Raw genomic sequence first — 288,358 nt, 5'->3', positions numbered from 1 at the left:
AATACATATTATGGACCAACTGTGAATAGCAAGCCTGATAGCTTTGCTACGTAAACCATATATGGGCTAGTTTATGGCAAAATGTCTAAATTGTGCGTTATGATTTCTAACAGTTTTAAACAAGATTTCAAGTTTTAGAACTACTAGAGTTATTTAATATTTGCTACAGTATTTCCCTGTTTTTGTCAGCTTTGCTGCTAGCAGAGAGAGGGATGTTGCCAGAAGTCTTGTTCTCCAGCAGTTTCCAGAGGTGACTGTTCTTACGGTCTGAGACAGACCTCTCGTGTATTTGTGGGAGGCCAGAAGGATTCTTGCCCAGAGCCGCCAGGTAGTGCTGCTGGGGTCCTGGGGGCTCCAAGCCTCACTTCCTCAGGCTTTTGTTCAAGTCTCACCGAATCAATGGAGGTCAAACCTCCTTTGACCTCTTGAAAACTCCAGTCCCTGCCAGTCCTGATCTTCCTTACTCCGCTTTTTCTTTTTTCATACTACACCTCTCCTGTTAACACACCATATAATTTACTAACATGTTTGTTGTTTAGGATCATCGGTCTCCCCCTACTACAATGTAAGTTCTTTCAAAGCAGGGATCTTGGGTGTTCTGTTCACTGGTGAGGCGCACCACCTAGAACAGTGCCTTACAGAAGACCTAGACTCACAGATCGGGATGTGGATAATTAGAAAGCACCCTCTAAGACTTCTCCCCTTGTTCTCACTGACCATGATTTGTCACTCAACAGAGCTGCGCTAGTAAGTCAAGAATGAAACTCTTATTGAGCTTGTTGGAGCAAAGGTGTTCCTACCTATTTGCATGTCTTCACGTTGAGGGTAAAAGGCCATGGTACCCCCTGAGGGTGAACCCTAAAGATTGTTGGGGTAAAGGCCACGGAACCAAAGCAGAGGTGGGGTCTCGGACTCCGGTTACAGAGTTCTGCACGCTGACGGTAACAGATGATGTTCTTTTGGACAGGTATAAGAGTTTGGTCACTGGGACTCGAGCGAGAGGAGTCATTGCTGCCCTCTGGGTCCTCGCCTTTGGCATCGGACTGACCCCGTTCCTGGGCTGGAACAGTAAGGACAGTGCCACCAACTGCACGGAACCCTGGGATGGAGCCACCAACAGAAGCTGTTGCCTCGTGAAGTGTCTGTTTGAGAACGTGGTCCCCATGAGCTACATGGTGTATTTCAACTTCTTTGGGTGCGTCCTGCCCCCGCTGCTCATCATGCTGGTGATCTACATCAAGATCTTCATGGTGGCCTGCAGGCAGCTTCAGCACATGGAGCTGATGGACCACTCCAGGACCATCATCCAGCGGGAGATCCACGCCGCCAAGTCCCTGGCCATGATCGTTGGCATTTTTGCTCTCTGCTGGCTGCCACTACATGCCATCAACTGTGTCAGTCTCTTTCAGCCAGCCCGGGCAAAGAATAAGCCCAAGTGGGCAATGAACACGGCCATTCTCCTGTCACATGCCAACTCGGTGGTCAATCCCGTTGTCTATGCCTATCGGAACCAAGACTTCCGCTATACTTTTCACAAAATCATCTCCAGGTATGTCCTCTGCCAGACAGGTGTCTTCAAGAGTGGGAACGGGCAGGCAGGGACACAGCCTGCCCTTGATGTGGGCCTATGACCGAGGGCCCGGCCTCTTCAAGAAGGCACACGTTCACAATCAGCACAGGGACGGGACGGGACGGGACTGGCTGATTGCTGTTGTTACAGCTACGTCGTGTCAGCGCATGGGCTCCCTCTCGAGTGACCACATACCCAGCTAATATGCACATGTTATTAGTCGGCTCCAAAGGTTCACAAAGTCTTTCTGGCTCTTTCTGGCTGCTGTGTGTGGATGATGGCGATGGCCTGAATGGATTGTAAAAGACTGTTTTGTTTTTTTAAGAGTCTGCGCCTCCTTTCATGGTAGAAAATGAAACTATTTTACTGTGAAACACTGTGAACTATTATAATACAAATGTTTTGTTTTGTTTTTAACTTAGAGGCAGTGAAAGAATAAAAGTTGAACATACTAAAAATAGATACTTGTTCCTAGGAAGGTGACCAGGAAAATTAAGTGTAATTCTTCAGTCAACAAACTGCTATATTTATTTGGGGAAATGCTACTCTTGTAAGTTTGTAAGTAGAATATCATTCTTTGGTAACATTCTTTTCCATGTACTAGTGGAAGAAACCGGAGAGATGGAATCCCTCTCTGCCAGACTGCATCTGCCCCTTCGACAGTCAGATAGTCAAGTGTAGTCCTCTACCATGCTGAAGTCTGGCCACGCTGCTGGGGCCCAAGTGTGAAAATCTGAATAAGTAAAAATCGTACAACCATGTACATCTATTAGGTGAAATAAAAATAAAACTTCACAAGCTTAGGGTGCTGCATCCACATTCTGTTCTTTATTCTGAAGATTGCTTAAAAAGAGAAGTTTATACCCAGCTCAAGTTTCCCAAGGAGTCGAGTCTTGACAGGTTTTATCTGTGGCAACAAAACGCTCTGCCCAGCAGGGACCACGGTGCCACCGGCACCCTGAACCGTGTTCACGCGCTGGGCCGCAGGTTTCCAGGGGCCCGGGGCTGGGCATTGCCCGGGCTGTAAAATCTGTTTCATCTGTTTGTTCGCTGCTGCACTGCCTTCTGCAGTATCCCCGTGAGGACACTGCAGATTTATGAGCCCCGGTGGCGCCAGAGCATTCCCGGCCCTCCAGGCTCCTACTCTGGCTGGGAGCAGCTTTACTTACTAAGAAGTTCTCCTGGGCTGCACGCAGGCTCATTTTCCTTCCTTTGGCTTGTTATAAAGCCCCGCAGTGCACGCAGGGCATGACCACGGCTCCTTCCTTGTTTTCGACACCACCTTTCTAACGCTGCAGCCTGTGTGAGCTTTCCTGGCACCAGCTCCACAGACTGGCTGCAGTTCACTGAGGCGAGAACCCCGAGGTCTTTCTATGCTGGCTGCTCTTCAGCCACATCTCTGCGCTCGCTGATCTTCTGTTGCTGCAGGGAACCTCCTGGATCCCAGGAAAGGAAGTCACACTTACTCATCTAAACTTCATCTGACCAGTTTCGTCTACTATTCCAACCTCTTAAAAATTACTAGTACTTCAGTAACTTAAGAATCTAACTGGGCACCTGGGCGGCTCAGTGGGTTAAGTGTCTGCCTTCAGTTCAGGTCGTGATCCCGGGGTCCTGAGGTCAAGTCCCACGTCGGGCTCCCTGCTCGGCAGGGAGTCTGCTTCTCCTTCTGCCCCTCCACCCTGCTTGTGCTCTCTCTTTCAAATAAATAAATAAAATCTTAAAAAAAAAAAATCTAACGGCGCACAGGACACAGTACTAGGCTTTGGGTCAAATGCTTGATTCATCCAGGAAACTGACCCATGGGGCTGAGGCTGGCTCAGATTTTTCAGGAGAAACTGTAGACCTTCAAAGTATACGCACATCCTGGCTTGCAACTCATAGTCTCTTGTCCTGGAGGGAAAAGGGATAGTTGACGAGAAGTCTCCAGAAGATCTATTTCACCTCTCCTCCAGGTGAACCTTGGTAGGTTAAATGTTTTTCTGGGTGGGACTTCTCTATCTTGAAAGAGAACGATGCTCAGTCTATACCTTTTGCGCTTCTTGTTTCTTCTTCACCAATAATATGTCAGTCAGTTGCTTGTCAGAGACCTTCAGCTGCCGACAGGTTCTCATTACCTGACTAAGATAAACCGCCAAGAGATGCTTGCACTGGAACACAAAACACAAACCCGTTAGAGATGGGCAGGGCCGAAGCTGACCAAGACCTCTTGCTACATTTACTCGGAAAGGAGTGGGGCGCAAACGTTATGGACTCACTGCCTAAAAACCGCAGTTGAAGATGACACGATGTATTCTTTCTAGAAATCCGAGGGGATGAAGAAAGTTTTACTTTGCCTGTTTTGGGAAGCCATTTAGACCCAGCTGACACAGGGTTTATAACCCACCGTGCAAACCAAGACAGGCCCCTCATTTTCGTCTTCAGCTCTGCTTTCCTCCAGCCTTCAGAACACCCTTCACAGCGATGGCGGACATTCCCTGACCTACCATGTTGCTCAGTGCTTCTCACAGATGATCTCACTGAAATCTGTCGGCTACCCCATGAGGACAGGTCTTGTCCCCATTTTACCCACGCGCTGAGTCTGCGGGCTGCTCCCTTAACCGCCGTGCTGTCCCACGGGTGGGTCGCAGAACCCTCCCATAGAGGCCCGTACACACCTCTGGGGACATGCCGGACCTTCTGTCCCAGAACACGCTCAGCTTTAGATACTGAAGGGGCCCGAAGTTTAATCCTGTCATTTCACAGGTAAAACACACTCATGACACATCGGCTGTGAAGGTGGTCTTTTAACAACGAGATATCCAACCAGCCACCCTCGTTCCCAAGATGTTTACCAAGTTAACAGTATGAGAGGAAGAATGGAGCGGGTACTGTAATTTTCCTTGGCAAGTCTTATAAAATAGCTACCTGCTCTCGGGTGGGTAGTGCTTTCTCGTCTGAAATAAGGAGTTATGGGAGTATGGCTTGCTCCTGCTTGATGCTCTGGGCGCCCGTGAAATGGGCAAAAGTCTCCCTGTGCTCTCCTGCTCCACGTTCAAGGCTGGCATGGCTAATGCCAGGCTGTCTTACGGGCAGTGGGAAGAAATACCTCATAGCTGGAGTAGGGGATCCGCAAAGTTGCCAACAATCAGTTTAGCTCATATTTTTATTGGGCCCTCTAATTCCCCAGAGCCAACTCGAAAAATCATTTCGAGATTACTTTGTTGCCCTCCGCAAGGCTTCATCAGTGACCTTTTAAATAAAATAAAAAATAAATAAAAAATCGGGTAATGGATATAGATCTAAAAATGACACTGCATTTTGGGAGGGTAAACCCAAAAGAGATGACTAACTGCAATCAAGGACAGTAAACTATTTGTTTCGACATACAGTAAAAATTCCCATTTTGTATAATGCTTACGCCACGCGGTAAGGGCTAAGAATTTGCTAATCTGACTAGAATGGGAGGAGCCTCCCTTGTCCTCACCAGGAGGCTGTCACTCTTCCGCAGCACCGAGAAGGCAAAGGCAGGACAGGAACAGTAATGACAAGAAGCCAGGCATGTGTATGTTTTACCAGAACTTCCCAGTACCTAGAAAGAAAAGGAGAGATGAGATCAGACTTCGAAAGGCGTGCTGGAAAACAGCCTCCTTCCCTTGAATTTATCCATCCGAGGATTCAGGGTTGCCCTGCAAATCGCACTGGCAAGAACTGCAGTAACATGTGACCCAAAAGTGCACACTCTCCCCTCCTCCTCGGGGCTCTGCCCTCGAGGGCTTCATATAAGGAAACTGGACTTTCAGACTAGCTAAACCATCCTCCCCCTAGCAATTTAGAGAGCCCACTCCATGGGCTGCCTAGAAAGAGGTGGAGGGGAAAGGTCTCCTCGGACACACTTACCGTGGGGTTTCTTAACCTTTGGTGTTTCACAATGGGTGTGTGCATTTCTAAAGCTTCCACCACACACTTAAAGTGTGAACACAGGTAAAGAGTCAAGCAGTGAGGTAGGAAGACGGGTCTTCAGAAGAAGGAAAGGGCTCTTAAAAAACATTTGAGAGCAGGGAGAATAAATAAAGCAAAGAATCTTGCTGAGGGATGACTCAGCTGCACAGGGTGCAGATCTCTGAATGAGGCACGCCTGGAGCTGCCTATTCATCCAGTAGGATGGAAGGAGGATATAGATACTTGAGGGGCTGGTTAAGAGGCCTAGTCCAGGAACAACTCGCCTTGTTGGTAGTTGGGGGACAAAAAGGAGACAGGCGTACAGGGAAATTCTGATGTGTCTGTGGCATGAATGGACAAACTTGGAGAAATCACTTGTTGACGTCTCTCTACCGCCAAGCACCCCAAACCAAAAATGTCTGGGGCTTCATTCCTGGCTTTAATTTCCAAACCAGGAGTGTAAAATCAGTATCCAAGGAAGTAGAAACATCTTGAGGGGCATTTTACCATGACCTGCCACTTAGGAATTTGCCACAGGGCTTTCAAATTAGTTTTAGGCTCTGAGATGGCAACTGAAATGAAAAGGCCAGACTTAAAAAAAAAAAAAAAAAAGTCAGCACCCCTGAGATTCTTCTGTCTTTCTCCCCAACAAAGAATGAAGCAACAGGGGCGCCTGGGTGGCTCAGTCGTTAAGCGTCTGCCTTCGGCTCAGGTCATGATCCCAGGGTCCTGGGATCGAGCCCCGCATTGGGTTCCCTGCTCGGCGGGAAGCCTGCTTCTCCCTCTCCCACTCCCCATTCGTGTTCCCTCTCTCGCTCTCTGTCAAATAAATAAAATCTTAAAAAAAAAAAAATGAAGCAACAGGGAAGGCCGCAACAAAAGAGCAGTGTTCCAGCGTTGTGCTTGTTTGTCAAACTGACAACAGTCTGAAAGCAGACGGTCTTCCACTTAATCCTGGGAAAAACCCAATATCCAGCAGTGACGTGAACGATTTTTGGGTCTCCAAACCATTACCAATGAGTAAAACGTTAAGATTTCTTCCTTTCCTCTACCTCTTCTCTCTGGATTTAAATTTAAGCAGGCATAAGCCTCTGGAATTCTACACTGACTTGAATCGTTCTCCGGTTCCTTCTTTTTGTGGGTCCCCAATCCATGAGAAGACTCTGGACTATGCTGAATCAATGCCAGGTGACTTAGGGAGGGGGAAGAGTTTCTACAGAGGCTCCCTTGCCTGATCCTGTCAGGGGCTGGCCAAGACTAAAAGTACAATGTTGAACCGCCTGAGGCAGTAAATACTGTCAAGAGATAGTAAATTGTGAATTTGCTTCTTCCTTATCCAGCCATCGGATGACTAATGAACCCAATCATCAGGCAAAAATCTGAGTTAGAAATGATTACCACTGGAAATTGACCTCAGGGATCCTCTAAGTCAGTGGCTTCAGCCTTCAGTGGAAAAATGACTCCCCCCCCCCCCCGCCCCCCAGGAACTGCCCCCACTTCCCCCACTCACAGTCTGCAATGTTTATCCCCAGAAGGAGAGAGCTTTTAAAAAAGAAACATCTGGGAAAGAGGAAACGGAGCCCCCTGAGTAGACTCGTATGAGCCTCCCTCGGAGGAAGTCTGTGGTTCCGGTTGGGTACTAAGGAGAGTGACCCACCTGGATGGTCATCCACTCGCAAGCACAGTTTTATTTTATGGTTGCTGCCAGCCTCCCAGGAGCCGTCACAGTGCTCAACTGTATTATTTATTGTTCCCTGTGCTCGGTGCCTCTGAAAGAAGATTATACATTCCTGCCCTATTAACTACTGGCTGGCTATGTGAGCTGCTTTAGCCAGGAAAATGTGAGTAGCCGAGCAGAAACATTACAAATCGGTACAGACCACATCCTCTCTTCTCTCTGCTGTGAGATCCACAATATTCCAGAGAAAGGCTGCTACGCCAGCTGGGATCCCTGAATGAAGATGTCCTGGAGTAGAGTGGTAATCGACTCTGGATGGATGTGAAGCATGAATGAGACATAAAACTTTGTAAGTCTTTGACATTCGGGGGTCATTGCTGCCACAGCATGGCTTAGCCTCTCCTGACTGATGCATCCCTCTTTCTAGGTGAACCCAAAAAGTTTACAGAAAAGCGACTCGGGTGACGACAGCACAGTGATGACTTTGGAGTAATCACCATTGTCCCTGGAAGACAGTAACAGTATCAGAAGGCTGACCTATGGAAAGATGACCAGTGGAGTATCAGACAGTGTCTGACTCAACTTTTATCATCTCAGAGAACCTCTGACTTAAGCCAAATTTGGACTACAGTAGTATACAATGAGACCAGTAAGGTTAATCTGAGGGTGTATGTAAGATTTCTATAGCCTCATTTAATTCAAAGTCCAAGCTGGAAGTCACAGTACTAGGAAGTTTGCATTTTTATGACGAATAAAGCAATGTAATATAATACAGGATGGGAATCATGAAAGTTAAACAAGTGGCAATCTTGGGAGAAACAAAAAGTCAACAAGAATTGAAATATTTCAAACAAAATCTTTTAAGATTTTAACTAATGACTAGATCTTAGAATTGGAGGGCAGTTTGAAGTCTGTTCGTACATGTCAAGTGTCATGCTAACACTGGAACGGAGACAAAAAATCTGAAACTAAAAGATGTGGGAAAAACTCAAAGGCCCGTCTTGTTCCGGGTATTTTAGCTACATAGAAACGCCAAATAAAAACACTAAGAAGTAAAATGGAAACACCTCGTCAGGTACAACATCATTTAATAGCTTTGATTATTAATCTGTAAGTGTGCCCTGACAAAATTCTAATAGGTAGCTTCTTTTAAGTAAATACAATAGTAGGCTTTGCTCCCTCACTAGAAATTAATTGACATGGTCTCAGCTCTGAGATGTTCATCATAAATAAACCAGAATTCAAATGCTGAAAAACTTCCCCCTTCCTGGTCTTCAGCAAGACCTAGATTACATACTAGAGCTGATGGCTTCTTTACTCCTTCCAAGACAGATACACACATACACACATTTTTTAAGGAAATCTTATTATTTTTTAAGATTTTATTTTCAAGTAATCTCTACATCCAACTTGGGCCTCGAGATCAGGAGTCATGCCCTCTACTGACTGAGCCACCCAGGTGCCCCCAGACTCAAAATTTTGGGAGAACATTGCCAGTATTTTTATTTCATTCACAAGATTCCCCTCCCTCAATCCCATGGCACTTACCCTTGTCTCATATAACTACATTGGGGTGCGGGGGAGTGGGAATGGGTTGCAGTGTGGCCCACTGTTTATAGAGAGGCAGTGTGGGACAGCAGTTAGAAATCCTAACTGTCAGATGTGAGTTTACGTTTCTGCATCTCAGTTTCCTGCAAGATAAATACCTGGTTGGGCTTTTGCGGGAATTATCAACACATGGAAATCTGAATCTTTCAGAGTCTGATAAGAGGCTATTACTTTACAGATCCACGTATCTTAAATTCTAGAAGGCAAAACTAAAGTCCAAGTAGACAACCTGCCTTCAGCATAGTCTGACCCTTAACAAATACTTCCTGACAACAGTTTTGAAAGATCACTTCTGACAGATTGAATCTGAGCATGCAGAAGGACCTCAAAATGCATTTTGGCTTTTGTTTGTAGGCAAGAGATAATGAACAAGGTGAAAGTGTCAACACAGTTTTTTGGGGGAAAGTGCTTGTTATCAAACACAGGGAAGCAAAAATCAACTATACGCCATTAGACTTGAGAAAACAGCCTCTCCACATCATTGCTGGTTCTATACATTGCTACTAGGTAGGATTAAGAGGTCTTTTTTGACTTAATTACTAACACACTGATTTTTATGAAGTTGGGTCATTTGCTTTTCAGTAGCCCAGGAAATATTGGGACTCACGAAAACATTTTGTCCTAAGGGGGTTCCTTGTTGAGATCATCCCCACCTCTAGACTTCTACCTGGTAAACACGCCTCCCACTGGGCGATGAGATTAAGGTGATGGACTGTCGGTCCACGAGGTCCAAGGCCTGGATGGCTGATGAGCCGAAGATGAACTTCAGCCTGGGAAACAGAGAGGCTTCAGATTAGACTGCCTGCTTTCAGTCACCTCAGGAACTTAACCCAGAGGATCACCACTGGCACTTTTTTTAAAAATTCATTTTAATTTGGAAAAAAAGATAATATAGCAAAACCCCATGTAATCAACTCCCCCCCCCCAGAATGTTAACATGTTTCCAGTAAAAGCCCTCTTTACATATCATAGTGCTTCCTGTTCTTCCCAACTTCCTTTCATCCCTGAGGCAACTGCATGCATTTGGTTTCCTTCCTGTTAATGTTTTTATATTTTATTAGACAAAGTACACTGAACATGTATACATAGCACACACGCATACACACGCATATACATACATACGTATGCTCTTGTTTCCTAAGTTTTAGAACCTAAAAAGATACATTGTAGGTTTTTTTGGCAACTTGGTTTTTTCTATTTAATGTGCTTTTGAAAATGATGCATGTTGATATATGTATTTTTTAATTTATTTTTTGACTAACATTTTATTACATACATACATAAAATGTACATACATTTTATTTTTTAGGTACCCTGATAGGCAGTCTGATTGTCTCTATTTTACATTATAAAGAATACTCATTTATCCCCGTACATGTCCCTTAATGCACATGAGAATTCTTCCTGGTTACATACGTAGAATTGCTGAGCCTTAGGATGTGTACATTTTTCAACTTTAATAGGCATTGTCAATAGCCTTCCACAGTGGAAACCACAGTCCCACCAGCACTGTATAAGAGTTTTTTTTTCCCCATATCCTAACCAATACCAATATTATTAGAGATTTTCATGTTTACCACCTGATGGGTACTTATTTGTACTTTCTGTATTAGTAATAAAGGCTATCCACCTTTAAATGATAGATCAGAAAAAAATCTGGTATGTGGGAAAATTCTTATAAGTGAGAAAGGCTGGGCACATAATTAGGTATTTAGAAATTCTCAATCATGTTAAAAAATTTTTAAGAAAACCCACAATATCTCAAGATAAAATATTTAATAAAAAAAAAAAAAAGAAGGCAATAAACCAAACTGTAACAGTGATTATCACTGGGTGGTATGATTGTTGATGCTTTTCATGTTTTCTCTTTTTTCCAAGAACATTTTTTTAAAGATTTTATTTATTTATTTATTTGAGAGAGCATGAGTAGAGGCAGAGGGAGAAGCAGACTCCCCAGTGAGCAGGGAGCCAGGACCCTGAGATCAAGGCCCCAAGCTGAAGGCAGACGCTTAGCTGACTGAGCCACCCAGGCGCGCCCCACTAGAACAATGTTAAACAAAAGTGGCAAATAGGACAACACAAGAATACCTTGTACTGTCAAGAATGGTATTGGCTTTGGACAGATTTTTAACAATCATGTCAAGAAAACACTGTTCTTAGTTTAGTAAGAGTATTTTTAAAAACCAAGAGCTGTTGAAAGGATCTGGCTTTTAAAACACATTAATGGTTGAGGTGCCTGAGTGGCTCAGTCGGTTAAGCATCCAACTCCTGATTTTGGCTCAGGTCATGATCTCAGGGTGGTGGGATCCAGTCCTGTGTCAGGCTCTACACCCAGTGTGGAGTCTACTTGGGATTCTCTCTTTCCCTCTCTCTCTGCCCCTCCCCCAGCTCTCTAAATAAATAAAATCTTTAAAAAAGACACATTAATGGTTAAAAAAAAAAAAAAACCCGATTACAACAGGATATATACTTACGATGACAGATGCTCATCAGGAACTGTAAAACACAAATGGGAAGAAAGTTAATCATGTTAAACCAGTGGCCATAGACAAAATCTTTAGAAGACTTTAACCAAGAAGATTTTTGTGTAAGATGGTAAATTAAGTCTATGCATCTGATTTTACTCCTTCCAAATACTCCACTAAACAATAATAAAAGGATTATTTTAAAAAGCATAAATTCCCCAGGATGAAAGGACAGGGAGAAACAACAGCTAAGATACACTGGAAAATAATTTACAAGACCTGAGGAAACTGAATCCTAAGCTAGCAATGGAGAGAGCCAAGCAATAACCTCATTTGTACTCCAAAATCCAGTACCTTCTTACCCCTACAACCCTCAGAAACTGATGGCACCAGATTGCTTTGGAGATGGGGATGAAGCAGGGGGGTTTAAAATAGTAGAGTCTTTTAAAGTAAGTTTAAGGAGATAGATGGTAGTGGAATAAGGCTTTCGGATGTCTGAAGAAATACTATTTCCAACGTATAATTCAATACCTAGCCAAGCTATCATTTAAGGGTGAGGTTAGAAAAAACTTTTTAGACATGTAAAGCTTCAAAAAGTATACCTCATGTACTCTTCTTCAGGAAGCTACTGGAGAATGTGCTCTATAAAATAAGATAGTAAACCCAGAAAAAGGAAATTATAGATAAACATACTGCTCAACACAGGCAAAGGGAATTCCTAAGATAATAATGGTGAAGGAAGATCTCAGGAAATAGGTAGGAGAGCAGTGGGTCCGTATTAGAGCAAGTCTAGGCTCTAGGAGAGATTTCCACAGAAGAATGAAACTGAGACAACATCTCACTCATCTGAGCATATGGAGTAGAGATTTAGAACACTGGTGAAGAGTTTGAGGTTGAATTAGGGATACATACATAGAAAACTAAAAAAACACAACCACAACAGTTGTAATTCCAGGGAAAACAAAAAGTTATGCAGGAAAGGAGAAGCAACCACAGCTTCCTAGGTGGCCCAGCTGTGATTAGATATCACATCATCACACAAGTGTAAACTCAGAATCTTGATCTAAAAATATTATCATTGAAGCACAGAGATCAGGAATAGTGCATTACTATGTAGAACACATATTTTAAAATAGCAGGAAACGGTTCTGCTGGAAATAAACACGAATCAATGGCAGTGGTCACAGTATATGGATTAATTCAGACAGAGCCCACTTTTGGCAACCAGTGTTTGAGCTAACAGATTTTTTTTTTCCCCATCCTTTTGGGGATCCCAACATATTTGAATACCTGCCTGGCCTAATCTTTTAAACATACATACCATGCTTACGTCAGTATGGATAAATACAGTAACTCAAGATAAACCCTTTCAAAGTGCAGTCCTTTTAAAACAAAAGCCGTCCAAGTGAAAAAGCAGCGGCAATTCTGAGCTGTGCACTGCTATTAAGTGGCCGTTTTTTTTTTTTTTTTAAGATTTTATTTATTTATTTGACAGAGAGAGACACAGCGAGAGAGGGAACACAAGCAGGGGGAGTGGGAGAGGGAGAAGCAGGCTTCCCGCAGAGCAGGGAGCCCGATGCGGGGCTCGATCCCAGGACCCTGGGATCATGACCTGAGCCGAAGGCAGACGCTTAACGACTGAGCCACCCAGGCGCCCTAAGTGGCCGTTTTTTACACTGGTTGAGTAGTTCCAATTGGTCAATGCATTCTGATTAGAATTATCATCTTTAATGCCCTGAGCACATCTTGAGATCACCTGGGTGATTTTTGGTAAACACAGTCACAGAGCATCCTCTGCTGGTCAGAGAAGTAACAGTTACTTTCACGATATCCCTATTTACTCCAGTCACTGCGTATGCATTTGGTTTTCGGGTTCTAAAATATTTATCTGATGCACACAGTGTGCACGAGGATTAATTTTAGAGTTAGGATTTTGAGGGGGAAGAAAAAGACCGCAAGCAAGCTTAATAATAATTAAGAACGTCACCTCCCCGTACGTGCGCGCAAGCTCCCGTGCCTTCTGCCCTCCTGGCCCGAGGTCCCTTCTCAGGGGTTTCGTGGCAGCGCCCAGCACTTCTGTCCCTGCTGCCCCGCCGGCCTGCAGGGAACCACCGCGCTGCTCCCTAAACAAATCGGGCTTTCCTTTTCTTTCTTTTCTTTTCTTTTTTTTTTTTTTTTTTTTTAAGAACTGGGGTTTGGGAATAGAACCACAGGGGATAAAAGCTTGGAGAAGCCAGGACGAAGAGCGCGGGGGGAGCGCCCCCAACCCGGCGCCCCTCAGGCTCCGCCTCTCGCCTCCCTGCCCGGCCGGGCCAGGTCCACCGCCCACAGCGCAGCTACGCACGCCCTCCGGCCCGTACTTCGCGCGTTCTCCTGCACCGCCGCGGCCATCTCGCTCAGGAGCTCCTCGACGACAGCGGGCAACGTGACTCCGGGCAAGGCGAAGGCCATGGCGTCCCAGGCCTTCAGCCTCTCCCGAAAGCCCCGCAGGTGCGACGCTCCGACGGCTCTAGGGAGAATTCCCGCCGCCGGCTGGGGGCGGGGCGAGGCGAAGTGACGTCGGCGCGCGTCACGCGCATGCGGGCGGCCACGACGACGCCTCCTCCCACCTCGCGGCCCGACCAATCCGGTGGGCGCTCGGCGCTGGGGGCGGGGCGTCCTGGGACCGGGCCGGGCCTGCAGTGCGCCGAGGACGCCGCGCGAGCATGTACCGGCTCCTGAGCCCGAGCCTGGGCCGAGGCCTTCTGCGGGCCGCGGGGCGGCGGTGCCGGGCCTGCTCGGTGCGCCTGCTCCCGGGGCCGGCAGGAGGCCGGGCGCCTGAGGTGGGGGTGCCGGCAACCCGAGTCGCGCCGCGCGGCGGAGGCCCGGGCCTGCTGCCGCTGCTGGCAGGTGAGGGGCGCGGGCCGGGCGGGGCCGGCCGGGCGGGGAGCGGGGCGCAGGCCGGGCCCGGTGACCTCAGAGCCCCTTCCCGCAGCGCTCGCCTGGTTCTCGAGGCCCGCTGCGGCAGAGGAGCAGGAGGAGGAGCGGCAGGGAGCGGGCGGGGCCGCTGCCGAGGGCGCGGCGGACGAGGCCGAGGCCGAGATCATCCAGCTGCTGAAGCGAGCCAAGGTGAGGCGGCCTTTTTGATCGAGGCCTGGTCGTTGGCCCCGGGGGTGCGCAGTGCTCGCTCCAGTTTCCCGAAGACTGGACCGGGGCTCCGGGGGTAGAATTGCCCGGAATTCGATGGGTCATGGTGGGGGGTGGGGGGGGCGGTGTTGGCATCCGTCCAGGCTTGTCAGACTCCGGAGCCTGCAGTCAAACCGCTGCAGTCCCCAGTGCAGATGGAGGTGGCACCACGGGCATCGCTCTTTTATCCAAGCAAAATCAGCGGAAATGTAGTTGTTTTTATCAGGGAGCCAGCCAAGCCGAAGGGGCTGGCATCGAGAATTGGGCACGTATGGAGCGTCCAGAAAATGCACTTGAGTGTTGGTTCTGTTCTTTCTAAAGTCTTCCTTTTCTGCACAGTCTTTTCTGTTTTGTCCTCCTCAGGTTATCTCGTCCCTGCCATTGGGCTCGCTACCGCCTCGGGGCTCACGACATCCAGATTTATATTCTCGTGCTGCGTTGTGCTACTAACATGCCCTCCCCACTCTGAGGCCTCACCTGCCCCTCAGACCTGACTGTTGATCGCAGAGGCCTCCCAGCACGTTCCTCCACCATCTTCTCTTTGCTACTGTCCACCCAGTTTTTCAGCCTGGCAACCTAGTCATTCTTAAAACCTGAGGGTACCTTACCACTGCCTCTCAGTACACTTCCAGCCCAGCAACAGCCCCTGTTGCCAGCAAATCCAAAGTGTTTCTGAAATCTGCCCTTTTCTTTGTCCTCTGCTGTCCTCCTGGCCACTTTGCCACAGCCTGCCGTCGGTAGTCTTGCCTGCCCTGTTGCCCCACTCTTCATGCAGCAGCCTGAATTCATTTTTTTTTTTTAATGTAAATTGGGGGGGCGCCTGGGTGGCTCAGTTGGTTAAGCCTCCGACTTGATTTCAGCTCAGGTCATGATCTCAGGATTGTGAGTTTGAGCCCCACTTCCGGCTCCCTGCTTGATGGGGAGTCTGCTTGAGGACCCCCCTCATGCACACTCTCTCTCTCTCTCTCAAAATAAGTAAATCTTAAAAGAATATTTGAGTTAAAAAATGTAAATTAGATTGTATTCTCTTTGCCTAAAAACTTTGAGTGACTTCCCACTATATTCATTATAAAATCCAAACTCCTTACCATGGCCTGCAAGACCCTACATAACCTACACCACCCTGCCTTGCCCACCCATTTAGCAGTAATCCTCTGGCTCGCCGTCTCCCCTTCACATGTGTTTCCTTTCATTTCTTGAATGGTTCTTGAAGACTGTTCTCTTCGGCCTATAGGGCCTCTGTTCATCCCCTACTCTCTGGGTCATTATTCCCCATAATTCCTGGTTGACTCTTTCTCATCCTTCCTACCTCAGTTTAACTGTCACTTCCTCGGGAAGGCTTCTCTGATTCCCATTTAGAGGGGACCGCTTATTGTTCCTTCCCGTTACTTTTCTTCAATAGTTTATATCAGCTGTTTTTAAGCTTATTTGTCCTACAGGGTTATTTCCAGCCTGTAGGAAGGGAAGAAGAGGATGTAGGGCAAGCAGCTTCCTTATAAAATAGGATGCAAAAATTGCTTACATTCCTGGTGTCTGCATCTGTTGGCCAGAACTTTGCCATGTGGCTGCACATAGCTGCAAGGGAAGCTGACCTCCCTGTCACCATTGTAGACATAAAGCCTGGTGCATAGTTGGAATTCAATAAATATTTGACAAATGAATGGATAGCTGTCTTCTGTGTTTTGGGATGTATGGCCATATCCCTTCAGTCTGGTAGCACATACATCTGCTTTCTTTACATTTCGCTCTCTATTCCTTTCTTTGTTTTCTCTTTTCAGTTGAGCATCATGAAAGATGAGCCAGAAGAGGCTGAGCTAATTTTACATGACGCTCTTCGTCTTGCCTATCAGAGTGATAACAGGAAGGCCATCACTTACACTTATGATTTGGTAACTCTTCTAACCAATCTGAGCCACTGATGATGAAGGGTGGATGCAAGAGAAGGGTTGTTCGCTCTCCTGATTTATGCTCCTGACTTTCAGGATGTTGTAAAGCTCTTTCGTTTTTGTTTTTACTACGTTTTCTTTTGGTTTCAATTTTTATTATCCTTGGGTACTAACATTTTATTACTCTTCACTTATATGAAGTCTAAATCTCACACCAAAAATAAATGTCATTAGTATTTGTTTTCTCAGTGATGATTGGATCTAGATTTGGTTTGTCATCAGCAAAAATTGTGCAACTATTTACATACACTATTGCTGTGCTTTGATTTTAGCAAATTAAATACCTTTCTCTTTGAACTATTTTTTTTTTTTTTTTTTAGTTTAGAGGGTAAAAGTAAAAGAAGGTCATTAGCTTAAGGGTTTTGAAGTAAGTAGAATGCAGTGCTCTAAACTGAAAAACAATTTGTAATTTCCTTTCAGATGGCCAACTTAGCATTTATACGGGGTCAACTTGAAAATGTAAGTAAGTAAAACCACTTCGTGGTATTTTGAATTTGTGAAGGACTAGCTTCCAGAGAACTCTTATTAGTAAGGGTACAGCTCAGCTGCTGTAACAAAGAGACCCCAAAATAGAGTGACTCAAACAAGAGGGTGTATTTCTTTTAATGCATTATTCCAGAGTTAGCTATGCACTGAAGAATGGTAGATACCTCTGTTCCATGAAGTGGTCCACAGGCCTGAGTTCCTTCTAAGATGTGTTCTCGTCTGCATTGGTGAGCTAGCTCACTCCCAGCCTCCAGGAAGGATGCAGAGGAGGGAAAGGGCAGGCAGGCAGCTTCCTTATAAAATAGAATTTAAAAATTGTTCGCGTTCCTTCTGCCTGCATCCCTTGGCCAAAACCTCATCGTATGACCATACCGAAGTGCAAAGGAGGCTGATCTGTTAAAAACTGAGGAGATGTTGTAACTAAAAGGACAGGAGAGTGAATAATTAGGGGATAGTTTGCAGTCTCTGCCACAGTAGGTTTAGTTGAAGTTGGTTTCTACTCATTACAGAGTAGTTTTTAAGGTGCCCAGAAGAGGTGGGGTCCTGGTATTTTTGTCTGTTTTCCCATCAGAAGGATATTTTGCTCTGTGTATATAGGTGTGTGTGTTGTGTTTTACAAGGGGATGATGCATCAGACTAGTACTTAGAATCCAGGGTCCCAAGTAAAAGAAAAATCTTTTCCTTATGCTTTTAGGCAGAAAAACTTTTTAAAGCAACAATGAGTTACCTGCTTGGAGGGGGCATGCAACAGGTAAGGACATTGCCTAGGATTGGGCCCTAGCTGGAGCAGTTTTCAAAATAGTTTTGCTTCCTGAAAACTCCGCTCAGCCCCCACCATGTGCTTTGGCGAAAAAAGGTGGATTATTTTTTTTTCCTCGGACCTGTATAACAACTACCAGTCTTCCACTGGGGCAAAAGCATGGTTGCTGAGGGATCCAATTGCCTAATCCCTCCAGAAGGGTAAAGACTATGGCTTTTAGACCAAAGTCTCTCTAGATGTTGATCAGAAATAATCCATGAGGAAATTTAACATGTTGTGAATTATCTTCATTTCCTTTTTCCCAACAGGAAGACAATGCAATAATTGAAATCTCCCTAAAACTGGCCAGTATCTATGCTGCTCAAAATAGGTAAGTAGAGTCAGAATCCAGGTGTGGCGGCAGCCAGGGAGTTGGGCTATGGGCAGAGAACTTTAACCCTAGGATGTTATGTAATTTTCATTTGGCTTCCAATCATCTGCGTCTCAAAAAAACTGGGTGTCTCACTCACAGTGTTCCCCGCACCCCATCTTTGAGGTCTTGAGTCTTCTAGTTTTGCCCCGCTGTTTCCAGTAGCCTGCTGAGTGGGGCAGACAGCCCTCATCCCTCTGGCTGCCCTGAAGCTAATCAGCTTTTCTGTTCTTGTTTAAACTGGGAAGGGAAGTTATAGTTAGAACTAGTTTAGCTCTGCCTGGAAGAGGAGAGAGCAATGTAAAAGCCATTGGGGTAGTATACTTGAAAAGAACCATTTTGGGATATAAGCATCAAACCAGGAAGGTAGATACGTAGTTGAGTGATGAAGGAGTTGGTATGGGAGTGTCTCAGTGGCTAGTCCAGTAGGCAGTGTTTTTAAAGCATGTAAAGGTGATCAGGTAGCGAGGTTTAAGAAGGGGAAATACCTCAGAGTAGAGGAGTGAGCGAGCTCTGGATAAGTAAGATAGGAAATTGGTGTTAATTTAAAAGTATTAGATGAGTCTGAAATCTTGTAAAGAAAAATCTTCCTGCTACACAGGAAAGGCTTTAGAAGATAATTCGATGTGTGCAAATGGTCCCAGGAACACCGATAAGTGAGGCCTCGTGCCTTCCATTCTCTCTAGGTGGAGTTCAAAGAAGAAACACCTAGGATGTAAGCAAAGAACTCCTAGAGAGTTATATATGTTGGAGTGCGTTTAAGGGAGGACCTAAGACTAACTTCTCCTTAGGTTTTTAGTTGCTGCAGTTGCTGGGTACCAGAGGTTTGGAATGACATCAAACCTAATGCTATAACGAGTGCTCATTGAGCCCAGGGTCCCTGGCACTGGTCCCAGCTCCTTCCTTATCAACAGAACCTGCTCGCTCCCTGCATTTGCTTGGACACTAGATGGGCTGGAACTTCTACGGGCCTTTGATTTCAAGTCTTTTGAGGCACTTTGAGGTTGGCCCGTGCTGGGGAGCATTGCAGCTAGGATCAGTCTCTCTTGGAGGAGTCACAAACAGAACTGGAGGCCGATGGGCTATGAAGTGGGATAAAAAGAAGCCCGAAGCTAATCACAGTGGAGAGTAAGACGAATTCATGGTCTCGTACAAGTGAAAGTAGTAGCCCCTGATAATTAGCCTGTTAGTTACTCTGTACGCTTGTCAAAAGTAGTTTTTTCGTGTAGTTTTATTAAGAGAAACATGAGACCAGAATATATATAACTAGACTTGGGGCTTAGGAAGGCTAATATTAGCAAGGGAATTGTTTCTAGACATTTTGCTCTGACTAGAAACATCAAGTGGGCAGCCTCCCCCTGCTCCAAGTCCCAGCTGGATAGGGTCCCTCCTGCCAAAGTTTGGTCTGGAGAAGCTTCTGTTCTGGGAACAGAGTACAGCAGTGGGGTCATCTCTTCTCCCCGGCAAAGCACTAGAGGAGAAGGGGCGAGCTTGGTAGTGCCATTTCTGCTAAGAAACCAGAGCCACCACGGAAGACAAGAACCAGGGCTGAGCTTCTGGATGGAGAAGGAATTTCTGCTGTGTCCATGCATGTCTTTCTAGAAACCAGCAGTTGACACTTGTTCTCTCCAGAGTCCGTCTGCCTGATGTTTGCAGGTCCTCTCCAGTTGGTTGAGGGTTCCGGGCTAGATTCAGGCTCAGTGCCTTCTAGTGCCATAGCCAGGAATTCCATGTATGTAAAAGAAGCTTCCCTGCTGAAGACCTAACAGGTCAGAAAGCTAATAAACAAAGCTAGTAAACCTCTCCAGAAATTGCATGAGATCTGTAGTCAGCATCCTTAGTGCAGGTGGCCTGAGCCTCCGTTCATATCAGTATTGCTTTGAGTGGGTGTAAGGCTTTCCCAAATGGAGAAACTGACTCACTGGAAACCGTTGCTGGGAGATGGTGGAAGCCACTGGATCTGTCCTTTACTAAGATTATAGCAGCATTCTTAGCTTTTTTTGTCTTAAGCTAGGTTACATGGGTGACTAAAAACTTCTGCAAAATGGCAGATTGAGACTCCTTAGAAACTTTAAGCAGCATTTCCTCTTCCCGTCGTACACTCCCTGTATTGCTAATGCTCACACCCAAGCCCGGAAAATGCGAATAAATGAGGAGTTTGTAAAAAGGTGAACAGCCGATTGCTGATCTTTGCTTTACAGACAGGAATTTGCTCTTGCTGGCTATGAATTCTGCATTTCAACTCTAGAGGAAAAAATTGAAAGACAAAAGGAATTAGCAGAAGACATTTTGTCAGGTAGGGAAACCTGACTGTTTTCTGGACATTGCCTTTTTGCCTCAGAGCTTCACTCTTAACACTGCAGTAGACGGCGAGGTACCTGAATTGGGGGAGGGCCAGTTACCCATTTGGGGAATTAAGTGGCTGTTTTTAAGATCTCAGCAGAAGGTTTGGAATAAGATGTTTTGTTTGAATAACTTGACCACTGTTTGCTTTTTTAACCGTTTGGTGACATGTTTATAATTTGTTGACTTTATTATGTATAATCTCTGGAAAATTGGGGAGCAGAAAGGGAAGGCCTTTTTCTTTTCTCTTGGTTCAGCTACCAGTCACAATGCTACTTAATTACCTTTTCGTCCTGGATATGTACCAAGTTATAAAAGGTGAAGAGAAACTCAGGGTTGTTTTAAAAATTTTTTTATTTATTCATTTGAGAGTGAGAGAGCGAGTTAGAGCACAAGCGGGAAGGAGGGGCAGAGGAAGAGGGAGAAGCAGATTTCTGCTGAGCAGGGAGCTCGATGTGGGGCTCGATCCCAGGACCCCGGGATCATGACCGAAGGCAGATGCTTAACCAACTGAGCCACCCAGGTGCCCCGGGGAAACTCAAGTTTTTGTAGTTCATCCTCTTTATGGAGGGAAGAACATAAAGAATGATGTTAGGAACAGAATGGGATGGTCAGGATGCTCTCTAGCTCTCAACCATTCAGGTTTCTTAATATGGTTTGAAATACTGGGCATTTTTAGATTCAGCATTTATTTGGTAATGCTTGCTTCACATGTACCTGTGCCGAGAGCTAGCAAGATGCTAGAGAAACAGTGGTCAACTCTTGTCCCTAAAGCAATACATATGACTTGAAAGAGTTATCTGTTGTCTTCCACTTCTCTCTCTCTCTCTTTTTTTAGGATTTATTTTTATTTATTTTAGAGAGAGAGAGCCAGGGCGGGGGGGGCAGAGGGAGAGGGAGAGAGAGTCTCAAGTAGACTCCGTGCTGAGCGCAGAGCCTGCCACAGGGCTTGATCTCATGACCCTGAGATCATGCCCTGAGCTGAAACCAAGAGTCAGACACTTAACCAGATGTGCCACCCAGGTGCCCCTCTTCCAGTTCTCTCTTGAACGTAAACCGGTTTTTCTCTTCCAGCACTCTGCTGAAGCCCCCTTTATCAAGGTCACGAGTTCTCAGTCCTTATCTTACCTGCTCTACTTCCTAGCAGCTCTGACCCTGGTACTGGAAACACTTTATTCACTTGGCTTCTGGGACACCTCACTGGTCACTCCCCTTCCCCTTAGCCACCTCTAAAATTAGCAGACTTTGGGGCTCACACCCTAGGAGATAGCATTTAGTCCCATATCTTTAAATATCAGTTACACCTCTTCATCCCCAACTTACACATGGATTACAGACATGAACTGGGTAAAATTGTCTGCTCGACATCTTGACCTGAATGTCTAGTGGTCATTTCACACTTAATATGTCTGAAATGGGTCTCTTGAATTTTTTTTTTTTTAAGATTTTATTTATTTATTTTGGAGAGCGAGCGAGCGAGAGTGTGGGGGGAGGGGCAGAGGGAGAGAGAGAATCCCAAGCAGACTCCAAGCTGAGCATGGAGCCCAATGCGGGGCTCGATCTCACGACCCTGACTGAGATCATGACCTGAGCCGAAACCAAGAGTCAGACACTTAACTGACTGAGCCACCCAGGTGCCCCAGGTCTCTTGATTTCTGCCGCTTACATACTTGCTTCTCTACCAGTCAGCCCAGTCAGTAAATAGCACCACCATTCACTCGGTTGCTTTAGCCAAGAACCTACGAATCACCTATGATTCCTCATTCCTGATGGTAAGTCATCAAGTTATATTGGATTCCCCATCAAGGTATATCCATGTCAGACCATGTCTCATCCTCTCACCCTACTACTTTGGTCCAGGCCATTATTGTTTCTTGCCTGAACACCTGTAAAGTCTCCGCAAAGGTTTTCCTGCTTCCTTGCATTCCCTCACACAATCTGTTACCCATGTAGCAGGCAGAGTGGTCTTTTAAAACTCAGTGCCTTTGCATCACCTTTAGAATAAATTTCAGGACCCCTTTGGACCTGTAAGGCCCTACATGATTTGACCCCTGCCTACTTCTGCATCACCCAGTGCCCTCGCCCTTGCTCATTCCACTTTGACCACACTGGTCTTTTCCCTGCTGTTCTGTACAAGCTCGAGGCCATCTCAAGGCCTTTTCACTTGCTCCCCCTACCTACCTGTTCTCCCGTATCTTTGCATGGCTAGCTCTCTTCATTCGGTTCTGGGCTCCCTCCTCGGGAGGCCCGCCCTGACTAAAACAGTGATCTCTTCCCACCTGTCCTTTACTTTTTCTTCCTCACACTTGAAAGTAGGAGCATGTGTGTGTCTGTTGTATCTTCATGTTTGTGTGGCCACTAAAAGTGTATTTTGGTTCCGAGTGTTTTAGTATCTGTCTTCCCTGTCAAAGAAGGAGAGATTTCATCTGTTTTGTTCCCTGCTGAATCACTGGTACTAGAGCAGTGCCTGGTGCACGGTGGAGACTCGGGAACTGGTGACTGTAAGAACAGAAGACCAGGCAGCAGCAAGGAGAGTTTCAGGATGGTATGGAAGTGCGTTGAGGGAATTGACAAAAGATGTAAAAACAAGTCTAGCTATCAAATTAGTCACGTTTGAACTGTTCACACCCTTGCTCTCTAGAGTCTTTCATTTATAGCATCGTTTTTTAGAAGTTTCTGACTCCAAAAGCAATATCAGTGCAATTAAGGAAATTTAGAAAAGCATTAGGAAGAAAATAATAAAGATCATCCATAATAGTACTAAGAAAGAGCTACTGTTGATATTTTGGTGTATGTCTTTGCAGGTTTGTTTTCCCCCTATGCTGTTTACATTTTAAGAAATAAGGGGGGCACCTGGGTGGCTCAGTCATTAAGCGTCTGCCTTCGGCTCAGGTCATGATCTCAGGGTCCTGGGATCGAACCCCACATTGGGCTTCCTGCTCAGCGGGAAGCCTGCTTCTCCCTCTCCCACTCCCCCTGTTTGTGTTCCCGCTCTCGCTGTGTCTCTCTCTGTCAAATAAATAAATAAAATCTTAAAAAAAAAAAAAAAATTAGGGATCATACTGTGTATGCTTTTTTTTTTTTAATTTAGTAATATGTTGTGAAAATATTTTTTCCAGGCGAAGGAACTCTTGTTGGAGAAAGCAAACTAATTTCTATTATAAACATTGTTTTTACGTTTTACTAGTTACACGATATAGATATAGAAAATGTATTATGTTATCCTTAACCTTATTTTTTCTAAAGAAATATATTCCCACTCAGTTTTATTTTTATTTTTTAAGACTTATTTATTTGAGAGAGAGAGTGTGTACACACACACATGAGCAGGGGCAAGGGGCAGATGAAGAGAGAGAATCTCACGCAGACTCCAAGAGGAGCGTGGAGCCGGACGTGGGGCCTGATCCCATGACCCTGAGATCACGACCTGAACCAAAACCAAGAGTCAGTCACTTAACCAACTGTGCCATCCAGGCAACCCCCCCATTCCATTTTAAACAAAGTAAATCCATTATTGAATTCATATGCTTTTAATTGACATGACTAACTCTATCCCAAAAGTGTTTACTTCAGCTCACGTAAAAACTTGGTCTAGGGTACTCATTTTGTTCCTCATGTTGTAAATATATATGTATTTACTGAGGAAATGCCCATAAAAATTTAAGTGAAAACAGCAGATTACTAAACAGTGTAGTTAAGAGGAGACTAATTTTCTAGAATATGTAGATTAAATATAGGTGTAGAGCAGGGCTGCATGATACCAAAATATAGACAGGGATTATCTCAGGTTGGTAGATTTATAGGGGATTTATGTCTTATTTGTGTTTTTCTGAATATTCTATAATTTCTTGGAACAAATTATTTTTTAAACTACTTTCTTGTATTACCTATATAGTATAAGAAGTCAAGGAATATTATAAGAATTAATTTAAAAATAGCATTTCTTTGCCACATGTCTTCCTGGAGTCATTTTCGACTCTTAACCAATTTCTTCTGGTATTTTCCTTCATATTTCTAAATAACAAAATTATTTCTTGACTTATTATTTTCAGAATCTATTAACTTAGAGAAAAGTAAAGATTCAGTGCAGCTTTGGTCGTGTCTGCATTATTGCAAGTATATCAATAGTGTTAGTTGTCGAGCCAAGTAACATGATCACGTGATTGCGTTTGCTTTTGTGTACAACTTTTTGTTTCCTCTAAAGTCAGAGGTGTTTTTGTTGCTTGTTTTTTATGTGTATGACCGATTCTTCTGTTAACCGTAGTACTTGCTCTTCTGAGTTCCTAAGCTTCTCTGGGGCTCTGGGGAGCCTGTCGGCTGTCTGCAGCATCCAGTCATCTTCCTGTCATGGGCTTAGTCACTTACTGCCTTTTGTCCTCTGCTTGTCATCTCCCACAGTTTTTTTGATCTTTGTCCTCTCCCTTGATTCTTCTGTTGTTTTGTTTTTTTCTTGTAACTTTAAATGTTTTTTATCCTTTAACTCTGATTTTAGTGATGATTTGGCAGAGAGTAGAGATAAATGCATGTGTTCAGTCTGGAACAGTATATCTGCATGGAAGTGAAGTCTTCTGTGACGACAGGTGGTGTCCAGATCTGTTTCTTTAAAATAGTGTCTCAGCACTGAAATTCCAGGTCAAAAGCAGCACATTTTAAGGTTATTGATGAATATCGCAAAATTGCCCTTGAAAGGACTGTATTAATTTACATTTTCTGGTTCTGTGAATTTATTTGTTTTGTGACTTTGGTCGAATTAAGTAATCCCTGTGTGCTTTTGATCCTCAGAGTGTGACTAAGAGTAATACTCTCTCATAGGACTGGTAGGAAGATTGAATGAGTTAATATCGATAAAGCACTTAGAACAGTGCCTAGTACAGAGTAGCTACTTGAGGGTTAACCATTGTTGGTTTTCATTATTGTGATAAGGCGGTATGCCCCTTCTCCCCAAAACTCACTGATTTTTATAACCTTTGCCAGATTGGTGATATAGCAGGGATCCATTAACTAGCATTTCTTTGATAAGCAAAGAGGATGATCATTTATTGGTGCTGTTCTGTAAGAATATTAACTCTGTCCTGTCAGGTTTTTTCTTTTCCCTTACTCATGTCTATAAAGTTTGGGGTTTTGGGGTTTTTTGTTTGTTTTAATTAAAAGTAAGTGTGAAACTGACATTTGTATAGCTTAAGGAACAATGAGAACAGGCAGTGACCCAACACTAACAATACCTTTGCCGCTTCTGTGTGTCTTGCCCCAGTCCCATTCCCCTTCCCACCCCAGAGATACTGGTCTGCTGAAGCTTAGGTAGTTTGTACAGGTTTCTTTTTTAAAATTTATATAAATGGGGAGCCTGGGTGGCTCAGTCATTTAAGCATCTGATTCTTGGTTTCAGCTCAGGTCATGATCTCAGGGTCCTGGGATCGAGCTCCACATCAGGCTCCACGCTCAGCAGGGAGTCTGCTGGAGATTCTGTCTCCCTCTCCCTGTAACCCCTTCCCTGCTGCGCACGCACATGCACTCCCTAAAATAAATAAACCAATCTTAAAAAAAAATTTACATAACTGAATCACACAGTATGACTTGCACTTGCCTTTAATCTTTTTGGAGTTAGATCTGAATTCATTTATATGTATTTCCTTGCTTTTATTAATTTTAAATAACTATCTAGAATTATTTAGAACAGCTATTCTATGCGAGGTATTCTAGGATTCGAATAGAGGGAAGTGAGGCAGAAGTCCCTGCTCTTCTGGAGCTTAGTGCTTAGAAAGGTATTTTTCAACTTTGAAATTAGATAAATATTCAGCCATCTTTCTTTTAAATTTTTTTTTCTTTGTTTCTAAACTGTGTTATCGTAACTTTGTAACACATCTCCGGTTAATCTTGGTGTGATGTTTGTAACTGCTTTCTTAAAGATGATAATCTGTCCGCGTTAACGTGCTTATTTAAATTATATACGCTTGCGTTTCTTTTGGGGCTTTCCATTCAATTCATTCATCTGATGGCTCTTACAACGGTATACGTTTTTTGAATTATATGGTAGCATACATTTGAGTTACATATAAACAGATTTCACACGTGCTTCTTGTGTAAAATTTTCTCCCGTTTTATTTTCACTCGGTTTTTACCTGAATTTTCCATCATTTTGTCAAATCCCTAGAGTGCTTTGAATTTCTAGATTTGCATTATGTTATTAAATGAATCTGGGGAGATTGCCATCTGATAAGTTAGCATTTCACTGCAAATAGCAAAAAATCTCAATTAAATTACACTAAGCAGTAAGGGCACATACTATCTCATGTAACTGGCACTTCGGTGGAAAGGGGCAGACTGCTGAGTTACTTGACCCACAGCTCATTGAAATCCTGAAGGGGGGATTCTTTCCGTCCCTTGTCATTCTCTGTGTGCTTTGGCTTTCTCTACATGCTCCCTTGGTGGCTGAAAAGTAACGGTATTAGGTCCCAGGAATCTCATCCAGAAATGGCAACGTGCGGAGGAAAAGGAAACTTCTTTGGCATTTCTCTTAGAATCAAGGTAATCCTTGCTACAAGTTCCCAAGTGGATTCATCCCTCCTCCTCATTGGCTGGAATTTGGTTACATGGCGTTTCTGACGCAGTCCTCTGACGGAGTAGCCCGATTCTCTAAAATCGACCGGGATCCATTCCTAACAGAGGACGGGATTCCACTCTGCTTGAGTCCTGTGACAGAAGAGTGGATGCTGGAACAGACAGCAGCTCTGCTAGGAAAGTCACTCGCTACACTGGCTTTGCGACCCAGACATGCGCAGTGGTATCGGGTTCGGTTCCAGATGGCTGCAGTGAAGGGCATGTGGTCATACAGTGGGTCAGATGAGGTTGTTTCCTAGTGCAGATAAAACTGATGTTTACGGTGTGTAGTAGCATTATGGTTAAAAAATGCACGTACCCTAATTGAAAAATACTTTATTGCTAGAAACTCTTACCCATCATCTGAATTTTCAGGAAGTCATCATCTTTTTGTTGGTGGAGGGTCTTGCCTCAGTGTTCACGGCTGCTGACCGATCAGGGTGGGTGGTCGCTGAAGGCTGGGGTGACGGTGGCAATTTCTTAAGATAAGGCAGCAGTGAAGTTGGCTGCATTGATTGACTCTTCCTTTGACAGACGATTTCTCTGTAGCACAAGATGCTGTGTGATAGCATTTTGGCCCCAGTGGAACTTCTTTTGAAATTAAGAGTCCATCCTCTCAAACCCTGCTGCTGCTTTATCAGCTAGGTTCATGTGATAATTCTAAATCCTTTGTTGTCATTTCAACAATCCTCACAACGTCTTTACCAGGAATAGATTCCATCTTCAGAAACCACTTCCTTTGCTCATCCATGAGAAGCAGCTCCTCGTCCATTCAGGTTGTATCATGAGATTGCAGCCATTCAGTCCCATGTTCAGGCTCTACTTTTTTCTTTTAAATAAGATTTTATTTATTTAAAAGATTTTTTTATTTATTTGAGAGAGAGCACGAACACGGGGGAAGGTCAGAGGGAGAGGGGGAAGCAGACTCCCCACTGAGCAGGGAGCCCAACGTGGGGCTCAATCCCAGGACCCCGGGATCATGACCTGAGCAGAAGGCTGACGCTTAACCGAATGAACCACCCAAGCGCCCTATAAGATTTTTAAAAAATATTTATTTAGGGCGTTTGGGTGGCTCAGTTCGTTAAGCGACTGCCTTCGGCTCAGGTCATGATCCTGGAGTCCCGGGATCGAGTCCCGCATCGGGCTCCCTGCTCGGCGGGGAGCCTGCTTCTCCCTCTGACCCTCCTCCCTCTCATTCTCTCTGTCTCAAATAAATAAATAAATAAATAAATCTTAAAAAAATAAAAAATAAAATTATTTATTAGAGACAGAGCACGCACATGGGGGGAGGGGCAAAGGAAGAGCATCTCAAGCAGACTCCTGACTGAGTCAGGATCTCATGATCCTGAGATCACCACCTGAGCGGAAATCAAGAGTCAGAGGCCTTAACCGACTACACCACCCATGTGCCCCTCGGGGTCCACTTATGCTTCTGGTTCTCTTGCTGTTTCCACCACATCTTCAGTGACTTCCTCCACTGAAGTCTGGAACCCCTCAAAGTCATCCATAGGGTTGGAATCAACCTCCTCCTCTGACCTCTTCTGACCTCTCCCCATGAATGATGAATGTTCTTAATGGCATCCAGAATGGTGAATCCTTTCCAGAAGGTTTTCAGTTTACTTTGCCCAGACCCATCAGAGCAATCAGTCAGGCAGCTAGAGCCTTGTGAAATGTACTTCTTAAGTAAAAAGACTCGAAAGTTGAAATGACTCCTTGATCCACAGGCTGCAGAGTGGATGTTGTGTTAGCAGGACTGAACACGACATAAATCTCACCGTCCATCTCCATCGGAGCTCTTGGATGACCAGGTGCATTGTCAACGAGCAGTAATATTTTGAAAGGAATCTTTTTTTCTGAGCAGTAGGTCTCAACGGTAGACATAAAATATCCAATAAATTATGTTGTAAACAGGTGTGCTGTCATCCGGCTTTGATATTCCATTGATAGAGCACAGGCAGAGTAGATTTAACATAATTCTTAAGGGCCCTAGGATTTTGGGAGTGGTCAGTGAGCATTGGCTTCAACATAAAATCACCAGCTTCATTAGCCCCCTAGCAAGAGAGTCAGCCTGTCCTTTGAAGCTTTGAAACCAGGCATTGACTTCTCCTCTGCAGCTATCAAAGTCCTGGATGGCATCTTCGTCCAATAGAAAGCTGGTTCATCTGCGCTGAAAATCTGTTATATGTAGTATATACAGTTGTTTAGTGTAGCGTATTTATTATCTTAATGAAGATCTAGAATCTTCTGGAGAACTTTCTGTAGCTTCTACATCAGCACTTGCTGCTTCACCCTGCACATTTGCGTTATGGAGATGGCTTCTTTCCTCAATCCTCCTGAACCAACCTCTGCTAGTTTCAGACTCTTCTTCTGCAGCTTCTTCACCTCTCAGCCTTCACAGAATTGAAGGGAGTTAGGGCCTTGCTCTGCGTTAGGCTTTGGCTGAAGGGAATGTTGGGGCTGGTTTGATTTGACCTTCTGTCCAGACCACTAAACCTTTCTCCACATCAGCAATAAGGCTGTTTGACTTTATCATTCGTGTGTTCAGTGGAATAGCACTTTTCCTTTCCTTCTAGAACTTTTGCTTTGCATTCACAACTTGGCTGACTCTTTGGTACAAGAGGCCTCACCCTCAGCCTGTCTCAGCTTCTGAGATGCCCAATTATTTATAGCTTTTGATTTAAAATGAGAGACATGTGACTCTTCCTTTCACTTGAACACTTAGGAGCCGTGATAGGATTATTAATTGGCCTGATTTCAATATTGTTGTGTCTCAGGGAAGAGGGAGGCCCCCAAGGAGAGGGAGAGTTGGAAAACCATATGGGCCAGATCTCCTTTAGAGGTGATTCTCTGGCAATTTTTTTTCTTCTTTCCTTGATCAATACTCATATATTTAAATTTCTTCCACTTTCTTGATTTGATTTCAGTATGTAGGACAGTACCAAGAACACGGTGTTAGTAAGTATCTTGATTAGGGTGCCTGGCTGGCTCGGTCGGCAGGGCATGCGATTTTTGATCTTGGGGTTGAGGGTTCAAGTCCCACGTTAGGTGTGGAGCCTACTTTAAAAAAATCAAAAAAATAGAAATATCTTGAATAAGTGAATGCATGGGTGACAGATGTTTGGAGATCTGTATTTTCCTAGAAGAAACTATGGAATTGTGTTTTTAAAGCATAACTGACAGCATTCTGTTATGAGATCATATTTCTTTCCTAATTTCATGGATTTAAAATCTCTCTTCAAGAGATTTTTTTTCCCCCATTGGCTCCTTTCTCCTTTCCTTGTGCTGAAAGTTTCATTCATTTTCGTATTTTAAATAATCAGAGCACTTACGGAAAGTGGAACTATTTTTGGTCGCATATCTGGTGTCATGAATGTTTGAAGTCCGGAGCCTGACTTTGAGTTCTGGGTCTTCCATTTCTTCACAGTGTGACTGCAGAGAAGTTACATCACTTCTCTCTGCTTGGTTTCCTCATCCATAAAACAGGAATAAGAGTAGAACCTATGTCTACTTGGTAGAGTTGTCTGGGGGAGTTAAACGCTCCAGGATAGTGACTAGCACTCACTAAGTACTCTGTAAGACTTTGCTGGAATGTGATGCCTTCATTAATTTATTAAATGCCTTGGCTTGATCATGTTGTGTTTACCACTCTCAATTTATGTAGGACCTTCCTGACTGTTGTTTCTCCTTGGTTTTTCTCTCCTGCTCGGTTTGGGTTTGTTTTGCTCCTTTTCTGGTTTCTTAGGTGGACGATCAGGTTGATGGTTCAAATCTTTCTTTTCAGATGGGGGCATTTACAACTATAAATTTCCCTCCACTGCTTTAGCTGCATCCTATAAATTTTGGTATGTTGCATTTTCATTTTCATTTGTCTCAAAGTATTTTCTAATTTTTCTTGTGATCTCTTCTTTGATCCTTGGGATATATTGGAGTGTGTTCATGAATTTTCACATAATTATGAATTACCAATATTTCCTTCTGTTGTTGATTTTTAAGTTCATCCCACTGTGATCAGAAAACATGCTTTATATGATTTCAGGCCTTTTATTTTTTATTTATTTTTGAAGATTTTTTAATTTATTTGAAAGCCTGAGCACAGGAGAGGGGGTGGGCAGAGGGAGAGGGAGAAGCAGGCTCCCCGATGATCAGGGAGCCCGATGCAGGGTGGATCCCAGGGTCCCGGGATCATGACCTGAGCCGAAGGCAGACGTCCAACTGACTAAGCCACCCAGGTGCCCTGATTTCGTCTTTTTAAATTTATTGAGACTTGTTTTATGGTATAGTATATGGTTTGTCCTGGAGACTGTTGCATGTACATTTGAGAAGAATGTGTATTCTTTTGTTGTTGGGTAGAATGTTCTATATATGTTGGATAGCTCTAGTTGGTTTAAAGTATTGTTCAAGTCCTATATCCTGGCTGATTTTGTCTAATTCTAGACAAGATAATTTGGCTTTGTGATTTTTTTTCTTCAGACATGTTTATATGCTGTTTAAACAGTCCTAGATATATATCCTCATTGTGAGTTGTCCCTTCATTAGAAAAATGATTTTTTTTCCTACTTAATGTGTTGGTCACAAATTTTAGTTTTACATTGACTGTATCTTACTGTTAAACTTTTCTTAAGTCATTTTGTTCTCAGTGTGTCTTTTGTAGAAGTCTATGTTTGGATTCTTATTAAACCTAATCTGAATATCATTGTTTTGTTGTACAAAATCTCAAAGCCTATTTAAAATTAGTATTGAGAACGATATTTGGTCTAATTTTTTGCATTTAAAAAAACTTTGCTTTCTAGGGCACCTCGGTGGCGCAGTTGGTTAAGCGTCTGCCTTCAGCTTAGGTCAGGATCTCAGGATCCTGGGATCGAGTCCCGCGTTGGGCTCCCTGCTCAGTGGGGAGTCAGCTTCTCCCTCTCCCTCTGCCCCTCCCCGCTGCTCATGCACTCTTCTTGTTGATTTTTAAGTGCCCTTGCTCTCTCAAATAAATATTTTTTAAAAGTGCTTCCCATTTTTGTTAATTTTTTTTGTTCTGAGTCCAACCCCCCCCCCCTTTTTTTTTAAGATTTTCTTTGTCAGAGAGAGAGCACAAGCAGGGGGAGCGGCAGGCAGAGGGAGAAGCAGACTCCCCGCGGAGCAGGGAGCCCAGCGCGGGGCTCGATCCCACCACCCTGGGATCATGACCTGAGCCGAAGGCAGATGCTTAACTGACTGAGCCACCCAGGCGTCCCTCTCAGTTCCCTCTTACAGGGACTTTTTCCTCACTAAACTTCCACTTACAGTTTGGAGAGAAGGCATCCATAGGGTTTTCAGTTGCTTCTGTAAAATGAGATGAGTACAATGAAACGTTCTTCTGCTTTTCCTACTTGTTTTTTCTCTACGACCTGGAATTTTAGACTTGCTGGGATTTATTGCAGAGAATTTTGCAGCCAGCTTATTTGCCTTCTGTTGGAGATAGCCTGTTTTCTCGTGCTGGGTTGCTTTGTAGGAGTTGGAAGTCTTGTCAGCATGAGGTTGGGGGCTTAGTCTCTTTTCTAAGATGCAGTTCTCGTGAGCTTCCGAATACATCTTTATGAATTAGGTGTGGTCTTCTACTCAGGCATGTCCGTTACCTGAATACCCACCTCTCTCCCCTATCCTGTATTTATCCTATCCCTCAGTTTCCTTGTCTATATTTTGGGAATTTCTCTAGTGTATAATCCATACTGCTGTCTTACCATTCAGAAAAGTTAGTTCTGTGCCTTCTGAGTTTTTTTTTTTAAAGATTTCAAGCAAAAATGAAGTGTAGCCACTTTAACAGATACCTGTGTACCTTCCCCTCAGCTTTGTCAAATCTAAGTATTTACCATCTGTGCTTCAGAGTTCTTTTTTCTAAGTTTAAGCCCTGGTGTACTCCCACTCAGTATAAATACTATTCTGAATTTGGTGGTTTTGTTTTTGTTTTTTTTTTTTAATTTGTTTTTGATCTTTATCATTCCTAGGTCTGTTTATTACACTTGTATATATCAGTAAACAATATACAATGGGGCTAGTATGTTTTTAACCTTTTTTTTTTTTTTTTAAAGATTTTATTTATTAGAGCACGCACAAGCGTGGTGGGGGCAGAGGGAGAGGGAGAAGCCGACTCCCCGCTGAGCAGGGAGCCCGATGCGGGGCTCGATCCCAGGACCCGGGGATCATGATCCGAGCTGAAGGCAGATGCCTCACCAACTGAGCCACCAGGCACCCTAGTATGTTTTAAAACTTTATATTAATGGTGTCATATTATACATTTGTTTCTGCAGTTTTTCATGCAACATTATCTTACTGAGATTTATCCGTGTTGTTACTTAAAGCGTCAGTTTTCCTGTCACAAAGTCCTGTCTCCTTGCCAAACCACATGTCTGCGGGGTTGCATTTGTCTAGAGGGAGTGACTCCCTCTAATTGGCTCACTGTGGTAGGAGGTGAGGGGTAAAGAGTGATACAGGCTTGGGTGGCCCTCATTGCTCCATTCCCTGCAACTGCGGTCTAGGATCCTACTGGATGAATGGCCTACGGGTCTCCTGTAGACGGACATGAAGGTTCCTCCTGTTTTACTATGGAAAATAATAGCTCCTTGAACCTTCTTGGACCCGTGTCTCTGTACACACACACACACACACGCACGCGTGCGCAAGCTACTCCCCAGGGAATGTACCTAAGCGTGGAATTGGCGGGGTGCGTGCCCGAGGTATTACCAAGTTGCTTATCAGTGTGGTTTTACCAGTTAACATTTTCACTAGCAGTGTGTTTGTGTTGTTGCTCTGTATCTTTGTTGTTGTTGGACTTTATTTATTTATTTATTTTAAAGATTTTATTTATTTATTTGTGAGAGAGAGAATGAGAGACAGAGAGCACGAGAGGGAGGAGGGTCAGAGGGAGAAGCAGACTCCCTGCTGAGCAGGGAGCCCGATGCGGGACTCGATCCCGGGACTCCAGGATCATGACCTGAGCCGAAGGCAGTCGCTTAACCAACTGAGCCACCCAGGCGCCCTGGACTTTATTTTTTGATGATCTGGTGGGTGTGAAATGGAATTTCATTGGGGCTTCAATGTTTTTTCTGATTGCTAGTGAGATACAGAACATCTTTTCATACATTTATTGACCATGCGGATTTCCTGCTCTGAAAATTGTCTCTTTATATCCTTTGCTTATTTTCTTCTGAAGGGTTGTCTTTTTCTTAATGATTTCTAGGAGTTCTTTATGTATTTGATCAAAATATTTTGTAGGTTACATATCTCTTTGTTACTTGTCTTTTCACTTGAGGGCATTTCACATACAGAGATTAAAATTTGAATGTAATAGAGTCTTTTGATATTTTCCTTTATAGTTTGTGCCTTTTGTGTCTTGTTGAATAAAATACTTCTTTCTTCTAAGGTCAGAAAGATAGTCTCTTCTAACTATAGGCTTTTTTACATTTAGTCTTTACCTAGAATTTTTTTAATTATTATTATGTTAATCACCATACATTACATCATTAGTTTTTGATGTTTACCTAGAATTTTTAATATGATGTGAAGTAGTGATAGAATTTTTCCTCCTTCACGGACAGGGTTATAGCTCAGGACTATTTTATTAGTCATCTGTTTCTCACTGATCTGTGATAACATCTGTGTTTTGAGTTTTCATAGATTCATGGAGCACCAGTGTTGTTGAATTCTATAATTAAAATTAATTCTTGGTTTAATTCTTTCTTTTCCATCTTTAGTGCAGTACCTTTCTATTTTCTTCTTTTTGTTTGTTCATCCATTCAATCAGTCCTCCCAAGAAATATTTTTTGAATGCCTGTCCTGTACCGTACATGTTACTAGGCATGGAGAGACAGCTGTAAATATGAGGAAGTTGCTGCTTCATGGAGCTCAGTTTCTGGTGGAGGAAAAACTCATGATAAACACTATCCAGCCAGTGATAGTATATCCAAAGATGATTAAGCGCTACGGAGACATGTGTCTGAGGGACTGTGTGTGCAGGGAATGTGTGGGGCTGTACGCTGTCATATAGAGGGGTCAGGGAGGGCCTCGTTGGTAAGAAACCTGAAGAATGGGAGGGGATAACGGGGCGCCTGGGTGGCTCAGTTGGTTAAGCGACTGCCTTCGGCTCAGGTCATGATCCTGGAGTCCCGGGATCGAGTCCCGCCTCGGGCTCCCTGCTCAGCAGGGAGTCTGCTTCTCCCTCTGACCCTCCTCCCTCTCATGCTCTCTGTCTCTCATTCTCTCTCTCGCAAATAAATAAAATCTTAAAAAAAAAAAATTAAAAAAAAGAATGGGAGGGGATAAGCCAAGCGGCAGTCTCTAGAGAAAATTCTAGGCAAAGGAAGAACACACGCAATGCTCTGAGGTGGATCATACCGGCCATCTAAGTAATTATTCAAAACCTACTTCGTTTATAGTCTTGGATTAGTCAATTATCTAAAATTCTTGGGGGTGAGCCTCCTTTTTTATTGTCTGCTGATTCTCATTTATTGTGAATTTCCATGCTTAACTACGTTTGGATGATAAATTCATCTGCAGCAGGGTTTTAGCTGGAAGATGAGACTCCGGGAATGTTTTATTCCAGGCACTCAGGTCCAAGCCGAAATGAATGCTTAAATGTAGACATCGAGCTCCATGCAGCTCAGGCTGTGATTAGAGATTTCCATGGTTGTCCTTTTCCCATCTGGATCCCAGGCTGGCCCATGCAAGTTCCTCGTGGTCCCCTCCCCGGTGAGGGCAGGGTCTGGGGAGGGGGCACACGATGCCTACGACGGTCATTCTGGTTTTATGCAAGGGGCTTCAGATCTGATTCTCTGATTGACAGAAGTTGGAAGAACTCAGTTCCGGGGTACAGAGACACTCAGGCCACCCTCACAAAACTGGGCTTTGTGGTGTCAAGTCCCACGCTTTCTGCTCTGGGTTTTTAGCTTACTCCTATTGTTTGGCCCTTGGGATTTCCTTCTCTCCGGAGCTCAGTTGTGCATGTAAAAGGATAGAATTGATCAGTCATCATTACTGGAACCACTCCGTTTAGAAGCAGTATCTTATCACATTCCTTTTTAGTCTGCGTTTATGTAAGTCTGCATTTGATAATATTGATACATTAAATACACTGCTCCGTTCTCGTGTGGTCATTTCCCTAGTGCATTTGACAATGCCATTTGCTAATATTTTGAGTAAAAATTTCTGTGCTGTATTTTGTTTCATGGACAGATTTGAGGTAGCTTCTCTTTTTCTCTGGTTAGAAATAATATGTGAAAAAGAATTACTTATATAAGTTTGAAGAAATAAATATGATCTCCTTCTCAGATTCAGATAATCTTTGGGAGAGGCTCTGTCTGAGCAATCCCTGTGTATTTCTCAGCTGTTATGGGCTATCTGATTTGTTCTTGTCTAATTTCTAGCAGTTTTTTAGTAATATTTCAAGAAACTGTATTTTAAATGTTACTGCTTAGAAAAGGAACTCTTTTGGTACTTTATTAAAGCTGTGAAGTTTTCTCTTAATTTGGCGGTATGGTAAAGGTTTTATTATGGAGCCTTTTTATTTCTTCCTTAGTCTTGTTTTTTAGAGAAGTAGATTCTCCAAAATTATTTTCATTTTTCATATTATAGAGTGCGATACAAATTTGAAATGCATTTTTCTTAACAGTGAAAAAATATTACAGCTAAAAATCATACCTTTTAATTATTTCTAAAATTTACTACCTTTTTTTTCCATTGTGGTTAAGTTCCATTGCTGATAACAGTAGTGATGATTTTCTACTGGAATTACCTGTCACTTTATCATACTTTCTAATTGTAAAATATAAAAAGGACTTTTTACAAACATAGAAATATTTAAAGAGAATAAATAGAAATCCCAGAAATAGGAGTTCGCAGTCATTTTGGAAGCATAGAATTTCCAGAATTGGAATAATTATACATTGTTTGGTGATATTTTGGGGGTATGGCAAACAGGTTTGTCTTTAAATGTCATCGAAGAACGTGTGTTTTAGTTCAAAGTCTTCTGATTGTTATAAATTACTTATCTTCTGGACTTTTGTTTGTACTTGAAGAGAACATAGAGATTTGTCTCATTCCTCTCATTTTCAGCGGCCTTTTTTTGTTAGATTATCTTGCAGTACAGTTAATTTTAAACTGCCCCTTGATCATATAAGCTTTTGCTCATGGTTAGATATTTGGTTTCAGTGTTTCCTCCTGGCAGAGAAATATGGGATCTTTACACGGTAGTTGGTGCCATCCTCTCTTTGCTTTTCTGTATTTATCCATGTGTTTGTATATACTTTTAATATTTATGCAAATAACTTTCCTGATGTTTTTTGGAAGTATATTTGTAAGGCGATCTATTTAAAACTATCCCAGAGCACCTGGGTGGCTCAGTCATTAAGCGTCTGCCTTCGGCTCAGGTCATGGTCCCGGGGTCCTGGGATCGAGTCCCGCATCGGGCTCCCTGCTCGGTGGAGAGCCTGCTTCTCCCTCTCCCACTCCCCCTGCTTGTGTTCCCTCTCTCGCTGTGGCTCTCTCTGTCAAATAAATAAATAAAAATCTTAAAAAAAAAAAAAAAGTTTTTTTTAGCCTCTGATAACCTGTCAACAGCTGCCTTCGTCCACCCCAAGTGCATTGGCCTATTTTTAAACTCTCTCTTCAATCATCGGTCATCCTGTTATTTGGTTCCATAGTCGTCTTTCAATTCTGTCTGCCTTTTGTACGTTTTCTGAAACTTTGAGGATAGGGCAGGAATGGTGTTCCATGTGAATTTGCTGGTAAACCCAACTGAACATCATGGGTCGGGTGGGTCAAGGTTTGCTTGCAGAGTTGCCCTGCAGTCCAGGTCCTCCCCCTGCCTGCGTCGCTTGTCCCCGCTCTCCTGGGTCTCCGTGTGCCTTGCTACGCGCGTCTGCGCTCGAGGTCTGTGTGCTCGTTCGTGTGGCGTGAGGTGTTCGAAGTTTGTTCCTTTTCGGACATTGTGTCGTCAATCCTGTAATTTTCCCAGAGCTGCTGTATCATTGCAGCCTTTCTTCTTCTGCTTCAAAAAATGGATTAACTGTTCTTTCAATTGGCTTGTGACTTTCTAGTTCAGGATTCTGGGCGTTTTCTGATTTCTTACCAAGCATTGCCTTTTTTGTACCTGAAAACTCTTTCATTTGCCCTGTACTTTCTTTGTTGTTAACTCATTCTTGGAATTTATCTTTACCTATTTCTACTAAATAACAGTTTTGACCTAAAAATAATGCTCCATACCTTGATGCTCAAGGTCTTACTTAAAATGTGGGGAAAAGTGGGGCGCCTGGCTGGCTCAGTCGCTAAGAGCGTGCAACTCCTGATCTCAGGCTTGTGAGTTCAGGCCCCCACGTTGGGTGTAGAGGTTATTTTAAAAAAATAAAATCTTTAAAAGAAAAATGTGAGGAAAAGTTTGTCATTTAATTGGATATTGCAATATTGTAATTTTAAGATATGGTCATTCAGATGACCAAAATGTAGTTCTCATCTATACTTGGTCTTTGTCCAGTTCCTGGCTCAGAGCTCCCCAAACCCGTGGAATTTCTTGTGTTGGGAGTGATTAAGGTGTCTTTTGTTATGTTAATTAGGAGATTCTGGGCCATCTCCTAAGGAGGGTTAGTTGTCCAGAGATCCGGCCCTGTAATTAGAGGGTTGACCATTCAGTCCTACCCCGACCTTGGGGGGGTGGGGGAGGGGCCTAGGGGCCGTAGGATTAATCAGTCGCCAATGGCCACTATGTAATGGAGCCTCCATAAAAACCCGGGCAGAGCTCAGAGATTCTGGTTGATGAACACGTGGAGGTGCTGGGACAGTTGGTGCTCTCGGAGAGAGCAGAGAAGCTTCGTGCCCCTTCCCACATACCTTGTGCTATGCGTCTCTTCCATCTGGCTGTTCCTGACTTATATCCTTTTGTAATAAACAGTAACCCAGGAAGTAAAATGTTCTGAGTTCTGTGAGCTGATCTAGCAAATTAATGTAACGGAAGGAGGGAGGCCCGGGAAGCTTAGGTGTGTAGCCCGTTGTCAGAACCTGGACTTGCAGTTGGCATCCTCAGTCGGAGGGGGTCGCACTGGAAGCTGCAGTGTGTCGCTGGCTGCTGTCAGAAGCCCGGGGCATGTGACTGGTGTCTGATGGAGGGGCGGGGGGCGGTGTCCGGTAGGACTGACCCTCAGCCTGGGGCATCGGATGCGATCTGTGAATTCGCACACACCCTGCTGGTGTCTGAGAATGGCTTCTGGTGTGGGCACGCCCCCCTCCCCCACCGCACACACTGAAATTGGGTCGGGGAACAGTTCAGATGTTAATCCACCTGCATTGTCGCCTTTGTGTGACAGAGTGGAAGGTCAGAGGTACTTCTTAATGACAGGACACATTCCGTGGGTCCTTGGACTGTGAAAATACGTGTGGGCCTTGGTAACAAGCAAGAGGTTGCAGAAGCTTGGCCGGTTCTCTGCCTCACTTTCTCTGTTGTGCTTATATTATATGCCAGCACTGCTCTTCTTTCCTTCTTAGTGGAAGAGAAAGCCAGCACCCACCTCCTCCTTGGCATGTGCTTAGACACCTATGCTCGCTACCTTCTGTTCTCCAAGCAGCCGTCACAGGCACAGAGGATGTACGAAAAAGCTTTGCAGATTTCTGAAGAAATGCTAGGAGAAAGACACCCACAGGTAAGGGAGGAGAGCAGAGAGAGGAGCTATAAGACAAAGCTTTCAGAATTTCCGGGTGTGAGATGCCACACTCCCTGGGGACAGATGCTCAGCGGATGGTCCTAGCTGTTTCCCGTCCGCGTGCTCCGGCCCCTTCCTCTTCCCCCCGCCGCTCTCCCACCCCCAGCTACGTGCTTCAGAAAGACTCGGAGGGCCGCCTGCAGGCTCAGTACAGCGTGCGGCTCTTGATCTTGAGATCGAGAGTTTTGAGTCCCACATTGGGCGTAGGTAGAGATGACTTTCAAAACAAACAAACAAAAATTAAAAAAAGAAAGGGTTTGAGACCTCGCATCAGTTACTGGGTCTGTCCAGAGCATTCTGCGTGCATACTGGTTTACACTGCAGAGCAGCCTTTCCGAACAGGAGGTCTCACCAGGCACCGGGTGCTTCTCAGCCCTCCGGGTACACGGCCACAGCGTTTTGGAATCCTGAATCTCAGTAAGAATCTTAGGAGGAACAGGGTATACGTAAAGGTTCTTGCCTCCCTCGCCCCACAGGTAAAGTGCCAGGGGAAGTGGGGAGGGGAGGGAGAGAGGGACTGCACTGAAAAGTCAAAACCACTGACAGAGAATTTAACCACACTGTGCAGAACTCTCTATTACAGCAGAAAACGTGTTGAACTGAAATCTTTGTGTTTCTCCTCTATCACATTAAATTTTTAGGAGTGGGAACTGGATTGCTTTTCTCTGAGATGCTTGGTATCCCCAGCGTAGGACACAGAAATTTTAACCAGACTGAACATGTCCCAAGGCTGGGGTCGAAGGGCGGGGCAAGGTACTGGGCTATGAATTATCCTCAGGAAAGGGATTTAGTCACTGAGGAGTAAGAAGACAAATCTGGAATTCACATCACAAGAGCTAGAACTGAGGCTTGAAGCTGTGACTTCAGGGGATGAGGTGGGTCTGCCGTTCTTAGTGTCAGAATTTTAAAATGCTGATTTAAGAGTTTTAAGATTCCAAACCCTTAAAGGGAATCTCCCTAAAACCGATAATCTACATATTTCTTCTCGATGAGTCTTAGAGTTACCCATAGGAATGACATCCTAAGAAGGCGCTGGAGGCTGGCTTCTCAGGATTGCTGAACCTTAAATGAGATCGTTACAGCTGCTTCTTGCTGTTTTATTTGTGTGCGTGTGCTTCTAATTTGGTCATTCGATTAATAGGTGATATTCATCCTGTTCCCAAGTTTCTAGATTTGTATCATTTTCCCGAGTTGAACGGATGCTGTGTGCTGTACAGTGTGAATGATAAACGTCCGGGGCTTGTTAAAGGCTGATGCCCTTCACCTGTGGAATGCTAGGAACCATGAAATCTTAAGCATATATTCAGTTCACCAAACTCCAGATTGTTCAGTCTGTATAGCTGTTGTGTTTGGTTTTTTTTTTTAAACTGGCCCTGGTTTCTCTTGCGTACAGACCATTGTGCTGATGAGTGACCTGGCGACCACCCTGGACGCGCAGGGCCGCTTCGACGAGGCCTGCGTTTACGTGCAGAGGGCGTCCGACCTGGCCCGGCAGATCGAGCACCCCGAGCTGCACATGCTGCTCAGTAACCTCGCCGCCATCCTGATGCACCGAGGTAGGGCGCCCCGGAAGCCGGACTGCCCCGGCTTGAGGGAAGGGGGTCCCTGCAGGTAGGGATCTGTGAGAAGATTTTAGGGAGGGCAAGGAGCAGGCAGGAAGCTCCGGAACGAAGCAGCTGGCTGAAGGTCCCCAGCAAGGACGTGTGTTTGGATGAAGCATCACTGTGTTCGGTGGCTGGGACTTGCCTGGCGAGCCCAGGCTGAGGGAGGCGGGCCCGGCGTCCAGAGGGCTGGCTAGCGGGACCTGGAGAAGAGGTGGGCTGTGCCGCCGCCCCCCCCCCCCCCCATGGCTCTGGGAGCACACAGCAGGTTAGCTGCGTGCGGGCACGAGTGCTCACCCTGCGGAGTCTGGCAGAATCACTCGGAAAACCTGCATTTCTCTTTATTCTCCCTTCTCTCTGGGTTATTTTAGAGCGATATGCACAAGCAAAAGAGATCTACCAGGAAGCGCTGAAGCAAGCAGAGCTGAAAAGAGATGAGGTTTCTATACAGCACATCAGGGAAGAGTTGGCCGAGCTGTCAAGAAAAAGTAGACCTTTAACTTAATTTGATGAAGCGCTAAATCCCTTTTTGTTGTAGGGCATTTTCAGCAACAGCGATTAGTCCGGTCTCAGTGATGCCCAAATCAATGGCTTAGATCCTTTCTCCTTGATATTCAAGTTTTGTCAACGTAGCTATGGTGAAGGACAAGTTGTATACACTGCCACTTTGTGTTTTTAAAGGAAAAACAGCTTTCACCCCTGGCCGATTTTGATTCTTAAGGACAGATGTCAAGTGATGCTTTCAGTCGTAACCTACTGGTGAGATGCCGTCCGTGCTGGTCTCGGTGGAACTGTGGATGGAGATGGGCCAGGTTTCCCTTGGGTGGGTGTGTGGTGAGTCAGCCAGGCATCTCTAGCCTAAGATTTTGATCCATTGATTCGCTACCCTCTTTTTCATTTTATCGCTATCTGGCAGATCAGAGCTACATGTCTCATGGCAAAGGGGGATTATGGTGAGTTATTTTTCTTCTCTCTTTCATGAAGCCCAGTGTGGGATGTAATGCATAGTGGAGCAAAAGTATTGTCTTGGTTTGCACCAGCGTCCAGCATGACGTTTTAAAGTAGGAATTAGGCCCTTGAAAATATACCCATTTAATTATAAGTAAAAGTGAACTGTATGTTTTTATATCTGGTTACATACGACTACGAAAAAGGGGAAAAGGGAATGATACGAACTCTTGTCGAAGCTGTTGGAGCACTCCACTTCCTTTGCAGCCTCGGTCCCTGACCACCAGGCTGCACCCCCAAACCTTCGGTCTCAGGGTAGGGCCTTACCAGTACAATATGTGAAGTCTCCCCAGTGATTCTCACATGTACTTGCTGGTACAGCAGAAGGATCACTTATCTGGATCCTAGTCCTGGCTTTTTGTGTTTGGGTCTCAGTATCCTCATCTGTAAAGTAGGGGACCGATGAGGTTCTCTTTTAGCTGTAGGAGAACGTATTTGGTCAGATGACCTTAAATGACTAGACTACTGTGTTGAAAGAGCCTTATCACACTGCCTCAGAGTGCATAAAGTATAAACGTACGAGCTAGGCAGAAGGATGCTTTTACCTCCGAAGTCTTGCAAAGAGCCATTTGCCTGGGGGAAAGGCAGTTTTTGTAGGTGCCATGAAGGAACACTACTGTTGGTTAAGCCTTTGGAGGTGGGGGTGTGAGTGGGAATGATAAACAGTATTTTTGTTTCCTGTGTACATACTGGAAGAATCCTTTCATAATAAACTAGAGACTCTACAACAACACTGTATGTATTCCGTAATCTTTGAATTTCTCACAAGAAATAACTTATTAGAGTCAAGAAAACAAAATACTAGAAACCTTGAGGTCCAAATCCTCGGGGATTAGACTAAAACTAGAATTTTATATTTTGCAGATGTAAATTTCTTCCTGCTCTCTAAGCTCATCTCTTACCACCCAGCTATCTCCTTTATTCAGGTCTAATGAGAAATAGAATATAAATCAGATTTTCAGTGCAACCCAGTCTTAATTTATTGGTTGGTCGATTTTTGAAAAATTATTGTCAGCTACTCACCGTCTGCACTGAGAATGTTTTTACCTTTTCACAATTGCAGGGGTTACTGAAAGTTAGGTTTGTCACTCCAGGTTTTATTTAAGATTTTTCGATCCTCCACAATGATTTCAGCTCATGGTCCCATCCCGGTGCTGGAAAAACTGTAGGTGTTCTCAGAAAGACTGTCTCTTCATGTGGATATTTCCAAGAAAGTTCATTTGCACAGTTGTAAAAACAAGGTAGCAAAGCAGGAGGACCAACCCCTTGGCCTGACTGGTATGAATTCAAAAGTAAGTTGTTAGAAATAGTGTAGTTTGTCTGAACTATGTCACCAGAGTTTTCAGGGCATAAATATCTTAAAATGGAACTAGCATACCAAAATTAAAGCATTAGGAAACTTCCAATCATGAACATGCACTGGAAACCTGGCTGTCAGAATACTGCTTCGCACAGCATCAGGAAGACCTTCATCTAGTTGTGGGGTGCTAAACACTCATGCATAAGGAGGCAGCTTTGGAACACTGAAATCTCAGCCCGCAGAGCATCATGCCTGGGTTTACAGCCGCCAGCCGCCAGTCCTCGGTGCCGTTCCGGTCCTGCCTCGGTGGACGGCCACCCTCCCAGACGGTTTGCTCCGTAGGTAAGCCACATGTGAGTTCTGTCCTTTCCATGTTCTGCACTAAGAAATGGTCCTGCATTAGCTCTTGTCCACGCGTGGCAGGCGGAGTGGTAACGCACATGCACTGTGAGGAGCAGGGCGTGAGGGGTCCTCAAGTGGAACTGCGAAAGTAAAAAGTTAGGCTCTCAGCCGACATGTTCGCAAAAACCATTCTGATTTGGACCTTCAGGGTCCTAGAAAAATAGCGTTATCATCATCTCGTTTGAGTCTGTTGACACTAAGTTATTAACGATATCTAAGATAGTAACTGTTACGTAGAACATTTACTGTGTATGTATAATAGAGCAGTACCAACTTTCCAAGTAGGAGGAATCGGATCACTCACCCTGCTCTACAGCTTATCGTGAGGACCTGAAGTCTCCGGGAGTGGAACAGCAACAGGAGTGAAGGCTTGAACTTCAGACACACGTGGACTCGTGGCCTTTGTAGCTTACTGAACTGTGTGGGCAAGGTCCTGAGCCAGTGCCCTCATTACCAAAACAGGGATCAGACCCCCAGGGCGAAGGGCCACGTGAGGGCCTCAGGCACGCCTGTGAACCGCGCATTACAAAGGAGGCGCTCAGTCAGTGGTTATTGGATACCTGCTTTCTCTAGAGGCTTGAGGACTTTTGTTAAAAAGTTTAGATCTACTTAGTCCATAAAGTGCTAAGTTGTATCATCGGGAGAGCCCTCCGTCTCTCCCCTTTCTCATCTTCAGTGGCATCTTTCCGAAACGGTCCCTGCCCTCCTGCTACAGAAGGATGCTTCAATGCTATGCTTAATTTGTATGGGAGGAAAATCTCACAATTCAACAAGCAGTTATGAAGGATGAAACGGACCCTCCAGTACCATAATTAGTTTAAAATTCACTCTTTTAAAGTATTTGCTCCTTGAGATTCAGTGAAGTGAAAAGAGTCAGCAATAAACTCTCGCCCACAAGGAATCAAATGGAGCCCTGGCACGTGGCAGATGGGCAGGAACCAAACTGCACGTTGGCTGTGAGGCCTCGGGATACAGAACACAGCGAACTGAGCAGACGAACATTCTACACAGATTGTTACCTTCTAACTCAGCCAATACCGAGCCACCTAAAGACAAGATACTAGTTTTTCCTTTGAAACCTGAGACATCAAGAGCCTTAAATCACACATGATCTATGTGGCTATGGACAGGGTAGTCAAATTTATTTCAAAACAAAAGCTCTGTTGGGCTGCATCAGATGCAGAAGGAAAAGAATACTTAGGGGCGTGGCTAAGTCACCAGTGTGCATAACAGTGAAGGATGCCTCAAATAAGCCTTTTTTTTTTTCCAACTTTAAAAACTGAACTATAACATACCCATGCAGTAATATTTTTTCAGTGCTACTAATCGAAAAAAATTAAAGCCTGCACTGGAAATTTACAGTATGGCAGAATTTAGTTTCTCTTACCTTTGACCCTAATAACGTAATGTACAGATTTTATGCTAGGGTCTGTGTTAAAAATCTAAACATTTCCACAAGATTTGAAACATCACCGGAAATCTGAATTTAGAAGAAACAAAACTGGATAAAAGTACAATGCCCGTGACAGCCAACATTATGTAACTGGGCTGTATGAGGTCGTTTAGAAGGCAAGGGTTAAAAAGATAGGTGCGGAGTTTGTTTTCTTAAAATTACCCCCAAAGTTGATGCGCTGATTTGAACATAAGTACACCAGATACTACAGCAAGGGGAAACACTGCAAAAAAGGTCATCTATTTACAGAAGAGTGATTTAAAGACATTATGGTTTTCTTTACAAACAGATGTAAGAACAGGAATTGTCCACTTTTTAAAAACTCTACATTTCAACCCTCCACTATTAGACTGTACCAACTGCCTGGAGCAAACGCAGCCCCCCACCCCTCCCCCCATTTGACTCTCCAAATAAATTTCCATCATTTCTTCATCACCCATGGTCCAGGCTCTCAAAGTCTCTGGGCACAAGTCAGAGGAGGACAGGTTTTTGACCTGCCGTTAAAAAGAAAACCACCCGCAACGAGAGCTGCCCACCCACGCCCCAGGCCCACCGAGCGCCCCTCTCTGGGCGGTTCAGTCGTCACTATCGGACAGCGTCTCGTACTGTGCGGAGAGCAGTGGCGCTGGCTCCCGCTCCCAGATCCTGTTCTGTTGGTGCGGGGCCGCTTGGTTCACGGAAGAGGGGGCGCATGCGATCGGCGTTGGTGGCGTACTGCTGAGCATCCGCATGGTCAGAGGGTTATATGGAAACTGAGTTGAGCCTGACGAAAGAGAAAGTGTTTTCACTGTCATGAGCACAGCTACGGTCCCACACAACTTCCCAGGACGGAGGAAGACGCGATTATTCTACCGGCATGGTCTTGTGACACCAAGAGTGGAATGAAACCGTGTGCAAGGGCCGAGGTTTCATGACCTAGAGTGTAGCCTATGACGAGGCCCCCAGCGGTGAGAATCTAGAAAGGATGCGTGACCCGAGTACAAGCACAGGCTTAGTGTTGCTGAGCCCAGACATGAAAGAAAGCTCAGGGCTGAGTTTTGTGTGAAGTCTAGAACGGGTGTTTCTGTGGAGAATCCCCGGGAGAACTACTGCACTTAAGCCCTAAGAGTCTGCCCCGAGAACTTCTGGACTCTTAGAGCTAAAGGCAGGAGAACAGTGCTCCGAGGACGAAGGTCCGGGGGCGGCGGGACGCGGGCCATCTGCTGGAGCTCACCAGGTACAAGATCTGGAAGAGGGGTATGTGATCCTAACAAGAGCACTGCTACCTTCGGCCACTACCTCGACTGTTCCATTGTCCCCGGAAAGCCTTTTACAGCTTAAGAAACTCTAAAAATGGAAAACGAACCATTTTATCAAGTCATTAGTTTCACGAATTAACTGCTTCCCTGAGTGATGGGAGAACAATCATTGGTGTAGGTGAGAAGTTCTCAAACTAGTACGCACTTTCCATTTAAGGTGAGAATTCTGTCAAGCAAAGGCCTTCAGTTATGCTGATATAATATCCACATGAAATTTATATACTCCTAAATTAAGGGGGAGAGCACATTTCAGATTTTTTCCACTGACGTGTATTTAACTTCTAAAAAAAGATGGCTTGTAATTCTGTGAAACCCTTAAATCTACACCGTATACCCCAGTTTTATTTTTTAAACAACAAAAAAAAGTAAAGTTTGTTCCCTTTCAGGACCATCATTATTGTGGTTATTAGGTTGGAAAAAAAAAGCTTATAAGCAAGCACAAAATGGGAAACATTAATAAATATCCTAGAATACTGTTTTTCATCAGTCTGTATAAACCTAGCCTATGAGAGAGAGAGGATGGCTTTTTACACTATTCCCCTTTCTTACTTTGATTTCTCAGTATTTCCCTAAGAACCTTCTCTAAGAATGTCTATATGAGAGGCTCCAGGCGGCGCGTGGCGGTGGCCCCCTGCACCCAGGTGCGGTTCAGGGAGGAAGTGAAAGGCTGGGCTCCCTCGCCCTGCGCTCTTCCTCTGTTCCTGGTAATCACACATTGCATTCTTTAAATTTTTAAGATTCTATGCATTCAGTTTCTGTTCTGGAAAGTGGAGCCTACTGACAGAGTGGTGAGGTTACCAAGGTTTCCGATTTTACAAGAAGTACCGACCAAGGCTCGGATAAGAATCACCTGAAGACTCCTTTTCTAGCAGTAAGTTCCTCACCTGTTGAAGAGGGCCTGTCTTCCCAGGCCCACCCTGGCGTCTGCCTGTGGTAATCCCCTTCTGAATGTACAGAGGAGACGGAAGAGGGCCTCTCAGTTCCTAAGTAGCCTTGCCCAGGGATAGGAGATTTAGATTTCCTGCTGTTTGACTTGCTGATCAGCTTTGGTTTGCAAACTCCTCCTAAAAGTGAAATAAATTAACTATTGACACAGAGTAATTATGTTCTCAACTTAAAAACCTACCAAAATGCTGATGATTATATAATGCTAAGAGAAAGAAGCAGAATGGTAGGTAGCATGAAGAATCCAGATCCTAGTACCCTATGAAGTTAAAAAATTAATATTTAAAAGCCAGAATTTTCTTGTAGCAACTAAAGCAAAAAGGGTATGTCCTCGTGCCATAAACTTAAAAACATGTAACCAAGGAAACAAAATTTCTGGAACGTCATTTCTTTCCTGGCCTTAGAGCACAGAAACGGCTAAGGAAATTAAGGCAAGTTGACAAAAATCTTAAATCCTCACTACCTCCTCGCCCACCAATTTAGAGAGAAGCCAGGAGTTCATACAACCCCAAGAAAATCTTTTGTCAAAAGAAAAAAAAAAAAATGCAGAACAGAAGCTCCTTCATGGCACTGCTGTGCCCCAACAGAAGCTTGGCAAGCGTTGGTGGCCCTTTTTGTTTTCAGGCTCTGTTTCTAGAAGTTCACAGGAGTGGGATGCCCCCCTCTAGAACAAAACATTAAAAAGATCTCCGAAGAGATCAGAGCCTAGGTGAGAAGCAGTTTCCTCAGCCCCAGCAGAACAGCTTCACCCCAAGTCCTGCAGCGGACAGAAAAAGGTAGGTAGAAAGCCTTCTACAGAACCCTTGAACTATCTGCAAAGAGAAGAAGTGCAAGTCCTTGATGGTAAGGAAGAGAATATCCTAGGATGAAGGGAAAAGGAGCTCAAAGTACAGATAGTAACCAAAAAGGATGAGGTGGAAAGCTTAGGAAACAAAATACAGCAAGGATCAGAACACACACAATGAAAAGGGTCATAGTACAAAGGGAAAATGAGATACAGTAAAAGTAATAGGAAGAGATCAAGATGACTAAAAATCCTTAGACAGTACCGGCTATAGAGGACGAAGACTAGCCAGCAAAAATGTAATTGTGTCTTTGAAATGGAAAGCCCAACGAAAGAAAATAGAACATATCCATGAGCGCAGAAATCAACCCGCAGATGCAAAGAGCCTCGCTATGATCAGGAAAATCTGACACAGAATGAACACTAACATATTAGTTAACATCGAAATTGAGGAAAAGAGGATTCTTCAGGCAGATAAATTGTCACCTGCGAAACAGGAGGGCATCTGACCTGATTTCTACACAACTGATGCCCAGAAAGAAATGCAATCGTGCCTATGGGATGTGCTGAGAAAAGTGCCATGCTGTCATTTCAAATATAAAGGCAGCAAGAAGACATTTTTGAGTGTGAACAGCCTGCGAGTACAGCACCCTCTGCGAGGAAAAGGGGTGTGAGAACCAGACCAAATGCCACAACGGGAGGATTATACAACCACAATCACAATGTTACAACCTTCAAGTACACGCACACTTGAATCAGTACAAATCAGGAGCTAAGAGCAGGAAGGGGAAGACCACGCTCCTCTTTCAGAGCAGGACGTGAATCCATACTGTCCTAGAATTAATATATGTAGGTTAAAAAAAACAAAAAACCAACACCTCTGATCTCTTTGATCTTAACCTTAGTGAGATATTTTGCTTAATGATAACAGGGGAAAAAAACCCTAAACTGGAAATACTTCGGACCTGCAGGGAAATTTTTAAGCACAAGAGATATTAGTTCTTAGAAGATTAAGAAAAAAGTGTTTAAAGGAAGCTTACAGTCACGGTTTTCTGTGTGCTTGCTTCTACCAGGATGTGTGAATGATCTCATTCTAATGTCTACCTGTCCTTTTATGTGTCTGTACAGAGACACTTCTAGAGTGATTCTTCTCAGAAAAGAACACTAGCTTTTTCTGAATGATGTGATCTGAAGGTTTTTTTTCTTTTTCCTTACTCTTTATTCTATGGCTTAAAATTCTTTTATGCTGAGCCTATCACTATTTTTTTTTAAATTCAAAAGCAGAATATGAAACTGCATTTGTATTAACAATTAAAATGTGTCCGATCCAGATAAGGATTAGATACAAACAAAAATAATACCCAACACTGAATAGTGAACATGTTCTGTGTAAAAACTTCCATCCTTTGAAAGTTTCTGTTCATGTTACTAAAAGGTCTGAGCAGGATTAAAAAGAGAAAAAAACCTTTCTGTAAGTAACTAAGACCCTGAGAGGTGACATCTTTTGGTGAAGCATTACAACTTGGCTTTTTCTTGGGAAAGGCAGCAGAAGAGCACAAAAGTGAAAACTTTACCTGAATGAGGTGACGGGTCCCCTTCCTCTCTCCGTGTCTCACCACCGGTCACAACGGAGGTGTTGGCGCCGCCAGGCACCACACCCACAGGCTGGGACATGACAACTCCGTGCTCCTCCACTTTGTCATCAAAGCTTCCCATGAGAGCCTTCCTGATAATGTCTTCCAGACCAAGATTACTGGCAGGATCAGCGAAAGAATGACCTCTAGAGCTAACTGAGCCTGAAAGAGACAAGCACCACATTTTCTGCTTATTTCTGAAAGGCAGACCAAGAAACAGAAAGGAACAGCCCCCGCAGAGGCTGTCGGCCCACGGAACACACAGCACGTGGCCTAAAGCACCACTGAGGTCCCACACACAGGCCACCTGCGTCCACCGATAAGGACTCGAGGGTATTTTTTTTCTCTGTCCTGAAGGAATCAGTCACTCACTTTTATTAAAGTTACTATTCAACAGTTTTCTTCTCTTTTCAGCTCCCTAGTTTCTACACTGTTCTTTAATGGTTTTGAGTCTCTCTGTTCATTTCTCTTTCCAGCAAGTACTTATTGAATCTCAACTCCCTTTTTATTGCTGCTGACTATGTCCTCCCTGACTGACACGATTTTTCCGGGAGCAGCGGCCTGGTGTGCCGCCGGGACCCAGTCCGAATTTGCTAGCAGCGCACACACACTGTGCTGGGACGCTCACCTGAGGCAGTCACCGCTGGCAGATTAAAGATCTCCGTTCCCGGCTGAGCGGCTGCTGTATTTAAACAAACGTTCAAGTTAGTGGAGGCAGGATAACCACGCACGCTGAAAGAGAGACAGTCTCAAAACCCTCCAATGAAATTCAGCTTTTTATTTTCCATTATCGCAACCTGGTTTTTCACCAGTTAAGTGAAAATAAAGTGAAAGAAATAATTATTTTTTAAAAAAAGAAACTCTGGCAGTAAAAATCTGGATGAAGTAGGAAGATGAGAACAGGAGTGATCTCCCCAGGGGCGGGAAAGAGACCCTGTGCTGCTGGAGAAACAAGAGGCAGCGGCCAGTTTGCTGGGGAACAGACCTGGGCCTACGCTGACCCCGGCCAACGGCAGCCGGCCTCAGACCCCGGAGGGAAGAGCACGGCAATGACCATGAGTTTCCCAACTATGGGTTACTGCGGACTCCTCTCACGCTCCCGGGATGATGCAGAGACTCCCGCTAAGCCTGCCATCTGCCTGTCATTGGCACATTCTGACGCCAGGCGGACAGCCTGGGAACTACGTATAAAGCACAGAACTGGGAGGAATCTCGGAACACAAACGGTGTTTTCATCCCAACCTCCGACTTGATGCTGAGAAGCCGAAAGAGAGAAGAGTGTGGGGAGCAGGTGGGCAGCTAAACAAGAGGTCCCAGGGAAGGATGTGGCACTGGGGACGCATCTGCAGCAGGAAGGACCCTTCCCTGGAGAGGAGGCCGGGCTCTGGAGAAGGGCTTGGTACATGCGCCTCGTAACTAATCTTCTTGATCAGGGAAGCTTTACACTGGCAACGGGAGGAGGAGAGACATCTCCAGGAAGAACTTACAAAATAAGGACCGTCTCCCTACTCATGGGTCAGCTGACACTTAAAGAAACCGAACCTGAAAAAATACAAAGTGACAGATACAGTCTCGTTGTCCTCTTAGAGTGTGGAATAGGGCTCATTCATTCATTCGACAAATATTTATTGAACAGTTATGTAGTTGAATCATAATAAAAATCACCTTCTTACTGATCAGAATGGTCAGATAAAGACAATTTCACTTTTTTCAGCCAACGAGAATACAAAGATCCTGCGCTTAAAATGCACTCCTTCCTTGACCTCTGGAGCTCACAGTTCAGTGTGGTTCTTCCTGATGCCATCAGAAGAGAATCCCCTGGGGAGCCTCAGTAACAGTGCTAGAGTCCTGGGGCCTGCATTCTAGGGACTGTGATAGATACCAAAGTGTGAGGACCCCTGGTTTAAAGAGATGGGCAAACTTGTGAGAGAACATGGTAACTGCTAAGAAATGAGCAAGGAAGCATGTGCGAGCTATTTGGGGGGCAGACTCGACAGGAAGAGGTACAGGGGGACGAGGCCCAGAGAGTGACAGCTGAGCCACGGTGGAGGTGAGCGTGGCAGGGGAGGAGGGGCAGCAGGCTTCTCTGTGTGGAGAGGAAGAATGTTAACTCAGTGTTACACATTTCAGAAGCCAGATATTCGAGAAGACATGAAGTCTGTAAAGGTACATAAGTAAAACTTAGTAGAAAAAGTTGAAGTCCAGCTAGGAGTTTGGGAGCTCTCAGCACACAGTTTAAACTCCCAGAGTGGATGACATGATTCAGGGATTTTATCGCATGAGCACAACCCTGGGCAAAGCAGCACCCAAGGGCCAGGCAAAGCAAGACTGAGCTGCTGAAGAAACATAACACATGGCCAGAGAAGTAGAGGAAAAACACGGGAGAAGAGCAAGAGAAGAGAGTATTTCTGAAAGAGGAAAATGGCTCATGGGAGGTCAACTAAAGTAAGTTTTAAACCATTAATGGTTTTTGAAGAATAAAGTCACTGATGTCCTCAGCAGGCACGCTGAATTGAGAGACAGACTTGAAACAAAGTGGTCTTGGTTGCTAATGGCTTGGATTTCTCAGTCCTATTTCCCAAGGACGACTGAGTGTGCCCTGGGGCCTTAACTGTCCCTTTCCACAATGGAAAACAGTCCTGGCAATCCAAACAATCCTCCAGCAGTTTTGTTAGTACTTGCCTTAAGACGTTCATCAATTTTATCTTGTGTTAAAGTGAGGTACTTGTTTCATTACACATTTTCAGAGTAGAGACCATATGTCATTCTACAAGCACCCGGCACAGGACCCGGCTCAATAAATAACCGCTGAATGAATGAATGAATGAATGAACGAGAGCGCTACTGCCTGAGGACAATGGAAAACAGAAGACAAAACTAGAAAGTAGGCTGCTTCAAGTCACGGGGCATTTTCCTGTCAAGAATTTTTTTCCCCACTAAAATGGCAAGACCAAGGCTAGAGAGGATGAGGGCAAACGACATGAAGGTGGCACAATTCTAAACTCTGTACGCCTCCGTGCTCAGGCAGACTCCTCTCCGGGTTCGGAGAGAACCTAAGGGTGAGCGTGCCAGATTTTTGTTGGTGACATTTGAGGCGCTGTAAATAACAGATGAAACCAGTGAGATGAGACGGGAAAATGTCATAATTTTTTTAAAAAGGATCATCTGTAAGAGCAATGCCGGCCAGTATTCGAAAATGTTTCTCTTTTACATGATTTGTTGCCCCTTCGAAAGAGAAAGTTTACAAACAATAACTGACACTGGGCTCATCCCTTTTTCTCTCTGATGTTCAACCTTTATTGATCACAAAGGGTCAGATCCAGACGCACATCCACCTGGCCGTTTGGGGTTCACAGCCCGCAGCTGCTTGTGACAGGGTCAGGAGATGAGCAGTCGCAGATGACAGAAACAAAGCAGACTGTGGACTACCCGGATCCACCAGCTCTCGCTGCATCACGGGATATACTTGACGAAAAAATGGAGAAGTGGGACCGAGCGAGTGCGTGCCGAGGAAGAGAGCACGAGGAAGCTTCCAGTGAATGCGTGCGTATCGCCCCAGAGGGAAGGTCTGCATGGCACAGAGCTCGATCCTACCGAGGCTCTACCAGCGATGCGGGTGGCGAGGCTGTGGGTACAGAACCGCTAGGAGCCAGCGAAGCACACTGGAAGCGTGGAGCCGGCACGCACGGTAGCACGCAGGGCTGTTGTGAGGATGGAATGAGTTTATACGTGCTTACAAGTGCCGAGGGTTGTCTCTCTCTCTCTCTCTGAATCTACAGCTGTTTGCTACCATTATGATTCATGGCGGATTGATCACATTTGCAGATGAATGCTGAATGACTGAACTGAGATCCAGAAAGACCGTGCTAGGGTAGAAAAAGTAACCAAACAGCATGAGCACAGACTGCCTTGGCCTGTACTTGGAGCTAGTAACCACAAAGGTACAGCAAGGGAAAGGTCTGGGTCAAGAGCAACACACTGAAAGACACCTTGTATTTACGCTGGTATTAAGTGCACAATAACCTCACTATGTACTGGTTGCCAAAAACCCTAATACAGTCTTAGACACCCTTAATATTAAGTGATGCATTGTGCGGAGATCATACCACACTACTCACAACCTACTGAAAGAGCTAAATAAAGTGGCTTTTTGTGGAGAGCATTTGAGATGGGAACCAGCATGGGATGAACAGCGGATGAAACAGGATGTTTCCAGAGATAAGACTTGAAGGACATGACTTGTCTTCAAATGGTGGAGGACAGGTCATGTAGAGAAGGCCCAAATGGATAAAACTAAGACCAGTGGGTAAAAAAACTGCGAAGAGCTGATCCAGCCCCACAGAAGAAAAGTTTCCCAGGACCCACACTTGTTCAGAGAGAAAGTGGGCAGCTTCAGAAAGCAGCAAGTTCTTGCTCTCTAGCAGGCAATCTTCATGCACGGGCAGACATCTGAGAAGAAACTTTAAGCTCAAATGTGGTTGGACAGACGCCTATAAGAGCCTGCAAACTCAAGGACTGCATGAGAGGCAACACCGGAGAGATCATTATTAATGCAGGTTTTATTTTGGGATTCATGAAAGAAATCCCACTTACCCATATCAGAGTCACCTCCACCAGAGGAGTTCAACTTACGAAAAATCTCCTGCTTCTTTGATTTAACCATGGGTGACGTGTTTTCAAGCTTGGTGAAGAACGAAGGCAAGTAGCTTATACTCCCTGGTGAGCGGGAATCATTCCTGTGGGGACACAGTCATGTCTATTATTAGTTCTGTTTCATCATGGGCCCCTAACCCTGGGGACTTCCATAGAGTATTTGGGAAAACTACCACTTCCCCATCTCGTGTTTGTGGTGACAACCCTACATCGTATTTCAGGACACAAATACGTTAGCACTTGCAAAAAATCAGGACAGCAATGGAGATAATCCAGGACAGAGATTGTTAACAAAGACCGAGTAAGCAGCAAATGAGGTTAACAGGAAAACTCAGTAACAGCCCCCCCCCGCTGCCATCTGCCTAACCACAGACACCGGTATATTTACAGCTACCACATAGGCCGAGAACTGTTCTATTAGCAGACCTACTCTGAATTACAATAAATTCAAACTAATAGCACTACTTGCCTATAAAATAGCAAGAGCTCATACCTAAGCAATCAAACCTTGTGGACTTCAACAGAAGAGCTACAATGTAGAAATAAAACTGCCTCCATCAGAATCATTTCAAGCCTCCCACCAGATGAGCTGAGCTTCATGTAAAAGATTGCACAGTCCATTCACAGCTTCCTGTACTAACACATTTTAAACAAGCCAAGTTTCCTTTAACAGCTCAAGACCACCAGTGGTCTAGCTAGAGCCAGAGATGATAGCCAAGAACGTGTGGAAGGCTGTTGATAACCTAATCTGGTCATGTGGATTCATTCAAACTTAAGAATCCCTACTATACGTCAAGAGAGACAAATATGCGAAAGAAAAATAAGATGTGGCCCTGTCCTCAAAAACCTCACAAACTTAAGGGAAAATATGTAAACACGTAATTAAATTTAACATCATCTCCTTTCCAAAAATGGATTTTTCTTCATTTCACTGAAAGGTACCAACATCTATTTGCCCGGCCGTGAATATGTACAATACGTAAATAACCCAGAACACATTGTAAGAAATGCACTAGCTGTGCAGTGAGGCCTTGCTTTACAGCTGGACCCTCTCTATCTGACCACGGGCAAATCCTGGATTCACCGTGCAGAACATCGCGGGTGCCGTACACTAAGAAAACCACACGCACGGGGACTGAAAGGCGTTCTGGGGACAGGAAGCAGCTGGTAGTGGACAAAGAGAAGAGAGGAAGGGTGGTGTGGCAGAAATGAGACGTGGCAAGAACCTGCTCATAGAGGAACTCAAATGCCAACCTAATGACTTGGAGCTTGAGTCTGAGTTTTGGACAAAGCACTCTAGGGGAAGTGGACTGGGTTGGGGCCAAATCAAAGGCAGCTAATGCAGAGAGGAATAAAAATCTAAGAATTCACAGGCGTCGGGTAAGAAACAGGTAAGAAAACATATGTGAGGCAGTTACTTCCATGTACAGTCCACAGAGTGGCTGGATCAATGGGTGACCACAAGAAAAAAAAAAAGGTTTTTTTAAAAAACAGATATAGAAAGGCTTAATTTCAAGAAGAAATCATTAAAGTATCACTGTTTCATTAAAATCCACTAGCATTAGGGGCACCTGGGTGGCTCGGTTGTTAAGCATCTGCCTTCAGCTCAGGTCATGATCCCAAGGTCCTGGGATCGAGCCCCGCGTTGGGCTCCCTGCTCAGCGGGAAGCCTGCTTCTCCCTCTCCCACTCCCCCTGCTTATGTTCCCTCTCTGGCTGTGTCTCTCTCTGTCAAATAAATAAGATCTTTAAAAAAATAAAGTAAAATCCACTAGCATTAGATCACTGGGAAAACAGAGACTACAGGATCCTTCCAGTCTCCTATGGTAACATACAAGCAGAGGAAGAAGAGGCACTGACTTAGGGAAAACCGGAAGCACATCACACACTCAACGCTCACACACTCCCTCATACATACACACTTACACTCACACACATACACTTGCTCACACTCTCACATTCTCTCTCTCTCGGGAGCTGCCGGCCAGGACACACAGCTGGCCGCTCACCTCTGCTCCGCAGGCTCCGCTCCTCTCTGAGACAGTAGCAGCATGCTGTCCTGTTTCTCATGCACAACTGGGACCTGGGGCGGGGAGATGGGCTCGTAGGACTCGGAAGGGACGTGACTCCTCTCCGGGGATTTTCCAGGCCTAATACTGTAACACAGAAAGCATTAGAGTGTGCTCCTAGGGCCCACCTACGAATTATCTGAAACAGAAACTGGTTCACTCATTACTTACATTCAAGAGAAGGAATAAAAGTTGCTAATTTGTATCAGAAAAAGATTGCCTCAGGTTTTCACTATATACCCAGTTACCAAAAAGTCTGTTGCCTCTGCTTTATCTGTGCACACACGCCAAGCACCCAGGACAGGCAGTGCTCCGCCAGGAGGTCAAGGCCACCGTGTGTTTCGGCACCACACCCCGCCATCCTGCCCTTGGCCGGCTACTCCAGCGAGCCCTCCAGCCTTTCACTGCTTACCAGGTCTTTCCCCATTAAGTTAAGAGAGAAAGGACTGGAGTACCAAACTGAACCCTGAGCGCTTGTCAAGGGAGTCCAGACAGGCTCAAGTTACGCCCTTGTAGGGCTGAGCGGTTCTCTGCAATTTAATGGTCTTCCTCTGGCTACCATGTTGGTAGTACAATGTGAGAGACACACAGTGTTTAGACCAAAACAAGTTTTTGGCTTAGTGATTACACATTTAAGAGCCACCTGTGACCTGTGAGTATAATTATATATGGGTATATGCCCTGTCACCTTTTTCCCAATCAGCCCCATCCAATTTTTACAGGTGGCCATTTTTGACCATTTTCCTTTGAGTTCTTTGGTGGTTACCTCTAAAACTCTTACACTTTTCTTGATTTATCAAACTTGAAACAGTATCTATCACCTCCTTTCAATGGAAAGACTTGACTTTTGAATAGACATTAAAAAGAGATCGTACCAATTGCCCAGACAGTGAACATTTCAAGAATATAGAAGGAAAACCCTCATTTGTATTTCCCAAGGAATGAAGGTAAATAAATTTTAGGTGTTAAGTAATGAATCCCCTATCTGTGGGGGCATCTGTGGAGAATAACAGTAAAACAACATTGTTTTACTGTTGGGAAATGTACATAGAGTTTGAAATAAAAACCATACCTTCCCCTGGATTTGTCCACAAGATTTTCTGGAGAGACCCTTGACCCTGGTCTTTGATGGTGGACAGACTGAGACTGGGATTCTGGGCTATAACGATTTGATGTTTTAGTCCTCACAGGTGTGGACACCAAAGCAGATGGTGAATTTTGGAATGTAGAAGTGGGAGGCTGCTGGGGAGGCTGTGAGGAAACTTGATTTCTAGCAAAATCTTGTGTGATAATTTGCTGTGAATGAAAAAAGAAGGAGTTGGTTAAACTCGTTGAGTACTTGCCAAAAACTGTAGCATAAAAAACCTGGACATCTTTTTTGTGATTCTCTCTCTGTGAAATGTGCCTTCTGCGTTGATCAAAAGAAGAAAAATTAACGAATAACTTACACAGATGTGATCAGCAAGTGTGATCAGGCGGTGGGTCCTGGGCACCTGCCCCACGCCATCGGCCTGTGAGGAGGCGGGCAGTTGCTGTTGTGGAGACAGTGGTTCCTGCTGGGGTCGGTAGTGATGTAATGGTCCTTCGTACTGTCTGGTGGCTTCACCTAACGGAGGACAGACGGATGTCTTACTCAGGGATGCCCCGGCCTTTCACTCATCATCAAAGACTGAACACGACTCAGAGGGGCACATGCGAGGGATGTGATACCTTTCTCTAAGCAGAATTCATTATCTTAATTTTGAAAGGAAAAACACTGGCTGGCTGACAGAAATCAGGACTAGTATAGAATGAACTGTGAAAGCGTAAGCGGGCAAACAAAATATCAATGATTTCCTGTATCATTAAATGTAAACAAAGGAGTGATCAATAAAAGCTTAAAACCAACTTTCCATCAGTACAGCTTTAAATGTCTCTAAAGCAGACTCCTATAGAGATTACTCTAAAACAAAACCAAACCAGTTCTTTCTTAACACGGTCCAGACAGATAGATGATCAGAAGCAAATGCCAGGTGCAGATATGAAAACAGGTCAACCTGGTGGCTAAAAAATACATACTTTCTGCTTGATTTGCCTTCACCACCTCTGGCTGATAGGCCTGCAGTTTCTCCTGGGGCGGCGCAGGTGAACTAGCAGGGCTGATCACCTCAATAGCATCGCCGGGTGCTTCATACCGATGAGAAGATACTTTAAGAAAAGTAAAGAATCTGATTTTAAAACTAATCCTGTGAGAAGTTTCAAAAGTCCAAATTCTTCAAACCTATTCACATATTTTTGTTTTTTATTCTCAGAAACGTTCGATGATAAAAACCAACCAGCTCAATGCACTGGTATCAATGGTCCGCAAAGGCTTCCTCAGGCTCCTAGTCTCTGTAGGGAACAGGGTTTTATGAAATTGTGTGGCTTCTAGGACCTTGAGGTGAGGCAGGCTAGGGAACAGATCTGCGGCGAACATCACCACCAGGAAGGACACTTCTCAGAGGAGGCTGAACAAATCAGACAGTAGATCTCCACAGTTGACCATTTCCAATGATTAAAATTCTGGGGGACAGTCGGCTCTTAGAAAAACTTTCAGGCTACACGGTTGCTTCATTATCATGATGATTTTAAAGCTACTGATGAAGTAACATTATATAATAATTTTCACAAATCACTGGATTACTGCAGACAAAAAGTATTACTCCAAATGATTTCTCAGCACTATTACACTGTGAAAATACACAGAAATGGTAGGGAATGTCTGAAAAGAAGAAAATTCACCCCCCTGGGAAAGGATGCCCACATCAGAGAAGGCCCCTCTAAGTGGAAGTTCCCAGGAAAACTGACAGAGGGTTGATGCAAGGGGGGGGGGGGGGGGGAGGGGCGCGTAGCCGCTGTTCACAGTCCTGCCGTGTCCTCAGAGCAAGGCGACAGACACATGGAACCTCCTGCTCTGGAACCTTCTGACTTTAGAGTGCACTCTGCATCTACAGGCTGCAGAATCTGAGAAAACTGTCCAAGGCCCAAAGGGGTCCATGTATGACTGGCTGGATCAACAAGTGTGATCAGTCAGTGGGCCCTGGACACAGGTATAGAAGGTCGGCATAAGCTCTATTACCAGGCACCCACTGAGATCCTCCAGTACCCAACTGAACAGCCCTTTCTTCCTACCCCTTTACCAGGCCATGCAAGTTGCAATTAGCTGGGTTCTGGTACACTCAGGACAGAAACCTGGTAATTGGGATGGAAATGATCTTTCAGGAACTAAAATAACTATTTCCGAAGTAATTTAGACTACTTGGAGACTTCGGTATCCATGGGAATTCATCACTGTTTATGTCCCCAGCGCCCTAAATCTGGTCACCACATCCAATATACAGTCACTGGAAAGTCTGAGGCTAAACTGTGTTCACCTTCAGGCGGGAGAGGGGCTCTGGGAAAAACTGAAAACCACACTGAGTAACAATAAATAGCCTGTGGACTCCACGCAAGTCATTTACCCAGTGATAAAAAAAATAACCCCACTCAGAAAAGACGACAAACCTTCTATTTTCAGACCTTCTGAAGGTCAGACTCCTAGAGCAAGGTCTGGTTTGTGATGCCAACTGAAAGGGAGTGCTAGCCAGTGACTAGAGCCGTGCACCCCAGCGTCCAATAAGCCACAGGCTGGATGGGTCACCAGGTGTGCTGGTGACCTCCCTCCAGGCCTGCTCCTGCAACGACAGATCCTCCTCAGCTAGCAAGTTTCTGCATGTGTCATACCTATTTTGCAGATGTTCATACTCCCAGGTGAACAGAAGTTTTCTGTCTACACAGCAGACTACCAATCTGCCCCCTTCTTTCCAAAAAGTTCAGCCATGGGGTAGATATTTACCCAAACAGATTATAAGTAGGCACGGGGGTAAAAAGAATTACGCATTGCATGCTGAAGCATAAGAACTCTCCAACTCTCCTTAATTTCATTAACAAAAACCACTGAGAGATGCCCACGTATGGTTAAATTACTTCAAGGATTAGCAGATAGTTGCTTAAATACCCGATTCTTCCTTCCGGAATTCCATACAGAATTTAGGCAGTCGTTAAAAATAAATTTGAAGTAACTCTTCCAGCATTTTACTGTAGATTTGTGGACTCTTATGGATTCAACAGGGTACATGTCAAAATGACCTGATCAAAATCCAGCTGATCAAAATCCAGCTTGCAACGAGAGAGGGCAAACCTGTGGTCACTAGAGGGGAGCTGGGGGAAATCGGTGACGGGGATGAAGGGTACACTTATCATGACGCGCACCGAGTCATGTACAGAAGTGTTGAGTCACTATGTTACACACCTGAAGCTAATAACAACACTCTATGTTAACTATACTGGAATTAAAACAGAATTTTAAAACAGTTTAAAAAAAAATTAACTCATGAGAACAATTTCAGAAAATGAGCACAGAATAGGAGCATATGCATAAAGAAGGAATAAAAGTGACCAATACATACATGAAAAAAATTTTAAAGATCCAGCTTGCAAAAAAGGTATAATGTAAATACCAATGACCAGTAATTCAGTGGTCTTGCTTTTTAAAAATTTGTGTTAGAAAAAGGATATAAGAGGCTTCGGGGTATCAACCTAAATACTGAACTTCATCCTAGAAAATGCTTCTTAAGAGGCCTTGGTAGCCTCTCTGACCTTTCAGATGCCCAAAAATGATCACGAGCTCTGCCCTGTCTACTTTCCAATTTTACCTCTAAAGGGACACAGTGTTTTCATGGAAAATACTTTGACAGGCATACTTAAGAAACTCTGAAGTTTAAATAATCATGACAAACAGCAGAAGAGACATTTTTGCACTACTAACCCACAGAACCTTTCCATTACATTTACTCTCAGATCAGGATTTTCTTTATATCATATTGTTCTGCTTTACCTAAAGAATAAAGTAATTCTTTACTCAGATATCACATTGCAAAACTCAGATTGAGATACATACAGCTACTAGAAGAGTCTGAACTTTGAGAGCCACGTTCCCTTGCATCCTTGTCCGAGGCAATTTGCCGGGTGATGATCACGTCTATGAAGTTAGCTGCAGTAATGGTAGTCTTCCCTCGGGTCCTTAGCTCTTCCTCATATCTGGATTTTGGAGGAGGCCCTTTATCTTTCCCAGCCTCAGAATAAACTACTGAAGAATGAGGCTGGGGCTTGCCACTTGGAAAGGCTGCAGAAGTGTACAGACACTGAACAGATCTCTTCTCCACCTCCAGGGGTTTCTGCTCTAGCTGCTGCTGTTCACTAACTGCTGCTGACCTGCTTCTCAAATTTTCTTCTAACCTGGAAGCTTCATGCTTACTCTCTTTGGTTTTGGAAACCTCCATCTGGGGGGCAGAGGCTGCGGCGTCCACAAGGGCAGCCAGGGCGTCCGCAGCGGTGCTGTAGCGGGAGGCCGGCAGGCCCTGGCTTATCGACGGGCCCCCAGCGGGCAGAGGCCTGCGAACAGAAGCAAACCACACACGAGTCCGTGAAGGGCGGGCTCCACCGGGGACGTGCTGGGCGGCGGGGAAACAAGCAGCAACAACGAAGCGTACATCCCCAAACCATCGCGGTCACACGTTCGCAAGCGTGCGGTATGTGCCAGAGACCGCCGCTCTCGGTCAAAATGCGCACAAGGGACTCACATGATTCGGAGCTGAGCACTTGGATCCAAAGGTGTGATTACACTGGTTCCGTTGGTTCCTTGGAACACGCTGGGTCTCTGCTGCAACATGGTCTCCTGGGCTCTTACTGAAGGGGACGGGGAGCGGACGTATCCATGACTGCCCGGTCGGCCCGGCTGTTCGGAGCCTGCGAAGGCCAAAAAAAAAAAAACCCAAAAAAACAAAAAAGAAGAAAAGACAAGCCATAAGGAAGAAGCTAGAGACAGCGACATTCAGGGCCTGTTCATTTCCTAATATTCCTAAACAGAAAAAAGGTAAGAAACCGGATACCCTGCTTTTTGGCCTTTCTAGAAGTATGTTCTCTAAGAGCTTCTCAATAAAGATGTAATAAAACCATATCGGTAACTCACAACAAAAACGTCAACTATCATTTACTGTCACTTCCGTTTATGTGACAAGTTTCTACCTTGATTCGGAGAGAAACAAAAGTAACGCCAACAATCACGTAGGGTTGACCCTTTAACAACAGGGGTTTGAAGAGCACGGCTCCACCTACACGTGGGTTTTCGGTGTGAAAACTACACCACACTGCTGTAGATGTATTTTCCTTACGATTTTCTCATTTTTTCTCTAGCTTACTTTACTGTAAGAATACAGTACAGGATACACAGAACATACAAAATATGTGTCAGTTAGCTGTTTCTGTTACCGGTAAGGCTTCCAGTCAATAGGAAATTGTCAGCAGCTAAGTTCTGGGGAGTCAAAGTTATGGCTGGATTTTCTAGTGCGCGGGCGGGAGGGGGGGGGAAGCGCCCCTAACCCCTGAGTTGTGCAAGGGTCAGCTGCCCTCACACAAATCAGGTAAGTTCATCTCTCAGATTTTTCCTCAGATGCTGGCGTGCTGATCATTTCCAGAATCCCATTCGGTGCAGCCGTCTAAATATCATGATGGACACCGCACGCCGCCACCAGCCCGGGTCTGAGCAGCTTCGTCCCGCCACGGCTCTCCCTGCTCCGCTCCGCCTCTGCCCTGCCCAGCGAAGGGCTCCTCTCAGCGAGCTCTCTTTGGACACGTCACTCACGCTGCCCTCCCCCAAGACTCAGCGCCACGAACAGCTTCCCAACAGCTGAGACGGTCTTGTTTACTGACCTCAGCTCTCCCGTGACAAAGCCACCGCTTGGACTTGGTCAGCACTACTCACTGGGAAGATCTCAAACTCCCTCTCGAATCCCTCTCTTCTCTGCCTCCTCTGTCCTTTGTCCTCAGAAGAGCTGGCCGCTTTCGCATACGCCCCTACTCCCACAGCACGGACCACCTAGCGCAAGCTTCTCAGCCATCTTCCCCCTTCCCACCACACAACAGCTGATATAAGCATTTCTAGACTCCTAGAAGAGGCACTGCTATTTAAGTTTTTGTATCCCCGCAAAGACTATCCCTGTTTACACTGCCGCTGACCATGTGTGAGAGTCCATGTTTCTTTGGACACAGCAACACAGAATATTTATCAGCTTTTTAAATGTCTGATGGAGGAAAATGGTATTATATCATCTTGAATTTGCATGTTATTCATTAATGTGATCATGAGCATTTTAAAAATATAGTTCCTACCCTAAGGATATAATGTATGATGATTAACATAACATCATAAAATTAAAAAAAAACTCAAAAAAATATATAGTTCCTACCCAAGTTATGCTTTCTTTAATTAAATCAATGGCCATGTTGTTATGCAGTCAACATATAATCAGTATTAGGCTGCTACCTCACAACTCACTAAAACATCTCCTGTGGTCACTTAGTGATTTTTTACTATATACAGACAGTAGGTTACAGCTCAGTGTCTTCAGGCTTTGCAACCACTGATGCATTCAACATCAATCCTCAGGAATGACGTTCCTGGGTCGAATACAAAGACCAGCCTTGGGCCCCTGCTCTATGCCACCACTTTGATGTCGAGGTCTGTCCCCCATGAGCATGAGTGTGACAGCCTGCCTGCCCTGCGCCCTTTGGTTCTGTACCCACCTCTCTGACCAAGTCTCTGGTCCCCTCTGCCTGCACCTCTAACACCCCTGCCAGGACCGCCTACGGACCGACCCACCCTCCCCACACGCCGGCCGCTGGGCAATCTCACCCCAGCCAGAGTCACGACCCTTGCAGGGGACTCCCAGGTCCCCGTGTGCAGCCTGTCTTTTCTCCTAAGGGCCAGATCTGTCTGTCCGGCAACTGGACACGGGAAGCACTTTCCTCTCACTGATGGAACAGAACGCAAAATGACAAATCTACCATGGGTCAGAACAAATGTTCCAGAGACGCTTCAAAGTATGTCCCACGGTGAAACTCCCTCCCTCCCTCTCTCCTTTCCCTAATCCTGCTCTGTCTTCCGTGCAGAGCGGCTTGTTTCCCACGCACCCCCCCCCCCCCCCCCCTCATCAAGCTACTGTCCAGTCCTCTGCACACGGTGACAGTGTTCTTCCCGGCCCTGCCCAGCCGCATGGCCTCGCTGTGGCTCCTGGCGCCAGCCCACGCCCCCTCCAGGGTTCTAACCCACCTCCAGGCCCTCCTCCCGCCACAGGGCAGCACCTGTCATTCCCAGTGTTACCCGGCCTTCTCCCTGTATGGCCGTCTTCCTCAAACGCCAGCCCCACAGCACGTTGCGTCTTTGTGGCCGGGAGCCTTTGCTCGGGCTGCTTTCAGCCTCACTGAGCTCTGCACCCAGTATCTTCAGGCCCAATGGTAGCCAACTGCTGGGGCCAAATCAAAATGATGCCTTCCTGGTGAAAACCTCGGCTTCCTGTTCAGAGTTCGCGTACCGCACCTTCACCTGCACTTCACTTAAGGCCTGAGATTACTTTCTGTCTCCTGATTCCTGCGTTTAAGATCAGCTCAGCAGCCCCCGCGACAGGAAGCCCGACGCCCCGTCATACCGATTACTAAGGAGAGTCTACGGCACGAACAACGGCACGCCGCTCACCTGGCCGAAGGTAGAGGTCTGAGGACGTGGCTGCAGCGATCCGCTCCCGCTCTTTCTCCCTCTCGCGCTCCCGCTCAGCACTTGCGGCTGCTGCAAGGTGCGTCGAGTGTCCTGTAAAACACAGAAATCCGCAACTTAAAGACAAGAACATCAACCCGCCGGGTACAAACAACTTTTACATTTTTAAGTGACTGAAAATTTTTCAAAACGCTCCCAACTTGAGATGTAAAGTCTTGGATGACAAGTGACACCTAACACAAGCTTTTGGGATATTTCTGGCCTATCTGGTGACAGATGGCATAGAAAAACTATTACTAAATATTAAGGGAAAAACAGCAAAGCAGGGGCGCCTGGGGGTGCTCAGTCGGCTGAGTATCCTACTCTTGATTTCAGCTCAGGTCGTGATCTCAGGGCGGTTGGCTCGAGCCCTGTGTCAGGCTCCCCCCTCAGCAGAGTCTCTCCCTCTCCCTCTGCTCCTCCCCCTGCTCGCTCTCTCTCTCTCAAATAAATCAATCAATCTTTAAAAAAAAAAAAAAAACCCTACAGACAGATGGGGGGGAAGCCCAAAACGCCTTCAAAGACTATGCTGTCAACACTTAGACACGCTGGTCATAGCAGAGATGGGCGTGACTGGTCTCTCACCTGGAGACATAGACGCAGAGTTGTATGGCCTGGGCGGGAAAGTAATCTGTGTGCCAGGAATATAAGTGATTCTGTCCATGGGAGGCGTACTCGTGCCCCCGGGATGAGGCACTAAAATCGCTGGAGGCATGTTGGTCAGGTCAATGATTCCTGCTTGCAAGGCAAAGACAATAAAATGATGTTAAATGTCAGTTTCTCTAAAGATACAGAACTGTACAAGGCTTTTTAAAATCCTTTCTCTCTGTAACTCAATGATACTTTGCATACAATATAAATAAAAATGGTTAAGATCATCATGACTTTGTAAGACCTTCTTTAAATCTACACAAGGCTATGAAATCCTGTGCTCCATACGAGTCACCTAAAAGCACGGACAGATTACCGAGAGAGACGGCAAACTGGTAAGACAATGATTTCAGATAGTTTAGCTATGTCAGTGTTCACCAAAACACCCCGTCTTGACGCATTACTTTACCTCCGAGGGCTAAAAGCTACAGAGGCAAGGACAGGGCTGCCTTTTCTTCCATTCCATCGTTCACTCAGCAAATACTCACTGATACTCGGTTCACCTAACACATCCTAGGAAACCCGAATGCCAAGACACGCACCCCTTGTGGCTGGGTACGGGAGGCCCAGCTGCTGCTCCCGTGGGGAGAGGCCTCTGGCCACATCCGGGCGCAGATTCACTTGCATCTGCTGTGAGGTAATGTAATCGTTGAGGATTGTCTGTCTGGTGTTCTCCATTGCATAAAGCTGGTACTGACTGGGGTACGCTGGGGTTGGGGAGAGCTGTCTCTGAAACAGGTAAGCAGCAGCTGCTGGTGGCGAGAACGAGAGAAAGGCATTTAGTTCAGTCCAGGGGAAATTCATTCACTAAACGCCACCCACAGAAAGTGGTGGGGCTCCTGCTGTTGAGCTACTATGCGCGTGCAGCTTTCGTGTGGGTGGGACGTTACAGGGTGTAAGGGAGATGCATGTTAGACCCTGACACATGAGCGACATGAATACACGCATTCTGATGTCAGATGTAACGGAAAAGGGGGGAGAAACTAGACACAGTGAGAGTATGAACGTTTTCACTGGTAGAACAGGAGCTAAGAAACTTCTCAAGCAGTTGCACTTTCGATCTTTGCCACGTAACTTAATTATAATTTCACCTAAGTCTCCAAGGGCTGCGTTTGAAAATCAAATTATTTTTGTAGTACTGACCATTCAACACAACCAAATGGAAATACATGGGAACACACTTTGTGACAAATAACCGCTTTCCTGGGGCTGAAAATGATTAGTCTATAAGCATTTCATTAATGCATGTGTTCAGAGCAGAGATTAGCAAACTTATTCTGTAAAAGGCCAGATGGTAAATATCTTATGCTTTGTGGACCATATGGTCTGCTTCACCTACTCAACTCTGCCGCTATAGCATGAAAGCTGCCACAGACACAACACCCACAAACATGTGCCTGTGTGCTAATAAAACTTTATTTACGCAAATAGGCAGCAGCAGGATTTGGCCCCCTGGCCATAGTTTGACAACCTGGGTTACAGCATGACATGAGTTGCTAGGAAGGGGTAGGTATGTATGGTAAAAAGGAGAAGGTAACGTCTCTCTGCTCAAAACATTTAAATTCAGCTCAAGCTCAAAAATAACAAGCATATAAAACTGCTATAAAATGAAGGACTATGAGAAACACTACATTAAAATATACACATTCAATTTTGCCTGAAAACTTGAGTGAACTATTTTAAATATATGTTTTCCCTAGAAAAACAAATGACAAGTTTTCTGGAATGTTTTCTTCCCCTTTCTTCATCCAGAACTTCCAGCAGGGTGAGTCTGTCGGTAGACTCTGTGGGAACTTCTGCCTCAGTTTTGGGAGACAGTCCCTGAAGAACTACGTGTAGACTCCTCTGAAACCTAACGTTCTCCAGTGACCAACAATTTGGTGCTATTGATATGACCTCCAAAAGATAAAATATTTTCCACAGGTACCTTGCTTCTACAATGTAAATAACCCTTAGAAATCTTGGCATATCTCCTCCCTAAGGACCATGGTAAAACACGGGTGTCCTGTGTCCCAATTTCAACTTGAAGGATGTAACAAACAAGCAAGTTAGGCCGGAGAAGAGGTACGAGCAGAAAACACCCATCTGAGTAGGGCTCAGCAGGCAAGAGGAGCAGAGACGAAGACAGGGAGGACAGGGGGAAGCTGGCACACGGATGGGTCAAGTCACCACCGACGTGCTGACAGGACTCCCTTCCCTTTGCAGAACCCGCTGCCCCATGCCCACTGCAGACTGCTCTCCAGAAAACCTACAGACTCCTGCACCTCCAACAAGTATGTCTACCCACAGTCAGAGGGGTCTGTCTGTTCGAAAGTTCCCTCCAGTTGTACCTACTACTGTAATTATGTAACTTAATGAAGTAATCTGGAGGCTGTTGAGAAAAGAATGAAAAGAATGGTTTCTCTGGAAACTAAGTTGACTGCTTTGGAAAGACTCAATACAGAAGTTGAATCAGGTATGGACGAGACAATTTTGAAAGACTGAGAAAAAAATCTGGAAGGATTCTGTATTTAAATTGCTTTGAAGTGGCTTTAAATTCTAGCTTCACTTAAAAAAGGAAGGCTGGAAGGAAATGTGAGTATCACTTCTGTAACAAAGACACGGGAGAGATTTCATCAGTAGACCCTGACCTTACATCAGAACACTGGTAAATGAATATCGACATTGTAAGTTTAAATGTTTAATCTATTTTTTTTTTCTCAGTTCTGTAAGGGTGCTGGTAATATTTTGTTTCTTGATTCAGAATTGGTAACATGGGGGTGTGCAGTGTGTGAGAATTCAATGAGCTGCACGCTAATGATATATGTAACAGTCTGCATATTATACTTTAATAAATAGAGTTTGAAAGGTCATACAGGTATATTATTTCTTTGCCATAAATCATCACTACGCCCTGTGCTTACCGGGATCCAGAGCCCTGTGAAACGGCATGGCTGGATCCAAATGTGTGGGAAGATGGCTCCGATAAACCTCTCCTGTGGTGCTGCCCCTATGGTGGGGATCAAAAGGGCTGTGGCTTACTACAGGGTCCACCCCAGGTACTGGAGACTTCGCTGGTATACTTTCCCTCTGGGTAGGGGTCAGGGTTGATTTTCTTTCATGATTAGTAGACTTGCTAGAGGAAATCGTAACTGGAAAAAAAAAAAAAAAAAGCCAACACCACAACTTAAGAAAACTTGGGAGGTAAGATGATACAGCTGACCCTTGAACAACGCAGGGTTTAGGGGCGTCGACCCTCCACACAGTCAAAACTCCATGCTTAACTTTTGACTCGCCCAAAACTAATAGCCTACTATTGACCAGGAAGGCTTACTGAGAACATAAACAGCCAATTAGCACATATTTTGTATGTTGTATGTATTATATCCTGTATTCTTACAATAAAGTAAGCTAGAGACAAAATGTTAAGAAAATTTTAAGAGAGGGACACCTGGGTGGCTCAGCCGGTTGAGTATCCAACTCTTGATTTCAGCTCAGGTCATGATCTCAGGGTTGTAAGATCGAGCCCTGCTCTGGGCTCTGCACTCAGCGAGGAGTCTGCTTATCTCTTTCTCTCCCTCTGTCCCTTCCCCCACTCGTGCACGCGCTCTCTCTCCTTCTCTCTCTAAAAAAAAAATAAATCTTAAAAAAAAAGGGGTGCCTGGGTGGCTCAGTCGGTTAAGTGGCTGCCTTTGGCTCAGGTCATGATCCCAGGGTCCTGGGATCGAGCCCCGCGTCGGGCTCCCTGCTCAGCAGGAAGCCTGCTTCTCCCTCTCCCACTCCCCCCTGCTTGTGTTCCCTCTCTGGCTGTCTCTCTCTGTCAAATAAATAAATAAAATCTTTGGGAAAAAAAAAACTGTAAGAGAAAAATACATTTATAGCACTGTACTGTATTTATTAAAAAAAAAAAAATCCACATTAACTGGACCTGCACAGTTCAAATCAGTGTTGTTCAAGGGTCAACTGTATTTATCGATTTCTCACCCAACCACAGACTGTATTTATATTTTTATCTGCTTCCACCAAACATTTAATATTCAATCTTGTAAAATATGCAACTGTGAAGAACTAGCAGAAGCTTCTGAGATTGAGAGATTACCACCTTGTGGATCATAGCACCAGCATTTTAGCACCTAACGTTAAGATTAAACATGAAGTTCAACACTCCTCTTTAAATCCCATTATAAATGATTTTGTTTTCTGTACGACTTGAACATTCCAAATTCTTCTCGATCCCCCACGTACTCAAGTCACAAGTCCCTCTCTCTGCCTGTGCCGCCCCCTCCTTGCTGCCCGCCAGTCTCTAGGTGACGCTATTTTTCCTTGCCCTGGACTTCCACAAAGCCTTTCTCATGAGCTCGCCCATATCAACCACCTCCCTACCCCAGGCTCTCTTTTTTAAATGATGTGATTCAGAAGTTATTAGATCATCCCCCCAATGAACAGCATATCCCAACACTTACTGGCCATCACCCTCCACTGTTTTAACAATTGTAGTACAACACACAGAACATAAAAGGTACCATTTTAAAGGGTACGATTCAGGGGCATTAATACACTGAGTGGTGTGCACCACCTCCTCATTATTAATAGTTTGATAACATCAACTTGGCCGTGATTACACAAACCTGCCGGACAAAACCAAGCAACCATGGGGGTCTGCTGCATCGCCTTCCGAGGCCCAGTGTGCTCGAACACAGAGTGCCTTTCCCCGCAGTAGCAATTCGCCTTCAGAACCCGAGCCCGGGGCTCTGCATTCGCCACCCCACCTCCCCGGCCAACACTTCCCTTCTCTCTTCCCTCCAGGCTGCTCCTCTCCTACCACACAAAACACCCTTCACCTTCCCAGCTCTCGCAGTGTCCAGCCAGGACCTTGCACGTGAGCCTGCAATAAACACGTACTGCAATAACGCTGGAGAGGACAAGTGGGGACGTTCGTATGGGCCGCAGGCAGTTTCAGGGACCACCTGGTAAAACTCAACGTCTTGGACCTTACTCACGCACCTGCCAGCAGCAGAAAGCCCGGGGAGGCGGAGCACGATACCAACAACAACAGCAACGGCAGTAACAATAGTTCGCATTCTCTCCTTCCCAAGTTCTTCAAACACATGACCTCATTGACCTTCCCAACAGTCCAGTGAGGGAAGCCTTAATACTTTTACTGACGAGGAAACTAAGGGCCTAGCAAAGTGAAGTAACTCGTCCAAGGTCATGCAGTGAGAAGAACCTTAATTCAAGTTCAGGCAGCCTTGCTCCACAACGTGAACTTTCAACCGCCACACCAGACCGCCACTAAACAACGGTCAACGCCGACTTCCAGAACACCTTGAAGGAGTAGCTGAAAAGCCACTCTCAGAATGTACTTATTCTAGAGCACTTCTGGACTCCAGCACCCTTGGCACTTGATTAAAACAGATCTTTTACCGGGCACCTGGGTGGCTCAGTTGGTTAAGCGACTGCCTTCGGCTCAGGTCATGATCCTGGAGTCCCAGAATCGAGTCCCGCATCGGGCTCCCTGCTCGGCAGGGAATCTGCTTCTCCCTCTGGCCCTCCCCCCTCTCATGTGCTCTCTCTCTCATTCTCTCTCTCAAATAAATAAATAAAATCTTTAAAAAAATAATAATAATAAAATAAAATAGATCTTTTACCTATGATTATCCCTACTTTTCATTTGGTAGCCTTCCATACAGGCCCCGTATCAAGCACAACCTGCAGATCCTGTGGCAATCCAAAGCTAACCATTTGACACCGACTTTTTACCGGAGGTGGGAAAGCGCAATCAAAACAAGCAAACAAGTTCAGAAGAGTAACATACCATCAGAAGTTCTGTTCATCATAGGCGAGCCTCTGGACATGGTGTTTTGATAACTCACAGGGGTCCGCCGTGCACTACTGTCGTCATAAATCCCCGGGCTCAGCTGTGCTTTGGGAGCTTCGTGAAGTGTTGACCTAAGGACGGAGGGGCCAGAGCTTACCACTGATGTGTGTCGGGAACGCACTGGCTCGCCTGCTTTCACATCCTCATATTTTCCCCGTTCTACCACTTTTATGTTCTCTGGTACGATTTCCAGTGGAGGAATTCCACGGGGTAGTTTGTTAGGCCCCGTGATTAAGGATTTGACGTTGTGTTTGATGGCAGATTGACCTGAGTTGCTGTCAAACTTTATTGGTGTGCCCTAAAAGAAAAGAAACAAACATTATAGGTAGCCCGAGGCATCTGAAGATTTTTCCATCTCAGGTCAGCTCGGCTCATGGCAACAGTAATTTGCTTCGGTAATCTTTACTATCTGTGTGGGTGTGTCAATCACACGCTCACAAATCCAGAGCTGAGCACTTTCTCGAAATATACATTCCACAATACAGACACGAGAAAAACGAATACTAAAGCATACCTAAAACTTCCACATTTACTTCCAAAAGATCTGACATCGTAAGAACTACTTATAATAATTAAGTCATGCTTCTTAAAATGCTCCATGAATATCACAGTCTGGAGTGGAACGGTTGACAAAAAGCACCCTGATGTAGTTACCTGGGAGATGGAACCTTCGATTATTGGTCTTGTGCTCTGGACCACTTCTGGAGTTTTTCGGCTTTCCTGAGTTAAAATATCTTGCCGTGGAATCTCATGAATGGAACGCCCCATTTCTTTGATGGTGGTAATGCCATCATATGGTTTTCCTTTGGTAATGGCGCCTTCAAATGCTCGTATGGGAGGACTCTCCCTTTTAATCTGTTTGGGATATTTAAGACCATCTTCAAAGCTGTCTGTTGTTGCTCTTGGTGTGCCTTCGAGAAAGAATTCAAGAAAACATGCTTATTAAAGTAATGCCAATGGTTGCAGAACAATGTGACTGAGCTGTACATTTAAAAATTGTTAAAATAGTAAATCCTGATACATATATTTTTCCGCAATTTAGAAAAATTAATACCTTGTCATCTTGCAGTTTTTAATCAATTTTCTGTTTACAACACATCTTTAAATAAATATTCATAAGTCGTCATTTTTTTCAGGTGGTTCAAGACTTAATATAATTAAGTCTGTTCATCACAATCAGAGAATGGTTCTTACATAACGAAGATGTCTCTATATTCAAAGATTAGGCAACTATCATCTTCATATAAACTATGTAGCTCAGAAACAGAAGAGTTAAAATCAAGACTTAAATATTTAATATTTCAAAAGGGAAAATACTTGAAAAGCAGGCTTCATGCACTGCAAATTAATGTCAAACTACTCTGCCAATGAGGCAGTCATGAATAAAAGCCAAAACAAAGTTTACCCTGCATTATGGAACCAGACAGCACAGTCCTTTCTTTGAGGTCAGAATGAGGGCTCCCCCTGGGTAATGCTCGGCATATCAGCCCTTTCAAAACAAGAAAGCAATTCAAATATTAAATATAATGTGTATGCCAATTCACATATACTTTATACTGACCTTAGAGTATGTACTTTTTGATAAAAGCCCTATGGAGAAAGAGAGATCATCTTAAATTTGTGAACTATTCAGAAGAATATCATGGAAAAAATAAAAGTTGGAAGTAACCAACATGACATCATTGTTCATTTTTAAACACTCTTCTAAAGAGAAAATAGCCACAGAACACATCTATTATAAACCAAAAAGGAAAGACACTTTCAAAACTACATCTAAAATTCAATGCTTCTTTCTCAAGGTGAGGAGACACAAGAGGGGTTGAGAATCACCGTTTAGCTCTGAAACACACCTCTGAGAAAGGGAAAACACGAAGGATGGGTGCGGTACTTCAAAAACAGGTAAAATACATAAACGAAAACATGCAAGTCATAATGAAAGAGCTGTAAATAACCTCTTAAAATGTTTTGTGTCACATCACAATAAATTTGAATCAAGGACTGGAAATAACCACACGCAATTACCCTAAAGTAAAGGAAAGTGAGATTTTTTTTTTTTTTAATACAGAGAAAATCCAGCTCTTAGAAAATTACGCAGGACTTCTAAGGTTGAGGAATCCTTACCCTGTTTTTCACCTAGATTAACATTAAACAGTTGAGCCAGGTTAAGGCTTAAACAAAGTGAGTTATTAACAAAATAAAACCACAGGTATGATGCAGTGAATGCTTATCATGGTCAGCACAAGCTTGGACACCTGTCTCGAATCCTCACACTGTAACTACAATCCCTTCATTTACAGAGGATGAAACTCGCACAGCAAAATTCATCAGGAAACAGTGCGGCCCTGCTTTAACTGCCTCAAGACAAAAACAAAGTTCTCAAAATGGATTTTACATTTTTCAACTCACTTAACCCTAACCGGAATAGTCTACAAATTTTATGAGCATTCTACTAGTTACCTATGATATGACTGATTATGTTTAATTTTTACTTCCTACCACTGTCATGTACTTGATTTATATGTAGATATGAATATAAATTTAAACATATCAATAAGCTCATATTAATATAGTGTTAATTATATATTTTACTATATTATATATTATTAATATAATGATATATTAATATGTTTCATTTATACAGTAATATGAATATAAATTTCACGTAGAAATGACAGAGACTGAATACAACCTAACCCAACTATGGAAATTTGCTGTACAAAATTAAATGTATCTAAATAAAGTTCTGGAAACATTTTACCCTCCAACGGTGCTGAAACAGGAGACTCCCTCATTGACAACCCTTGCTTTATATTTCCTTCCACTGATTCATAGCTTCTTTTTAAACTGATTTCATGAGCTGTTCTTGGACTCCTCGTCCCTTCTCGGGCATTTTTAATATCTGCAGAACACAAAAACAAGAATTGCTCAGACAGCGCCCAAAGCCTACTCTACAGTCAATCAGTTATCTTAAGTTTCATAGTCTATCTTACAAAAAATAATAATGTAAGAGCCAGTCAACCTACAACATACTACTGTGTAATTGATACTTATGAAATTTTTTTCATTAATTCAAATTATTTGAGTGCCAGGCATAAATAAGTTAGGCTTGCAGATAAGGTTAACAAATTAAGTGCCTTCCTTCATGAAACTTACCCAATCATGGCGGATACCGACAAAGTACTAGGGAACTGCTGCAGAGTACAGTCAGTACTACGGAAAGAGAGGTACGATGTACTTCGAGAACGCCAGATGGAGAACCTAACACTTTTATTAAAAGGCCCCGAAAAGGCTGCCTACAGAAGTAATGTAGACTGAGAACTGAAGGATAAGGCGGAGATGCTTCAGCCACAGGTAAGGGAGGAGGAGGTGGGACAGGCACACCGACGCCAAGGCGAGACAGAGCGTGGGACAAAGAACCTGAGCTCAGTGCGTGGCCAGTGTGCTGAGCGCAGCTGGAGGCTGAGTGCACAGGAAGGCAGTGCGAGGGAGCCAAGGGAAATGTGGGAAGGGAACAGCGGGACAGGAGCAGATCGTGGAGGGCGGAGCAAGCCAAGGTAAGGGGCTTACACTGATCTTAAAGCAATGAAGAGTCAAGCAGGAAGTGATGTGTTACACTTCTGAATACGGGTTATGACTAAAGGTGGGGAGATCAGGGGCAGCTGCCCGGTTATTCGGATGAAAGACGATGGTGGCAGTGGGGAATACAGAGAAATGGATGGATTCCAGAGAATTCAGAAAAGAGAACAGAAACAACTCAGTGACTGGATGTGGAAAGAGAACAAGTGTTAAGGATGACATCTACATTTCTGGCTTAGGCATTGTACGTTAATTTCTTCCTCCAGAAGCAAAATGTAAATCAGCATATGCCAGAAATGTTAAAACAAGAAAGAAGGAAGGAAATAAGAAAGTTACCATGTGTTTTGCATCAGACACTGTGTGCTCACATACCTTACATCTTTGTATTCAAAGAGAAAGATAAAACATGACTAATGACTACTTAGATCACAAAACAGTTGCAAACAGGAACTCAAATCCAGTCCCTCACTTGGCTTTTTTTTTTTTTTTTTTTTACCATAACTGAGTCATTCTTGTAACATTAATGAAAAAATATAACCTAAGAATACAACTAAAGAAAATGCTTACACACATAGACATTAAAATAATTTAAATTAAGAATTTAAATTCAATACTCTTTCCAGGATTATCAGATTATTATCTACTCCCTAATTCACCTGGGCCGCCTGGGTGGCTCAGTCAGTTAAGCGTCTGCCTTTGGCTCAGGTCATGATCCCAGGGTCCTGGGATCCAGCCCCGCATTGGGCTCCCTGCTCAGCAGGCAGTCTGCTTCTCCCTCTGCCTCTGCCCCTCCCCAACTCGTGGTCACTCTCTTGCTTGCTCTCTCTCTCAAATAAAATCTTAAAAATAAAATAAAATAAAAATAAAAGTGATTCTACTAAAGTTAAAGATTTTTTTTTTTTTAAAGATTTATTTATTTATTTGAGAGACAGAGAGCATGAGAGGGAGGAGGGTCAGAGGGAGAAGCAGACTCCCCACCGAGGAGGGAGCCCGATGCAGGACTCTATATCCCAGGACTCCGGGATCATGACCTGAGCCAAAGGCAGTCGCTTAACCAACTGAGCCACCCAGGAGCCCTAAAGATTATTTTCTTAGGCTAAATCGACTGGCCATAGTTGAGGTTAGCTACCACTTACAGAACTACATACTATGGGCTCTACACTGTTTATCATTTTTCATTGACCGTCTCAGTTAAACTTTCACAAAACCTCCATTTGAGAAAGGAGAACAAACTCCCCCAAATACATATGTGGGGAGCCAGAGCCCACGTTTCTAGTCCCCATCACAGTACTGGCTTCAGAGAACAGACATCATACTTACTATCATAGGATAAGATGTGTCCACTTTTGCCTTCATAAATAACATGACCTTTGGATGCGGCTTCCTCTCTGCCTTTCTCAGGACTGCTCTCCTCAATGGGCATTCTAGAAATGGATCCCTTCACCAACGCCTCAGTTGGTATGCCAGCCTGTGACAGGGCTGGGGTACCCTGCCATCAAATCAAACAAAAACACTCAGGTTTAGAGGAGACACGAGATACTCAGAAAACTTAACCCACCACACGGAGAGTCAGATCCATCCATATCTTCAAAGAAGAAAGGACAAAGACATGAGAGGAAACCAGACATTAAGTTTTTATAAACATAAAGAAATACTGTACCTTAATCCTTGAACCCTGCCCCACAAAACTTAAAATCTGGACAGGTGTAGGAGTCAAATCAACTTTCTTCCCCACCCTGAAGTCAAACATCTTAACTCTCAGGGAAAAAAAAAAATCTGGTCTTAAATGCCAAAAATCATGCTAAGTGTAATATGTTTTTTCAAAATGTCTAATAAAAATAAGACGATAAATTAAGTTTTAAATTTAGAACACTGCAACCTTCTCTCACATTGTGATAAGAGGAAAAAAGAACTTGCAGTTCCCAAACTGTCTGCTGTATTCGACCTCTGGTCACCACCAGTGGGGGAAGGGGAGACAGGACCGAGAAAACTCAGATGCCTCCATCCTGTGCTATGGATTCAGTTTAGGTCACATCCTCTGAATCTTCACCATCATTAATTAGTCCTCTTCTGGGTTACCTATGGGCACGGTTCTTTTTGACCTTTCCTTTAAGCAGTAAACCCTTCCTTCCAGAGAAATCATTCATGGAACCTACTGGGTCGAACACTTTGTAAGAGTGAGCTGCTTGGGTTGAAATGGGCATGGCAGGCCCAGATTTAGCCCACTCACACATTTGGTGCCCCCAAAACTCTCGTGAGGACAATCTGAAACCACACACTTAGAGCAGGAAGAATGACAAAAACAAAACGTTTATTCAAATGGGCTCGGCAGTAAACATCTGGGAATCCTTAACACCCACTTTGGAAGTACTCACTTCACATAGACAGACTGGTTTGAAAATAAACAGAAAAAGCATAGCCTCACTTCATCCAGTTCATTCTGTCTTCCTACCCACAATCTGGTTAGTAGAGTGAAAATGAACAAGAAAAGATAATACGCCTAAGGCATTTATTTCTCTTTTGCCTCTACTATTAAAGTGTCTGCTTATTTTGAAAATTAGTTTCAGGATGTATATTTGGTCAAACGTAGATGGAGAGATGTGAAGAGTTCATATGTAACCTTCTAGGTCTCTAAGCCATATACTCCTTATACCAGGTCTTGTTAAAACGGAGACCCTGATTCATAGGTCTGAAGTGGGAACTAAAATTTCTGCATGAATCTAACAAGCTCCCAAGCGATGCCAATGCTCTGGGACACAGACTACACTTGATCAGCGAGGTCCCAGGGCAGGGTTCTCAAATGGGCACGCAGCAGAATCACTGGAGGGCGGGAAAACACAGATTGCTGGGCCCCGCCCCCACAGAGGAGACTTCAGGAAATTCTGGGGTGGAGCCTGACCAGTTACATGCCCAATGCTGCTGGCCTGGGAGCCACACTTTAGCCATTGGCTTAGGGGACAAGGACAAAAGACAAGGAAGAAGAAGAAAACAGGAAACTTGTGACCGGTTCAATGTGCAAAAGCACAGGATTCTGTTTACAATGATTTCCCAAAAGAGAATTTTCCTTTCCCAGATCGACAATAATAAAGAGGCTACAGGCTGTTACACTTCCAAATGAAATTAACATCTGAGGAAAAGAAAGACCTTGTCTTAATCAAAACTGGCAATATACTGAGCCTGAAATTGGAAGAAGATACTTGACTTCTGGCACTTCTATCAACGTCGCCTGTATCTCCCAGTTTAGCATGAGACCCTAGCCAGGTGCCTTACATGCCAGGACTGCAGACCTTCTTTTTCACAAGGGGCAAAAGTGAGCAAATAATTTATATTGATTTTCTTCTCCGTTTCTATTTGAGCTGAACACATGGTAAAAGCTTTGCCAGGAAGACAGTAGGAGCTGCATCAATCAGAACTTGTTTCTTCTGCCAATTTGCAAATCATTAACCTTTTCAAATGACCCACAGACTAGATAATATAGCTGGTGGTCAAAATGATCACATTAATGTCTTTCTGCAGACAGTTTACGGATCTGGGTTTATTACCATTGAGACCCAGTCCCATAATCCAGAACAACGAGCAACTTAACCCCAGAACTACACTGCTGGAAGAGCTAGAGCTCTTGAGACTTGACTTCCAGTTTTCTCATTAGCTACTGTCCAGTGTATCAGGAATGATCACAACTAACCTGAGTGATCGAGCCCCGCAGGGACGGGATGCCTTCCATGGAAATTTTGCTGGCTGGCGTTCCCCGAGTTATACTTCCTTCTTGAATGGCTCCTGTGGTACCTGAATGAAACCAAAATGATTAGCATATTACACCTTCTACCACTGCAAACACACACAACTCAGCCCCCACTTAGAAGAGGAGTAAGAGAAGGAAACAGCAGTACAAAAAGAATAGTGGTGTTTTACTGAAATCTACTTTTAAAATAATATTGTAATTATTAAAAAGGATTGCTGAAATATGGAATTTCAGAGTTTTTAATTATTTTTATTCAGAAGGAAAAATTTAGAATGTAAAGGCTCTAACTTAAAAACCCAACATTAAAACTTATTAGTGACTTACTTTAATACATTTATTGGGAACAAAAGTTTAATATTTCTGCCAAACAACGTATTTTACCTCTCACCACTCCTTCGTGCTGTGCCCTGACCAATAAACCTTCAGGCTGTGAGTTTTGGCTTCGGGGAGAAAATTCTTCCTGCTTGATGTAGGGCACAGTAGCTATGGACCAAAGCGAGAGAAATAAATAGAGATCAAGGCTGAATTACTGCCCGTGATGCTGCAAGCGCAGGAATGTTTTGAGTATTTACTCACTGACCTGATTTGGCAGATTCCTGTTGCCGCGGCAGTCCGAGAGAGATAGAGCCGACTGAGGGCTTAGCTGCTTCTTGAGTGTAGGAAGTCTGATTATGAGAAGTCAAATAAGTGCCCGGTGTTCCCTAAAAATAATTTTAAAGGACTAAAATAACATTGTCTTCTCACAAGGTCAACAATAAATTTAATGTTCATGTTTCTGTTTATAAGAATTTACACCCCCACTGCCCAAAATTAAGAACAAGTACTTGCAAAGCAAGAAGATCTTTATATAGATTGCTTATATTAAAAATATTTAAACAAAATTTTTTTTAAGATTTTATTTATTTATTTGACAGAGAGACACAGCGAGAGAGGGAACACAAGCAGGGGGAGCGGCAGAGGGAGAGGGAGAAGCAGGCTCCCCGCTAAGCAGGGAGCCCGATGCGGGGCTGGATCCCAGGACCCTGGGATCATGACCTGAGCCGAAGGCAGATGCTGAACATTACTGAGCCACCCAGGCGCCCCACATTAAAAATATTTTTAAAGGGAGCAAGATATGTCTTCTGAAATCATCATAAATTTCATATAACTATTATTTATTGTTAACAAATTACATAAATAAAGCACTTAACAGTACACTCAAAATGTAAGCTACTATTAACAATATTTATTCCTCTTAAAATTGTTACAGGATAAGGACATCAGTGAAAACAGCAGAGTAAGGACTTCTGAAAACGCTCTTCCATAAAGGCAACCAGAAAACCAGCAAAAATTGTAAGAATCAACCTTTCAATTTGGAAATTAACCAAAGGCTTGTGGAAATCTGGGTGCATTTATTCAAGAAGACTGGCAATATCTAGGTAAGAAGAGTGAGCTTTGTGGCATTTGAACTTGCTCTATTTCCTCTCCCATATGCTCCCCACCAAGCTCACTGGTAGTCTTGAAAATCAACAAAGGAAAGTATGAAAACGATGTTTCCCCAAAGAATATCAACAAAAAGAAAAAAGAAAAGAACTGTGAAGAAATTCTGAAGTTGAAAAGTACAAAAATTAGAGGAAAACAAAAAAACAAACTCTCAGCAAAAAAGAATATAAGGAAGTCTCTTCAATCTTTAGAAAAGACACCTATGAAAAGTCTATAGTTGGGGCGCCTGGGTGTCTCAGTCCTTAAGTGTCTGCCTTCAGCTCAGGTCATGATCCCAGGGTCCTGGGATCGAGCCCCACATCGGGCTCCTTGCTCAGCAGGGAGCCTGCTTCTCCCTCTCCCAATGCCCCTGCTTGTGTTCACTCTCTGGCTGTCTCTCTCTCTGTCAAATAAATAAAAATAAAATCTTAAAAAAAAGTTTATAGTTAACATACCTACCAGTTAAATACTGAATGCCTCCCTCCTAAAATGGGCAACAAGGAAAGCATATCCTCTTCACCACTTCTTTTTTTTTTTTTTTAAAGATTTTATTTATTTATTCATTAGAGACAGAGAGAGGCAGAGGGAGAAGCAGGCTCCCAAGGAGCAGGGAGCCCGATATGGGACTCAATCCCAGGACCCTGAGATCATGACCTGAGCCGAAGGCAGACGCTTAACCATCTGAGCCACCCAGGCACCCACACCACTTCTTTTAAACACTGTACTATGGGGCCTCTGAGTGACTCAGTCGATTAAACATCTGACTCTTGATTTCAGCTCAGGTCATGATCTCAGGGTTGTGGGATCAAGCCCCACATTGGGCTGACTGAGCCCCGTATCAGGCTCCTAGCTCCTCCGTCAGCAGGGAGCCTACTTAAGATTTGCTCTCTCCCTCTCCCCACTTCCTCCCTGCTCTCTCTCTCAAATAAATAAATAAATCTTTAAAAAAAAAAATTGTACTAAAAGTTCTACCCTAGTCAGTTCAATAAAACAAGAAAAAGAAAAGGCACTAGGGGGGCGCCTGGGTGGCTCAGTCGTTAAGCGTCTGCCTTCGGCTCAGGTCATGATCCCAGGGTCCTGGGATCGAGCCCCGCACCGGGCTCCCTGCTCGGCGGGAAGCCTGCTTCTCCCTCTCCCCCTCCCCCTACTTGTGTTCCCTCTCTCGCCGTGTCTCTGTCAAATAAATAAAATCTTAAAAAAAAAAAAAAAGAAAAGAAAAAGAAAAGGCACTAGGACTGGAAAGGAAAAAGTAAAACTATCTTGATTTGCATATGACACGCTCACATAGAAAATCCTAAGAAATTCACTCTCCCTCCCAAAAAAAAAAAAAAAAAAAACCAACAAAACAAATAAGAAGCAAATAAGTAATGTTGCAGGAGATAAAGATTTAAAAAATCAACTTTTTCTATATACCTGTAGAACTGGAAAATGAAATTTTAAAAAATATTTATAAAAACATAAAATACATTACAAATCATCAAATTAACTGAAAATAAATCTAACAAAACCTCTACAGCGAAAACTTTGAAATACTGTTGAGAAATTAAAGACATCAATTAATGGAAATATAAACATGTTCATGGATTAGAAGACTCAACATTCCTTTTTTTTTTTTTTAAGATTTTATTTATTTATTTGACAGAGAGAGAGACAGAGAGCACAGCAGGGGGAGTGGGGGAGGGAGAAGCAGGCTCCCCAATGAGCAGGGAGCCCAATGCGGGACTCGAACACAGGACTCCAGGACCACGACCTAAGCCGAAGGTAGATGCTTAACCATTGAGCCACCCAGGCACCCGAAGATTCAACATTCTTAAGATCTTCATTTCTAACCCAAAATAATCTATAAATTTAATGCAATCCTTTACCATAATCCCAGGAGAATTTTTGTTAGAAACTGACATTTATAATTTATATGGAAATGCCAAAGTCATAGAAGAGCCAAAGCAATCTTGAAAAATAAAAGCCCTTAAAGGACCCCTACCACATGATTTCAAGACTTACCATAAAGCTACAATAATCACAACTGTGATGCTGATAAAAGTGTGGGCAAGTAGATCAACTGAACAGAACAGAAAGTCCAGAAATAGACCAAACATAGAGCCAAATCATTTCTGACAAAGGCACTAAAGTGATCATATTGGAGAAAGAAAAGACTTTTTAACCGGTGTTCCTGGAACTGCAAATCCAAAAGGATAACTGAATGCTGATCCTGATCTCACGTTGCACATAAAAATTAATTTCACATGGATCACAGACCTAAATGTAAAAGCCCAAACTATAAAGCTTTCAGAAGAAAACGCAAGAATATTTCCACAAGCATGAAACAAAGATTTCTTAGAGAAAAAGAATTAACCATAGGAGAAAAAAAAATTTGTATAAGGACTTCATCAAAATTTAAAATTTCTGCTCATCAAAACACAGCAGTAACAAAACACACAAGCCATAAAAAAAAGAAAATATTTTAATATATAACAGAGACCTTTCATCCATAATAAAGAACTTCTACAATCTACTAACCAAAAAAACCCCAATAAAAACAGATAATAAGACAGTCACTTCGCAATCAGACATATAAATGACCAATAAGCATACAAAAAAGTGCTCAGCATCATCTGCTGCCAGGGAAATGCAAACTAAATGCCACAATGAAATATGACTAAAATAAAAAAGATGGCCAATAGCAAATGAAGCAAAATGAAGGCTTACACATTGCGGGTAGCAGTAGACCCACTCTGGGATATTATAAAGTAAAACACACATATATCTAGCAATTCCTCCCTCAGGGGATTGATTACACAAGAGAAATGAAAACAAATGTCTATAAAGAGCCAGTACAAGAATGTACATATCAGCTTTATTCACCACAGCCAAAAACTAGAAATAGCTCAGGATGAATCCCTAAAACCATTATGTTAAGTTAAAGAAGGCGGACACAGAAGGGTACACACTGTATGAGTTCATTTATATGAAGTTCTAGAAAAGGCAAAACTAATCTGTGCTAATAGGAAGCAAACCAGTGGTTGCTTCAGGCACAAGGGGCTAAGAAAACCTTCGGAGGTGATGAAATGGTTCTATAACCTGACAGGAGAGTGGCTGCTGCTGATCGTGCACAATGGTCAAAACTTTTCAACCATTAAGATAAGGCCATATTGAAAAATATATATACGTATATATATATATGTATGTATACAATAATGCACGGGGGAGTGGGGAAGATATAGTGGCCAAAGTCAGAATGAACTGGGGCTTATCAATCATGTACAATGTAATACTTAGAGCCTTCACAATAGTCCACACATATTTTGGTACTTGAAAAGATTCCTCTTCCATCTTCGCTACACTAAACCTCAGGGCACAAAAGTGCCTTTCCTAAGTCAAACCAGACGGTGTGCCGCGGCCACTCACTTTGGGCACCCAACTCACACAAACTTCCTGTGTGTGGAACAGAGCACGATGACTGCCATATTTTCTGGTCACCATGTCTTCACATACAGACAAACTTGTATTTATTAAGACTCTGACAAATTAGGGACAGAAAAGGGAGAACTTTTACCAAAGCAATACTCAACAGAAATTTCCTGGGCAGGGAAGGCATTTTACCTGTGAGATGGAGCCTCCCAGGATAAAAGATGGTTTTTCTGAAGCCACTGTGGTTTTGGATGATGGGATGAGAGGAGGAGGTGGCCTGGTGGGTCGAGTTGTTGGAAGCCGAACCGCTTCAGGGAGATTAGTTATCACTTGATGCGGAGCAGGCTGCAGGACTTTGAAGGGGAGGAAAAAAATGATTTAAAATCGGCAATTTCATAGTTTGCAACACTCTACCTATCTCAGTCATTCCCGAATTTTCATATCACACACTGAATTTTAAGTGCAAGATGAGGCTGAGGAGGAACATTTCTATTTTGAATTTCTCTTTCACTTGAATTAAATCCATATACATATTCAGGTCACACATGGTATTTATGAGGCTGAAATATTCAACTCCCTGTGAAACCAGAGCTTTTAAGTTGATGTTCATTTCAAACTATCTCTGCTTAGCATAAGCAAATGACAACCTTTCCCAATCTTTTCTCTCTCTCCATCACTCTTTGGACCTGCTTCTTAGGAGGCAGCTGATACTCCAACTCTGGAGAACGCACAGACATGGCCAACCACCAGCTGGACACCCTCTCTACATCTTGCCTACTTGGAGAAATGTTTACTGATCCTGGCTCTCACAGACCTGAATTTCTTGCGATCGGGGAGGGGACCTAAAGATTTTTTCAAAGTATAAGTACTCTTAAAAGCCAGTCAGTGTCACAGTATACACGCGTGAACACGAATTTCCCAGTGGCCCAGTGAAGCTCAACTGAATACAAGAGACGATGGGATGCACAGAAACAAGAAAATAATTCTGAAACAGGAAGGACACGTCTGGGAAAGGCAGTTTGTTCACGAGCTCAGACCACCCGAGTCTAGCATCTGTAGGGAGATGGCCAGCAGCCACTGCGCAGAGGAACAATATTTACCTGGCGGGACACTATTGCGGGCTGCACTCATATCAGGCTGTGGAGCAGCTTTACTGACTTCTCTCGGAGAGAGCCTACACGGTGAGGCTGACCTTGCTGCAGTACTGTGCATCTGTGCTTCCTGTTCTAGAGCACGTCTGACCTCAGCATAAGGCATATAGGCGACTGATTTTCCTATGAAAGTTAAAGTTATCAAGATAAGGGAAGAACCCCAAATTAAAATAGTAAGTGTGAAAGGACCAAGCCCACACCATCCAGGGGCAGATCCGACTATATACACTAATACTAAAATCTAAAATTCTGGGGGGGTGGGGAGTCCACCCACAGAGATGTTTTAAAACCTATACATCTAAATCTTCTGTGTATGCACCATCACTATGACCTAATAAAACCCTCAAAAATTCAATTATGATGTTTCCCTTTAAAGGAAAAGAACATCTTTCTTCTTCTTAGGAAAACCAAGTGTTTTCACATGCAATAAAGATCACAACAGGCAAACATCAGATTATCCAGCCATTTGGTAAATTCAAGCCTTGCTTGAGTTAGTCATATCTGAGAATTTCCACCCTTTATATTTAGCCTGCTGAAACACACCACTTAATATTCAGAGAAATAAACATAATTAAGAAACGGAAGAAGCCTTTCTTAGAAGACACAGATCAAACTAATCCAAAAAAACCTACACACACTTATAAAACTATGAATTTTACTACCAGAATGCTATAAAAATTACTCCAGGGGCTTTTGGGTGGCCAGTCATTAAGCGTCTGCCTTCAGCTCAGGTCATGATCCTAGGGTCCTGGGATGGAGCCCCACTTCGGGCTTCCTGCGGGAAGCCTGCTTCTCCCTCTCCCACTCCCCCTGCTTGTGTTCCCTGTCTTGCTGTGTATCTGTCAAATAAATAAATAAAATCTTGAAAAAAAAAAATTACTCCATATAATTTACCTCCACATAAAGTATAAAAAAACTTAAGTATTTAAAGGGCATATCAGATATGCAGTCACATTAAGACTTAAAAATACAGGGGCCTGGGTGGCTCAGTTGGTTAAGCGACTGCCTTTGGCTCAGGTCATGATCCTGGAGTCCCGGGATCGAGTCCCGCATCAGGCTCCCCAGGGAGTCTGCTTCTCCCTCTGACCCTCCCCCGCCTCATGCTCTATCTCATTCTCTCTCTCAAATAAATAAATAAAATCTTAAAAAAAAAAACAAGAATACATATAATTATATATATTATATAATTTTTTTCCTTTTTAAAATGAAATTGACATTGTAATTTTGGAAAATCAGAAAAGCACAAAGAGGAGAAGGAAAATCATATGTAACCCAAACCACTTAAATGTGGGCTATTTTAATGTCTGCCAGAGCAAATTCCCATTCATTTTCTTATTCTTTTGCTTACCTAGTCTTATCCATTTATTCTTCCAGATAAATCAAAATTTAAAATCATTCTCCAAACAAGATGTCACTGGAATTTTCATTAGACTTGCATTAAATTTATGAATACAAGACACCTGATGCTCTATAATAATGAGCTTTCTAACCGAGTAATCTAGACTTTTTTGTATAGGTCTTATTTATAAATTCCTTGTTAAAAATTATTTGTAGGTATTTTACATTTTGTTGCTAGGAAAGCCATCTTTTTCATATGCACTAGTTTACTTGTATAAATGATTACTGCAGATCTATAGGAAAGAAAGATGGGGATTTCTGGAGACCCTTTTTTTTTTTTCTGAGAAACTTAATGAACTTTCCTTTTTGTTCTAATCACTTTTCAGTTGGTTCTTGTAGGCTTTCTAGGTGGATAATCTTCTCCTGTGAACAATGATTTACCTTCTCCCTTCAAAGAGCTACTTCTATTTCTGTTTCTTTTTTTCTTTACTGCACTACAGTAAGTAATAGCTGGCACCTGATAGTTTCTATCCCAAGAGAAGGTCTCTAGCATCTCACTATTAAGTGGAAGGTTTGTAATTGGGTAAAGACTCATTAGCACAAGGCATAAATAGTTCTCTAGCTTACTCAGGTATTTTTAAAAACCAGAAACAATTCTAGTAATACCAGCTAATATGAAGTATGTACTCTGTGCAGAGCACTGTGAATTACATGAATTATCTCACTGAGCCCTCATGCCCCACAGGATGATTAACACCATTTCATAGATGAGGAAACTGAACCTCCAAAGAATCACACCGTATTGCCCAGCCAAGGTCACGCTACCAGCAGTGTAAGCCTGACTCTGAGCTCGAAACCATGTGGCAATAATGTCTCCCTAAAGCACTGGGCGTTGAATTTCAGATGCCTGTGGGGTATCCATCAAGATGATGGTACTCTTCCCTTCTTAGACACATTGATATAACGAATTAGATTAAATGTCCCAATGCTGTGCAGATTTATAAAATAAACCAAAAGAAAATCATGTCTTCCTTTCTAGAGAATTTAACATGGTAAAGTTATTATTATAAATTCTGTGTGACTGTTTTACCATTTCCAGTAAGTTTCTAATAATGTGGAAACTATCTTGTCAAGGTAGTGTTAAAGAAAAAGCAGAAATTTAGATGGTTCTAAATACAGGTATTTAAATCTTCATGTACTCAGAGCTGAAAAAATAAATAAACAACAAAATAAACAGACTAGATTCAGTTGCAGAGAAGGATTAACTCTTAATTGGACTGAACTGATTCTGTTAAACCTGCATTGCAAGTTCAATTCTAACTCTCTACATGTGTATGTTTGAGTTTCCTCACTCCAGAAAAAAAGGCTTCATGCTGAAGTAGGGGTTACCTTGTGTAAATGCTCCTGGAAAGTGAAAACAACTGTTCTCTCAGGTTTTTCCCAAGTGTTTCTACAGATGTAAAGGCTTACACCACTTAAAAAGGGTACACCTACAATAATTATTTCTGCCACTCACTAACATTACAATGAATACAATCAAACACATGCTGCCTGTTACTTTCTAAATGAGACCATGAAGGGAAAAGTCAAAACCATGGTCCTAATTCAAGTAAACTGTACCAGTTTGGTGACGGTTCATAGGTAAATCCACATTCTCACTATATTTAACATTCTATAAACTCTTCTATGGCGATGCATTGAAAACATTTGTATCAAACATTCTGCATACAAGCAATTTAAATGCAAGTATATGATTATACAAGGGAGATGTGTAAGTATAAGGGAACTTATCCTTTATACTGAACTATGGATAGCTATAAATTCAGGAGAGTCTTCAGGCACTTCGTTAAATAACTACACATTATAGATGAGCTAAAACAAAACATAACCTTGAGATAAAATGTAATCAACCACCCCAGTTTCTGGAGTCACCTTGAACCAAACTGATGTATTAATAAACACCTCAGTATCACATTAATAAAAAATATAATTACAGTATGGTTTTAAGACCACTGCATTATGATTAAAATTAGGATACCACTTTCATCTAAACTACATGGATTAATGTGACTGACCACAGAGAAATGTAGTTCATTGTTTAGAGGCTCAGAATTTGGGCTCTAGTCTGATTCAGTCTCTCCAGCTTCCAAAGTAATTTAGATCAAGAACGTAAAGTAGATCAAGAAAAGATATTGAGGTCCTTGGGGCACCTGGGTGGCTCAGTCATTAAGCGTCTGCCTTCGGCTCAGGTCATGATCCCAGGGTCCTGGGATTGAGCCCCGCATCAGGCTCCCTGCTAGGCGGGAAGCCTGCTTCTCCCTCTCCCAATCCCCCTGCTTGTGTTCCTGCTCTCACTAACTCTCTCTGTCAAATAAGTGAATAAAATCTTAAAGAAAAAAGAAAAGATATTGAGGTCCTAAAATAACTATGTGATATGCATGTTATAGAATGATCCAGATATTATTAACTAAATAATGTTCAGCTTTAGCATGACTCTGGCAAATACCATTTGAATGTCATTTTTTCTAGGTTTTAATTCTTCTCCCAACATTTATTCTAAATCATTTATGTAAGGAATACATCAAAAGACTTTTAAATTACTCTAAAATTCATCATTCTCATCATGACAGATTTTCTCATAGCTGGACTGCTCAAAAGACAAGTGCTTCTGCTAAGTCCATTTATACTCAATTTAATTCATTCCTTCAACATGTAATTACTGAGTACAAACTGCGTCAATTACTGAGTTAGCAACTGAGGATTCTAAATACTAAATACTAAAAGCTCCCAAATCATCAACGTTTTTACCTTCATTCAAGAAATATTCATTGGGACGCCTGGGTGGCTCAGTCGATTGAGCATCTGCCTTTGGCTCAGGTCATGATCCCGAGTTCCTGGGACCAAGTCCCACATTGGGCTCCCTGCTTGGGGAGGTCTGCTTCTCCCTCTCCCTTTTCCTCTGCCTGCCGCACCCCCTGCTTGTGCACGCTCTCTCCCTCTCTCTGACAAATAAATAAATAAAATCTTTAAAAAAAAAAAAAAAAAGAAAGAAAGAAAGAAATATTCCTTTAGCACCTATTATACCCCCAGCCTTGCTGGGTATTAACTACTCTGGTTCATGTTTTTACTAGGATAAGATTTATACTTAAAACACCAGCAATTTTATGTTTAAAACTCTAACATAGTTCAGTGTGCCATATAATAACTCATTACTGGTATAACTGGGTGTAATTGGGGGGGTGGTCAAGATTCGTTAAGTACCACAGTTCCTATTTTATATTAAATAGCCCTTGAAATGCATGACATTCTACAGTTAGCTGTTCTTACTTATCTATGTAAAGTACTGCAAAAAGTCTTTTGAATCATTACCAAAAAATCTAAACCACAGTAACGAAGACCTTAACAGTCTTATATTCTAAGCATATCGTAGCATAAGTCAACCATCAACCAGAACACATGTGCCATTTCCTAATCACGCCAGAAGAATTTATTACAATTTAGAAATCATGCCCCCCCCCCCCCGCTTTTAAAAGAAACTGAGTGTATCATGCACAACTAAAAAGAACATGCATAGGGGTGCCTGACTGGCTCAGTAGGTGGAGTGGGGGAGTCTTGACCTCAGGGTTGTGGGGTCAAGCCCCATGTTGGGTGTAGAGATTACTTAAAAATAAAAAAAATCGTAAAAAAAAAAAAAGCACATACAACTCGAATTTGTCACTTGAAATAACAATGGTAACAGCCCCTTTGTGGTATCTATTATACTATGTACATATTGGTACACTAATTATTATTATAAATTGTATCTGTATTACATATAATATTATGTAAAGAATAACGCTGAGCCACGTGTTACAAGATGATACTGAATGCTGATTCTTTCTTATGGGTTGTGATCTCAGTAAGAAAGAAATACAGACAGACAGATAGATGGATGGATGGATCGATCTATAACTTGCAATTTACAGTTGAGAGAACTAAAGTCAGAAAAGTTACGGGACTTGTCCCTGGCCACACAAGTGGTGAAGGCTGGGGTGAGGGCTGCGTCAGGCTACGACTGACGCTATACGCCAAGTTGTCTCCCATCATATTAGAGAATGAGTATTACCCTGTTGTTACATGAGATTTGCTTGGAGGACAGGATAACAATTCTCACTCCGAAAAGTCAGATGAATGGAGCAGAAAGCATGGCTTTTACAGTCTTCCAGCAGAGAGATAAATATCAGAAAACTCGTATTAACAAAAACCATTACAAATGTTACTGCCGCCTGTGAGTAGTCAATAATAGTAACATTCCTCAAAAGTTTAACTGAGGTCAGTTTAAAGGAATTTTGTGTTGCGGACAAGAGGAATTAATCACTTGACATGCAAATAAACTACAAAGCACAAAGGACACTACTTTGGAGAATAGTTCTGTTTCCCGTCAGAGAAGTTCTTTGCGGCGACAGCTCTACCTACCTTCCCACTCTCTGTTTGGACTCTTGGCGGTGCCACAGGGACTTGTAGAACTTCTGCATTCCAGATCTATCTGTTCTTGCCTCTGCCGCTGTTCTTCAAGGAGTGCGGACTCATGCATTGCTTTAATGTGTCGCTGGTAGAGGGCATACCCGCTCACTGGGGTTCCAATTGGTATATTACATGGGGTACAGGAAACCTACAGGAAGAAAAAAATCTAAATACGCCAATGACCAACATAACAACGACCCTTTGTTACAAATAATGCTTATTTCTGTAATGTACTGGTTGATGTGATTTTGCCACTTTTTGATCAAAGTACTCTTCAAGTTTTAATAAAAGGCTTAAAGTGCTGAACATTTACTTTCAGAACTGAACACAATATAAATCACATAAGAGAGATCAAAATCAGAAACTAAAACACTGCTGTCTGCTTTTAACTTCCAGATGGTCAAACCCCTGGTGGCTCAGCCCTGGCTCCTAGCCCTCCTCTCTAGGTTCTCTCTAGATAATCACACCCACTTCTGTGCATTTAAATGTCATCTATATGTTAATGGTTCTTCAATTTCTATTTCTAAGACGTTTGCTCCAAGTCCCATACTCACAGAATGGCTGCTTAACAACTCCACTTGGGTATCTCAAAGCACCTCAAAACTTGGATTTAACAGGAACTCTTCATTTCCTACATTCAGTGCTTCTCCTTCAGTGACCTCCCTTTTAGGAAACGGAACCTTAACAGCTTAAGCCAGAAACCTGGCAGACATCCTTGACTGATCCGCCTTACCTCCCACAACCAACTCACACAACAGGATGGGTGTTAAATGTTCCGTCTTCAGACAGGCCATCCCTAACCGTCCCTTCCCATTTTCCTCCTTACAGCAGCCCTGTTTCTTTCTTTCAGGGTACACAGCGCTTACAATAGCACAATTCACAATAATATGGCTGGTTTTTCTGTTTATTTTCTGTCTCTCTCACTCAGGAAGGAAAGAACCCAACCTATTTGGTTCAATACTAAATAAACAGCCCCTAACACAGTCCATTACTTCATGAATACAAAAAATTTTGGGAAAGAGTAGAGATCTGAGTTTTTCAGAACCTATTATCTAAATAAAGACTTCCATAGTTCTTTTCCGCTACTGTAAGTAGAATTTTTCACTGAGCCCAAAACATACACATAATTTTCTTGCCCTCGTGCTTTGGCTTTTATGTAAACATGGCACTTCCTCCTGTTGCCATAAAGCCAAATGAACTGTTTTGGTCCAAAAAATATTATTTCCTATGTGGAGTCTTCTTTAGTTGTCTTATTAAGAAGGAAGCTCTCCTTCCTCTGAAATGACCATACTACATTTTTTAACTTAACAGAGCATCACATTTTTATAATTCATTTTAAGTTTTTTTCGGTCTTTTTATCAAGAGCAATCTCTATGTTTCTTGAAGTCAGAGATTATGATATATAAATATTCCATACAGCATTAACAATGTTGTCTTGAACTGGGCACTCAATAGAAGTCCATCTGAGTAAATCAATGAACGAACAAATGTTTAATGATTTTTTGTGTGTGAGTCCATCATAAGCACACACTTAACTTTTTTTTTTTTTAAAGATTTTATTTATTTATTTGACAGAGAGAGACACAGCGAGAGAGGGAACACAAGCAGGGGGAGTGGGAGAGGGAGAAGCAGGCTCCCCGCAGAGCAGGGAGCCCGATGCGGGACTCGATCCCAGGACCCTGGGATCATGACCTGAGCTGAAGGCAGTCGCTTAACCAACTGAGCCACCCAGGCGCCCCACACACTTAACTTTTATCAATTATCATGTGAGACAGAACAAATTTTTATCCCCTGAAGTAAAGCAACAGCTAAAACATTACTAAGTAAAGGAGCGATAACCTAGTTTGGAATTCAGTGTCAAAAGAGAGTCAAACTTGCAGAGATTACTGAAGTAAAATGTAAATAAAACTAGATTTGGAATTGTATCCTGAAGTTAGCCATAATCTCTAGAATTCATTCTAAATATTTAAAACCTAGTTATATATTTATTCTACTACTGTCTTCCAGGAAAACAAAACAAAAACAAAGCTTACGAATATTTATGGCTAGAGGATTACACTCCTTTGGTGTTTTTTCTTTCCGAAATGGAAATCACCATTTCAACCAACCATCACAATGAATCCATTTGAAAAAGCAAATAGAGCGACAGAATGGCTAAACAAAATGTGGCATATACATACAATGGGATATTCTCAGTCTTAGAAAGGAAGATTATGACTACAACCTGGATGCACCTTGAGGACTTTATGCTGAGTGAAACATGCCAGTCACAAAAAGACAAATACCGTATGATTCCACTTATATGAGGTATCTAGCCAAATTCAGAGAGACAGAAAGTAGAATGGTGGTTGTCAGGAGCTGGGGGAGGGGAAAGAGAGAGTTACGGTTTAATGGGAAGAGAGTTTCACTTTTGCAAGATGAAAAAGTTCTGGAGATCTATTTCACAACAGCATGAATATATGTAATGCTACTGAACCATATACTTAAAAACAGTTAAGATGATAAATTTTATGTTGTGTGTTTTTTACCATAATTTTTTTAAAAATCAAGTACTGATTAAAGAAGAGAGGAAATGTCTCTAAAGGTCTTTCTCAACTTCTCTTACTCACTTTGAAAACTTACCATTGGCGGGATAACAGCAGCTCTGTGCTGAAGCTGTGGCAGGTCCAGTGGATTTGGTTTTATTGGGGATGAGACCAGTATAGATCCAGGGGGGTTCAACAATGAAGGCTTTGAGTCCATAGGAAACATTCTGCAATTGGCAATAAAAAAAAGATAAATTAATATATTCTTATTTAAGACTTTAAATGTACAATCATAATTCCTTTTTTTTTTTAAGATTTATTTATTTTAGAGAGAAAGAGTGCATGCAGGGGGAGGGGCAGAGGGAGGGGGAGAGAAAATCTCAAGCTGACTGTGCTGGGTGCAGGACCCAACATGGGGCCTGACCACACGACCCTGGGATCACTTCATGAGCCAAAACCAAGAGTCCGTTGCTTAACCAACTGTGCCACCCAGGCACCCCTAATCATAATTCCTTCTAAGTCAATATGTATGTACACACACACAACACAACCTTAGAAGATATTTGAACAGTAAGGAAAAGGGGAATCTATAATGCTAATTTTCTAAGTAAAGAAACCTAATATTGATTTATAGGTTGAAATTTATCTGAGTTTAATCATCTGCATCTAACCATCCAGTCTGAATATATTCCATTATAATATTAGGTCCTAGTCTACCACTAACATAGATTACAAACTAGTTACCTGTTACAGGATGTTTTGCCAGGATCATAGGGTATTTTTTCAAACATCTGCCCACTACCATACTAAAATTGAGAATTTCACCCCAAATTCCAGACTCCTGGTTTCTCATCAAGAGTGGAAAGAAAGAGCCACACAGAAGCAGCATGCCCACGTGGAAACCACATGCTGAACTTGTAGTAGCTGTCCTTTCCAACACACGTGCTGCTCTGTCCCCCACAGCCCCCACCACCCCACGCTCCGCCTGCTTCACTCAGTTTCAGTATGTACGCTGGAGCTTACGACACCCAATATGTGAACTGGGGAGATCATACGCTAGTGCCGTACCTTTCAGGCTGTATCAGACTTTCCAGTGTTATTGGGGGCAGATGAACATTTTAAAAAGTACAAATTGATAAGAAAATTAGAATGTATTAAAGAAAATAACACTTAACATGAAGAATAAAGATGGTATTAAAGTTGTAGAAAATTGGAAGTGTTATTTTGATAGTTTGGAACTGAAGTAGAGTGTTATTCGAAGGTCACCATATATTTACAAGGAATTTCTGAATTTCAAGACTACTACCATGTTCAGCTCTTAGGATGTTCCTCCTTTAAGATTACTACCATCCTAATTTTTCCTTCACTTGTAAATATAGTTACCAAAACTAATAGTGGAAAACACAGATAATCCTCATCTTAGATGAACAGAATTTGGCTCTCTGCTGAGTGGCTTATTAGCCTCTTTCTTATTAAAAAATGGGCAGTTGGAGAAAGAGAAAAAAGTTGAATTGGGTTTCTGATTAAATGATGTTTTAGTCAAATTCATTTCTAGAATGTGTGCCAATCAAATGCTCTACTGTGATTCTAGGTGATTCTGTTTCTTTCAAGGAAAAGGAAATCCCAAGGCAAGTACATATATTAAATAAAGCAGTATCTATTCCTGTAATTTTACTGTAATCTTTACCGTAATTTTTATGAAAACCATAAAGATAGGATAGATTTTTATATTATTAATGATTAAAAGTAGTTCTGTATTAATCTGTATTATATATATTTGAAATTACAAATATGAATAATCTAAACTTTTAACTGATATACAAAGTGATCATGATAATTACCACTGTCTTGTATTTAAATTATGCTTTCTCAAATATTTTCAGAACACTTAACATGTTTCTACCGTCAACCTTTTCTATTATCTAACACACAGGTACAGCAAGCCCTGCTTTGAAGCCGTATGGTCTTGGAGCAAACAAGTCAATGCCCCTTGCCTCTGCCTGCACCACCACATCCTACCGCTTCCAACACCAGGAACGGCAGCCGTCCGTGGCTCATATCACAAGTTTTGTTAGATGAAATCCCCTTCTTAGCTACACACAGAATGCATGTAACAAGCAGTGTAGAAAAACATTATCATCTTTTTCATTGGAAACTCATGATCACACAACTGTTCTTGGTTACTGAAACAGATGAACAACATCATAACCCAATATTAAAAGCATGCGGACTACCTCTAAGCTGCCGATATTCGTACAGGAATAATCCCTGCAGCCAGCACCGTCCTGTGACTCAGTCAGCCTCCAACAGAGCAAAGAACAGGAGAGGATCGGAGGAGCGAGTCTCACCTCTGCCTCTCGGGCTCTCCGTCCACGTCTTCGTCCGCACTGCAGGTGGCGCTAGAGTCATTGTCCGACTGGGGCTCGGGCCTCTGGGCGCCTATCTGCTGGGCCACCACCATGTCCTCATCTCTAGGCTCTGTCTTCGTGCTGGCTCTCTCCAGGTCTCCTTCTTTGGTATCACCTTCGACTCTGGATGGATTGTTTTCCGGCGCCCCCATCTCAACGTCTACAGAGTCTGATTTGGCAGCCGTGGGGAGGTCAAGAACAGAAGTCACTTCAGCACCATGCTCCTGCCGTTCGACGTCCATTGGCTCTGCCTCCACCGTGATGCTGTCGTTCGCCTGCGTCTCCGCACTTTCACTTTCAACTGGTTTTGCACTTGGCACTGCTGAGGAGGGAGACGCACAGGGTACAGGTTCTGTGCTGGGTTCAAGCTCAGCCCCAGGCGCGGTGTTTCCTCGAGAAGTCACATTGTCAGTGCTATCTTCGCTGGGCTTGACAGCTTCAACTGGTGAAGGAGAAGGAGCACTTTCTGTATCAGAACTATTTTCAGCACCTTAAAGATAATGATACGGCATAAAAATCTGATAATGAACATGTTTCAGGTGGTGACTAGAAGCCATACTTGAAAGTAGTTGTTTGGGATGAATGATACTCCTTAGATGGCCTCAGTGAAGTCTTATGGCCACTGGGAAGCTAGAGTGTTTGTTCCCAGAGCATGAAAGGGAGAGGTCAAATGGTCCTCACCTTCTGAAATGGAAAGCATAAAAGCTTTTAATATCTAAAAATAATTTATATGAGGGGCGCCTGGCTGGCTCAGTCGGTGGTATGTACAACTCTTCATCTCAGGGTCGTGTGAGCTCGAGCCCCACACTGGGTGTAGAGAGTAACTGAGTAACTAAGAACTCTTAAAAATATTTTTTTAATAAATAAATAAATATAAATAAATAAGTAAATAAATAAAATTTATATGAAATTTGAAAAATGAAGACAGATGAAAACCAAACTAAACAAGAAACCATTCCCATAAATGGTATTTGGATTATTTCTACCAGCCTGTGGCTGTGCTTTTCCTTTGACCCAGGAAGCCTGACAGTCTAGAACAGCACCATCCAACAGGAACATAATATGAGTTACATCTGCTTAAAATTTTAATTTTTCCGGTGGCCACATTAAAAAAGTAAAAAGAGATAAATTAACAACATATTTTATTTCACCCAGTAGGTCTGAAATACTATCTTTTTAACACGTAATCATGTGGAAATATAGTAATATAGAAAACTAGTAATAACATTTTTACCTTTTTTGGTATTAAGTCTTCAAAATCTGATTACATTTTACATGTTCAGCCCATCTCAATTTGGACTAGTCACATTTCAGGAGCTCAATAGCCACATGTATCTAGTGAGTACCAGACACTAGACAGGAAAATTCTAGATAACATTACATGGACTTTTTTTTTTTTTTTTAAGATTTTATTTATTTATTTGAGACAGAGAGAATGAGAAACAGAGAGCACGAGAGGGAAGAGGGCAGAGGGAGAAGCAGACCCCCTGCTGAGCAGGGAGCCCGATGCGGGACTCGATCCCGGGACTCCAGGATCATGACCTGAGCTGAAGGCAGTCGCTTAACCAACTGAGCCACCCAGGCGCCCTACATGGACTTTTAATTTAACACTGTAACCCTGGTCTTTCCCCACATCCCTGGTTTCACTTTATAAATACCATTTTAATCTTTGACATCTTTACCTAGATATTTCAAAGGAATCACAAATTCAGTATTTCCTGCACTAGACTAAGTCTGTGGACTCAACACATCCAAATCAGGTTCTTTTCTAGTGTTTACTGTCTAATTAAACCAGGAACCTTTTAAGGAGTAATCTTTTAATTCTCCTCTCATTTATCCCCATATCCTATAAAGATAAATATCATTGTTTTTCTCTCTAAAGATACCCCTTGAGTCCATCCACTTGTGTTCAATTGCTCGACTGCCCCTGTAGTCCAGAAGCAACTCTTCCTATCTTCCACCTCAGACCAGTCTCAACAACACCAGAGGGAGCTTTTTAAAAGCCGAGTCTTACCAAAACTCTTCTGCTCCAGTATTCTCTTCATTCCTGCCACACGGGCCTCATTTTCCACAAAACCTCACAGAAAAAAAGCTACTTAATGTTCAAAGCCAAAACCCATTCAAAACAAAATTTAAGTTTCAAAGCCAACAACAACTTGCAGAAAAAAATAAAACGAACTCGAATATTTCTGAAACTCCTGGAAGATATAGAACTTCCTAAGCTTAAAATCTGAGCGCCTTCAAAGGAACGTACTTAAGCAGCTCTAATTACATACAAAATTTAAACTCTGGTAATTTAAAAATAAAAAGTGAATGAGATGGAGAAAATATGTGTATACAAAGCATGAACATGTGTAAGATATTATATATAAAGAGCTACTAAAATCACTGAAAATTCCCACTTCATAAGCAGTCAATTCACAAAAGAAATCTACAGAAACTTTAATAGTAATGCGATTCAAATAAGTTAGGAACTTTTAATCAGCAAAAACTCAAGAAAATATTTACTTTTTCGGAAAATGGTCATTAATTTGTTCAAGTGGCAAAAAGGATTTTATTTCTGTTCTTAAGTTTCTTGGGTTGACATTCTTTTCTACTGGGCTTCTAGCGTCATTAATTCTTTTTTTTTTTTTTTAAAGATTTTATTTATTTATTTGAGAGAGAGAATGAGACAGAGAGCATGAGAGAGGGGAGGGTCAGAGGGAGAAGCAGACTCCCCACTGAGCAGGGAGCCTGATGCGGGACTTGATCCCGGGACTCCAGGATCATGACCTGAGCTAAAGGCAGCCGCTTAACCGACTGAGCCACCCAGGCACCCCGTCATTAATTCTTTTTATATGAAAACATAAATGTGACATGTGTAAGTCATTGTAAAAACTGAAATAAATCAAACTCATTGCAATAAAGAGAGAAATGTAATCAATGATACTAACTGGACACATAAAGGTGGCAGTGATATTGATGCAGACAGCTTGCTGATGCCGGACTGCCATTTTATTTGATTTTAAAATTTTATTTATTTGAGAGTGAGCGAGCAGTGGGGGGTGAGGGGGAAGAGCAGAAGGAAACAGAGAATCTTAAGCAGGCTCCATGCTCAGTGCAGGGCTCGACGTGGGGCTCGATCTCACAACCCTGAGATCATGATCTGAGCCGAAATCAAGAGTCAGCCGCTTAACTGACCGAACCACCCAGGCGCCCCTGAACTGCCATTTTAAAGATCTTCTAGTCGTACCAACTGGACCATCACAGGTGCTACATACGTATTTGTTGACTGAATGAATAAATACATTGTGCTCAAGTTTAAGGTCTCTATGAAAACAGTGAATGTACTATTTCCTTAATGAAGCAATTCTTAAATAAAATGACTAAGCTAGTAATTACATATTTGAACTAGTGGAAGTCACAACTAAATTTAAGATTTTAAGATACCTTCACTGTCTTCTGGATTTTCTTCTTCATTAGAAGCTTCAATATCTTCATCCTCCTGAGCAGAAACAGTGGAAGCTACACTTTCACACTGGGACACGTCTCGCTCTTCACGGGGCTTTCGTGAAGTCTAAAGGAGTAAAAGAGTGTTGAATTAAATTACTTATGATTTAAATAGCTAAAAGAAAACAAAGGAACATTCTCATATCTGAAGTAACACAGAACACTGATACACGCATATTAAACAAGAAGGCTGCCTGTCTGACAACTGTTCTGGTGAATATTCGGTTGCCTCTAGGGAACCACTAACTGGCCTTTTGTGTGGATGGACTGCTCTCATCAAACTGATCAAAAGTTACATTTGGACCATTTTTCAAACTATTTGTCACCATACATGTACAAAGAGCCAAAAATCACAAAACTCCTGCTATTCTTCCTCTCCAAATAATGTATTTTTCTAATAAAAATAACGTGCATTTGTTTTCTATTAAAAATAAGATATTCGTTGGACTGTGGAGGACACAGAAAATTGTTAAGAAAAAACAATAATGGTTCATAACTGCACCAGCTAGAGATTCTAACTATACTGATACATTTCCTTTCAGTCTTTTATATGCGTATACATGTTTATGTATAGTACATGTAAATAAAACTAGGATTGCCCAATGTAGTTACCTATCCTTTTTTTTAACCTTAATCATGAACTGAACATACCTTTACATTATAAATTCCTCAAAATTATTAAATTAATGATTCCATAAAAACACTCTGTACCAATAGATATTTAAAATTCTCCTATTTTAAGGTATTCAGTCAATTTTAATGTTCTGCACTAATAATGCTGCAATAACCTCCCTTCCCTAACATTCAGAATTATGTGATTTCATAAGCAACAACTGATCACTGGTGTCACCAACTATCATTGGTGTTACTGAATTTCTTCTACTATTAATGAGGACAAACTGCCTTTTCCTTTAACAGGATTTTTCCTTCCACAAATAATGTGTTTACATAAAACTGCTCATTCTTCTACTGGGATCACAGATCTGTAAGAGCATATGTGCATATATTTAAGTGTCAGACATCAGCTATTTATTATATTTTTAATCTCATGTTACTAACTATGAAACTTAAGGTCTCCTGTCTTTGTAGACCCGAAGATCCCAGCCCTGGCATCTGCTCTGTTCTCCGCCTCTTACCGAGCCTGTACTCAGCAGACTTTAGTTACAAGCCTCTCCCGGGGACACTCCTCACAGAGGAAAATAAATTATTGCTATCCCAACTGTTAAAATTATGTGTTAGGATGCAACCTAAAGCAGTAACTAAGTCAAGAGGAAAAAAAATCACATCCCAGTGTCCGTCGTAGAACTAGGTGTAATTCTGAGGCTAAAAAAAATTCATCACTATGTTCCTCACAGGAATGCAAGGGGAGAATCCTCTGGCCACACTCTTTAAAAAGCTTTAGGAAGACTGCATGAAGGCTGCAAAATTTTTAGGAGTTAGATAATAGCTCATATAGGGATTTTTCCAGTGTCGAGGCTGTATCCCTCCTTTGCCAATATCCACCCATGCTGTTTGGTATTTCCACTGATGAATATACAAAAGACAATGTTTCACCACCACCATGCAACATTCCTCTGTTCACATGCAATCATCTACTACTTCTCCAAGCATTTTCTTCACTATATGATAGCACTCACTAATATTTAATGTAATAATTCAAACCTATGGGAATTTAACACCTATATATCTTGCACTGCGTTTTAATAGGTATTAGACATTTTGTCATGTTTTCTTGAAACCTTTTTGAAAATGATAAAACACTCAAAAAAACAAAACAAAACAAAACAAAAACAAAACCCGGAAGCCTGCTGTCCCTAACAAGAAGTTTTAAAGACACTGGTGATGGTTAATTTGATGTGTCATCTTGGCTGGGCCACAGCACCCAGACATTTGGTCAAACATTATCCTGGATGTTTCTCTGCAGGTGTTTTTTAGATGAGATTAACAATTCAACCAGTGGACTTCTGAGCAAAGCAGATGACCCTCCGGAATGTGGAGGGGGGAGGGGGCCTTCACCCAATCAACTGATGGCCTTAATAGAACCAAGACTGACGGCTGCCTGTTCTCCCCCTCCACCCCCCCCATGCCCCCAGCAAGAAGGGAGTCTGCCAGCAGATGGCCTTTGGACTCCAGCTGCAACTCTTCCCTAAGTCTCCAGCCTGCCATCCTGCACCGTCAGATGCAAGTGTCCACAGTCACAGGAGCCAATTTCTCAAAATAAATCACTCGCTCATAACTCACTCATATTCTCTATACACACACACACACACACACACACACACACACACACACACACACACACACACACACACACACACACCCCTCCCCGCCCCGTTGGTTTTGTTTCTCTGGAGAACCCTGACTTATCTTTTAAAAACATGTCTGATTTATTCTTTACTTGATTTTTTTCCCCAAACATTGTTAAGTGGTATTTGATGAAGTCAAGTCTCTCTTGTCAGAAGAGCTTTTGTTATTACTTTCTTCCCTTTGTTTTAGTTTCTACAACACATTTTTAACCTTTACATCTTCATTTTTAACGTTAAGAGGTCTTTTGTATATAACTTTTAAAATCAGTCAATGTTGGGCGCCTGGGTGGCTCAGTTGGTTAAGCAACTGCCTTTGGCTCAGGTCATGATCCTGGAGTCCCAGGATCGAGTCCCGCATCGGGCTCCCTGCTCGGCAGGGAGTCTGCTTCTCCCTCTGACCCTCCTCCCTCTCATGCTCTCTGTCTCTCATTCTCTCTCTCTCAAATAAATAAATAAAATCTTGAAAAAAAAAAAAAACAAAATCAGTCAATGTTATACTTCATATACTCATATTTCTTAAAAGTCCAAACCCTAACAAATTTAAATATCTACCCTTTTATTACCCATTCTATCATTCTTCAGTGAGTCTCAAAATTTTTTGGTCTAAGGATACAGCACTCTTAAAAAGTATTCAAGACCCAAAGGAGGTTCTTTTCATGAGATATATATAATGATACTTACTATATTTGAATTAAAGCAAAAATATTTAAAATATTAATTCATTTAAAAATAACAATAAAACCATTACATGTCAACATAAAAAACACAAAATAACTACATTCCAAAGCAAATGGATAATTTAGTTAAAAAAGTAGTTTTGGGGGGCACCTGGGTGGCTCAGTCATTAAGCATCTGCCTTCAGCTCAGGTCATGATCCCAGGGTCCTGGGATTGAGCCCCGCATCGAGCCCCTGCTCCATGGGAAGCCTGCTTCTCCCTCTCCCACTCCCCCTGCTTGTGTTCCTGCTCTCACTCTCTCTCTCTCTGTCAAATAAATAAATAAAGTCTAAAAACAAAATAAAATAAAATAAAAAGTATTCTGTACATCTTTTATCCATACATGACATCCACTGTGACATCACAAATTGGTCATCTGGAAATTATGGAGTTACACAGATTTTTCAAATCTGCATACATTTCACTGTATGTCAAAATATCATATTAGTTATTACTGCCACTGATCTCATGAGAAAAGTCTTTGAGTATTAGGATGATATTAAGCTTATGGTGAGGAAGACAAAGTTTCCATTTTTGCTTAAAAGCTCGAAGTTTAAAAGTGGCAACAAATACTTCTGCTTGCTTTCTTTGAAAGACAGTCTCACTCATTTTCAAGAAAATGTCCGCCAAGGATCCAAGTCTGAAAAACCATAGTTTTTCTGTCATTTTTCCAATTAAAACTGAAACTCCATAATAAAGGGGAGGCTAGTTCAGCTTGGAACTCAAACAATTGCAAAAGTCCTTTCCCTCGACAGAACCAGCATACTCTGGTATGGAGCAGAAGGGCTTTATGCACACTTCTCATTTCACCACACACATGGACTCAAGGGTCAAGATTTAATAAAGCTAATTTTTACTGCTTCGCCAAGGACAAGTGAAATTGGCATATTTGTTGTTAAACTGCAAATGCCTGGAGATGAAGAATACACTGAGTATTTAGCACAGTGGTGCCCTGCCATGATTCATGCTAAGGCACAAGCATTTTCTCTCACAACTCCTTTGACACCATCCATGCAAATCTAACGCAGTGGAAAAAGTAAGTTACATCTTAGTATTTTTACAAAAACAGTTCTAGCCTCATGGAATCCTCAAAGAGCTCTGTAGATTTTGAGAGCATTGGAACTTCCTCGTTAAGGAATTTTCAGTAATTTATCTTTCTGATTTTACTATTTATCTCAGGGACTCTTTCTTTCTGAGAAAATGGTTTTAATATGCCATATTGATTCATTCAACAAGGTCAACAGAACTCCAACTAAACTTTTCAATTCAAACTCCAAAATGTCTATATTTTTCAAATCCCATCTATGGTAATTCAAAAGTACTGAACTGCCATTACTACGAACAGGAATTTTGTTCCTTGGGCAGTCATCAGAGAAAAAGTCAACTTGTGCCGCGAAACTAGCATATCCCCAGGTAAAGGTAATAAATAAAAATACAGGATACAAAAAACTTTTTCTCAAAGCCAGTATCTGAAGCTCAAAAACAAAACAAAACAAATAACTATTGGTTAAAAACTAAATCAGTTAAAAATAAATAAATAAATAAGCAAATATTCACTACCGCTGATATACTCACTTTCTGTTTATGCTGCTGCAAAAGGTTATCAAGATTATGTCGCCTTTTATAGTTAAAATAGAAGTTTTTGCATTGCGCTTCACTTTTAGTCCCCACCATTTTGGCAATTGCTGCCCAGTTACGACCATGTTCTACAAGACCTATATTTGAAAAACAGACCAAAGATTAATTGAACGATCACCTGATAAAGCAAACAAGAGAAATAATAAAATCAACTTAATTATAGTCTTCAAAATCATTAACACTAAAAATGTGATTTCAATTATTTATTGATATATTTTAATACATACTTAGATATGTATTGACATGAAATTCACTGACAGCTCTATTTTGCCACCCAAATTTAAAACATGCTCATTAATGGAAAGGCTCAACTTTACCCTTGTTATGTATCTCCCAGAGAGCTAGGACAATGTCAGACACACAGTAACAACTCAAACACTTATAAACTGAGTGATTAGATACTTCTAAGTCTTTGGAAACAGTATATCAATATAAAGTTAATAAGGTAATCTTATAATTAACACAAAATAAAGATATATATGACTATATTTATAATCAGATGTCTTCAATCCATTCACAATCAAGAAATGCCCTCAAAAAAATTAACGAGTTTTAAAAACAGCAACAACAACAAACCTGTGGTAATACAATGCATCACAGAAATCTATGCAACCTGACACTTTTCAACTAAATAATGTATGTACATACACATACCTATGTGCAAGGAATATGGGTATATAAATGCACATATACACAGAGAGCTATACAGATGTATCCAAGCATGAATTTCCAGTACAAATTTAACAATTTATAGAAAAACATGAGTTTTTCAAGGTTAACACAAGTAGCTTCCTTAATAATGACAACTGGAAGATTACTTCCAAATCCTCTGATACATGAACAGAGCTGAGAAGAGTCCTATGGAGGTGTGTCTACCTGAAAAAGATTGCTCTATGATGTAGCTAATATCTACTTACTCCACTATGACATTCTGATAACAGATGAGAATAAATGTCAATCTTTTTTTTTCTTTTTTAAAAAATGTGTATCTTTTTTTGTTTTTTTTAAAGATTTTATTTATTTATTTGACAGAGAGAGACACAGTGAGAGAGGGAACACAAGCAGGAGGAGTGGGAGAGAGAGAAACAGGCTTCCTGCAGAGCAGGGAGCCAGATGTGAGGCTCGATCCCAGGAGCCTGGGATCATGACCTGAGCCGAAGGCAGACGCTTAACAACTGAGCCATCCAGGCGCCCAAAAATGTGAATCTTCTAAAAAGTTATACATGTAATCATGACAAGTCATGAATTTGCTAATCATGGCAAATAAATATCAAATAAAAATATTTTGAGCACAGAACACATTAAACTGCTATATTTTTGGTAAAGTTGGTTTATATAACTCTTAAATGTATCATTCATTACCTATTAAATAGAAAATAAATATGAAATGTGTCACTAAGAGATCAACTTATTTACAATAATTTCTCTTTAGAACTATAAGGTAAATACTTAACTCCAAAAAGAGTTGGCTAATCTTTCTCAAAATTATTTTATTTAAAACACAAACTATTGTTCAGGGGCGCCTGGGTGGCTCAGTTGGTTAAGCGACTGCCTTCGGCTCAGGTCATGATCCTGGAGTCCCAGGATCGAGTCCCATATCGGGCTCCCTGCTCAGCAGGGGGTCTGCTTCTCCCTCTGCCCTCTTCCCTCTCGTGCTCTCTGTCTCTCATTCTCTCTCTCTCAAATAAAAAAAAAAAAAACAAAAAAACCCCCCACAAACTATTGTTCATTTATAAACCAATTATTTATCCTACTAGAAATTTTACTTCCATTTCAAATTACACTATCTTAACAAGCAACAACAGAAAAACACAAGATTCCTAATGTTCCAGAATAAGATCAAGGCAATGAGTGGGAGAGTCAAAATTCAAACCTTTGTCTGGCTCCAAAGTTCATGCCCTGTCCTCTGAATCGCAGTGCAGTTTCTTACTAGTTTATAACCAAATGCCTTACACATACAAACTGAGGAGATATGTACCACCCTATTAAATCCAACTTTTAAATAATAGAAAATATAGACTCTTTATATTAAAATACCCTCCAAAACACTGAATCACAGCTATGCTGGAAAAGTGAGAATAGTCCACTTGCTCTCTAACAAAAGGACATTCAAAATAAAACTGTGCAGGGCGCCTGGGTGGCTCAGTTGGTTAAGCGACTGCCTTTGGCTCAGGTCATGGTCCCAGGGTCCTGGGATCGAGTCCCGCATCGGGCTCCCCCTGCTCTGTGGGGAGCCTGCTTCTCCCTCTGCCTGTCACTCCCCCTGCTTGTGCACTCTCTCTCTCTGTCAAATAAATGAATAAAATCTTTAAAAAAATAAAAATAAAAAAAATAAAACCGTGCAGAGAATCTTAAATCCCTCAAAATTGGGCCTCTTGAGCAAGGCACAGCAGGGTTACCTGAGAGGGCACCACCCCATCATAAAGAACTCGAGTCTACCTCTAAATTCTATTTACCATCGCAGAAGAACTTTCTTCTTTTTTCAATTAAAAAAAATTCATTCCATCTGACTTATTATTAACCCTGAGGAACCTAAAGAACTATAACTTACCTTTTTTAGCGACTTCCATTTCTTCTTCTGTCCATCGAGAGGTTTCTACAGGCTCTGTGGAAACTGAAATAAAGAGAGAGAACCCAGTAAGGCAGAGAAAACTTAAGTTCATTCACAGATGAGATGGCACCGACCTGCCTGTCTGACATAAAGCCTGTCTGAAGCATTAGGTGAAGGAAACTATGGACACAGGATGGTGGCAGGCTCTCCCCACCAACTAAAGGGGTATAGTCAAGGCTCCTCCGTTAGGATCTTTCTCAATGTTCTTTGAAGTTCCACCCACGTCTACGTGTTTGCTTTATTTTCTATGAAGTCCCACCTCACCCACTGCCTTCCCACTATTCGAGCCCCATCCCTCCTCTCCTGAAGTGTCAAAGGAAGAAACAACAGTCCCCCTTCCTGTCCAGGCACAGTTCTCTCCTGCTCTCTGAATCCCCCATCTCGTCCTCACTCCTGGAGGCCCTATGACACCTAGTAAACACAGATGGATCACAAACTGCACATTCTCCCTTCTACATTAGAAAGGAAAGTAAGACTATCAGGCATGAAATGAGCTCCTGCCATATTCCCCTTCTCAATTAATAGTACCATCATCCATCCAGTCACTCGAATTATTAACAGCCTCCTCAGACCAATTTTTCAATCCTTCATCCCATATACTACTCACATCCAATGATGTGTGTCAGTTCTAATCTCCCAAATCATCCACTTCTTGCCTGGGCCACTGCGTGCATAGTGACACCCCTCTGGCTGGTTCCTCTGCCTCCAGCCCCTTACTCTCTCCAACCTGACCTCCACAACTGTCACTAGTTAGCTTTCTAAAACATCAATCTATGTACAACATTCCTCTATTTAAAAACCCCTATGAGCTCCCACTTTGTAAGCAAAGCAGGATATAACTCAAACAAGGTCCATCATGATCTGCCCCCATGTGTTTATCTAGTTCTTTTCCTTGCATCCTTCCTTGCCATCCCCAGAACCTGGTTTCTTTATGCTTCATGTTATGGTAAAATTGGTACCACTGAACCAATGATGGTAAGCATTATTAACATGATCCCTTTATAAACTAATGAGACTGTACTTAGTAAAGGAGAGAAAAATGCTTGGACCCAAGAATTTATTCCTATAAAAAATAATTTAACAGAAAGAAAATGTTACGTGACTCAAGATCTGTTTTTTCTTTACAGTGCTATCTCTATTAGTTTAAAAATGAGGGGGCAGGGGACAGCCTAATCATTCAGCAACAGAGAATGGTTCAAGAAATCGGGCCTCAGGGAACATGATGCCAACACTTCACAGCCATCGAAAAGCAAAAATGAAGATCACTTAGACTACATAATATTTATAATATGTCAAGTTAAAACATCAGAAAAAGCATGCACACTAAGATTACAACTAAGTAAAAAGAAAAACAGCTATATTAAGATAGCAAGATTGGGGCAGATCTTTTTCAAAAGACATTGATATTAAAGTTTAAAAAACGTAAAGGCCACGAAGAAGTAAAACTTTGACTACTTGCAGATGACATGTTACTACATACAGAAAACCTAAAAGACTGCTAGAACTGATAAACAAATTCAGTAAAGTCACAGGATACAAAATCAATGTAAGAAAATCTGTTGCATTTCTACACACAAATAATGAAGCAGCAGAAAGAGAAAATAAGAATACAATCCCATTTACAATTGCACCAAAAATAATAAGATACCTAGGAATAAACCTACCCAAAGAGGTGAAATGCCTGTACTCTGAAAACTATAAAACACCGATAAAAGAAATTCAAGACAACACAAAGAAATGGAAAGACATTCCATGCTAGTGGATTGGGAGAACAAATATTGTGAAGATGTCAATGCTACCTAGAGCAATCTACACATTTAATGCAATCCCTATCAAAATGCCAACAGCAGTTTTCATAGAACTAGAACAAATAGTCCTAAAATTTGTATGGAACCACAAAAGACCCCGAATCACCAAAGCAATCTTGAAAAAGAAAAGCAAAGCTGGAGGCATCACAATTCTGGACTTCAAGTCATATTACAAAGCTGTCATCATCAAGACAGTATGGTACTGGCACAAATACAGACACACAGATCAATGGAACAGAACAGAAAACCCAGAAACAAACCCACAATTATACCATCAACAAATCTTTTGATAAAGCAGGGAAGAATACCTAATGGGAGAAAATCTCTTCAACAAATGGTGCTGGGAAAACCAGACAGCAACATACAAAAGAATGAAACTTGGCCACTTTCTTATACCATACACAAAAATAAATTCAAAAGAATTAAAGACCTAAATGTGAGACCTGAAACCATAAAAATCCTAGAAAAGAACACAGGCAGTAATTTCTCTGACTCTGGCTATAGCAACTTTTTTCTAGATAGGTCCCCTGAAGCAAGGGAAACAAAAGCAAAAATCAACTATTGGGACTACATCAAAATAAAAAGCTTCTGGGAGGCCTGTGTGGCTCAGTCAGTTAAGCGTCCGGCTCTTGACTTTGGCTCAGTCATAATCTCAGGGTCGTGAGACAGAGCCCCGCGTCAGGTTCTGTGCTGGGTGTGGAGCCTGGTTGGGATTCTGTCTCTTTCCCTACCCCTCCCTCTCTAAAAAAAAAAAAATTAAATAAAATTTAAAAATAAAAAGCTTCTGCACAGCAAAGGAAACAACAAAACTAAAAGGCAACCTACGAAATGGGAGAAGATATTTCCAAATGATGTATCTGATAAAGGGTTAGTATCCAAAATATATAAAGAACTTATAAAATTCAACACCCACAGAACAAATAATCCAATTAAAAAATGGGCAGAAGATGCGAACGGACATTTCTCCAAAGACATCCAGATGGCCAAAAGACCCAAGAAAAGATGCTCAGCATCACTCATCATCAGGGAAATGCAAATCAAAACCACAATGAAATATCACCTCACACCTATCAGAATGGCTAAAATCAACAGCACAAAAAACAACAGGTGATAGCAAGGATGTGGAGAAAAAGGGGCCCTCTTGTACTGTTGGTGGGTATGCAAACTGGTGCAGCCACTGTGGAAAACAGTCTGGAGGTTCCTCAAAATTAAAAATACAACTTCCACCCGGGGCGTCTGGGTGGCTCAGATAGTTGGGCGTCTGCCTTCAGCTCAGGTCATGATCTCTGGGTCCTGGGATTGAGCCCCATGTTGGTCTCCCAGCTCAGCTGGGAGTCTGCTTCTCCCTCTCCCTCTGCCTCTCTCCCTGCTTGTGCTCTGTCTCTCTCTCTCTCTCTCTCCCAAATGAATAAATAAAATCTTAAAAAAACAAAAAACAAAAAACAAAAATTGCCGTATGATCCAGCAATCACACTATTGGGTATTTACCCAAAGAATACAAAAACACTAATTCAAAGTGATACACGCATCCCTATGTTTATAGGAGCATTACTTACAATAGCCAAGATATAGAAGCAGCCCAACTGTTTATTAACTGATGAATGGATAAAGAAGATGTGGTGTGTGAATACACACACATACACATACACACACCGTGGAATATTATCCTGCCACTAAAAAGGAAGGAAATCTTGCCATTTGCAATGACATGGATGGAGCTAGAGAGCATAATACTGAGTGCAGTAAGTCAGAGAAAGATAAATACCATATGATCTCACTCATATATGGAATTTCAGAAACAAAGCAAATAAGCAAAGGGGAGGTGGGGAAGGGAGAGAGAAATAAACCAAGAAACAGACTCTGAACTATAGAGAACAAACAAGCTCACCAGAGAGGAGCTGCAGGGCAGGGGGGAAGGGGAGGTATGGATATGAGTGAAAAGGGTGATGGGGATTAAGGAGTGTACTTCTCATGATGAGCACCGGGTGATTACAATAAAACCTCAACAACAACAACAAAAAAGTAAAGGGCAGCCTTCCAGATTATTTGTAGGCCGTCGATATCGGAGGACCCTCCTGCTCTACCCTGGCGCTGCAAGAGAACCCCGCACAAAATCCTGGCCTGTTCGCTCCCATCTTGCGCACTCACTGGGTTCTGGTGGGGGTGGCAGAGGCGGCGGGGGCTCCTCAGTGGCCGCGGCGGCCGCAGCGCTGGCCGCCGCCGCTTCGTTGGTCATGGACCGGGTGATGCGGCCCTTTCTGCGGCCCTGACTGTTGGCGGTCTTTCGTCCCCGGGGTGTGGCCTGCTCTCTCTCCTCCGTTTCTTCTGCTGTACCTTCCGTCTTGTCCTTTTCCTTGGCATTTTCTCTGGAAACAGAAGCAGACGAAAAGTTTGTGTGATTTGGAAGTATAGGTGCATCTAAGAAGGTTGAGGCTTGGAATTTTTTTTTTAATAGAAATTAAATAAGACTACCCAGTCTCTCAGTTACTGAAAACGAAATTTATGAAAAATGCTGTCATGCCCCAATTTTGAAGGGTTTTGACTGGCTCAAATTAAGATATTTCACAAAGGTCTGTTTTATTCCTTAATGGACTCAAAATTCAAACACGTTTCAAATCACCTCATTACGCATGAGAACACCCTATGAGGAAGTAAAGGATGGCAGCAGAAAAGCCGCTAGACCTGCAATCCAGAGGCAGCGGGGTACACCAAAAGGCGGGAGTCTGGGATTTCTTGCCTTGGCTCCAAGGTTAGTTTTCTCCTCTGTGAAATGAAGAGGCTGAAACAGACACCCTTTCTGTAGTAATCATCTACAATACTGCTTCATTAAACCAGGCTCAGTATTCTCAACCATCTCCAATATTAATTACGTGCAAACAGGCCAGTGTGGCCCAGAGGTTATAACGGAGAACGGTCTAGAGCCAGGCTGCCCAGGTTGGTACCAGAGCTGTGTGATTTACTAGCCATGTGACCTGGGACCTCCCCTCCACGGCCTCTGTTTTTCTCATCTATAAGTGAGAATAATAATAGTATGTTTCATAGAGCTGTTGCAATGATTAAAAGAGTTAATCTATATAAAATGCTCAGAACTGTGCCTGGAACATAGTAAGCATCATATGTAGTTTGCTGTTGTTAAGACTAAACCTACCTCAGCCACTTAGGAAAAACTTGATCAATAAATAAAGGGTCATTACTATTAGCAGCAACAGTACTGCATGTACCACTAGAAGCCTATTCTCTGTACTACGCATCTCCCAGGATTGTTAGATTTAAAAACAAGGCCCCTAATGTACATTTCTGCAAATGAATGGATAGTGGCAATACTCAAAAACTCAACTGCTCTTGCTTAATGGGAGGTCTTGATTTTTTTCAAATTTTATGTACTTCAAGCACAGATCTGTTGTAGCTTACCAAGCTTACCCCAATAAAAAAATTCTTCAAGAATTTTCCCCCTTCGGTCCTGAACTGCCCTTGAAGTTACCATGCAGGCCTCTTTCTCCAGTTCTTTAGTCCCTTAGCAATCTGGCTACTACTACAGTCTCATCTTAAAGACGTTTTGTCAAAAGTCACCAATGGGGGGAAAAAAGTCACCAATGACTCAAAAACTGCAAGTTCAGATGACCTTTTCTCAATTCTTGTTGCACAGATCTTCCTGCTGCAACTGATCCTAAGGACAATTCTTTTTACATCCTTCTCAACTTTTAGGATTTCATGCTTTCCTGATAGCCCTACTCCTATTCTGGCTCTCCCTCTGGGGACTGCCTTCTTCCTCTCACCCTTTCACATTGCATTTCCCAAGGCTCACCCTAGCCTTAAAGCTCTGTGAGGTTACCCCATTCGCATCCATTCCATCGGGATGACTCCCAGTCTGTATCTTTAGACTCACACCTCCCATCTCCAAAATCTTCTAAGATCCAGACTTGTCTTCCCAAATACCTGCTGGAAATCCCTATCAATATACCTGGATTTCCCATCAGTACTAAGTCAACATGTCCAAAACCATGCTTGTCAGTGCTCTGCCTCTTGCTTCCCTCCATGGAACAGTTCACATCACGCACCATTAACAGTTCCGCCATGATCATATTCATTCACGTTTACGGATCTGGCATCATCTTTAGCTTTTCCTTTTCCTTTACCTCCTATATGCGATCTCACGCCAAGGTTTGGTTATTTCATCTCGGTAACAGTCCTCCCACTAATTCCACCATCTTGATTTCTACTACCACTGTCCTTAGTCAGGGCTTCGGTACCCCAAACCACTCTTCTGTAACAGCCTCCCTGACTTGCATCTCCAATCCATCCATTCTCTGCCGCTCGTGGGTCAGTATTCTAGTAGAATAGCTTTGGTAAGAAACCATTCCATCCAGGGGCACCTGGGTGGCTCTATCAGTTAAGCTTCTGACTCTTGATTTCAGCTCAGGTCATGATCTCAGGATTCTGAGATCAAGCCCCACATTAGGCTCCATGCTCAGCAGGGTCTGCTTGAGATTCCCTCCCTCTCCTTCTGCCCCTCCCTCTACTCATACATGCTTGTGCATGCACACTCCCCAAAAACATAAATAAATCTTAAAAAAATTTAAAGAGGAAACAAACCATTCCATCCATTGAAACCGCTACCTACAACTCACAACACAGACTGTTTTAGCTTCATTAAGGTTTTACTTAATCTAACCCCAATCCACCCTCCACTTTTCTTCTTCAGCCACCCTCTGTTCCAGTCTAATAAAACCATTATAATGTTGCCATTTCTCATAGCAGCACATCTCTTCGCGTGAATCCCTCTGTTCTTTCCACATTAACCACTAGCTCCTGCATAAAGTCCTCTAAACTATCCAGACAGAAGTAACCCTGAACCTCTTTTCAGTCTCCCAACATCCTTTACTGGTTCTGCTCATTTCTCCCGGGTTTTCTTCTTTTTCATAAATAGTACTTGCATCTTGCCCAGCTTTCCTCTACTAGATCATAAACCACCTTGGAATAGTACATATCTTATGTACTTTTGCATCCTCCATAAGAGCTAGCTCACATCACTAATAAATGAATGCTTGTTAATAGAGATTTTAGGAAAAAAGAAAAAACCAAGATATGGCAGTTTCATAAGAGCAGAACAACTGACCACATGGGAGCATAAATGTTTTACCCAAACTTAAAAAAAAAAAATTGTTTTTAATAGTTACTTCCTCAAGTACAACATTAGAATGGCAATGGCATGAGGATCCAACTCTTTAACAACCATACCAAGTGATTCAGGCTGTAGTTGCCACAAAACCTGATAAACCTTCAGTATTTCTAAGGGGATTACAGAAATAACACAGTAAATATTAAAAAGGACAAACTACTGATACATGCAACAACCAGCATGGATCTCAATGTCATTATGCTAAGTAAAAGAAGCCATGCACAGAAGACTACATACTGCATAAATCCATGTATATGAAATTCTAGAAAAGGCAAAACAGATGAGTAGTCGCCAGAGGCTGGGGATGGCAGGGGAGTGTGGGAAAACCTACGGCAAAGGAGCATATGGAACTTTCTGGAGTGATGGAAACACTCCATGTCACAACTGTGGCAAGAGTTACACCAGGGCATATATTTGTCAACATATATTCAATACACACCTAAATTGGTGAATTTTATTCTTTGTAAATAATGCCTCAAGAGAGCCAATCCCTGGTGGAAAAACCACCAAGTGAGCTGCTAAGCACCCCCCACCACCCCACCACAATATGTGCATTAAGGCATCAACAAGAGCTGTCTCTGAGCAGCAGAATCACAGGCTGATTTTGTTAATATTTGGCTCCCTTTTCCTCATTTTCTATAGTGAACAAGAATTACTTTTATAACCAGGCAAACAACAACAGAACCACAAACCAGGAACCCCACTTTATACAATAAATAAAACCCATGAAACTGTAATATTATATATACTAATTATTATATTAATATTATATATACTATTACATTATATATATTATAGAAAACCATTTATCAGCATTTTTACATGAGTGTAAAGTATCAAAAGTGCAAAAAAAAAAGATCCTGGGGCGCCTAGGTGGCTCAGTCGTTAAGTGGCTGCCTTCAGCTCAGGTCGTGATCTCAGGGTCATGCAACAGCCAATCCACATCGGGCTCCCTGCTCAGCAGGAAGCCTGCTTCTCCCTCTCCCACTCCCCCTGCTTGTGTTCCCTCTCTCACTGTCTCTGTCAAATAAATAAAATCTTTAAAAAAAAAAAAAAAGATCCTGAGGTAGCTTCCAAGTCAAAAATTAAGTTAATATTCAATATATCTCAAGTGATGAGTGTATATTATTATAGCTCATCCCTTCTGAAAAGTAACATCTCATGTCTGGCAAACAAGTCCATTAAGCCAAAAGTTGTATTTACCAGAATATCCTGTTCTTTAATTATGTCAAAGCACATGAGATGATCAAAGCACACATCCCATTCATTCTTTTATCTAAAATTTTATACCTTCAAGACAGTCAATAGGTTCATGATTAAGACGAGTATCTAATCATTCAACTCACTTAGAGTCCTCCTTTTCATCTTTTTCTTCTTCATCTTTTTTTTCCTCTTCTTTTTTTTCTGTTTTTTCTGCTTTATCTTCTTCTTTTTCTTCTACTTTTTCTTCTTGTGAGGGTCGGGCAATTTGCTGCTAGAATGAACCATCATTTGTCAAATTCAACATTAAAAGAAACAGCTCCTCAAACTGTGATGACAAATTACAATAAACACCTTTGCAAAAAAATTAATACACAATTACCTTATTGATCACTTACAATGTAATTAGGGGTAACATATTAAAAATTAGTCTAATACTCTTTAATAAATTCCATAGGTGTTGCTTAAAGGTGCACGTGGAATGCTCCTAGGGTCTGGACCCATCAGAGAGGTCAAAGTGTTAAGATTCCACTTAGAAATCTGAAATCGGAGTTGGTTCTGTTTCTGTAACTCCCACGTCTAATCTGTCACTCAAGCACTTCAATTCTACCTTAAAATTTGATAACATATAATTTACCCCTAGTATTAGATACCTAATATGCTTCCAACTTTTTCATCACTATGGACGGATACTACAAGAAACACTTTTATGCTTTTACTCTTCTGCGGGAACATTCACTTAAAGGAATAGTAGACAACTATGGTCATCATCAAGACTAAAGTAATCTGGAAAAATAGTAAGGAAATAATAGAGTAAAAAGAAGTAAAACACTCAAATATTTCTAAGCTATAATTACAACTCTATAATTAAAAATACGAACAAAGACAAGAAGAGAATACAATTAGAGACCCTTTTATCTTTGCCAAAATTGTGATTCTAAAAGAAAAGTGAGATTAAATTTGTGTTAATATTATTTTTATTTAATGCAGAAATCAAGACCACCTAACCTAAGTAGGTAGAACTGCCACTCGGCATTACAGGACACAGCCCCGTCTCATGTGTGCCTCTTCCAAACCCCTACCCTTCCTACACTGGTTGCTGCTCTGGACTCACCTAAAAATACCCAGCATTTCATGTCTTTGCCTGGAACACCCTATCTATCCCTCCTTGCCTAGTAAACTCCTACATATCCTCTGAAATTCAGTTCAAAAGGCTACATCCTGTGAAGCATTTCTTGATTTCCACAGAGAAGCTCCTGGTTCTGTCTCCCTAGCTTGCCACCTGCACGGGCCATATCTGCTTGCGGCACTTAGCACGGGGTGGCGCATACCTGATTATCAGGGTCTGTCTGGCTCCCTGCGTTACAATCTCCTCAAGGACAAGGACCCAGTCTTAATCATCTAAGTATCCCAAGTTCCTAGGAGACACCCGGACCTTAGAAGCCTCTGCATGTACCGGATACAGCCAGAACCAAGTTCCTTTATTCTGCTTATCTGAAAAGTTTTGTCCTCCCACCTCAATCTCTGATCCAGGCCAATGTCAATCTTGTCTCCTAATAACTGCCTGTCCTCTTACCTGTTCTGTCACCAGACAACATGAAGCACTCATTAATTTGACATAAAAGTTCCCTTAATTCTTAATACCATCTCAAAGTCTTCACCTACTCGCTAAATCTGGCTTTTTTCCTAAGATAACAAAGACCTTACTGGTCTCTCCAAGAGGTCCTATATTATGCCTTCTTCAAATCCACAAGGACATAAAAAAGAAATCTGTATCCTTCTTGCTCCCAAGTGCCACTTCCAGAATATTGCTGAACTGCAGTATTTTTAAAAATACTTCCTTTTTTCAAATTTCACAAAATCTACCTATGATGCCTTTTTTTTTTTTTCCCTCTTCTGGTGTTACGGATTGACTTCTCAGATACTCCTAAGAACAAATAAATGATTTTATCACATGGCTCATTATGCCCTGCCATTATTCTTCCAACTCTAAAATGTGTATCAGTGCCTTTTCTGTCAACATAATATCCTACAGTTGGAATACTCTGAGGTCATGCTCATTAAACTCCCCAAAGGTGAAGTCACTGGCAGGCACTGCTCTGCCTCCAAGATCCTGAAATCAGAAAATCTCCTGGACAACAACCACTCATGCCCCACCTATCCAACATTTTCATTGTTGTTGATCCTGCTATTTGTCCCCATCAGGATCCTTGGTCCCTTTATTCTACGAAATTTCACAGTCCATCAGGAAGAGCTGTATCTACTCTTCCACTCTGACCCCTCACTAAATCATTTCAATAACATGGTTCCCTCACTTGCTTTATCTGACTTCCCCAATTTCTCACCCTGGTAATTGCCAGTTTCCTTTGAGTATTTATTATTACTAGACAAAACTTAAAAATCAGAAAGACTTTCAAATGTACACTTTCCAACCGTGACTCGGTCTGCTTTACAACTGAGAATGTTTTACTCACCTTTGACTGACTCCCTAGGACACCACAGTGGTCACAAGACTGGTTTCAAATGCTAATATCCTCAAACCACCCACTTGCTACAAATGTAGCATCCATTAGTCATTCTGAATAAGCAAGATGGCACACTAACGATAAACTCTTATGCCCTTTGCCTAGCAAGTAGGCTGGAAAACCCAGAAAATGGTTTATAGCCCTAAGAAATGACAGGGAGGTATCAACTTGGCAGAAGAGAAGTTAAGAGTTTCACTGTTCTCTTGGACTTGGATGACACATATAACTCGTTTCCCTGACACTTTTCTATTCTAATGCCAACCAGTGTTCTGAAGAAACTAAGCAATCCCACACATTCCCAGCTGTCTGACATCCAGCCAACAGCTGACTTTACTCCCCCTTCCCTAGTGCCAGGGACTGAGAAGCAAGGTAACACCTGCTTCAATCAGGCAATGGGAAGATGAGGGCAGGATGTCTTTTGAAGCACAACCCCCAACTCTGCAGAAGGTGTGGACACGATCCCAAGAAATTGGCAGGGTTGCTAGACAGTCTCTAGAAGTGTGTGACAGCTGCAGAGCACACCCTCCACCCCCATCAAAGTAGTATCCACACTGACCAGGCAGCAGTGGGTGGGGAGGGAGAGCCAGGGGCAGGCCAGAGTGTGCAACCAGCATCTACCTTCGGGTGATGTGCACGGAGAGCCATTGCAACGCCTGCCACGGGCAGTAAAGAGCGTAAGGAGGGCGCCTGGGTGGCTCAGTCGTTAAGCGTCTGCCTTCGGCTCAGGTCATGATCCCAGGGTCCTGGGATCGAGCCCCGCATTGGGCTCCCTGTTCGGCGGGAGGCCTGCTTCTCCCTCTCCCACTCCCCTTGCTTGGGTTCCCTCTCTGGCTGTCTCTCTCTCTCTCTATCAAATAAATAAAATCTTTAAAAAAAAAAAAAAAAAAAGAGCGTAAGGAATAACCTCCGATGTTCCCAAGAAGTGATCGCAACTGCCTGTGTTTCAGGCAAATCTGTAAAGGGAAGTGCCAATCCCCACGGTCTGGGATGGAGGTTATAAGTTACAGCCCTGACACCCTGCAGTAGGTTGGCTGGAGTAGAAGTCCGCAGTTTCAAAAGGAAAGTCATCCAAAGATCCCCTAATAGAGGCACCCCAACAGCTTCCTGTCCAGGTTTCTCCCTCCTTAAGCCTAGTACTTCTTAAGTCAATTAAAAAAAGTTTCATTCTGGGGCGCCTGGGTGGCTCAGTTGTTAAGCATCTGCCTTCGGCTCAGGTCATGGTCCCAGGGTCCTGGGATCGAGCCCCACATCGGGCTCCCTGCTCGGCGGGAAGCCTGCTTCTCCCTCTCCCACTCCTCCTGCTTGTGTTCCCTCTCTCACTGTGTCTCTCCTCTGTCAAATAAATAAATAAAATCTTCAAAAAAAAAAAAAAGTTTCATTCTGTTAGGGAGGATCTCATAACATAAAACATGTCTGCCGAACAACAAACTATGCACTATAAATGTGAGACTACATTAGAAAACAAAATAAAAATCCAAATGAGAAAAATGAAACATTTTATGTATTTCTTTCTTTTTTTTTTTTTTAAGATTCTTATTTATTTATTTGACAGAGAGAGCACAAGCAGGGGGAGCGGCAGGCACAGGGAGAAGCAGGCTCCGGCTAAGCAGGGAGCCCAATGTGGGACTCCATCCCAGGACCCTGGGATCACGACCCCAGCTGAAGGCTGATGCCCAACCAACTGAACCACCCAGGCACCCCATTTTATGTATTTTGTAACAATAAATGAAGAACAAGGAAATTTCAACAGTCCTCTATAGCAAGATCCAAAGACAGTTAGTTTATGCTGAGATTTATTTCTACTATATCTGACTGAATATCTAACACTTATATATATTCTATATGTATTTGTTAACATGCTCGAATCTTTAGAAAACAGATAACTGAATTCCCACTCGGTAGATGATGAAGTTGCCAAGAAATAAAATGACTAAATTTAAGAGCAAGCATCTAATGAACTAAAAACATACAAGAGGGCGCCTGGGTGGCTCAGTTGGTTAAGCAACTGCCTTCAGCTCAGGTCCTGATCCTGGAGTCCCGGGATCGAGTCCCACATCGGGCTCCCCGCTCGGTGGGGAGTCTGCTTCTCCCTCTGACCCTTTCCCCTCTCATGCTCTCTCTCACTCTCTCTCAAATAAATAAATAAAATCTTTAAAAAAAATAAAAAAATAATAAAAACATACAAGAGACAAAAAGAATGAGGTCCTACTTTAGCCATTTAGTTGTTTGTTTTTAAAGGTTTTATTTATTTATTTGACAGAGAGAGAGAGAGAGAGACAGAGATAGAACACAAGCAGGGGGGCAGCAGAGGCAGAGGGAGAAGCAGGCTCCCCATGGAGCAGGAAGCCCGATGCAGGGCTCGATCCCAGGACCCCGGGATCATGACCTGAACTGAAAGCAGACACTTAACTGGCTAAGCCACCCATGTGCCCCGAGCCATTGAGTTTTTTAAATATCTCAGGCAGTAAACAGAAAATATCCTATCAAAATATACTGAAGAACTAACCTTTAAACCAACTGAATCTGAGACTAGTTTCCCGAAGAGTGAAAACTGTCAATCACAACACATCATCGTGAAGGTGACACAGGCAATAGTTCTACCATTTATTGGGCGCGCCCTTTGTCCCAGATACGACACTCCAGGGACCTCACACACACAACCAGTTCTCACGTTAACCCTGCAAGGTAATATTACTGCTTCCACGCTCACAGATGTGGAAACCAAGGCTCAGCAAGTGAAGGGACACATCTAGGCTTACATGGATAGAAAGAGGCAGAGCATTTTTGGGTCTAAAGCTCTTTCTGTTATAACCAACTTTCTAAACATGCCTAAAACAGTCTGCCTATTGTCTAACAATTCAGTCAGAAACTTTCCCAACTTCAAACATTACTACATTTACCTAAGTATATGCTTTCTCAATACCTCTGGGGAATAAAAAACATGCTGACATATTTAAAGAGGAAGATGTTGTCAGAATGAAGGAAGAGTACAAATCCTTGTGAAAGGTAATCAAGTATTTGGAAATGAAGAATGTGGCTTCTAAACAGTGACTTGCTTTATTGTAGGTCACTAGCAAGTACCACAGTCCACATTAATTCTAGCTGCATAGTGACAGACTTATTAGATGGGAGTTTATGCTGGAAGGTAAGAATTTACCTCTAACAAAAATGTTAGGGCGCCTGGGTGGCTCAGTTGGTTAAGCGACTGCCTTCGGCTCAGGTCATGATCCCGGAGTCCCTGGATCGAGTCCCACATCGGGCTCCCTGCTCGGCAGGGAGTCTGCTTCTCCCTCTGACCTCCCCCCTCTCATGTGCTCTCTCTCAAATAAATAAATAAAATCTTTAAAAAAAAAAAAAAATGTTACACATAGAATCATATTACTACTTGGCATGTTACATATAATTCTAGATCCCATATAGTAACACTGAGGAGTGGCCTTTGGCTTCTGATCTTCGACACATATTCATTGCTTCAACTAAAACTTACAAAGAACCACACTCACTCTTGTCACGGGATGCTAGTAAGTTGAACTATGAAATGGTTTCAACAGTATCCAACAGAATTTTGAGTTACTTTTGCCAACAGTAATCTTTGAACACAAGTCTAACAAAAATATGATTATCTGTCTCATTTCCCTATGATTCTAAGGTTAAACTCCTTTTCAGAGGAAATAATATGCAAGGTTCCCTATAGCAACAGCAGGTTAAAAATCAGACCTCACAAGCTTGGAATCTCTCTCCACAAACAGCACACACTATACATTCATGTGCTGAAATAACAATGACTTCCTATGGGTAAGAGGTCGGGAGGGGAGGATGGGTGAAGCAATCAAATAAAAACGGAAAGGATCAGGCATAAACTTCAGCAGAACTCTACAGCGTCTTGAAATAAACTTGCCCTGATTGCTTTGGAATTACCTAAGGTAATTCCTACTGATTCAAACTTGATTGGATAATAGAGCAATAAAGTGATTTTCAAATTAGTTGGATCTCTATTATCTACCAGGGTAAAATCAAGACACACCAATTTAGAAATTCTTTACTTGTAACTAGTTCTTTAAAAAAAAAAAACCTTTCTAAACTTTTTTCTATATAGCAAATTCTACATACCCGACCCAGATCTGTTTCCTAAACTCCAGACTTCTACATCTAACTGCCCCCTTTATATCTCCACTTGGACATATGTACCTGAAATTCAGCACGTCCCAACTTCCCCCCCCCTCAATCTGCCACCCCCTCAGTCACGCCTACACAGTAAATGGCAATCCCATTAGCCGAAACTTGGGTTATCTTTGATAACTGTCCTTGAATCCCCCACAATCAACCCATCAGCAAAACCTGTTCACCTTCCCTTCAAAACTACATCCAGAAATGGACAGGTTCTCTGCACCTCCCCCGCTAGAGTCTAGTCCAAGCCACTGGGAGGATTAACGTAACCTCCTAACTGGTCTCCCTTACAATCTAGTCTCAACAGAGCAGGCAGAATGATCCTGTCACAACTAAAATCTGATACTATTCTGCTCAAAAGTCCAATGGCTCCTCCTCTGGTTTGATATCAGTTCTAATGTCATTCAGTTCTATATAAATGAGCCCTTAAACCGACACCACCTAATTTCAGAAAAACCTGTCCACCTATTTTGACACAAACAGAATGAAGTACACAAGCAATTAAGAAACAGAGATAAGATTCTTCCGGTCTGAGATGGTGCTGTATTTCCATCATTCAATCCCCTCCTCTCCCAAATTCCCAGTGAAGCAATCAGAGAAATATACAACTAGAGAAAAAAATCTTCAAGGTAATAACTTAAAAGCTACTGTGGGAAGGACTAGACTGATGGAAAGGCTGACCAACCCCAACCTGAGCCAACTTGGGGACAAACATACGAAGGTTCAGGTCAAGGTGAGAGCACATATGGACAATCTCAGTTCTGTTAAATGCACTCTGGGACATGCTAGAGGTGTGAGCACGTAGAACAAGAATGTGCAGAAGAAAACTCTAATATGGCTGGAACTTAACAAGAACGAGTGTGCCACACAGAACAGTGAGATGGTGTACCAGATAACTTTAGGACAGAAAACCAATGTTTCAGAGTAACAGAGACATTCCCTGTCACACAGAATTTCCTGCTAGAGCTTTCTCCTCTATCATCACAAGCAACAGACTGCTAATCCTGCAAATGTAAGATATGACAAATAGCAAATTATTCCCTTACATTATCGGGGACTGAAAATTTTAAACAATTTATAAATATAAAACATGTAATTTCTAAAAATTAAGTTCCATTAAAGTTACAAATACTAGTTTAATAAGGAACAAAGCTATTGTTAAAAATCTGTAGCTGAAACTTGTTGAAAACGCAGACAGGCTCTAGCATCTCTAGCTAGAAGAGCTTGATTCCACCTTCTCCGTGGGAAGACCTGGCACCTTTGATGGAAGTTTTTTTTTGAGTTTTTTAAGATTTTATTTATTTATTTGACAGAGAGAATGAGAGACAGAGAGCATGAGAGGGAGGAGGGTCAGAGGGAGAAGCAGACTCCCTGCCGAGCAGGGAGCCCGATGCGGGACTCGATCCCGGGACTCCAGGATCACGACCTGAGCCGAAGGCAGTCGCTTAACCGACTGAGCCACCCAGGCGCCCGATGGAGCAGTGTTTGCCGCCTCACTGACAACATCTGATTTGCTCCCCATCAGGCAGGAACTCTTCCTGGAGCTCCACAAGCATCCCTCGCTCTGTGTCTACAGTAGCAGCCCCATCACCGTATAAGCGCGCTCTTCCTCCCTCCCGATCCTTGTCGGCGCTCCGCCCACCTCTCTGTTCCCCTTGGTAAGCACACCTTCCGGACAAGGGCACATCTGTACTACCGCCCCTCGCGCACCTTCCACATCCACCTTCCACTCACTGCGATCTTATTTCTGGCCCCCTCAACAACCACTGAAAATGCACGCCCGGGGCACCTCAGCTTTCTCCACCTCTAGCAGCATTTCACGCAGTTGGCTTGTGAAACACTGCATGTACTTTGACCAAGAAACACCGTTTCCGAAGAATACGGAATCACATCCCGTGAGGCAATAGTATTCTGTAGGAAACAATGACCCCGGAAACACAAACAGGTCACGGCTACCCATAATGAAGCCTGGGTCAGCGTGTATCTGGTGAGCAGGGTGGCTAAGGAAAGAAAGGGTGGCTGTGCAGGGAACTGAGGAGAGATCTAGGAAGGCTGGTGGGCAGTGAGCAGCTGTGCAAGTTCACGCACGCGATTCCAAATCCCAGGATGAATCTGGGCGCGGACAGCAACGGCGTTCACATCGTCCCAGCAACCACACTGGTAAAGCACCCGTGAGCTGTGACAGCTGCTGATCGGTTATTGGGGGGAAAACAGTTGTTAATGTACTGAACTGCAACTGTGAAAACGTACGCTGCACTGTATTAAAAACTGTCTTTTAAGATCAAGTGCTTTTACTGAGTAAAAACTATCTAAACTCCAGAAATGAAGTTACTCTGAAACAAAATCAGGCCCCAGTATTTGGGTAAATCAGCCTCTACGCTCATTACCACACTACATTTCTCTATATTTCTTACGTGTTCTACCTGCCCCCTCCTCAGACAAAAGGACTGTTAAGACAGTGAATGAAATGAGGTGTCATGGGTCCCATTCTGTACGTTATCACTGTTAACGCTGACAGGCACAATTTAGATAACATGGAAGTACAGAACTTTTCTCACTGATTTTATCATACCATAAACTTACAGTACATTCACAACAGATGATGTTACACATTAAATATATATTAGTTTTGAAATAATAACATGTTCATAACATCCTCATTATTTAATGAAATGTCAATTCCTAAAATACACATGATTAAATACAAGGCCCTGGTTATACCATTTTTTTTCTCCATATCTCCACCCTGAAACACAGTAATGAAACATACCTGGTTTCTTCCTCTGCGTTTTCCATAATTCCTTCTTACTAGGGCTTTATAATTCTCATTTTTCTTGGTTAAGTAGTAATATAAAACACAATCAGGAACACTCTATCAGGAAAAAAAATTATTTTTTAGAAGCCAAAGAAATAACATTTTTTAAGCAACACTTTCAAGGGAAATCTCTGGTATTCTCAAGGTATAAATTGAAGAGCAACACACAGCTAGCATTTTAAGGGATATCTAGGCTGTAAAAATATATACATTATATCGACTATTTTAATGGACAATTATAGTAATCTTAATCCAAGTTACGTAAAAGATACCAGGAACTATCAGAAACATCCAAGCACTTCCTTATTAAGCAGTAACTAAATTCTCTTTCTTGTTGCATATATGTAAATATTCAAAATGTCTCTTTTTTAAATATGTTGCTTAAAAACACTACATCCAATCCATTGTGGAAAAAAAAAAATGAGGGAGAATCAGGACTCTGATATTTTAATCAGAAATTCAGTAAGGTTCAAAAAGCATTGTAATCTATGTGTTTTTAGGGAAATATAGTATAGTATCAAGTCGTTTTTTGTTAATCATGAAAATTAGACTGTGTTCTGTGCTTATGATCTGTTACGTAATTATAAATATCACTATATTAGTCACCTAAGAATCTTTCCTGTATCAAGCCCTCTATAAAAATCAGTTCTATTTAACTACCTCTGTGTATTAGAGCACAAAAACTTCAAAGTAGCGAACATCACAAACCTATAAACATTCTCAATGCAAACCATTTCTTACCTTCCTTTCCAAGTAGGATGCAATTAGTCCAAAGTTTTTTGGATGCTGGATAAACCTGAGTAAAAAAAGGGAAAACAAACAAACACATACACACATACACACAAACATTTTAATGACTTAAAAGGGGGGGGGGGACCTCGGGAACAGAACTATTAGTACAGACTACTTCCTGGTGACCCCTAACTGCCAACCTGAGAAACAACCACAGAATCGCTGGAGTCTTTTAAGGGCATAGATTCCTGGGCACCATCCACCAGGAACTGATGGGACTGGCCTATGGTAGGGCACAGAAACCTGTACTTTTAAAATGCACCCCCAAGTGAATGAGACACCACCCAAGTTTGGATACCACGCTTAACATGACTCCATAACCCCAGTTCTCATCTGTGACCGATCCTCCCATCTATAAGCTTATGGGAAGGTCATAGCAAATCTATATTCTCTACTTTCCACAGTATCCATCCAAATGCCAAAAAGGGGCCAAGGTTTTGGGGAAACGGTTCAATTTACAAGTGAATGCCAAATACTTTTCACGAATTTATGTAAGCTTCTATGAGAAAATAATTAAAAGTTTAAATTACTTGTCCTTAAAGATCTCCTTCTCGTGGTCAGTCCAAACATTCATAAACTGCCTATCTTTATAAACCTTCATAGGGTCCTCCATGAGCCCGTTCATGTTGATAAACTTGACCCGTCTCTGTTCTGCATCAAACATCATAGGCGGGATCACAGAAAGCTGCCGCATTTGTTTCTCATTATTCTGCAAAAGAAAGTAAACATCATTTACAAAGAATAAAATTTAAAGAGGGCTATAGACCAGCTACCCTAATATACGCCGGAAGAACCACATGCGTAGTTTCATGTGTCAGTAGCATGTGGTAATTACTCATATATCTAATAAATATTCATTAAATGAATCGTAGGCAGAGGGTATACACATTATGTTTTTATATCCCACTCCTACAATTCGAGAAGAGTTCTTTACTTAAAAGAAATAGATACTTCAGATAGTAACATTTTAGACCTAAAGGACACAAAGAAATGCCAAGTTCATTGAAGTAATAATCTTATGAAACATTTAATTATATTAATACAGTCTCATTTTTAAAAGTCTTAACATCATTTTAGAGAATAAATCTTAATGTCATTTTGGAGACCAATGAATAGGGGGAAAAAACAGGCACCCAAATCTTAAGGACAGTGATTTTAAATTAAACTCACGTGTGAAATACTTCTTGCTAATCTTATGCAATCTTTCCACTGAAAATTGAAGACTATTATCCGTAAAATTTCAACTAAAACTTCGTTACATCTATACAGTCGGTTTTTCCCGAAGTTCAATTTAGTAAGTTCATGAGCACAAATTTCTATGAAAAAATTCACCAAAACTACAGGTATTGACCTCAACACAAAGCTAGGTTTTTTCCTACTCATGGAAGTGGATACTGTCTTACAGTCAAGTCCTTACAAAGTGTCAAATTTTATGGGGTAGTCTCAGTCAATCTGAACACCAAAGCATGATTTGGGGCAGACACATGAGCTTGAGTCACCTCAACTGGTCCTAGTTTTGGATGCTTACAGATGTGCCCTAATGGAATCAGTCAAAAAGCAAGCAAAAAAAATTAACATAGATTTAGTCATCACTGCAGGGATTATGAACACAAGTTTGTTTTTTTTTTATTATGTTATGTTACTCACCATACATTACATCATTAGTTTTTGATGTAGTGTTCCATGATTCATTGTTTGCGCATAACACCCAGTGCTCCATGCAGAACGTGCCCTCTTTAATACCCATCACCAGGCTAACCCATCCCCCCACCCCCTTCCCCTCTAGAACCCTCAGTTTGTTTCTCAGAGAAGTTTTAAAATATATAGCAATTTAGTAATTTCTTTGATCATTACTTAAGGAGACCACCACATTCAAATAAGCAAGACCTTCAGAATTCAGAGATGAGATTTTCTGGTGTTGTGTTGTGTTGTTTTTTTTTTTTAATTGAAGTATAGTTGACACCAGAGATGAGGTTTTTATTTTTTATTTTTTCAGAGATGAGGTTTTTAAAAAACAAGTATATAAAATCAAAACCAGAACTAAATAGGAGGTGGCTTTTGGACCAACCTTTAGAGATAGTTTGAACACAACTCAGAAGACTCATGTTAGGGACTGGAATTTATTTTTATTCAGCGTGGATTTATTGATGCCATATCATCTCTGTCTCCCAGGCTCTGGGGCTAGAAAGCACACTTTGGGGTACCCACTAGCACCTCAGGTCCACCTCAGATGAAATCTCTCCGGTCAGTCTGCTCCTACACATCTCTGATTCAGGCTCTTGTTTTCATGTTAACAGCCTCCTCACATCTCTTTTAGGCCTCCCTGCTGCCAAAGCCATCCATGTAAGATGCCAATCTGATCATGGGATTGCGTGGTGTAAAACCTTCAGTGGTTGGCCAGTCTTTGGAACAGTCCAAACTCTATAAATGTTCCCTCGTTTATGTACAAATAAGCCCTTAGTTCCTGGGGTATGAGGCTAAAATGCCTGAATAATCAATGAATTAAAAAACTAAGTCAAGGGGTGCCTGGATGGCTCAGTCGTTAAGCGTCTGCCTTCGGCTGAGGTCATGATCCCAGGGTCCTGGGATCGAGCCCCGCATCGGGCTCCCTGCTTCTCCCTCTCCCACTGCCCCTGCTTGTGTTCCCTCTTCTCGCTGTGTCTCTCTCTGTCAAATAAATAAAATCTTTAAAAAAAAAAAAAAAAAACTAAGTCAATTAATTACCTCCTGCTCAGAGAGTCCATCAATAATTTCAGAAATTTCATGCTCGCTCCTAGCAATGGTGGCTGAAAGACCAGCTCCCCTCTGCCCAACTCTAAATATAAGAAAGAAATTATAAATATAGTTAAAGGCCATTTATAAAGAAGATATCAATTAAGTTACTTTTATATACAATACTCCTCTGAATGGGACTTTCTTAACCAACTAGAAGTCAGAAAACAAATGCTACTGAGCCACTACTTTTAAGTAATATGCCTGAAGATTAGAATTCTATAGAAGAATGATTAAAACGTTGAGATTAGGGGCTCCTGGGTGGCTCAGTCGTTAAGCATCTGCCTTCAGCTCAGGTCATGATCCCAGGGTCCTGGGATCGAACCCACATCGGGCTCCCAGCTCGGCGGGAAGCTGCTTCTCCCTCTCCCACTCCCCCTGCTTGTGTTCCTGCTCTCGCTGTCTCGCTCTCTGTCAAATAAATAAATAAAATCTTTTTAAAAAAATAAAAATAAAATGTTGAGATTAAAATTTAAAGGTTACATGTCCAAGTTCAAACGGTAGAACAACTTATGGGAAACTTCTGGAAAACCACAGGTATTGGAGACATTTCCATTTCAAATAGCAGTCTTTCCCTTCCAGAGTAGAGGACAGCTGACTTAGAAAAATACATTAAATATTTTTTACAGAGGGGAAAAAAACAACAACCATCTCCCTCATAAAGACTTAATCGTGATTAAAGAATTAAAGCTTACATATAATCTTATAAGAGATAGTGGAGAAGAAATCTAAAGCTTTTACTTTTACAAAATACTTGCTCCCTAAAGTAAAACCAAATCAGAAACTACCAATATCAAAGAACTTCTTAATTAGCCATCTATTTAATACTGTTTAGTCATGTTGGCAGGTAATGAAGAACTAAGAAATAGTCAAGTCTATTCTTTTTAACTGTCATTTCTGAAGGAATAGGTATTTTCAAGAACAGAATAATTAATTTCAAAATACTCATTTAAACTTAGATTGAACAGCGTTAAGTATAAAAAATTAATATTAAATTCACCAAGACATAATCTTTGCTAGCTGATAATGAAGTTTTATATTCAAAATGAAAGGTTCTTTATGAACTTTCTTAAGATCAGATTCAGGTAACATTAACACCATGAGAGAGCAGGAGTGGGACTCTGTCAGAGAGAAAAGAGCATAGCCATTAGCCAGGAGACGAGCACAGCCATTAAACATCAAACGACTTACCGCTGAAATCTTTCTTGTTGTTCTCTTTGTTTTCGAATTTCTGGAAACTGCTTTTCATAGTATTCCCTTGTTTTGCTTTCTTTAGCTTTCCTCCGGGGGTTATTTTCTATTCTGTCCACTTTTTTCTCCCATGCCTCCATGAGCTGATCATAACGTTGGCAGATTTTTTGTTCCTATTAAATACCCGCAGCAAATTAATAATTAAACTAAACTCTATCATTCTGACAAACCTAATACTTTAAAGTAAATGTTACTTCTTAAGGCTAGTCAGCAGTACATTTGGCCTAGGACTCAACTGTGAATGAAAAGCTGTTCTTGATCTGAAAGACGAGAGAGAGAAAAGAGCTCTGTTTCCTACAAAGATCAGCATATAAAGCATATTTTGGCTAGTTTTTTTTAGTTAACATTAAGACTAACATAGATTAATTAATTAATGAGCTACCACTGGTAGCTGACCAGCTACTTTCACTATTTTCCTGATAAAAATATATGTCTTCATTGTCAAAAAAAAAAAAAAAATGGAGGGGCGCCTGGGTGGCTCAGTCGGTTAAGCGGTTGCCTTTGGCCCATGTCATGATCCCAGGGTGCTGGGATCGAGCCCCGCATCAGGCTCCCTGCTCAGCGGAGAGCCTGCTTCTCCCTCTCCCTCTGCCTGCCTCTCTGCCTGCTTGTACTCTCTCTCTATCTCTCTGTCAAATAAATATTTAAAAAAAAAAAAAAAAAGGAAATTAGTAATAGAAACATGTGAATAGTTCAAAATCCCAATCACCCAACGGCAAATATACTGACATTTTGGTGTTTTCCTAACAATCTGTCAGAGAAAACACTCATGCTTTAACCATTCCTCTACTCCTGGAGGCTTTGATTACTTGAAGGTTTTTGTTATTATAAATAATGCTATCTAATAAACATTTTTGACAGTCTGGAAAAGGCAGAAATTGGTTGTACTTTATGATAAAAAGAAATGCAGTGAACTACACGGAACCAAGAATTAATCCTTTTAGAGAAATGAGTAATGTATGATCTCATTTTTTAAACAGAGAGGCAAGAAGCCTCCATTATGAGCATAGAACTGTGAACGTGTCAACAACACAAGGATAGAAAAAGGTGTAGAAGGACTCACGAAAAACCATTAACATTGGTCCCTTCAAGAAAGTGGCAATAGAGAGGAGAATATTATCCTCCTCACGATCTGTGCCACCCCCAGACGCTTCCCATTCTTTTCAACTCCCAGGTGTCTTCTGTGTCCTTCACTTTCTCCATCTCTAGCTAGCTCCTCAGTCCAGGCCAACATCATCCCTTACCTACATCAAAGTAAGAGCCTCCGAACTGTCTCCCAGGCCTTCTTAATGGTGGAGCCAGAAGCACATTCTTAAAATACAAACCTGAACGTTTCACTTCTCAGTTCAAACACTTAAAAGATGCCCTCAGGACCGAACCCAAAGTCCTGTAGGCGGACCTCCTAGGTGCGACCCGGCCCTCTTGCCTCAGGAGCCTCATTTCTGCTGCGCTCCCAGCAACCTGCCACCCTCCCTCCACCTCCCAGACCTTCATTTCAGCGGCTCCCTATGCCTGCGCAGACTTCCAGAGTTTCTCGTTGTCCTGCAAACTTCCCTTTATGATTCATCCATGGGGCATTAGCTGTCCCTCCTGTATGCTCCCACAGTCATCTGTATGTCCCTTCCCACGGTGTGATTACGATACTCTAACTGCCTGTGACTCATCTGCCCCCAATTACATTGTATGCTTCAAGGGTTAAAACCATAAGGCTATCTTGCTCACCTTTGTAGAATAATACATGGACAGAGTAAACAGCCAATAAATATTTATTAAATCAGTGAACACGTAAATGTTATAACTAAAGACTCTGTGAAGCATGAAAACAAAGTCTATGCTTCTATGTTTGCATCACCAGACATTAAATGACCACAATTATAACAAAATTACTGGATAGGAAAAAAAATGCTTTAGTAGTTTCTTATTTAATATTTGTATGTTTTTGGCAAAAACAAAAACAAAAAACATTAATTTAAAGATAGTATCTGAAGGACCAGACTGGCAAATTACATTGGAAGTTATGTATCAAGTAAAAGCCACTGACTCTTGAGCTTTAAAATTCATTTAACTGTCATGTCATTAAATATAAAGTACATGGCTCATTTTTGATGTGAATTAAAGAACATCATTTATCTGGTAAGCAACTGACTTTAAATGAATCAACAGTCTGTCTAAATTTAGTCTGAACATATCATGAAAAGAAGTATACTGGCATTATATTTTCTGTAGTTTCATTTCCGTGAACATTAGAACCACAAAACTTCTGGATGCAAGTCATATAATAAATATGAAAAAGAATGTGAATTTCAAAAAGCTGAACTTTAGCTGACCCGGTTCCTAATAAAGAAAGAGCAGTAATGTCTACTCAGCATGACTGTAACTTACCCACATTGGTCTGAGGGTTTGAGAGACTAAATGTTGATCATCCTATTTCTCTTTCATATTCTTTTTTAACTACTCACCATTTTCTTTATTTTGGCTAGATGAAAATGCTATACACAGATGACCAAAGAAATTATTTTGATAATGATATTAAATGTCATTCGCTGCTAGAATTGGATTTATATTTAAGTCATCCCTATAGTTACTTTCTAAATCGGCAGCCTTTTCTCAAACATAATCAAAAACCATTCTCACTAATAAAGGGAAAGTAAATGCCTAAATGAGCATGAATGGGAAAGTTGTACAAATTTCAGTTAAAGGATAGGACCTCACCCTTTGTTTTCTTGCATGATTTCTTCTTTTAAAAAATAAAATGAGTTTTTTCCTCATCACCTGGTTTCTAGAAGAGAAAAATATGGTTGTATGACATTAAGAAAAAGCACAATTTAATAATGCATTCACTTTTTTTTTTTTTTTCAGAGACACTGAAAAACAAGCAAAGATCACTTAGGAATATCTGATGTAATCAAAGTTAATCTTAATTTTTTTCACCCTGCAAAATAAGACTTTTGCAATAATTAGAACTGACTAAAATTCCTTCCACTCTCCAGCAAGATTTTATACAAATAGTTCATTTTAAATTATTACGTCCAAGTATAAGGCAAATAGTTTCAAGTTATAATTACACAGTCACTGATTCTTCTCAAGAACTCTGGTGATATAAACATCTCTGTGCACTCTTGGAGGAGGGGAGGTAGAAGAGAAGGAAAGGCTTTTAAAGTTACCTCCCTACCTCAGGTATGGTGCTGACCTCCTTTCTATGAGAACGTATACCAACACAGAGAGAGGGGACTTGTGCTTTTACACAGAAGGTTTCCTTCCGTCACAGAAATGACACAAACCACACTAAGAAGTCACGGAGGGCAATGTGACAAGACAGGAAGACTTCTCTTATATCTTAATGAAACAGTTACACTTTTTAAATTTGAAGCATTGTGACCTTCAAAAACAATGACATGCAGGTTCAAATATAAATATTTATACCCCACCTACTTCCAGAAAGGATTTCAAGCTGATTATGCAAATATAAATACAAAGCCAAGGCAAGTAGAAGTAATTTTTTGGATTATCAGCCCCTCAGGACTAACAGGGACACCGGCTCTGTGGGCAGTCAGGAGCTGGCTACGTGGGACAGTACCCAAGACATGAAAAGAATTATCAAAAGGTAGATTTGCTATTTCATACAAAGCAAATGACGGTGATGAGAAAAGAGCTACTACACGATTCATATGGATGCATGCAGCGGAGTAAATGGTTACTTCACAAGGTGACATACAGTGGAAGCGGTACCATATATTCAGTTTGCTCTAATTTTAATTACGTGTTACTCAAAAGCAACTGATAATCAATAAATAACATTTAAAATGTTTCCTAGGATTTAAGAAGTCAGCCAGTCAGTAAGCCATCCCAGAACAGTGTGCTAAGCACTGCAGTCGGGCAATGTAGACAGCATAAAATAAATCAGACAGAGCTGCTCTCCCGCTAATATTAGGGGAAAAAGACAGAACACAAATATAACTGAAGCTTTGTGGGGGGGAAAAAAAATCATTAAAAGTAGCCAACTAGATTTTATCTGCTATTCTCCTTTTTAAAAATGCTAAAACAGCTAAACAGTTCCAGAACAAGGTATATTTTATGAGTTTTGTCTAAGCCTACTTCTAAGGGTTGTCAAGACCATAGTAGCATCTCACAGAAAAATTCTAAGTATATGACTTTTATTATAAACCACTTATTTAACAAAAGTTAAAATTATTCAAATTTCAATTTTGTTCATGCATACTACCATGCAAATTATATTTGCCACCAATTCTGCAAAGTAGTCAACTATTGCACATACTCTCAGTCAGAAATTTTTTAAAAGAAAAAAATATATCTGATATATAAATAGCAATGTGCTCATTAGCAACTATACTAGTAAATAATTAAAATGTTCTGATTATCCTTAATAAAACATAAAGTAGAAATATTACATTTTTGTTACAAACTACGAATAATTCACCTAAATTCTCTTAAAGTATGATAATTAAAAAAAAAAGATACCTATCTAGCCTCCTCTCTTACTTCAATCAGATCAAGAAATTAGATTTTCTTTTCACTTATTTTCTTATTCCAAAATCTGCATCCATAAAGGCCTGGTATCTAGGATGAGCAAGGCTAAGCAAACTACATTCTGGAGCAGTCTCCTCACCCACGTGAGGTGACTGAGCGCTTCCAAGGCACCAGGACATTAAATGGCAGAAGGGTCTACAAATACCGTCATTAGCAAGAGTCATGGAAGGGATTTCCCTAGAATAGGATTTTGAATAATGATAAAATGATCCGTGGCACTTCTACTTTGCAATGGCAGATGTGGCTTGGTGGGGGACGGTGTCATCACTAGTCTTAAATGAAAAAGCTTCATTATCTTACTTCATCATGCGCCTTGCAGGTACTCCACTGAAAAAAAGACAAAACAGGAGGCAAAAAATTCAAGCCTCAAGGTAAGCCATTTCAATGTTAAGTATTCACCTTTTTTACTAGCAGATCATAAAACCAGCTAGTTTTATGCAATAATTTATTTCATTTTTTTGGCCTCGGAAACTCAAAGCTGTTACCCCAACCCCCAAGAAGCCAGAGGAAGATAACATATAGTAAAACGACAGCAAATTACACAAATCTAAAACACACCTACACTATATTATAATAATGTCAGCAGATAACATAAAAACGATCTCTTTATAGAATATATGGTCTTTAACTGAAGAACTCCAAAGATGATAAATACTTACGTCTTGATGTTCTCATGATAAACCTTGGTATCCGATGGCTGGTTATAGAGTGGCTATAAAATAAATCAAATATTTACATATACAACATTGTACACATGTCTATGAAAATACAAAGCAACAGTTTATATTTTCATGTAAACCTAGTACTCATGGATCTTCACAATACCTGCCCTACCAGAACCTCCAGACTTCCAGGTTCCCTGAATAATTCTCTTTACCCCATCTCCTATTAATGCCACCCCCATAAAAATGTTTATAAATCCACCGTATCCCGTAAGAAATACATTTACTCATGGATTTTTAATTTCAAAGGCAAAGGAAGAACATATGGTCCAAAGAGCTATTTCTGTTCTTACTCGTCCTGCTTCTACCTCGTATGATTAAATGGCCTGCTCAGGCAAAAACACACTCAGGGCGATACTTCTGCAAAGGTAACCAAGTTTGCGCACCACTATTTTAAAGTTTACCACAAACGTCCAGCCCAGATCTCATTCCAAAATAGAAAGATTGTATTCCATCTTATCCCAAGCAAAATGACTACAAAAAAACCCAAAAAAACAAAAAAACACTAGACATGAAAAAAGAAATTTCTTACTTACCAGTTCAACTTTTGGGCCAAGACCTTCAAATATTTTATGAGCTTCTTCTGCTTTTTTCTACAGATAAAGACATTATTATATTGTATAATTAAAAATTATATTACCTAAGTGCAAAATCACTACCAATTTAATAATATTTACCTAAAAACTACTCTGTAGTAGAACTTTCCTTATTTCCACATACTCTTGAAATACTCTCTTTTGTTTTCATAACTTCCTCATCAAATTAAGTCAAAGCTTCACATTTGTACTGAAAGTAATAATAGGGGCACCTGGGTGGCTCAGCTGGTTAAGCAGCTGTCTTTGGCTCAGGTCATGATCCCGGAGTCCTGGGATCAAGCCCCATGTGAGGCTCCCTGCTCAGCGGGGAGTCTGCTTCTCCCTCTGCCCCTCAGCCCACTCTTGTGCTCTCTCTCACTCTCTCTCTCAAATAAGTAAATAAAATCTTAAAAAATAATAATAATAACTAAAGAATTGTGAAGTTCTTAACAGCAAACAGGTATCAAGATTCTAGGGAGAGGGGGGTGCCTGGGTGGCTCAGTCGGTAAAGCGACTGCCTTCGGCTCAGGTCATGATCCTGGAGTCCCGGGATCGAGTCCCGCATCGGGCTCCCTGCTCAGCAGGGAGTCTGCTTCTCCCTCTGACCCTCCTCCCTCTCATGCTCTCTGTCTCTCATTCTCTCTCTCTCAAATAAATAAATTTTAAAAATCTAAAAAAAAAAAAAAAAAAAAAGATTCTAGGGAGAGGGAACACAGATTCACTATTAGAAATGAATCCCTCAACACTTCAAGACATAATGTCTTTAATAAAAATTTTAAAACATAAAATACCATAAAGTTGCCAGTCTTTACTGTTGTAAGCCAAACTGATCTCTTGGAAGAAAAGCTTATAATGAGCCTATATTCTAGTTACAAGAAAACCTAGGTAATAACTGAACAGAGGAAACAGCTAGTTTGAATTTCTCAAGTGTTCAACAGTAAATAAATGCTGAATTAAATAATTTTTACGGTCCATTTTCAAAAGTAAATTAATCTAGACGAATGTGCTAACAGAAATCGTCCTTTAATAGACGAAATATAACAAATTCGAAGCTAAAAATGTTTAAACTAGAATTATAGGACTACCAAATGTGTCAGTGGTTCTCAAGTCCCTCTTCCTCTCAACACATTCCCATTAGTAACAATGGTTCCCCGTCTGCTGGGCAGACGCCCACCTCAATGCATTTGCTGCTGGGAAACTCTCCAGGGCTTCTGATGTGACACACAAATGGGACTGGATATTAATCGGTATTCCCCGAGTGTAAAGAAAAATGTTCCTTTAAAATAAATATTCTCCTTTTCATCTCATTTATCAATCAAAATCAATCCGTCAAATATTTATTTAGTATGTATTGTGTGAAAAGAACTAGGAAGCATAAGAAGTACAAAATACTGTAAAAAGCACTTTCCAAACTCCAAGAAACTAAGAAGGTTGTTAAGATGAGAAATAAATACAGCAAAAAAGTCAAATATAAAACCATAAATATCCATTAAATTTGCAGAGCAGATCCTATTTCTACAGAGAGTTTAAAGGCAGGATTTGTCAGCCTTGGCACTATTACCATTTTGGGCCCACATATGTGTTCCAGGGACTGCCCTATGCACTGTGGGATATTTAGCAGCATCCCACTAGATGCCAGTAGCACGCCATCTCTCCTCCAAGTTACAACAATCAAAAACAGTTTCCAGCTGAGAACAAACGACTAACCCAAGAAGTCAAAATGTAATGATCCTAAAATTCAGATTAGCGACAGACATACATTAAATAACACGTAAGTAACATCATCATAGATAATAAATTTGGAAATATCTAGCACCTGCAACTAACTTCCACCAGACCCAACGCTCACCAGTTTTTTGATTTGCTTTCCTTTTCCTTTTTTTTTTTTTTTTAGTTTATTTTTAGTAATCTCTACACACAACCCCGAGATCAAGACCTGCACACTCCACGGACTGAGCCAGCCACACACCTCTTAAATTTGCTTTCTCGAGGCACTCTGTATTAGAGTCTATACCAAGAACAGGCAGGCTAAGTGGAACTGTCTACAAATAACCCTGAGAGACAAGGGAGTAAAGTTACATGACTGAAGGAAGGACACTCACTATTTATGTGAGTGATGACGGCTCATATAAGCTATTGCCAAAAGAGGAAGAGAGAAGCAACTGACGAGACCACTATTTAGGAGGCAGGACTGATGCTCTTCATTGATTAACTAACTCTTAGAGCGTGGCAGAGAGGGAAACAGAGATTGCCCAGGACACTGGCCTAGGTGACTAGAGCTTGCTGGCACTTAGTACACTTTCTACTGTCAATCCCTTTCTTTCTTCTGTTGTCACTTTAACTTTCAAATCATGCAATCAAAAAATAAACAAGATATCTTTGAAAACCACACTCCATGCACACCCTTTTCTATATGTATTAGAATTCTGAAATTAGAGCATTTATAAATATTTTTGGAACTGACAACGGGGAAGGATAACAGCAAACTGAACTGTTAAAAATAGTCCAGGAGATGAGTCTGTTTAGAGACTACGTGAATCTCAGTCTAAAGTTTAAACTGATGCAAGACAATTTTTCTCTCAGGAAGCCAACTTTAAAATTAACAGTCACTTTTGGGCAGCTTTCTTCCTCCCACTAACTCTCTAAAGAAACGAAAGATGCCTAATACAAGATAATGGCTCCTATCTCAGAAGCCACATTTGGCTTAATTCCCAACCGTGTAGATGGCTGCCAAACAAGGAACAAGAGAGAAATGTCCTCTTGCCCTCACCCATCTCTCCTTTCCTCTGGTGCCAAAACAGATAAGGTCATTCATTAAAGAAAGCTCAGAAGGCCATGAAGGCCTGACAGAAGGCAGCGCGGGGAGGCAGTAGTGAGAGGGCCTGTGCCCTGGGCCCAGTGGGGCGCTCACAACCCCCCTCCAGGAACCCCTGCTGCAGATCTACAGCACTGCGGGCAACTCCGAGCAGGGCAATCAAAAAGAGGAGATGTGTAAAAAGAGGATTTCTACAGTTACTGTGAGTTAAAAATAGTCTTTATTGTAAGTCTAATAAGTTTGGTTGTTCTTCTATTCTTCACAGAATGCATCACAAAATGGAATATATATATATACTAAAATAGAAAGAAGAGGTCTGAGAGAAGTGTTTAGTTTTGTTGCTGGGCCCCAAGAAATGCTTACTACACTAATTAATGAAAACATTTATCTACCAAAATTGAACACAAATTAAACTCTCCATCAGATCTTGTTCAATAGTTTTCAGTCCTCACATCCTAGTCAATCACAAATTCACAAGTAATGACAATGCTTAATTAAGAAATTCAATCAATTAATATCGCTGAATTCAATTTCTTTTAAAACTGACTCACACTGGGCGCCTGGGTGGCTCAGTCGTTAAGCGTCTGCCTTCGGCTCAGGTCATGATCCCAGGGTCCTGGGATCGAGTCCCACATCGGGCTCCCTGCTCTGCGGGAAGCCTGCTTCTCCCTCTCCCACTCCCCCGGCTTGTGTTCCTGCTCTCGCTATCTCTGTCTCTGTCAAATAAATAAATAAAATCTTTAAAAAAAAAAAAAAACTGACTCACACTAAGAAGTCAAATTTTACTTTATAAGATTCTTTTCCACTGTTAGCTCTAATCCCTATTTATTTTATCTCCAAGGTCCTAAACTGGCCATGAAGCCCATCAGCCCACAAAAGTATTTTATTATTCTATAGAGTATTTTTTTTAAAGCAGGAGACTCAACATAAAACAACATGCTCCTGGCTTTCCTGAAACAAGGGAGCACCTGTCAACCTTGGGCCACATTCCTGCTTGACCAGAGTCACTGACCCTCCAGGAAAGCCATGAGGCCGTCCTCGTCACTGCCTTTATATACAGTTTATTCTCACTGGATAGATCTTCAAACAGATCCTCGAGGAGACTGCTCTGTCCATTCAATAAACTGAACTAATTTTGAACCCAGCCAAGAAAATAACATTAATTGCCCATATTTTTACCTGCCTCTGACACTTATCATTATCCTATTATGTATCTGATGACTTTCAGTTACCTACCTATATATATATACACATACATGTGTATCTGGTATAAGATCATTCCTATAAATGTGTATATAATAATTAATTCATAGTTGCCTTTCTTAAGGCCAATCTCCTTTAGGAACTGGGCTATTATAAAGTTATAGGTTGCCTGGGTATGATGTACTGATTCTGATGACTCCACTCACCACAAAGAAAACCAGTTAAAACAACAATCTCAACCTCTACCTTATGATCATCTTTAGCTAACAGGCCTATTCTCTCCCACAATACTTAAAGCATATTCTTTTTTAGACTAGGAACTTCTAGAAGCCCAATGTTAAGCAGCTCTGTTGGAAAGTTTCTTTATATTAAGGTGAAATCCATTTCCCTTTAACTGCTAGTTCCTGGGCTAGATTCCAGCCAAAAACCAAAAACCTTTGACATCACAAAATTATTCACAGAATTGAGGCCCGGCTTTCCTAAACCAATGAGTACTTTTAATTACTAGTATGAAAGAAGAAATTGTTTTAATAAAGCAAAAAGGCAAAGTCTACCTAAAGGTCAATGGCCTCACACTTTATTAACTAAGATTCAAACTACAGCCCAGCTATCTAAAGCTAACAATGCAAGTCATTTCCACATCCGATGACCCATCTCTCATAGGATAGTATCAGTATTTGGCATCAAATGTCCTTTATAAAGTGAAAAACTACAGAATGGCTTGTTTTGTATTATGTGCTACAAATCTGCTTGCCAACTTTGTATGATAGGAGAGTCAGTTGATAAAATTATATTCTCTTTAAATAATATTATGTAATATAATATATAAAATATTAATTTAAGATACATCTATCAACTTTTCTTCAATCTCCAAGGGGAAAAAAAAAAATCAAGCTTTAGTCAAAGTTTAAGAACATTAAAAATTATGACAGAACTCAGGTCTCAACACAATTAACATTACCACTTAACATACTGATAATTAAAAAAGGCATAGCCAAGTGCTTTTAAAGGCCTGTGCTGTAAGAAATGGCATGAGCTTACCCGATTCTCATCATAAATAATTTGGACAATACTGCGGTGTTTCTGCTCCACGGGAGGAGGGGACACAGGCTTCTCAGGCTCAGGAGGTTTAGCTGCTTCTTCTTCAAGCTGTTGCTAAGAGACCCAGAAAGAAAGATTCAGGCATCTGATGCAGTCACCCCTCCCAGTAATTAATCGCCAGAGATAACACATGCTACTGAGCAATTCTATGGGGTAATCTTCTAATCTACTAGGGCCTAATGGACCCAAGGGTTCTAACAAATCCAATCAGACTTATTTTGACTAAGAACTAAATAACATAATCATTAGAGAATCCTTTTATATTTTAATTCTGATCAATTTAAAAACAAAATCATAAGAGAAGCTAAACATAGGAAGCTACCCCATAGACCTCCATCACAATGACCTTTTGTGGCACAGGAAAAACACTTCGTATGTTACAGATTCAGTATGCGCTAATGTTTGGTAGGAAGAGATCTGTAGGGCACTTGCAGACTAATCCTTAACTCAGAACAGCACCATGTTCAGCCCCCCAGCCAACCTTTATATTTTACAGTCAAGAGGCACTAGCAAAACTACAACTTTGTGTACAATTACAAAACAAAGAGCAATCTGCATTCTTCTGCTTGGGTTTGAGCCTTAGGGTCACCCTTTACAAGTGGTATGATCCTAAGATCCTGAACAAGTATATAAACCACTCATAATATAAGGTAGGAATATCAATTCTATCTACCACATAGATTTCTGAGAAGATTAAATAACTCAATATGTATCAAGCACATTACAACTATAAAAGTTCAGTAAATATTACCTATAATTATTACTGAACCAAGAAGGGACCTTGCTTGGTTCACAGCTTTTTATTTTTCAGCACTTAAGCCAGGGCTTGATACCTAGTAAATGCTCAACACACAGCCTTGTGAATTTTACTGCCTAAGGTAACAGCAGAGACACGGGGTAAAGATGTTATATCTACTAAAGCCTCTAGGAAAAAAATAATCTGCACTTCTAAGACTGCTGGTCAAGACTCCTAGTCAAGCAAGTCAGATCACAGCCAACCTAAGGATAAAATTCCTCCAAGAGACAAGCTTCAAGGACCACGTCCACCTTGGAATTCAAAGTACTTTTGCAGGCTGCTATCTGTATAAGCAAAAGACAGATATTTGGAGTTGTGAAGTCATTTTTATGGAACTGAGTTCTTCAACCATTCCCTTTCTTTCCTTTGCTCAGAGGGCCTTCTTTTAGGATCCCTGTTAAGTAGGTATGGAGAAAGGAATAAACAAGCTTCCAGAAATCACGTTTTGTTCTTAGTACCAGACAAAACCATTGTAACAGAAAGACTAAAATCAAAAAAAAAAACAAAAGATACAAACTTTCCTCACTTATTTGTTCTTTTACATGAACTTTACAATAATTTTGCAAATTTAAAAAGATTTAGAATTTTTATTGAAACTGTATAAAACATATACAATTATATATATATTAATGATGTTCACATTATTAAAATTATTAATACTGTGTTTCTATGCATCTGTGGTATAGTTCTTTATTTCCTCAAGTTGCCCTTTATATTCCTCAATAAAATTTGTAGCTCCTATAAACCTCATAATGGTCATACAACATATTTCATTATTTTTAATTATTATAATGGATTACACATTACTGAGCATTTACTATGTGCCACATATCATACAACCACCATATAATTTAGCGGGTATTATTAGCAGTAGTACTGCTATTTCACAAGTGAAGAATCTAAAGAAGACAGACCAGACCTGACCAACTCAGCAGAATCAGACCCACTGATACTTAAAAGAATTGTCAGGCATATTATTATAAATTTAATATGACTCAATAAATAAAAGATGGCTGAACATTTTTTTAAAGCAAGGTAATATTTTTTACATGATGAGATTTAAAAATTAGCCTAACAGAAATTAAAGCAATAAAAACAACTGAAATTGAAGAGATATATATATATATATTTTTTTTTTAAGATTTTTATTTATTTATTTGACAGAGAGAGAGACAGCGAGAAAGGGAACACAAGCAGGGGGAGTGGGAGAGAGAGAAGCAGGCTTCCCGGGGAGCAGGGAGCCCGATGCGGGGCTCATCCCAGGACCCTGGGATCATGACCTGAGCCGAAGGCAGACGCTTAATGATTGAGCCACCCAGGCGCCCCGAAATTGAAGATATATTTGACAGATTAGATATAACTGAAAAGAGAAATGCAAACTGAAAAACAGAAATGAAGAAACTGACCAAATGAAGCCCCAAGAAGCAACAACTGGGAAAGAAAAAACAATGAAGAGACAGGAAGACAAGTGTAAGATGCTACATCTTATAAGAATTCCAGGAGATAAAAAGAAACTATAGAAAAAGATGTTGTGGGGGAAAAAAAAAAAGATAACGGCTTAGAATTTTCCAGAACTGATTAAAAACTCTAACACATTCAAGAAGCCCAATGTGTTGTAATGAGCACTGGGTATTATATAAGACTGATGAATCACAGACCTGTACCCCTGAAACAAATAATACATTATATGTTAATTAACTGAATTTAAATTAAAAAAAAAAAGCCCAATGAGTCTTAAGCTGGACATATTTAAAAACAAAAACACATCCCTAATAACTCATACTAAAAACAACAGCACACAAAGATACTGAAGTCAGCCAGAGAGAAAATTCAGACCATCCATAGAACAATACAAACTAGACTAAGGGCTGATGTCTTAACAGTGGAAGCCAGAAGACAGTGTGCTAGGACAAAAAGAAGCACATAACAGAAGTATCTCTCAATAAACAGGCATAAATAAAAGACATTTAAGTCACAACAACTAAACAAATATTTAATCTGCCCATGAACAGATCCTCACTAAAGGAAATTCTGAACGATGTTCTTCAAGCAGAAGCATGTACCCCCAAATGGAAGATCTGTGTTGCAAGAAGGAATGATGAGCAAATGCGAATGACAAATATGTGCATACACCTAAATGAACACTGACTGTATAAAATAATGTCTTTGGTGGTTGAAATAAAACAAGGAAGAACTAAAATGTATGACAAAAGTAGCATAAAAGCTGGGAGAAAAGAGAAAGAAATCAAGAAGTTCCATGTCCTCATACTTCTCAAGAAGATGGTTAAGATATTAATTAGTTTTCGGCTTCAAGTTAAATAGGCTGATAAATTGGCGGGGGGGGGGGTCACAATAAACAAAAAAAACTGGGGATAAAATCCAAAGTAGTGGGGTAGAAGAAAATGTAGTAAAACAAATAATCAATCCAAGATAAGGACTATAAAAAACAAACAAGAATACCAAGTTCAGCATAAAAAAGATAGGACAAATAGTATAAAACAGTTAAAAATAATTGAGATATCACCAATCATCATAATCAGGTTAAAAGAACTGAATTATCCTGTGGAAAGACAGACTGTCAGATTGGATAAAAAACAAAATCCAGCTACATACCTATATAAGAGATATACCTTAAATATAAAAGCACAAAAAGTAAAGGGAAAGGGGGGGCCCTGGTGGCTCAGTTAGTTAAGCATCTGACTCTTGATCTCAGGGTTGAGTTCAAGCCCTTCACTGGGCTCCAAGCTGGGCATGGAGGCTACTTTAAAAAAAAAAAAAAAAATCCGAACATTTTGGGGTGCCTGGGTGGTTCAGTCAGTTAACCATCCAACTCTTGATTTCACCTCAGGTCACGATCTCAGGGTCATGATATCAAGCCCCGCGTTGGAATCCATGCTGCATGTGGAGCCTGCTTGGGAGATTCTCTTTCTCCCTCTGCCCTGCATCCCTCTCAAAAAAAGAAGGAAGGAAGGAAGGAAAGAAGGAAGGGGAAGGGAGGGAGAAAGGAAGGAAGGAGAGAGAAAGGGAGAAGAAAGAGAGAGAGAGAAAGAGGAAGAAAAAAGATATACTAACCAATAGCAACCAAAAGAATGATGATGTAATTACATCAATATCGTGCAGAACAAATTTTATGGTAAAAAGCATTACAAGAGATAGAATGTCATTACCTTATAATAGAAGGTTTCACTAACCAGGAAAATGACAACTATAAACTTGTAAACACCTAAAATAAGAGCCTAAAAATACCCAGGATAAAAACTGAGAACTGGGGTGCCTGGGTGGCTCAGTTGTTAAGCATCTGCCTTCAGCTCAGGTCATGATCCTGGGGTCCTGGGATCGAGCCCCGCATCGGGCTCCCCGCTCAGTGGGAAGCCTGCTTCTCCCTCTCCCATTCCCCCTGCTTGTGTTTCTGCTCTTGCTCTGTCTCTCTCTGTCAAATAAATAAATAAAATCTTAAAAAAAAAAATTGAGAACTGGAAGAAAATATTTGCAAATCATATATCTGATAAGGTATGAATACCCAAAATATACAAAGAACTCACACAACCCAACAGCAAAAAACACTCTGATTTAAAAAATGGGAAGAGAAGCTGCAGAGACATTTTTCCAAAGAAGACAACCAGATGGCCAACAGACACATGAAAAGACGCTCAACATCACCAATCATCAGGGAAATGCAAATCAAAATAGCAATGAGGTATCGCCTCATACCTGTCAATATGGCTAGTATCAAAAAGACAAGAGTTAACAAGTGCTGGTGAGAATGTGGGAAAAAGGAAACCCTTGTGCACTGTTGATAGGAATGCAAGTTGATACAGCTAATACGGAAAACAGTATGGTGGTTCCTCAAAAAACTTAAAAACAGAACCAGCCCATGATGCAGCAATTGCACTTCTGGATATTTATCTGAAGAAACAAAAATACTAACTCAAAAAGATATACTAACCCCCACCCCCATGTTCACTGCAGCATTATTTACAATAGCCAAGATATGGAAACAACCTAAGTGTCTATCAAGAGATGAAGAAAATGTGTGTACACAGACATACCATGCATGTACACAGACACACACACACACAATCTTATTCAGCCATAAAAAAAAAAAAAAATGAAATCTTATCATTTGTAACAACATGGATAAATCCTAAGGTATTTCACTTACACTAGGTGAAATAAGTCAGACAGAGAAAGGCAAATACTGTATGGTCTCATTTATATGTATAATCTAAAAGAAAACCAAGCTCACAGATAGAACAGATTGGTGGTTGCCACAGACTAGAAGTGGGGGGGCGGGGGGGAATGGGTAAAGAGAGTCATAAGATACAAACTTCCAATTACAAAATTAAAAAGTCACGGGGATATAATGTACAGCATGGAGACTATAAATAATACTGTACTGCATATTTGAGTGTTGCTAACAGAGTAGATCTTAAAAGTTCTCATCTTGCACAAGGAAACAAAATTCTGTTAATTATGTACCGTGACAGATGTTAACTACACACTAGTGTGGTGATCATTTTGCAAAACATACCAATATCAAATCATTATGTTGTATACCTGAAAAAATATAATACTGTATGTCAATTTTACCTCAATGTTTTAAAAACTCGGAACTACTAGGAACAAATCCAAAATCATCGTGGTAATTTGAGAAGTTACAGACAAAAATGAGGTAAAACATAGATAATTTTTTTAAAGTACAGAATTTACATTCTTCTCAAGTATGACCAAAGTATTTTTATAAAAACTGATCATGGGGCACCTGGGTGGCTCAGTCGTTAAGCGTCTGCCTTCGGCTCAGGTCATGATCCCAGGATCTTGGGATCGAGCCCGGCATCAGGCTCCCTGCTCTGTGGGAAGCCTGCTTCTCCCTCTCCCACTCCTCCTGCTTGTGTTCCCTCTCTCACTGTGTCTCTCTCTGCCAAATAAATAAATAAAATCTTTAAAAAAAAAAAAAAAAAAGAAAAACTGATCATGATACCGGGCCAAAATTCAAGTTACCAAAAAGTTCAAAAGACTAGGTACTAAAGACCACACTCTCTGGCTACAATAAAGTAAGAAATCAAAAACCAAAAGTAATCAAGAAAAAATTATATACCTAAAAATTTGAAAATACTTTTAATTAATACAGGGGTCACAAAAGAAACCATAACGGATAATAAAAAGTATTACAAATTAAAACTTATTAAAACTAGTACATGGAGAGAGGGAAAAAAGGGAAAAAGGCTAAATAAATTAATGTTAAAAAGTTATAAAAGAGCAGAATAAAACCAAAGAAAGGAAATGAGAAGAACTTGTGATACGGAACATACAACACATTCCAAAAATGAAGGAAAAAATTATATCCAGAAGAAATAGAACTTAATTTTTTTTAAGTTGAATTTTAAAAATCTTCACAAACACAAATTACCCACCAGACCTAGCTGGTTTTACCAAGTTCTACAAATACTCAGAGAACAAATAATTACAGTCTTCCTCAAACTATTACAGAGTTTAGAAATGTTATGACATTAGCATGATGTATTACCAAACCAGACAAAAACAGCACAAGAAAAGAAAATTACAGGTTGATCTCTCTCACAAATAAAAAGATACAAAAATCCCAAAGTAAATATTGACAAAGCAAATCTAGCAATTTATTTAAAAAAAAAAAAATAGGTAATACATCATCCCTAAGGTTAAATCTGGAAATCCACAGGTGATTTAACACTAGAAAAATAATTAATGTCATTTATTATATTAACATATTAAAGGACAAAAATTATATGATCAGCAAACTTAGGCAGAAAAACTGATAAAATTCATGATTAAAACTCTTGGCACACAGGGGCGCCTGGGTGGCTCAGTCGTTAAGCGTCTGCCTTTGGCTCAGGTCATGCATGGTCCCAGGGTCCTGGGATCGAGCCCCACATTGGGCTCCCTGCTCTGCGGGAAGCCTGCTTCTCCCTCTCCCACTCCCCCTGCTTGTGTTCCCTCTCTCGCTGTGTCGCTCTCTGTCAAATAAATAAATAAAAATCTTAAAAAAAAAAAAAACCAAAACCTCTTAGCACACATTCGGAAGAGTTATTTCCCAACCTGATAAAGGACGTCTACAAAAACAGACATCATAATTAGTGGTAAAAAATAAAGGTATTCCTTTAAAAGCAAAAAAGAACAAGAATAACCACTTTCAACATTTTATTGCAGTCCTAACAAGAGCAATAAAGCAACAGAAAAATAAGGAAAAGGTTTAAGGACTGTAAAGAAAGAAACAAAACTGTCTTTTTTCTTAGACTACTGATAGGACCATTACCTACACAAAAAGCCCAAAACAACCTACAAATAAGAAATTAGCATTAAAAGGATAATTCAGGGAGACTGCTGGTCTATAAAAAAGTCAAATGCAACAGAAAAATGTAATTTTTAAAAAGATATTAACAAGAGCATCAAAAATATAAAGTGGCTACAGTTTAATTAAATGCAAGGGATATAGATTATTTATGAACAGAAAGAAAAAAACATGAAAGACCTCATAAATAAATGGACAGATATACCATAGTCATAGATTAGAAGACTCAATGTCGTAAGGATTTCATCCTTTCCAAATTGATATCTATATTCTGTATGATTCCAATGAAAATTCCAGAAAGATGTTTTAGAGAAACAAAAAATGTGATTCTAAAAGTTACATGAGATGGTAAAAAGTTTTAAATAGCTAAAACATGCCTGCAGAAGTGGGGCTTACCTTACTGGAAAAAAAGTATTATAAAGCTCTAGTAATTAGGAGAGTATTATTGTATTTCTGCATGAACATCACAAAGAGGGCAATAAATAAGAACACAAAGCCCAGAAATCAACAGATATATAGACGCAAACTTTAATTATATTAGAGCTAAAATTGTAGAACAGTTGGAAAAGGATGAACTTTGCAATTAATTATCCATAGATAAAATAAATGAATGTGACCCCTACCTTGAGGCAGACACACAAAAAAGCCAATTTCTGGCGGATTAAGAATAATGTAAGAAACAAAACTATGAGGCTTTTTTTTAAGATTTTATTTATTTATTTATTTAGACAGAATGTGCACAAGCAGGGAGAGGGAAAATCTCAAGCCGACTCCAGGCTTAGCACGGAGCCTGATGAGGGGCTCAAGCCCATGACCCTGAGATCATGACCTGAGCCAAAATCAAGAGTCGGATGCCCAGCCGACTGAGCCACCCAGGCACCCCAAAATTATGAAGCTTTTATTTATTTTTTTGTATAAGATGTTATTTATATATTTGTCAGAGAGAGAGAGAGAGCACACGCACACACAAGCAGGGGGAGCGGCAGGCAGAGGGAGAAGCAGGCTCACTCCCTGCTGAGCAGAGAGCCTGATGCAGGACTCAATCCCAGGACCCTGAGATCATGACCTGAGCTGAAGGCAGATGGTTAACCGACTGAGCCACCCAGGCATCCCACTATGAAGCTTTTAAAAGGACAATATAGTCAACTTTTAATGATTCCAGGGTAGTCTCATGTAAGATCTAAACAAATTCTGTTCACCAAAAAAACACAATTAGGCTCAAAGACCTAAATCTACGAGTTGAAACAATAAAATTTACAGAAGAAAACACAGGAATAAATCCTGTGGCCTTAGATTATACAACGGTTTCTTGTAAATGACACCAAAATCTCAAGTAACGAAAGAAAAAATAAACCAGGCTTCATCACAAGTAAAAACTTTTGGCCCTGGTGTGATTCAGTCCTACACGGCTGTTCTCTATAACGGGAGTCTTTTATCTCCGGCTGCCCTCTCTCCCACACAAGATTCCCACCCCACAGAAGATTCAGTGGACAATGACATGAGCCCCGTGTGGCCCCAGAAATATCTTTTCAGTTATGAGGCCAACAAGGGCCAAAGATCTCACTTTAAAGTGGATAATGATGAAAATGAGCACCAGTTACCTTTAAGAATGGTCAGTTTTGGGGCTGATGCAAAAGATGTTGCACACTGTTAAAGCAGAGGCAATAAATTATAAAGGCAGTCCAATTAAACTAACATTGGCAACTCTGACAACATCTGTACAGCCAATGGTTTCCCTAGGGGGCTTTGAAATAACACCACCTGTGATCTAAATATGCTTCAGGCCCTGTACGTGTGGACAGCACCTAGCAGCTGTGGAGGAAGATGAAGAGTCAGAAGATGAAGGTGTGAAACCCCACAGCATATCTGGAAAATGATCTGCCCCTGTAAGAGACAGCAAGGTTCCACAGGAAAAAAAAAAAAGTGAAACTGGCTGATGACGATGAGGATGAGGAAGCAGAGGAAAAAGCTCCAGTGAAGAAATCTATACTCAATATTCCAGTCAAAGAGGCATTAAAAAAAAAAATCAAACCAGAATGGAAAAGACTCAAAACCATTAACTCTAAGATCAAAAGGTCACGAATCCTTTAAAAAAAAGAAGAAGAAAAACGTCCTAAAACAGCAAAAGGATCTATTTCTGTAGAAGACATTAAAGCAAAAATGCAAGCAAGTCTAGAAAAAGCACGCTGAACGATCCTGGTAAATTAAGCCCAAAGATGGGGAGAGGAAAAAGAGAGACAAATATAGTCCATACTGAAAATCAACAATCTAGACGAAAGTCTTCTATTTTAATTTCAATCCCCGTTCCTGGTTTGCCACCCACCCACACCCCCTTCCAGGCTGGAAGCAATCTCCATCCTGACTTCCCAAAGCACTTTCATCTGACTGCTGTGATCCAGGGAACCTTATACTTTGCTCTCTGTTACTTTGCATTTGACTCACCTCTTGGACCAATGTTTTATTCACCTTTGTATCTCCCTAGCTGCTCAATAAATACTTACATGAATCAAGTAAGAGGAGGGGGAAAACCCTTTTGTACACCAATGGATACTATCAGGAAAGTGAAAAGACAACTCACAGAATAAGCGAAAATATCTGCAAATCACATGTCTGAGTGTCCAGAATATATAAAGAACTCTTACAACACAACCATTAAAAGACAAATAACCCAACTAAAAAATGGGGCCAGAATCTGGATATTTCACTAAAGAAAATATACAAAAGGCCAACAAGCACATGAAAAGCCATTCACCTTAATCATTAAGGAAATTAAAATCAAAACCACAATGAGATTCCACTTCATATTTACTAGGATGGCTATCAAAAAACAAACAAACAAACATGTTGACAAAGAAGTAGAGAAAATGGAACCCCCCTCATACACTGCTGGTGGGAGTATAAAATGGTGCAGTCGCTGTCGTAAACATTCTCATGGTTCCTCAAAAATTTAAACACAGGGCGCCTGGGTGGCTCAGTTGGTTAAGCAACTGCCTTCGGCTCAGGTCGTGATCCTGGAGTCCCGGGATCGAGTCCCGCATCGGGCTCCCTGCTCGGCGGGGAGCCTGCTTCTCCCTCTGACCCTCCCCCCTCTCATGTGCTCTCTGTCTCTCTCATTCTGTCTCAAATAAATAAATAAAAATCTTTAAAAAAAAAAAAAATTTAAACACAGATTTACCATACGACCCAGCAATTTCACTCCTGGGTATATATCCAAGAGAACTGAAAAAAATATGGTCACACAAAAACTAGTACTTGAATGTCATAGCAGCATGATTCATAACAGCCAAAAACAGCCAAAAAGTGAACACAACCCAAATGTCTATCACCTGATGAATGAATGAACAATACACAGTATATCCATGAAGCGAAATTTTATTCATAACTTTATTCCATAAAAAGGAATGAAATACTGATACAAAATATAACATGGGTGAATCCTGAAAACATGCTAAATGAACGAAGACACAAAAGGTCACATATTATTCTATTTACCTGAAATATCCAGATAAAAATCTATATAGACACAGAATAGATTAGTGGTTGGCAGTGGCCAGGGAGAGTGGGACTAGAGAGTAGCTGCTAACAGGTAGGTGGTTTCTCTTTTTTATTTTTTGTTTCTTTTTGAAGTGATTAAAATGTTCTGGAATTATATAGTGGTGAGAGTGGCACAACTTTATGAATATTATGTTAAAAGCCACTAAAATCGGGGCGCCTGGGTGGCTCAGTCGGTTAAGCGTCTGCCTTCGGCTCAGGTCATGATCCCGGAGTCCCGGGATCGAGTCCCGCATTGGGCTCCCTGCTCGGCGGGGAGTCTGCTTCTCCCTCTGACCCTCCTCCCTCTCATGCTGTCTCTCGTTCTCTCTCTCACAAATAAATAAAATCTTTTAAAAAAAAAGCCACTAAAATTGTATACTTTAAAAGGATGAACATTATGTATGTGAATTTATTTCAACATCAAAAAAAAAAAAAAAAAAAATCCCCCCTCCTCCCATCCCCAGAAAGCAAAATGACAAGCCACAAATGAGGAGATAGCTGCCATACACGTAACTGACAAGAGACTCTAGGAAAAAAAAAATAAGAACATGACAAAGTAACAATCCACGTAAGGAACACCAATAACCCATAAACAAACGAAAATAAGCTCTCACTCCTAAAAAAGGAAACGCCACGTAAAACTTCAGTGACAGCTATTTCACATCCGGTTGAAACAAATGATCAGGTGAAGACAAGCACATGCACAAACGAACTTGTAAGGCCGCAGTGGGAATGTGGAACTGAACTGCCATTTTAGCAAGTCTGGTATCATTTAATATACTCGAAGATGTGCATACTCTCAAGCCAAGCAATGCCATTCCTGTGCATGTGCCCTAGAAAACCGGTTTACACATGAACCAAAAACACAGCACCACTGTATGAAATAGCAACAAACCAGGAACAACCCATCCAGTAAGATCAAAAACAGAATGGACAAACAAGATTTGCTATTTATAATCAGACAACGTAGCAGGGGAAATGAGTAGATGCAACTAAGGAAACTAATAGCAAAAAACAAAAGTAAGACGGGCGCCTGGGTGGCTCAGTTGGTTAAGCGACTGCCTTCGGCTCAGGTCATGATCCTGGAGTCCCGGGATCGAGTCCCGCGTGGGGCTCCCTGCTCAACAGGGAGTCTGCTTCTCCTGCTGACCCTCCCCCCTCTCATGCTCTATCTCATTGTCTCTCAAATAAATGAATAAAATCTTTAAAAAAAAAAAAAAAAAAAGTAAGTCAAAGAATATACAAGACATGATTCCTTGTACCTAAAGTTGAAAAATATGGAAAACTCAACATTATCTTCTTTAGAAAGACAAACATATATTCTTAGAATATCAATAAAAGACCAGTAAAATCAAACACTTACTTGTTTCTTTTTCAGTTTAAGGATCTGCTGTTCTACTTTTGCAATTTCTCGATCTACACGATCCATACTCTGTATTAACTCTTCCTTTGAAAGTTTTGAAGGTGAAGCATTTTGATCATCTCCACATGGTTGCCCAGAGATTGGAGAGGATGGAGCTTCATGTTTGCCTCCAAATGCTGGATCCTTTAGAGGAGAAAATCAATAATTTATTCCTCACTAATAGCCAATATTAGTGTGAAGATGCTCTTAACTGAAAAAGTCCATTTTAAAACACAGCAGAGCCATGTGTGCTATTTCTCTATCCGGTGTCCGAAAGTAGCAATTTTCATACACGCACACACACAACACACCCTATTGATGTCTATAACACTTTCATAATGTAGACGTATCATTCACTATTTTGAATATCCTAAAACCTATGTAGAAGGAGGTGGCTAAGAGGCCAAACAGCCTTTAGTGTAACAACAGTGAGACTGTAGAGAGTATCTGGGGAAATAATAATGCAATCATGACAAAGGAAGATACCAATTTCTTAACCATTTCCTTACAATGGTTCTTCAAAAGGTCTGAACTTGTAGGCTGGGAAAACTACAAACTCCATGTAAAATCTGCGTGCCCACCTAACTTAGCAGCTATGATATGGCCAAGAGTTCTAACAAAAAGTTTTCAGACTTTCCAAGGGCCAATAATCAGATACAGAAATGACCGAGGAATTTTGTTGCTACTAACACCTAGGCCTACCCTTATAAAGGGCAACTAAGCCTGCCCACACTACAGTGCATGTAAGATCTCTTAAGCCAAATATGTCATCCATTCCACCTCCAAATCAGCAGAGAACTACAGCAGAAGGAAAACCCCTCCACCCAAAATCTACCACCCTGTCCACACACACACACGCACAGTCTATTAATTTCCAGTCTAAGGTGAAGCTATAACCAATACTGTAAAGCACATGAATTTTAGATTAAGGTACTAATTTTCTTCAGGCTATAAGAAGCCTAGGATGAGCACAGTTCATAGGACTATCGAGCTCTAAATGTATTAAATAATGATTAAGTAACTGAGAAATCAGTAGTTCTAACCAAGAATGCACATAACTATACCTGGATAGTTGCTCCAAAACACCCTGGAACAGAGATTTCAGCTAAAATATGTGTATTCCTGAAAAATCTCATACTCTGTAATACATAGTATACGCTAAATATAAGACTTCTGGGGAAAATGGGATTATGGCTATTACTTAAAACCTGTACAACTTTGTCAGCAGAGCACTAACAAAAACAGTAACTATTCTAATGGAGGTAATAATGTACTTGAAGCTCCAGTATCATTTGCAATCAGCCTACAGTCAACCTTTGCTGGCTTTACACTGAGTGGTCCGTGCTTCTGTTGTTAAGGTGTAAATCCTTGAGGTCATTTGCTTCCAATAGAAAACAGTATGTTTCATCAAAATAAAAAATCCAATTCAGGGTATAACCATCTTTATCAACTTTAAAAACAAAAAACACAGGAGATTAATATCTTTACGGTTTCTTTTTGACACTTGAATCTCCACTAGTTAGCTTAACAGTGAAAAGCAGAGCAGTTCTTGAATGTACTAATTTTCAAATCTTCTTAAGGTCTTCAGACATCATGAAGGCTACTTCTTTTAATTATGAGACTGCTTGATCCTGAGAGCTTTGAAACATTAACGTGCAGAAAAAAAATCATTTATGAACCACCAAGACTTCCATGTTATATTAAAACATTCTCCTACCATATGCATATGAGTTCATTTGTATTATAGAACACGTATAATAGCAAAACAGATTATATTTTGATTCTGCAGATTTTGGAAATGCTCCTCAGGTGATCTGATGCATGCCCTAAGAACTACTATTACAAAGCAGTATTTTCCACTGACTTCTGTTCTAGTTAAATATTTAACAAAAAAACAATTCCTTGAGTGCCTACTATGTGACAGGCACCTAGTAGAAGGTTGAACAAAATAGACATGATGCTCACCCTCACAGAGTTAATACTCTTGTGTTGGAACATACTGATAGCTATTTTGGGAAAAGGGTTAGATTCCTACCTCATATCTTATTATCACAATAAAAGCCAAATTATAGCAAACATTTACATGAGAATTATTAGCAAATCTCAGGGAGCCTCAAACAAAAAAGGGTATTCATGTTATCTTGGGCTCAGAAAAGCCAACAGCAAAAGATATATAAAAAAAGAGAGAGAGACTAATGGATTAAAATAAACACAATCTTCAAAATAAAATAAAATAAACACAATCTTCTATTTACCAAGATAGTAATAAGAAGTTTAAAAGGCAGGGGCACCTGGGTGGCTCAGCCGTTAAGCGTCTGCCTTCAGCTCAGGTCATGACCCCAGGGTCCTGGGATGGAGCCCCACATCGGGCTCCCTGCTCGGCGGGGAGCCTGCTTCTCCCTCTCCCACTCCCCCTGCTTCTTCTTCTTTTTTTTTTTTTTAAGATTTTATTTATTTATTTGAGAGAGAGAGAATGAGAGACAGAGAGCACGAGAGGGAAGAGGGCAGAGGGAGAAGCAGACCCCCTGCTGAGCAGGGAGCGGGACTCGATCCCGGGGCTCCAGGATCATGACCTGAGCCGAAGGCAGTCGCTTAACCAACTGAGCCACCCAGGCGCCCCCACTCCCCCTGCTTCTGTTCCTGCTCTCGCTAACTCTCTCTCTGTCAGATAAATAAATAAAATCTTTAAAAAAAAAAAGAAGAAGAAGTTTAAAAGGCAAATGAGAAAAATCATTTCCAAAATGTGAACTCTACAACTCAATATAAAATCAAAAGCATATCGCCAGAAAAATGAAGAGATATGAAAAAACAATTCACAAAACAGGAAAAATGAATAACCAATAAACAAATGAAAAATGTAAATTTTACTGTAAAGCAAATAAATGCAGTTAAAAATTTATCAAGTTAACAATTATTTTTTTAAGCAACAACTATGTCGCATTAGCAAGGCTCCACAAGAATTGGGCTCCCTATGCTCTGCTGTCAGGAATACAAATTGGTCCTACTCTCTGGCAGGGCAATCTGGAAACAACCATGAAAGCCTGCAAAATATGTCGACTCTGATCTGAAATTGATTCTACTAATAAGAATTCTTAAGGAAAAAAATAAGAATGAACACCAAAAAAATCAGCCTGAAGAACATGCTCTAATGAACAAATAGTTAACCCACATGTATGACAAATTACTTTATATCCATATATGGAATACTAAGTAACCCCCAAAAATACAGTTGCAAACTTAACTGACACAAAAAGAAGCTCATGACATACTTTAGCAAAAATAAAGTTACATACAATGTACAAAGTGGGCACATTAAGATACCCACTGGAAGATAGAACAAAGTATCAGAAAGTTAACAACTACCTCTAACTGGTGAGGCTGTAAATTACTTTCTCCTTCAGGCTTATCTACTTCTATAAAAGATACACCTGGGCTTAACAACATTTAAAAAAATAAAAAACCAACAAATGCTAAATCCCTATTTCAAAATCCCTCTTTAAAAAAAAAAAAAAAGTCATGATTTACAACTTAGTGGGGGAGAAAAGTAGGACCAGGAGGCAGGAATCGTGGGTTTTCATTCCAACTCAGCAGGCATCACCTATAGCACTTAATTTTTCTTCACATCTGTTTTGTCTACTATCAAATGGAAATAGGATGTACTATGATCCAACATGTCACATTTTAATGAATGAGACTTTAAGATCCCTTTCTGCTAAAAAAAAATCCTACAGCTATAAATAACATCTGTAGTAATTCATTCAGCCATGGAAGAAGACTTTTATTCACTGTATCTTTTTTCTTTTTTTTTTAATGCTGCAAAATATTTCTTATAAACCCACAGACTATAATACATACATTTCACACAGTAAGGCAGGCCTCAAAAATCCCAGAAGTTGAGCTCATTTCTAGCTGATCACAAAAGAGCTTTTCTCCACCTAACCTATTATTTTGCAAATTTTCAAATTTATGTAAAAGTTGAAAGAAGAGTATAATGGAAAATCATTTACCCTTTATCCTTCACTGGTTAACATTTTGCTATTTTTGCATTCTCTCCATATGCACACACCAGCTTTTTTTTTTGGCAGAACTATTTGGAAATAAACTGAAGACATATTCACTATCTTTTTTTTTAGGTAGGCTCCACATCCAGTGTAGAGCCCAATGTGAAGCATGAACTCCCAACCCTGAGATCAAGACCTGAGCTAAGATCAAGAGTCTGACACTTAACCGACTGAGCCATCCAAGCACCCCCATATTCACTATCTTTGTTTATTTTTAGAGAGAGGGAGGGGGGCAGAAGGAGAGGGAGAGAGAGAATCTTCAGCAGGCTCCACAGTCAGTGTGGAGCCCAACTTGGGGCTTGATCTCACAACGCTGAGATCATGATCTGAGCCAAAATCAAGAGTTGGATGCTCAACCAACTGAGCCACTCAGGTGTCCCCATATTCATTATCTTTTAAATCACTTTTTAAATTATCTTGTAAATCACTGCCTAAAAACTCAAAGAAAATGTGTAGGTACTTGTTTATCTGATCTCAGGTTGAAAAGGGCCATTAGCTGTGAAGGTAAATAAACATTATGGGAGAAAGATTTGCTAACAAAAAGGGAGGGGGGCAGGGATAGCAAAAGGGTTAGCACTATACTGTTAAAAGAGCATCAGAGAATTAGTTTATTATTTCTAAAACAAATATTTATTTAGTACCTACTAAGTGCCAGGAACTTCCGAATCTGAAGATTTAATGATAAGCAAAATACACAGTTTAAAAAAAAGATAAACTCAGTAACAAAATAAGGGCATAATGCACAAACATGCATCTCACAAAAGGCAAGTAACAAACACAAGAGGTTTGATTTTAGTAGAACCTTCTCATAAATTCACAATATACACTGTTTGAAATGTTACAAAATACAGTTACATAATAAAAGTAGTTTTCTCTAACATAATAGAATTACAGGTCAAACTATGGAGAGAAACCGAATGTGCATCAACTGATGAATGGATAAAAAGATGTGGCACAGGGCGCCTGGGTGGCTCAGTTGGTTAAGCGACTGCCTTCGGCTCAGTTCATGATCCCAGGGTCCTGGGATCGAGTCCCACATCGGGCTCCCTGCTCAGCGGGAGGCCTGCTTCTCCCTCTCCCACTCCCCCTGCTTGTGTTCCTCCTCTCGCTGTCTCTGTCAAATAAATAAATAAAATCTTTAAAAAAAAAAAAAGATGTGGCACAGGGTGCCTCAGTGGCTCAGTCGGTTAAACATCTGCCTTGGGCTCAGGTCATGATCCTGGGGTCCTGGGATCGAGCCCCAAGTCAGACTCTCTGCCCAGCAGGGAGTCTGGTCCTCCCTCTCCCTCTGACCCTCCCCCCTGCTCTGCTCTGGCTGGTACTCTCTCTCTAATGAATAAATTAAGAAAAAAAAATCTCAAAAAAAAAAAAATGTGGCACGTATATACAATGGAATATCACTCAGCCATCAAAAAAAATGAAATCTTGCCATTTTCAACAATGTGGATGGAGCTAGAGGGCATTATGCTAAGTGAAAAAAGTCAGTCAGAGAAAGACAAATACCATATGATTGTACTCCTATGTGGAATCTAAGAAAGAAAACAGATGAACATATGGGAAGGGGGAAGAGAAAAAAAGAAGAGAGGGAAACAAGCAGTAAGGGATTCTTAAGGATAGGGAACAAACTGAGGGTCGATAAGGAAGGTGGGTGGGGGGTGGTCTAGATGGGTGATGGGGATCAAGGAAGGCACTTGTGATGAGCACCAAGTGTTGCATATAAGTGATGAATCAGTAAATTCTACTGCAGAAACCAATATTGCACCTTATGTTAACTAAAATTTAAATCAAAAAAAAAAGAACTACAGATGTTTTTCCTCTGTATTTTCAAATTTTCTAAAGAAACTTTTTTACATAAATTAGAAAGAAATTTATTTTCTTTATAAAAAGTATAAGCACGATAATTGCAACTGAATTTAAGGGGATTATTTTAAATTTAATTTAAATTGAACAAAACTGTGGTTTTCTTGAGAACAACTGACCACATTTTACAGCCCAGGGAGCCAGTACAAAATGCTTGAGTTATTCAATAGCAATTTTTCTTTACAGCAGTCCTCAGATTGTTTTCATTTACCAGAAAGTCAAAAGTACTGACTTTAAAAGTCTGGAGCACTAAGTGTGTGGTTTTCAGTTTTGTTTAACAAAATTCTTACTTTCCCATAGCACTAACCTTTAGAGACTGGCATAATCGGACTTTCTTTTAGGCACTGTGCCTGGATATGGCTAAATAAACATTAGACCGACCGACCACTCCGCAGGGGAAGAGAACAAATATTTACCTTCTTAGCATCTGCAGAAGACCTCAACCCTTCTGGCAGCGCATGCACTACAGGTAAGACCGCAGCACTGACGCGCTGGAAATGGGGATCAGACACCTGCTCCAGACGTGGTCGCTTGGATTCCAGTGAATCATGATCCACGGGGGATGGCCCTGGGTGAAACTGTTCATATCCAGTTCTCCTTTCTTGAGGCCTAATACATAAAAAGAAAAGAAACACTTGAAAATTACAAAATGATATACAACTTCCTGCTAACATCCCTGGTTGGACTTTGAAATAAATGGGAAAATTATGCTTACTATTAAAGTGAACCTCCTCCCCCCCCCAGAAGAAGAATGTACATGAAGTGCTATTAAACTTCTAATTCTAATAAAAAAAAGTTTCTTCAGGGGAGATGGGAGTGGCAGTAGTAAAGTGAAAGACATAACAAAAGATTTCAATTTGCAGAAAATTTAGAGTTGCTGAGGAATATCCCTAAAACACTATTTTTAAGCCTATGCCGTAATAATCGAATTTAGTACGATCTAGACTAGAAGAGCCACCATTTTGAACCAATAATAAAAACAAGCAGGAAAAAACAAATCTCCCAGCAACTGTACATGGAAACACAAATGACTTGAGTTGTGAGGTACTAAGACTTAAAGATGAGTCTCTTGAGTGGAAATGTAACATTGCTTCGAAATTTTGACCCCCAAAATACACATTCTGCCTAGCTTCTGCAAGTACCTAAGCATCTTAAGTGTCAGGAATCTGTCTCTGATTCCTTTACATGAGTACTGTGTGCGGATATTCATTAATTTCACTTTCCCTTTCCTACCAAAGTATTTACAGAAGCAACATTTTACTTTGCGGCCAAGCTTTAAACAAATGTCTCACAAAACATTTCTCAATGAAAAGGATTATCACTGGGTTTCCTATTTTCTTTAACTTTTTTTTTTTTTTTAAGAGAGGGGGACAGAGGGAGGGTGGGCAGAGAGAGTGGGAGAGAGAATCCCAAGCAGGCTCCACACCCAGCATGGAGCCCAATGTGGGACTGAATCCCACAACCCTAAGACCATGACCTGGAACAAAATCTAGACTCAGGTGCCCAACAGATTGAGACACCCAGGCACCCCACCACTAGGTTTCCTTTTTAGAAGAGATGATGAAACAAACCCTGAGGTCTATAAAATTATTATATTTCAAAAATCTGCGAGTGCCTGGTTGGCTGAGTCAGTTAAGTGTCTGCCTTCAGCTCAGGTCATGATCCCACAGTCCTGGTATCAAGCTCAGCATCGGGATCCCTGCTCAGCAGGGAGTCAGCTTCCCCCTCTCCCTCTGCCGACCCCCGCTTGTGCTCTCTCTCTCTCTCAAATAAATAAATATTTTTTTAAAAATCTGAAATCTCATTCAAGACATAAATCTCACTATCTTCTTAAAATTCACAATGATGTCACAAAATATAGTGCAGTAGAAAGCCTTAGGAAGAAGACAAGGATGGCTGCTTTGGCCACTTTTTTTTTTTTTTTAAGATTTTATTTATTTATTTGCCAGAGAGAGAGACAGCGAGAGAGGGAACACAAGCAGGGGGAGTGGGAGAAGGAGAAGCAGGCTTTCCGCTGAGTAGGGAGCCCAACGCGGGGCTCGATCCCATGACCCCGGGGATCATGACCTGAGCCGAAGGCAGATGCTTAACAACTAAGCCACCCAGGCGCCACCTGCTTTTGCCACTTGTATTCAATATAGTATTGGGAGTTCTTGTCAGAACATTCAGCAAGAAAAAGAAATAAAAGGCCTCCAAATCTGAAAGGAAGACATAAAGTATTTCTATTGAGATGACATGATCTCATATGTAGAAAAATATCAAGAATCCACCAAAAAAAAGTTAGAGCTCATAAATGAATAAAGCAAAACTACAGGATATAAATTCAACGTGCAAAAATCAGTTGTATTTCTATATACCAGCAATGAACAATCTGAAAATGAAATTAAGAAAACAATTCCAGGGATGCCTGGGTGGCTCAGTCGTGGTTAAGCATCTGCCTTCAGCTCAGGTCGTGATCCCAGGGTCCTGGGATGGGGCCCGGCATCGGGCTCCCTGCTCCGTGGGAAGCCTGCATCTCCCTCTCCCACTCCCCCTGCTTGTGTTCCCTTTCTCGCTGTGTCTCTCTCTGGCAAATAAATAAATAAACTCTTAAAAAAAAAAAAAAAGAAAGAAAGAAAGAAAAGAAAACAATTCCATTTATAATAGCATCCAAAAGAACAAAAGTTAGGAATAAATTTGACCAAGAAGGCCCAAAACTTATACACTGAAAACCACAAAACATTGCTGAATTAAGGAAAACTGAAATTAATACCAAGACATCTCACGCTCATGTACTAAAAGCCTTAGTATTGTTAAGATGACAATACTACACAAAGCTATCTACATATTCAATGCAATCTCTATCAAAATCCCTGTGGTGTTTTTTTTTTTGACAAATAGAAAACCCCACCATAAAATTCATATGGAATCTCAAAGGACCCCCAATAGCCAAAACAATCCTGGAAAAGAAATAAAGTTAGAACTCCTACTTTGCAATTTCACAACTTACTACAAACCTACAGTAATCAAGAGTGTGGTACTGACGTAAGGGTAGACATACAGACCAAGGCAATAGAATTTAAAGCCAAGAAATAAACTCCCACATCTATCATTAGTTGACTTTTAACAAGTGTGCCAAGACTATTCAATGGGGGAAAGAACCATCTCTTCAACATATGGTACTGGGGAAACTACATATCCTCATGCAAAAGAAAGAGGATGGACCCTTATGATAGACCACCTGCAAAAATTAACTCAAAATAGATTACAGATTTCAAAGGTAAGACCAAAAATTCTAAAACTCCTTGAAAAAAACACAGAGAGAAATCTTCCTGACCTTGGATTTTGCAATGAATTCCTGGATATCAAACCAAAAGTCCAGGAAACAAGAGAAGAAAAAAAAAAAACACGGATAAATTGGAGTTCATCAAATTTCAAACTTTAGTACATCAAAGGACACTATCTAGAGAGTGAAAAGAAAACCTGGAAAATGGGAGAAGTTATTTGCAAATCATGTATTTGATAAGCTTTTAATAAAGATTTTATTCATTTATTTGAGAGAGAGAGAGCACAAGCGGGGGGAGGAAGAGAGGGAGAGGGAGACTCCCCACTGAGCAGGGAGCCTGACTCAGGGCTTGGATGCCAGGACCCCAGGATCATGACCTAAGCTCAAGGCAGACACTTAACTGATTGAGCCACCCAGGTGCCCCCTTGAAAAGCTTTTCATATTCAGAATATATAGAACTCCTTCCCACAACTTAACAATAAAAAGACAACCCCTCAAAAAAAAGGAAAGAAAAATGGGCAAAGGATTTGATAGACATTTCTCCAAAGATATACAAATGCAAATGGCCAACAAACTCATGAAAAGATGGTCAACATCATTCATCATTATGGGAACACAAATCAAAAACCACAATGAGGTACCATTTAATACCCAGTAGAGAGGCTTAACTTGTTTTAAGAAAGGGGGGGGATTACAAGTGTTTACAAAGACGTGGAAAAATTGGAACCTCGTGCACTACCACTGGGAATGTAAAACTATACAGCCACAAACTTTTACAGTTCTTCAAAAAGCTATACAAAGAATTACCATACGACACAGCAATTCCACCTGGATGTATGAGGTATATATCAAAAAGTACTGAAAACAGGGACTCTGATACAAAGGTACTGAAAACGGACTCAAAAAGACACTTGTACAACAAAATTCGAAGCAGCATTATTCACAGTAGCCGAAAGGAAACAACCCTTGTCCACCGACAAAGGGATAAACAAAATGTGGTATACAGATCATCCAGCGGACAATTATTCTGCCACAAAAAGGAATAAAGTTCTGACACATGCTACAATATGGATAAACCTTAAAAACATTATGCTAAGTGAAATAACCCAGACACAAAAGGACAATTATTGTATGACTCCATTTGTATGAAATAATTCATTGAGAAAGAAAGTAGATTAGAAGTTACCAGGGACTGAGGGGGGCGGGGAATTACTGCCTAATGGGAACAGAGTTTCTCTCTGGGGTAATGAAAAAGTTCTGGAAATAGTGGTGATGGTTGCACAACATGGATGCACTTAATGCCACTAAACTGGAACATTTAAAAATGGGTAAAATGGCAAATTTATGTTACATATATTTTCCCACAATAAAAAAGTTCACACACAAATTAAATCTTAGAATCATGACTAATAAAGACTAGCCTAGGAACTAAAGAGAGATCCGAAAGGCTAACACAAAAATTTTATATTAGAAGGTTACTACTACTTGAAAGGATGATTTATACTTTTTCACCAGTTACTCTTTTCCATTCACTCAACTCGCTGGACTCTGACTTAAATCCCCATCGCTTGTTTCATGGTTATTACAAGAGGTCACCACTCACTAAAGTCAGCAATGACCTCCTGAAACTGAAAGCAAAAGAATAGTTTTAGACATATGCTGACCTGTCCTTTACTTACTCCTTCCTTCCTGAAACTCTCCCGCCTCTCGGGTTCCAGGACACTGGAGCACCCTGCTTGTCGTGGTCTAACCTAACAGTCTTCTGCTGGCACACGCGACAGTTCTCCACAGGGAACACGAGCACAGATCATTTTAAAACCGTCAACTTCCAGAGATCCTGAGCTTCCTTATCCACTCTTCACCTATGCTGACTACTGAATAACAAACCTGGAGCTCTCCGCTTCTCCCACAACTGCACTTCTCTCGATGCGCACACATAGAAAGCTTCCGGCTCACCCTTCTTGGACCTTTCATGGAAGCACTGGCCCCCAAGTGTACGTACCTCCAGGGCTGCAAAGAAACAAATCCTTTTGCAAGCCAACAGTTCCCAAACATCTGCCTTCAACAAAATTGAAGAACTTAACTTGTTTACTAACATTTTCGTCTCAGATAAACATGTGATTTAGGATATATACCTCGTAAGAAATTATTTTTGTGGATAAGGTTTCGTGGTACCTTCATCAAAATAAAAAATCAGAACAGAGTATATGCTGCCTTTATTCTATCAATGGGTAGTATGTTGAAAACAGCCCCATCTATCTCATTAAAATGCATGGATGCACTTCCATGAAATTTTACTTATATTTGATAAATTTGTTTCTTGTTTTCTTAAATGACTGCTGTTTTGATCTTGAAATAATATTTCAATCCAGAAGTTTCTTTAATAGATCATCTTTTAGAAACAGATACTTTTACATATTGTTGTTGTTATAAGATAGGTTGATCAATAAATGACTCTGAATAACCAAAACGAATCACATTAGGATACATTTTGTGAAAAAAGAAGAATGAGAGTTCCAAGGGAAAAAGGAACAAAATAAGAAGTTCTGTTAGAGACAAGTTTGTTCATATATGGTATCATTTTAAGTGGATGAGGGTATCAAATCACTGTGGTATTTAGATTCTACCAGATACGTTTAAAAATGTATCACAGCAGTTTTGCTTCAAAATGCCAATATTTTCAATATGACAAATTATATTCATCTTTTAAGACATATAAAAAACTTTAGATGTCAACTTAAAAATGTACAATACAGCTTTCCAAAATTCTTTTGAGAAATATGCGAGTAACCTGTTTGAAAACCACTATTTCAAAATCATTTTCCTTTCTCTCGCTCTTCTTCAGAGGCTTCCGTCTCATGGTATCTTTAGATGTTGGGGACCCTCTGGGTTCATCTTTAAACTCTAGCCCTTCTCATTTTCCGCCCTCCCTGGATCACATGTACCGATCTGGATCCTCCCCTGAGCATATAAGATACATCTCCACCTGGATGTTTCACAGGAACCTCAAACTTAACTCATACCAAACTCAAGCTGGCTTTCCCTTGTTGCTCTTTTCTTGATCTCTATCCCGGTGTCATGGCAATCGAACCAACAGCCATCCGACAAGCTAGAAACCTAAGATTCATCCAGGTCTCCTCCCTCGCCTTTGCCAACTGCTACGACTTGGTGGCCTCCCTCCTGACTCCAGCCTGTCTTGTCTCAAACTCCATGTCACTGCCCTACCTTAAGCCTGCTCTCTCTCTCTTTCAGGTCTCTCACATGTTCTCTCCACTTCTAGTCTATCCATCTCAAATTCATCCCCCACAGAGCAGCCAGAGGTCATCTATCAGAAAGAAGCATCCAGCATTAGGCTAAAGCCCCAGCCCCTCAACACAACACTCAGAATCAGGGCCAATGCTGGCCTGCAAGAAAATTATGTGTGAAATGTCTATAAGCAAATGCAACGCACTGGTACACAGGGCCTGGCCAACTGCCCAAGCAGGATTTCAGTTTTCCCCTCAACCTACAAAAGTTAACTTCCAAGTATTATATTTTACCTCTAATGAATCTGCCTATGAGATTTACCGAAGCCAGAAGGTAGAATACACCCAGTGCTAGAGAAGAACACAAGGCTACCAGGTCACAGGACAATTAAGACAAACACTGAGTATAGAAAGCTCTCTTTCCATCAAGAAATCAGGCTAAGGGCGCCTGTGGCAGTCAGTTAAGTGTCTGCCTTCGGCTCAGGTCATGGTCTCGGGGTCCTGGCATCAAGCCCATGTCAGGCTCCCCACTCAGCAGGGAGTCTGCTTCTCCCTGTCCCTCTGCCCCACCCCCCACTCATGTGCGCGCTCTCTCTCTTTCAAATAAATAAAATCTTTTAAAAAAAAAGAAAGAAAAGAAAAAAATCAGGCTATTTCCCATTTCAGCTTGCATATCCTTTTTACAAGAACAAAGCTACTCATGGATAAATAAATGTATAATTTAACCATTTAAAATTTCAAAAACAAATATAATTTTATATTGAAGTCCTGGGGGAGTTAAGCATGAAAACTGCATTTTAAATGAACATATTGCCTTTTAAAAACTAAAACCAGTGGAAAGGTACTGCCACTCTGGAAACAGTCTAGTCATTTCTCCAATGGCAAACAAACAGAGAACTATCATATGATAAAGCAATTCTACTCGTAGGCATATTCTCAAGAGAAAGGAAAATCTATGGTCACATAAAAATGTATGCATGAATGTTCCTAGCAGCATTATTCATAACAGTCAAAAAGTGAAAACTTGGGGCGCCTGGGTGGTTCAGTCGTTAAGCGTCTGCCTTTGGCTCAGGTCATGATCCCAAGGTCCTGGGATCGAGCCCCACATCGGGCTCCCTGCTCCGCGGGAAGCCTGCTTCTCCCTTTCCCACCCCACCCCCCCACTTGTGTTCCCTCGTTCGCTGTCTCTCTCTCTGTCAGAATAAATAAATAAAATCTTCAAAAAAAAAAAAGTGAAAACTCAAGTATCTATCAATTGATGAATGGATAAATGAGGTATAAAAAAATCAGCTTTTCATACTAAAAAATCTCTATAGACTTTTAAACTTAGAAGTTCTTACATTTTACTGACTTCCATGACCTCTTAATATCATCTATAAATATCTTTAAAACAAATTAAAGTTATTAATTGGGTTTTTACTATAATATACCTATACCCTATCATTTTAATTTAATTTTTTTATTTTAAAGATTTTATTTGACAGAGAGAGAGAGACAGTGAGAGAGGTAACACAAGCAGGGGGAGTGGGAGAGGGAGAAGCAGGCTTCCCACAGAGTAGGGAGCCTGATGTGGGGCTCGATCCCAGGACCCTGGGATCATGACCTGAGCCGAAGGCAGACGCTTAACGACTGAGCCACCCAGCCGCCCCTCATTTTAATTTTAAATTTTTTTTTTTGGCGAAAGAGAGAATGAGAGAGAGCACGAGAGGGAGGAGGGTCAGAGGGAGAAGCAGACTCCCTGCTGAGCAGGGAGCCCGATGTGGGACATGATCCCGGGACTCCAGGATCATGACCTGAGCCGAAGGCAGTCGCTTAACCAACTGAGCCACCCAGGCACCCTCATTTTAATTTTAAAGAAAAGATAACCCTCATTTAAGGGGAATATGTCATAAGGTCCATAGTTCTTCAAAACAGTGGTCCACAAAAATCATCTAGAATGACATCAACTGATTTTAGTTATGCCTAGCTATGGAAGGCTATTCTCTGAAACAAAATTTATTTCATCTAAATTTTCAAATTTACAAGCATGATTTGGCTTCTCTTGCTGCTCAAAGGAAAGCCAATTATCTGAATTTCAGTGAATCTTTTATAATATCTGAAACTACCTCAACTGTTCTGCATCTGTTCATCTAAATATCCAAATATTCTAATTATGTGGACTAATTTTTCTGAATCTAGAAAATGTGATTGATGATATTCACCCAGAAATGACTCATATTTTAAGAGCACAGTTTATAAAATGATATAGATCTGCTAACCAAAAAATGCCAGGAATACAGAACAAAACTAAGTAGCAAATCACCCCAAATCCACCACACAGAAACAATGCCAAAATTAGATGAATCCCATTCCCAGTCATCATTTGTATTCTTATATACAGATGAATGGATGTATAGGCAAAAATAAAGCAACAAAAGAATCACATACAATATTTTTTTAAGTGAAGATTATTTGGTTTGTTCTTATTCAGCTATTAAGAGAAAAAATAAAATGAAGTAAAGCTTAAAAGAAGGAATTGCTGGAGTGCCTGGGTGGCTCAGTCAGTTAAGCATCTGCCTTCGGCTCAGGTCATGGTCCCAGGGTCCTGGGATCCAGTCCTACATTGGGCTCCCTGCTCAGCGGGAAGCCTGCTTCTCCCTCTCCCGCTCCCCCTGCTTGTGCTCTCTCTCTGTCAAATAAATAAATCTTTAAAAAAAAAAAAGAAGAAGAAGGAATTGCTGTACTTCAGGCAAATGCTCCTTTACCACAAGAAATTAGTTCCTAAAAAATTACTGCTAAAGGGTAAGGGGAAAACTATGAAAAGCATTAGATGGGAATTTTTTTATTAACCTAACAATTCCATTTTAGAGGCGTACTCCAGGCGTACTCTTTAAGTGCGTATCTTTAACCAGTCTCCCAATACCCACATTACCTCTAGATCCTGTAGTTATATCACTTTCTACTTTCTCAAGATTTGCTATTGACGTTCAGTGATGGAACCATAGTTCATCTAGGTGTCTCACATAGACTTTTTACATACAGGGGTGTGTGGCTTTACTACAGTCCTTTCACCACGGCTTCCATTCTTTGGCAGGATTCCATCACCCAGAAATTCTTCAAGAAGTTTTAGATGATCAGTGCTTTCACGTCTAAAACTGTCTGCCTGTTGCTTTTATTCTTAAAATTAAGCGGCATATAATATTCTTAGATGTCAGTGTCGTTTTATACCTACTGCTACACTATCTTCTAACACTGTAGTAGCTTGAAGCCAGACTCTTTCCTCCCTGTCAAGGATTTCCTTTGCTTCCTGGATTCCTGATTATTTTAGTTATCCTTGAACTTCAAGAACTGAACCAGGATCTGTCTTAGTGTTGATCATTCTGTGTAAGTGATCCCCGGAGCAAGGTATGCCCTATCAGTCTACAGAGTTCTTCCTTCACTTTACCAGGAAAAAAGCATTCTTTTTAAATTATGAATATTATTTCCTTTTCTTTACAGGTTCTCCACCTAGAAGCACACGTTCTTATGATATGTTGGATGATTTTAATTCATCCTCCATATTTACCAACTTCTTTCTAATTGCTTTAATTTCTATCCTTTTCTTCTGCATCCACTCTGATTATCTCTGGACTTTCTTGCACGACAAAGGTCTAACCTTAGCCACACCTGTTTTAGTCCTTGTTCTTACTTATTTTATGTATCGAATTTATAATGGTGAGCTTGGGAGCACTGGAATGTCCAATCTTTCATTTTATCTAATTGGGTTGCCTTGTACCTTTTAAAGACTTTATTATTAATTTTAAGTTCTCCTGTAGCGCATAGCACTTAGAGGGCAAGTTCTTCAGTTTTCATCTTCTTACCCATAGGGGGCTTTGTTTTTGACACTCTGTATTGCTTTCTTTAATTTTCTTTTCCAGGCATATCTCTGCCATGTTCGTGGCATTATTACCCTACTGCTCAGGTACCACACATGTGCAGCCCTACCCAGATTTTCTCTGGTATAGAATGGTGGGGCGGGGTGGGGGTGGGGGGCCTTTGCCTGGCATTTGTCTACAGATAGAGGACTGGGTTTGGCTTTCTATATTTTTCTACAGCCTGAGGGAACAGGGAAATGGGGCAAAGGAGAGGAAAACTTGGCTGGGGCTATGATAGCCTTTGTTGAGGATCCTGGTTTCCTCTACAAGCCAGACATGTAAACAGTCCTGAGGGCTTTGGCTCATCACTTTGGAAAAAAACACACCATGCCTGCCCTTTCCTGCAAGATGGCACAATGGGAATTCCCAAGCAAACAATTCACCACCACTAAACCTTCACCATGTACGTTTTTCTCAAATTCGGGAGTATTTATGAGAAACCCTAGGATTTTACTGACCCTCTTTCTTTCTTCAACACTGCTTCTTTGAGAGTAGAAGTAGGAACTAGGAGGCCAAGTCATGCAAGATTCTTCTAAGTCCTCTCTTGAGTGCCACTTTTCCAAGTTTATGGCAGTGGCTATATGCCTTTCCTTTTTTTTTTTTTTTTAAAGATTTTATTTTTTATTTATTTATTCGACAGAGAGAGAGAGAGACAGCAAAAGAGGGAACACAAGCGGGGGTGGGGAGTGGGAGAGGGAGAAGCAGGCTTCCCGCGGAGCAGAGAGCTGGATGCGGGGCTCGATCCCAGGACCCTGGGATCATGACCTGAGCCGAAGGCAGACGCTTAACCAACTGAGCCACTCAGGCACCCCGACCTTTCCTTCTTTATACAGGGTGATTTTTAGCCTTTCTGAAGAGCTATTTTTGTATATTTGCTAGATATTGTGGAGGAAGGTGATCTGAATTCTCTCCACAACCTTCACCAAGAAATGTATTTTATAATAATTTTAAACACAGCCAAATAATCTCAATCCTTTTATCATCTTCAAACCTAAATAGTAAACATATTTTTAAAATAGAAAATCAGGTTCTTTATAAAATTGCTGAAACAAGAAAGCCAGAAAGGAGATTTAATAAAAGCAGCCCAACATACTTTAGATTAAGAGCAAGGATGGGGTACGGAGAGAGCAGAGATGGTAAGGACATTGGGGAAAATGAATGTCTACCATGAACAGGGCCAACAAATACTCTCCTTTGAGGACGCTGCTATTACTACTCTCATTATTACAAGTGAGAAAACTAAAGTTTAAAGAATCTGAATCAGTAATTTCCAACTCTAGCTGCAAATGAAAATGACCTGGGAAACTCTAGACATACACGAATGCCTGGGCCCAATCCCAGGAACTGATTTAATTCTTCTGAGACGGGGCTTGGGCATCAAGTTTAAAAACCAAGGTGGTTCTAATATGCAGCCTAAATTAAGAAGAGCAGCTTACACATGCGACCAAGGCTACTAGCTGACCAGGACCGCAGCCTAGCTCTACCTCCCTTCCCACCACACAGCACCAACTGTGAACTCTGGAAACAAGTTCTAAAAGGGTTTTTTAACTATTATGAGAACTACTCCAAAAGATCAACATATAAACAATAAATGACCCATCATGGCTTGGTTATAAAATTCTGTAAAAAAACCACATTAAACCCAATGGCACACGTGTGAAGTACACACACACTTGAGAGATTCCGACCTAGACAGGAACACAAAAGAGCGCCATTACCTGTCCGAACCCGGGTGAAATTCTGAAAGCAGGGAGGGCCGTCTGCGAAGCTGCTGCTGCTGCAGGAGCTGTGATGCCTGGCTGACTTCAAGATGAGAAGAACGATAATCAGGGACTGCAAATTCCTAGTATTAAAAGAATCATAAATTACTTATTAGCCAAAAAGTGAAAAGTGTCATGAAAGTAAACCAAGTATAAATGCACAGAGGCAGTGATGGGCCACTAAGTATGGAAGGAAACAGCAATGATGATTTCCATCCTTCACTGATCTGATTCTTCCCCATCAGCCTAAAATAATCAACATTTTAACTCCGCATCGTTCAAAAGAATTCAAAATGAAATTTGGTGTTCAGTCTATCGTTGACTCATTCTCCTAATAACACGCATTACAGTAACTCCCGATCTATACTTTCAAGCAGTAAGATCTCAAACTCTTGTGTTCAATATGAAATCCTAAAAAGCAGTCCAAACTTAAATTCCAAAATGGGTGAGCTGGAAGGGCCACAGAAGCCACTGAGTTAAATCCATGTACATTTACAAATGAAAAGACAGAAGCCCAGAGACTCAACCTGCTAGTTAAAAGTAATAGTTTCTCCATCATTCCAGGAGGGGTGTTTTTTTTTTGTTTTCGTTTTTGTTTTTTTGTCCCACAGAGAGAGAGCGCACAAGCAGGGAGAGCTGCAAGCAGAGGGAGAAGGAGGTTCCCTGCTAAGCAAGGAGCCTGATGCAGGACTCAATCCCAGGACCCTGAGATCATGACCTGAGCTGAAGGCAGAGGCTTAACTGACTGAGCCACCCAGGCATCCCAGGTGGATGTTTTTAATGTTTGTTTTCCTACTTTTGACTTTTTGTTGAAAAGACAAAAGCTTCTTTTCAAAAGAAACCTATTAATGCTAACAATCATAAACAGATACTTATACCTAAAACTGCCAAATAACATAGGAATTCTTCTCCTACATATATACACAAGGTAATTAAAAGCGTATGTCCACACACAAAACTTGGTACACAAATTTTCAAAGCAGTGTATTCACAATAGCCAAAAAGTAGAAAGAATCCAAATGCCCAGTGACTCATGATGGATAAATAAAATGTGGTGTATCTATACAGTGGGATGTTATTCAACCATATCAAGGAATGAAATATAGTACAACCCAGATGAACCTAGAAAACATAATGCTAACTAAATATAGACACAAAAGGCCATATATTTGATGATTCCAGTTATATAAAATGTCTATAAGTAACAAATCAACAGAGACAGAAAGAAGATTAGTGGTTGCCAGGGGATGGAGGGAAGAGGGGAATTGGGATTAACTAGTATGAGGTATGAGTTTCATTTTGGGTGACAGAAAAGTTCTGGAAGGGGTGCCTGGGTGGCTCAGTTAAGCGTCTGCCTTTAGCTCAGGACATGATCCCAGAGTCCTGGGATCAAGCCCCTTCGTTGGGCTCCCTGCTCAACAGGGGAGTCTCCTTCTCCCTCTCCCTCAGCACCTGCTTGTGTGCTCGCTCTCTCTCTCGCTCAGTCTGTCTCTCAAGTAAATAAAATCTTAAAAAAAAAAAGTTCTGGAATTAGATAATGGTAATGGATGCTCAACACTGTGAACATACTAAAAGCTATTATATTGGGGTGCCTGGGTGGCTCAGTCGTTAAGCGTCTGCCTTCGGCTCAGGTCATGATCCCAGGGTCCTGGGATCGAGCCCCAAATCCGGGTCCCTGCTCTATGGGAAGCCTGCTTCTCCCTCTCCCTCTCCCACTCCCCCTGCTTGTGTTCCCTCTCTCGCTGTCTCTCTCTCTCTGTCAAATAAATAAATAAAATCTTTAAAAAAAAAAATAAAAGCTATTATATTATACACTTTAAAATGGTGAGTTTTATATGAATTACATGTCAACAAAAAAATTTTTTTAATCATAAACATAAAACTGAGCAGTACAGACTGAAACATGGAATAGATAAGAGGTCCAGAGCCCTCTGCTATAAGCAGATAATAGTAAAACACAATTTTTACATAGTCTAAGAAAAAAGATACAAAGTTGGAAACATAATCAAGAAACACTAAACACTAAAGAAAAGTCAGAGCCACCTTTTTCTTAAGATTTTATTTATTTATTTGAGAGAGAGAGCATGAGCGGGGTCGGGGGGTGGCACAGAGGGAAAAGCAAGGCTCCCCACAAAGCAGGGAGCCCAACACATGGGGCTTGATCCCAGGATTCTGGGATCATGACCTGAGCTGAAGGCAGACACTTACCCAACTGAGCCACCCAGGTGCCCGAAGTCAGAGCCACTTTAAAAAAAGCACCACAACTCACTCAAAATATAATTTACATCCAAAGAAATAGATAAAGGACAAAGCAAAAGTAAAAAAGACACAAAAGTATAAATGATATCCTCAAAAAAGGGACCAAATAGCAATCAAAGAAATTAAAAAGTTGATTGGTGAAATTAAGCAATAGAACACAACAGGTGAAGAGCAAACAAAAGCATAGACAGAACAGAGGCGTTCTCTTGGGACACAGCAAAGCACACAGCTCTAGAAATTAGAGAAGAAAAGTTAAAAATGGCAGCTAGAGTAAAAAGTCCCAACCTCCAATACCCAAAGAGGCAATATTCTAAGAAATAATAGAAAAACAGCATTTATCAGAAGTTAAAAAAGATAAAGTCCTTGGACTTAAAAGGGCCTAAGAGAAAAGCTGGGCATAGTTTAAAAATTAATCCATCACACTGGATGGACACAACAAAAATTTCAGACAAGCAAGGATAAAGAGAAAACTTGACTAGGTGTCATAAAAAATAGAAAATAGGTTTCTATTACAAAGTAATAAGGATCATAATAAAAAGTCTTCTCATCAGCAACACTACACAGAAGGAAACAGATAGGGGCGCCTGGGTGGCTCATCGTTAAGCGTCTGCCTTCGGCTCAGGTCATGATCTCAGGGTCCTGGGATCGAGCCCCGCACCGGGCTCCCTGCTCGGCAGGAAGCCTGCTTCTCCCTCTCCCACTCCCCCTGCTTGTGTTCCCTCTCTCGGTGTCTCACTCTGTCAAATAAATAAATAAACTCTTTAAAAAAAAAAAAAGGAAAGAGACAAATCACATATTCTAAGTTCAGAGAAAAACAACTTTGAACCCACAAATTCAATAACCAAACCATCTCAAATTTTAGGACTACAAACTTTTCAGAATTCAAGAACTCAGAAAATTTACCAACCACAGACTCTCTGAAAAAATCTCTAAAGGATGGATGTATCCAGCAAGACAAATTAAGAGTAAGGAGTGAAATAAAACCAACAGTGCACTGCAGGTTCCAGCTGTGAGCACATAACTGTCCAAAATTACATTCCCACAGTAGATGGCCAAATAATTGGGCAAAATATAGTTAACTATAACTATCTTCAGACACTGGAAAATGGGCCGCACAGGACTCAGTCTCTGAGAAAAATCACACAAACTGGGTGAGTCCTACTGTACTGCAGGCTTTCTGCCTGGAGGCCATTTCCACATTGCATCCCTGGGAAGGGAATCCAAACAGTGCCCTGTAATCTTGTTCACTGAAGAAGCAATCATACTAGTCTGATAAAGCCATATGGATAGCATTTCTGGAGACTTTCTGAGAAGAGGGAATTACATAGAGAAAGATTTCCTGAAATGTGAATTTGGGTTCTCCTAGGTCTTTGGCTCAATTCCGATCTGCAAATGCACAGGGGAGAGCACAGCCCAGCCCTAAATATCTCCGGTTGTTCTTAGAAAGAACAGTTTGGAGGAACTATAAAACAAACAATTCCCAGAGCTTACACAGGGTCAGAACTCATTCAAATTTCCTCCAGCCAGTGTGAAGAAACCTCAATGAATACATGAAATAATCACTAAATACCCCAGAAGACACAAGTTTAGAAGTGGTGGACAAATAAGACTTAGAATAAAGACTACTCTAGATTTGCCCTTCAAGAGTTTAAAAATAAACCTCAAAAGTAATTTAACTGCCTACCAGAAGGAATCCAACTTTCTTTAAAGGAATACAACAAAAGGCAGTACTAAAATGTGTAAAATTCAGTGTTCATATTCCCCTCAAAAAAGAAAAAAATCCAATGTCTGTAATAAAAATTTCTCTTTTTTTTAAGATTTTTTTAAAAAGATTTTATTTATTTACTTGAGGGAGAGAAACAGAGATCACGAGCGGAGGGGGGGAGGGGCATAAGGAGAAGCAGACTCCCTGCTGAGCAGGGAGCCCGATGCGGGGCTCAATCCTAGGACCCTGGGATCATGACCTGAGCTGAAGGCAGACACTTAGCCAACTGAGCCACCCAGGTGCCCTGTAATAAAAATTTCACTGGAGGGCGCCTGGGTGGCTCAGTCGTTAAGCGGCTGCCTTCAGCTCAGGTCATGATCCCAGAATCCTGGGATCAAGTCCTGCATCGGGCTCCCTGCTCAGCGGGAAGCCTGCTTCTCCCTCTCCCACTCCCCCTGCTTGTGTTCCTGCTCTCACTGTCTCTGTCTCTGTCAAATAAATAAATAAAATCTTTAAAAAAAAAATTTTTTTTCCCACTGGATAAAATTAACAATAGGTTGGAAACTGCAGAAGAAAAAAAACAGAAAAAATAAAATGAATAGAGGTCCAGTGACCAGCAGAATAATACGAAATGAGTAACTGATGTTTCAGAAAAACAAAACAAAACAAACAAACAAAAAAAACAAAAAAACCTAGGGGGAGAGTAGACAGAAAAACATACCTGAAGAAATAATGGCTGAAATTATAAACCCACAGAAGCATGAAGTTCAGTGAATGCCTAAGACAATAACACATACATTCCAAAAGTACGGCAAAGGCACATCATAATCAGATTGCTGAAAACCAGTCATAAAGGGCGCCTGGGTGGCTCAGTTGGTTAAGCGACTGCCTTCGGCTCAGGTCATGATCCTGGAGTCCCGGGATCGAGTCCCGCATCGGGCTCCCTGCTCAGCGGGGAGTCTGCTTCTCCCTCTGACCCTCCCCCCTCTCATGCTCTCTCTCTCATTCTCTCTCTCAAATAAATAAATAAAAAAAGTTAAAAAAAAAAAAAAAACAGTCATAAAGAAAAAAATCAAAAGTAACCAAAGAGGGGAAAAGATACTTATATATAAATAAAGATAAGAATGATCAAAGACCTCTGGTCAGGGGCGCCTAGGTGGCTCAGTCGTTAAGCGTCCACCTTTGGCTCAGGTCATGATCCCAGGGTCCCGGGATCTAGTCTCCATCGGGCTCCCTGCTCAGCGGGAAGCCTGCTTCTCCCTCTCCCACTCCCCCTGCCTGTGTTCCCTCTCTCACTGTATCTCTGTCAAATAGATTTAAAAAAAAAAACCTTTAAAAAAAAAAAAAAAGTCTTCTGGGGCGCCTGGGTGGCTCAGTCGTTAAGCGCCTGCCTTCAGCTCAGGTCATGATTCCAGGGTCCTGGGATCAAGCCCCGCATCGGGCTCCCTGCTCAGCGGGAAGCCTGCTTCTCCCTCTCCCACTCCCCCTGCTTGTGTTCCCTCTCTAGCTGTCTCTCTCTCTCTGTCAAATAAATAAAATCTTTAAAAAAAAAAAGTCTTCTGGTCAGAAACCATACAAGCCAGAATACAACAAACAGCAGCTTTTAAAGTGCTGAAAGAAAATAACTGTAAGCTTAGAATTCTGTATCAAGTAAAAATATTCTTTAATAATCAAGCTGAGGGGGAAAAAAAAAAATCAAGGTGAGGAGTGCCTGAGTGGCTCAGTCATTAAGCGTCTGCCTTCAGCTCAGGTCATGATCCTGGAGTCCCGGGATCGAGTCCTGCATCAGGCTCCCAGCTCAGCAGTCAGTCTGCTTCTCCCTCTGACCCTCCCCTGCTCTCATGCTCTCTCTTTCATTCTCTCTCAAATAAAGAAATAAAATCTTTAAAAAAAAAAATCAAGCTGAAATAAACTTTTTCAGATAAATAAAAGCTGAAAGTATACTGCCAAAAGACCTGCACTAAGAGAAACGATGTTCTTCAGGCAAAAAGAAAATAGTATCAAAAGGAAGCCTGAATATACACAAAGCAGTGAAAGATTCCAGAAATGTTATATATGTGGGCAATTAGAGAAGGAACAAAATAATAAGGAGCAGAAATCAATAAAATAGAAAAAAAATAGTGAAAATGGATGAAACCAAAGTTAGTTATTCTCAGAAAAGAATCAATTAAATTGATAAACTTCTCGGCTAGACTAATAAAGAAAAAAAGGAAGGGAAAACACTTATTATCAACCTGAGGAATGACATCACAACAGATCTCAAAGACACTGAGAAGATAAAGGGAACAGTATGACAACTTATAGTGAACAAAACTTACCCAAAGTGACTCAAGAAAAAAATGAAGAATCTGAATTATAATTATTAAAGAAATTGAATTCATAATTTAAATTCTTCACACAAAGAAAATTCTAGGCCCTGATGACTTCACTGAAAAATTCTATCAAACTTCTAAGGAAGAAAAAACACTAATCCTACACAAACCCTTTAAGAAAATATAGGAGGAAGGAACACCTCTCAAGCTAACAACATTCTTTTTTTTTTAATTGAAGCATAATCAGTATACAATGTTATATTAGTTTCAAGTGTACAACATATTGATTTGACAAATCTAGACATTACTCAGTGCTTCCTATGACAAGTGAGTCATCAGCTGCTAACAACATTCCTAACGGTCAAAGACTGAATGCCCTCCTCTTAAGGTGAGAAATAAGTCAGGGCGCCTGGGTGGCTCAGTCGTTAAGCATCTGCCTTCACCTCAGGTCATGATCCCAGGGTCCTGGGATCAAGCCCCGCACTGGGCTCCCTGCTCGGCGGGAAGCCTGCTTCTCCTTCTCCCACTCCCCCTGCTTGTGTCCCCCGCTGCTTGTGTTCCCTCTCTCGCTGTGTCTCTCTGTGTCAAATAAAGAAATAAAATCTTTAAAAAAAAAAAAAAAAGAGAGAAATAAGTCAAGGGTGTCTACCTACTCTCACCTCCTCAACATTTTACTAACAATTAAAGCCATTACAATAAGGAAGAAAAGAGAAAAGATATCCAGTTTGGAAAGGTACAGGCAAAACTATCTTTATTCTCAGATTACAGGATCATCTAAATAGAAAATCTTGTGGAATCTATAAAAAAAGCAACCAAAAGTAACAAGTAAGGTTGCAGGATACAAGATGAATAGACTTAGTAGCAATGAACTGAAAACTGAAATTCGAAAAGCAATACATTTACAATTGCATCAAAAATATGAAATATTGGGGCACCTGGGTGGCTCAGTCAGTTAAGTGTCTGCCTTCGGCTCAGGTCACGATCTCGGGGTCCTGGGATAGAGCCCTGCGTTGGGCTCCCTGCTCAGGAGGAAGTCCGCTTCTCTCTCTCCCTCTGGCCCTCCTCCCCGCTTGCTCTCAAATAAATAAAATCTTTTAAAAATATATGAAATATTTAGGAACAAATGTGACAAAATATGTACATGACCTGTGCACTAAAAACTACAAAACATTATTGAGAAAAATTAATGAACACCAAAATAAATGGAGTTATACCATGTTCATGGACCAGAAAAATTAAAGTTTTTATGTTAAGACGTCAATTCTCTCCCAAATTTATCTCTAGACTCAATACAAATCCAATCAAAATCCCAGCAAGGGGCACCTGGGTGGCGCAGTCAATTAAGCATCTGACTCTTGGTTTCAGCTCAGGTTGTGATCTCAGGGTCATGAGATTGAGCCCTGTATCGGGCTCTGCGCTGAGCATAGAGTCTGCTTATGACTCTCTCTCCATCTCCCTCTGCCCCTTTCCCCCGCCCCAAATAAATAAATCTTAAAAAAACAAAAAAGGCAAGCTTTTTTGTAGAAACTGACAAGCTGATTCTAAAATGTATATACAAATGTTAACAACTAGAATATCAAAACAGCAATTCAGAAAAGAATCACACTACTCAATTTCAAGTTATTATAAAGCTATAATAATCAAGACAGGGTGAAGTTCTTTACTAAAAACTACATGTTTGTTTACACGGAAAACCACATAGATGGGAGGTGAAGATACACAAAATACATCAATAGAACAGTATAGAGAAACAGACTTGCACATATATGGTCAACTGATTTTCAGTGAAAAATTGCCAAAGCAATTCAGTGGGGAAAGAAGAATCTTTTTAACAAATGGTTTCTAGAACTATTGGAAAACTGTATGCAAAGCAATAACCTCAATCATTACCTCACATCACAAACAAAATTTAATTCAAAATAGGTGATAGATATAAATGTAAAACCTAGAATTATAAAACTTAGAGAAGAAAACATAGAAGAAAGTCTTAGTGACCTGGAGTTTGGCAAAAACTTCTTAAATATGCACAAAAAGCAAGAAATATAAAAGACAAACATTAATAAACTGGACTTGATAAAAATTAAAAACAGATGCTCTCCAACAATACAATTAAGAAAATAAGGCAATACTTCTTTATATAATTAGATAAAACAAACACATAGGTACATGCTTTCTAAATAATTTTTATTTATAATAGCCAAAAACTGGAATAGGTAACTAGATAAGTTGTGGTATATCCATACCCAGCAATAAAAAGAAATTAATTACTAAGATGCACCAGAACATGAATAAATCTCAAAGATATTATCGGAAGCAAAAGAAGCCACAAATAAGAGTTCATATAAAACTCAAAGCAAGTACAATATGGTAAGACAAAAAGCAGGACAGTGGTTTCCTGGGAGCTGAGGTTTGTGGAAAGTAGGGGAAGAGGACTGACCTGGACAGAGTACAAGGGATGGGGTGCTAGAAATACTCTACATCTTCATTTTGGTCGTGGTTTTATGAGTGTATGAACTGTCAGAATGTACACATATAATAAAATTTTATTATATATAAACTAAAAAAGTAAATTAAAAAAAAGCAAAAACAAAGACGCAACAATAATCTAGGAAATTAATATTCAGACAAAGAACATGGGTAGAGAGAGGACAACGTAACCAAAATCCAACACCCAATTATGATAAAAATTCTCAATCTAGCAATAGAAAGCAACTTCTTTAACCGAAAAAGGGCAGCTACAAAAACATGCAACTAACACACTTAATATTGAAAAGTGAATGCTTCCCAAAATAGGAACAAGGTAACAATGTCCATTCTCACTCCATAATCATGACCACACTCGAAGGAGTCTTTGGTAGTACTGAATAATATTTTGCTGGTGAATTTGCTTTCTTTTTCTCTGAGATGACCATTTTATCCTCCTCTTCCCTTTTTTCTTCAAACCTCTTACACTCCTGTCCCTAGCTCGCTGAGCTAATAATTTCACCTCATGTTTTATTTTTCACAAGGTAAATCAGCAAACAAACTCTTTCATCTTCCTGCCATCACTCAAGAGAGGCCAAGTTATCTGGCCAGCTTAATACTCAACCAGAACTTGGGAGCAATAAACATAGGTCTTAACCTTAACAGGAAACCCTAGACAACTGGTATTTTCCTATCAACAACTCCTACAAACAAAAACAGACATGTTTTTGAAATCTGGCATAATGCCATACTAAGACAAAGATAATTAATCCCCCACCCTTTGGCTCCCCATCTTTGAGAATGGTTCTTGACATTTAAAATGTATAGATGTAACAATTACATTTGGTTTCTGACCAACAAATGTATTAAATAGGAAAAGTAAAACACACACAAACACAACTTATGCAACTGCATAGTATTTGTTCCTTACCTGCTGGTGACGCGTGCTGGGAAAGGTGTACTGAACAGAGTGGGGAGGATAACGACTTTGTTCTGTGCTGAATGCTCCTTGGTTGGGAGGATAACCTGAACTTGACATTATCAGTAAAGAAGTCCTCACCAGGCTGTGAGATCAAGTCCAACAAACAATCATGTTTCTAGGAAACCACCTAAACAGGATGGGAAAAAATAGAATTGATAAGAACTAAAGCACCAGGTGTACTTCTAATAAATTATAACTATAGCTACATAAATAAAACCACAATTACCAGTAAAAGCTTTCTCTCATGTATTTAATACAAGTAATTGGAGTTTGAAAAACATTAACAGGTCTTTTCTTGTAGACTTAAAAAACGTTCTTTAATATATCACAAACAACAGTATCAGTAGCTACAGAAAGTAAAAAGGTGTATAGACAATCTCAGCATGGGACCTGGCACACGGCAAATGCTCAACAAATGTCCTTTTTGTGGATAATGTCTGAGAATCAAATGTGATCTATTGCAGAAAGAAATAATCTACGGTTGTAAGTTTTGGGGTTGTAAAAAGTCAATTGTTAAAAAGATTCAAGAGTATCTATAAGGTAAGCATTTGTGCAGAGGAAATGTTATCTTCATTAAATAATTCTGCCCCCAAAATAACAGCCTAAGAAGACATTCAGGATGAGAAAGCGTTCAAGAAGAACAAAGTGAGCTTATCACTTCAAGGAAAACAACTGCCAGTATTTGTGAAAATTAGAATTTTGGAAAAACTTTTATCTGCTTCCATGAGCCTGACAGCTTCCCCACATTTAAAGACTTTTCTGGCAAGACTGGTCGTGATATTAACAAGTGTGAGTTTTTGATATTACATGATGAAATATGTCAACATTTGAAATATCTGTATAATTCAATGAATCAATATTTTCCAAATGACCAATATAGAATGTTACAAAATTATTCATGAGTGTAATATTTATTTAAAGTAGAAGACATTTTACTACAAATAAAGTACAAGACAACCCAATAAATGTTTAATGTGATAGAATATGAAAAGTTCATTGATATGGTTTCAGATCCTACACAGCAATTAACCTTTAAAAAACTGCCACTTGTCCGGATTGGGTGTGGTATCAAAGAATATCTACAATTATCTAAAAAGGCTATTAAAATACCCTTCTCTTTTCCAAATACATATATCTGTATGAGATTAGCTTTTCTTCATAAACTTCAATCAAAACAGTATATTGCAAGACTGAATGCAGAAACAGATTTGAGACTAAAGCTATCTTTTTTTAAGCCAGATATCGAAGAGGTTTGCAAAAATGCAAAACAATGCCACTCTTCTCATCAAGTTTTGTTTTATTCCAGAAAACAGTTACTTATCATAAAAAATGTTATTTATATTAGCATATGGTACATTTATATAATTTTTACATGAATTAGTATCTTTAAAATGTCCACTGTAAATTCTAATATGGTAAATATCAACATACAGAACCCACATAAGCAAATGCTCTTTGGAGTCCTAAATAACTTTAAGAGTATAAAGGATTTTTTTTTTTTTAAGATTTTATTTATTTATTTGACAGAGAGAGACACAGCGAGAGAGGGAACACAAGTAGGGGGAGTGGGAGAGGGAAAAGCAGGCTTCCCACGGAGCAGGGAGCCCGATGCGGGGCTCGATCCCAGGACCCTGGGATCATGACCTGAGCCGAAGGCAGACGCTTAACCGACTGAGCCACCCAGGCGCCCCAAGAGTATAAAGGATTCTTGAGACCAAAAAGTTTGATGACCACTGGCCTAGAGAATTAAGTCATCTTTAGGTTGACTAGCATTAGTGACCCAGAAAGGCCAGTCACACCCAGCTCCACGCACACACTCCTTCTGGAGAATCTGCCCCTAGTTAAGGTGAAGCTTTGACACCATGTTTATATCAAGTAAACTCCCCTAGTGCACAAGGGATGTACCACTTAGATCCCTTGCCAGGAATGTGGAATTGAGAACCTCAGTTACAGGGAACTGAGTTGCAAAGTAGCCAGAGTAGGAGTCAAGGTGAGCCAAAGCATGTGCCAGAGAGGTTACAGAGGGAGCAGAGAATGCCAGTCCAGACACAGAATAGAGTAGACATGCAGAGACAAGGGGAGCCAAGAGACCTTGCAGGCCGGGAGACAAAGCAGCAACTGCCTTGGCTCCTGAGTCTTTCCTCCAGCGTCAGTCCCAAGAGAAGCTGCTGAACTCCTTTCCTTGACCTTGGATACTTGTTAAACTACCTACATAGTCTTACAGTAAGTCCTCCTTTACTTAATATAGATGGAGTAGGTTTTTATTTCTTAGAATCGTCAGAGCTCAAATTAAATCCTAAAATAACCATATAAACTTGGAAAAAACCCAAATGTCATGTCCATCAAGTAATAAATTGATAAATGAAATCAGGTATATCCATACAAGGAACATTATTCCACCAGAAAAGAATGAAGTACTGATACACACTGTAACTTGGACAAACCCCGAAAACGTTATGCAAAAGTACAAGAAGCCAATCATAAAAGTCCACGCTTTGTGTGATTCCTTTCATCTGCAAGTACAGAAGAGGCAAATCGACACGACAGAAAGTAGATTAATGGCTGCTTAGGGACGGTAGGATGCGGACTACTGCAGTAGAATATACATGAAATTTACCATTTTAGCCATTTTTAAGTGTGTAATTGTGTAGCATCACGTATATCCACAGTGTGGTACAACTGTCACCACCATTCATCTTCAGAACTTGTTCATCTTCCAACTGAAATTCCATATCCATCAAACACTCCCACTCCTCCTCCCCTCAGTCCCCGGCAACCACCATTCTAGCTTCTGTCTCCATGAATTAGACGACTCTGAGGACCTCACAGAAGTGGGATCAAACAGTATCTGTCCTTCTCTGATTGGATCATTTCACTTAGCACAGTATCTCCAAGCTTTATCCATGTGGTAGCATATATCAAAATTACCTACCTTTTTAGGACTGAATAATAATATCCCATTGTATTGGAGTTTCTTTTTGAGGTGATAAAAATGTTCTAAAATTGACTGTAGTGATGTTTGAACTTATCTCTAAATATACTAAAAACCACTGAATCATTTTTTTTTTTTTTAAGATTTTATTTATTTGTTTGACAGAGAAAGACACAGTGAGAGAGAGAACAAAAGCAGGGGGAGTGGGAGAGGGAGAAGCAGGCTTCCCGTGGAGCAGAGAGCCCGATGCGGGGCTCGATCCCAGGACCCTGGGATCATGACCTGAGCCGAAGGCAGACGCTTAATGACTGAGCCACCCAGGCGCCCCTGAATCATATACTTTAAATGGATGAATTGCATGGTACATGAATTACATCTTAATAAAGCTGTTTTTAAAAAATTGCCAACCCAAAAACAAACTATACAAAGCAACCACAAGATTTAAAAATGATTGTGCAGGGGCGCCTGGCTGGCTCAGTCAGAAGAGCATGTGACTCTTCATCTCAGGGTTTTGAGTTTGAGCCCCACATTGGGTATGGAGATTACTAAAAAAAAAAAAATTCTTTTAACTTAAAAAAACTTAAATTTTTTTTAAAATGAGGGGCACCTGGGTGGCTCAGTCAGTTAAGCATCTGCCTTCAGCTCAGGTCATGACCCCAGGGTCCTGGGATCAAACCCTGTGCTGGGCTCTCTGCTCACTGGGGACTCTGCTTCTCCCTCTCCTTCTGTCCCTCCCCCTGCTCATGCACGGCACTCTCTCTCTCTCAAATAAATAAATAAAATCTTTAAAAAATAAAAAATAAAATAAAAATAAAAATGATTGTGCAGCAGTCCAAGTTAACATACGCCACATTTCATGGATTCTAATACCCACATGTGTCCATATCTTAAAAACTCTAAAAGTCAATATGTATCCTACAATCAATGGCATTTTATGGTCTAATTAGCAGCACTTTTTCTTTTCTTTTTTTTTTTAAAGACTTTATTTATTTGACACACAGAGAGAGAGAGAGCACAAGCAGAGGCAGTGGCAGGCAGAGGGAGAGGGAGAAGCAGGCTTCCCTCCCAGCAGGGAGCCCGACGCGGGGCACGATCCCAGGACCTTGGGATCATGACCTGAGCTGAAAGCAGACGCTTAACCGACTGAGCCACCCAGGTGCCCCACTTTTTCTTTAATCTTAGAGGTAAATAACATTATCTTATAAGCAAAGACATCTTTTTGCTGAGATACAGTATTAGAGACTACATCCAATAAGTCTTTGGTTTCTGCCTAAATTTTCCCCTGGAGAGCTCACATTACAGAAATTACTATTTGCTTTTTTTCCCTTTAAATTTGTTCCTGGACTCTCAGGATAAAGCAAAAAAAAAAAAAAAAAAGTAAGGATACTAATATTCTCAAAGTGATTTCCCATCTGAGGTCCTTTAAAAGAACAGGTAACATTTACAATAGTTTCAAAAAGCCTAAAAGAAATACATCTATAGGGACGCCTGGTGGCTCAGTTGGTTAAGCGTCTGCCTTCGGCTCAGGTCATGATCTCAGGGTCCTGGAATCGAGTCCCACATGAGGCTCCTTGCTCAGCGGGGAGTCTGCTTCTCCCTCTGCCTGCCATTCCCCCCTGCTTGTGTGTGCGCTCTCGCTCTCTCTCGACAAATAAATAAATAAAATATTTAAAAGAAAAAAAAAAGAAATACATATATAAACTAAAAACAGAGAAGGACATCCTAAGCACAACCCCAAAAACACACACAATAAGACTCATATCTTGAACTCATAAAATAAATATATATAAATACATATAAATAATAATTTACATATTGTTTCTATACAGCAAAGACACCTCAAAACAGCAAACTACAAACTAGAAAAAGTAGGGGGGCCTGGGTGGCTCAGTCAATATAGCATGTGACTCTTGATCTCAGGGTCATGAGTTCAAGCCCCACATTGGATGTAGAGCTTACTTTAAAAAAAAAAAAAAAAGAGGGCACCTGGGTGGCTCAGTCATTAAGCGTCTGCCTACAGCTCAGGTCATGATCCTAGGGTCCTGGGATCGAGCCCCGCATCGGGCTCCCTGCTCAGCGGGAAGCCTGCTTCTCCCTCTCCCACTCCCCCTGCTTGTGTTCCCTCTCTCACTGTCTCTCTCTGTTGAAAAATAAATAAAATCTTAAAAAAAAAAAAAAACTAGAAAAAGTAAAATAGCAAAATTTTGATATAACATTTATTTCTTACAAATCAATAAGGTAAAAATGATCACAACAGAAATATAAAATATGACAGAAATATGGGATTAGCAAAGGAAATAAAATTAATGACATCAACTTCATCAATAATCACAGGAAAATAAAACAAAATCATTTTTCCCAGACAAATTGGCAAAACATTAAAAATAATACCTAGTAATGGTGAAGGTTTGGAGGAAAAAAAGCACTCATTTACAGACTATTGGTGTCTATGTAAAATGGGTATGAATCGCTCTCTAAAGAAGGATGGCAATATACACCATGAGCCGTGAAAATACACATATCCTCTACCACAGCGATTCCACTTCTAGGATTCATTTGATTATTCAATACAGAGATACCCAGATGAATGCCTGAGAATGTTCCTCAAGGAACTGTCCTAAACATCCAATACATCAGCTTAGAAAATTGTTCTTTAAAAAGTTTAGCTAATGGGAAATTTTATGTAGAGTATGCCACAAAAAGTCTACATGTGAGAACACTTTGTTTTATAAAAGTATGATTTGTGTATAACCTTTCTATCCAAGTTTTCAAGTGTGTCTATCATATCTTCACAAGATTTTAAGACCAAAGGCAGAAATGTCATATATCCAACAAATATCTACTGAGGAGTACGCTACTACGTACCAACATGGTTCTCAACGCTGGCATAGAATGGTGACTGAGATATGCCGTCCTGTTGTGAAGTGACACAGACATAAATAATCACGAGATAATATGATGACTTGAAGTGCCATAAATAAAACAGGATGGGAGAGAAGGAATAAGGGAGACATGTCTGATGGGGTGATCATAGAAAGCCAATCTCAGCTAAGATGACCCTATGCCCTGATTTCCTGAAACAGACCCAATTTACAGCTATCGTCCCAGTGCAGTTATTAATTATGCTCCATTTCCTTCTCAAAACTGTCCCAGTTTGGATAACAAATTATATTCTAAGATGACTTTTGAGCCAAAGCTTGAAAGATGAGAAGAGACAAGAGCAATCCTTGAAGAGGAAACACAGAAGCCCTTAGAGATGATGGGCAGGGGGAGATCAGCGTGTGGTTTTGCTGGTACGTCTTCAAACTGAAATATCTCCCTCTGTATTCTGAATATTAATCCCTTTTCTACCTTTATGTTACAAATACTTTCATCCAGAATTCATAATTTGTTTCACATTTCTGAAGACCTTTTCTACCCCAAAGTAAAAAAAAAAAAAAAAATACTCTCTACATTCCCCTCTTATACTCCTTCAAGGTATAGACATATATATTTAGCTCCTTAATCACCTAAATATTTTTTTTCTAAAAAATGGTAAGGTAGGGAATCTAGTTGTATTTTCTTTACTGATAGCTAATTATCCCAACAAAACCCTCATTGAACATGTCTATCTTTCCCCGGTGATCTGAAATGCCATCCTATTACAACCCAGCAATTTTGGTACATACTCTAAAGAAACTCACATCCCATACTTACATACAGAAGTATTTATTGCAGCAATGCAACAGGCCACACATTAAAACTACCCGGTCAGCATTCCCCTCCTATACACCTGCCCGTGCTCTAACACATGAGGTTCTTGGTGGTGGTGGTATTTGTTTTGTTTTTGGAAATAGGTATTATATGCATGATTTTAGAGTTTGTAAGAGTACCCACAGAAGACAAAGAGAAAAATCTTCTCACCCTGGTCCCCCAGCTCCTACCCAGTTGTCCTTCCAGAAGGCAACCAAAGTTACTAAAGTATCCTTTAGAAATATCCTACACACACTCACACACACACTTCTCTCCCTACATAAATGGTAGCACAGTAGAGATATACTGTTCTATAGCCTGCTTTTATTACTTAATATATCTTTCTCAATATAGCAATCATTCTCATGAGGCTATAAAGAGCTTTTCATTCTTTCTATTGCTGTAGAGTATTTCACAATGAGTGTTCAGAAATATTTTATAAATGTTTTCCAAGTAATTATGCTCTGCACCCCTAAGAAATGTCTACATGATATGGAGCACCTGGCTGGCTCGGTCAGTGGAACTTGCAACCCTTAATATCTCAGGATTCTAAGTTCGAGCCCCACACTGCGTGTAGAGATTACTTAAAAATAAAATCTCGGGGCACCTGGGTGGCTCAGTCGTTAAGCATCTGCCTTCGGCTCAGGTCATGATCCCAGGGTCCTGGGATCGAGTCCCACATCGGGCTCCCTGCTCTGCGGGAAGCCTGCTTCTCCCTCTCCCACTCCCCCTGCTTGTGTTCCTGCTCTCGCTCTCTCTCTCTCTGTCAAATAAATAAAATCTTTAAAAAATAAAAATAAAAAAATAAAATCTCAAGAAAAACAAATGCTGACATGATCTATCTCTGAGCTCTCCTCCCAATTCAGACATCTTAAGTAAATAAAGCTATAAATGGAATGGAAAGGCATAAGGAAAGATCTTAGCTCAAGGTCATCCAAATTTTTTCCAACAGTGGTCTACATGATGAGACATCCATGTAATATTGGTGTTGTTTATGTTTGTGTTTTTTTAGTTTTCAGCAATGATGAATCCTGAGTTCAATACCTGTATTCAATGTCACTCAAATATGATTTATCCATGTTCCCCTTTTGTCAGGAATTCTTCATGATATCCTAATTTTGTGATGTGATTTTAGTGAAGTTTAATTTGAATATCTCAAAAATAAAATAGAGTCAGGTACTATCAGCCTAACACAGGTGGCAAGAAAACATCAGCAAAATCAGAGATTAGCCCTCACTGGCACACAGATTTATGGGTCAAAGCAGGCCCTACTGGCCACAAGAGGGGCAGCTTGGAGACCACTATGACTTCCTTCCTCCAAACTTACTCATGAGACACAAAGCAACAGTTGAGAGCAATAGTTGTTTTGTTTTTTAACCAGACTCTTTCCTTAAACATCTTACATGGAAGCCAAATGTATTAAAATCCACAGAGGAGAAATACTCCCATTCAGTGGGAATGGGGACCTTCACAAGCTACCTTTTCAGTCCTCCCACCACCCCGCCCCCCATCAAGTCCTGCCTTCCACCCTCACTCCAGTCAGAGCTCACCAAAATACCTCATTCAGAAGAACCCAGTTTAAAGTTAAGGCTGAGGGCACCTGGGTGGCTCAGTCGGTTGGGCGGCTGCCTTCGGCTCAGGTCATGATCCCAGCGTCCTGGGATCGAGTTCCGCATCGGGCTCCCTGCTCCTCAGGAGCCTGCTTCTCTCTCTGCCTCTCTCTCTCTGTCTCTCATGAATAAATAAATAAAATCTTTAATAAATAAATAAATAAATAAAAAATAAAATAAAATAAAATAAAGTTAAGGCTGAAACTGTGGAAAGAGCCGAGGTGCCCTTCAATAGACGAATGGATAAAGAAGATGTGGTCCATATATACAATGGGATATTGCTCAGCCATCAGAAAGGATGAATACCCAACTTTTACATCAACATGGATGGGACTGGAGGAGATTATGCTCAGTGAAATAAGCCAAGCGGAGGTTTCACTTATTTGTGGAACATAAGGAATAGCATGGAGGACATTAGGAGAAGGAAGGGAAAAATGAAGGGGGGAAAATCGGAGGGAGAGATGAACCATGAGAGACTACGGACCTGAGAAACAAACAGGCTTTTAGAGGGGAGGAGGAAGGGGGGATTGGTTAGCCCGGTGACGGATATTAAGGAGGGCACCTACTGCATGGAACACTGGGTGTTATATGAAAACAATGGATCGTGGATCACCACATCAAAAACCAATGATGTATTGTATGGTGACTAACATAACATAATAAAATTTAAAAAATAAAATAAAATAAAATAAAGTTAAGGCTGAAGAGGAAAAGACCTCAAGTGGCAGTTTCAAATTTTAAGTTCAGTCCTTAGCACCAAAACTCATTACCTTAGGGTTAGTTACATTCCTGACTCACGAATTTTTACAGTCAAAATTTTATGCACAACCCCCTCATAACATAAACATATATAACAGTAATGTAGTATGAGAATATACTAAAACTAGATGCCATTATTATAAGTGAGAAGAGCACATTTCAACTGAATTTTTTTTTTAAGAGGGAGGGGGGAGAGGGAGAGGGAGAGAGAGAATCTTAAGCAGGTTCCATGTTCAGCTCAGGGCCTGATGCGGCGCTCAAACGCACAACCGAGATCATGCCGTGAGCCGAAATCAGGAGTCATACGCTTAACTGAGTAAGCCACCCAGGCGCCCCACATTTCATCGGAATTTTATGAATAACCCCCAAACTAGCTTCCTATGTTTTGTAAACAGGCAATAAAATATAGTAAAATGAAATTGGTCTACTTAAATTCCTTTTTGAATCTTCCCATATTAAAGTAAAAAAGATACACATCAATTTACTCAACAGGAAACTTCTCTTGCAACAAAATTTCAAATAATCCCCCCCCCCCCCCCCCGAAAAAAAAGAATCCAATTCCCTCTCACCAGGAACTCCTGGCTTTTGGCCTACAATCTTTGCATAATCAAAATGTACTTGGACAGGTTTTCAAGGTGGCCTAAGCTATCTTGGAAAAAAATAGCTAAAAATATACTTCACTGTGGCAGGACTGCAAATACCTCTTCAGATAAGCAAGAATGAATCCACCCAGGGTCACAACAGAGAAGGCCATATTTTACCAAAGCAGAAAAAGGACCCTACAAAATATATAATTCAATTTTCTTTTAAATGATCAAAGAATAAAACCTTTTGATACAAAAGTATGGGACAGCAGAATGTCTTCTGTGATACTGCAGATGACAAAATACTAGTTACTAACCTGAGACAGATCAGGTCATACCAATTCTCATAAAGCAGCCCAGCTCTCGTCCAAATCCTGAAGTATTTTAAGCAAGGAGAGGCTAAGGACCACCCCCCTGGGTTATCCCAGCTACCGAAGACTCTCCAGAATGGCCATGACTTAAAGTGGACCTCTTGGGGCACCTGGGTGGCTTTGTCAGTTAAGCGTCTGCCTTCGGCTCAGGTCATGATCCCAGGGTCGTGGGATGGAGTCCCACGTCAGGCTCCCCGCTCAAGCGGGGAGCCTGTTTCTCCCTCTCCCTTTGCCCCCAGCCCCCATTCGTGTTCTTTCTCTCCCGCTCTCTCAATTAAACAAAATCTTTAAAAAAAAAAAAAAGGAAAAAGAAGGCAGGCCTCCTGAGCCCATCTCAGAGGCCAGCCTCTAGCAGAGACCCTAGATATCACCTAAGTGGATTCTGTAATTTGTATGAGGTCAGAGAGGTGTTGAACTCAGGACTAAAATTTCTCCTGTAAAAAAGCATTCTTCCCTTAAACAAACAAACAAACAACAAAGGAGCTACTCTGGGGGAATGCCATTAACAAAGTATTTATTTTACTTTAGGCTCTTTTGAACATCTCACTTAGAAGACAGATGAATGGGAGCTAAAGAAAAAAGGCCTTTCGGGGCGCCTGGGTGGCTCAGTTGGTTAAGCGACTGCCTTCGGCTCAGGTCATGATCCTGGAGTCCCTGGATCGAGTCCCGCATCGGGCTCCCTGCTCGGCAGGGAGTCTGCTTCTCCCTCTCCCACTCCCCCTGCTTGTGTTCCCTCTCTCGCTGTGTCTTTCTCTGTCAAATAAATAAATAAAATCTTTAAAAAAAAAAAAAAAAAAAGGCCTTTCAGGTTCAACTATCTCACCCTCAATCAAGTTTGACATTGAAAGAAACACATTAATAAGGGCATAATTATTTGATTAATCTAAGAATACAAGCATTCAATAAATAACTCTTGAACTTAGGGGGGAAAAATGCTGCTTTCACCCTACATAAAGTGAGAAAGGAGAAGTTTCCCAAGACAGCAAGAGTAGACAACGCAACTGAGAACTCTGGTACAGCTGCACAATACTGAACTAATTCTCTGAGCAATATTCACTCCAGCAACTATAAGAAATGAATATACTGCAGAATTAATCGATAGGCCAATAACTACAAAGAATAATTTTTAAAGTTACCATTTAGTGAGCCTTTGTTATGCACTAGGCAGTATACTAAGAGCTTGGCCTGCAAGGAGCTCACCTAAAACATTAGTTCCATTATTATCCCTAATTAAGGCTTTTGAGAGCCTGAGTAACTTCCCCAAGGTAATTTTTTTAAACTCAGAGACAGATCTCTTAAAGATCATATGGTGCTGTCTCCCCTTTGACCCACTAACAGAGACTGCTAAAGGTTATGAAGCAAAATAAAACAAGGCTACTGAACAGACTATTTCTAAGGCATACACCACAATAAGGTAGAAAAAAAGCAACTGACTTAAAATTTACTGAATTATATACAAAAAACAAAGCCACCAGATGCATGTGAGGGCAGGGACCATCTCTGTTTTGCTCACATGGCCTCCCCAGCACCTAACAGTGCTTAGCTCTCAATAACACCCATTCCAATAGCACGTTCTGGTCTTCCTTCCACATACCCACCCCAAGCCTCCCATGCTTCTCCATTTCCACTACCCCCACCCTCACCTCTTGCTACAAAAAACCTCCTAACTGGACTTCCCACGTCAGTACTTCTCTCTACTCAAAAAGCTGTATGATCTTTTTAAACCATAAATCAGAACGTGTCACTCTTCTCAAGACTCCCCAGGGGGCTACCATGCACTTCAAATAAAATCTCAACTACTCACTATGGCCCACAAGGCCCCCACCTGATCTGGCCTGCTTCCTCTCCAGATTGCTCAGTAGGCCCAGCAACATGAGCTTCCTTTCAGTCCCTTCATCCTGCGCCAGGACCTGCCTTGCCTCAGGCCTTTGTCCTTCTTTACTCTCTGCCTGGAATGCTCTTCCTGGCTCATTTAAGTGGCTGACTCCTCATCAAACTTAGCATTTCAGGACAAATGTCATCTCCTCAGAAAGGCCTTTCCCAACCACCTATAACGTGGGTTCCCATCAGTTACTCTCAACCACATAAGCCTTTTTTTTTTCTCCTTTATAAATTAATCTCAACCTGAAATGGATTTATTTGTTTTACTTCATTATACTCTGTCCTCCCCCACTAGAATATAAAATCTGTTTGATTCCCTACCATATTTTTTGAACAAAAGGAGTAAGAGGGGCGCCTGGGTGACTCAGTCGGTTAAGCATGTGCCTTCGGCTCAGGTCATGATCCCAGGGTCCTGCAATAGAGCCCCGCATCGGGCTCCCTGCTCAGCGGAGAGCCTGTTTCTCCCTCTCCCTCTACTGCTCCCCCTGCTTGTGCTCTCTCTGTCAAATAAATAAAATCTTAAAAAGAAAGGAAGAAATGGATAGGCCTTATTTGAAAAGTCTGAAAACCTACTGAAGAACGTAAAAAAGTCTATTTGAACTAAAGGAGAGGAAGTACATAAAGTCAATCTTCCAAAATTAACCTGCTTCTCCCTCTGCCTGTGGCTCCCCCTGCTTGTGCTCTCTGTCTGACAAATAAATAAATAAAATCTTTTAAAAAAAAATAATAGTAATTTAAAAAATAAGGAAAGTAAGGCTTAGAGAGGTTAGGTAATGTGCCCAAGGTCACACAGAGAACACAGAGCAGGACTGGGTATATCTGACTACATAATAACACAAAAGAGGGGCGCCTGGGTGGCTCAGTCGGTTAAGTGTCCGACTCTTGATTTTGGCTCAGGTCATGATCTCAGGATCATGAGATCAAGCCTGAGCCTCCATGTGCTGAGTGTGGAGCCTGCTTAAGATTCTCTCTCCCTCTGCCCCTCCCCCTACCTCTCTCTCTGTCTCTTTCTCTCTCAAAAGCAAACACATAAAACAATAGCTGGGGGTGGGGCACCTGGGTGGCTCAGATGGTTAAGCATCTGCCTTTGGCTCAGGTGATGATCCCAGGGTCCTGGGATCGAGCCCCACATCGGGCTCCTGGCTCAGCAAGGAGTCTGCTTCTCCCTCTCCCTCTGCCCCTCCCCCTGCTCATGCTCTCTCTCTCTGTGTGGTCTCAAATGAATAAATAAAATCTTAAAAAAAAAAAAAAAAAGAATAGCTGGGGGTGGAGAGTGTGCATATGTCTGAAAAAAGTGAATACCTTAATATATAAAGAGCATATCAATCTGAAAAAGACCAAAAACTCCAACAAAAAATAACCTAAAGCAGGCAATTTATTAAAGAAATACAACTCCCCTCATAAAAAAATTCCAACCTCAGTAGTAATTGATAAAAGCCAATTAGAATCACTTCCACCCCCCCACCCCCGCCTTCTTAAATTGTCAAAATGTTTTAATTTGTAACATCCAGTACTGGCCAGGGTTTGGGGCATACTGATAAACTTGTATCAATATCTTTCCAAACCTCCACTGTTCAGGTAACAGCAACTCCACTTCTGGAATCTATCCTACAAAACTGCTTGCGCAAGTACACAAAATACACAAAAATAATTCACTTCAGCTCTGTTTTTCTGAAAAAACAAAAAGACAAAAAAAAAAAAAAACACTAGTAGCCATAAACTGGTTAAACAAATCATGGTATTTTCATAAACAGAATACTATGTGGCCATTAATGACAGAAATAGCTCTAAATATACCAACATGAAACAGTAGCACATAAAAGAACAATATATTATGATCCTGTAATACAGGAAATTACACACACCAAAAAAAAAAAAATCTGAAAGAATATGCAACAAACACTTAGAAGATTATATCTAGGAAATGGTACTGTCAACTTCTTTATATACTTCTATATTGTCCTTCTGTAAAACAACATATTACTTATAATAGATGAAAGACAAAGATTCTAAAATAAACACATCCCCCTTCACTCATTAAAATGGTTTTGTGTGACTATACAGCAACTCCTCCTTCCACTCTTCCCCTCCTGCTCTGTTCAGTTCCCTCCTCCCCATCCTTCCTCCCTCTTCCCCCCAACACATAAACACCCACACACACATAGAGTTAATGGACTATATACTCCCTACATCTGGTATATTTATACTGTGTATATTTTAGGCTGTAACTCCTAGAAAGCACAAGTTTTGGTTTCATTCCAAATACATAAAAGTTATTGTAATTCAAAACTGAATTAAAAGAACCTAATCAAAAGTAACACAAAGTTAAACGTCTTTGAACAGGAGTTCAAAGACATGATGATTACAATTTAAAACAAATATTTCCAAGTTATACAAATCTATATGCTATCGCCAAAGAAATGAACTGCCTAAAACAAATTACTCTGACTCTGAACTGTCCAGGACAACAAAAAAGTCAAGAAGAGTCTGTCAGTTAAATAAAAGGGGGGGGGGGGGGAGGCAAACTGTAACCAGAAAGGTGACCCTCAAAGCAAAACTAAGTGTCAAATTTTCCTAGAAAAATATAACCTCAACTTATTCTGGCTTAGTATCAGTGTATTCATATATAACCAAACAAAAACAAAAAACCCAGCCCAAGTTTTATTCCTCAAATAGACACAGGGTGGGAGGAATCAAAATACTTTGGTCACCTTGACTTTTCATTTGCTCTTGACTAGTATACTTAAAGATTTAATTTTTGATATTAAAACTAAACAGTACTATTCTTTCAAAGGGAACCCTTCAAAGGTATTCTTCAATAACCCTATAAAAGGGCACCTGGGTGGCTCAGTTGGTTAAGCGACTGCCTTTGGCTCAGGTCATGATCTCGGAGTCCTGGGATAGAGTCCTGCATCGGGCTCCCTGCTCGGCAGGGAGTCTGCTTCTCCCTCTGACCCTACTCCTTCTTGTGCTCTCTCTCTTTCTCAAATAAGTAAATAAAATCTTTTTAAAAAATAAAAAAACAATCCTATAAACAAACTATTCCATATTCTTAATTCACAATTTTTTCTAACCACTGAAACTACTCCAAAATTCCCTGTATATATATATTAACATATTCTTGTTCTAACATTATCTGAAAATACAGTCAGATGAACCAATCCCTTCCTTCCTTTCTTTCTCCCTAAAATCCCAGTAAACTGACAAAAAAAATTTTTTTTAATGTTTTGATAATTCACGGATTATACTTTGTCTCTCACTGACACTGGTAAATTTCTACCTGTTTTTAAATTTACATAAACTATTCATCAAGTTCCCACACGTGTATTAATCAGCTTCTTCAACAATGGTACCAAGTAACTCTAGCAGTTAGGTTTTTTATGCATTTAACAAATTTCTAGTACACACTTTCTGGGTACGGTGTTATTCTGGGAGTTGAGGTAGACATGAGATACAGACATGCCCACAATACGCTTATGGTCTAGCAGGGACTAAATGGACATGTACATAAATAACTATGATATTATAATAGAGGCATAAGTAAAGCATTAAGAACTTCCAAAATCAGAAATACACATCTTTGGAGAAGAGGGAGTAGGAGGGAGACTTCCTGGCTGAAGTAATATATGATTAAACCCTCAGAAAATAGGCAGAATTTAAATGTGGTAGATTTCAGAAGTAAGGCACATTAGGCTAAACAGGCATATTATTTAACAGCCCAAATGGAATAAATATGACATGCTTCAGTACTCATGTGAGGATTTCAGTTGAAAAAGAACAATATGCTTCTTTCTTTAAAATAAATTTTATGGAGGGGCGCCTGGGTGGCTCAGATGGTTAAGTGTCTGCCTTCGGCTCAGGTCATGATCCCCAGGTCCCCGGATCGAGCCCCACAGCGGGGAGCCTGCTTCTCCCTCTCCCTCTACTGTTCCCCCTGCTTGTGCTCTCTCGCTCTATCAAATAAATAAATAAAATCTTTAAAAATAAAAAAATAAAAATAAATTTTATGGCATAAGTACCTATAGAAAACTAATACTACATGTGTGCTTTTCAACATAGCATTAAGAATACAGTCCACATTCATGCTATTTATCTAAGCTTTTATTTAACAACTGAAGTCCCTCATACTTTAAAAAAAAAAAAAAAAAGATCCAGAAGTTTGAAAGTAGATGAAGCAAGGGGTGTCTGGGTGGCTCAGTCGGTTAAGCGTCTGCCTTCAGCTCAGGTCATGATCTCTGGGTCCTGGGATCCAGCCCCTGCTGGGTGGGGAGCATGCTTCTCCCTCTCCCTCTGCCCCTCCACCCTCCTGCTTGTACTCGCTCGCTCTCTATCCCAAATAAATAAAATCTTAAAAAAAAAAAAAAAAGGAAGGAAGAAAGAAAGAAAGGAAGAAGGAAAAGCAAGCAATAGCTAATATATAAAGTAATTTAACCTGTTTGGGTCTCAGAAGTTCCTAACCGTCGACATAATACAATTTCTATTACTGTAATACTTAAATTCCATGAACTATCACTAGGTCCAGACAACCTCAAAGACATTTTTGTTTAAGAAGATATTCATCACAGGGGCGCCTGGGTGGCTCAGTTGGTTAAGCGACTGCCTTCGGCTCAGGTCATGATCCTGGAGTCCCTGGATCGAGTCCCGCATCGGGCTCCCTGCTCGGCAGGGAGTCTGCTTCTCCCTCTCCCACTCCCCGTTTGTGTTCCCTCTCTCGCTGTGTCTTTCTCTGTCAAATAAATGAATAAAATCTTAAAAAAAAAAAAAAAGAAGATATTCATCACAGGGGCGTCTGGGTGGCTCAGTTGGTTAAGCGACTGTCTTTCGCTCAGGTCATGATCCTGGAGTCCCGGGATTGAGTCCTGCATCGGGCTCCCTGCTCAGCAGGGAGTCTGCTTCTCCCTTTGACCCTCCCCCCTCTCATGTGCTCTCTCTCTCTCTCTCATTCTCGCTCTCTCAAATAAATAAATAAAATCTTTTAAACAATACGTTTAAAAAAAAAGAAGATATTCATCACGGATTAAAAATTAAGCAAACCAAATAATTCCCAGTGATCATATTATTGATGTAGATCAATACTAATTTTTTTCAAACTATATTTTCATTGCGGAAATTTAAAGTTAAGATAAACCCAATACCTAAGCTGAATAAGTAATCTCTCATTCCCCATCCACCCCGATTTTTGTTCTAATTGTCAATCATCACGCTGAGTCATCTGATGGATGAGATGGTGTAATGGAATGAGTCCCACACTGGATGTCAGAAGATTGGATTCTACCACTGGCCAATTGCAACAATTTAGGCAAATCACTTCGCTTCCGTGATCCTCAGTTTATTCACAAGTAAAGTAAGATTAGATCATCTATGACTCTAGATCCTATAATTCTATAAATTATTAGCATTCTATTTTAACCAATTTAGTTTTTGTTTTTTGCTTTGTTTTTTGCGATCACTTTTAAGTAAAAGTAACAGTAGCGCCCACGGAGGAATCGAACTGAAGAACTCCACAGGAACATTAACATGGCTTTCTATGGTCTCACTCTCAAATGCAAAGAGAACAAACAAAAAAAAAAAGTATGTTGTATCTGAAGACTATCCAAGTAATATTTTGACCACACAAGCTTCTGGGGTAGAAAAAATAGTAGAAGAACAGTAAAAATGTTCAAGGAAAACCACCACCACAAGAATACCAAATAAAAAACAGATGTCCTACATACAGTTATTGCTACATGACAGAAGCTTTTCATAGCTTTTCAATACTAAGAAGTCCTGACAGAAAAAAAACCGAAATGTTTTCTTAACCATCAATCTAAATGTACTTCTTGCATCCTCAAACCTGAAAAAGACAAAATATCAGGCAACCTAGAGACCTACTTGTGCACATAATTGATCTGCTCAACTTTACACCTTTACAAGCATTTAGTAATGTACCCTGAACATAAAAGGCATGTCACACCAGTTGAACAAGTGAATGAACTACATATGAATCTCTAATCAACAAGTAAGTCCACAGAAAATAAATTGTGGGGGCGCCTGGGTGGCTCAGTCATTAAGCGTCTGCCTTTGGCTCAGGTCATGATCCCAGGGTCCTGGGACTGAGCCCTACATGGAGCTCCCTGCTCCGCGGGAAGCCTGCTTCTCCCTCTCCCACTCCCCCTGCTTGTGTTCCCTCTCTCGCTGTCTCTCTCTCTGGCAAATAAATAAATAAAATCTTAAAAAAAAAAAAAGAAAAAAGAAAAAATTCTGATCAAGCTTTACTACTTCTTTGCAAGGTATTCTAGCAAAATGCAACATCTGAAGAGAAGAAACTGAAGTAACTAAAGAGGCTAGACCTCCATGGTTCCCAGGCATCAGTAAGAATCTGAAATTGCAATTAAGACAAATCACAAAATACAATTAAAACTGAGTAACAAAACACACTAAAAAAACTAAGTAACAAATAGCCTGACATTTACCTACATCAATCCCTGGCCTATTCAAAAGGCTTTGCTTCCTACTGCAGTAATGGCAAGAAAATCTCACCACTTCCCAAATTAAAAAGAAAAAAAAAAAAAAAGCTTACAAAAACTTGACTATATTTACCTAGCTTTGGAACCAACTTTTACTCAATTAAATTCAAAGAAACATAAGTTATTTTCAAGCATTTTCTTTTAAAAAATTATGTGAGCACACTGAATACTTAAGTTTTACTGTCTGATTAAATCCAAAAAGGCATTCAGTTAAAAATATATCTTTCGGGACACCTGGGTGGCTCAGTAGTTGGGCGTCTGCCTTCGGCTCAGGTCATGATCCCAGGGTCCTGGGATCGAGCCCCGCATCGGGCTCCCTGCTCGTCGGGAAGCCTGCTTCTCTCTCTCCCGCTCCCCCTGCTTGTGTTCCCTCTCTCACTGTGTCTCTCTGTCAAATAAATAAATAAAATCTTTAAAAATATATATATCTATATATCTATATATCTATATATATCTTTCTCAGAGGCGATGGAGGGAATCACAGCTATAGTACGTAACAGGCCTATTCAGGTTAAGTCGTAATGTGAATACATTTTTCTAATTAGAATACAATGTTTATTCATTCAACAAACATTTGCAGTGTCAATACCCTACACAGAAAATAAAATCATACCTGGTGCCTTAAACGTAAAGATAAAATCTGAGAAGGGCCTATCCTGATCTCAAGAGGAGATAAAACTGGTTCCTAAATACCTAAATACAAGGCAGAAAGTGTGAATGCCACGGGAGATGTGCAGATAAGCACTTCAGGAGTGCAAAGGAAGTTGTTACTACCTCACAGAAACATAACCCTTTCTATCTGTTTAAAGCAATTTCATAACTATTAACTCTCTTAGGATCACAGCAGCCAACCCTAAGAGAATGGATATTTTCCTACTATCATAGATGAGGAAAGGGAAGCACAGAAAGGCTGATCATGTTCCAAAATGTCACTTAGTAAAAGGAAGAATCAGGACTCTTTGTATTGTATCTTCTCTGGGGGAGTAGTTCAACATATGGTAAGCCTTTTGCAAAAGGAAAGAGTATTTTGGTATTGCAAGTAATCCCATCCTTATGTATGTATGTAAGTATGTGCATATTATTTATATATACGTGTGTTAACCTTGATTTCTGTTGACAGGTGTGCTTAAAGCAAGGCAAGGCAACTGTGTACTATAAATACTAAAATAAATAAATAAGCTCCCACCGGATCTAACAGAATAAGCGAATACAAACACTATTTCTTCCTCCAACAACTTGTGTTTCTTTGGTAATTTTTACCCATTTCTAAATAAGATTCTAAAATTGTTCTATCTGCTCCTGAGCCCAGGCCACTTGGTTCCTCCAATAAATATTTTTATGAAAGGGTACATTAAGACGTTTTTCTAACTATTAAAAATTAAATAATGCCAACGGCTCTTCAGTTATGGAAAGGTCAATCCCATGTGACCTATTAGCAGCAGTTATTGATCAAGATATGTTGAAAGAACGAATGAATATTTGTAGGCATTTTAAAATCCCGGGCCTGTTGCTCTTGGCTCAGTGTTCTGTCTCTCATCATTGCCTCACCAGGATGCACACAAGGAACGCAAATTTCAATATTAATTAGGATATGATTAGGGAAGCAAATCTGATGCAGGTGAATACACTAATCCCAAAGATTAGAATTACCTATATCACTGCTCTCCAAGGTTAACTCTGCTGAAGTGGCGCCATGGCGTGCAACATCAGTAAAAGAAAACTGACGCTTCCTGAGCAAACACTTTTCACAAATATCACTTATTCCCACGTCCACCTCTAATAACAACTACACCTAATCCAGTCCAATCCAATCAAAGAATTCAGTCTGCTCTCCATTAAGACCGGTTTCTCAATTACAGTTTCTCAAATCCTTCTTCCTCTATAAAAGAGAATTCACCGACTTCACCCAGTAAAACACCAATAATAAAAGGCAGGAGGTAGAGGGTTCCGATCTTTGCCATCTCCGCCACTACCCACCCTTCGCCATTACACCCCGAAGTGGTTTGCTTAGAAGGTGAACTAGTTTGCTCTTCACGCACTTGTCCATCGCTGTCACCCTCCCTAAGCCCTTCCACACTCCCAAGACGGCCACCAACTCCGCCTCAGAGTGAGCCCAGGCCCGCCACCTGTGCCGGCCCCACCTGGGCTCCCCCGGCCCTCCCGGTCTCCCTCGGTCGGCCCGCAGGACTCCGCACGCCCCCTCCCCACAGGACACCCGGCCGGCCGCAGCCCATTCTTCCTCCAAACTCCATAAGCCTCTTCCCCTCGCCCAGCCCCAGCTCCCCGCCGCGCCCGAGTCGCCCCGGGCGGCCGAGGGGAAGAGGCTGGGCGTCTGCGGCGGAACCGGACCTACCGGGCCCGCGACGCCCCTCGCCGGGCCGAGAAGCCGCTCCCGCGGCCGGCGCCCTGGGAGCCCTCGGAAGCCCCGGAAGGAGCGGGGGGCCCGGAGGCCGGGGCTGCGGGCGCCGGGGCCTACTCACCAGGAGCTGGCGGAGCGTGGTAGCCGGCGCGCCCCCGAGCCTGAGGAGCAGGACGCGGCCCCGCCGCGCGTCCCTACCCCGGGACCTCGCTCGGCGCGGCAAGCTGGGAGCTCACTCCAGCCGCCGCCGCCGCCGCCGCTGCTGCTGTTTCGCCACCTTGGCCGCCATCTTGACTCAACCCCTCTCCCTCCCCCTCGGCTCCGGCGGCCGCCGCTAAGGCGGCTCCGGCGCCGGCTCCTCCTCCTTCCGGAGGGCTGGGAGATCGACTCCCTCCGCGGGCCGAGCGCGGCTCCTACCTCGGCCGAGCTTCCTGGGTCGCCCCGCGCCTGGTCCCCTCGGCTCTCCCCTCAGCCTGGCGGGCGGCGGTCCCCTCGAGCGGAGACAAGCCGGGGCCAAGCCGGGGCGGGCCGGACCCAGCGCGCTGCCATCGCGCACTCGGGCCGGGGCGCCCGCCGCGAGCCTGTCGGCTCCCGCGCGCTCGGGGCCTTCCCCGGGGCGTGGGAAAGGGAAGGACCCGAGGCCTTGCCTCGGGCCCTGCGACCCCTCCGCGGCGCGGCGGCACCAGGCCCGCCGCCTCCTCCCGCGCGGGCTGCGGTGAACGAAGGCAGGTCCCCAGCGCTGGGAGCCAGAGGGCTGCACGTCGACCTACCCAAGATAGTTTCCAGGGCTGCGGCTGTAATTCGCAGCGGGACTTCACTGACATGTCAGGCGCTGCTGATTTGTCCGTGATGTCGTTCCTTAATCTAAAGTCACCCGTCGGAGCAGCCCGTGGCTCTCGGCGACTACGAAGTGCGCTCGCTCAGCCTTACCCTTCTAGAGAAATCACTGGACGGTTCCTCGTAACCGCGTGCTTTTCCTTCAGAGGAGCCACCGCTCCACAAGCCAAAATGAAGGAAAAACAAAGTCGGTTCATCCGGATAAGGGGCTAACAAATAATTACGAGGAAGCCTAGGGTTTTAATAAATGAGTTACAAAGTGGTGAATTGAAGAGAGGAGGGAATTCAAGAGAGGGAGGGCAGGTATTTTCAAACGCTTCTTTTTAAACCCATGGCACTGTAAGGACAGGGGCAGAAAGCTGGACGGCAAGGGGTTCGTCTCTGAAATCGAGAAGGCAAAAAGACGTCGTAGAGATTGCATAAAGTAGAGAACTAGATAAAGAACGGTTGGGAGGTGTCCTTGTAAAACCACAACAGGAACCCAACGTTTAGAGCCTCTCGTCGGCAAAACGGACTTAAACTCGGAACGCAGTTTCCGCGAGTGCAGTTTTCCCGCCGGAGGCTGGGTGTGGCGCAGCCTTCCTCCTGCGCAGGCGCAGTGCCACTTAGAGCGGATGGAAGCCGTGGGTTTTCTGTGTTTGGCAGCGGCGATCCTAGCATGGGGCTTCCTGTGGGTTTGGGACTCCTGGGCAAGAATGAAGAGTCTGGAGCCGGCTGGCGTCCCGGGAGATGGAAGCAGGACCCTCCTGGTGATCGCGCACCCCGACGATGAAGCCATGTTCTTTGCTCCCACTGTGCTAGGCTTGTCCCGCCTGAGGCACCGGCTGTCCTTGCTCTGCTTCTCTGCAGGTAGGAGGCTGGAGGCGGGGCGCTGGGAGCCGGGGCTGTGATGGGTATTCAGGTGCTAACCTGTCTCAGTCGGCTTCTTCCCGAAGGGAAGCTAAGTTTAGGGAGCTGAGTGAGTGCAACGAAGGTCCCTTCTCTGGGCACTTCACGGAGGATGGTGGCCCCAGCCTGTGGGCTGTAGCGGCCAACTTCCCAGGTGGGTTGGGGACGTCCAAACAATCTAGGCTGCATCGTACCTGCTCAACCCTTAACATTTTACTACGGAAGGTCGCACAGGACCTTCCTGCTGCTTTTAAAATCCGCTTTCTGCTAGAAAGTTGCATACGTCAAATTGAAGGGAGAGACTCAGGTCATTAGACGAGAAAATAATTTTATGGGTAATTCTAGAATTCAGATCCACCAACCTTCCGTGAAGAGGCCTTTCAAAGAGTAAATCCTCCTTTACCATACAGAAAAGATGGGCTGAGAAAACAAAAATTGACCATGATACTGGATTATGGTGATATTTGCTCAACTGTATAAATGTCATTGAACTGTACATAGACAGTGGGTATGTAAAATTATACCTCAATAAAGCTATTTTTAACAAATGCCCATGACCTCTTTTCCCACTTGGTTGTGTGTCATTACAGTTTTTTTTCTACACTGATTTTCTACAGAAATCCCGTTTTATATAATTTTACATTTTTCACTGAACATTAGTTTTCAGTCATTTTCCAAATATTTATTTGTTTTTTATTTTTTAAAAAGATTTCATTTGAGAGAGAGAACAAGCGGTGGGGAGGGGCAGAGGGAGAGGGAGAAGCAGACTCCCCTCTGAGCAGAGAGCCCTACAAGGGACTCTATCCCAGGACCCCAAGATCATGACCTCACGGAAGGCAGACTCTTAACCGATTGAACCACCCAGGCGCCCCTACCAAATATTTATTAAAAATTTATGTACATATGTTAATTAGTTGAATTTAAATAAATAAAAGAAATTATAGGTTAAAAATTAATAAAAAGCCACTTTTTTTTTAAGATTTTATTTATTTATTTGAGACAGAGAGAATGAGAGACAGAGAGCATGAGAAGGAGGAAGGTCAGAGGGAGAAGCAGACTCCCTGCTGAGCAGGGAGCCCGATGCGGGACTCGATCCGGGGACTCCAGGATCATGACCTGAGCCGAAGGCAGTTGCTTAACCAACTGAGCCACCCAGGCGCCCCATAAAAAGCCACTTTTTAAAGAAAAAAAATTATGTGCACTGCACACTACTGGAATGACCAAAATCCACAGCATTGACAACACCAAATGCTGGTGAGGATGTGAAGGAACAAGAACTCTTCCTCACTGATGGTGGGAATGCAAAATGCCTCAGCCACTTTGGGAGACTGTTAGTTTGGCAGTTTCTTATAAAAACAAAACATGCTCTTACCAAACCATCCAGCAATCACCCTCCCTGGTATTTACCCAAAGGAGTTGAAAACATGTCCATGCAAAAACCTGTCCCCAGATGTTTATAGCAGCCTTACTCATAATTGCCAAAACTTGAGAGCAACCAAAACACCCTTTAGTTGGTAAATAGATAAATAAGTTGGTACATCCAGATGATAGAATATTATTCAACGCTAAAAAGAGATGAACTATCAAGCCATGAAAAAACATGGAGGAACCTTAAATGCACATCACTAAGTGAAAGAAGCCAGTCTGAAAAGGCTGCATACTGTATGATTCCAACCATATGACATTCTAGAAAAGGCAAAACTATAAAGACAGTAAAAAGATCAGTGGTTGCCAGGGGTTGGGGGGAAAGAAGGATGAATTGAAGGAGCACAGAGGATTCTTCAGCAGTGAAAATGCTCTATGATATTATAATAAGGGATACATGTCTTTGTACATTTGTCCAAACCCTCAAACTGTACACCACCAAGAGTGAACCCTAATGTAAACTATGGACTTTGGGTGGTTATAATGTGTCAGTGTAGGTTCATCCATTATAACATGTACCACTCTCATGGGGGATGTTGATAATGAGAAAGGCTATGCATGTGTAGGGACAAGGGGTATAAGTGAAATCTCCATACCTTCCACTCAATTTTGCTGTGAACCTAAAACTGCTCTAAAAAGCATAAATTTTAATTAAAAAAAAACACTTTGTAATTTAAAAAATTATATGCTAGTCCTTATACTATACTGTAGGAATAAAACAGTGAAAACAAGCTAGATTAGGATCACGTCCTTGTGAAACATAAGGTAAGCATTTACTCATGTTAATAAGAACTAGATAATAATAGCCTTTGTTTGTTTCAAGTTTTTATTTAAATTCTGGTTAATTAACATATAGTGTAACATTGGTTTCAGGATAATAGCCTTTTAAATGGTTTCGTAGAGATAAACCTTAATTTAGTCATCCCTTTATTATATGTATATTTAGAGGGGGTTTTTTTTTCCAGTTTATCACTATTACAGGTAACAGTGAACATCTTTATGTATTTCATATTATTTCATTAGGACTGATTTCTAAATCTGGCTGTTTTTAAGGCTTTGCATGCAAATCAAATTCCCCAAAACCTACCAATTTATATTCTCACTGACAGGTAGTGAGAGTATCTCCCTCAATATAGCACCCTCTCTAGCACTGACTAGTATTTTTTTTTTATATTACTTCTTGGTATAACACTTTTTCCCCTCAAAATCTTTTGTTGCCAGTGAGGTTAACCCATTTTTCATTTATTGAGAATATGGGTCTAAGCACTATTCTTCTCAGTCTGTGCTATTAAGGATTTTAACTGTAAATAGATACAGGTAATGGCCTCACTGTTTCCTTTTAATGGTATTTGTGTTTTATATTACAACTGCGGGAGACAAATTTTAACAAATTTGTTTCAAGATCTAGGAGAGAAACCTGGATATTATTCACCAAGTATTATAGGTGCAGTGACTTCAGTAAATTTCTCCTTGTTTTTCAGCAGGTTCAAACCAGAAATTAAAATATTTTCAAATGAAAAAATATAAAGCATGCCCCTGGTATATATTAAACACACAGTATCTTTGTCCTGCAAGTGTTTCCTCTGAATTGAACTTGCCATTTAAATTGTTCTCTCTTGTAACTTTTTTAGATATTGATTTATAAGAGAGAGCGTGGGGTGGGGGGTGCAGTAAGAGGGAGAGAGAGAATCTTAAGCAGGCACCAAGCCCAGCATGGAGCCCATGGCGGGGCTCCACCTCAAGACCCTGAGATCATGACCTGAGCCGAAATCAAGAGTTGGATGCTTAACCGACCAAGCCACCCAGGCCCCATCTTGTAATTTTTAAATTCCTTTTATTTTTTAAATTATTTTTCAAATCCCCAACTCATTCAAAAAGTACAGATTAAACATTACCTACACTCCTAATTTATTTTAACATGAAAAACAGGAAGCTAATAGCTTGTGATACAATATAGTAAAAACTGTAATGGCGGGGTGCCTGGGTGGCTCAGTCATTGAGCGTCTGCCTTCGGCTCAGGTCATGATCCCAGGGTCCTGGGATCGAGCCCCGCATCGGGCTCCCTGCTCTGCGGGAACCCTGCTTCTCCCTCTCCCACTTCCCCTGCTTATGTTCCCTCTCTCACTGTGTCTCTCTCTGTCAAATAAATAAATAAAATCTTTAAAAAAAGAAACCGTAATGGTGTTGATAGAGAAGATACTATGGACCCAAAGTGGAGAAAAGCATGAATTCTCATCTCAGGGTTTTAGATTAAGGAAACTTCTCCAAAGAGGTTTTCTTTCGAGCTGGCCTTTAAAAATAGGACTAGGTAGGGGCGCCTGGGTGGCTCAGTCGTTAAGCGCCTGCCTTCAGCTCAGGTCATGATCCCAGGGTTCTGGGATCAAGCCCCACATCGGGCTCCCTGCTCTGCGGGAAGCCTGCTTCTCCCTCTCCCACTCCCCCTGCTTGTGTTCCCTCTCTCGCTGTGTCTCTCTCTCTCAAATAAATAAATAAAATCTTAAAAAAAAAAAAAAATAGGACTAGGTATATCGGCAATGGGCCACATTGTTCTAGGCAGTAGTACAAGCATCAGTAAGTCTTGGACTTAAATCAATAATTCATTCTAACTACATTGCCAGTTTTAAGGGGCAGGGAAAGAAATATACTGTTTTGTTATTAGTTCCTCGTTTAATCCTCTCAGCAATCCCATCATAGTCATTATTAAATATATACAACATTGTGTGTGTGTGCCTGTTTTACAAATACGGAAACTGAATCACAAGGAGGTTAAATAACTTGACCAAAGTGACCAGCTAGAATGTAGAGACTCCCGGACCCTGTTCTAAACCATTACACCCAATCTGCCTGTTGCATTGTGTAGTATACTATGTCAGTCGAGGAAATAACTATTTCCACTCCCAGTATATGTTCCAAGACGCACTAGTTCATCAAGCTGCTATTAAATTAAATGTGGGGGATATTAGCCAGATGTGCTATCCCCCATTTAGAGGTTCACAGCCCTTAGAATATCAACATCTTTGAGAAGTCTTGTAAAATAGCCCATTTAACTTTGTTTCGTCCAACAAATTTCCAATTTATGTAACCACCAAAGTATCTATTAATGTACACATGGGAGAAAGCTGTAGTAGATAATAGGCTGTTACTGAATACATTCGGTGGAGAATTAACACAACCAGTTCTGTGTTTTAGAAAGCTCATTCTGGTGGCAACGTGGAGAATGGCTTAGAGGGAAAAATTGGAGTTGGGAAAACCAATTCAGCCCCTCCTTTCCCCTGAGACTGTACTCCACCTCTTGTACCTGAGATTTCCCTGTATCTGTGATCCATATGCTATTCTCTTTGTCAGTTGGACATCCCTCTGCCAATATCATGCTTTCTTAATTACTGTAGGGTTTTGTTTTGGGCTTGGTTTTGTTTGGTCTTTTTAAGATTTTATTTTTGGGGCACCTGGGTGGCTCAGTTGGTAAGTGTCTGCCTTCGGCTCAAGTCATGACCTCTCCCTCTGCTGCTCCCCCTGCTTATGTTCTCTCTCTCTCTCTCTCAAATAAATAAATGAAATCTTAAAAAATATATATATATATATTTTTTTTTTTTAAGTAACCTGTACATCCAGCGTGAGGCTCAAACTCATAACCCTGAAATCAAGAGTCACACTTTCCACAGACTGAACCAGCCAAGCACCCATTTTTGGTTGTTTTTTTTTTTTTAAGATTTTATTGGGGCTCCTGGGTGGCTCAGTCAGTTAAGCATCGGACTCTTGCTTTTGGCTCAGGTCATGATCTCAGGGTCATGAGATAGAGCCCTGCCTCAGGCTCTGCGATCAGGGTGGAGTCTGCTTAAGACTCTTTCCCTCTTCCTCTGCCCCTCCGCTCCATGCTCTCTCTCTCAAATAAATAAATTTAATTTAAATTTAAATTTAAAATTTAAAAAAAAAGATTTTATTTGAGAGAGAGAGGGAGAACAAGTGGAGAGAAGGACAGAGGGAGAGGGGCTCCCACCAAGAGGGGAGCCCGACACGGGACTGGATCCCAGGACCCTGAGATCATGACCTGAGCCAAAGTTAGACACTTAACCAACTGAACGACCCAGACGCCCCAGCCAAACAACCCATAATTACTGTAGCTTTTATACACTATTATCTGGTATGATAAGCCCTCTGATCTGTTGTTCTTCAGGGTGTATTTGCTGTTTTTGACCTTTTTTCTCCCAAATACATTTTAGAATAAGGTTGGTTATGTTCAAGGAAAAACTTTTCTGTTATTTTTATTGGACTTTCACTGACTCTGTTGATCAATTGTAGGGGAAGTTGATGTATTTTCTTTTTTTCTTTTTTTTTGAAAGTTGATTTTTTCAATATAGTCTTCCCGTCTATGATTTTATAGTCTGCTCATTTACACTGGCCCGCTTTAATGTCTATAAAATAGTTTTATAACAGTCTTACATATGTATTGAGATGATTAGTAATTTTGTCCTTTAATCTGTTTCTCATATTCAGAGGTTCTCTTTGCAAATAGTATAGTGTCGTTACATTCTCATAGTTTGATACTAATTTCTTTAAATATATTAAATACTTATATCTACTTCTAATAATTCTAGTTTTTGTAGTCTTTGTGTCTGATTCTGCTCTTTGAATAACTCCTTCCAAGTGACTTGTTTCCAAGTGTATTTTGCGGGTCAGGTTTTTTTTTTTATCATAAGCACATGCTTCTTGGAACCATATTTATAATAATTTAATGACTTATATTTGCTTCAGCCAGGCAGCAAAGGGCATGACCCACCTTAGATCACTCAAAATTTTAGACTGAGATTTTTCGGGCCATAGAGCTAGCTTAAGCTCAGGGCCCAAACCCAAGGGCATTAGCTGTCTAATGCTGGGTGACAAATTATCTCAAAACTTAGTGGCTTAAGGCAATAATGATTCCTTATCTCTCATGGTTTCAAATAGCACAGTAGTCTCTACCCCACAATGCTCAGTACCTCAGCTGGCAGCCCCAAAGACTGGGGCCTAGAATCACCTGAATTAGCTAAAGATGCTGGCCAGAACATCCACATGTGGTAAGTCCCTGTAGCTTGGGCTTCCTCACAAGCTGGTGGCTGGGTTCCTGGGCAAGAATTCTGAGAGAGAGCCTGCACTAAGGGGTAGCCGCATTACCTTTTATGGTCTAGCCTTGGAAATCAGGCAGGATCACTTTGACTGCAAGGCAGTCCCAAGTCACATCCAGATTCAAGGAGAGAAATAGACTCCACCTGTTGATAGGGAGCAGCAAGGTTCTCTAAGTACATGTGGGACTAGAAATATTGCTATAGCTGTTTTTGGAAAACACAGTGTGCCACACCAAGTGAAGACAAGCGCGTACTTAACAATTCTTAGGGGGTGACATTTTCCTCATTTTCCCTCCCTCTGGAACCTGAGACAGAGATGTAGCCCCACCATCTCTGTTTAGAGTGGGTTTTCTCCTTGTTCCCCTGCTGTGGATAGTGCCTCTTGAAGGTCCTATCTTCGTGTAGAGGTCTCCTTATTTGTGCCCAACCTTTATCTCCTCCTCCCCCAACTTTAGGCCACCAGGCACAGGTGCCCTGGCTTCAGGTGCCCTCTACCTGTCTGGATTTGTGCTACCTATTTAAGACCTCCGAAGAGAGCCCTTACTTTCCTGCTAATTCAGCCATACATTCTTTTCTTTTTTTTTTTAACATTTTATTTATTTATTTGAGAGAGAGAACAAGCGGTGGGGAGGGGCAGAGGGAGAGAGAGAGAAAGAAGCAGACTCTCTGTTGAGCAGGAAGCCTGACGCGGGGGTGGATCCCAGGACTCTGGGATCATGACCTGAGCCAAAGACTGATGCTTAACCAACTGAGCCACCCAGGTGCCCCCCAGCCATGCATTCTAAAACATGTTTGCCTTTTATTTCACATGTTCAGATATTCTATGCTAAGAAGGTCTCTCCAGACATCTGATCCACCTTACTTCCTAAAACAGAACTTAGCGGGATATTTTTAATATTGCTTTTTAACCATGAATAATTCTTCACTGTTTTCCTCATTGAGCTATATTTCAATCCATCCTCAAGACGTTAGTCTCATTTAACTTTTTTCTTTCTGATCCGATACATTTGGGACTTCTAAAAAAGTATGATCTTAAATATTAACTGTATGCTGTTGAGAATAGAATAAATTTGTAATATTTAAAAATATGAATTCTGGGGCACCTGGGTGGCTCAGTCGGTTGAGCATCTGCCTTCGGCTCAGGTGACGGTCTCAGAGTGCTGGGATCGAGCCCTGCATCAGACTCCCTGCTCGGTGGGGAGTCTGCTTCTCTCTCTGCCCCTCACCCCACTCTCGTGCTCTCTCTCACTCTCTCTCAAATAAATAAAATCTTTTAAAAATATAAAAAACAAAAAATAAATAAAAATATGAATTCTGTGTACACCTGAAACTGTTACACATCAATTACATCTCAATAAAAATCAAAAAGGGAGGGCCTGGGTGGCTCAGGCGTTAAGTGTCTGCCTTTGGCTCAGGTCATGATCCCAGGGTCCTGGGATCGAGTCCTGCATCGGGCTCCCTGCTCAACAGGAAGCCTGCTTCTCCCTCTCCCACTCCCCCTGCTTGTGTTCCCTCTCTCGCTGTGTCTCTCTCTGTCAAATAAATAAATAAAATCTTTAAAAATAATAATAATAAAAATAAATCAAACAAAAAATAATTTAAAAAATAAAATAAAACTTGAATTCTGTTTCTTTAAGGGAGTTACGGAAACTTCAGAACATGACACAAAGGTTACATATATTTCCGGTCCTAATTTATAAAAATAAATTAAAATTTCATATTTGTATGCATAATATACATATATATAAATAAAATAGGTGCTTTTCCCTAAGGTTTAGTTTGATAGGACTTCCATATGATTATGTCAACCAAAGAATACATAGGCATCCAAGGACTAACTGAAAACAATGCTTATTCATAACTGTTGATACTGATGGGTAAACTGATAGGTTAGCTGTTTATGAGCATTTTATATATTTCTTTTTTTTTTTAAGATTTTATTTATTTATTTGAGAGAGAGAGTGAGAGAGAGCATGAGAGGGGAGAGGGTCAGAGGGAGAAGCAGACTCCCCACTGAGCGGGGAGCCCGATGTGGGACTCGATCCTGGTACTCCAGGATCATGACCTGAGCCGAAGGCAGTCGCTTAACCAACTGAGCTAGCCAGGCGCCCATTTATATATTTCTTAATATATATTTACTTACCTTCTTTTTTATAATTAAGCTTAGAATTTATATGCCAGGCAACTTTCTATACAACCCCTATTCTGAACCTAGCAGTGTATAAGTGTCTGTAAAAATGTTTATGTCTTGCTGAGTATTTACCCAACTAAAGAATGCTACACACTTTTCAGAGCTTTTATTTACTTAATAAGTTAGAATTTTAAGTCTAAAAATAAAGGACTTGCTTAAACTATGAGAAATCATAAAAGAAATGCTAATAAACATCAGGGAAGGAGATCAAGTCAGAGACCAAAGAGAAGTCCCACAGTGACAAAGATTGCCGTGAATAGTGAAAAGGAAAGACGCAAGTGTGAAAGAGAAGGAAAATGCAGTAGAACTCAGAAGTATAGAATGGGAATAATCAACAAAACAATACATTCTGAAGAGCTTAGTATTGGAAATACTTGTTAAAACTGCTCCCTGCAGTGAATTAGACACTGTTCTCAGGCAGTACATAGTTATCATTCCATCTGATACAAATATGCCCGAATATTCAGAAAAAGACAGTTCCCCATATGTTTGCCCTGTTAATAACAATCTCTGTAAATCACAGATCAGAAAAACTAACAAAAAGTAATATTTCCCTTAGTAAAAGTCATTATTAATGCATTCCTTTTAGGAATAATAAGGAAATACAGTACTTACTTTGCCTGAAACTAAGTAACATCGTGTATCAGCTATATTTCAATTTAAAAAAAATACACTACTTACAAGCATGAGTATATTGGTTGATAATAGCAAATGGCAGTATTCCTTGATCTTGCCTGCATAGATACATGCTCAGTTTTTTTTTTAAATGAGCTTTTAAAAACTTGTTCTACCGATTTTGTTTTGTTTTTTTAAGATTTTATTTTTAAGTAATCCACACTGAACATGGGGCTTGAGCTCACAACCCCAAGATCAAGACTTGCATGCTCCACAGCCTGAGCCAGCCAGGCTCCCCTCTACCAGTTTTAAAGACATAATTTCTGGGGCACCTGGGTGGCACAGTCGGTTAAGACTCCAGCTCTTGGCTTCAGCTCAGGTCCTAATCTCAGGGTCATGATCTCAGGCTTGCGAGATTGGACTCCGTGGCGGGCTCTGAGTTCAGCGCAGAGTCAGCTTGGGATTTCCTCTCCCTCTCCCTCTGCCCCTCCCACTCTTGCTCTTCCTCTCTAAAATAAATAAGTAGGGGCGCCTGGGTGGCTCAGTTGGTTAAGCGACTGCCTTCAGCTCAGGTCATGATCCTGGAGTCCCAGGATCGAGTCCCACGTCGGGCTCCCTGCTGGGCAGGGAGTCTGCTTCTCCCTCTGACCCTCCCCCATCTCATGCTCTCTCTCTCAAATAAATAAATAAAATTTAAAAATAAAATAAATAAGTAAATCTTAAAAATAATTTCTGTTTTACGGTGATAGCTAATAATTGAAAGATTTTTATTCAGTGCAAATCTAATTTTTTGTTGTGGAAAAATATACATAACAAAATTTACCATTTTAGCCATTTTTAAGTATTCAGTGAGTGGCATTAAGTACATTCACAATATTGTGTAACCATCACCACTATCTGTTTCCAGAACTTTTTCATCTTCCCAAGCAGAATTCCACATATTAAGCAATAACTCCCCATTTCTTCCTCTCCCCAGCCCCTGGCTACCACTGTCGTACTCAGTGTCTCTAGAATAAATTGATCATCCTAGGTACTTCATGTAAGTAGAATCATGCAATAATTGTCCTTTTATGTCTAGCTTACTTTTTTTTTTAGATTTTATTCATTTATTTGAGAGAGAGTGAGCAAGAGAGAGAGCACGAACTGGGCGAGGGGAGGGGCAGAATCTCTGCTGAGCAGGGAGCCCAACATGGGGCTCGATTCTGGGACTCCAGAACCATGACCTGAGCCAAAGGCAGACGCTTAACCAACTGAGCCACCCAGGTGCCCCTTATGTCTGCCTTACTTTAATTAGCATAATGTTTTCAAAGTTCATCCATGTTGTAGCATATATCAAAATTTCATTCCTTTTTAAGACTGAATAATACCCCATTATATATATATGACATTTTGCTTATCTGGATACCTGGGTTGTTTCCCTTTTTTGGCTATTGTGAATAATGCTGCTAAGAACGCAGGTATATAAGTATCTGTCTGAGTCCCTGTTCTCAGGGGTTTTTTGAGTATATACATAGGAGTAGAATTGCTGAGTTATATGTTAATTCTGTTTAAATTTTTGAGGCATCTCAAACCAAACTGTTTTCCACAGCAGCTTTACCATTTTATGTTCCCACCAACAATGCACAAGGGTTCCAATTTCCCCACATCCTCACCTACACCTGTAATTTTTTGTGTGTTTTTTTTATATCGTTAAAGCCCATGTCATGGTGATGGCTTTTTGTTTTGTTTTTAGATTTTATTTATTTTTTTAAAGATTTTATTTATTTAATTGACAGAGACAGCGAGAGAGGGAACACAAGCAGGGGGAGTGGGAGAGGGAGAAGCAGGCTTCCCGCTGAGCAGGGAGCCCGATGCGGGGCTTGATCCCAGGACCCTGGGACCATGACCCGAGCCGAAGGCAGTCACCCAACCAACTGAGCCACCCAGGCGCCCCTAGATTTTATTTTTAAGTAATCTCTACACCCGGCAGGGGGCTTGAACTCACAACCCCGAGATCAAGAGTCGCACGCTCCACTGACTGAGCCAGGCAGGTGCCCCTGGTTTTTTTGTTTTTGTTTTTGCTGTAGCCGTCCTAGTGGGTGTAAAATGATACCTCGTTGTGGTTTTGCCTTGATTTCCCTAATGGCTAATGATATTGAGCATCTTTTCAAGTGCTTATTACCCATCTGTCTTTGGAGAAATGTCTGTTCAAGTAATTTGAGCAATTTTTTAAAAATTTTATTTATTTATTTATTTGACAGAGAGAGCACAAGTAGGCAGAGCAGGCAGAGGGAGAGGGAGAAGCAGGCTCCCTGCTGAGCAGAGAGCCCGATGCGGGGCTCAATCCCAGGACCTTGGGATCATGACCTGAGCCGAAGGCAGCCACTTAACCAACTGAGCCACCCAGGCGTCCCGTCATTTGACCAATTTTTAATTCTAGTTTCGTTTTTAAATCATGATTTCTCCAACTGGGTTCATACTAATGGAAGAGAGTCTAGGTCTTTTGGTTTCAACTTCCATTGGGGGACCGAGGCCTTTGGCTTCTAGTAACACTGCCTACTCCTTTTATCTGTCCATCCTAGGGTTGGTAGTTACCTCTTGCTGTCACTAATCTCTGGGCCACTTCAGTGGTCCCTGTTTTGTTTTGTTTTGTTTTGTTTTTTTAAGAGGGTTGGGTCAGAGGGAGAGGGTAGAGAGAGAATCCCAAAAGCAGGCTTCACACCCAGCATGAAGCCCGTGGCAGGGCTTGATCTCACAACCCTGAGATCACAACCTGAGCTGAAATCAAGAGTCAGACTGAGCCATGCAGGCACCCCTCCTATTGGTAAAAACTTTTGAAAATATACTCCCATTATATGTGTGTGTGTGTGTGTGTGTGTATATATATATATATATATATATATACTTATTTATAATTATATTAAGTACATGGCCCATTGAACTGGTGTGAACATTATAAAACATTAACAAACGTTGACATATAAAGGACACGGTATACAAATTAAGAGGAAAAGTTCTAACGCTTTTTCTCACCCCAACAGATAATCTTGTGCATCCCAGAGTACACCTACCCTAGTTGGACACAGTTCTAGAGTGTGTCATTAAGGGCTGCTGAAGGATCTCAGACACATTCTGCTGAAGTGCTTACATGTTCACCAAGCTTAGGGAAAATTTTTAAAATGGTCTCTGACTTCAACTCCCTAACCTATTTTAAGTTCCTTAATTCAAACACAAAGTCATACAACCAGCTCTATAAACTCATTAGCCTCCATTCTAAGTAGTTCCTCAGAATCATAATCAGAGTCTGATGTGCACAGCCTCTGGACTTAGGAAGTGTTCATTAGACTTTTTTTTTTTTAAAGATTTTATTTATTTATTTGACAGAGAGAGACACAGCAAGAGAGGGAACACAAGCAGGGGGAGTGGGAGAGGGAGAAGCAGGCTTCCCGCTGAGCAGGGAGCCCGATGTGGGGCTCGATCCCAGAACCCCAGGATCATGACCTAAGCCGAAGGCAGACGCTTAACGACTGAGCCACCCAGGCTCCCCTCATTAGACTCTTTTTCACCAAAGATCAAATAACCTTGAGGTGAAATAGGAGAGGGTATGTATATGGATTTGAGAGGAACCTAAAATATAATAGCCATCATAAAACTGACTGTAGTTTCCATCTGACTTTAAAAAAAAAAGTAAAATATTGTGATGAGAACAATACGAAACTAAGCTATTATCTGTGGAGTCGTTTTAGGGTTAGTCCCTTTGTTGGATACAATGTAATGACTTGTCTCCTTTCTGGGTTCAAACAGTTCACAACTAGCACTAGAGTAACTCCCGCCAAAGTTGAAAGGTCTTGCAGAACTGTTTTTTTCTGGGTTATCTGGCCAGTAAAGGAAGCCCCTCTTGGTTCAGTACTTCATGAGTGGGTGAAGTGTGCTGGACACCAGGATGATACAAAGTTGAAGGAGACTGTGACTTTTAAGGTCAATGACATTTAGGAATTCATAATTTGATCATGGAGAAACATTCATACATCTGAGCAGAATACTGGAAATGATTCCTTGCCAGAAGAAATGGGAGACTTCCCAGAGGGGATGCCATTTGGTCAAGACAATGAAAATGGATTGTAATTCAGGAAGAAATGAAGCAGAGGAGGGGGAAGGTAAAGTTAAAGAAGTCGAGGAAAGAGAAAACACTGTGTACTGAACTGGGTGGATATGTATTGCCTCATGTAATCCTCAGGAAAGCCGTAGGAGATGGTCATCATCTTCACTTTACAGGTGGAAGACCTGTGGCTTGGGAAAGTTAAGTAACTAGCACACATTACACATGCAATTATCTGCTGGAGAGTTGAATTAAGGGGTGCATTAGCTAGACAGTTGCTCATAAGTGCAGTTTAAGTGGTACCAGATCTTCACTGTATATTATTTGTAAGGATACAGAGAAGCTGTACTTAGCAGAACCGTTCTTAGGAAACAGAATATATGTGTTGGGAAAAGAAAGGATATATAAGCTATTTGGGGCACCGATGTGGTCCAGATCCCCCAGGGGCACATTTTCCTGTAATACTCAGGAGTAAGAGCCTCTTCTTTAAATAAACGTTCAACAAATTTTTGAGGACTATCAATTAAAAGAGCCCAAATTAATAGCGTGCCCAGGTACCTGACTTATTCTGTCTGGGCAGTTATAGAAGAGGCAATCTTAAATCTGCTTATCTCCAAAGCTAGTGGTCTTGGCAATATGCAATACTGCCTGTAGCATGCTACGGAAATGCAGACAGACAGACAGAGGGACAGACAGATAGATACAGAGATGGGGAGGCTTAAATGGTGATGATTCTAAAGACTGGGCTGCTGTCAGTCATCTCATAGGAGTGAGTAATATTTCCTTCAGCCTTTCATCATAACCACAAATTTTTCAGGTGGCTTAAGTCCCTTAGGGAACAAGATGAGATAATAGTGAGTAAACTGGGGGCGCCTGGGTGGCTCAGTCCATTAAGGGTCTGCCTTCGGCTCAGGTCGTGATCCCAGGGTGCTGGGATCGAGCCCCGCATCGGTCTCCCTGCTTGGCGGGGAGTCTGCTTCTCCCTCTCCCACTTACCCCTGCTTGTGCTCCCTCTCTTGCTGTGTCTCTCTCTGTCAAATAAATAAATAAATAAATAAATAAAATCTTAAAAAAAAAAAAAGAATGAGTAAACTGATAGATTTCCACTATTAAAGAAATCTACCACTGTGTATTTGTTATCTTCAGGAAATTACTACAATCAAGGGGAGGTGCGTAAGAAAGAACTTTTGCAGAGCTGTGATGTTTTGGGGATTCCATCCTCCAGTATAATGATTATTGACAACAGGTAATTTTTCCTTCAAAAATGTAAAATTCTTTGGCAATAAATCCGCAGTGGTACACTCAAAAGACACCAAAAACTAATGTGGGTGGGTAAGACCATCTTATTTGAGAAGTCTACTTAAAATAGTTCCACATTTGTTTTTAAATGACAGTGTAATGCAAATAAATGTTTTCAACTTCTGTTCAGATTCTGTCTCTGAAGATAGCTACTTCTCTTTTAATCTTTAAAAACACTGTTACAAAAATTTCAAAAAATACACAAAAGTATAAAGAACTGTGTCATGAACCCCCAGATGCCTGTTACCGAAGCCCAGTAATTATCAAGCCTTTTTTATATTTGCTTCATCTATCCCCACTTCCCATATTTTGTGTGTGCGAAGCACTTCTAAAGAAAATCTAGTCATCAGGTTGTTTCACCCCTGCATGGTTAGATAGACATCTCTTAAGAAGATAGACATTCTTTCCTGTGGTCACAATGCCATTATCATCGCATCCAACAAAGTTAATACTTAATTAGTAATTAATTAATGTTGGTGTCCTCCAACACCCAGTCCATACTGACATTTCTCCAAGTAGCTCAAAACTGTTTTTATAGTTGGTTTGTTCAAGTCAGGGCCTAAACGAGTCCACACCCTATAGTTGGTTCACATCCTGCACTTCATTGCTCCTCCCTCCCTCCCCCACGTTGTCTTTGTTGAAAAAACTTAGTTGTCGTATAGAATGTCATGCATTCTGGATTTGTCTTGCCTGCCTCCTCGTGGTATTAAGTTGTTCTTCTATCATTCATATTTCTTGCAAACTAGAACTTAGCTGTAACTTTCAGGGGTGAGAATACCGCTATAAACTGTACTGTGTACTTCATATTGAATCATTTCAGGGGACCACTTGCTATCCGATTGTCTTGCTTTCTAATGATTCTACCATTGATAGTGAATTCACACGGCAACGGCTGCTCCTTTCATTTTAAAGACCCACACCCACCTTTCATGTAATGCTTTCATGATTGCCTGAATCATTGGTTTTAACTAGAAATAGCCAAATGCTGAGTTTCTAAATGTCTCCTGCATTCTAAATGTATTAGCTGTAATTCTTCTGCAAAGCAAAATTTTATCAGCTGGGGCTATTTAGTTACCCTAGTATATAATTTGATCTGAATAGACTGGATAAATGCTTAATTCTTTCTTTTTTTAAGATTTTATTTATTTATTCAAGAAAGAGGGAGAAGGAGAGGGAGCATGCTCAGGGGGAGGGGCAGAGAGAGAAGCAGACTCTCTGCTGAGCAGGGAGGCTGACTCAGGGCTGGATCCCAGGCCACCAGGGTCATTACCAGAGCCCAAGGCAGATGCTTAACTGACTGAGCCACCCAGGCGCCCCTAAATGCTTAATTCTTTAATTGCCATTTTCAGAATAAGGAGTCGATGCCCTACATACCTCCGGCAGTAATCCATTGTTTGTGGCTTGGATGGGGAGGGCACTTTTTTATTTCATCGGGTACCTATGTGTTTTTATGTATTCAGGGTTTCCGTTTCGGTCGTATTCTTTGATTCTCCAATTGTCTCGTCTTTGGCTATTGAGCCTCTTAATGTTAGCTCCTATGTCCTTTTGGCATGGTCTCTTTAGTTGTGTAAGATTTGCTTGCTGTCAAGGACAACGAGATTTCCCAGTGCCTTCTTGTATGCTTTCTTGCCCCAGTCCTGGCATCAGCCATCCCTCTAACGAGCTTTGGTTTCTCTTGGTAGGGTGTGGTGTTTAGAGACCATAACTAGAGTTACTAGGAGTGTGTATTGCTACAGTGTTATTATTTCCTATTGTTACTTGACCTTCATAGTGGACAGAGCTAGTAAATATGTATTTTTTTAAGGAAAAAGATATCAGGAATACTAATGCTTACAATGTAGAGTTAATATTTCAAGGGTTTTGTTTAATACATTTGACTTTTACATCAAAGCTCTTTTCTCTTACACTGTAAGTCTTGCTTTCTAACAACATGAACATAATTATTCTCTTTTTAAATCTTGTTTAAGGATTTTATAAAACATGAATGAAAAAAATACTTGAAAAGCAGATATTGAGGGCGCCTGGGTGGCTCAGTCATTAAGCGTCTGCCTTCAGCTCAGGTCATGATCCCAGGGTCCTGGGATCGAGTCCCACATCGGGCTCCCTGCTCAGCGGGAAGCCTGCTTCTCCCTCTCCCACTCCCCCTGCTTGTGTTCCTGCTCTCGCTGTCTCTCTCTGTCAAATAAATAAATAAAATCTTTAAAAAAAAAAAAAGAAAAGCAGATATTGAAAACCAAGGCTAAATATAATATGACTGATCATGATGTCTGCAATTTACTTTAGAATGATTCAGAAAAAAAAAAAATGCATACCTATATAGATTAAGCCCAAATAGTAAAATATTAACAGTTTGAACATTGGTGAAAGATACATGAGTGTTGATTATACTGTTCTTTTAACTTTTTTGTTTGTTTGTAAATTTTTATAATAGAAAAAATTCTTTTTTTTTTTTGAGTTTTAATTTTTTTTTATTCTTATGTTAATCCCCATACATTACATCATTAGTTTTAGATGAAGTGTTCCATGATTCATTGTTTGTGCATAACACCCAGTGCTCCATGCAGAATGTGCCCTCCTCAATACCCACCACCAGGCTAACCCATCCTCCCACCCCCCTCCCCTCTAGAACCCTCAGTTTGTTTTTCAGAGTCCATCGTCTCTCATGGTTCGTCTATAATAGAAAAAATTCTGAGTACCATACCACATACCTTTTCTCTGATTATTTTCTGGCATATATAAATATATGTTAATGTATTGTTACTGACCTGCCTCTTCAATTAAAAAAAAAAAAAAGAAAACTCAGGGGCACCTGGGTGGCTCAGTGGGTTAAGCATCTGCCTTTGGCTTAGGTCATGATCCCAGGGTTCTGGGATCGAGCCCGCATAGGAATCCCTGCTCAGCGGGGAGCCTGCTTCTCCCTCTCCCAATCCCCCTGCTTGTGCTCTCTCTCTCTCTGTAAAATAAATAAATAAAATCTTAAAAAAAAAATCAGAGGTCTACATAACAGCAACTGGAGTTTGTATTACTATCTTTTGGGCTTAAATATCTGTTCCTTACCAGCAACATTGCTTTTGGGATTTATTATAAAATAAACTGTGCTTGCTTCCTTTTTTTAAGGTTTTCCGTTTCTGTTATTGGGTAATGTGCAAGAAGGGGATAACACAACTTATAACATGATGAAGACACAAGTTCCTTGAAGTATAAGCAAAGCAGAAATAAACAATCACCCCCAAAATGTATAAAAGGCCAAAGTAGTAATTTTGCTGATGTTTTCAACTCATTCCTACAAAACAAATTTTGCTCTGCTATTTTTACAGGCCAGGAGTACTAGAGAAGAAGTTATAAGTTATATCTTTACTATAACCCGTATCTAGTTATATCATAATTTTCAGATTCTGTTTGTCCAGGAAATGAGTCCCATTTGGATAGTTTACCGTTAAGTAGGTAAACACTAACCAATTTCTAAGATGAACTGGTAACTTTACTTAACAGTTGACCTTAATTCTGGGACATAACAAGGGAAATTTATAAGAAAGATGCAGCTTGCTTATCTGGTATGTGGTTTCTGTTATCTAGATTCTAGATATACACTTAAGGACAGGAAAGGAGTGCAGTAGAAGCTGCCTTCACCCACCATTTGTTTATTCCTACTTTCTACATTATTTCAACAAAGTCCCAGTCGGATTTTGTTGTTTACCCTTACAAGATTAGAACAAGTACACTATTAGGGGCACCTGGGTGGCTCCGTCGTTGAGCATCTGCCTTCAGCTCAGGTCATGATCCCAGCGTCCTGGGATCGAGTCCCGCGTCAGGCTCCCTGCTCGGCGGGGGGCCTGCTTCCCCTCTCCCACTCCGCCTGCTTGTGTTCCTGCTCTCGCTGTCTCTCTCTGTGTCAAATAAATAAATAAAATCTTTTTTAAAAAAAAAGAACAAGTACACTATTAGATGAAGGAAGTTACTAGTCCAGGCAGGCTTGGTGAATCTAATGAGTTACAAATGAGTCTGAATCTGCTAGGATCCATTTATTTTTTTTTTTATAAGATTTTATTTATTTATTTGAGAGACTGAATGAGAGAGAGAAAGAGCACATGAGAGGGGGGAGGGTTAGAGGGAGAAGCAGACACCTCGCTGAGCAGGGAGCCCGATGGGACTCGATCCTGGGACTCCAGGATCATGACCTGAGCCGAAGGCAGTCGCTTAACCAACTGAGCCACCCAGGCACCCTAGGATCCATTTAGGGGGCTTCAAGAGTAAATGTGTCCTCCTGCATATGAAGCCACCTGAAAGCAAGATGGCACCAGGTTGGCTCGACAACATCATCAAAAACCCAAGTCCTTTCCATATCTCTGTGCAGCTATTTCCATCATGTCAACATCTCTCCCCTCACGGTTAGAAGGTGACCGCATTAGCAGTTGCAGGCGTCACCTGCAGACACAACTGTGTCCTGCCAGGAACGGGGGTATTTTCCTTCGGCACATCTCTATATTCTTTATATTGTGGAGAAAAACCAGGAGTTGCCAACAGACTCTCTGAGGTCTCCTGCCCTGCGTGGATCATCACCACCACCACCACCTCTACCAACATCCCAACCATGGTAGCTGTTAGATACCAGCTTTATTTATTTATTTATTTATTTAAGAGTGCTTTATTTCAGCAGAAGAATGCTGGGAATGGCTATAGATAGGAAAAAATGCTCATTTTGCCTCACTGTCTTACAAAGCCTGTATGCTTTACAACCCACCTAGCCTTGTGTTTTTGTTGGGTTAGGTTAGTGAAGGTCTAGGGGACTGGCCTAGGCTGGGGCCTAGCTATAGGACTGCTTAGGATGCAGAGCAAGGAGATGTATTTCAAGTGTCCAATCTAAACCAAGGAACAAAAGATATATTAAGCAGATGACGTAAACAAAAGGAAAACAGGCTAAAAAGACAGAGCAGGTTCTGTGGGTAATACCTGGAAAACTACTAGCACCTCTAGAAGATCCACAGTGGAGCCTGGGGAAGAGCAGAAACTATAAATGGCTCTAAGTTGATTAAGACCACTTTGTTGAGAAAAATCCAACGGATTGTTAGGCTTAGATTGTCTCCATGCATTGTCCATGAGCTGAGTCACTCTCCCTGGGTATCCTTTTTCATTTCAGTACCTGCTTTAATTAGCTGCTTCCTCCCACAGTAGAAAAGGGTGGGGGGGAGTAGAGTTTAGATGAGCAGTAAATAAATTAGCACTGGCAGACATGCATCTCTTACTGTTTGAACCTTCATGACATCACAACAGAAACAGAAACAATAGTGGAGACAGATGATCAGTTGTTTGCTTTAGAATTATCACTTTAGGGGCGCCTGGGTGGCTCAGTCAGTTGACTGAGGGACTCTTGATTTCAGTTCAGGTCGTGATCTCAGGGTCATGAGATCAAGCCCTACGTTGGGCTCTGCGCTGGGCATGGAGCCTGCTTAGGATTCACTCTCCCTCTGCCTCTCTACCCCCTACCACTTTTGCCATAAATCAATAATTAATAAATGAAGTTTTAGAATGATCACCCCGATGATTCTGATGACAGAATGGATTGAAGAGTTTAGGACACAGGCCAATCAGTCTCGTGCATTTATCCTGGCAAAAGGAGAATGTTTCAATTTAGAGTGCAGCAGGTAAGATGGAGATGAGGGGATGAATTCGAGTCTTATTGAAGAGGTTTAAGTGGCAGGATTTCAAGAACAGAAGAAATCTGGGATAACGGAAATTACAGGCATAGAGATGTAAGTGGATAAAGATTAGCTGGCATAGTTTGCAGGCGAGAATTGGGTTACGGGAAAGAACAGATTAGACATCCTTAGCATATAGAAAAATTAAAACCATTGGAGTGGATGCAGTTGCCCTTGGATCAATGGGGCGATAAGAGAGTATGGAGATCAGGCAAGGCAAGAAGAGAAAACCACAAATGACGAGGAAGAGAATTACGCATTTGGTGTCATGTAACCTGAGGAGTGGGCATAGGGATAGTTCAGAAAATTGTGAAGCAAATGAGAAGTCCCTACTCAGAGAAGAACCCCAATATTAAGCAAAATTAGCATCAGATGCTATAAAAAATTCTGTATCCTTCTTTTTTTCATGAGAGAATATTTTTAGCATTTCCCCAAGTCATTAAATAGTCCTTAGAATGGTCTTAAAGATTTGATCACAAGGATGTATTATAACCTGATTAACATTCTCCTGCTATTGAATATTTAAGTGTTCCCAATATTAAAGTATTTTAAAATTTGATAATAAATCTTTGAAGTTCTGACCCTTTCCTTAGGTAGATCCCTAGATGATGAATTACTGAGACAAAGGACAGGACTTCTTGTAGTTTCTTTTATCTGGGTACCAAAAGCATTCTTACTAAAGTTATTGTGGCTCATCTTATTTTTTTGTTATTATGAATAAGACTTTTTCTGATATATTTTTTAAGACTTCACTGCTGACGTGGAAAGGATTTACTGATTTTTATGTATATTTCTTTTATATCCATACACTTACAAAACTTCTTTAAAGAACCTAACAACATTTCACTTGATTCTCTTAGTGTTATGGGTAAATTATCTGCAAATAATACTAATATAGTCTTTCATTTTTCCATTAATGCCTCTTATTTATGTACCACTTCTTATTAGTTTGGGTGGAATTTCTTAAATTGTGTTAAACAATTTTAGTAAGAGCAGGTAATTTGATCTGCATTAATGATTTGACTGAGAACACATCTATTTTTAGCATTAACTGTGTTGGCTGCCAGTTATGAAAGATATTCTTGGGGTGCCTGGTGGCTCAGTTGGTTAAGCATCGGACTCTTGGTTTTGGCTTAGGTCTTGATCTCAGGGTGGTGAGATCAGAGCCCCATGTAGGACTCCACAATCAGCACAGAGTCTGCTTGAGATTCTCTTCTCTCTCCTCCCCTTCTGCCCTTCCCCCTGCTCACGCTCTTTCTCTCTCTCCCTCTAAAATAAATAAACAAAAATCTTAAAAAATATATTCTTCATTGTGTTGGGCATTTTTGTTGGGAACTCACCTTCATTGTGTTAGATTTGGGGGCTCCTGTCATTTCAGTGCCCTACAAAGAGATAAGAAAAAAATGTCAGGGGTGCCTGGCTGGCTCAGTCAGAAGAGCATGCAACTCTTGATCTCAGAATTATGAGTTCCAGCCCCACATTGGGTGTAAAGATTACTAAAAAAATAAATCAACTTAAAAAAAAGAAAAAAGTTTCAGTTTATTCTCTATTTTATTTGGCTCAGGGTAAGCTACTGGGGTCATCATGGGGGAATTTTTTCTCTATCTATGCCAGTAGGTTCTGTAATGCTTTCAAGAGCACAGATCTAGAGCCAGGCTACCCCAACTGCCCCAGCTTTATCAGGTTATTAACCATCACCTACAGAAGTTACTTACTCTCTGTTCGTAAACTTCCTCCTCACTTCCTCCTCCGTAAACCTTGAAAGATACGTGATTTTGAGTAAATCTGTGAAAGAAATCACTTGTTTGTTTGTTTCAAAGATGACGTACTTCCCTTTTACTCCGTTGGTATATGTTGCGATTTCTTTTCTCATTATTAAGATTAGTAATAATATGAATGGGCTTGTGCCCCGGCACCGTGTTTGCACACACGGACATCCTCCTGTGCAGTGTCTGCTTTGCCCAGCAACGCAGGATGTTTCTCCAGGGCCAGGTCTGAGTGGTGAAGACTACCCTCAAACCAAAGATCTTAGCTTGGTTATTAAGGTCATCATTCTCACCATCTATCTTAATTTATTAATTTTTGTATGTATTCTGAAATCATGCAGCTTCAGCAACATCCCCTACTTGTGAAATGCTACAGTAGAGAGGTAGTCAACTTGTCAAAAGTAAACACTTCGAGGGGCGCCTGGGTGGCTCCGTCGTTAAGCGTCTGCCTTCGGCTCAGGTCATGATCCCAGGGTCCTGGGATCGAGCCCCACATCGGGCTCCCTGCTCGGCGGGAAGCCTGCTTCTCCCTCCCCCACTCCCCCTGCTTGTGTTCCCTCTCTCGCTGTGTCTCTCTCTGTCAAATAAATAAATAAAATCTTAAAAAAAAAAAAAGTAAACGCTTTGAGAAGCCAGTTTGAAGACTCAAGGAAACCATGTGTCGTAGCTCAGGCTGCCATAACCAAATACCGTAGCCTGCATGGCTTAACCAATAGAAATTCATTATCTCACAGTTCTGGAGGCTGGAAGTCCCAGATGACGGTCCAACAGCATCAGTTTCTGGAGAGGGTTTCCTCCTTGGCTTGCAGATGGCTAACTGCTTTTGTATGCCTACATGGAGAGGAGAGAAAGAAATTTCTCTCTCATTCTCTACTTACAAGGCTACCAGTCTTACAGGATTAGGGCTCCACGATTATGACCTCACTTAACCTTAATTACTTCCTAAAAACCCAATCTCCAAATACAGTCACATTAGAGGATAAGGCTTCGACACATGAATTTTGGGAGGATACAATTCAGTCCCTAGCAATTTGCAATCTTTATTCATTCTTTCAGCCTCACATTTCATAACCCTGAAAAAGCAGAGCTTTGGAATCCTACTTTAGGATATTCAGAGGAGTCGAAGAGAAGAATTGGGGGAGGAGGAGAAAAGGAAAGTTGTATGGAAGACCTACACTCATGGTGATAATGGTCAATATGTAGTCAGCGTTATTGTCAGTGCCCAAAACCATGCTAAGTACATGATCTCACTTACTCCTCAAAATAATCCAATTATTTTTCCTATGCTGTGGATAAGAAGCCGTGGTTTGGTGAGAGGTTGAATAATTTGCCTGAGGTCATCCAGCTAGTGAGTGCTAGAGCTGGTATTTGAACTGAGGCAGTCTACATCCAGAGCCTCTGTCTCAACCACCCTATCTTATATCTGCCCCATGTGTGACACATACTTTCACAAAGGCCATCTCATTTGAGGCTTTGACTAACTGTACAGGATGGGTTTTATTATCCTTTATTTGTTTCACACAAAGAAACTGAAGCTAAGAGAGATTAAGAGAATTCTCCGAGGTCAACACATTTAATAAATGGCAGTGGTAGAACCCAAAACCAGCAAGGAAGACAGAATTGATTCCTGCCTTTTTGCAGGAAAGTAGGTCACCTGTTTGTGACCAGTGTGTTTTGGAGAGTACATTTGATTGGCATTGTGTGTGGTCAGTTCTTTCTTCCCTTGTTCTGAGCCTCCTTGCTTGATTTCAGGGAAACATTTGGCCAGAAGAGCTCACCCCAGTAAACCACTCACCTAATCACTTACAGAGGCAAAAATATTCAGTTGTCAAGAAAAGAAGGCATAATCTCAGTCATTAGACAACTAAATGGATACTTTTGGCGACTTTACCCAGTTCTTAATACCTCCATAGGTATTCTGCTAATTTATTGAGTCATATGATATTAAATTGTATATTGTTAACAGATACATATTAAACACCTGGAACGGGCAACACACCTTAGTAGATGTTGAAGAAAGAGAAGAACAGTTCAAGGTTTCGGAGCTAACTAGCAGGTGTTGGCATGACATTGATCATTGCTGCTTTTGTGCAAAGCTGTCACACTGTGCATATGCTGAAGTTCAGGCCCACAGTGGAGATTAGAGACCCTCTCTGGGGTACTGGGGAATTGTATGTAATTGGAAAATGCAACCTACAGATTTAGTCTTTTGTTGCTTTTGTGCTTCTTAATATGTTGGAAGAGTCCATAGAATTATTTTGTCTTATATTTCAAAACAACAAGAAATATATGCAGGGGTGCCTGGGTGGCCCAGTTGGTTAAACGACCAACTCTTGATTTCGGCTCAGGTCATGGTCACAGGGTTGTTGGGATTGAGCCCTGGGTCAGGGTCCGCACTGGGTGTAGAACCTGCTTAGGGTTCTCTCTCTCCCTCTCTCTCTGCCCCTCTCCCATTGCTCGTGCTGTCTGTCTCTCTCTAAACACACACACATTTCTGTATGCATAGATAATTTCTAAAAATATGCATACTAGGGGCGCCTGGGTGGCAAAGTGGGTTAAGCTTCCAACTCTTGGTTTCTGCTCAGGTCGTGATCGCAGGGTCCTGAGATCCATGCCTTTTTGGCTCCATTCTCAGCATGGAGTCTGCTTGAGATTCTCTCTCCCTCTCCCTCTGCCCCTGCCTCTCATGCTCTCTCTCTCTAAAATAAATGAATAAATCTTTAAAATAAAAAAAAGATATATACCAGACTTGTTAATAATAGCTGCTACTTAATAGGGGCAGGGAAGAGGGATACTTTCACTTTTTAATTCTACAGAATTCTGTACAGTTTGTTTTTTTTTTTTAGAAAGCCTGTATTTCTAAATTATATATATATTTTTAAAAAGACTACCCCACATATCCAATAAAATATTCTTCCCTCTCTACTCAGCTTCCATCCATACAAGTGAATGCTAAATTAGAAATGATTCTGTGGGGCGCCTGGGTGGCTCGGTTGGTTAAGCGACTGCCTTCGGCTCAGGTCATGATCCTGGAGTCCCGGGATCGAGTCCTGCATCGGGCTCCCTGCTCGGCAGGGAGTCTGCTTCTCCCTCTGACCCTCCCCCCTCTCGTGTGCTCTCTCTCTCTCTCTCTCTCTCTCTCTCACTCTCTCAAATGAATAAATAAAATCTTTAAAAAAAAAAAAGATTCTGTGTATGTTGTGATAAGATTTGATTTGATAAATTAAAAGCATAGATTAGAGTTCCTTGAAAATATAACGATGCTTTTAAACCTTTTTATAAACACTGTGGTGTTCTCATGGGCCTCATTCTGGAGGGTGACTGAGAAGAAGGTCAGCTACATGGCTCCAAAGTGCTCTGACCTGAAAGGGTGGGGATTCAAGATAGGCCTGATCGTGATGGAATAAAACAAAGCAGATCCCCCCAATTATAACCCATGCCTGTCAAAGTGCTTTGGGGCCCAAGGACCTCTTGTTTAGCAAGACTTGCAAGGTCTCAAAGCTTTCCATGGTCTGATCCTGATCTCCCCGCTCGGCCTTATCAGCCACCACCTGCTCATACCCACATCACATCTATTCCCATGACAAAAGTAGGTAGGACTGCCCAGTACCCCCATCTATGTCCAGTGCCATATTTAGGCAGGGTCTCAAATGTACCGTGCCTTCTTGTGCATCCACACCTTTGCATATGCTAGCCCTTCCCTCTAGCAGCCTTATTCCCTAACCCCTTGCCTGGTCCCTCTAGCAAACTCCTATTTTGCCTTCAAACCTTAGCTCAAGGGTTATTTTAGACTCTGTAGCACCATCCCTGATTTGCCTAGATTTTCGTGGGCACTTTTGTTACAATCTCATTGTCCTATTATATCCTAGCATACACCCTAATTTTTTACTCTATACCGTAGCCCCTCTGTATCCCCAACCTCTATCAAAACCCTCAGTACAGGGGCACCTGGGTGTCTCAGTTGTTGAGCGTCTGCCTTCGGCTCAGGTCATGATCCTAGGGCCCTGGGATTGAGCCCCACATCGGGCTCCCTGCTCAGTGGGAAGCCTTCTTCTCCCTCTCCTACTCCCCCTGCTTGTGTTCCTGCCCTCGCTATCTCTCTCTCTCTCTCTGTCAAATAAATAAATAAATAAATCTTTAAAAGAAAAAAAAAACCCTCAATACATAGTAGTTGCTCGATACATGTTTGTCGAATAAATGAATGACTCCACCCGTACCATAAACTTTCTTCCTGTAGCCAGCATGTAGATGTGTGCTCTCAAAGAACCTGAGTGACGCCTGGACATCCTGACCCCCTCTCCTCACTTTTTCTTCATTTACCCAGCAATGGGGACTCTGAGACTTAACGGAAATTGTTTTCACTTCCTTTAATTAAATAAAACAGTCTGGATCCCTGACTTACGTAGTTCTTTTTTCTTTTTTTTTTTTTTTTAAAGATTTTATTTATTTGACAGAGAGAGACACAGCGAGAGAGGGAACACAAGCAGGGGGAGTGGGAGAGGGAGAAGCAGGCTTCCCGCGGAGCAGGGAGCCCGATGCGGGGCTCGATCCCAGGACCCTGGTATCATGACCTGAGCTGAAGGCGGACGCTTAATGACTGAGCCACCCAGGCGCCCCCTTGTGTAGTTGTTTTTAACTTTCTAGAAAGTTCTAAATGAGTACTTTGGTTTGGAAGGGTTTTTCTACAGCTCTTTATTTTGCCATCCTGTAGATTTGGCTCCATTTGTCCTAAGATTGCAGCACAATAAAAATCTCATCTCTCCCATTGCTTGTCTTCACATCAGTTTGGCATTAACAAGCCCAAGACTTTTTACAGACTAATTTTAGCTGAGCAGGGAAACAGAATCCAGTACCTACTAGGAAACATAAATGAGTCTGGCTTACTAGCAGTTCCTGGAAGTCTTTGTGTTTTCCAATAAATCCATACAAATCACACAGTGAAAGAGAAGCCACAAAGCAAAGTCTGGGACTGTTGGGGTCATGTTGGTAATTAAACCCCCTCTCCTCTTGAGACCCAGTAAGAGTCTTTCCCCTACAAAAAAACAAAAGCAAAAAAAGGCCGTATGCTTGGCTGCCAAAGTAGATCTGACCAAGCATCCTCTCACTGTAAGAGATTAAAATAAAGCCTCCTGCAGTCCTTTTCTCCAGATACACAAAGAAGTGACCGGGCTGAGGCTCAAGGGCACAGTTCCAGGCCCAGTTGGCAAGAGCAAGTCAGGGCTCCCATCCTCCCAGAAGGCTCAAAGGACAACAATGTTTCCTAGAAAAGAAACCAAGTATGGAGACTGAAGTAGACTTAGCCGATATGGAGCTATTATGTGAAAACCGAAAGCTGTTTCAGTCCTGCTTCAAAGGCAGATTATTCTAGGAACTGAAGGGAGGCTGGGCCTTCAAGTAATGTGACTGGGGGAAGCAATGCAACAGAAGTAAAGTGGGACCAGCGAGGGGCGGCCTTCACAAAGCCTGCCTTTGTGTCTAGAGGTTACAAATATACCATAAAAACAGGATTCAAGGGGCACCTGGGTGGCTCAGTTGGTTAAGTGTCTGCCTTCGGCTTAGGTCATGATCTCGGGGTCCTGGGATCCCTGGGATAGAGCCCTGCATCAGGCTCCCTGCTCAGCAGGGAGTCCGCTTCTCCTGCTCCCTCTGCCCCTCCCCCCCGCTCGTTCTCATTCTCTCTCTCAAATAAATAAATAAAATCTTTAAGAAAAATAGGATTCAAGGTGGGGCGCCTGGCTGGCTCAGTCGGAGGAACATGAGGTCATGTGTTCGAGCCCCACGTTGGGTATGGAGATTACTTAAAGAAACTTTTTAAAAAAATAGGATTCAAGGTTAATCTATATTGGGATATTTATTACAACGCTATTTATAATAGCAATAAATTGGTAGCAACTGGAGTGCCTGGGTGGCTCTGTCGGTTAAGCGTCTGCCTTTGGCTCAGGTCATGATCTCAGGGTCCTGGGAGAATCAGGCTTCTCCCTCTGCCCCACCCCTCACTCGCTCACTCTCTTGCTCTCTCTCTCAAATAAATAAGTAAAATCTTTTAAAAAAAATTGGTAGCAATCTCAATGTAGCAGTGTATGATCAATTACATAGCCATGGTTCAGAGCATTAAACCATAATTTTCTAATGCATATTTAGTAACCCAAGAAGATGTTCATAATACAATATCCAGTTTTAAAAAGCAATGTATAGGGACGTCTGGGTGGCTCAGTCAGCTAAGCGTCTGCCATTGGCTCAGCTCATGATCCCAGGGGCCTGGGATTGAATCCCACATCAGGCTCCTTGCTCAGAGGGGAGCCTGCTTTTCCTTCTACCTGCCACTCCCCCTGCTTGTGTGCACTCTCTCTCACTCTGACAAATAAATACAATCTTTAAAAAAAAAAAAAAAGCAGTGTATACTTTGTTTACACTTTCCTGTATTTTTCCATAGTTTTGATAATGAGCATACATTAGTTATAACCCAAAAGTTTCATTAGATTTATTTTAAAATATATTATTTCCAAGTGTATCTTTTTCAGCTTTATATTTAAAATAAATTTTTTTTAAGATTTTATTTTTGGGGCGCCTGGGTGGCTCAGTCGGTTAAGCGACTGCCTTCGGCTCAGGTCATGATCCTGGAGTCCCGGGATCGAGTCCCCGCATCGGGCTCCCTGCTCGGCGAGGAGCCTGCTTCTCCCTCTGACCCTCCCCCCTCTCATGCTCTCTCTCTCTCTCATTCTCTCTCTCTCAAATAAAAATAAATAAAATCTTTAAAAAAAAAAAAAGATTTTATTTTTGTAGAGCAGTTTTAGGCTCACAACAGTACTGAGAAGAAGGTACAAAAATTTCCCATACACCCCTTGACCCCACACATACACAGCCTCCTTCATTATCAATATAATCACTCACCAAAGTGATACATTTGTTACAGTGGATGAACCTACATTGACAAGTCATAATCACCCAAAGTCCGCAGTTTACACTAGGGTTCACTTTTGGTGTTTACATTCCATGTTTGGACAAATGTACAATGACATGTACCTATCAGTATAATACAGATTATTTTCACTGCCCTAAAAATCTGTGTTCTGCCTATTCATCCTTACCACCCGACCTCTGGCAACCACTGATCTTTTTACTGTCTCCATAGTTTTGCCTTTTCCAGAATGTCATATAGTTGGAATCATACCATATGTAGCCTTTTCACTGGCTTCTTTCACTTAGTGATACGCATTTAAGGTTCTTTCTTGTCTTTTCATGTCTTGATAATTCATTTCATTTCTTTTTAGTGCTGAGTAATATTCTGTTGTCTAAATGTACCACAGTTTATCTATCCACCTACTGAGGGACATCTTGGTTGCTTCCAAGTTTTGGCAATTATGAATAAAACTACCATAAACAGAGGCACCTGGTTGGCTCAGTTGGTGGAGCATGTGACTTTTGATCTTAGGGTTGTGGGTTCAAGCCCCACCCTGGGTATAGAGATTGCTTAAAAAAAAAATCTTTAAGGGGTGCCAGGGTGGTGCAGGTGGTTGAGCATCCGACTCTTGGTTTTGGCTGGAGTCATGACCTCAGAGTCCTGGGATCGAGCCCCATGTTGGGATCTATGATCAGCATGGAGTCTGCTTGGGATTCTCTCTCCCTCTCCCTCTGCCCCTCCCGACCCCACCCCTGCTTGCTTGCTCTCTAAGATAAATAAATAAATCTTTAAAAAATGAAAATTAGGGGCTCCTGGGTGGTTCAGTCATTAAGCATCTGCCTTCGGCTGAGGTCATGATCTCAGGGTCCTGGGATCGAGCCCCACATCGGACTCCCTGGGCCGCGGGAAGCCCGCTTCTCCCTCTCCCACTCTCCCTGCTTGTGTTCCCTCTCTCTCTCACTGTGTCTCTCTCTGTCAAATAAATAAATAAAATTTTTAAAAATAATAATAAAAATAGGGCGCCTGGGTGGCTCAGTTGGTTAAGCGACTGCCTTCGGCTCAGGTCATGATCCTGGAGTCCCGGGATCGAGTCCCGCATCGGGCTCCCTGCTCGGTGGGGAGTCTGCTTCTCCCTCTCACCCTCCCCCCTCTCATGCTCTCTTTCTCTATCTCATTCTCTCTCAAATAAATAAATAAAATCTTTTTAAAAAATTAAAAATTAAAAATAAAAATAATAAAAATAATAAAAATAAAAATTAAAAATTAAAAATGAAAATTAGGGGCACCTGGGTGGCTCAGTCATTAAGCATCTGCCTTTGGCTCAGGTCATAATCCCAGGGTCCTGGGATTGAGCTCCGCATTGGGTTTCCTGCTCAGCGGGGAGTCTGCTTCTCCCTCTCCCTCTGTCCTTCCCCCCACCCTACCCTCCCGTTCATACTCTCTCTGTCTCTCTCAAATAAATAAATAAAATCTTTTTAAAAAATTAAAAATAAGTATTTTTTAAAAGACATTGAACAAAGGAATAAGATGGTCAGATTTGTGTACATATGTATTTTTAATAATACATACTTGTAAAAAATAAAAAGAAAGTAAAAATCATCCAGATGCTCTTAACTTGGAAATGGCCATTGTCAGTATACTCAGTGCTAGCCTTCTTTCTATGCATATTTACAGACAGAAAGATAGATGAATACATATTATAATTTTAGAAAAATGGAAATAATTCCATGGATGCCATGAAATTGAATGTTACTTGAAATAAAATGGAAGTAAAATTGAAAAACTTTAACTTGAGGTGAACTTGAGATAAATGTTCCATTTAATTCAATTACAGTGGATTAATTCCTAAAAATATCTGTCCAAAATTAAGAAGAAAAGATAGTGCAATATTTTGAGGTTTTATCAGTGGTGGTGTTTTTTTTGTTTTTGTTTTTTACTAAGATTTTATTTATTTATTTGACAGAGAGAAAGCACAAGTAGGCAGAGAGGCAGGCAGAAGCAGACTCCCCACTGAGCAGGGAGCCCGACGCGGGGCTCGATCTCAGGACCCCCAGGGATCATGACCTGAGCCGAAGGCAGCCGCTCAACCGACTGAGCCACCCAGGCGCCCCCAGTGGTGGTGTTTTTAACCTATGTTTCAAAGTATCTACTTCTTCTACTAACTGCCTGGAGGAAGTGAGCATATTTGGACTTTCCCCCAGAAATCCTTCTCCCCAAATTCCCATTATATTATTACTTTCACCTTATCAAGTTTTATGACACATTCTTTTCAAAAACCACTATTCCTGTAGTTGTTTCATCTTAATCCTGTGTTAGTCCAATCAGTCTGTTTTACCATGGTTTGTCTGACTTGACAGGGATTCATCCACCAATATGTTTTAGAAGAGCAGTTCATAGATGCTATATTTTTGTATATTTAAGACTACCTATCTGTTGTCTTTATACTTAAAGGACACCTTGGGTGGCTACAAAATTATCAGGTTGTACTTCCTTTTGCCCTGTAGATACTGTTTCACTGTTTTCTGGAAGTGGGTATTTTGGAGATGTCTACTACCAACCTGATTTTTTTCCCCTTGTAGACCATTTTCTTCTACCTGAATACCAAGTGATATTCTTTATCCTTATAGTTCCAGAACTTCATCATGTTATGTTTTTTAAAATTTTTTTTTAAAGCCTTTATTTATTTGACAGAGAGAGACACAGCGGGAGAGGGAACACAAGCAGGGGGAGTGGAAGAGGGAGAAGCAGACTCCCCACCAAGCAGAGAGCCTGATGCGGGGCTCAATCCCAGGACCCTGGGATCATGACCTGAGCCGAAGGCAGACACTTAACGATTGAGCCACCCAGGCGCCTGTTTTTTTTTAATTTTTAAAGATTTTGTATTTATTCATTTTAGAGGGAGAGCGTGCACGCAAGTGAGTGGGGGAAGGGGCAGAAGAAGAGAATCCCAAGCAGACTCCGTGCTGAGCATGGAACCTGAGGCGGGGCTCAATCCCACAACCCTGAGATTATGACCTGAGCCAAAACCAAGAGTCAGATGCTTAACAGACTGAGCCACTCAGGCGCCCCACACCATGTTATGTTTTGGTATTGATTGTTCTAAGTTAAGTTTTCCTAGAATATGGTAGGACTTTCAATCTGTAGATTCCATGTTATCTGTCTGTTCCATTTGCTTTGTCTTTTTCTTTTTTTTTTTTTAAGATTTTATTTATTTATTTGAGAGAGAGAGAATGAGAGAGAGAAAGCACATGAGAGGGGGGAGGGTGAGAGGGAGAAGCAGACTCCCGCCGAGCAGGGAGCCCGATGTGGGACTCGATCCAGGGACTCCAGGATCATGACCTGAGCTGAAGGCAGTCGCTTAACCAACTGAGCCACCCAGGCGCCCTGCTTTGTCTTTTTCTTCAGAAACACTAATTTGTGTATGTTGGATCTTCTTTGTTTTCCATAACTATCATCTCTGTGATTTTTTTTTTTTAAGATTTTTTTTTAATTTATTTATTTGACAGAGAGAGACACAGCGAGAGAGGGAACACAAGCAGGGGGAGTGGGAGAGGGAGAAGCAGGCTTCCCGCGGAGCAGGGAGCCCGATGCGGGGCTCGATCCCAGGACCCTGGGATCATGACCTGAGCCGAAGACAGACGCTCAATGACTGAGCCACCCAGGCGCCCCTCATCTCTGTGATCTATATGTCAATATCCCTTTCAGTTTTGAGATCTCTTCAACATTTCCATTATGTCTCTCACTTTATTTTGAATAGCTGTGTATTTATTTTTTTCCTTGCTTATTTGCCAAGCTACAGTAACTTCCATTTCTGTTATGTAGAAACCTCTTCTTGAAACCCTTAAATTTCTTCTTTAAGCCCCTCTTCCCTTTTTTTTTCCCCCAATATCATGCTGCTGGGAATTCGTTGAGACCCTGAAAGATATTTTGGAATTATATAGGTTTTTCAGCTGCTTTTTTGCTTACATTCTTCTCTCTTTCTTTCTTTCTATTGTTTTTAAAGTTGCCATGCATAGAGGATATCCCCCATTGGTTGTTTTGGGTTTTTTTCCTATGTTTGAGTAGGGTCAATACCTACAGGAGAATAGTTTTGGAGAGGCAGAGGAGGATTCAGGTATCAAACTGGGGCCATCTGAAGCTTCTGCTGAATCTTATTGTCCACACTAACTCTTCAAACCTTGTCTTTCCCTTACTATGGAGGCACCTGGGTTGGGTTTTGTTTGTTTGTTTGTTTGTTTTCTTGTTTTTGTGTATTCTCTTATTCACCTCTTGGTACTCTTCTAGGGCAAAGAGGTTTGATGTAAGCACTAGAAATAATTTATCAACATGATTCTCCTTCATAGTCTGTTTCTCCATGACCATTATTTTCTCTAGTTTTCATGGTGCTAATCAGAGATCACTGGATGCCTCTAAGAATGGTGAGGCTTGAGTCTGAGGGATTTTCAAGTCCCATTGAAAGTCCAACACACAGCATATGCTGGCCTGCTATATGCCCCCTCTTTCTGGGACAGATTTCACAGTATCAGGCAGGTCATGTTTCATGGTGTGGTTTTCTTTTTTTTTTTTTTTTTTAATTTTTTTATTCTTATGTTAATCCCCATACATTACATCATTAGTTTTAGATGTAGTGTTCCATGATTCATTGTTTGTGCATAACACCCAGTGCTCCATGCAGAACGTGCCCTCCTCAATACCCATCACCAGGCTAACCCATCCTCCCACCCCCCTCCCCTCTAGAACCCTCAGTTTGTTTTTCAGAGTCCATCATCTCTCATGGTTCATCTCCCCCTCCGATTTCACCCCCTTCATTCTTCCTGGTGTGTGGTTTTCTGATACAGTGGTTTTCTTGTTTCATCAAAGTTGGTGCTATGTAACTTTTATTTCTGTTGTTCCTTTCAAAACAGTTAAAAAAAACAGTTGAATTTCAGAGGAGAGTGAAGTGATAATGTCATCAGCACCATAACTAGAAGTCCACATTTCCATTTTAGACAGATTACCACTGACAGTGGAAGGAAGGATGAACAGGAGGAAATCAAGACCAGAAAGAAGAAAATGAGGAAAGTATAGTATTATGGAAAGAGTTCTGTTCCAGGAGTCTTGAAATGTGGGTTCAGGTTATAGTTCTGGGGCAAACCAGCTGTGTCCTTTGCAAATAATTTCCTCTCTCTGAGCTTTTCATTTGTTATATGTAAAATGAATGAGATGGTCATTTTACCAAAAGCTCCTGAGGCTAGGGTTCCTAGATTTTCCCCAGGAGCAGAGCAAGATATGTTTAGATATTATAGAAGAACAATATTCTATAAATGGAGTTTCATGTGCATGACTCAGTAATATGCCAGATATTTTTTTTTTAAAGATTTTATTTATTTATTTGAGAGAGAGAATGAGATAGAGAGAGAGAGCATGAGAGGGGGGAGGGTCAGAGGGAGAAGCAGACCCCCTGCTGAGCAGGGAGCCCGATGTGGGACTCGATCCCGGGACTCCAGGATCATGGCCTGAGCCGAAGGCAGTCGCTTAACCAACTGAGCCACCCAGGCGCCCCCTATGCCAGATATTTTTAAGTGCTTTCCAAAATTTTACTAAGCACTTTTACATTTAATGACATATCTCCAGCAGAATATGTCCATTGTGACAAGCTAGAGGCCTCTCATTGGAAAGATGAACAAGGATATGAAGAAACTCAAAAGTAGACCTTCCTTGGGCAACCCTCTTGGGTCCCCTCCCTCTATGGGAGCTTTGTACTATCACTCAATAAACTTTACTATCACTCAATAAACTTTGCAAAAAAAAAAAAAAAAAGGTAGACCTTCCTTGATTAACCAAAATAACTTTAGCCTGCTCACCCTTACCTCTACTGTCATAGTCCATTTGGGTTGACATAATAAAAATACCATAAATTGGGTGGTTTATAAACAACAGAAAATTATTTCTTATAGTTCTGGAGGCTACAGAGTCCAAGATCAAGGCACCAGCAGATTTGGTGTCTGGTGAGGACCCACTTCCTGGCTCATAGATGCTCTCTTGTCATGACAGAAGGGGCAAAGGGGCTCTTTGGGGTCTCTTTTATAAGGGCACCAATCCCATTCATGGGGGCTCCACCCTCATGACCTAATCACCTCCCAAAGGCCCCATCTCCAAACACCATCACATTGGGGGAATCAGTTTCAACATACGAGGGAACACAAGTACTCAGTCTATAGCCTCTACAAAAATGGTACTAGGAACCAAAAATTTTAAATATGAGGCAATTAATTATCTAAAATGAAAGTCTTATGGACAAATAATGTTAATGACCAGAAGAAAGGTTATTAGGTCAGTCTTTCAGATTATTTCCTCATAGCACCAAGTTCCAAGAAATAATTCTTAGTCATTTGTGGGATGTTCTCGAGAACCCTTGGGATAAGAAAAATTGCAGCTGCCTGTATGTGTTGCAATCTAAGATGATGTGGTGCTACGTCTTCTAGTTTTGTAAAACTGTCATAGCTAGTTAGACCTACTAAGGCTGAGATACAGCTTAACTGGCCATTTCTGTAGTTGAAGGATTTGTGGACTTTACTCTTTTCGGATTCTCTTTTTCTCTTTCTTTCTTTCTTTCTTTCTTTCTTTCTTTCTTTCTTTTCTTTCTTTCTTTCTTCTTCCTTCCTTCCTTCCTTCCTTCCTTCCTTCCTTCCTTCCTTCCTTCCTTCCTTCCTTCCTTCCAGGGAGAGAGAGAGAGCATGAGTTAGGGCAGGGGGGTAAGGGAATAGGGGCAGAGGGAGAGGGAGAAGCAGACTCCCCACTGAGCAGGAAGCCCTACGTGGGGCTTGATCCCAAGACCGCGGGATCATGACCCGAGCCAAAGGCAGACACTTAGCCAGTTGAGCCACCCAGGCACCCCTCTTTCTTTCTTTTAATAACATATGCTGCCTTCACATATATAGTCAATTGATTCTCAACAATAGAGCCAAGACAATTAAGCAGAGAAAGAATACTCCTTTTAACAAATGGTGCTGGGACAACTGGATATCCACATGCGAAAAAACAAAGGTGGACTCCTTCCTCATACCTTACACAAAAATTATCTCAAAAAGACATAAGAAGGATGCCTGGGTGGCTCAGTGGGTTAAGCGTCTGCCTTCAGCTCAGGTCATGATCCCAGGGTGGTAGGATCGAGCCCCGCATCCGGGCTCCCTGCTCAGTAGGAAGCCTGCTTCTCCCTCTGCTTGCCGCTCCCCCTGCTTGTGCTCTGTCTCTCTCTCTCTGACAAACAAATAAAATCTTTAAAAAAAAAAAAAAAGACATAAGAGCTGGGCCACCTGGGTGGTGCAGTCAATTGAACTACCAATTCTTGGTTTTGGCTCAGGTCATGATCTTATGTTCCTGAGATCGAGCCCCGCGTCAGACTCCATGCTCAGCACGTTGTCTGCTTGAGATTCTCCCTCCTTCTCCCTCTGCCCCTCCCGCTCGTGCTCTCTCTCTCTAAAATAAATAAATAAACCTTAAAAAAAAAAAAAAAAGACAGGGCGCCTGGGTGGCTCAGTCGTTAAGCATCTGCCTTCGGCTCAGGTCATGATCTCAGGGTCCGGGGATCGAGTCCCACATCGGGCTCCCTGCTCGGCAGGAAGCCTGCTTCTCCCTCTCCCACTCCCCCTGCTTGTGTTCCTGCTCTCGCTATTTCTCTCTCTGTCAAATAAATAAAATCTTTAAAAAAAAAAAAAAAAGACATAAGAGCTAAAACTATAAAACTCTTAAAATATAGGAGGGGCATCTGCGTGGCTCAGTTGGTTAAGCATCTACCTTCAGCTCAGGTCATGATCCCAGGGTCCTGGGATTGAGCTCTGCCTTGGGCTACTTGCTCAGCGGGAAGCCTGCTTCTCCCTCTCCCCCTGCCTGCCATTCCCCCTGCTTGTGTTCTCTCTCTATGTCAAATAAATAAATAAAATCTTTAAAAAAATATATGTATATATATACATATATTTACAGGAATAAATCTTAATGAGCTTTGGTTAGGCAAAGCTGTCTTTGATATGACACCAAAAACACAAGCAGCAAAAGAAAAAATAGACAAATTGAACTCATCAAAATTAAAACCTTTTGTGCATTAGAGAACACTATCAAGGGGTGCCTGGCTGGCTTTTTCAGAAGAGCGTGCGACCCTTGATCTCGGGATTTTTGAGTTCAAGCCCCTCGTTGGGTGTAGAAATTACTTACAAAAAATAAATAAATAGATAAATAAATCACTATCAACAGAGTGAAAAGACAGCTTACAGAATGGGAGAAAATATTTGTAAATCATATATCTGATGAGGAATTAATACCCACCTATAGACGCGTAGATAGGCACAGCTGTATGACATATGTCAATACTATATAATGTATAACATATTTATAACATATATAATACATAATATATAAAGAACTCCTACAGCTCAACAACTATAAATGAATAGCCCAATTTAAAATGGGCAAAAGAGGGGCCTCCTGGCTGTCTCAGTTGGAAGAGCATGTGACTCTCAATCTCAGGGTCGTGAGTTCAAGCCCCATGTTGGGCATGGGACCTACTTTAAAAAATAAATTAATTAAATTTAATTAAATTACAGTGGGCTAAAGACTTAATAAACAATTCTCTGAAGATATGCAAATGGCCAAAAGCATGGGAAAAGATGCTCAACATCATTAGTCATTACAGGAATAGAGATCAAAACCACTGTGGGATACCACTGCATACCCACTGGATTGACCATAATTTTTTAAAATAAAAAGAGAAATACCAGTTGTTGACAAGGATGCAGAGAAATTGGAACCCTCATACAGGGCTGGTGGGAATGTGAAATGGCGTAACCACTACCAAAAATAGTTTGGCAGTTCCTCAAAAAATAAAGCATAGAATTACCATTACTCAGCAATTCTACTCCTACAAAAATGCCTAGAAGAATTGAAAACAGATATTCAAGCAAAAACTTATACATGAGGAGTGCCTGGGTGGCTCAGTCGTTGAGCGTCTGCCTTCGGCTCAGGTCATGATCTCAGGGTCCTGGGATCGAGCCCCGCATCGGGCTCCCTGCTCCACGGGAGGCCTGCTTCTCCCTCTCCCACTCTCCCTGCTTGTGTTCCCTCTCTCACTATATCTCTCTCTGTCAAATAAATAAATAAAATCTTAAAAAAAAAACAACTTATACATGAAAAAATAAAGTATACATGAATGTTCATAGCAGCATGATTCACAATAGCCCAAAGGTAGAAACAACCCAATATCCATCCACTGGTGAATGAATAAACAAAATGTGTGTCGCCATACAATGGAATATTATTCAGCCACAAAAAAGAATGGAGTATTTATTCATGTTACAGCCTGAATGAACCTAAAAAACATGCTTAGTGAGGAAAAAAAGCCAGATACAAAAAGCCACATAATTGTATGATTCCATTTATTTTAAATGTCTAGAATTGGCAAATCCACAGAGACAGAAAGTAGATCAGTGGTCACTAGCGGGGCTGGAAGGAGACTCATAATGGGGTTTATTTCTGAGCTGATGAAAATGTTTATTTCTGTGATGGCTGCACAACTCAAAATATACTAAAAAATGAATACTTTAAATGAGTGAATTATATAGTATATGACTTATATTTTGATAAAGCTATAATTTTTATTTTTCTTAAATTTTATTATTTTTTTTTACAGAGAGAGCGAGTGCGAGTGGGGCTGGGGGGAGGGGAAGGGCAGAGGGAGAGAGAGAGAGAGAATCTCAAGCAGACTCCACTCTGGAGCCTAGCATGGGGCTCCATCTCACCACCCTGAGATCATGACCTGAGCCGAAATCAAGAGTAGGACCCTTAACCGACTGAGCCACCCAGGCGCCCCTCAATATAGCTATTATTAAAATAATAGTAACACATGCTCATTATAAAAACAAATGGTACAAAAATGTATCAGATGAAAAAATGAATGTCCCCTTCCATTTCCCCCCCTCCGTCCACTTCTCTCCTCAGCGAAAACTATGATTCACTCTTTGATGTGTAAATTTCCACACCTTCAATACTCTACGAATATATATTTACATACAAACACAAACATTGTTTTTAATATTGCCTACTATTCCTGTATCATACTTTCTTTAACTAGTAAAAATATTCCCTGGCCTTGCTAGAAGAATCATTAACCATCGTGAAATAAATAAATCCCTACTGCTGCTCACTCTGGAGTAATACGTAGAGTCAGAAGCTATCCAGTTATATATTAGTGCTTGCAGTATGAGCTTCTGCTTCTTGGGATGTTCATTTGAGACTCCTACTTAAAACCACTCTTCATTTTTCTGCCCACAGTGTCTTAATATAATATGTGAGACAGATCAGCTTCTCTGAAAGTTAACTGCCCATCTCTTTGAGATGTCTCTCCTGGAATGCTCTCAAAAGGAATCCCACCTATATGCCACCTAACCTCCATTTGAAGTCACACTAGTCACCCCAAACATACTTTCCAAAATTGATGAAAATCTGTCTCACTATTTTCATGTGACGATGTGAACAAACAGACAAACGTAGTTTTATATTGTTTTGGGTCATTTGATATAGTACTTCTGAGACAGTCCTTTTAGGAAGACAAAGGCCTTCCTGAGGAATTAGCCAACCCACTGCACAGTTGTGGTGGTCTTTATTTTTTTCCTGCATGAGGGGGGAAGGGACGCTGTATCATTATGAGGTAACAGAGGGAATTTGGAGAAGAACACCCAGGAATAAAGAGAACAGTGCTAACATAGGAGTAACACTTAGGGAGTACTACTGTGTGGTAAGGTAACTACGGGTTACCTTAGGGGTGCTCCTTGGGTCATATTCATAAATGGGCTGGGTGATGCAAAAGAGTGTGTAGTGAGCAAATCCTGATCACCAGGTGATTGGGACAGATGACTTAGGGCTCGAAGCTCCCTCAGATGTCAACAAGATGACTTCTAGACTGCCCACAGTGGTCGTCTAGTCCCTATAAGCTAAATAGGATCAAGAATAAAGAAAGTATTCTTGGGGTGCCTGGCTGGCTAGGTCAGAGCAGCATGCAACCCTTGATCTTGGGGTCGTGAGCTTGAGCCCCACATTGGGTGTAGAGATTACTTAAATAAAAACTTAAAAAAAAAAAAAAAAGGAAAGCATTCTTAGGAACAGCTGGGCTTAATTAGCCCAGCAAGTAAAGATTTTCTGGGCTTGGGCCCCAAGATTTTGCCCCAGGCCATGAAGAACATCACAGACCCTATACTTCAGGAAGAGTAAAAGTTCTGACTATCCTGTTGGGAATCATCCCGACCCTGAACAGCTTCTCCTTGCTACTCACCCTGAGGAATGGGAATGGGATTCCCTTCTTATCCTGAAGAAAAGGGATTAGGCATATTTGGAAAATACACCAAGATGAAGAGAGCCCAGATGATTTTGTTCGAGTCTGGCTGAGCATCTCTTTCTAGAGAAGCTCTCAGGGCCGTCCTCCATGACCCTGTTCATCTCCATGATGAGACCCAAGATCTTCCATTACTTCATTTCTCCTTTCATGTGCTGATGGGCAACTGACAGAAATCATGGCTTTGTAGCTACAAATCGTGGTGGTACTCACCTCACAGGGCTCTTGTGTTGGTGAAATTGGGAAACTGAAGGGCCTAGTATGGAGACTGGCAAGTGGTTTTTGTTTTGTTTTGTTTCATTTATTTGAGAGAGAGAGCGAGAGAGCACAAGCAGGGGGAGTAGCAGAGGGAGAAGCAGGCTCCCCGCTCAGGAGCTAGACGCGGGACTTGATCCCAAGACCTGGTATCATGACCTGAGCCAATGGCAGACACTTAAGCGACTGAGCCATCCAGCCATCCATCCCTGGCAAGTGTTTTTTTAAGGAGGTTGTAGAAACCAAGTTCATGAATCTCTTAGATCTTTGAATTATTTTTGGAACTTGTCATATTAGCGGAATTCTTTGGCTTAGGTCTTAGGTCTTAGGAACGAACCTGAATCTGTGGTTTCCAGTTTGGCTATTAGTCTTTGACCACCAAGTTCAGAGTCAGCACCTTCACTGAGAGCCAGCCCCGGGGGTGCAACTGGGGGCACTAGAAGGCTTGTGTAAGACCAGCCATGATGAAGAGAGTATCCCAGTCTCTCCCGGTGGAGGCAGGTGCTACTCTATACCAGGCCTGTGCAGAGAGCAGGGGCAAGCCTGGTGAGCACGACAGACTCAGCCCTCATGTTCCTGGGGGGACACCGGGCCTGTGCAGAGAGAAGGGGCGAGCCTGGTGAGCACGACAGACTCAGCCCTTCTGTTCCCAGGCTAGTGAGGAGATGAGGACATAAATTTTCATCATGCCACAGTAAGAGCAGAGAGAGAGAGCACAAAGGGGAGTGTACGGGAAGAGCTCAACAGAGACCCTTGGCCTCACCGAGATTCGGGGCAAGTCTTCCTGAAGATGATGGCTGTTCTCCACGACCTGAGCCAAGTCGCGAGTGAGTACAAGGCAGGCTGGTGAAGAAGCAGCGGGAGAGCATCACAGATAGAAAACCCCAGAGTATCGAAGGCCCGACCCTGCATGGTGTGATTGCTGGAGGAATGGTAGCCCAGGCACAGAGTAAGGCATTTCCTCTCTCTCACCACTTCCTTTTAGTGTAACTTTATCAGCAGCTGGAATAATAGTAGCTGGCATATTCCCAATCTGTGTCCGACACTATTCTATGCTTGAAATTTATTCACCCGTTTAATTCTCAATCCTCTGAGGGAGGTAGTTTTTTTTTTTTTTTAAAGATTTTATTTATTTATTTGACAGAGAGAGACACAGCGAGAGAGGGAACACAAGCAGGGGGAGTGGGAGAGGGAGAAGCAGGCTTCCCGCCGAGCAGGGAGCCCGATGCGGGGCTCGATCCCAGGACCCTGAGATCATGACCTGAGCCAAAGGCAGTCGCTTAACCAACTGAGCCACCCAGGCGCCCCTGAGGGAGGTAGTTAATATTCCCATTTTACAGATGAAGAAACTGAGAGGTTAATTCACCTTCCCAAGGTATGCACAGGGCCACCGGATCTCTCCTTTCCGCTTTAGCCTTCGCCTCTGGCCATTCTCCACCCAAACAGACTAACTAGAGTGGTATTTTGTAAAACATCGGGAGGGATCTGCCGGCCAGGTGCAGCAGAATTACCTGGGCATTTGTTAAAACACACGTATTTGGACTCCAATGTAATCCTCTTAGATCTCATGCGGTAGATCAAGAATCTGTATTTTTTTTTACAAACTCTCCAGGTGGTCGATCCTAAGGCACAGTACTGTTTGAGAACCTCTGGGCCCCTCTCTGAGTTGCAACTCCAATTCAATTGGAGTGAACAACCTCGGGGGGAGTAGTCTGGAGAGTGGGATTATTTGGTCTTTTTTGCTCAGCGTGCTGGCAAAGGAGTAAGCTTTCTGATAAGAATACGAGAGCAGAAAGGACAGTGAGAGCAAGGAAGAAATTACTGGAGTCTCTAGTCAGTAGGCATTTCTGGGGGGACACGTCTGTGTGTACCCCAAAGTATGCCATCCCCTTCCCCAGTGCACAAGATCATAGAGCCTTAGCTCTGACCTCAGTTACTTCTTACAAGACACAGAAGCAACCAACAGTTCGTTCTCGGTCCTTGGGTGCGGCTCCTTGGATAGGGACCCTCACCGCATCTCGGCTTCCCTCTGCCTAACAGACAATGCAGTTCCTGTATTTTCACAAAGTCTTCCTTCGCTTTGGAAATCACTATTTTTCAGAGGAAAGGCTTGTATCTATAAGGTAAGGCATAGAGGCACGTCTTTCATTGGTCCTGGCTGAGCTGAAGAAGATTCAAAAGGTGTCTCTCGACTCCTATTAAGCCCCCTTGAAAAAGCATGCGTGGTGGAGCTACTGTAGGGAGCGTGAACAACATAGGTGAAAACGTGGGCATTTTTAATCCCTCAGCCTCCAGGTGGGGCTGGAATGGCATTCCTTAGAAGCAGAAGTCAGGGCAGAGACTGTCAGATGCCAGGGCCAGAGGCACTCACAGAGCCAGAAACATGCAGGAATCTGAGCTTCCAGTGCTCCAGGGAGTCGGGAAGGGATAGGAGGGGAGGAGCCAGGAGATAGGATCTAGGGAAATGATTTCAGGTCAGAGTGCAGGGGACGGGGTGTTCTGAGTAGGGCCAAAGCTCTTAGTTTGCTCTTCCAGGCCCCGGAGCTATCTTGGTTAGACTGGGGTCAAACAAGGATTTGTTTCAAAGGATGAGTCACCGCATCTCTCAAGGACTCAACCAAGATTATCTTCGTAACCCTGCATTTCATCAGCCTTTACAAAATTACAGAGCTGAATCCATGTCCTAATAGAGTTGTCCTCAGCACTAATCTGTACTCTTAAGATTATAATCATATGGGGCGCCTGGGTGGCTCAGTTGGTTAAGCGACTGCCTTCGGCTCAGGTCATGATCATGGAGTCCCAGGATCGAGTCCCGCATCGGGCTCCCTGCTCGGCAGGGAGTCTGCTTCTCTCTCTGACCCTCCCCCCTCTCATGCTCTCTCTCTCTCATTCTCTCTCTCAAATAAATAAATAAAATCTTTAAAAAAAAAAAGATTATAATCATATGTGTCAATTATACCTCAATAAAAAAAATAATAATACACACAAAAAAATAAAGGAATAGAAGCATGTGGGAAAAAAGACTATAATCAGACGCCAACCCCGCCATCAGTCTCCATCTTCCCCAATGCAGCGTATTTTTTTCACCTTTTTTTTTTTTTTTTTTTTTAAGTAGTCTCCACGCCCAGCATGGAGCCCAATTCCAGGCTTGGACTCATGACCCTGAGGTCAAGACCTGAGCTGAGATCAAGAGTCGAACGCTCAGCTGACTGAGCCACCCAGGCACCGCCCCCGCCCCTACAGCATATTTAATTCCTACACTAGTTGTCATCATCCTGCCCATGTTCTTATTTTGCAGGTGGTTTCTTGGACTGATCCTCTGTGATCCCACAATTAGTTTCAAATTTAGCTAGATTAGCTAGAACCTGAGATGAATTTATGTGGCATTTTTTGCCTTGGATGATTATCGGTCACCTACCTAAACCAAGCTAGCTACTACCCTTGAAAACTTAAACAGACATAACCTCTCCCTTGGACTCACATCCAGTGTAAACTATTATTTCTCAACCTCTTTGTTAACTGAGATATGTTACACATGATTGCTCAAGGTAACAATGCAACTTTTTCCTCAATAGCTCCTAAAGTCATAGAATAGATGTCATATTCCTTCTTTTAAATAAAGTATATTAAAATTAATTGGATTATGGGGCACCTGGGTGGCTCAGATGGTTAAGCGTCTGCCTTCGGCTCAGGTCATGATCCCAGGGTCCTGGGATTGAGCCCCTCATTGGGCTCCCTGCTTGGCGGGGAGCCTGCTTCTCCCTCTCCCACTCCCCCTGCTTGTGCTCTCTTGCTCTCTCTGTCAAATAAATAAATCTTAAAAAAAAATAAAATAGGGGTGCCTGGGTGGCTCAGTCGGTTAAGCAACTGCCTTCGGCTCAGGTCGTGATCCCGGAGTCCTGGGATCGAGTCCCGCATCGGGCCCCCTGCTCGGCGGGGAGCCTGCTTCTCCCTCTGACCCTCCCCCCTCTCATGTGCTCTCTCTCTCTCATTCTGTCTCAAATAAATAAATAAAATCTTTAAAAAATAAATAAATAAAATAAAATAAATTGGATTATAAGATACCTTAGAGAATTTCATGATGTCTCAGAAAGAGAATTGGGAATTTCTTTTCTGTGACAGCCCCAGGGGACCGTATGATGTGGCCCCCCGCTCTGCTTCCTGACTAGCAAGGTGACCGTGGGCAGGCATATCCGTGCTCTGATCCTTGTTCTTCTCTTAATAAAATACAGATGTTGGATTACATTGTCCTTTTTCACAACCAACATTTTGTGATTCAGTAAACAGAATAATTGCCCCGCAAAAAGGTGTGTGCCCTAAACAGGGTGGCAGACATAGTACAGGAAGCCCAGTGAAATTTGAATTGTAGATAAACTATAATGTTTTAATGTAGGCATGTCCCAAATACCACATGGGACATAATTACATTGCAAGATCATTCATTGTTTGTCTGAAGTTCAAATCTTAGCCGGCATCTGATATTGACCACCCAACACCATTCCATTTCATCCCATTTGTGATTTCACTGCTTCCCTCCTGTGAGCCTGCTTGTCCCCTCCTGTCTCTAGTCCTTCGCCTGAAACAAGTTCTGAATATCAAATTGCTGGTTACTCCATTGCCTCACCTGCGAAATCAATTACCAGAATTTGGAAAGGACAGTTGCCAACGATCCGTTTCCTAGGTCTGGCTGCCAGGACTCCACGTGGGCATCTGCTCTGTACCATCCCATGGTTGACATTTCACCAGTAATCCTGACCTCTGTCTGCCACATGAGTTACTATACCCATAGTGCGCTTTAGGGGAAATTTTCTTTTGCCTCTTACTTGTTCTTATTTCATTGTCTCGGGTCAAGATTCTCTCCTCGGGGCGCCTGGGTGGCTCAGATGGTTGGGCGTCTGCCTTCGGCTCAGGTCATGATCCCAGGGTCCTGGGATCAAGCCCCACGTTGGGCTCCTGGCTCAGCAGGGAGCCTGCTTCTCCCTCTCCCTCTGCCTCTCTCCCTGCTCATGCTCTCTCTCTCTCTCTCTCTCTCTCTCTCTGTATCTCTGTGTCTCAAATGAATAAATAAATAAATAAATAAAGATTCTCTCCTCATTCAAACAACCAAAACACCTCCGCTTAATTCTCCCCTGTCCCATTACTGCTGCCCTACTTCTCTCTCTTCCTTCATAATCCAGTATTATCTATACTCATCATCATCTCTTGCTCATTTCCCAGTGCAGGACAATATGGTTCACCAACCTCCTCCCCCTCGCTCTGTCATTGAAACTGCTCTTGGTCTGGGTCCCTGGTAACTGCCTAATTGTGAAACCACTGGGATACTTTTCAGTCCTAAGATAACTGGATCTCCTCGCAGCTCCAGTCAATGCTGACCACCCTTCCCACGTCTGGAAACTTTCCAGCTTCTCTAACAGCACTGGTTCCTAACTGCCCCCCTACCTCTTTACTTCCTTGGCCACTTTGTATCAGTCACCCCCAGCCACTCTGTTTCATCTGCCTGGTCCCTAAATGCCAGAGGTTTCATATTTTCTGCACTCTCCCGAAGCCTACATTCTCAGTGTTTGATATACATTCTGCACTTTCGAGTGAGGTTATTTATAGACCACGGGTGCCCCATGGAGCCGAGTTCACATGAAAGTCAGGACAGAACAGGTTTGGAGAGCTCATGAGAGGCACCCGGGTTTCGGCTTGCTTGTTTCTTGATTGATCTTTGAAATGTGTTTATTTAATTCGTTCATTTAAGAATCCTTTTTTGATCATACGGTATCTCTCAAATACTAGGACTCAGGAATTGAAAATGAACAGTCAAGTCCTTGCCCTCAGGCAGTTTACAGGCTAGTGGAGAAGGTGGACAAACTTACTAATGACAGGAGGGCAGCCCACAAGGGTTGTGGACTCCAAAGCAGGAGTCAGGAAAGATGCCTAGACTGGTTACCTATGATCCGAGTCTTGAAGGGATGGGGGTATCAGCCGCATGGACTCCATACAGAGTATGGTCTTCCAGGTAGCTGGCTTACACCGTGCCTGGGGGTGGAATGAAAACTGAAGTGACATCTGGGCAGATGCAGATCATCAGAGATCTCGGATTTGGTCAAGATTAAGGAATTTCAGCGACGAAAACTACAAGGAGCTTCAAAAAGTACTAAACTGGGCAATGACTTGATCTGATTTGCACTTCATTTTTTTTTTTAAGATTTTATTTATTTATTTGAGAGAGAAACTCAACTGAGGAAAATTCAGGCCAAGAATAAAATCTTTAGGGCACCTGGCTGGCTCAGTTGGTTAAGCGACTGCCTTCAGCTCAGATCATGATCCTGGAGTCCCGGGATCGAGTCCCACATCGGGCTCCCTGTTAAGCGGGGAGTCTGCTTCTCCCTCTGACCCTCCTCCCTCTCATGCTCTCTGTCTCTCATTCTCTCTCTCTCAAATAAAAAAATAAAATCTTTAAAAAAAAAAAAAGATTTTATTCTTAAGTAATCCCTACACTCAACCCAACATGGGGCTCAAACCCACAACCCGCTCCACCAACCACACCAGCCAGGGGCCCCTGATTTGCATTTTAGAAAACTCTCTGACAACATTTCAGAGATGGCTTGGGGGTGGGGAATCCAGACTTGGTGCAGTGGGACCAGTGGCATAACTGGGTGAGAAACATGAGTCAGAAATAAAGCACCAGCAGAGGAGACAGAGAGGAGGAGATGGTTTTTAGTGCTGTGGTAGAGGTAGTGTTTCTAGAATTTGGAGACCAATTGGCTGCCAAAGAATAAGGGAGAGGGGAGGCTAGAGAGGCTCCCAGATGTGTGGACTTAGGTGACTGAGCACATGAATCGCCTTCGCTAAATGACTCATCTTTCTACCATCCCCATTAGACCGGACCCCAAAAATGTCACTCTGCCTAAAGAGGGGGGGAAAGGAACATTTTTTTATTTATTTTTTAGAGAGCGAGCGAGAGAGAAACAGCATGAGAGGGGAGAGGGTCAGAGGGAGAAGCAGGCTCCCAGCTGAGCCGGGAGCCCGATGTGGGACTCGATCCCAGGATCCTGGGACCATGACCTGAGCCGAAGGCAGACGCTTAACCATCTGAGCCACCCAGGTGCCCAAAAGGAACATTTTTTGAAGGCCTGAATTTTCCCTTTGTCCTGGCACAAGACGGAGCCGTTGGAAACTCGTGGGGGCAGGGGTGTCAGAGCCATGATGAGGGCTCCTCGGTGAGTTGGGAACCAGTGTTCTTGCCAGAAAAACAGTGTCAGGTGTCAGGTCTGAAAGTAAGGACAAGGCCAGAAATAGGAAATCAGGAGCGAGGCCAGAAGTGAGGAGGTTGGAACATAGTGTAAGAAATGGGTCAGAACAAGCAGTTCAGATGTGGGGCCAAGAAATGAGGAGGGCGAGACTTCTCTTGCAGGCCTCAGCTGGAAAACCCGGCTGCAGGACAGCTGTTCATTGAAACGCATGTTTAGAAGCTAAATTTTGACACGTTTCACACGCCAATTCTGCCAGTGTTTAGGACCTCTCTGTAAGACATAAGATTAGACTTGCTGGCATCAAAGGACTAGATTTATGCATATATAATAAAGAGATCTTCTGCCCAAGAGACCAATGAGACCCACTTAGGGTGGTCTCAGGCTCAGCATCCTTTTTTTTTTTTTAAAGATTTTATTTATTTATTTGAGAGAGAGAATGAGAGAGAGAGAGCACATGAGAGGGGGGAGGGTCAGAGGGAGAAGCAGACTCCCTGCTGAGCAGGGAGCCCGATGTGGGACTCGATCCCGGGACTCCAGGATCATGACCCGAGCCGAAGGCAGTCGCTCAACCAACTGAGCCACCCAGGCGCCCGCTCAGCATCCTTTAACACATTCATATAGATCCCCTAACCTTTAAATTTTCAGTTACATTTCTGTTTTATTTTACTACACTTCCCAATAGAGGATTTTCTGTACATTTTATTTACTTATTCCTCGTCTGCCTAAGTTCAGTCCCCATTCCAACTTTCTCCCCTCCAGATTGTTATGTCAGACAGATATGTCTACCACAGATGGAGACTTCAATAGCACAAGCCAATGGGTCAGTCATCAGATTATAGTAGCCGGAGGATAGGGTGAATGCAGGCTTGAACCAGACTAGTGTCTATTTCCAAGGAGACCCAATCTAGTGGGTAAGACACTGCAGCAAGAGTTTCTAGCTAACAGGGATGCTCAAAGTCAGACAGGTGACCTTGGGGTGATTCTGAGTCAAACTTTTTTTTTTTTTAAGATTTTATTTATTTTTGACAGAGAGAGCACAATCAGGGGGAACAGCAGAGAGAGAGGGAGAAGCAGACTCCCTGCTGGAGCAGGGAGCCCGATGCGGGGCTCGATCCCAGGACCCTGAGATCATGACCTGAGCCGAAGGCAGACGCTTAACCGTCTGAGCCACCCAGGCGCCCCGTGAGTCAACCTTCTTATTTGGAGCTAGACCACAGCCTGCATCTAGGACAGGAGGCTGGGGCAAGTCGCTAGGCTTTCACATGTGCTCTCACCAGACCCTCATGGGGTCCTGACCAAGAGGGCTGGCTCTGCTCTCAGTAGAGAAACATTCAGGCAAATCAAGGCAGAGCCCAGCACGTGGACATCATTGAGGGAAAGACTGGTGCTTGATGTGCACACAGATGCTTAAGATTCACCTTGGAAAACAAGTCCAAAATATGCCTTGACGTCGGTAATTCTAGTTCCTACTTTCTCCTGGAATTGGTCCTACCGAATGGTGCCCACCTGAGTCCATATTAATGCCGCACGTGAGAGGGACCAAGGGTCCTTTGAGGCTGGGGAGGGAGAGGGTTGGTACAGATAGATTAACCATGATCGCCTAGAGAACATGGGCTGGTTTTCAATCCCCAATACTTTGGAGCAGAGTTTGTTAACCTTTGAGTGATGTATGGGTCTTTTTTTTTTTTCCTCCTAATTTTCTGTTCATGTTTACCTTATGTACAGTATTGGGTCCTCTTTTTTTTTTTTTTTTTAAGATTTATTTATTTATTTATTTTAGAGAGAGAGAGAGCACACAAGGGGGAGGGGCAGAGGGAGAAGGAGAGAGAAACCCAAGCAGACTGTGCCAAGTGCGGGACTGGACACGGGGCTCAATCCCATGACCCCAAGATCACAACTCAAGCTGAAACCAAGAGTCGGATGCCTAATCAACTGAACCACCCAGGTGCCCCTTGAGTACTCTTTAAAAGAAAAAAAGCTTTGAGAATTCTCACACGTGTAAACACATGTGCTAAAATCACATGAACACATCTTCTTTGTTGTCAATGAAATAAGCACAAAAATTGTTTAGATTGTTATCTAAGCAAAAATACATTTTTGTAAGAACTCACGGACCCCTGAGAATTTAGCCACAGACTCCCAGGGATTTGTAGACCTCAGCTGGAAAACATTGCTGCAGAACCCTGGTTATTTTGAACTCACTTTGCAAGCTAAATTTTGACATGTCATAGATGCTAATTCTAGGAGCATTCCACCTTGCCCAAGAAAAGTCTGAGTATTTTTTAATTGCTCTGAAAGCATATCAACTGCTTTTATATTTCAGAGACTGGGTACCAGCGGTTATTAATAAATGAATGCCATCCATCCCTGAGCATGTGTATATTGCTATCTACAAAGCCAAATAGAACATTCATAATAAGACTATCTCCAGGCCAGCATAGCAAGTGTGTCCTTATATATACTTCCAAGTTACTACAGCAAATAGAATCAACCCAAATGGGAATAATCTTGAAGTGATTTGGATTCTTTCTTGCATGCTTTCCTTATAAATCCTCAGCCTAGTAGCTGTGTATATTTCCTACTGCAATATTTAATGTTTAGTTCTTTGCCCAGCGGCTAAGAAATACTAACTTTCAAAGGATTTGGATGCTGATATTGGTGAATTTTTATAAGATTGGCCAAAGGAGAAGGGAGAGGAAAAAGGGGATCCATAACAGAATTTTCAGTGGCAAGAGGGAGATAAAGCCTAGGTCAAGTTCAGAAGAAACAGCTGGTGTTCAGGTACACCAATGGCGATGCCCATTGTTATACCTTCTGTGTGATAAGAAGTGAGCAAACCACAGGTGAACTAGAGCCATGAAAACTTTTAGACACTCATTCTCAGAAATGCTGATAATGATCAGAAGGAGGAAGGAACAGGTGTCCACAGAGCACCGATAAGATGGGGTCGACCAGTGGGCCAAGACTGTACTGTAGTGGTGGACTGCCCTGATCTGGACACCACTTCTTTTCTAGGAGAATTTGCCCTTGAGAAGCCATCTGACCAACAGCCAATAGGGTCTTCCTGGGAAATGTCACATACCTCAAATTCCCCTCAGCCTTGCCTGCCCACAGTCCCCTGAAAAGCCTCCCTTGTTCTGGGTGTGAGGGGAACTGCAAAGGGTCCCTTGGCTTGGATTCCTCTGAGCCCCCAATCACCAGGCTCTCAGAGAGTGCAGGAAAGAGATAGAATCCATATTGTTACTCTTTACAACTCTAGAAAAGCCCAAGTTTAGGAAGGAGTTGGCAGAGTAGAATGCTGAATTAGAGAAGATAATTGGCCTGGGTTTTGTTTCACCAGACAGTTGAAACTATTATGGAAAATATCTATTTCTATGTAGCCTAAATACCCTTACCTAGACAGCTTGAAAACAGAACCATTTTACCTCCCAAACATACTGAGTCAGTGTTAGTTTCAAAAAAGGCCCTAGACTGACTTTTTTTTTTAAAGATTTATTTATTTTATAGAGAGAGAGCACGAGCAGGAGAGGGAGAGAGAATCTCAAGCAGACTGCACTGAGCGTGGAGCCCAACTCAGGGTTCGATCATACGACCCTGGGATCACAAGCCAAAACCAAGATCAGACACTTAACTGACTGCACCACCCAGGTGCCCCTAGACTGACTCTTTCTAAGGCTAACAGGACTGTTCACACGGCTACTCAAGTCCCTAATTCTTCCATTCTCTGGTTAATGAATCAGTAATACCATTTGGGAGGAAGGTATTCTTCCCCAAACTACCACTCTTACTAAGAGCAATCTTAGGGAATCCAGAGTGCTCATTTAGTTGTTGAAAGGGTCAATGCAAATTGCAGCTTCTGCAGATATCCTGATGTTTACCCTTAGCAGGAAGCTGAGCAAGTTGCCCACGCTGGTCCTGGGACTCAGCCCCATTATGGGCCCACCAACGTTGAATAGTACATAATGCCTACCTTGGAAACTATGTGTGAGGAGCAAGATCTTTCACTCAAGACTTAACCATTCTTAGAAGAGATATTATTACTCTATCTTAAACAATGGAACGATGAGATTTTGTAAAAATTATAAATCACTGATGATACTGAAGCTCTTAGAGAACCATTATGAAGATAACGATTATTATTAGTACTGTTGAATTAGAGTAGGAATCCACATCAGTGCCATCAGAATCCACTGACAAAGATTCAAGCCTTATGTCATAGGTCACCTCCTAGGCTGTCAGGTGGGCCTCAGGACGCCCCGCAGGTCAGTCACGGCTGTGGAGTCCTTACTTCAGAGACCCTCCATGGTTCAGTTGCTCTTGGTCAGCCATTTAACTCACTATGGGCTGTAGCAGAGTATGCTCCTCAAAACTGCTAAAATTCTCACAGAGAAGGGAAAAACACCCTTTACGTGCCTCATCCTGAGCCTGGATGGCCACCAGGACATTGCTCGTGAAAACTGCTTTTATAAACTGTCCTGTGCTCAGTCACCAGCGCCTAGCCTTGTCCTCGGCGTGCTTGTGGTGCTTGGTACATGTTTATGAACTATCCAGAGCAAGTCAGACAGGCAACCCCCGGCTGCTCCTTCTCATCTCCTCTGCTGGCTCCTCTCCTTGCTAGCACCTTCTTTGTGGATCTTCTTCAGAGCGCTCTCATCTGCTGGCACCACCGGCCTCCCCAAAGAAGTCACCATGGTGGGTGCCTTCCTCCCTCCACCCTCTAGTCATGTAGCCCCCAACTCTGCCTCTCGTCTCCTATTTCTCTCCATCTTTTTATTCCCACCATCTTAGTTCAGGCCCTTGTCATCTCTTTTTTGGACTTCTGTAGTGACTTTTCCCTCATTTAGCCTGACCCAGAGTACGCCTTCCTAAAACATAGTTCGAATCTCCCAAAAACTTTTAAAGGCCCCTGCTGTGTCTACCAAGAGTCTGATTACTTTAGCAGAGTATTCAAGACCCACTGTGGCCTGGCTTTGCTCTCATCTGTGTTCTGTGATCTAATCACGCAGAGCAGTCTTCTCTTGACTGACCACTTCGTGACGTCTCCTACCCCAATGCTCATCTCATTCCACAGCACTGCATTATCTTCCAGTCAAGAATCAGCTCAGGGGCTCCTGGCTGGCTCAGTCGGAAGAGCACGAGACTCTTAGCCTTGGGGTTGTGGCTTCGAGCCCCACATTGGGTACAGAGTTTACTAAAAATAAATAAACTTAAAAAAAAAATCAGCTGAATCACAAATACTTATTGAACACTTACTGCGTGCCAAACTCTGTTCTAAGTGGTTTTCAAATATCTCATTTAATCCTCACAGCCACCGGATGAGGTGAGAACTGCCTAACCCAGTTAAAACCAATAACTTTTGCTCCCTGTTTGATCGATCCCTCTTCTGCAGCCATAAACTGCCCCGTTCTCTTACTCATACCTCCTTTTGTCCTTTCTCTGTCATTTTGCCCCTCTACCAGCCCTGGTGATTTCTTTGCCTCCATCTTCAAACATCCTCGAGATCGTAAAACACCCTTCTCCAGACTGCCTTTCCCCTAGGCTTCCTTTCTCTCACTCACTGTCTTATCACTCTCAAACTTCATGAAAGAAGTTTCTGGTCCTACTTTCCCACCACCCTCTGTCCTCTGCCCTTGTAGTTTAGCGTCTGCCCCCCCCCCCACACTTCACTAACGCTGCTTTCAGAAACCCACTAATGATTTCTCAAGGGGTAAAATCCAATGGCCTTTTCTTCAGACTCATCTTGCTCGAGTTCTTGGCAGCTCTGGTCCAGTTAGCTGCTCTGCTCCCTCACTAAATCTCTCTCCCAACTTCTCTTTTACTGAACTGTCTTCATCTTACACACCCTGTCCTTCCCACCCCGTCCCTACCCAAGAGTTTTTTAAGCAAGGGCTGTTGCAAATCCCAGGATAGTTTCTCCCTGGTCACAGCTTCTTTATGAGAATTTTCTTTTTTAATGTGCTCTTTGAATTTTGTTGATCTTAAAACAAGCCAAACAAGTAAGCATCCCTTGGATGAGTTTTATAACCGAGTACCACCAATCTCAAAGCCCATTCGGGCACTTTGGATGGTTACACCAGGTGATCGCTAAATGAAATGACAGCATTTGACTGTAATGCAGTGTTTCTAAAACTGGAGTACCTCATGGTTTGAAACCGGAGTCATCTTTGATGTGACTTTCTTCTTTGTTCGTACCATCTAATTAGCTGCTAAATCTGGCAAAGTCTTATTCGGTAAAAGCCGTTGGCTCTTTGCTCTTTTTCATTCCCACGACCACTTCCTTTGGACTGGACTGAGATTGTAGTCACCTAGCCATCCTCTGCTCCCCCAAGTTATTCCTCAGTGTTTCCTGGTGAATTTCCTAATGCATACCAGATCTGGCCACTTGCTACCGAAACTTCTCCGTAACTTCTCCCTATACGCCAGTCTTCCGTAAGGTGACAGGGACCCTAGGACTCCCCCTGCTAAATGGAACTTCCTATTCTCGAATCCAAGCCCTGCATTTATCCTGCACACCTCAGCTCACATGTTTTTTTCTCTGTCTGGGATTTGGCTCCATCCCAGGACCCTGAGATCGTGACCTGAGCTGAAACCAAGAATCAGCCACTCAACAACTGAGCCACCCAGATGCCCCTTCATGAAACTATTTTTGATCCTTACCATAGAACCTTTTATTTTCCCTCTCTGAGCCCCCACAGCAATTTGTTTGCTTTTTTTTTTAATTAACGTATAATGTATTATTTGTTTCAGGGATACTGTTTGACTTTTCTTATAGTGCTTTTTATGTCTTGGATTTCATTATTTGAATGCTTATCTGATCTGCCCACTTGCCTCCTTCTGTCATCCTTTATGTACCGTGCCTGAAGGCTCAGTGGAACCTAAATGATAATGTACCATTTCTGCCTTCAAAGCTTTCCCAGGGCTCCCCAGTTGCCCTCTTTGGGATTCCAGTGGGTCCTTATTACAAGCAAGGGCCTGGGTGGCCCAGAGGGATCCAAGGCCCTGCCCTCTGGCTTTCTGTCTTGTCTTGTTTCCTGGCCTATGACAGTGTTCGAGAAGCTGGCCAAAATCACAGATGAACCCTTTCTCTGAGGTGACTCTAATTTTGATTCTTTTAAAAACAGCAATGAGGCAGAAATTTCCTCTTTCCTACTTCCTCTTTCTTCTCTATTCAAAATAATACCACACAGCCTTCTGCTTAGGAGAGTCCTCTGCCTTCATATATCCAAGAATACTTACAAACCCAATTCCCACCACCACTCTCTTCTTTGGCAGGGGTTGGGGAAGAGGAAAGGAGGGGTTTGGATACTGGTATTTGCCTCTTAAACCACTTCTTTGGGGACTGGAAGGGGCAAGCCGAACTCTGTGACCCCTCTGAAGTGAATTCAGTGAGCAGGTTCTTCTCTGGCTTTCCATAGCCACATTAGACAACAAATGGGCAATTTCTCGACAGACATGTCTCACAAGAGCTTTACAAGATTTGCTTACTTTATTTGTGGCGGTAATATGAGGGGCATGTGAGCCCAGGGGTAGTGTAACCACTTTCAGTACAATACCTAACAGTCATGATCTGGGAATCCTTTTGTGTCCTCTGAGAAAGGAAAACTGCATGTGATGTGTTGGTCTGGGGCTTTAAGCCTTTTGTGGACTAAGGTCTTTGGGGACATTTGGTCTTTGTCAGGGCTCCAACTGCTTGAGGATGGGGGCCCTTGTCAGCACACACTTAATAAAAATGGACTGATTTTTTTTTTTACCCCTTTTTTCAGTCTCTTTTTCTCAGACTTTTCCTGTCTCCTTGGTCTCATTTCCCCCTGTGTTTGTTTTCCTCTCTGTTTATCTTAGGCTAGTCATTGGTGATCCTGAGACACCCCAGAAGCTGCCTGGCCCAGCTTTTAGAATGTCACCCCTCCGGGGCGCCTGGGTGGCTCAGTTGGTTAAGCGACTGCCTTCGGCTCAGGTCCTGATTCTGGAGTTCCAGGATCGAGTCCCGCATCAGGCTCCCTGCTCAGCGGGGAGTCTGCTTCTCCCTCTGACCCTCCTCCCTCTCATGCTCTCTGTCTCTCATCCTCTGTCTCTCAAATAAATAAATTTTAAAAATCTTAAAAAAAAAAAAAAAAGAATGTCACCCCTCCAACCTCCCTTCAGCATAGTTGCAATTCCTTTGCACTCCCGCGGCCTCTTCTTGCCTCCCAGCAGCCCCCCTCCAGCTTGGCCTCAGGACAGGAGACCTCCCAGAATGGCCCATTGGGGGCGATATTTGCAGCCTGAGGCCTCCTGGGACAGCATGGGCCCCAGGTAATCTTCCAGGCTCTTCCTGGGTCTCAGCGCGAGCCACTGAACTTGAATGACCTTTGCTCAGTTTGCATGACAAAGGAAGTAATTGAGTTTAGAAATGTGCCGGAGGTGGCGGGGGGGGGGGGGGGGGGGGGGGGGAGGGGCGGGCTGATCCTTCCAGCTCCCGGCCCCATACCAGCCGCAAGACCAAATAAGGGTGTGTGAAGCACCTCCGTCTGTGTTCAAGTTCAGAGTGCAGTGTGCAAAAGTGGGGCTCGGTTTTCAGAGAGATAAGCTATTACCCAACCCTGGTGGAGTTCCAGCAGCAGGGACTCTGGGTAGCAAGGCTGGGTCTTGCGGGGGAGGGAAGACCTGGGCCCTCGGGTTTTCCCAGCCTGGAGCCAGGAGGGAAGGCTGAGGCTCTCCTTGCCAGAGCCTTCTGACTGCAGGAACTGACAGCCCACAGATTCTCAGAGCCTTTCCATGACTCTCTTGACATGGCTGTAAGGAGTGCCAGCCAGGGTGAGTCATTAGAATGTGTAGGAAAGGTCAGAGTTTGAGGCTATTCGGCCAGGAGGAAAACAAACATTATTTTTCTGAACCCGCACAGGCTGAGAGGCCTAGCTTGTTTACTGAACACTGAAGTCTAGGGCAGGGCTAAGTTTGTGGCATTTTCCAGCGGTCATAACGCTGTGTTTGCTAAACACACTCCAAGGAAGGGGTTGTGAGGCCGAAAGATTGGCAAAAGACTGGCTTTCTCTATTGCGTGTGATAGCATCCCAAACACAGATCTCGTTCTCCTCCGGGGCCTTCTGAGCCCCACAGAGGCTCTTCATCTCCATGGGGTGCTTCATGTGCTCCAGCAACCCTTGACAGATGGCCGTGCCCTGAGCAAGCTACCCAGGCCGGCTTCCTGCCCTCCTGCCCTGCTCTGCCCTCGCCTTCCCCCTGCAAATCCCTTGTCATCCCACAGCAGCCCAAACCTCACCCCCACTAGGCTCAGCCCTAAAGTACTGGAGAGTTAGCACCTATGGAGATAAATACTTCTGCCTTTTTCCTCCTGGACGGACAGTGCTAAGATGCTTTTCATACAACTTTTCAGACAGCCCTGCGGGAACCCACGGCCAAGGTCCATACGTAAGGCCATCCTCGTGTTGGCTGTCCCACTGTCTCTGCCTCCCTCCGTCTGTCACTCACTCCTACTCCCGGGGATCACACAATCCCCAGTCAAGTCCCTGCTTAGGCCTTCCTCCTAGGCTCTGCTTCCTGGGGACCTAGGCTGGATATCTGGAGACCCGAACACTTTCAGAGCCCTTTATATAGAGTTCCTCACCGATACATTGTATTTTCAAAACTCAGTTCCTCTAAATACATTTCTTTTCCTCTTTCATAGGAGTCTCATTCTTTCAGGCTGAGAAGTCAGAAGCAAAATTAAAGTTTAATAACTTGAGGGTTGTTGGTTTTTTTTTTTTTTTTTTCTGTTTCGCATTAACATTCCTTACCTTGGGTGTATCTACGCTTTCTCTGCTTTTGCTTTGAACCTGCCCCAAAACTCTGTGTTATCTTTAGCATTTTTCATGAGCCACACTTCAGGAAGTTGGAGAAACTGCTCCCTGGTGGCAGAACCACAGAACTGCAGACTCTTTCCCCCATAATTGCAGTGAAAGAGATCTTTTAGGCTTCTTCAATGATTTCCTTGGAAGAATATCTAGAAAGATAAGGTCAAAGGGCATAGGTAATCACGTGTGGCCAAACTGCCTTCTCACTGAGATGCAGCAACTGAAACTCTAGCCAACAGGGTTGAACAGGATAGAACAGCGTCCCGGTACGGGAACTGCTGTCCTGCACCCAGACGTCCTGCTTTCGTTTCACATTTCTTGGATTCTTTCTTTTTTTTGGTTTTCTTAAAGATTGTATTTATTTATTTGACAGAGAGAGAGAGAGAGACAGCAAGAGAGGGAACACAAGCAGGGGGAGTGGGAGAGGGAGAAGCAGGCTTCCCAACGAGCAGGGAGCCCAACGGGTCTCCATCCCAGGACTCTGAGATCACGACCTGAGCCGAAGGCAAAAGCTTAACGACTGAGCCACCCAGGCACCCCTCTTGGATTCTTTCTGAAAAATCAGAAGAATATATGTTGGCAGCTTACATGTCTGGCTTTCAAAGTGCCTGTTTTCTTCCAACAATCAGACCTTTTTCATGTTTTATGCAGTCCTCAGACTTCTCTATGAACAACCCTGAAAGTTCCATCTTTATTCCCAGATCCCCATTGCTGGCTTCTTAGTGGGGAAGCACCACCTGACTGGTGTGAGATGTAGATGGAAAGAGTGGTCCCTAAATTAGAAAGTCTAGGGACCAAGATGCGACTTGAGGGCCAGTTCGGTTCCTCAGCTTTACCACTTCTGAGCTGAGAGGGCTCGACAGACTGCAGTTCTCCCGAAGGGGGAGAGAGGCACCCCAACGAAGGGCAATCCTGGTTTTCCTCCTCATCCGTTCCTCAGAGTTGTCATCTTGGCTGTCCTTGGGCGAACCCTGGCCAGAAACTTGGTGTCAGTTCACCATATCCCTCTGTTTCTGCCAGAGTTACTCAGCTTCACGTCTCAGCAAACTTCCCCAAGCGCGCCAGCCTCTGAGAGATTTCCAGACTCATTAAGTTCTCAGGAGAAACCCCAAAGGATTTTGCTAATAATTAAAGGAAGTTCCTGGGAGTTCTAAGCACCATAACTTTATTACCATTCCTGGTGGAGCTGGACAGGTCTGGATTTGGGGGAAGTAAAAAGCAGCAAAGGAGCTGCTATTTAGAACAGCTGTGTTTTGGGCGCCTGGGTGGCTCCATCAGTTAAATATCTGCCTTCCGCTCAGGTCATGAGTCCTGCATCAGGCAAGAGCCTGCTTCTCCTTCTGCCGGCTGCTCTCTAGCTCTCTCTCTGACAAATAAATAAGTAGAATCTTCGGGAAAAAAAAAATATATAGAATACCTGTGTTTTGCCAAGCAATCTGTCACAGGTTCACATTTGCGACAGTTAGGGAGAGCAATCCCCAGCGTAAAGATTGACTCTTGTTTGAGGCTTGACTTCTGTTTTCATATTGGCCTTGAATTACATAACCGGATTTTCAAGGTGAAAGTCTTGATGATAGATGTATTCTGTGACATTCCCGGTCAGCCAGTCCCCTGAGCACTTATATATCTGCATGTGGAACTCGATGGTTCTCTCCTGACCCACTCTTTCCAACTGTAAAAGGAAGTAAATGAACCCAACTTTTAGGGGCGTCACAGGGATAAGAAAGTAGATATAAAAGCACCTGAGATTTTTAGGAAGAATGGAGTTCTTGCTATGAGTTATAGTTATGAGTCTTTCCTTTCTGCCTATAAAATGCACAGATCTCGGGCGCCTGGGTGGCTCAGATGGTTAAGCGTCTGCCTTCGGCTCAGGTCATGATCCCAGGGTCCTGGGATCGAGTCCCGCATCGGGCTCCCTGCTCAGCAGGGAGCCTGCTTCTCCCTCTGCCTCTCTCTGTCTGTCTCTTGTGAATAAATAAAAAAATCTTTAAAAAAAAAAAAAATGCACAGATCTCTCCCTCTCCTTTTTAAAAACACTCCGCTGGGGCTCCTGGCTGACTCAGTCAGTGGAGCATGAGACTCTTGATTTCAGGGTCATGAGTTCAAGCGCCATGTTGGCTGTAAAGATTACTTAAAAACAAAACAAAACACTCCCTTAACACTGGACTTCTTGTGAGTTAACACACTTTCCACGTACTCTTCATAGCAGGTTCTTTTTTTTTTTTTTTTTTAAAGATTTTTTATTTATGTACTTGACAGACAGAGACACAGGGAGAGAGGGAACACAAGCAGGGGGAGTGGGAGAGGGAGAAGCAGACTCTCCGCTGAGCAGGGAGCCTGATGCGGGGCTCGATCCCAGGACCCTGGGATCATGACCTGAGCTGAAGGCAGACGCTTAACGACTGAGCCACCCAGGCGCCCCCATAGCAGGTTCTTAAGAGAGAGAAATCTATTCATGTTCACTTCACCTTTGACTCAGAAATTACATTTCTATAATTTTATCCGAAGGGAATATTGAGAGATGCATACAAAAAGGTATGTATGGGGGCACCTGGCTGGCTCAGTCGGTAGAGCCTGAGACTCTTAATCCCACAATAATAACAGACGGGACAAAGAAAAATGGAGCAAAGGTCGTTCACCAACTGTCTCTTCAAGGAAGGGTCTAACGGCTGACTTACTTCTGTTTACATTCTGCCAGCGTGTTTATCTAAGGGAATTGTTCATCTATCAGAGAAGAAAGGAACTGCGAATGTTATTACTTGGACTCAAGACTTGAGTTGATGAGGGTTGAATTTTGGGCAAAGAACAACTCGGATAGTTGGTCTGAAAGAGTCATTTTTCCATCTGTTTGAAGGTTCCCAGGGTCCAATTTTATATGTCCCTGTCTGGAGGGGAGGTGATCCTACAGGGATGCCTTGCTCCTATACACAATTCATACATTTTTTGGTGCCTAATCTGTTTTATAAAGTTGCTGTCTTCCAAACCTCTCACTCGTGTGTTCCAACCCCCAAGGCTGGTATCGCCGCCTTTGGCTCAGCCAAACAGAGGCTACTTCTGTCAACCAGTTCCTTGCCCATGGCCGAAGCTCATTTACTTATTGTTTACTTAAATAAATTGTTCTTTGATTTGGATTGTACCCAGTTCCACATGAGAAATAGAAGAGCGAGACACAGGTCTCTTCTCATATTTTGACATTAGGTCAGGGAGACACACAAAACAATAGAAAATAAGAGAAATGCTGTATCTAATCAGATGCTAAGAGGGCTGGTCCAGGCCACAGTTGATAGAAAAGTTCAGTACGGGGGCGCCTGGGTGGCTCAGACGGTTAGGTGTCTGCCTTCGGCTCAGATCATGATCCCAGGGTTCTGGGATCGAGTCCCACATCGGGCTCCCTGCTAGGCGGGGAGCCTGCTTCTCCCTCTGCCTCTGCCTCTCTCTCTCTCTCTCTGACTTTCATGAGTAAATAAATAAAACATTAAAAAAAAAAAAAAGAAAAGTTCAGTACGATTCCTAAATGTAAGGAAGGTTGATAGTAAAGAATTTGGCTTTGCCCAAAGAGAGATCTGGCTTTTGCCCTTGGCTTCTGCGAAGTAATCTGTGTCAAACCTAAGAGCAGTATCTTTGGGGTTTTCGGGCCAGGGCTTTGGGCCATACAGGGTCAGCCCACCTGGAGGCTGAGGTCAACCACATGGACAGTCAATCAATCATGCCTAAGCAATGGAGCCCCAGTAAAAACTCTGCGCACCAAAGCTGCAGTGAGTTTCCTCAGTTGGTTGGCAGTACTCCCTGCATGTTGTCACACGTCACTGCTGGCAGAATAACACGTCCTGACTCCCCAGGGAGAGGACAATAGACCGTTCACATTCAGAACCCTCTCAGACTCTGCCCTATGCATCTCTTCCTTTGGCTGATTTAATCTGTATCCTTTCCCTGTAAAAAACTATAACTGTAGGGACGCCTGGGTGGCTCAGCTGGTTAAGCATCTGCCTTTGGCTCAGGTCATGATCCCAAGGTCCTGGGATCAAGCCCTGCGTCGAGCCCCCTGCTCAGCGGGAGCCTGCTTCTCCCTCTGCCCCTCACCCTGCTCGTGCTCTCTCTCTCTCTCATTCTCTGTCAAATAAATAAATAAAGTCTTTTTAAAAGAGAGAGAGAGAGAGGTGGGTATCTATTTTTAAGACTATGAATAGGGGCGCCTGGCTGGCTCAGTCAGTGGAGCGTGCAACTCTTGATCTCGGGGTCATGGGTTTGAGCCCCACTTTGGGGGTCAGAGATTACATTTTAAAAATTCAATAAATAAACAAATAAAAAGACTATCAATAATATCCTCAAATTGAGGTCAAATTGAGGCTTTGGCCCCATATTAGGTGCTGCCATAGATCAATGCACAAAAAAGAGACGTAAGAGGTCTAGATAGGTCTAAGGCGTGGCCAAGTGGAGACACAGATAAGGTGCAGATCTCTGCTCCTGAGACCAGCCCCACTGTGCTGCAGCCCCGTTGGAGGGAGGATGTTGCTGGCTCCCTAGGGCTAGAACATCTTGACTCTGCAGTCAGAAAGCCCGAGTTCAAATCCACCTCCAACAGCCTTGCAAGCAGGCTACCTAACATCGTCTGTAGAGGCTCCTTCACCAAATGTTCGTGAGGTTAAATGAAGCAACACAGCTTTGTACTTTTTATTAAATCGCTATTGCTATTATTCTTGTAAAGATACATATCATCCTGCGGTGTGTCCACATTTGTTCCTAACCCATACGTCTCCCCAGCTTCAGATCAAAGCCTTGTCTCTTTGGTGTCAGTCTCCTCCCCTCAGCAGCGAGCACAAAGCCCCAGAAGTGTGTTGTGTGGAGGTGTGCACTGGTTTCTAGTTGTGTCACGTTTCTAAGTCTTACCTCTTTAACTGCAATCTGGACCTAAAGGGTGCCCCCCACCCCATACAATTCCTATCATGGGTCTGACACACACCAGAGCTTAGGGAGAAGTTCACACCTGATTAGAAAAGGTGTTTCTTCCTTCCAGGGACTTCCCAGATGACCCAGATGTGCAGTGGGACACAGAGCGTGTGGCTAGCATCCTTCTCCAGCACGTAGATGCAAATGGCATCAACCTGGTAAGCGCACACCCTCCCTGAATGCAAAGCTGGGGATCCCGGTCACACCTTTACCTGTGGCTGCCCTCCCCTAGACTCTCTTTTAAACCTACAGAGTGGGGTGCCTGGGTGGCTCAGTCGGTTAAGCGTCTGCCTTCGGCTCAGGTCATGATCCCAGAGTCCTGGGATCGAGTCCCACGTCGGGCTCCCTACTAGGCAGGGAGCCTGCTTCTCCCTCTCCTTCTGCCCCTCCACCCAACTCATGCTCTCTGTCACTCACTCACTCTCAAATAAATAAATAAAATCTTTTAAAAAATAAAAATAAAAAAGGGACGCCTGGGTGGTTCAACTGGTTAAGCATCCACCTTTGGCTCAGGTCATGATCCCAGGGTCCTGGGTTTGAGTCCCACATTGGGCTCCTTGCTCAATGGGGAGCCTGCTTCTCCCCCTCCCTCTGCTGCTTCCCTTGCTTGTGTGCACTCTCTCTCCCTCTCTGATAGATAGATACATACATAGGTAGATAGATAGGTAGATAGATAGATAGATAGATAGATAGATAGATAGATAGATAAAATTTAAAAATAAACCCACAGAGGACCAAACACACCTTTTGTGAGACTGTGTAACCAAACTGTCAGGCTCAGGTGGAGGCAGGGGTTTTTTTCCAAACTGTCCTCTTTAACCATCCCCAACCCCAGCCTCTGTCCTGCCATCTAAAAACTCAGGGCCCCAGGAGCCCGAACTATACTCGTATTTATACAGAACTTCACCTTTTACCAAGCATTTTCATATTTAGGGGACCATTTCAACTTTAAGAGGCAGATGTTACTATAATTTTCATTTGACATTGAGGAAACTCGGGTTTCCAGAAGCTGAGAAGCTTGCCCGAGGTCAGCAAGCGGTGAAGCTAGGATTTTAAGCCTCAATTTCTCACTCCAGAAAACACAAGGATATATTCACATGCACTGCTGGGAGAACATTTTAGTCACAGATAGAGCAATGGCGGAGATTCATATTTACTCGCAGAGGTGAGCCAGGGTGGGAGCCCCCATCTCAGCTCTACTGGGACCCTCTGGACCGGGCCTTGCCAGTGCTCAATATTAAGGCAGCTGAGAAGGCTTACTGTCCACCTCTAAAATGATAATAATACTCCTTCATGGGTTAATGCCTAAAATTCTACCACTTAAAGCCCTAAGCTTTTGGTTTATGTTTTGATGAGTTCTGCTGGCACAGAAACAGTGCTAAATTCGCTGAGTGAAATGATTTATTAGACCTTTTTTTTTTTAAAGATTTTATTATTTTTTTTTTAAGTAACCTCTACAGCCAACGTGGAGCTTGAAATTACATCTCTGAGATCAAGAGTCACATGCTTACCGACTGAGCCAGCCCGGTTGCCCCTATTAGACCTTTCCTAAGAGCAGATTTTCGGTGACATATTGGTCAGACTGTTTTGTTTTGTTTTGTTTTGTTTTTCAGCATATTTCATGTAGCTGTTTCCTTCCTTTCTTTTCTTTTCTTTTCTTTTTTTTTTTTTTTTGGTGTTCACATATTTTTATTTGTTTATTTATTTTTAAAGATTTTATTTATTTCACAGAGAGAGACAGCGGGAGAGGGAACACAAGCAGGGAGAGTGGGAGAGGGAGAAGCAGGCTCCCTGCTGAGCGGGGAGCCAGATGAAGGGGCTCAAGCCCCCAGGACCTTGGGATCGTGACCTGAGCCGAAGGCAGACACTTAACCAACTGAGCCACCCAGGCGCCCCTATTTTTATTTAATTATGTTTACTGAAGACCGTCTTGTTTTCTCATGACAGAAACACAACTGAAACTTAGCCCACACAGGCCAAAAGGGACACCTAAGGGTGTCCCTCGGATTCACATAAAGGTGGAGATGCAGGTGGGCCCCGCTCCTGGTGGGGCTCTTCTCCATCTTGCTCTGGGCTCTGGCTTCATTCTTTTTCCTGACTGGAAAAAATGGCCACCAACAGCTTGCAGCCTCATACCTCCTGGCTTTACCTTCCAAGAGGATCTGAGTGTGAAAGCCGGAGGGAAGGGTCCATGGGCTTTGGAGTCAAAGGCCCAGCCCTGCTGACTGGGTTTGCCTGCTTCTCTTGTCCATCCCACCCCAGCCCACACAGGCAGAACTCATCAGGGCTCCACAGCCCAGATGGGGAGACAGCTGGTCTCGGGGGCCAGTGAAATGCCCTTTCCCACAATCCCACAGGCTCTGCCGGGTCAGGGGCGAGGGCTGAGTAGTAGGCAGGGAAGAAGTCACCCGGTGGCAGGATCCGAGGGCCCAGGTGCCCCCTCCAGACCGGAAGTATTGGCTGCGCAATGAGAGAAGACCAACAGGGAAGCAGAGACGGAAGGGAGGAGCACCGAGCTAAGACATGGGGAGATAGATTCTCACCTGGGCTGTGCTGGGATGATACCAAAAGCTCTCCTCTGCCCCAGCTGAAATCTGGCTCTGTAGTCGTTAGCACCGTGCGATGGAAGGAAACAGGATGCTCTCTGGTCCCAGCCCCGCCATGTTTGCTGAGCTGCCAGGACATGGCTTTGAAAAGCATTATGATGCTGCCCTCTACAGAAAGCAGCCTAGGGGTTTGGTTGTGTCTTTCGGTGGCAAGCAGGCTAGGTCCAGGGCCTGACCCCTATCTCGACTTTTCATTCAGCAAATATTTATTGAGCACCTGCTATGTGATATTCACTACTTGCTGTGAGCTGGTGATATAGCCCTGAACCAAACACAGAGTCCTTGCTCCCTTAGGGCACCATGACATTAGGGCCCCCATCATTGTTTGCTGTGGGGGACGGTCCTATAATTTCATATTTAAAAGCCTTGTACAATGCTTAGCAGCATCCAGGGCATCTCCCCACTGACAGCCCCCCTCTCTACCCAGTGGCAACACCCCTCAGTCATCCCAACAAATCTATCTCCAGACATGGCCAGATGTCCCTGGGGCAACATTGCCTCCAGTTGAGAACCACCATCTTAGAAAAACCAGAGCAGGCCCACCCATTACCTCCTGGGGTCTGGGTAAGATTTCATTTGAACAAGGATTTCCACAACTTTGGGGCATGGCGGAGCGGGGGGCAGGGGGGAGGTGGCTGGAGTTCTATAAAGAGCTACAGGGGTCACTGTTGTCACGTACAAATCTGCAAAAATCCGGGGAGCTGGATACAATTCCGCTCAGCCCTCCTTGCGACGGAAAGAAAGAGGGAGCCTCTAGGAAGATGCAGGATGAGGAAGAAATGGAGACCTAGGAGAATTTCAAAAGCAATTGAACAAAACTCCACCGGGCCCCAAATCCCCCCTAACCTAGGAAATCCTCTCCAGCACACCCAGGGTAATGATTAGCGCTGCTGTCATGCTCTCCTAATGAGAGCAGGCTTGGAGTTGAGATGCGCTAGCCCTTCCTGTTGTAGGTACACATTCATAAGCATTTCCCCATGGCGTCTTGTGTCTTCACCTCAACCCGGTGAGGAAAGCAGAGCAGGTATTACTTTGCTGATCTCGCAAATGAGACGACCCACACATTGAACCTTGAAATAACTTCTAGCGGTCAAGTTCTGTGACTTGCCCAACGGCTGGGGTTAAGTAGGGTCTGAGATAAGAGTAGACTTGAGTCAACACTGTGTTGCATGGAACATTGGGATCAGAACAGGGTACTTGAGTGCACGGTTTTTACGTTTTGTTTTGGTTTGGGTTTTTTTTTTAAGTAGGCTCCATGCCCAACGTGGGGCTTGAACTCACGACCCTGAAATTAAGAGTCACATGCTCTACCGACTGAGCCAGCCAGGAGCCCCATGGTTTACGTTTTTTGGTAGACTGTATTCCTTTTTTTTTTTTTTAAAGATTTTTATTTATTTATTTGACAGAGAGAGACACAGCGAGAGAGGGAACACAAGCAGGGGGAGTAGGAGAGGGAGAAGCAGGCTTCTCGCTAAGCAGGGAGCCCCATGCGGGGCTCGATCCCAGGACCCCGGGATCATGACCTGAGCCGAAGGCAGACACTTAACAACTGAGCCACCCAGGCGCCCCGGTAGACTGTATTCTTTTTTTTTTTTTTTTTTTAAAGATTTTATTTATTTATTTGAGAGAGAGAGAATGAGAGAGAGCAAGCACATGAGAGGGGGGAGGGTCAGAGGGAGAAGCAGACTCCCTGCCGAGCAGGGAGCCCGATGCGGGACTCGATCCAGGGACTCCAGGATCATGACCTGAGCCGAAGGCAGTCGCTTAACCAACTGAGCCACCCAGGCGCCCGGTAGACTGTATTCTTTAGAGCAGTTTTAGGTTCATAGCAAAGTTGAGCAGAAAGTACACAGAAACTCCCTGTCCCCCATAATTTTTTACAGTCGATAAACCAACACTGACACATCATCACCCCCGAGTCCATAGTTTACATGAGGGTCCACTTTTGGTGCTGTTCATTCTATGGGCTTTGACAAATGTATAATGACGCATGTCCATGATTTGCTTTTTTTAAGCCTTTAACTCTTTTTGTTTGTTTGTTTTGTTAATTTTCCATTAGGGAGAATTTCAAGCCTGCAACTGTAGAGAGAAGTTTAATGAACTTCCATATTCTTATCACTCGGCTCCTGTAATTATTAACTCACAGTCAATATTAGTTTCATTTAAACAGCTGTTCATCTCCCCCACCTCCTGTATTATTTCGAAGCAAATCTTTGGCATCATATTTCATATTTAAATATTCTAGCATGCATTTCTAGTCGACAACAAGTCCTTTATTAACATAACTATAATGCCATTGTCACACCAAAACATTCACAATTCCTTAATATCGGTGTTTTATATTTCCATTAGTCTCGTGTCATAAATATGTTTTTATTTTGTGCTTATTTTTAGGTGCTTATCCATTGACAGGACTTTAAATTTTCTTCTAATCTACAGCCCCCACCCCCCCACCCTGTGCCCAATAGAGGTTTGCTGCTCTCACTGTAAGAGAGAGTTCTCTATACGTGAAGTCAGCATTTTATGATTTAGAATAGAAAGACCAATAGGGAAGCCCTTCTCAGCCTATACCAATCCCAGTCCTGGTCCCTTTAGTCCATGCGGCACGGCCACCCACTTTCCTTGGGGACAGCTTGCCTCTTTCCATTACCCCTAACCAACCACTCCTGTTCCTTTTTCTGAGTTCCTGTTCTCTTTGTTATACCTCTTTTATTATTTAAGCTAACAGGATTATTATTCAAACTTATTTGGTCTTTTTCTTAATCCATCTGTGCAGAAATGAAATGTTGGAACCTAGACTAAGCTTATCATTTTTTTTTTTTAAGATTTTTTATTTATTTAACAGAGCGAGACATAGCGAGAGCAGGAACACAAGCAGGGGGAGTGGGAGAGGGAGAAGCAGGCTTCCCGCAGAGCAGGAAGCCCGATGTGGGACTCGATCCCAGGACCCTGGGATCATGACCTGAGCCAAAGCAGACGCTTAACGACTGAGCCACCCAGGCGCCCTAGACTAAGCTTATCATTAATAAGTAGATAATACAGAGGCAGTCCGTGAGTAAATAGACTTCTGTGATTTTAACCCCAGGGCATGGTGGACATTGCCTCTCAAAGTCTTTGTGCCCTCAGTACAGCACAAGGAAAAGAGGCCAAATAAATCAGGCAGCATCTACAAGAACAGAGTTCACACCACAGCCAGCCAGGAAAATGAAGTGTGCTAATAAATGGCCAGGCGGATAGGAAACAAAGATACCCTAAACCCAGGTTTCTATCATGGCGGAATTCCACTGTGCTTCACGGGGCCCCGAACAAGAGTAAACAGTAAAACCCACACAAACAGTCTCCACACACCTGGCCAACTCAATGGTTATATCCCACTGATACACTCAGAAGTGAGTTCAGGTGTACGCAGAATTGGAAACGTTTCTGGCCAGGGGAACGGGGACGGCTACTTTGAAATTGAGGCAGAGAAAGCATTCAGTCATGAGTGACCACCCTGTTTCTCTTCAGGTGGTGACTTTTGATGCAGGGGGAGTCAGTGGTCACTGCAATCACGTTGCTCTGTATGCGGCCGTGAGGTAGGACCCTCTGCGTGTTGGAGGGGGGAGAGGGTCTGTTCGTTTGCTCAGGGTGGGGGTTTCTAAAGCACTTCCCCCCTCACTGTCTGAGCCTCGTGGAACTGACCACTGAGGTACAGGGAGCCAGTGTTGGCCACATTGCTCACTACATGTCACCAGGCCCTCCATGTGAGAAATCCCTCCTCAGTCGTCTTAATATTACTGTTTTGTCTCCTCAACTCCTGAGGGCTTCTTCCACATGGAAAAATGGGGTAACATTTTATTTCTCTCTTTGCTTTGGCCACAGAGAGCTTTTGGGCCAAATTCGCAACCCCATGTAGCACATGTGGGAGATTTGAAGGACTGAGTTCTGGTGAATCAGTGTGCCTCTTGGCTTCATCTTCTTTTTCCTCCTTTTTAAAAAAGATTTTATTTATGTATTTGTCAGAGAGAGAAAGAGAGAGAGAGAGAGCACAAGCAGGGGGAACGGCAGGCAGGAGAAGCAGGCTCCCTGCTGAGCATGGAGCCCAACACAGGACTTGACCCAAGGACCCTGGGATCATGACCTGAGCCGAAGGCAGACACTTAACCAACTGAGCCACCCAGGCATCCCTTTCCTCCTTTTATTCTAATTTCTTTTGTTATCTTCCATTGTACATTTTGTACACTATATCAAACTTTCTTTGGAGAAGGAAGATATACATATGTAATAGGATAACTTTTGTTCTTCATAGCCACCCTATTTTACCGATAGGCATCTGTATTTTCTGGTAAAAAACACAAAAAAAATGCTCCTCAAATATACTGAGGGACTTACTCAGGATCATACAAATATATACCATGTTTCCCGCCCTCTAGAGAAGCACTTCTTCTGGGCGCCATGAGTGAAGGAGTGGTGGACCTGGCCTAGGGGAAGGGAAGGGGCAACCTGAAGTAAAGGACTTGCTTTCTGACTTTCTTCTAAACATGCCCAACATTCTCAGACTAGAGCAGTGAAATATATAAAGTTGGAAATGATCTCACCTATCATTAAGTCCGACCACCTCATTTAACTGAGGAAGTGAAGTGGTTTTCCCAGTACTGCTGGGCTGAACAATGGCGGAAGTAGAACTGGAATCCATTTCATATGAATATGTTGTCTGTGTGTTGGTGGTGGGGTTGGACCACTTATCCCATCTTTCCCCATCTCTGCGCTTCCAAACAAAAGCAGGCAAGAGATTTAGAGTTCTTTGTTGGATTGGCCTCACCTTCCTTTAAGGCAGGGAGTACAGAATGGCCTTCACTGTGAGAAGGTGGGAGCAGGGGAGGTCAAAAAGAAAGAACTATCAGGGAAGAAATATCAATTAATATTTTAAAATAGTCTCCTAGGGGTGCCTGGGTGGCTCAGTCGTTAAGTGTCTGCCTTCAGCTCAGGTCATGATCCCAGAGTCCTGGGATCGGGCCCCGCATCAGGCTCCCGGCTCCTCGGGAAGCCTGCCTCTCCCTCCCCCACTCCCCCTGCTTGTGTTCCCTCTCTCGCTGTGTCTCTCTCTGTCAAATAAATAAATAAAATCTTTAAAAAAATAAATAAAAATGAAATAAATAAATAAAAAATAAAATAGTCTCCTGTCACACTCATATTACAATTTCAAAAGAGAGAAACTCTGAAGAGTCCATCATAGTTACCTTCATCTCTAATGGGCAAAGCTTGGACCAGCTACTTCATAACTATTGGTTATCCCCCAGATTGGCTGACCTTGGGGAAGGTGCCCACACTTGTCCCTTCAGCTATAGCCAGAGGTATGGAATCCCAGAAACCTATATGGTGATTGATGCAAAAGAAACTACCTAGAAACCTACAGAGGGATCATAGGGTGTGGCAGTCCTTACTACTGTTGGGGAGGAAGAAATTTTCCTCTGTCCAAGGTTCTTCTAGCTAGACTAAGAATTAAATTTCCAGGAGAGATTAACAGCAGAAAATCAAATTTAATTTTGTCCTACAAAATCCATACAAACATTAACCCATAGAAACATGAAATTCCAAAGATTGTCAGGCAACATGAGGCTTATATGGCATCCTGAGCTCAGGAGCGGGACGGGAGTCTGGCGTACAAGGAGAGGAGTACCATTAGCAGGAAGGTGAGAGATGTTTGGAAAACAAAGGTGGCCCTGTTATGCAGATAAGTTTCTTCGGTAAAAAGGAATCTCTATGACTAGTTCTCTTCCTGGTACAGGCCCCCTTTCCAATGTAAGTTTAGGTGGCCGGGGGCAGGGGGGTGTAAAGTGGTTTTCCTGAACTTGCTGGGTTTTGATTGCTTTTAACTCAAGGTAATCTACATGCCATTGTGGCCCATCTTGGAGAGGCCTGCCCTTGACCCCTATACTCTGAAGGCTCTTCCTGTTATCTGCAAAGGAATTCTTGCTCCCTCTCACTCCTGTCCTTTCCTCCTCCAGGACCCTGCACTCAGAAGGGAAATTACCTAAAGGTAAGTTGTCTGTTTTGCAAAAGTCTGCAAATTACTATCCCTCTAAGAAACTTATTGGGTGAAATTTGTAAATATATGGAGAACTGCCCTAGGTCAAGCCTCCCTAGGTGGGGCTGGGAAGGCTGGGCCACACTCTTCCTGACTCAGCTCACTGTGTCTGTCCTTGTGGGTCCTCAGGCCCTAATACCAGGTTGTATCCATTGGGAAGTGCCCTGTCAGCCAGGCAGCCTCTGGGTGTGAGGGGAGGCCAGATGTGTTAGGAACACAGAACCAATAGGAGATACATATTTAAAAGAGACTTATAAACTTGGCTCATACAAGTACAGAAGATGAGAAGTCCCACAATCTGCCATCTGCAAAGTGGGGACCCAGGAAAGCTAGTGGTGTAAGTCAGTCTGGGTCCAAAGGCCTGAGAAGCAGGAGAGCCAGTGGTGTAAATCCCAGTCCAAGGACAGGAGATGACCAGCGTCTCAGCTCAAGAGTCAAGCAGAAAAGAACAAATTCTCCCTTCTTCCACCTAGTCTTCTATTCAGGCCCTCAATTGATTGGACCATGCCCACCCATACTGGGGAGGGCAATCTACTTTCCTGAGTTCACTGATTTAAATGCTAGTCGCATCCAAAAATACCCTCCCAGGCACACCCAGAAATAATCAGCCAAACATCTGGGTACCCTGTGACACAGTCAAGTTGACACATGAAATTAACCATGACACCAGGCCTTGCCCACTCATCTGTCTGGCTTTCTCCCTAGGTGAGTCTTTTTCACCTCCAGTGTTCTTTCAGTCTGTCCATCTAAACTCACACCCCAGCCCCTCATTACTTAACCAGGCTATAAACAGCTGATGGGTGCTTGATGGGTTAACCTGCTTGAGTTAGAAAGGTGTTTGACCCCCCCTTGGCCATTTACTGTGTGACACTGATGCTTAACCTCTCTAGGCCAGTTTCTGGTCTGTCAATGGGAATAACAGACATCCCTCAGGAGTGATATGAAGGTGAAGCAAATGAAAACACAGTGGAGTGTACTCTTCCTGAGTGGGCTGGTACCAACTCTGTGAGACAGGCTCCCACACCATCAACACCACTTTACAGATGAGAAAACTGAGTCTCAGAGAGCTGAAGTCTGTCAGGTCTCGAGCGTCAGAGCAGGAACTAGGTCTCTTGCCTCCCAATCCAGAAATTTCTGGTCTTCATCACCTTTCCCTTGCCCTTGAAGTAGCCAGTTTCCAACCTCTAGCAACCAACCTTGTCTTGCTAGGGCTCGCATAGAGGGCAGCCGGCCAGGTGTTCTGGGGTCCTTTCACTCTTCCTATCTGTGAGCATGATGGGCAAAGAGCACCTTTGGTGCTACTGAGTCATCTGGCAACTCCGTGGCCATGGTCTTGCCCTGCCCTGAGCCCTGAGGGAGGGGTAGGGTGCTCAGGGAAAATCTGCCTGGAAGCAACAAGACTCTTCACTCCTCCCGTCTCCGCTCCTCCCAACCAGGGTGTTCTGTGCTCACGCTTCAGTCAGTGAATGTGTTGCGCAAGTACATCTCCCTTCTGGACCTGCCCTTTTCTCTGCTTCATACCCGGGATGTCCTCTTCGTGCTCACCAGCAAAGAAGTGGCGCGGGCCAAGGTGAGTGAGGACTGTGAAATCCCAGACACCCTCCCTCCCATCTGTGTCCCTGGTTCCTCCTGACCCCTAAGCGAAGACCTTCCACAGTGGCTCAGCATCTGAGTGTTAGGACTATCCAGCTAGACCTTGGCAGTCATAGATTATCAAGGACTTTCTCCCTTTTTTCTGATTATAAACATAACACGTGCTTTTTTAAATGTAAAAATATATGCTCATTGTAGAACATCTAGAAATACTTTATGTAAAAGCATCAAGAAGAAAATAAAGATAATCAATAAAAACTACCCCGAATGCCACCACTCAGAGATAATCATGGTTAATATATATATATTTTTAATGGGATCCCACAGTGCCTACCATTTAAAACCTGTTCTAACAACATTATGACCATTTTCTTCTATGTCATTATGCATTAGAATTGTAATTGGTGCCTGCATTCCCCTGCATGGATGTACATAGAGGAACTCAGACCTGCCAGGAACCTCTATAAAGAGCCAAAAAGACCACCAGAGGCTCATTTGCCTATTGAAGAAATGTCAGGCCCAGTGAAGCCCTCATAGTGAAAACTCTTAGCTGTCAGTAGGGCAGGAGATTCCGAAAACTATGGAGTTAGGGAGCAGGCAATTAAGGAGAATTGCTCCAATCTGTCTCCAGGTGTGACCCCCAGTTGACTTAAGTCTACCAGGGAGAGAAGAGTAGCAATGAGTAAAACTAAGAGAACTCAGGATAATTATTATTATTATTATTACTATTTTGCTTAGCTTTATTTTCTGAACTGTCTGCAGTAAACATGTATACCCACTAAGAGGCACTTTGCTAGATGCTGAGAATGCAACACTGACCAGAAACATGAATTCTCCTTTGTTTTATTTGATAGTTCGTTAATTTCTGTTCTTTATTTTTGTCCTCTTACTTTATTCAGGTTTTACACCATTATTTTTTTTTTTAATTTCTTGGACTGACAAGGTCAGCTTTTTTTCCGTTTTCAATCATTTTTAAAAAATACACTTTAATACTATTAATTTCCCTTGAAGTATTCCTTTAGCTGCATCTGATGAGTTCTGATACATACTTCTGTCACTCAGTTAGAAGTAATCTATAGTTTCCATTGTGAGTTCCTCTTTAATACATGAGGCTTTTAAGGGTGTATTTTAGAGTTTACAAATGCGTATGTGTGCATATATAGGGTCAATCCTCATTATCCACAGGTTCCATATTTGCAAATGCGCCTACGTGCTAAAATTTACTTGTAACCCCAAAATTAATACGGTGCTTTTGCAGTCACTTGTGGACATTGTATTTGCAGGGCAGTGAAAAGTTTTAAGTTACCACCAATGCACACACCCAGGTCCCCAACTGCGGTTGAACAAGGTGACCCTCTGCCTTCTTGTTTCAGCTCTCATACTGCAAACAAGTATCCTCTCCACAGTATGGTGCCTCCCAATCCAGAGTCATCTGGCAACTCCATGACCATGGTCTTGGTGCCACATTGTTCTCATTTCTGTGCTTTTTGTTGTGATTTTACTGTTTAAAATGTCCTCTAAGTATGCCATTCAAGTGCTGTCTAGTGATTCTAAGGGCACGAAAGCTGTGATACCGCTTACAGAGAAAGCATGTGTGTTAGATAAGCTTCAGTCATGCATGAGTTATAGCCCTGGTGGCTGTGAATTCGGTGAATGAACTGATAACATAATATTAAATAAGGTGTCTTTAAACAGAAACACACATAAAACAAGGTTATGTACTGATCGGTTGATGAAAATGTTGTGACCAGAGGCTCTCAGGAACCAAAACCTTTATTTCCCCTAGGAACAATGATGTAGTATTGACTAATTCAGGTGTTTGCAGTAACTTTATAGAACGTAGCTACCAGAACAAGAGTCATCCTATAGCCTTTTTATTGTTGATTTAGAATTGGATTGCTTTCCGGTCATTACATGTGGCTTGTGGAATACTGGTTTTTAAAAACTTATTGAGAATTCCTTAGGGAATGACCTACTTTATAATCGGTTTTTGTAAATGTTAACATGTTTATCTAAAAAGAATGTGTGTACTCTATGGGTTGCATTTCAGATTCTAGATATAGCCAGCAGATTGAGCTTAGTACATATTTCAGTCACAACTTGTGTATTCTAACTACTTTTTAAACTTTTTGATCTATTACTTTATGATGCAAGTATGTTGAGGTCTCCTACCGTGAGTTTGCATTTGTCCATTTCTTTGTGTTTGCTTTATTTGTGTTGGGTGCACAAAAGATCAAGGTTGTTATATCTTCTTAGTAGACTATTCCTTTTATTATCCTATGTCTCTCATTATTAATGGTTTTGTCTTAAATTCTATTTTAATCTTAACATTGCTGTAAGAGCTTTCTTTGGACTTGGATCTGCTTGGCTCATCTTTTTTTTTTTTTTTTTAAGATTTTATTTATTTACTTGACAGAGAGAGACACAGCGAGAGAGGGAACACAAGCAGAGGGGGTGGGAGAGAGAGAAGCAGGCTTCCCACTGAGCAGGGAGCCTGACGTGGGGCTCGGTCTCAGGACCCTGGGATCATGACCTGAGCCGAAGGCACACGCTGAACGACTGAGCCACCCAGGCACCCCGGCTCATCTTTTTAAAATACCTTTGCTATTTTTTTTAAGTCGGCTCCACAGCCAATATGGGGCTTTTTAATACCTTTATTTTTAACCTTTTGTTGTCATTTTCATTTTTTTATTTTTTTAAGGATTTTATTTATTTTTATTTGAGAGAGAGAGCACGAGTGGGGGGAGGGACAGAGGGAGAGGGAGGAAACAGACTCCCCATCCCCACTGAGCAGGGAGCCCAATGCGGGACTCGATCCCAGGACACTGAGATCATGACTGAGCCGAAGGCAAACCCTTAACCGACTGAGCCACCCAGGCATCCTGATCCTGTGTTCAGAGATTTATGAGCAAGAATGTTCATTAGTATAATTTTTGATAGTCAAAAAAGGAACTAATATTCAGCAGATGAATGATACAGTACTGGATAACCCGCAAAATCATATCTTTGAAGAAAATGTAGTGGAAATGCTCCAAAGAGGGGGGAAGGGATAGAAACCATTTTGATATTTTGTATTCCCTTGGGAAAGTAATAGAAAAACAGTTTGTAAAAAACCAAATTGACGGTAAGTGCCTATTTTATTGAATGGGTGCTGAAAAGCCATTGAAACGTTAGGGGACGTAAAAATGAGGCCAGTTGGAGCAGGATGATGTGGGAAACTCATGTGACTTGGTAGCTGTTATAAATAGACAAGTCAAGTGTGTCTGGACTACAAAGTGCATCCCTTCTCTCAATGTTTTTCTACAGTAAACATTTTGGGGACGCCTGGGTGGCTCGGTGGATTGGGCGTCTGCCTTTGGCTTGTGTGGTGATCCCGGGGTCCTGGGATCGAGTCCCGCGTCAAGCTGCCTTGCTCAGCATGGAGCCTGCTTCTCCGTCTCCCTCCGCCGCTCCCCCTGCTTGTGTGCTCGCTCTCTCTGACAAATAAATGAATAAAATCTTAAAATAAAATAAAATGAGATCTTTACATAAAGGTCTTCAATGATAATAGCTCAGAGACGCAGTTTACTTTTGGTACTTAGAGAAAGTCCGGCAGGAACCATTTATAGATGTTACATCCAGTTACATCAGTCGCTCCGATCGATGGTTTAAAAACTGAACTGCGCTAGGTCTGGATAACAAGACAATAAACATCTTGGCAAGGGGAACCCCACACCCATGTGTACTCTTTGGTGTGAACGGGTCTCTAGGTCTTCTTTTTTCTTCTCCTCCTCTTCCTCTTCCTCCCAGCTTACCTAATTCAGAGCGCCTTGAGCGCAGTATTGTAGCTCGTAGCTCGCGTCCCATAAACCGGCCCCGCACGTTTTGCGCTGCCGAGTATTTACAGTTATGTGTCGTGTCGGGCATTCTGCCGCAAAGCCATAGAAAAGCGGGACGCAGATCTGCGCGACGGAGCGAAGCGAAGGGATTGGGAACATGGGCTCAGGGCCGTTCGCGCGGCTCTGGCTTCAGGCGCCAGCTGTGCGGGCTAAATCGACGTAGTGCCCCGAGACTGACCGCGTGTCGGGGTCGGCGTTAGCGTCCCATGATTCTGTCACCGGGCTGGGGGTCGGAGATGGGCCAGGGGAGGCAGGGATGGGAGGCCCATCCGCAGAGGTTCTGGCGTCACAGGGAGACGCGCGAGGAGGCTGCGGCATCTGTGCTCGCGGGAGGCGGAAGTTCAGGGAGGAAAGAAGGAGCGAAACGGCTCGGTGACCGGCCCTGTCTGCTTCTCCTAGAGAGCCATGTCCTGCCACCGAAGCCAGCTGCTCTGGTTCCGCCGCCTCTACGTGCTCTGCTCTCGGTACATGAGAATCAACTCCCTGCACTTCCTCTGAAGCCTGCACGAGTCTTCTGGGCCAAGGAACCCACAGGGAGAAGCAAAGGCCGGGAATCTGGGGCCCGGCCTTGAGCCGGCTGAGCAGCCTGAACCAAAGGAGAGCCCGGTGTGCGCGGGAGGCCTTCCTTCCAGAGCTCTGCGGCTCCGCGGCCGTGCAGGCCAGTGGCTTGTCCCAACGTCCGCTTCTTCCTCCGGGGAAAGACACCCCACAGCAGCCCAAACCAAACCAACCCCAGGACAATAACAGCTTCCCTGCCAGGTTCTCAAGGGCGGAAAAACGGGCTCCATAATGGCACAGTGTATGTCCGACACCTAGCACAGAGCCTGCTATGATTATAAATGCTCCTACAAGTGCTCTGAAATCACTCCACAGGTGCCACGATGCTGTATTTTTATGTTGTTTCCAAAGCTGGCTCACCACACACACACACACACACACACGCCCGCGCGCGCGCACGCACGAACGGTCTGTATACTGAATGAGTTCAACCATGATTCCTTTGATTCACACTGTGGCCTCTGTATCAGATTTGAATCCAGGGGAGGCTTCTCTATTTAACCTCACTAGGCGTTAAATTGACTGGGCTCCCGAAGTCCGACCACGATGCCCAGCATTTCCTACTGAGACTATTATGATGTGGGCCCTGCCCCCAAGGAGCTTACAATCAAATGTCTCAGCTCCCAGTCCTTTGAGGGAAGCAGGAAATAGGAAGGGAAATCTGGAAGTCTTGTGTGGGGGGTTTCTTGGTTTTGTTTTTGTTTTCTTTTAACACTCAAAAAACTGATGTCTTAAAATTGCGCTACAGACAAAAGCAGTCTGAGGGGTCTGGCTTGGAAGCTACTCCCGTGGTCCAGCTAACAGCCCAGGGAAGTGGCCTGAGGCAGGCAAGCTCAGTGGTCAAGGCACAGGCTTCGCATACTGGTATGAGGCCAGATTTACCAGCCACGTAGCCGCGGACCAGGTGTTTAAACTTTCTCTGACTCAATTTTCTCGTGCGCCAAATGGAGCATAGCCATGGTACCAACCTGAGAGGAGATGAAGCCTGGTGGGCGCCCAGTGAAGGGCCTGGCACGCAGTCAGGGCTCAGGAAGGATGAGCTGCTGGTGTTCTGAGATCTACGGAATACGCAGGCCTAATGCAGAGGGACTCTCAGAAGTTGAAGTCCCAACACAAAAGGGACCCTGGTATGTGTTGTCCAGGGAGTATCCTCTCCGCCCGCTGGAGGAAGGCCTGCATTGCTGTCTCTATAGCAACAGGTTATTTTTTTTAAAGATTTTATTTATTTATTCGACAGAGAGAGACACAGCGAGAGAGGGGACACAGCGGGGCAGAGGGAGAGGGAGAATCGGACTCCCCGCTGAGCAAGGAGCCCGCCGCGGGACTCTATAGCAACAGATTAGAAACCTGCTCTCTCGAATGCCTCCTAGGGGCCAAATGGGACTGGCCGAGCTATCAGGCCCTGAAGCCAGAGTCGAAATGCAAGTCTGGTTATGTTATCTGTCTACTGAAAATCTGTCAATAGCTCCTAATGTCTTCCATAGAAACTGTGAGAAAAAAGCAGCCGCTGATGCTGGGGCGGGGACAAGCTGCCTCCCATCCTTTTCCTGAGAAGTCAGGCACTGGACCAGCCTCTCCAGACTGCAAGTCGCAATCTGTATTAAGAGCTTATAAAATACCCAAACCCTGTGACCTAAGGAAATACTTTAAAAATTAAAATTATAATTATATATACAGACATTATCACAGTATTATTTATAATAACACAATTCGAAAAATCCAGGGATGCAATCATATTTAGTAACAAGGAAGAGTGTTTATGATATATTAAATTTTAGAAAGCAGGTTAGGAATGGTACAATCTCATTTTAGTTAAACATACACACACAAATAAATATGTGTGTGTCTACACACACATAAAAGTGTATATATAGAGAGCAATAGATATACAGAGATATATATCCAAAAGGTAATTACTGGGGTGTCTGGCTAGCTCGGTTGGTAGAGCATGGGACTCTTGATCTTGGGGTATCTTGAGTTCAAGCCCCACATTGGGTGTAGAGCTTGCTTTTATTTTTTTTTTTTAAAGAGGTAATTACTAATTAGTAAGGTCATCTTTCTAAAGTGAACATTTATAATTTTAAAGGATTTTATTGTTGTTTATGAATAGTTTTGATGTGATTAAGCACTTTTTAAAAAAAGATATTTATTTATTTGACAGAGAGAGAGACAGCGAGAGAGGGAACACAAGCAGGGGGAGCGGGAGAGAGAGAAGCAGCTTCCCGCCGAGCAGGGAGCCCAATGCGGGGCTCGATCCCAGCACCCTGGGACCATGACCTGACTGAAGGCAGATGCTTAACGACTGAGCCACCCAGGTGCCCCTAAACACTTTTGATATAATGTAAAGCTAAAAAAATGTGTACAGCCAAGGGCGCAGGGGTGGCTCAGTCAGTTAAGCATCTGACTTCAGCTCAGGTCATGATCTCAGGGTCCTGGGATAGAGTCCCACATCAGGCCCCCCCTGCTGTGGGCTCCCCCTGCTCCTCGGGGAGCCTGCTTCTCCCTCTCCCTCTGCCTGCCACTCCCCCTGCTTGTGCTCTCTCTCTGTTAAGTAAATAAATAAAATCTTTAAAAAAAAAAAAAAAAGGGGCGCCTGGGTGGCTCAGTTCGTTAAGCGACTGCCTTCAGCTCAGGTCATGATCCTGGAGTCCCGGGATGGAGTCCCACATCGGGCTCCCTGCTCGGCAGGGAGTCTGCTTCTCCCTCTGACCCTAACCCCTCTCATATGCTCTCTCTCATTCTCTCTCTCAAATAAATAAATAAAATCTTTAAAAATAAATAAATAAATAAGTAAATAAATAAATAAAAAATAAAAATAAAATAAAAAAAATAAAAAAAGGAAATGCGACCATTTGTGGGGAAAAATATATATGTCTACACATCCAATTTCGTGTAAATAAATGGGATATTTCTGGTAACTGCTTGTCTGAAAAGGGAAATTGGGTGGGAGCAGGGGAAAGGAGACCTTTTTTGGTCCCTTTTGAATGTTATACCATGCACATATATTCCCTATTCATAAATACTTTCAAATCTTAGAGTTCTGTAGAAAGCTCTGTAGAATCATCAATAGTCGTTACTTCTGAGTGGTGGGATTGGAGTTATTTTCTGCTTTTTGTTTTACTGCACAGGCCGGCTATGTCTTTGTAAATAAATTAGTAAAAGTCTAGGTGGAAATGAAAACAAACTAACATTTTTATTTCCTGGTGCCCGGGGCTGGATTTCGGTCCCCGTTGCTGGAGGGCAAGCTCCCCCTCCCTGGCTCTCTCCATCCCAACACCCTCGGGGGCCTTGCAGAGCCTGGGGCTCCTGAAGCTGCAGGCTCCCCTCAGGGTTCCCAATGGGAACAGAGCTAGGTTCTCCGTGGTGCCTGGAAAGAGCACTGGACAGCAGCACGGGAAGGAAGGATGCCCCTCAAAGCTTCGCTCAGGTTAGGGAAAGGTGCCCTCCGTGGGCAGCATAGGCCTGGGGACACTTGGCAAGAACGCCTCTGTGCAAATTGTCAGAAAGCAGCCCCTCCCCCAGGCAGACATACGCCCGCACCAGAGCACAGCCTGGTGAGAGGAGCTCGGACTACCAACTCCGCCCCCTGAGCCACACACTTGTATAGTTAACAACCTGCCAAACTGTACAACAGCCCTGAAGCCTAGAGCAAAGATCAGATGTTGGTGGTTTCTTCAAGGAGCAAGGCAAGAAAAGAAGGAAGGAAGCGGGGGGAGGGGGGTAAGGGAGCGAGGCAGGCAAAGGGGAGGGAAGGAAGGGGCCAACCGCGCGCGCGCGCACACACACACACACGATCTCAACTAAGAATTCCCTGGGAAGCGGCTGGCTCTACCTGTCCAGACACACACACACACACACACACACACACACACAAACACACACAAGCGGCTGTCTCTACTCGTCCAGAGCCCTGGGAGGCCGGCTGGCTCAGGGTGGGCGAGCTGCTCCTGTTCCCTGCGGCTGGGGGAGGGTCACCCCGTGTCAGAGAGACCTGCGGGCCTCTCACCGGGGCTGAAGAGAGGGCCCATGGTTTGCCAGTTCTCCGCCCTGGCCCAGAAGAACAGAAACCGCCTGGTCTCCCACCGCTCACTGCTCCAGACCAAGGGTGAGCAGACCCAGTCCGAAAGGGGAACCCTCTCCCAAGAGGGCTCCCAGGGAAAGGAAGTCCCACCTGCACAGTGGGCAGCCCTCTCCACAGGAGCGGTTAATGGGAGACTTCATCAAAAACAACAATGAAAGCTCAGGTCCTGGTCCAGACAAAAAATTCTTTTTCTCAGGAGTGGCCAAATTAGTAATCTGGAACATCAGGTAGAAGACATATCTCAGAACCCAGAGTGCATTTAGCTCGGAAATGGGAATCATGATGGAAAAGGAACTTGAAAAATACATCTAAGGGGAAAAAAAGAAAAAAAAAGAAAATCCGGGGCACCTGGGTGGCTCAGTCGGTTAAGCGTCTGCCTTTGGCTCAGGTCATGATCCTGGGGTCCTGGGATCGAGCCCTGCATGGGGCTACCGGCTCAGTGGGGAGCCTGCTTCTCCCTCTCCCTCTGCTGCTCCCCCTACTTGTTCTCTCTCTCTGTCAAATAAAGAAATGAAATCTTGAAGGAAAAAAAAGAAAGAAAGAAAGAAAATCCAGGAGACCTAACATGTGAATAATGGGAGTTCCAGAAGGAGAAATAGTTACAGATGGGGGATAATAAAGGAGAATTTACATAATCTGAGACTTGAGTCAGTGCATCAGAAGGGCTCACCATATTCTAGCCAGCTGTGACTTTTTTAAAAAGAAACACACGGGGGCGCCTGGGTGGCTCAGTCCATTGATCTCAGGGTCCTGGGAGGGAGCCCCGCCAGGCTCCCTGTTCTCCCTCTGCCTCTGTCCCTCTCCCCACCCCACACCCCCATCTCCTCAGTGCTCTCTCTCTCTCAAATAAATAAATAAAACCTTAAAAAATAAATTAAAATAAAAAGATGCTCACGTGTGCTGCAAAATCCTAGATTTCAAGTGCGGGGAGGGGATAAAAATATTGCAAAGGTCTCCCCTGGGTTCAAGGGAAAGCTCGGAGAAGCATCTTGACATAGACAAGTCCGGGGACTCCGTCTGGGTTTGCAGGACGGGAAAGGTCACCACCTGCAGCGCTGAACAATGCAGAATCCCAATTAACTAAGAAGAAAAGAGGAAATGAAGAGAACCTTAGAAGCCTGCAAAAGTAAGGAAAAAAAAAAAAGGAAAACAGGAAACAAAGCATAAAGTGTAACAAATACAATGGAAATGATATAAAAAGAATCAAATCAGGTATCAGTTACTTCAAAAAAAAAAAATTGAATGGGCTAATTTCTGTACCAAAACTGAGTTAGAAAACAAAATCTAGCATCTAGAAGTGACAAAGTGGCTAAAAATAAAAGGATGAGTCACTTACCATATACCAAGCAAAGGCACACGAGAGAGTGACAACACACATCCAAGCATCTAAAAGCATTAAACCTTGAACAATGGGGGATATTTTAGATGGGTACCAGAGTCACTCTGTGAGAAGAGATGCACCAAATATCATAGCAGCCAGATACTTGCAACAAACTCTCAGAAATCCAAGTTCTTTACTTGATTTTATTTAGGGTGCCTGGATGGCTCAGTCAGTTAAGCGTCTGCCTTCCACTCAGGTCATGATCCCGGGGTCCTGGGATCAAGTCCTATATTCGGCTCCTTGCTCAGCGGGGAGCCTGCTTCTCCCTCTGCCTGCCATTCCCCCTGCTTGTGCTTGCTCTCTCTCAGTTAAATAAATAAGATCTTTTAAAAAATAAAATAAGACTTTATTTCTTTATTTGAGAGAGAGAACAAAAGTGGGGAGGTAAGGGGCAGAGGGAGAGAGAGAACCAGGCTCTCGCCCAGCAGGGAGTCCTCCACGGGTCTCAATCCCAGGACCCCTGAGATCATGACCTGAGCCAAAGGCAGACGCTTAACTGACTGAGCCACCCAAGTGCCTCCCCCCACAGGTTCTTTCTTTATTTTTTTAGAGATTTTTAGTTATTTATTTGACAGTGAGAGACACAGCAAGAGAGGGAACACAAGCAGGGGGAGTGGGAGAGGGAGAAGCAGGCTTCCCGCAGAGCAGGGAGCCAGATGCGGGGCTTGATCCCAGGACTCTGGGATCATGACCTGAGCCGAAGGCAGCACCTAACTGACTGAGCCACCCAGGCGCCCCCAGGTTCTTTATTTAAAAAACAAAACAAAACAATAATAATGGAAGGCTTTATTTTTTTTTAAAGATTTTATTTATTTATTTGAGAGAGAGAATGAGAGAGAGAGAATGAGAGAGGGGGAGGGTCAGAGGGAGAAGCAGACTCCCCGCTGAGCAGGGAGCCCAATGCGGGACTCGATCCCGGGACTCCAGGATCATGACCTGAGCTGAAGGCAGTCGCTTAACCGACTGAGCCACCCAGGTGCCCCATAATGGAAGGCTTTAATATTTTTTCAGAATGTTGACAAATCAAGTTGGCAAAAAGTAAAGCCACAGCATATGGATAATATAAGGAACTTAAAGTCAGCATTCACTTCTTAGGTATAAAACATTTACAAAATTCAATTATTGATCGGCCCCTGAGAAATCCCTAATAAATTTCCCCAAGTAGATTTTGCACATTTTTTATCATAATCAAATAGATTTCAATAAGTTTATAAAATGAGGGGTGCCTGGGTGGCTCAGTCAGTTAAGTGACTGCCTTGGGCTCAGGTCATGATCTCAGCGACCTGGGATCCAGCCCCACATCAGGCTCTCTGCTCAGCAGGGAGTCTGCTTCTCCATCCCCCCCACCCCCCATTCATGCTTGCTCTCTCCCGCTGAAATAAATAAAATCTTTTTTTTTTAAGTTTGTAAAATGACCCAAAAACTCTACTTAGAAACCAAGAAACATCCTCCAAAATGACCTCCAGATCAAAGAGAAAATTACAAATTATCTAGAAGGTAATAAAAATTACACTTTGTATGGGACCTATATTCAGGTAAGTTGTACTCTTTTGTTTTTTAAGAAGATTGAAATTAGTGAACTACGTGATTCAATTTAAGGAAATCAATAATATAAACCAAGCAAAAGTAGCAAGAGGGATTTAATACAGATGAAAGAGAAAAATAAATAAAAAGCTAGTGGAAAGGTAAGTAAGTTTTCTTTGAAAAACCAAATAAGCCAACACCTGGCAAAGCCAATTCAGAAAAAGGGAAAATGCAAGTGCTATTATTAGGAACAGAATGGCTACTGTAGCCACAAAAAATGGAAAAGATGGAAAAAATTATAAGAGATGTTAATGCAAGTCCATGCAACAAAATTGAAAATCTGCAGGAAATGGATGACTTCCTCGTAAATTTTGGACTACCGCTGAACTCTACCATAATGTCATAAATAGCGTCCAAGCATTTCAATTCCATAAAATGCAGGGTTGCATCACTGCAAGATTAATGAAAACCAGTACTTTTTAATCTTCCAGGGACTCAGCATCAGGCCACACAGCGCCACATCATCCGGGTTCCTAGGAGGGAGGGAGGGGCACCCACTCAGCAGGAGGCTCAGAGCCAACTGCAAGGCAGGGGTGGGAGGGAAGGGAGATGAGCCAGGCTCTATGTAGGGTTTGGACCCCAGGACAGACTGATGGTGGCTGTTTCCTTCCACTGGAAAGCCTCACGCTTGTCCCTTGCGAAGTAAAAAATGCTCTCCAACTGAGCAAGTCCCTAAGAGGCGGTCACCTCCAAATCCCCTTCCAAACTCACACTGCAGTACACGTTGGCTGGCCCATGGTTGAGAATAGGGATTTAGGCAGGGGACAACAGTTGGATTATGTCCAATGGTAGGGCACCTTATTCATGGAATTTTATATGACTAAAATGTATTGAAAAAGTAAAAGAGAACAGACCCAATAACCACAGAAAAATTAGACAGGTAATTATAACAGATTTTTTAAAAAGATTTATTTCTTTATTAGAGAGAGAGAGTGTGGGGGGGGAGGAGGGGCAGGAGGAAAGAAATCTCAAGCCGACTCCGTGCTGAGCATGGAGACCTACACGGGGCTCAATCCCACGACCCTGAGATCATGACCTGAGCCGAAACCAAGAATCAGACGCTTTAACCAACTGAGTCACCCTGGCACCACTATAACAGATTTTTTTAAAGATTCATTTCTGTGGTATCTGTTATGGTGATGTGTAATCAGTGATCTCTGATGTTACCACTGTGATTATTTGGGGACAACCACAAACTGCGCCCTATAAGATGGTGAACTTAATATCGGTTTGTATGTTCTGACTGCTTACTGACTGGCCATTCCTCCATCTCTCAC

At 42.2% G+C, this 288,358-nt stretch overlaps 5 protein-coding genes and 1 pseudogene across 6 annotated transcripts in view; 4 read left to right on the top strand and 2 right to left on the bottom strand.

The window, feature by feature from the left end:
- ADORA2B (adenosine A2b receptor) overlaps window positions 1-1,669 on the top strand; it is a 21,032-nt gene extending 19,363 nt beyond the window's left edge. The window contains exon 2 of the mRNA XM_021694776.1: window positions 968-1,669. Within this exon, the coding sequence (XP_021550451.1) occupies window positions 968-1,631 (664 nt within the window). The 3' untranslated portion in view covers window positions 1,632-1,669. The remainder of the gene's footprint in view (window positions 1-967) is intronic.
- Window positions 1,670-3,452: 1,783 nt separating this feature from the next.
- ZSWIM7 (zinc finger SWIM-type containing 7) lies at window positions 3,453-13,826 on the bottom strand. The gene is made up of 5 exons (XM_021694509.1): window positions 13,603-13,826; window positions 11,252-11,273; window positions 9,445-9,547; window positions 5,037-5,141; window positions 3,453-3,720 (listed from the first exon to the last, which is right to left on the bottom strand). Exons 1-5 carry the CDS (start codon window positions 13,691-13,693, stop codon window positions 3,595-3,597), a joined length of 447 nt encoding a protein of 148 aa, XP_021550184.1. The 5' UTR covers window positions 13,694-13,826; the 3' UTR covers window positions 3,453-3,594.
- A 449-nt stretch (window positions 13,827-14,275) lies between these two features.
- TTC19 (tetratricopeptide repeat domain 19) lies at window positions 14,276-41,335 on the top strand. The gene is made up of 8 exons (XM_044921377.1): window positions 14,276-14,350; window positions 16,186-16,296; window positions 16,774-16,812; window positions 17,534-17,590; window positions 17,908-17,969; window positions 20,210-20,304; window positions 39,444-39,598; window positions 41,052-41,335. The coding sequence occupies exons 2-8, from the start codon at window positions 16,195-16,197 to the stop codon at window positions 41,271-41,273; spliced, it is 732 nt and encodes a 243-aa protein (XP_044777312.1). The 5' UTR covers window positions 14,276-14,350; window positions 16,186-16,194; the 3' UTR covers window positions 41,274-41,335.
- A 3,700-nt stretch (window positions 41,336-45,035) lies between these two features.
- On the bottom strand, window positions 45,036-201,197 carry NCOR1 (nuclear receptor corepressor 1). 2 transcript variants are annotated; one of them, XM_044921534.1, is made up of 46 exons: window positions 201,025-201,197; window positions 180,119-180,296; window positions 170,407-170,531; window positions 158,702-158,894; window positions 152,326-152,508; window positions 140,245-140,358; window positions 135,147-135,203; window positions 134,548-134,600; window positions 132,053-132,119; window positions 129,281-129,453; window positions 128,042-128,132; window positions 125,848-126,026; window positions 125,267-125,321; window positions 124,481-124,582; window positions 115,165-115,292; window positions 110,788-111,005; window positions 106,772-106,834; window positions 104,158-104,297; window positions 99,501-99,627; window positions 96,012-96,561; window positions 93,761-93,890; window positions 91,091-91,286; window positions 84,339-84,499; window positions 79,858-79,978; window positions 79,659-79,760; window positions 79,221-79,321; window positions 76,856-77,024; window positions 74,718-74,858; window positions 73,365-73,448; window positions 72,614-72,870; window positions 71,897-72,257; window positions 69,006-69,233; window positions 66,645-66,854; window positions 66,037-66,186; window positions 65,395-65,505; window positions 62,444-62,609; window positions 61,762-62,255; window positions 58,863-58,991; window positions 58,253-58,410; window positions 57,877-58,100; window positions 56,745-56,891; window positions 54,677-54,819; window positions 50,712-50,765; window positions 50,024-50,245; window positions 47,605-47,784; window positions 45,036-46,185 (listed from the first exon to the last, which is right to left on the bottom strand). In XM_044921534.1, the coding sequence occupies exons 2-46, from the start codon at window positions 180,224-180,226 to the stop codon at window positions 45,998-46,000; spliced, it is 7,353 nt and encodes a 2,450-aa protein (XP_044777469.1). In that variant the 5' UTR covers window positions 180,227-180,296; window positions 201,025-201,197; the 3' UTR covers window positions 45,036-45,997. The 2 variants fall into 2 exon arrangements, with proteins under 2 accessions (XP_044777469.1, XP_044777470.1); XM_044921535.1 differs by lacking the exons at window positions 45,036-46,185; window positions 47,605-47,784; window positions 50,024-50,245; ... (22 more) ...; window positions 170,407-170,531; window positions 201,025-201,197 and having other exon boundaries at window positions 91,083-91,286; window positions 115,165-115,289; window positions 180,119-180,234.
- Window positions 148,744-149,618, top strand: LOC110584689 (annotated as a pseudogene).
- A 1,157-nt stretch (window positions 201,198-202,354) lies between the features above and the next one.
- PIGL (phosphatidylinositol glycan anchor biosynthesis class L) lies at window positions 202,355-280,003 on the top strand. Its single transcript, XM_021694742.1, has 7 exons — window positions 202,355-202,589; window positions 217,186-217,285; window positions 265,401-265,491; window positions 271,447-271,514; window positions 273,927-273,958; window positions 275,443-275,576; window positions 279,877-280,003. The coding sequence occupies exons 1-7, from the start codon at window positions 202,355-202,357 to the stop codon at window positions 279,973-279,975; spliced, it is 759 nt and encodes a 252-aa protein (XP_021550417.1). The 3' UTR covers window positions 279,976-280,003.
- Window positions 280,004-288,358: the final 8,355 nt, after the last annotated feature.

This window comes from Neomonachus schauinslandi, chromosome 15 (assembly GCF_002201575.2).
Source record: "Neomonachus schauinslandi chromosome 15, ASM220157v2, whole genome shotgun sequence".
NCBI classification, from domain to species: Eukaryota; Metazoa; Chordata; class Mammalia; order Carnivora; family Phocidae; genus Neomonachus; species Neomonachus schauinslandi.
Note: the sequence above shows the minus strand (reverse complement) of the source record. Positions and strands in the feature narration are given on the sequence as shown.

Coding starts and splice junctions, on each gene's coding strand:
- ZSWIM7 (XM_021694509.1), bottom strand. CDS start 13,693: ATGGCCTTCGCCTTGCCCGGAGTCACGTTGCCCGCTGTCGTCGAGGAG. Junction 11,274..13,602: donor GGTGCAGGAGAACGCGCGAA/GTACGGGCCGGA, acceptor TGTGTTTTACAG/TTCCTGATGAGCATCTGTCA. Junction 5,142..9,444: donor GTGGGAGGCGTGTTTACCAG/GTAGAAGTCTAG, acceptor TTTTCTTTCTAG/GTACTGGGAAGTTCTGGTAA.
- TTC19 (XM_044921377.1), top strand. CDS start 16,195: ATGAAAGATGAGCCAGAAGAGGCTGAGCTAATTTTACATGACGCTCTT. Junction 16,297..16,773: donor TCACTTACACTTATGATTTG/GTAACTCTTCTA, acceptor ATTTCCTTTCAG/ATGGCCAACTTAGCATTTAT. Junction 17,591..17,907: donor TTGGAGGGGGCATGCAACAG/GTAAGGACATTG, acceptor TTTTCCCAACAG/GAAGACAATGCAATAATTGA.
- NCOR1 (XM_044921534.1), bottom strand. CDS start 180,226: ATGTCAAGTTCAGGTTATCCTCCCAACCAAGGAGCATTCAGCACAGAA. Junction 140,359..152,325: donor TTAAACTGAAAAAGAAACAA/GTAAGTGTTTGA, acceptor TGGGTCTCTTAG/CAACAGCTTGAAGAAGAAGC. Junction 50,766..54,676: donor TGGAGGTGACTCTGATATGG/GTAAGTGGGATT, acceptor GTTTAAATACAG/CAGCCGCTCAGCCGGGAACG.
- PIGL (XM_021694742.1), top strand. CDS start 202,355: ATGGAAGCCGTGGGTTTTCTGTGTTTGGCAGCGGCGATCCTAGCATGG. Junction 265,492..271,446: donor ATGCAAATGGCATCAACCTG/GTAAGCGCACAC, acceptor GTTTCTCTTCAG/GTGGTGACTTTTGATGCAGG. Junction 273,959..275,442: donor AGAAGGGAAATTACCTAAAG/GTAAGTTGTCTG, acceptor CCTCCCAACCAG/GGTGTTCTGTGCTCACGCTT.